The sequence below is a fragment of the Phoca vitulina genome, unplaced genomic scaffold (genome assembly GCF_004348235.1).
Source record: "Phoca vitulina isolate PV1807 unplaced genomic scaffold, GSC_HSeal_1.0 scaffold2, whole genome shotgun sequence".
Classification (NCBI taxonomy): domain Eukaryota; kingdom Metazoa; phylum Chordata; class Mammalia; order Carnivora; family Phocidae; genus Phoca; species Phoca vitulina.
This window is the reverse complement of record NW_022589705.1, coordinates 17952683-18241040: the sequence shown is the minus strand read 5'-3', so window position 1 is coordinate 18241040 and position 288358 is coordinate 17952683. Positions and strand designations below refer to the sequence as shown.

Below are 288358 nucleotides of genomic sequence, written 5' to 3'. Positions count from 1 at the left end.
AGCCTGGTTTTTCCGCCACTAGGTTCATTTAAAGATATAAATTATTTGCCTGTGCTAAACTCTCAGAAGATTAAATATACTTAAAGGTCTTATCCTAAAAATTGCGTTGGGTGAATTCAGAGGCCTAAAAAATGTTAGGTCGGTGCTAACTGGGATATATTAATTCAACTTTTTGCCTCTTTGTAATTTAATTTTTTTCCATTGTGTCTGTCCTAGGTGTAAATGCAGACAAGGTTGGAATTGAAGCTGCTGAAATGCTATTAGCAAATCTTAGACATGGTGGTGCTGTGGATGAGTATCTGCAAGACCAGGTAATGATACCTTTAGGATAAAAACCTTTGCACCTGTTAGATTTGAATATCTGGTAATTAGATTGAATATAAAATTCATTTTAAGTTAAGTAATCTCTATACCCCATGTGGGCCTTGAACTCACGACCCTGAGATCAAGAATTGTACACTTTTCCGACTGAGCCCGCTAGGTGCTCCAGAATGAATATAAATTTTAATCATTGACTTTCAGAGACTGATTGGCATGTCCTAGTTCAACCAGTTTTTAAATATTCTGGAATTATATACCTCAAATTTCAGTTTTCATCTTCACCTGGCTACAGCATTTGGCACAATTGATCACTCTTTCCTTCTTGAAATACTTTCCTCACTTGCTTTCTTTTTTTAATTTTTAAATTTTTTAGAGTTGGGGATGGGTGCAGAGGGAGAGGGAAAGAGAGACTCTTAAGCAGGCCCCATGGCCAGGACAGAGCCCCAGGACAGGGCCCCGCAGGTTGGATCTCACAACCCTGAGATCATGATCTGAACCGAAATCAGAAGTTACATGCTTAATCAACTGAGCCACCCAGGCGCCCCTCTCACTTGCTTTCTGAAACATTATCATCTTTCTTTTTCCCTGGCCATGTATTCTAGTCTCTTTGCTAGTTTGTTATTACTATTGTTTTCCTCTTCTCAACTTCTAAATTTTGGAGAATCCCTAGGCTCAGACTCCTGCGTCTTTTCTTTACCTATATTCACTCCCTCAGGTGTTTCAAAACCAGTGTCACAGCTTATGTACCACCTGTGTACGAACAACTCCCACCTTTATATCACTAGCTCAGGCCTTTCTCCTTAACTCCAAATTCATATCCCTTGTATCTGTCAGCATTTCCACTTGGATGTGTCCTAGACCTCTCAAACTTAACACATCTACTTACATGGAGAGATGCTGGTGAATATTTCCAAGGAAGATCTTTTTATGGCCCACTGTCTTGATAGATTTTCTTTTTTTTCTATCACACTTTTCTCTCCTTCATCTCAAACCAGCAATCTATATTTAGAAATATACTCTTCAGGATTTCTTAACCAGTTTCTTTCTTTCTTTCTTTCTTTCTTTCTTTTTTTTTAAGATTTTATTATTTTAAGTAACTCTACACCCAGCATGAGGCTTGAACTCACAACCCCAAATCAAGAGTTGAATGCTCCTCTGACTGGGCCGGCCAGGCGCCCCCCCCAACTAGTTTCTTAAGACAATTTCCCTTATTTCTAGTCTCTTCCTTCTTACCCTGGTGTACTCTATAATCCCAGTAATTCTGTATTAGTGTGTTTATTTACCTGTTAAAATGTTGTAATTTTAGAGAGTGGAAGAAGTTTGTCATATATTCAGCTTATAGAGACAGTTGGTCTGATTAAGTATATTAACTTTTAACTCTATATTTTTTCTTAAACAGTAATTTTAGAAAATCTATGTTGACAACTGCTGCTAAGCATTTCTGTACCATACCACAGACTGTGGGTGACACAGGTTTTCTATCATCATCTTAGGACTTTTGGAAACCTAAAGAAGTAGAAATTCTTTTAGCTGTTTTGATTTCTAATAGTATTTTCATGTGGTAAGCAGTAGAATTTTAACTCCAAATATTGGTAAATGTGTGAAATTTTTCTTCTTTGTTCTTTTTTTAATAGCTGATAATTTTTATGGCATTAGCCTGTGGAGTTTCCAGAATAAAAACAGGACCAGTTACACTCCATACACAAACGGCTATTCATTTTGCTGAACAGCTAGCAAAGGTGAGTATTCCATTAGAAAGAGTAACTGATTTTTACTGTAGCCAGTTTTGGGTCAGATTGTAATAAACAGAAAACTTAATGGTTGGGTGCCTAGGTGGCTCAGTTGGTTAAGCGACTGCCTTCGGCTCAGGTCATGATCCTGGAGTCCCAGGATCGAGTCCCGCATCGGGCTCCCTGCTCAGCAGGGAGTCTGCTTCTCCCTCTGACCCTCCCCCCTCTCATGTGCTTTCTCTCTCTCAAATAAATAAATAAAATCTTTAAAAAAAAAAAAAAAACTTAATGGTAATCATAATTGCTATCACTCAGCTAGTACTTCCTGTGTGGCAGACATTGAGCTAACTCAGCAATTTACCTGCATCATCTTACTCTGCATAACCATTTTATTATTTATTTATTTAAAGATTTTATTTATTTATTTGAGAGAGAGCATAGGCAAGGGGAGAGGCAGAGGGAGAGGAAGAAGCAGACTTCTGCTGAGCAGGGAGCCCGATGAAGAGTTTGATCCCAGTACCCCAAGATCATGACCTGAGCCAAAGGCAGATGCTTAACTGACTAAGCCACCCAGGCGCCCATATTTATTTATTTTCAAGGATTCATTTATTTATTAGAGCACAAGAGCTAGGGGGAGGGGCACAGGGAGAGGGAAAGAGAATCTCAAGCAGACTCCCCTCCAAGTGTGGAGCCCCACATGGGGCTCGATCCCACGAACCCAAGGTCACGACTTGAGCCGAAATCAAGAGTCCGACGCTCAACTGACTGAGCCACCCAGGTGTCCCTCTGCATAACCATTTTAGGTGGCTGTTTATTATTATTCTTCATTTTGCATGTGAGTGAAGTGAGGTAGAGGGATTCAGTTAATTGCTCAAGACCATATAGTTTCTTAGTGGCAGAACTGTACTTTGAGCAAACCCAGGAAAGCATGCATCAGAGCCCACAGTGGTACTGCCTTACAGAATAAAGATGTTTTGATGAGAACTATGAAATCAAATCATAAGGGATTTATAGTTGGCCATAAACTTAAATATTTATATAACATTTTAAATGTTTTGTTTTCTTATGATTCTGTGGTAGAATGGGATATTTGCTGAAATTTTAATACCAGCCCTCTTAACTTTTATCAGAATAGATTTACAGTTTTTAGTGAAATAGGATTTAGTATTGTATAAGCTCATATTTGTACCTTTTCTACAGCATTCTTAATTTAAAAGAGTGACTAACATGTATATTTCATCTGGAACTAATATAATTTCCTTATAGAAAATTTGGAAAAAAACCTGCCATAATTCCCTTTTGCCAGTAAAACCACTGTTGACATTTAGGTATTTTCCTCTTAAAAGGGTTTTCTTTTTGTATTTTTTTTTACACTTAATGCATACAGCTCCATTTCTTGCCTTTTTCAGTAATGTTGCATAGTTCCATTTTGCTGTAGTCTTTGTAATTTCATAAAGTGATATGAAATTTATAACTCAGAATTTTATGAAGGTGCTGACCTTACGTATTTTTAAAAATTATAAAAGTAACTCACACTATTTAAAAAAAATAACCACTGTAGAAGTGTACTAAGCACAAAGTCACTGTTGCCCTACTCCCAACAGTTTATTTGTCTGATTTTTATTAACATACATCTTTTTTCTTATAGAAAGCATAGATAAGGGGCACCTGGGTGGCGCAGTCAGTTAAATGTCCGACTCTTCATTTTGGCTCAGGTCATGATCTCATGGTTGTGAGACTGAGCCCCACATCAGGCTCTGCACTGAGCACAGAGTCTGCTTGAGATTCTCCTTCCCTCTCCCTCTGTCCCTCCTGCTTATGCTCTTTTTCTCTCTCTTTCTAAAATAAAGAAATAAGTCTTTAAAAAAAAAAAGGAAAAACAAGCATAGATAAATATTGGTTCAATTGTAGGAAAAGGCTAATAGGAATTAAAGGCAAATTATATTTGATGTAGAGAGATAGTTAACTGTATTTTTTATTTTTCCATTAATGCTGTATTTGTAATTGTTGTCTTTCTTTGTAGACTATGATCTCCTTGAGAGTTAAGGGCCAAGTTGTATTCATTTAGTCTTCCCTTTTATAGTACTTTGCATATGATAGACACTGACATGTTACTTGAAGTGAGTACACAGTGAAAAGTGCTGTGACTTGGCATTTATCGCTCTGGTTTCTTGTTCAGCTTTGTTGTATTTTAACTGAGGGACTTCGGGTGAGCTGCTTTATCTTGCTGTGCCTCAGTGCAGATAATTGATCTGTAAAATTAGACTGGTACATCGTCCCTTAAGGCTCCTTCCAGCTTTAAATTTTTGTAGTTTTCAATATGTTTATATATAGGTTAGAAATGATTTCCTTGATTGTTCCTATGTTTCTTGTTTATATAATGCTTACAATGTTAAAAATACATATACACATATATAATAACATAAATAATTTGGCTATATAGCTCAGAATTCAGTGTTTATTCATTCAACAATAATTTTCAGTACCTACTGTGTATCAGTACACTGCCACATAATACTGAAACTGGAATAATGTGTGAATATTACTATTTAACAGGACCCCAGAATGATGGTTTTCAAATTGTGTTTCATAGAATCCTAAGGTTTTAGGCACACCTGAAATCCCTTTGCTACAAATTCAATCCACTCTGTTTTGATTTTAATTGTTTTGTTAGAATGAACACAGTAGCTTTTTTTTTTTTTTAAAGATTTTATTTATTTGACAGAGAGAGAGACAGCGAGAGAGGGAACACAAGCAGGGGGAGTGGGAGAGGGAGAAGCAGGCTTCCCGCCGAGCAGGGAGCCCGACTTGGGGCTCGATCCCAGGACCCTGGGATCATGGCCCAAGCTGAAGCCAGACGCTTAACGACTGAGCCACCCAGGCACCCCAACACAGTAGCTTTAAAAAAAAAAATGTTTCTAGGGGTGCCTGGGTGGCTCAGTCGATTAAGCAGCTGCCTTTGGCTCAGGTCATGATCCCCGGGGTCATGGGATCGACCCCCACATCCGGCTCCCTGCTCAGTGGAGAGCCTACTTCTCCCTCTCTCTCTGCCTGCCGCTCTGCCTACCTGTGCTTTCTCTCTCTCTGTCAAATAAATAAATAAAATCTTAAAAAAAAAAAAAAAAAGTTTCCAGAATACAGTGATAGAGATATATTTCAAAGCCAAACTTGAATTAGTTAACAAGTGAAAAATACAATGTTAAGCCCAATAAAGATGAAGGGCCTCCCCCCACCTTCCTTCTCTGAACTAGATTTTTTTTGAATAGTGTATTTAGGGAATTAAATTGGCAAGAAAAATTTGAGGGAAATTAAAAACTTGATACTTGACAAAATAAGAAGTATAAACGCTTCAGTGCCGTGTTTTAGAAAAAATTTAGGAAGTAAGTAGTGAAGGTATGTTACAGCTAACAGTTGAGATTTTAAAAATGATAATTGCCTAGCCTACAAATATCCTGGGGATTTTGATTCAGTGGATATGGAGTGGGGCCCAGGCTATACATTCTGACAGAACTGCACAAGTATTGTTTCTGAACAAGAGTCATGGTTCTGGAGCAAAATATCTTATATCCAGGCTACTGAATTTCTCATGAGTCATTTGATCTTTGTGCCTCTAGCTGCTTCAGTAAAATGAGTTTGATATTAACTGCCTGCCTTTTTAAATTGGATTTATGGGCTCTCCCTCCATCCCTCCTCATATTACTTATATACTAAATACTTTTCTGGTTTCAGGCTAAATTCTCTGTGAAGAAATCAGAAGATGAAGATGCATCTAAAGACACTTATGTTATTGAGTGCCAAGGAATTGGAATGACAAATCCGTATCTATAGGGTATTTGCCTTTTAAATAATACCTCAGTGATGTATTGCACTAATTCATAAATCCTAGAAAACAATGAATGAGAAGTAACTTATTAAAGGACCTGACATAAAGATGGAATGAAGTACAGAGTGTCGTAGATTTGCTGAGATTTGCTGAGAATGCTTCATCAAATTAATCTCCCTTTATCTCCTGAGATAAGGACAATGAAATATGAGAGCTGATGGATATGTATGATAGCTGATTTCAATATTAAAGTATTGAAATAGAGTATTCTTTCCACCTGAAGTGTGTTTTTCTTTCTTATATAATAGAGGAAGTAGATTTGGTCTGTAATTTGGGTCTCGTGCTTATCACTTTACCAAAACCTCATGTAAAGTATGATGAGACAGCTTTTTGCACAAGTACTTGTTGTGTCAACAATAACATTTAATAAGCGTTTTCTTATTCGACTTATGTGTACCTTCTTTACAATAGGCACTTGGTAAATACTGGTTTGAATCCGTGGAATATTTTGAAAGCCAAACAATGAGGATTGCAAAATTTGAACCCTAGTAAATTTGTCCAAATTCAGCCTCGATATGTTTTTGTTTGGCTTTCAAAACATTCAACAGACTCAAAATCTAATTAAAAAATAATTGAGCACCTTTAGAACAGTGTGTGCTTTTCATCCCACTCTATTATCTTATACCTAGTCTGCTTCCACATTTAGATTACTTCCTGGTCCCTGCAGGCAGTTGAGGTTGTGACTCAGATGAAACTGGTTTGGTGTAGCAGCTAACTATGCTGTCCTGTAATACAGTGAGGAAGTCTTTTAAACTTGGTTCTGTTTTGGACTTTATCCAGGGATGATTAAAACATAGTCCAAGATATAGGGGCGCCTGGGTGGCTCAGTCGTTAAGCGTCTGCCTTCGGCTCAGGTCATGGTCCCAGGGTCCTGGGATTGAGCCCCACATTGGGCTCCCTGCTCGGCGGGAAGCCTGCTTCTCCCTCTCCCACTCCCCCTGCTTGTGTTCCCTCTCTCGCTGTCTCTCTCTCTGTCAAATAAATAAATAAAATCTTTAAAAAAAAAAAACAAAAAACATAGTCCAAGATATAGATCCAGGGGATGGTATTATAATACATTCAGAAAGTGTTGAATTAGTCTGTATAGAACAGTGTAATAAAAAAAAATTACTCCCATGTATATAATCATGATTATGATACCAGTGATTTTTGTGGCTTCGGACGGTTAGGTTGAATTTGCTCTAAAGATGTGATAATACTATTGCTTGCTATTTATGTTCAGATGAAGGAGATAAATTTTATAAGCTCATCTGTATAACAAAGTTTTTGGAGGGATTGTGATAAATTTGATGGATCTTTAGGGTAACATGATCCTTGCTGCTTCTGGCAGGGTGTGCGGCAGTGTTAAATAGGTAGGCTGGAACACAGAAATTGGGAATTTTGGAGGCGCCTGTTAAGGTTAAGCGACTGCCTTCGGCTCAGGTCATGATCCCGGGGTCCTGGGATCGAGCCCCATGTGGGGCTTCCTGCTCAGTGGGGAGTCTGCTTCTCCCTCTCCCTCTGCCCCATCGCTCTGCTCTTGCTTTCTCTTGTGCGTGCGCTCGCTCTCTGTCTCTCCAATAAATAAATAAAATCTTAAAAAAAAAAATGAAATTGGGAATTTTGTAATGAGAGCTTTAAGGTCAGATGTGTACATGATGACTTTATGATTAATCTTGGCTTCGGTGTGTCACTATTGTTGAGCCTCATCTCGGGTAAAATGAAGGTGCAACAACTGCAAAGGAATTTTTGTGAAGTCCTAGAAGTGATTTAAATTTCTATTTTTCCCAAATAAAATTGTATTTCTCTGTTTTTTCACCCTCTTATTGTTGGTTTTATTTTTTTTCTTTTATAATCTTAATAATGCTATGACTGTGCATTTTCTTTACTAAGTCTGTTAGAGTTTTGTTTTTGCCAATTACACTGCCTTTCTAATTTGATTTCTGTTGTCTTAATGCCTTTCTGCTTTATTTATTTATTTTTTTATTTAAACTTTATGTTTTTAGTTCTCTCTACACCCAACATGGGGCTCGAACTCACGACCCCAAGATCAAGAGTCAACATGCTCTTCCCAGTGAGCCAGCCAGGTGCCCCCTTCCTACTCTTTTTAGATTTACTTTGCTTATATGCTATCATTCACTATCCATTAAGCTCCTACAATGTGCTAGTCATTGTGCTAGGCAGGGCTGGCAATAATGTTGAGGAAGACAGACTGTTGTCCTTGAGTTGGAAGTTGTATTTCTGTTTCTACTTCTATGTCTAAAAGTCTCTTTCAGATATTTCTTTCTTCTGTTTTTTAAGACCTCTTCATACAAGTAATTCTGTTGATTTGATGCTATATGCACAATGGTCGTTAAGAATATTCTTTAAGCCAGTAGCCTTCAGATGGGTGTATTTATAACCACTTGAGTTTCACAGAGCCTTCCCATGAAATTCAAGTTTGCAGATTACAGTTTTTAGAGAATTGTTTCTAAATTTCTCTGCTAAAATATGTACTTCCTCCTAAAACTGAGTTGCCTGCTGTCAAGGTAGGACTTTGTAGGTTCTCCTTTTTAGCTTCTTTCTCACAACTGCCATTTTTCCTCTTTACAAAAGAAAAGTGTATTTTTTATCCATCCTATTTTTACAACAGTGCATTCCCCAGAGTATAAGAAAATCTCCAAGGCACCAAATAAAGGGACAATTTGAAATATTAGTCTCCAAAAACCCTACTCAAACTAAGATATAAACTTGCATCTTATAAAATATATTTGCATGATTTTAAGTAAGGAGGTGAAAGCATCAGTGTTTACTTTCTACACATCAACCTTACATCTTTATTTATTTATTTTTAAGATTTTATTTATTTGAGAGAGAGAGAATGAGAGAGAGAGAAATCCCATGGGGGGGGAGGGTCAGAGGGAGAAGCAGACTCCCCGCCAAGCAGGGAGCCCGATGCGGGACTCGATCCAGGGACTCCAGGATCATGACCTGAGCCGAAGGCAGTTGCCCAACCAACTGAGCCACCCAGGTGCCCCAACCTTACATCTTTAAATAAAACATTTTTCTGATTATTGGGAGAAATATTTTCATTAGCTTTGCCAAAGGCTACTAGAAAGTTTAAATCCGTTTTTTTTTTTTTTTTAAACTTTGGGAGTTTATTGCTTAGTAGGAGTTATCAATTACTTCTTTGCTTTCTATTCATTCCTACCAAATGGAGTATGTTTTAGCATCTATATATTTTTAACATTCTGTAAATATGCACATAATTATTAATATATATATTTTAAGCCCCACACTTGCTCAATAACCTGTTTTGCAATTGATTTCCAGTGAGCTCTGCCTCATCTCAGTACCATAGATACATGATCTCATTTTTTTAAAAAGAGCATCAGGGGCACCTGGGTGGCTCAGTCATTAGGCGTCTGCCTTCAGCTCAGGTCAGGTCCTGGGATCAAGCCCCACATCGGGCTCCCTGCTCCGCGGGAAGCCTGCTTCTCCCTCTCCCACTCCCCTGCTTGTGTTCCCTCTCTCGCTGTGTCTCCCTCTGTCAAATAAATAAGTAAAATCTTAAAATAAAATAAAATAGAAAGAGCATCAATCTGGGGTACCTGGCTGGCTCAGTCAGTACAGCATGTGACTCTTGATCTCGAGGTTGTGAGTTCAAGCCTCAAGTTGGACATAGAGCTTTCTTTAAAAAACAAAAAACAACAAAACCAGCATTGGGGAGCCTGAGTGGCTCAGTCAGTTGAGTATCCGACTCTTGATTTAGGCTCAGGTCATGATCTCAGGGTGGTGAGATTGAGCCCTGAGTCGGGGCTCTGTGCTGAGTGCCAAGCCTGCTTGGGATTCTCTCTCCCTCTCCCTCTGCCCCTCCCTCCTCTCTCTCTCTCTCTCTTTTTCTCTCAAATAAATCTTTATTTTTTATTTATTTGTTTTTACTTTATTGATATATTTGAGAGAGAGAGAGAGAGAGAAGCGCACAAGCGGGGGGAGGGGGAGAGGGAGAAGCAGGCTCTCCGCTGAGCAGGGAGCCTGACGTGGGACTCGATCTCAGGACCCCAGGATCATGACCTGAGCTGAAGGCAGATGCTTAACCGACTGAGCCACCCAGGAGGCCCTAAATAAATCTTAAAACAAAACAAAAAAAACCCAGCATCAATGTCATTAAGAGATCTATATCCATAAAATTTTACTTTTATATTTAATACTTGAAAACACATTTGTAATGCTCAACTCTGTAGTAATACTAATTGTAATTAATCAAGCCAGGAGAAATTTAAAACGCTTTTAAGAGTCTTGTGTTTACTGAATGTTTTAAAGCAATGCAAATTAATATGCATATTTTTATTGCAGAGAAATAGGACAAGGTGAACTTTTAAGCATTAAAATATGATAAAATTATGAGGGAATTGGAATGTATTTCTTTTAATGGAGATAGTGGATATCAAATAGCTATAGCATTTAGAGTCCGGCGGACAAATTTGAGAATGATGGAGTAGTTTTATTTGAAAATGGCCATATTTATAAAACAAAATGAGATTCTTTGCTGTAACTATTGAAACTTATGATGAAAAATTTTGATGCCCAGTAACTGGTAAAAGAGTATTTCTCTCTATATCTGTGAGGGTATTTCCAGAAGAGATTAGCCTCTGAATTAGTGAATGAGTAAGGCAGAGGGTCCTTCCCAATGTGGTGGGCCTTGTCTAACCCACTAAAGACCTGAATGGAACAACATGGCAAAGGAAGGTTGAATTCTCTCTCTACCTGTTGGACCCAGGACATCAATCTTCTCCTGCCCTTAGTGCTCTTAGTTCTTAGGTCTTCTCACCCAGACTGGAATGTACACCATTGGCTCTTTAGCTCTCAGGCCTTTGAACTACACCCTGGCTTTCCTGGGTCCCCAGCCTGCCGATGGCAGATTGTGGGACTTCTCAGCCTCTGTAGATCTCTCTCTCTCTCCCTCCCCCCACTTGTATGTGTGTGTATAAAGTATACCAGTTCTCTTTCTCTGGAGAACCCTGACTAATGCAGCTGGTGTCACCAGAGCCTATGAGTTTGAAGGAGGTGTTCTCTTGGGGCTGATGATCAGATCTCTTAAGAAGGGGTACATTTTAGCTGGTGATGAGACGGCAGGAGCATTGCAGCTGGTACTCAGACTCTCAAGGGAGAGGGATGCTCCCAGACAGGTGCCTGCAGCCTGGCCCCGCAGGTGAGGGAGCGCAGTGGGGCTAATATTCCTACTGCCAAGGAGGCACTGCAGAGTATGGGGCAGGGCCAGCTGAAAGAGGCTGGGGGCCATGGTTTGCTGCCGCTGTTGCTGGAGCGATCCTGATAGAAACTAGAAGGAAGAGTTTTTTTCTCTCGTTTGTCTTCCACGCTCCACCCAGGTTTCCCTTTTGCAGAACTTAATCAGAAGCCAGCGGGCATAGGAGTCTGGAAATTATAATTTACATGTGAAAACAGAGTTGGACAGAGTTTTTTTTTCTTTTTTTTTTTTTTTAAAGATTTTATTTATTTATTTGAGAGAGAGAGAATGAGAGAGAGTGAGTACATGAGAGGGGGGAGGGTCAGAGGGAGAAGCAGACTCCCTGCCGAGCAGGGAGCCCGATGCGGGACTCGATCCAGGGACTCTAGGATCATGACCTGAGCCGAAGGCAGTCACTTAACCAACTGAGCCACCCAGGCGCCCCTTGGACAGAGTTTTGAAAGGTGTACTAGGAGCTGAAACTGTAAATAGCAAGATCTATGGTGTTGGTCATTCATTATCCATTTACTTGTTTCTGTCTTACAACAACATTGACGTCTTTTTGCTTTTGCCTAGCAAGATACAACCCATCCCTTTTACAAAGTTTTTTCCATCTTCTTCCTCAAAAGAGAGGCCCGAAGTCCCAGCAGTCACCATAACCATCTCTGAGTGATGTTATTTTCTATTTTATTGAATCCCATCTGATTCTCGAACATATAAATTGTGAAGTTAATCACCAAGAAGAGTCCTTATTCAAACTAAAGTGGGATGATGAGGGGGAGGGGAAAAGTAAGTAAATGTATGTCAATATATACATGACAAATAAGGAAGAACATTTTCATAACTGCTACAGTCCTGTGTGCTCATCATGTCTGTTATACACTCTGTTCCCTTTACCCTCAACGGTCACTGCAGCCAGTCGGGGCTGTTTTCCTGGTGGAGGTCATCCAAACCCTCCTTCCCAAAGGGTCTAAACCTTTGTGGTCTGTCTCATGTATTGCTGTAGTTTTGCCTTAGCTTTTACTACTACTGGATTTGAGAATACTGAGTGCCTCAAAGAAGCTCTTGGGCTCCTGACATAGCCCTTGTCTGTGTCCAGGGTTAGAATGGCCACTCAGTTTACCCTTTGTAATTGGGATCAATTGTCCCAGCAAAAGCAATGATCCCTCCTTTGTTATTTCCGTGGCATGGAAGTCTCATCTTCCAATTCTTTGGCGCCATTGTCGTGACTTCTGGCGGAAGCATTTCTCCTTGGGGGGATTAAAACCTCTAACCCAGCAACAATCTGAGTTTCCGGGATGGGAAACAAAATTTAGGAGATTGTGGTGAACTGTAGTAGAGTGGAGGAGCCACTCACTGCTACCCTGTGGTCCACGTATCCTGGCTGTGGAAGGAAGAGTGCCCTGTATCAGGCTCTGGTCCCAAGAATAGCCCACATCCTATAGGATAGTGCTTGAACCTTTCAGAGTATTGTTTCCTAACTGGCACTGTAACTGGATCTTCAGCTCTACTGCTTCTGAGGGATGTCCTACCTGGCAAGACCAGCACACTCGATGGGAATGACCTTATCGGTATACTCTTTTTAGCTGAGAAGTGAGTTCCCTGATGAGAAGCAATATTGTGTAAAACATCCGTAAGTCCGCAGATAATCATTATATTTATCTGTTGCTGCATCACAGATTGTTTCAAAACTTAGCAGCTTAAAACAGTAAACATTATTTCATAATTTTTGTTTGTCAGGAATATAGGACCAGCTTAGCTGGGTGGTTCTGGCTCATGGTATCTCATGAGTTTGCAGTCAAGCCAAGCCACTGGGTGGAGCTACAAGTCATCTCAAGACTTGAATGGAGTTAAGTATCCACTTTCAACCTCACTCATGATTGTTGGCAGGCTTCAAACAGGGCTTCAGGTCCTTGCCATGCCACATGGGCCTTCCCACAGGACTTCTCACAACAAGGCAGCTTGTTTTCTCCGTGTGAGTGGAGAGAGAGGAAGCGAAGGAGAGAAAGCAGGGGAAAGCCCCCAAAATGGAAGCCAGTGTCTTTATAACCTAATCCTGGAAGTGCTATCCCATCCCATATTCTATTAATGAGAAGCAAGCCACTAGTCCAGCTGATACTGAAGGGGCCAGGATGACTCAAGGGCATGGAAAGCAGGAGGCGGGAATCACTGGAGGCCATTTTAGAGGCTGCCTACAAAAGTCATGCTAGCAGAAACACCGGCCGTTAGGGTTTTGGAATAGATAAATATTTTTTCAGAAACCGCTCTTGGTTTGCTACTGGACCCTAGTAGAGACAGAACTTCTGATCTGGGACATTTGGAAACCACGTAACCTAAGCTTCCCATGAAGAACTGGATGTTTTCTGACCCACCAAGATACAAAGTTGGTTGAAGGCATCAGCAATCCAACATCAAGTGGAGACGGCATAAGTGAGCTCAGATGCAGAGTGAGGTTAGCTCCTAAAGATAGAAGCTCGTTGCACGAGAGGTTCCGTGTCCCGCACACCCTACTCCTGCTACGTCACTGCCTCTTTACCAGCCTATGACCTTGCGGGGAGGGAGGCGGCAGTTCCCTGAGGAAGAAAAAGCTAAGGCCTCGTTTACAGATAGTTTGGCACAATGTGTCGGCATCACCTTGAAGCAGCATTTCAATCCCATTCTGGAATGGTCCAGCGAGACAGTATTGATGTGAGATCCTCCCAGGCACAGAACTTGGAGCAGTACATTTGGTTGTCCACTCTGACAGTGATTGGCAGTTTGGCTGAAATGTTGGGAACTCAGAAAACAAAGATTTGGCAGATGGTAACGAAGAAGATAGGGGAACTGAAGCATGTGGATGAGACTTTCAGAATGAGCATAAGGTGTGAAAAAAAATGGTGCCCATGTGAGTACGAGACAAGAGAGCATCCACAGAGAGAAGACTTTCAATAACCAGGCGGACAAAATGAACTGGTCTGTGTATGACAGTCAGCCTTTTTTGGCAGTTACCTTAGTGCTTGCTCAGCAGCCACAATGGTGGGGATGAGGTTATGCGTGGGCCCGACAACATGAACTTTCCTCGCCAAGACTGGGCTGGCTGTTCTCACTGCTGAGTCACTAACCTGCCGATAACAGAAACTGACACTGAGCCCTCTATACAGCACCTTTCCCCAAGAAAGACCAAAAAACCACCTCCTGGCAGGTTGATCGCAATGGAGGTAGCAGTTTGTCCTCACTGGAAAGAACTTATTCAGGGTGTGGATTTGCCTTCCCTGAGCACAATGCTTCTGCATATGTAACTATGCTTATACTAATGGAAGTTTGACACAATATTGCTTCTGACCAAGAAGCTCATTTCTAAGTCATCCTTACGTTAGGAAAAGGCAGGTTTCTTTAAAGAAGGAAAGAAAGGAAGAAAAGAAAGAGAAAAACTAGAAGGTAATATGTCAATGGGAAATACGGTAGTATGTATATATACTGCTCTTTCAGTCTTTTCCTATTTTCTACGTTATGTATCTGGAATCATACATTGAAATAAATTATAAAGGCCATTGAAGATAATTTTTAAACTGCATTCCTGAAAGATTGCAGTTTCCTGACTAAGAAAGGATTGGTTGGAGGCTGCTCTATTTTAATCCTGATTTCAGTTCTCCTATTTTCAAACCACCCAGGCCCAGACTGCTGCAGTCTCAGCCGATGATATTTCTCTATAATCTTAGTGATTCTCAAACTTCTGTGAACATAAGCATCTTCAGGGAGACATAAAATGCAAACTCCCAGTCCACCCCTCTGCCCTGGAGATTCTGACTGGGTAGTTCTGGGAGGGACCCAGGAAACTGTATATAGCTGACTCTTGAACAACTCAGGTTTGAACTGCACAGGTCCACTTATACTCAGATATTGTTCTTTTTTTTTTTGACAGACAGCGAGAGAGGGAACACAAACAGGGGGAGTGGGAGAGGGAGAAGCAGGCTTCCTGCGGAGCAGGGAGCCCGATGCGGGGCTCGATCATGACCTGAGCCGAAGGCAGATGCTTAACGACTGAGCCACCCAGGCACCCCAATACTCAGATATTTTTCAATAAATACAGGACTGTAAATGTATTTTGTTTTCCTTCTTTCCTTCTTTTTTTAAATTAACATATAATGTATTATTTGTTTCAGAGGTACAGGTCTGTGATTCACCAGTCTTACACAATTCACAGCGCTCACCATAGCACATACCCTCCCCAATGTCCATCACCCAACCACCCCATGCCTCCCACCCCCCACCACTCCAGCAACCCTCAGTTTGTTTCCTGAGATTAAGAGTCTCTTATGGTTTGTCTCCCTCTCCTTATTACTTTCTTAATACCATTTTTTTTTCTCTAGCTTACTTTATTAGTAAGAATATAGTATATCATACATATACAAAGTATTTGTTAATTGACTATTTCTGTTATCAGTAAGGCTTCTGGTCAACAGTAGGCTATTAGTAGTCAAGTTTTTGGGGGGTCAAAGTTATACATGGATCTGCAACTGCATAGGAGGAAGCCAGTGTCCCTAACCCCATCCCCACCCCTGTTGTTCAAAGGTTAACTGTATTTTTTTAAAGGTTTATTTGATTTTTTAAAATTTATGAGAGAGAGAGAGAACAAGCAGGGGGAGCGGCAAAGGGAGAGAGAGAAGCAGGCTCCTCGCCAAGCAGGGAGCCCAATGTGGGGGCTCGATCCCAGGACCCTGGGATGATGACCTGAGCCAAAGGCAGATGCTTAACTGATTGAGCCATCCAGGAGCCCCAAAATGTTTTTGTTTAGGATTTTATTTATTTATTTATTTGAGAGAGAGGGTGAGTGGGAGGGAGAGGGAGAGAGAATATGAAGCTGACTCCGCACAGAGCCAAACGCGGGGCCGATCCCACGATCGCAAGATCATGACCTGAGCCGAAACCAAGAATCGGATGCTCAACCAACTGAGCCATCCAGGCACCCTAAAAGTTAACTGTATTTTAAAAAGGGCCCCAAATGAGTGATCGTTGTTTAGGTGGTCCACATTAACATGGTTTAAAGAACACTGCTTTGGATTTACAGGAGGCTCCAAGGCTGAGGAAAAATCTAGGAAGAAGTCAAGTAAGACTGAGGGGAAATACAGGTGCAAGTTCTTATTCTGTTGTCAACAGGATCAGATTCCAGAAACACAACCCAAAACCCTTTTTGCCTTTGGTTAGCATTGATTCAAAATGTAGCATGTCATTGCACTCACGTTACCAATCTAGGTATACAGAACAGGTCTCTATCTGCATGAGAAAGGCTACACAACAAAATGGGTGCTGGTATCAGATTGCTCTTTCACGACCGTATCACAGCTCCCTCTAAAACCAGTGGAGACAAACAGATCTGAGTTTGAACACTAGCTTAATCCTTATTCATTGTTGGTTTTAGGTGAAATGACTAAGCCCTCAGAGCCTTGGCTTTTTCATGGGAAAAAATATCTTTGAGCTTTTACAGAAGTATGACTTAGGTTGAAATATGTAATCGTTCTAGACTTAAGTTCTTTTATAGAATAAAGAAGACTAGAATCTCTGATATTCTCTTCAGCTCTAAAATTCTTTGTATGTTTTATTAGGATCCTGTTTCTATTATAAACTAAGTGAAAACATTCAGATGATACTTGCAGAAAACCTAAAATCATGACGTTGAGATAAAAGTCATGAAAATAATTCTGTTTCTTTGGGCAGAAAAATTTAAAATAACCAGTATATTCCTCAATTGAATAATGACAGATAAGGCAATGATTACTTCAGGTGAAATGACACTTCATGGTGAAGATGTAAGGTTTCCCGAACTGAAGGCAATCTTTGGGGCCTGCCCCCCAAGGGCTGCTTATCAGATGAATCCTGTGAATGTCCTCAGTGGACTTCCTGTCAGGGAAAAAGAGTGTCCAGTGATGAGAAACTGGAGTTCTGTCTGAAGTTAGTGGCTCCAAAGTGGGGTATATGAAGAGTGGATGACACTAAATTCCTAAGGAGCCTTTGAGTTAAAATAGGGCATGGTGTCTCATCTCACTCCTGCTGTGTCTCCCTAGATTTCCCTTCATTGCTGTCACCACCAGAGAATACAAAGGGAAAAGGTTTTCCTATCGAAGACGATGAGCCTGGAATCCTGCCTTTTTCCACTTTCCCTTTTCTGGCACCCACCTTGTCCACTCCAACACACATTGTTTAGGTTTATGTAGACAACTGACGTATACTGCATAGTGGGGATTCTGAGGCACAAACACTCCATAGTTGAGATTTTTTCTCAAGTGCACTTCATATCATTCAGTTGGCTTTATATAGTTATTAAATCTCCCAGTTATGCATGCTCGCCATCAGACTTGCAGATTTAAAGTATTAAGCAGAGTCTTTTTGGCGTTGCACTTGGCTAAGGGACCCCACCCTTGGGAGTATAGTTATTCTGATGGCTCTTTTGCCCTTTCCATACCACGGGCCTTTCTGTTTTGTGGAGGACTTCTCGCTCTGAGAGGTAGCAGATAGATGGCATCATTGAGTTAAGGAGAAACTGAGAGTAAGTAAGTAAACCAGGTTCAAGAAAAGGCCAGGAATGAAGCGCAATAGAAAATGGCAGGATTCTCTCCAATCACATAGTGGGAAAAAGTTTGTGAGAGTCAGGGGTCATGGAGCAGTTACAGGTTAAGCCAGGAGAGCACTCAGGAAACCACACAGACAAGAAGACCTGGAAACAGAGCTGAAGTCTACTGCAGAAAGGGAGCACCATATAGTGTTTTCTTTTTGTTATCTCATGGAATTCTTATTTTTTTTTTTATTAAAGATTTTATTTATTTATTTGACAAAGAGAGAGAGTTAGTGAGAGCAGGAACACAAGCGGGGGAGTGGGAGAGGGAGAAGCAGGCTTCCCGCGGAGCAGGGAGCCCAATGCGGGGCTCCATCCCAGGACCCTGGGATCATGACCTGAGCCGAAGGCAGACGCTTAACAACTGAGCCACCCAGGCACCCCTCTCATGGAATTCTTATTGAATGAGGGATCCAGCTGACATACTTTCCCAGACAGGCTGATCCAATGCAAGGCTGAAAAACTTACCTTGCCTCCTCTGAAAGAATTGATTGCATCCTGTTTGTGATCTAGATCTGTACCATTATTAATTCTAATAATGTGTCTGTAGATTCTTTTGCATCTTCTATTTGGGCAGTCATATTGTCTGTGAGTAGTGGAAATGTCTTCTTCCTAATCCTTTTTACCATTATGTTTTAAGCGATTATCTGTTGAAAAGGAGGATTCGCATGAAGGAATCTGGCCATAATATGAATAATAAAGAATTCGAGACTTCTGTTATAAGGCTCCATCAATGTAGACAACTTTTTTTTAATTAACTTTTATTTTTTTTAAAGATTTTATTTATTTATTTGACAGAGAGAGAGAGCACACAGCAGGGGGAGCAGCGGGCAGAGGGAGAGGGAGAAGCAGGCTCCCCGCTGAGCAGGGAGCCCAATGTGGGGCCCCCTCCGACCTGAGCCAAAGGCAGATGCTTAACCAACTGAGCCACCCAGGCGTCCCAACAACTGTTTCCTTTGCTCACATCTACCAAGATGGAGATCCTGAATGGTCATGAACTTGTAGCCTAAAAGGTTCTTTAATAATTAAGATTCTCAAAGACTATAAGTTCTAATTCTGTGAAGTCTCTTTGATGTTATTAAGGCAAACTAACAGCAGGAATGACAAACAAATTTCCCATAAAAGAGAAGCAGAGCCAGTCTTTCTTTCTTTCTTTCTTTCTTTCTTTCTTTCTTTCTTTCTTTCTTTTATTTATTTTTAGAGAGAGAGAGTGCGTGCATGCAGGGGGTGGGGGCAGGGGCAGAAGGAGAGGGAGAGAGAGAATCTCAAGCAGACTCTGCACTGAGCTCAGAGTCCAACCTGGGTTCGATCTCATGACTCTGACAACATGACCTAAGCCGAAATCAAGAGTTGGACACTTAACTGACTGAATCACCCAGGTGCCCCAAAAGCCTTTATAAATAGGAACCAAAGTCTTAAAGATATGGTTTATTGATCTTTCCATTTTCTTTATCCCCAGGTGACTGCTGAAGCAGAGCATAAGCCTCTAGCCCTACCTAGACTAAGTGGATATTTTGACATATTAAATGTATCTTCTTGGGGCTCCTGGGTGGCTCAGTAGTTATCTGCCTTCGGCTCAGGTCATGATCCCAGGGTCCTGGGATCGAGCCCCGCATCGGGCTCCCTGCTCCACGGGAAGCCTGCTTCTCCCTCTCCCACTCCCTCTGCTTGTGTTCCCTCTCTTGCTCTCTCTCTCTTTCTGTCAAATAAATAAAATCTTTAAAAAAAAAAAATGTATCTTCTCCGCAGCAAGCAGGACTCCATTTCTGTGATTGTACCAAATAAGGGGCTGCCTGTGTTGGACAGGAAGAGGGAGGGGAAGAGAATTAGGGGAGCAAGCTGGGACAGGCAGGGGAAGCATAGCTGGAAACAACTTTGAGTTGTGGTAAGGATGGAGAGAAAGCAAACAGTGAGGATGCTGACTTTTCCATAGAACATTAAATTTGGGGAAAACAGCAAAGTATAAAAAAAATACAAAAATAAAGTCATCCATGGTTCAGCCACCACCGAGACTTAGATTTTTATAGGAGTATTAAAGTAGAGATGGATAAGTAAGCTTTTTTAAAATAAAATTAGAATCATAGTCCATATAGTTGTGTCTAACTCCCTAACTCCCCCCTGCCATTTGTAAACCTTGAACATTTCCTCAGGGAAGTATACATTCCTTAAAAATGTTGGATTTAAATCCAATAATCCAGAACAGAAACAGAGTTCACCAAGCCCAGACCAATGTGACATCTGGGCCACGGAAGAGTCTAATTCCCTCGGGGTAAGCAGGATTAGAAAAGATACCAGAGTAGCAGGGCTGAAGGCTGTCTTGTTCTTCAGTGGACGCGCAGTCTTCCCAGGCCCCACCCCAAGATGCTGTGAGAAACTGGAGCCACTCCTTGAAAGGAGACTCTGTGCCCTTGTCTGTCTGTGCTCTGGGTTTATTCTTCCCTGAATTAAAGTCCTAGACCTGAGACAAAGACACAGCTTTTCAGGTAAGGAAAGAGAAAACAAGGAATATGATAAAAGAGGAAAAGAATAAGGTGATATTGAAGGAAAAGAGAAGTAAGGAAAGAACCAACATAGAGGAGGTGGTGAAGCCTGCCCTATATACTTTTTGCTTCTTGTTTGCTGTAAGAGAAGCAGGTGTCAATGAGAAGAATCTTGATAGCCACTGGAAAACTGGGTGGTTTTGCTTGTTCTGACTTTGTTACAGAGTCTCCCCTAGAAACTTGAACAGCAAAAGTCATCTTTCCTGCATGTAAATGGGGGGTAGCCTAAGGTCATTGAGTGATAATGTCAGCTAATGATTCTCATGTCTCATGTCCAACTGTGCCATCTTTCTACCGGAACAACCCTATATTTTCAGTCATCAACTCAACATTTTCATTTTACTCTGTTGCTTCAAATGCAGTTTGAATAAAATCAAACTCATTGCCCTACCTCTGTCGTCCACTCAAGTTCATCTTCCCTTATTTTTACATTTAATAGTTTTTTTCACTTAAAAAGACATGTCTTACATATCTTTGTTGTGGCTAGATGCTATGTTAGGCTAAGGAGAAGCCTCTCTGGGCTCAGGGGATTTACAGCCAGTCGGTGGGGGGCATGGAGGGTGACTAGGGAGACACCTTACAAGTCAACCCACTGAAGTGTAATTATGCTGTGGGACCAGAAATTACCCTTAAATTCTGAATATAATCAACCATTTAACCCCTTCTTCTCCATCTCTCAGGCCATGCCCTAGTCTGAGCCCTAGACACTTTGGCCTGGATAACAACATGGCTTTTCTGATAGTGTCTCTGTCTCTGAGTTTTCTTCTCCTCAATCTAACCCAGCACCACTGCCAAACTAGTCTTGTACACAGCTTTCAACAACCTCAGTGACTGTGGAATCAAGTTTATACTTTTCCACCAGCTCTTGAAAGCCTTGTGACTTAGCTTCATCAAGGCCAGCCCAGGACTTTCTGTCTTGTCATTGTGATATCTTCTGTGCACTTAGAAAATGCTATTGAAGATTTGCCAAGAAGAATGACGATTGAGATGAAGCCATTGGATTTTGCAGCGAGGAAATTATTGGTAACTTCCCAAAGTAAAATATCTTTATAATGATTAGACCAAAAGCCATTAAACAGGTGTTTAAGAACAGTGAGGGATCAAGAAAGAGATGCACAGGTTGTAAACTGTGCTAAGAATTTTGGCTGTGAAATAAGAAGGAAACTGTTGTTCAGTGTTTTGGTCATTTCTAATGTAGACATTGATGCTTTGGGTAACCAGTGCCAGAAGTTGCATATTTTATTTGACTCATTGTACATGGTGATGAGTGTACTTTTGTAGGTAAAGAAAATCTACCCTAATCAATAATGAACACTGTATTCAATACAAAACTCAGAGGACTTTTTTTTTTAATTTTTTTTTTTAAGATTTTATTTATTTATCTGACAGAGAGACACAGCTAGAGAGGGAACACAAGAAGGAGGAGTGGGAGAGGGAGAAGCAGGCTTCCCGCCGAGCAGGGAGCCCGATGCGGGGCTCGATCCCAGGACCCTGGGATCATGACCTGAGCCGAAGGCAGACGCTTAACGACTGAGCCACCCCGGCGCCCCACTCAGAGGACTTTTTAATGAAAATGTTTCTCTTCTTCCTGTCACATATAATATATCCAATTTGGGGCCAAACTTCTTGTGATTAAAAATGGCTTTCAGAAAATGTAGTTATAAAATAAAGTTAATATTAACATAAGTAATAAAAATATAAAACACTTAGGAACGCCTGCCTGGCTCATCAGTAAAGCATGTGATTCTTGATCTCGGGGTTGTGAGTTCAAGTTCCACGTTGGGTGTAGAGATTATTTATAAACAAACAAATAAATAAGTAAAACAAAATTAAATAGTGCTTACTATATGCCAGGAAACTTTCTTAGTGTTTTACATATATTAACTTATGTAATTCTCACAGTAAGCTGTTTTAAGAAACGAAGAAATAGATTAACTTGCCCAAGGCCACACAACTAGTAAATAGCCATGATCCAAGCCTAGATGGTGTGGCTCTATAAGCCAGGCTCTTGACTACTTCACTGTACTGCTAAGATTCAGTTTACCTCCCTACATTTCTCTGATACTCTCAAGGCATGGCCTGTGCATTAATCATAGTGTTCTTGGTCGAGGAAGCCCTAGGATCTCAGGAGCCAGTTCAAGTTCCCTAAGCTCTTCATGCTTAGGTGTGTATATAGAGAGCTTTTTTTATTGTTTTGCATGGCTAACTGTTATTTTGGATGCAGTTGAAAGAAGTTGACCAAGAAGCCATGGAAAAACTGAACAGAAGTGACTCATGGGGGCTGACTTAGACAAAATTGTGAAAGGAGATTTTGCTTAGATGCTCCCCTCTTTCCCCCATGACCTTTGCTCCCAAACCAATGCCAAGCTATGGGGTACTAGTGTGAGACAGGGTTTTTGTTTTTGTTTTTTTTTAATGTAAGCTCTACTGGGCTCGAACTCATGACCCTGAGATCAAGAGTTGCATGCTCCACTGACTAAGCCTGCCAGGTGCCTCTGACAATTATTCTTGAGTGGTGTGAAGTCTTAGTAGAAGAGAATATCACCTATTATTCTGCCTTGACAAGAATATTTTGGAAAACAGCATTTTGTGGTAAGGATCGGCATACCTTTCCCCTTGGGTAGCAACACAAAGGAGTCAAGAAGTTTGCTAAATTCAATTCTAAAGAAAATAACAAGCAGCAGGTTATCTTACTGAATTCTGTCCTAGTTTCCTCCTAGCAGGAATCTAAAAGGACTATGGGTTTGAGAACTTTTTGGATTTTTTAATCTTTTTTAACACTCTTGTGTTTTTTGTTTGTTTGTTTGTTTTACTTTGGCATTTTCCTTTCAATTTCCCTACTGTTAACAATAAAATCCTTATAAATTGAGAGTTCTTGTGTTTTTCTTTGAAGGCAGCAAGATGGGGATAGGTGGAGAGACCACAGTCAACTCCAAATTTTGTGCCACGTGATAGGATCCCAAGAAATAGTGTAGAGAATGTCTGCAGACAGGGTCCAGTGCAGGGAATAAACATGACAAGCACTGAGAAATGCTCTGGATCCAAGAAAGAGCCAAGGTGGAGCAGTAGGAAGGTGGTCATGGGACTTCTCAGCGGTTGGTTACTTTCAAATATCAGAACCGATATTCTATTGAAAGTATTTCAGTAATTTTTGCCTTTACAACAGAGATGTCACCGACTATATTTCTAATATTCTAATATTCTATATTTCTAATATTCTAATATTCCAGAAATTCTAAATTCCTAATATCTATTTCTATTCCTCTTTGTTATTTCACAATTCCATGAAATACCAAAAAGCTGGTGAAGTCTTGTCAAGATGCTCTGTCAAAAGTTAAGTAGAAAATTAAAGTTAAGTAGAAAAGTTGAAGTAGAAAATTGCTAGAGAATTGCTAGAGAATTGCTAGAGAACTGAGAAGGAGTATATACCCCTTACCCCACCCCCACCACCAGAAGGTCATGGAATCACTGGGGAGTCCCCCTTAGATGGCTCCCATGGATTCGAATCATTAAGGGAAACCTCTCTTGGAATGTTGGATTCAGCGGATCAGGGTCTTACAATAGCAGAGGGAGAGAATGGAATGAAGGACTGTAGCCTTTGGAAAAAGAAGGAATATTTCTTTCTCTCAAATTTGTGGGAATAAATAAATGGTAGTTAGAGATACAGGGAAACATTGAGGTGACTGGATAAAAGTTAGCCACAAACAGGGGTGCTTGACTGGCTCAGTTTTAAGTGACCCACTCTTGATTTTAACTCAGGTCGTGTTCTCCAGATCATGAGGTCAGCCCCGCAATGCGTTCCACATTGGGCATGGAACCTGCTTAAGATTCTCTCTCTCTCTCTGCATACCGCCCTCCCCCCTCCCCATGCCCGTGCGTGCTTATGTGCTCATACTCTCAAAAAAAAGTTAGTCATGACATTTGGATTCTGGCATTGAATCTTCAGAAAGACTGTTAAAATGCAAATACCACTTTGGAAGGGAGTCATATTGGCCAATTAGCATAGATAATCACATCATTTTGGCACTGATCAATTTTCAGAATAATTAGCCACCACCTCAGAAAGCATAAGAAAACAGGAAGGCTGGAGGCTGTCCCTAGACAAAATTATGTGATAGAAGTTAATTTTCTTCGTCTTCTCACTTCCTCATTCAGCGCCCTTATTGTATGTTGAATTCTCCTTTTTTTTTCTTTAAAGATTTTATTTATTTATTTGACAGAGAGAGAGATAGAGAGCACAAGCAGGGGGAGTGGCAGGCAGATGGAGAGGGAGAAGCAGTCTCCCCACTGAGCAGGGAGCCCAATCGGGATCTGATCCCAGGACCCTGGGATCGTGACCTGAGCAAAAGACAGATGCTTAACCGACTGAGCCATCCAGGCATCCCTGTTGAATTCTCCTTAACCCTACTTTACTTTTTTCTTCCGAAGTCAATTTTGATGCTCTTCCCCAAATATTTTACTTTAGATGTCAACCAAAATGGTAAGTTTAGCTGCAACCCTCATCTTTGTGTTTCTGAGGTTCAAACTGCCTGATTGACTCTAGGAATGACCTAGATAATGGTGGAACTTGAGTTATGTTTATGCAACTGATTTCACCCCATTACTGGAGAATACACATTTTTTTTCAAGGAAACATGGGCATATATGAAAATTGACCGTGTACTTACTTGTCCATAGAACAAATTCCTAAAAGTTTGCAAAGAATGGGGGTGCCTGGGTGGCTCAGTCGTTAAGCGTCTGCCTTCAGCTCAGGTCACGATCCCAGGGTCCTGGGATCGAGTCCTGCATCGGGCTCCCTGCTCCTCGGGAAGCCTGCTTCTCCCTCTCCCACTCCCCCTGCTTGTGTTCCCTCTTTCGCTGTGTCTCTCTCTGTCAAATAAATAAAATCTTAAAAAAAAAAGTTTGCAGAGAATGAATACCAAATATAACACATTCATGGACATCAGTGCATTTAAGTTAGAAATCAATAACAAAGACACCTTAAAAATCATATACATTTGGAAATTAATCCATGGTTAAAGAGAAATCATAGTAATAATTAGAAAATACTGATAACTGAATATTAATAAGGATTGTATAAGTAAACACTTGGAGAGGCATCCAGAACACTAATTAAGAGACTAGGAACTGCTTGGTCACATTATCTTCATAGAAATGCAAATGGAAACAATGAGGTACCATAGCACACTCTTGAGAGGTTGGCAAAATTTTAAAATCTGAAGTGTTAGCAAGGATGTGGAACAAAAGGACCTCTCATGTGCTGCTGGTGGAAGTATAATTAGTTCACTGCTTTGGAACAGAGGCTGATATTACTCAATAAACTTGAAGATGGGTGATCCTACAACCCAGAATTTCTCTCGTAGATATATAACTGATGGACTCTTATATATGTGCACCAGACTGTATATACAAGAACGTTTATAGGAGGGGGCGCCTGGGTGGCTCAATCAGTTAAGTGACCGACTCTTAATCTCATTTGAGGTCTTGATCTCAGGGTCGTGAGTTCAAGCCCCCCATTGGGCTCCATGCTGGGCATGGAGCCTACTTAAAAAAATAGTGTGTTTATAGGAGTATTATTGAAAATAACTCAAAAAGGGGCACCTGGGTGGCTCAGTTGCTAAGCGTCTGCCTTCGGCTCAGGTCGTGATCCCAGGGTCCTTCGGGCTCCCTGCTCTGCGGGAAGCCTGTTTCTCCCTCTCCCACTCCCCCTGCTTGTGTTCCTGCTCTCACTATCTCTCTCTGTCAAATAAATAAATAAAATCTTTAAAAAAATAGTTCAAAAAGAGCAAACAAGTCAAATGCATATGGAGAATGCCTAAGGGAAGTGTGGTACAGCCCTACAGTGGAATATTACATAGCAGAACAAGGAATAACCAATGAATTACTACTACATGGACAAATATCAAAACTACTCTGAGCTGAGAAGGCAAGTCACAGAGACATACATCCAGTGTAATTCCCTTTATGAATGTTTCAAAAACATGCAAAGGGGCGCCTGGGTGGCTCAGTCGTTAAGCGTCTGCCTTCGGCTCAGGTCATGATCCTGGGGTCCTGGAATCGAGCCCCGCATCGGGTTCCCTGCTCAGCAGGAAGCCTGCTTCTCCTTCTCCCACTCCCCCTGCTTGTGTTCCCTCTCTCGCCATGTCTCTCTCTGTCAAATAAATAAATAAAATCTTAAAAAAAAAAAAAACATGCAGAACTATTATCTTACTGGGCTACAATAAATCCCAAGATAATGGGAGAACTCAATTTTTAGAAAAGTGACTACTCTGGGGTAGTGTGGGAAAGAACAAACAAAAAAGTACACAGAATGGGTTTCCAAAGTGCTGGTGATGTTCTATGACTTAAGCTGGGTGGTAGGCACGTGGAATGTTGCATTGTTATTCTAGAAAATATACATAGAAGTCGTTATGTATATGCCATTTTGTATGTACAGTATGTTTATATTATCCATATATGCAATGTATTTCATAATAGATTTCACAACCACAGAAAGGATTACTCTGGTAGCTATGTGGAAGAGAGTAATAGACTCAGAAACAAGTAACGCCGTTCATGCAGTAGCGACAAAATAAAAAAGGACAACAAAGGTCACATGCCTTTTGAAATAGAATTTAAGACTTTTGAATTAACTAGATGCTGAAGGTTGGAAGAAAAGAAAAATTTGATGATTATTCAATTTTTGAGCTTCTGAGACTGTACATTTTTACGAATTAACAGAAAATTTCTGAAAGGCTAGCTATGAACTAGCAACAATGTTACTTTCTTTTCTTTTTTATTTCTTTTAAGATTTTATTTTTTTATTTGACACACAGAGAGAGAGAGAGAGAGAGAGCAGGGGGAAGCCAGAGAAGCAGGCTTCCCATCAAGCAGGGAGCCCAATGCGGTGCTCGATCCCAGGATCCTGGGATCATGACCTGAGCCGAAGGCAGACGCTTAACTGACTGAACCACCCAGGCGTTCCCTCTTTTCTTTTTTAAAGATTTTTTTTTTTTTTAATTTGAGAGAGAGAGAGGGAGCACATGAGCAGGGGCGGGGGCGGGGTGCGCAGAGAGGGGCAGAGGGAGAGGGAGAAGCCAACTCCCCGCTGAACAGGGAACCCCAAGCGGCTTGATCCCAGGACCCTGAGATCATGAGCTGAGCCCAAGGCAGACACTTAACAGACTGAGCCACCCAGGGGCCCCAACAACAGTTACTTTTATTGGAGAAGTGAATGGTTCCAGGCGAGGAGGGAGGGAAATGTACTTCTTTTCACTGTCCCTAGAATTCTGAACCACATCCGTGTATTACTTGTTCTGTAGTAGAGTATGATGATGGAAATGACTTCACCTGTGTTCTGTGATCCGCTGCTGAATTAGGGTAAACAGTAAACCTTTTGTATTTACTCTAGGTCAGGGTGGGAGTGAGGGCTGACCACCCTCTGGTCAAGGGCTGAAATTTGCTGAGGTAAAACATGGGTGCTAGAGTTGCCCTTCAGGAGGCTTGTGGGTGGGGCAGTCATCGTGATTGACGTGTTTGGTATAGCACCACAAAGAAACTGTATAATAAAGCCGAGGCATTCCTTGTGGCTGCAACAGCACCATTAAAGATTATGAGTAGAGGTTGGTCCTTGACATTATCTTACCTGCCCTTTCTGTGTTTTTTCCTATCAGGATCCTTTCCTGTATATAATCCTACATACCTGTTAGCTGCTCATCAGTAAACTGCTGACTGATAAAGCCTTAAGGTATTAACCGTCCAAGGCATTAATGCTCCAAGGGTGGTCAAAAATCCTAAAAAACAACAACAAACCCCCCCCAAAAAAACAAAAAGCTCAAAACTAAAAAAAAAATCCAAATGTTATTGTGAGTTTTCTAATATTTATGTCTTTTCCATTGTACTATTTGACTAATTACTAAGGCTGATCCTGCCTCTCACTTTAGGATGTCATTTACGTAACATAAACATTTTGATCATTGTTTTAATTTTTATTCATACCTCACCTCATTTCACAAAATATTTGAGGTGCTTTATGATATGCCCATACCATAAAATGGTGAGTTTCAAATAAGAAATTACAAATCAGGCCCAGAGAAATAAAAACTAGAGGAGAAAGTCATGTCCAGGCGTAAAAGTAGAACATGAGTGAGCCACTAGAATTGAGTTTCAGGCTTGGTCTAGGATCCTTGGCAAAAGAAAAACGGGAGACATGATAGGTTATTAGTTATCTGCTCTCCCTTCCCCCATCATTCCTCCAAAGCCCACTATTTCCTTAAGGGAAGCATGTAGTTTTTCCTAACACATGACCTGAGAAGAAACTTCTCACATGGGGCTATAAGGTTTTATTATTACCTCTGAGTCTGCATAGCTCTGCATAATAAAGCGTGCAAAGATAAGAAGAAAATACATTCTAGCTGAATTAAAATTGTGCAAATGGTTAATTTGTGCGTTGGGCAATGCAGAAAACAGTAGGCGGAGCTGACCTGACTTGAGAGAGCTATGTATTTGCTTACCAATTTATATCTCAGTAGCAAATAACTAGGGATTTAAGAATCCTCATTTGTGTGCTTTGGAAATATCATGCAATCACCTGTTACAGTTGCATCATTTTGGGGGATTCATATGAAAATAGGTGAAGTGATGTTCACTTGAAATTTCTGTTTGCTGAACTTTGTGATTTATGTGTCGTTTTGTAACATATTTAAGTTGTGCTCTGCATGATTAAATGCCTTCATTTAATGGGCCACTGGGGAACTAATCCTAGTTTTCTTTTTTTTTATTATGTTATGTTAATCACCATACATTACATCATTAGTTTTTGATGTAGTGTTCCATGATTCATTGTTTGCATATAACACCCAGTGCTCCATGCAGAACGTGCCCTCCTCAATACCCATCACCAGGCTAACCCATCCTCCCACCCCCCTCCCCTCTAGAACCCTCAGTTTGTTTCTCAGAGTCCATCGTCTCTCATGGTTCGTCTCCCCCTCTGCTAATCCTAGTTTTCTAAGGAAAAGTTTCATTCAGTTTGTTTATCAATGATCAGGGTGAAGGCAGAGTATATTGATTGAAACGGTAATGGGCACAAAGCTGATTAATTCAAACAGTGGATGACATAAGCCAGGTCTCACTCCATCTTGGGCCCTTAGATGACCATATCACAAGTTACCTGAAACAAATTCAGATCCAGCCAAAGGCATTTCTGCCTGTCTGTGGAATTTTTCCACACCATTTCCTGCTCTGAGCTGCTCTTCCGTGTGGTGCTCTGTGGCTCCAGTCGTTCAGCCCCTCTCATCCCAGGGTTTTGCTGCAGGTCTTCTTGCTTACTGACCTATTTGGACCCACTTCTCCAGCTACGCCCTTGGCGCTGTTTCCTGCAGATGATCTGGTGTTCAGACTTTGGCTCTGTGCCCCGAAGCTCTGTGGAAATGTGCTCCTGCCTTCCCCCGCTCCTGTGAGCCTGGCCCAGCTTGGCCCAGCTTGGCGTGTTCCCTCATGGTCTGCGAGTGTGTGTGGGGTGTGATCAGTGTTTGTCTCCTTCGTGTGTTGACTGGAGTCAAAGAATGAGGAACCCTAAGTGCTACTCAGAGCTGCATCACAAAGTGAAAAAGCGCAAAAGTATCTTCATTCATTGACCATTCGTTCGTTCGTTCATTCATTGGCCATTGTGTGCTGGGCACTGAGAACACTGAGGTAAAAATGACAGACACTGTCTTACCTTCACAGCGTTGAATTCACGGCAAGGGAGGAAATAATGTTAAGGCAGCTTTTGGTGTGTGTGATTTATTTACTATTTAGTTACATGGTGGACACAGTTGGTTCAGTCGAGAGCGATTTGACAAGATGGTGTGTCCTTAACGGCAGCTAATGACTGATAGCACAGTGGTCCTCAGACTGGGGTGCTTTTGCCTCTGGCCCCCCACCCCCACCCCAGAGACATTTGGCAATGTGTGGAGACACTTCTGGATGTCATAACTAGGGTAGTGCTACATGGTGGTTAGAAGTCAGGAATGCTGCTAAACATCCTACAGTGCATATCGGGACAGTCACCCATGACAAAGAATTATCAAGTCCAAACTGTCAACAGTACTGAGACTGAGAATCCCTGGCTGGTGTATGTGTCAATCAGAATGTTTTCGAGGGAATAACTATTAGGAAGACTTCGTTTAGCCTGATATTTGTTATTACGAATGGCTGACATTTATTGAGCCCTTACTATATGCCGTCCACTTTAAGTGGGTTATCTCATTTAATCATCAAAAACTCTACAGGGTGGGTATTATTATTAGCTCTATTGTATGAATGGAGAAACAGGTTTAGTGGAGATAAGAACCTAAGAAACTTGCCAAAGATCTCGTTGCTAACAAGTGGCAGAGCAGGGAGTTGAACCCAAGAAGTCTGGTCTTCATTCTTCACTACCACAAACAGTTAGCATCTCTAACTTAGAGGCCAAGCCTCCTTTCAGCTGTTCCTTAGCTCATTAGAAATTGCGTTAGTAACAGACTGAGCTAGCTCAGCCCTCTGTCGTTTATAGGCTTCTCCTGGAAGCCAGAGGGGAAAGAGAGGTTGACACGACAGTGTATAATTCAACCAATTTGGAAAAGAGAATTTAACATAACCTTAAAACAGCAACATTTAGTTTATGATTAATGGTTCTCCCACATGGGGGTGCAGCTGGCACATTAATCTGACCCAATTAAAGAGAATCACCCAAGACTGTTAGTCATATCGAATTCAGCTATGATTGTGTCGACACAGAATAAACCACAGTACTATAAATAGCAGAATCGAGCTAACAGGCTCTGAGTCAGTCGGCTTTCATTATCTTACACTTCAGTTTTACTTTTCATTATTTTGCACTTCTGCTTTACCAAGAGCTTCCGGGCAGTTTCTGGTAAAGTTTTAGGATCAGATCACCCTTTTCTTTTTTTTTTTTTGTCAGTTGGTGTTTTCTGAAGGCAAAGCAGCAGTCATCCATACCTTTACTTGCATTACAGTGCCTGAAGACTCCTACACTGTAATTTGATCTAGTTCCTCGACCCTATAATCTAACTGATAGAACGTAATCAAACACTCTGTCTGCCCATGTGATAGGGCAGAATTCTTCTGTCTTCTCACCCGAGTACAACAGGCTTGTGCCGCCCAGAAGGATGAAAAGGTAGCTCAGAATATGTGGGGTCCTTATAGCCCAAGCGGATATCCTTATGAAGAAGAGGAAGTATGGGCCCCACAAATTGCAGGTCAGTGTGGAGGGGGTGTGGTTTTGGCCACAGTAGTTTCCTGAAATGACTTGCTCTGAGAAATATATATGTGGGTACCCATGGATCTGGCTGCTTCATTTTGAGGTCCTGGAAGTATGTATGCGTGGGTGTGGGCATCTTTAACATGTCCAAGGCATTTTTAGAAAGAGTCACTTCCCTGGAATTCGTCTCTGGTGGGTGGACCATGAAATCACCCTTGTACTCAGGGCCGGTAGTGGGTTAAATGTCAAGAATGTTGATTTTTTTGTTTGTTTGTTTTATTATCTCTGTAGTATGAACTGTTATGTAAGGGGAGGTTGGCAGGTGAAGAGTTTTTGTGGGGAAGTGCCTTTTTCCTTGTTTGTTATTAAGACTGGTGTATTGGGCGCCTGGGTGGCTCAGTTGGTTAAGCAACTGCCTTCGGCTCAGGTCATGATCCTGGAGTCCCAGGATCGAGTTCCGCATCGGGCTCCCTGCTCAGCAGGAAGTCGGCTTCTCCCTCTGGCCCTCCCTCCTCTCATTCTCTCTTTCTCAAATAAATAAATAAAGTCTTAAAAAAAAAAACAAAACAAAAAACCTCTGTGCTTACTACCAATGTACTTCCATAGCTAAAACAAAATTAAAAAAAAAAAAAAAGACTGGTGTATTACCTTTGTACCATATAATTCAATAGGTCTCATAGACACTATTGCATTAATCACCTTTGAATTCCTGGGTTATGGCTGCCTGGCTATTTTTGTTTGTTTCTTTTGTTTTGTCTATTCTTTTGTCCTTTACAAGTTATAGAGAGGTTAAATATGTTAAACTGAGCAATAACATAGTGCGGCTACCATTTATTTACCGCAGTGTGCCACTCAGTACCGATTTGTATTTGTATTTACCGCTCAGTACCGATCTGCCTTACATGTGCTTTCTCACTTCACCAGGTGAAGTTTTTTTTGTTCTTTTGTTTTTTAAAGATTTTATTTATTTATTTGACAGAGAGAGAGAGGGAGAGATAGCAAGAGCAGGAACACAAGCAGGGGGAGTGGGAGAGGGAGAAGCAGGCTTCCCGCCGAGCAGGGAGCCCAATGCGGGGCTCGATCCCAGGACCGTGGGATCATGACCTGAGCTGAAGGCAGACGCTTAACGACTGAGCCACCCAGGCGCCCCACGGACAGGTGAAGTTTTATTGATTCTTTTATTTATTTATTCTCCTTTTACAGAAAAGTGAAGTTCATGTGATTCACCCCTCTCCTGCAGTGGGCTCCCTCTTTAGGCTCGGGGTTTAGCTGGAGGACTGTGGAACATGGAGACAATGGAGTAAGAAGTGAAAGAATAGAGTTGCAGTAAAGGAGTGGAGCTTTCTTCCAGAAAACTGATTGGATATCAATTTGTTTCTAATTTTTCTCAGTCAGGTTCTGCTTCTGCATTTCACAACAATTCTAAAAGTGGCAAATTCCTCTAGGAAGACGGATGTCACTTTCCAGATAGATAATACAGTATTTGTGAATTTCACTTTTAAGGGCAGACACTTAAAACATCTTCTTAGTGTTACAGATCTCAGGCTTATTTCAGATAGAATTTCCTACCCTGTCCTTTTCCCATTAAGAGGCAAATAGAAACTTAATTAAGACTCTTAACTAAGAGGCTTTATTATGGGATGCCTGGAGGGCTCAGTCAGTTAAGCATCTGCCTTTGGTTCAGGTCATGATCCCAGGGTCCTGGGATCGAGCCCCTCATCCGGCTCCCTGCTCCTCGGGGAGCCTGCTTCTCTGTCTCCCTCTGCCTGCCGCTCCCCCTGCTTCTGCTCTCTCTCTCTCTTGTCAAATAAATAAATAAATAAAATCTTTTTAAAAAGGAGGCTTAATTACTGGTAGTGAAGTGGTCATTTGATCAGAGATATGTTGAGTTACATGTAATATGTTGAGATTCTTCTGACTACTGTTGACCCTAAAAGTAAAACAGCCAGGGGCGCCTGGCTGGCTCATTTGGTTGAGCGTCCAACTCTTGGTTTTGGTTCAGGTGGTGATCTTGCAGTCGCAGGATTGAGCCCCAAACCTGGCTCCACACTTGGGGCAGAGTCTGCTTCAGATTCTCTCTCCCTCTCCCTCGCCCTCTGTCCCTTCCCTTGCTCACGTGTACACCCTCTCTCTCTCTCTCTCTAAAATAAACAAAATCTTAAAAAAAAAAAGTAAAACAGCTGGTTATTTTAGCAGCAAAATGGGATTATTTGGGAATAACAGAGGAATTGCAGTTCAGGACCTGCATCCTGTGGCAAACCACTATGGAGATCAAAGGGATAGAGACTTTAATAGAGAAAATTTTGGTGAACATTGGAAGGTTGCTGCTTTGAATGACAGTCCACTGAAGGAAAGCAAGAGTTCAGGGTGGTGACAGTTTCTCATTAGCTGAGTTGTGTTTTTTTTCTCTTCTCTTCTCTTCTCTTTTCTCCCTTCCTATCCCCCCACCTGAAATGTAACCTCTTTAAAGGGATTTTTGTTTTGTTTTGTTTTGTCTGTTGTTCACTGTTCTACTTCCATCATCAAGAACAATGCCTGGTACAAGGAAGATGCTCAATATATATTTGTTCAATTAATGGATCAGTTAAAATGTGAATTTTCAGCCTCTGGAGATGCTTAGAATGCTCACCTTTTATCTTTTTCAACTTTTTCCTATTTTTAAGGCCGTGTGCCAAAGCATCACCTGGAATGCTTGCTTAAAAAATGCAGATTTCTAGTACTTATCCCCAGATATAATTATGCTAATAATCCCAGATCACATGTTTAAAAACTGTAAGGTCTGTGTCATTTCAGACTCTTACGTAGTTAGTTACAGACAATAAAACTCAAATGGACCCAAAAGAAGAATTTAGTGGCTCACAAAATAAAAAATATTATGTGTAGCTTCTTCCATCGTGGTTGATCTAGTGATGTCACCAAGTCCTGTTTCTATTCCTCTCTGCTCTGCCTTTCATGGCTGCCTTTATTCTTGAGTTCTGCTTGGTGGCAAAAAGGTGGCTACAGTTCCAGATGTTAACTTTTCTCCCCACATCATTCATCATTCAGCTTTTTTGGAAGCTGCTCTGACACAGAATTTGGGATTCACTCTTTCTCTTTGGCCCTGTTCTGCGAAAGGGAGGTATAAACAAGACAACCTCCAAAGGCCTAAGGAGCCTAAGAAGGAAGAAAGGGGCCCGACAAGTCTGGCTTGATAAATGGTTTATTAAGGGGACTTACGGACAGAAGCATGTCTTGGGTTATTGCAAGATGAGTAGATCTCCACCACCTTGCTCTGGAGACCAGCTTTTATACCCGAGAGCCTGGGTTTTATGAGCTAGGAGACCACTTGGAAGGAAATGTTTGAATCATAGTCCTATCTCCAGAGCAGATCAAGGATGTTATGCCTCAAGGGTATACTTAAGGGTGTGGTTAAACAAGAAGAAAGAATGTGGAGCGGTGCTTTGCTCAAGAAGGCTTCAGGTCACAGAATGATCAATGATCATCATGGCAGATTTGTCCAAAATGGTGTTGGATGGTTCACACAGGCCCAGACCACATTCCTTCTTCATTCCCAGCTTAGTCATTGTGACCATTATGGAGGATAGGATATGCTGAATGGCTGAATGGATAAGCCAGCCAGAACCCACGTCTAGAGCTGAGGGGGAAGGCTGAGATTAATGCTGCCACAACCACATATTTGGCAGTGGTTGAGAAGTAAATGTTTCAAAAGCAAATTAGGGTGCTGTTGGAGGAAGAAGGGAAAAGGAAGACAGTCAACATAAGACTAGCTTCATGAAGTCTTTCTCTTCAGATAATTGACCTTCTCTGTTCCCAGGACTGGTCCTGATAAAACACAATGGTGCGTGGGTTGGTTTCTAGTCTCTATTTGGCAATATTTCCTCCATTCCTCTCTGTATTTCTTTCTTTTTTTTTTAAGATTTTATTTATTTATTTGTCATAGAGAGAGTGAGAGAGGACAAGCAGGGGGAGGGGCAGAGGGAGAGGGAGAAGCAGGCTCCCCACTGAGCAGGGAGCCCAACATGGGGCTCGATCCCAGGACCCTGGGATGGTGACCTGAGCCGAAGGCAGACGCTTAACTGACTGAGCCACTCAGGCGCTCCCCTTTCTGTATTTCAAATATTCACCACTCTCCACAAAACCCCTACCTAGTCCCACTCCCCTCCTAGGTGATCCTAACTTCTAATTCATAAAGAAAATAGAGGTAAGGAGAGGCAAGTGTACCATTTCCACCCTTGCCTATCCAATTCATAAACTTAAATACATTTGCTCTCATTCATACCGCCTCCCCTATAATCTTAGAGTTGGGGTTGGCAACCTACAGTCTGGGGGCCTGCAATATGATTTGTAAATAAAATTGTATTGGAAGACAGCTATGCCCGTTTGTTTATGTATTGTCTATGGCTCCTTTTGCAATCCAAAGGGGAGATGAGTAGTTGCAACAGAGACGTTGTGACTTAAAAAGCCTAAAATATTTATTATCTGGCTTTTTAAAAAGTTTGCTGTTCCCTGTCTTAGAAGATGGGATGATCCTCACATGATCAAGCCTAACCTTTCTCATTCTTAATCCAGTCCTCTTCCATTTCTTCAGATTACTTAGGCTTTCCATCTGGCCTTGGCCTTTCCAACTCCACTGTCCTCTTTCCCTCTAATCCATCAGTGTGCTCAAAGATACCAGCCTTAAAACAATAAAACAAAACAAAACAAAACATTCCCTTTGTCCTTCAACACTCTCACGTGCTTGCTTTATCTCTCACCTTCCTTCTGACCCAAGCTTCTTAAAAGTGTTGCTTTCCTGATCTGTCTCATACTCCTCACCTTCTAGTCACTTCTCAAACCACTTAGTCTTACTTCTGTCCTCACCAGTTGTTGTTAGTTAATTAAACTAATCAGTCGATTTAATTAATTACACAGTTAGTGAATTAACTAAAATATTTGTTGGGGTACCACCATGTGCCAGGTTCTGTATTAGACTCTGGGACACAATGGTGAACCAAATTGGCAGAAGTTCTTGCCACGTGACATTTATAATCTAGAGGGGGAGGCAGACATGGAACAAAATAAGTAAAATATCCAGTACGTTAAAAAGTCGTAAGTGCTATGGAGACAAATCAGTAAGGGAAGGGAGACAGGGAATGCTGGTAGGGGATGAGAGGTTCAGATTTTAAAAGCGGTCATGAAAGGATTCTCTGAGAACATGACATTTGAGTAAAGACCAAAGGGAGATGAGAGAGAGTCCCTGGCAGAGGGAACAGGAAAGGCAAGAGCCCTGAAGTGGGAATATGTCTGGGATGTTCAAGAAACTGCAAGGACCAGTGTGGCCGGAGTGAATAGGAACAAGGGGCAAAATGATAGAAGGTGGAGTTGGAGGGGGTAATGAGAGGCTGTGTCCTGTCCCTTAGAGCCTTTTTCATGCCATTTTAAGGGTTTTGGCTTTTACTCTGAATGATTTGGGACAGTATTAGAGGGTTTTGAGCCAAGAAGTGGTAGGATCTGACTTAGCATTTTATTTTATTATTTTTATTTAGTTATTTATTTTTTGAGAGGGAGTGTGTGTAGGGGGGCAGGGGGTTGTGTGGGGGGACAGAAGGAGAGGGAGAGAGAGAATATTAAGCAGGTTCCACGCAGAGCATGGAGCCCCACGTGGGGCTTGATCTCAAGACCCTGAAGTGATGACCTGAGCTGAAGTCAAGAGTCGGATGTTTGACTGACTGAGCCACCCAGGCGCCCCTAACTTAGCAATTTGATCCTTTGGCTGCTCTGTTAAGACTAGGCCATAGTTGACAAGGGCAGAATGAGGGAAACCAGTTAGGAGATTGTTGCAGTTATTCCCAGATGATGGTGGTTTGCCTGTGGTTTGGTAGTGAAGAACTGTTCCAGTTCTGAGTATATTTTGAAGGTAGAGGTGCTGCAGGTTAGATGTGGTACATCATATAAAGAGGGGAGTCAAGGATAAATCCCAAGTTTTTGGCCTGAGCCACTGAAAAAGGTAGAATTGGCCGAGATGAGAAAGTTTGTATTTGGAGCAAGTTTTAGGGGAAAGATGAGGAGTTTGTTTGGCGGCACGTTGCTTGAGGTGCCTTTGAAGCATTCAAGTGAAAATGTCTAGTGTGCAGTTGGATATATAAGTTGGGGGATCAGTGGAGAGGTCAGCGTTAGAGATAAACATGTGGAGGTCAGCATACAGATCAGAGTTAAAGCCACACGACAAGATGAGATCATAGCAAGAGTGGCTAAGATAGAGAAGTGTATAGACTTGGGAGACTTCGGTTTTAAGAGGTTGAGAAAATGAGGAGGAACAGAGTCTAAAGAAGCAGTAGTCGATGAGACAGAAGGGACACCAGGAATATGGTGTCATGGAAACCAAGTGAGGAAAGTGATTCAAGGAGAAGGAAGCAAACAATGGGGTTCAATGTTGCTAATAGGTTAAGAAGTGACCATTGAATTTAGGATTATGTGGGTCATTGGTGATCTTGACAAGAGCAGTTTTAGTGAAATGGTGGGTACAGAAGCCTGACTGGAGTGTGCTCAAGACAGAATGAGAGGAGAATGGGAGACAGAGAAGACAGAAAAATTCTGAGGAGATTTGCCATGAAAGGCAGTAGTGAAATCACCTCTAATGGGCAAATCCAAAGACACATGTCACTTCTAATTTTGTTTATCTGTTATTGTTGACACTATGTGCTCACACCTCCCCTGGCTGTGAGAGAAGTAACCTCCCCAGGAGGATCCTGCAAACAATGGCTGGTAGGAGGTGGTAGATAAATATCAGAGTTCTTTTGCCCTTTGGGTGAATTAGGAGGCAGGTGGCTTTACACCATGACCCAGTGCACCCAGGGGAATCAGCTCTAGTTGCCTACAATGAATGGTAGCTGGGTCTGAAGACACACCCTCTACTGGTTGCCTTCCCTCCCTTGCCCCATTTCCCCACTCTTCAGTTGGCATCCTCTGCTCCTCCCAAATAGATGACTTGCACTTGAATCCTTTTTCAGAATCTGCTTCTTGGGGAACCTAAACTAAGACACTGCATAGTCAGACATAATCTAAAACTTAATAAAGTTTCAATGGACCCATGTTATGCAATAAATACTGACTTTCAGCTTATAGTTCACATATTTGCAGTTAAAAGCCCCTTTCTTTCTTTCTTTCTTTCTTTCTTTCAGAGAAAGAGACACAGCGAGAGAGGGAACACAGCAGGGGGTGTGGGAGAGGGAGAAGCAGGCTTCCCGCGGAACAGGGAGCCCGATGCGGGGCTCGATCCCAGGACCGTGGGATCATGACCTGAGCTGAAGGCAGACGCCTAATGACTGAGCCACCCAGGCGCCCCAAAGCCCCTTCTTAACAAATAGTTTTGGGCAATTATAAAATAGAAAGATTGAGAAAGCTTCCTTTCCCAAATAATCCCTAGGCCTTTCTTTTTCTACCTGTGAAAATAAATATATATTTTGTCTTCTTCCCATTTCTTTTTTTAAAAAATATTTTATTTATTTATTGAGAGAGAGAGAGGGAAAGCGTGCATGAGTGGGGGGAAGGACAGTGGGAGAGGGAGAGACAGAATCTCAAGCAGACTCCACGCTGAGCGCAGAGCCTGACGTGGGGCTCAATCTCACAACCCTGAGATCACGACCTGAGCCGAAATCAAGATCAAGAGTCGGTCTCTCTCTCTTTTTTTTTTTTTTAAAGATTTTATTTATTTATTTGACAGAGCCCGATGCAGGGCTTGATCCCAGGACCCTGGGATCATGACCTGAGCTGAAGGCGGACACTTAACGACTGAGCCATCCAGGCCATCCCAAGAGTCGGTCGCTTAACCGACTGAAGCACCAGGCGTCCCAGTCTTCTTCCCATTTCTGACACAGAGCTTCTAAGACTTTGGAATTTCCTGAAGGATAGGGGTGAGAGGAGCATCTTTGCTTATTCATAACAAGTCATACCTGAGTTTATGCTATGAGGTGGTTCCTGGTGGGCTCCTAGATCGCTTCAGGATGGGACTGATTACCAGAGGGACCGACCATGTGATTAGAGGGTTGGAACTTTCAGCCTCACCTCTAGACCTCAGGGGGAGGGGAGAGAGGCTGGAGATTGAGGTCAGTCACTAATGGCCAATGATTAAAGATGGGAATCCAAGCGCTTTTGAGTTGGTGAACACAGGGAGGTTCTGACAGGGTGACACGCCCAGAAAGGGCATGGAAGCTCTGAGCCCCTCCCCCATACTTGGCCTTATGCACCATTTGGCGGTTCCCGATTTGTATCCGTTATAATAAACTGGTAATAGGAAGTACAATGTTTTCCTGAGGCCTGTCAGCTTTTCTAGCAAATTATTGAACCTGAGGAGGGGGTTGTGGGGACCCCTGATTTATAGCCCGTTGGTCAGTGCAGGTGACAGTCTTGAACGAGTGCCTGGCATCTGAAGCAGAGCAGTCTCATGGAGCTGAGCCCTTCACCTGTGGGGTCAGTGCCAACTCCAGGTAGATAGTGGCGAATTGAAGCTGGTGTCTGCGGAGAATTGGACAATTGCTTGGTTTGGAAAGCACCCACATATTTGGTGTGAGAAGTGTTGTGGGTAGAAACAGGAGAGAACTACCAAAAACGAAATTCTTTTAAAAGGGTATGTTTCCTGCATTTTAAAGGCATTAGCACACTATGAGCATTGCCTGCTACGGGGACGAGAGCAAAGATCTGATTTCATGCCAGGGATATTCATTTTGTATCTGTGGTTTTTAATCATGTAAAATCTAGGAAATTATTAATTAGATAGTAATACTCAGTGCTCTTAAGAGATTTTCCTTTTGGAACACTTTAGGAGGTTATTCAACCTAGAATCTGAAGTAGATTATTTTACAGTCAAAGTGGTTAGGGACAATCAACATGCCATATAAGAAGTCAAGTAATCAAATCATTTATGTTAATTTATTATTTCTGAAATTTTTTAAAAAAAGCTTTTCAGAAATCAAATTCTTACAAATCCTGTTACTTTGTCAGTTAATTAAAATATTTTAATCAAGTGTAATTCTGGTATATTCTATATTTTACATTTGCTTAGGGTCTTTGTACTAAAAAAAACAGTATAGAAGAAATATACATTGTCTTATCCACATTTATCTGCAATATTTGCAAATTAAATTTCAGGAATCTCAGACAACTCTTCCCTTTATGCACCTAATTATGTTCTGTAAAAAATGGGCAAGTTCTACTTTGTCTTTTTAATAGTGAGAGCAAAAAAAGAAAGAAAGAATGGAAGATCCTATTAAGTGAACCTAAGTCTATATTCTTGCTATAATTCTGCTTCTTTGAGGATTAATGGAGTAAGCTCCAATCCGTTTACAATTAGTTTAAATACTTCACAGACTATTGCTGGCAATTTTAAAATCCCTACCTGACTAGGCTTTGCCTACTTAATATATTTCATTTTGGGACCCCATTACCCTCTGGATAAAGTCAAAATTTTTAACCTTTCATACCAAGATTCTTTTCCCTTTCCTCCCACTTCATTCTCTATGCTGGAGCCAAATGGAAGTTTGAACCCGCCTTTTCTCTATTGCATCCCAGCCTATGCACATACACTTCCCTCAGTCTGAGACTTTGTCTTTGTGTCTTTCTCCTTCCCACCTTCCTGCCACCTTGCTCCCTCTATAGGCTGGCTTCCACCGCCTGGCTAGCTCCTATTCAACCTTCAAGTTTAGGATTCTCTGGTGTTTTTGTTTGTTTGATGTATGTATGTATTTATTTATTTATCTATTTTTAAAGTAAGCTCTACTCCCAACGTGGGGCTTGAACTCATGACCTTGAGTTGAAGAGTTGCATGCTTGGGGTGCCTGGTGGCTCAGTTGTTGGGCATCCTACTCTTGGTTTCGGCTCAGGTCGTGATCTCATGGGTCGTGGGATCTAGCCCTGTGTTGGGCTCCACGCTCCACCGGAAGTCTGCTTGAAGATTCTCTCCCTCTGCCGCTCCCCCTGCTCGCCTGCTCTCTCTCAGGTAAATAAATAAATCTTAAAAAAAAAAAAAAAAAGAGTTGCGTGCTCCACCGACTGAGCCAGCCAGGCACCACAGATCTAGGATTCTTTAGGGAACTCTTCCCTTGCTTCTCAGCTTGGATCCTATTCAAAGTTTCTCTACTACATGTATCCTGCTTATGGAGCCTGCTTGCTTACCTACATCCCTCTCTAGAATGTTGCTTCCTTAAGAACAATAAGTTGGCCTTGTTCTTGATTTTAATCCTAGCACTTGGCACAATGCCAAGTACATAGTGCACAGTTAATATTTGCTAAATTAATGGATGCCTAAATATGAAAATGTATATGTGATGTTATGAGAAATAAAACATAGTTATGACGAGAAATATTTAATCTAAAATATCCTAATATATTTTAGGATAAGCAGAAATTATTTTTGTTTGTGTGCATGTCAGATTACTCATGTTATGATTATCCTACATTCATAAATCTGAATTGTACTTCGAGGATATACTCTGAAGAATGACATAGATCCTAATGTAGGAAGGCTTGGTCCATGGAAGATATAAAGTATGTTTTTCCCCCATGGGAATCAATACAAGTACAGGTGTTAACAGCAACAGCAAGAATAACCATCAGTTCTGTGCAATTATACAGTATTCTGTGATTGGAAAAATGGAAACCAAGGGCCTCTTGTTAGTTTATTGAAAAGATTATTTTCTCTTGGAGTTTCTGCACAGGAGTGAACACCAGAAACCTAGGGTTCCAAAGGGGCCTCAAGGGTCCCCATGGGAACTGCAGGGAACAACATTTGTGTCCCAGGCTTCTGGAACAGAATGATTAAAAGAATGTGAGCCAGAGCAGGGGAATTTAGGAATCCACTGAGGATGCCTGAATGGGGTCCTTGGCCCCCCTCACACTCTAGAGATAGTATCATGGCTATAAGCAGTCAGAAATGAAAAACAAAGTTAACTTGTACCTTGTGGGGATGTCCTCAGTTGATAAAAAGAACTTCTCCATGAGTGTCTATTTTGCTTATGTTATTGGCCAGAAGTAAATTAAGAATACCTAGATCCAAAGAAATATAATAGTTTGAGGCTTGTGAATATCTGATTTTGGAAATAATTTTGTATTTAATATAAGCTTTAACATTAATAACAAATATTTATACAATGGCATCACATCATGGCACTCTTATTTAATTCTACTATTATTCCTGTGAATTAGAAATTATTATAATCCCTATTTAATGCCAGAGGAAACAGTCTAAGATAATACACACAGCTGGTGATAGAGTGATGCCTGAAACCCGGCTTCTGAGGATAAATCCAGTAGTTTTTCCATGACTCCCGGCTGCAAAGGAACTGCTTTGCATAAAGAAGTGATTCAGGTAAGTTCATTCCCCAACATTTTAATTACTCATTTATCTATTCATGCTCCATGCATCTGTTTTGTGGCAGTTTTCTCATTTGTAAGATGGGAATAATAATAGTACCTACCTCATAGGCAACTGATGTGAGGGCTGAGGTATAAATTGCTGTGCACGGTTTTCAACAAAACTTAACTGTTAATTATTATTACTTTCCTGATAGAAACATGTACAGAGTATAGTAGGGACATGTATTAGATGGGCATGTGAGGGCACATTGGAAACTTGAGATCAAAACGTTATCACTAAAGTGATGGTGATGAGGGTGGTGGTAGTTGAGGCAGTGGTGATGGGCGTGAGGAGTGGCACACAGAATATTATTTTATATATTTTTGGAGAAAAAAATGTTCACTTCTTTATTTTCTCTTCATAAAAAGAGTAGAAATGACAAGTGTAGATAGATAAATTCTGTAAGGTTTTTTTTTTTAAGATTTTATTTATTTATTTGACACAGAGAGATATAGCGAGAGAGGGAACACAAGCAGGAGGAGTGAGAGAGGGAGAAGCAGGCTTCCTGCCGAGCAGGGAGCCTGATGCGAGGCTTGATCCAAGGATGCTGGGATCATGACCTGAGCTGAAGGCAGACGCTTAACGACTGAGCCACCCAGGCGCCCAATTCTGTAAGTTTTTTTAAAAAAAGATTTATTTATTTATGTGAGAGAGAGAGAGCATGGTGGGGGAAGGACAGAGGGAGAGGGAGAGAGAAACTTCAAGTAGACTCCACGCTGAGCGCAGAGCCCGACATGGGGCTTGATCTTATGACCCAGAGATCAGGATCCTGAGATCAGGACCTGAGCCAAAACCAAGAGTTGGATGCTTAATCAACTATGCCATCCAGGTGCCCCAAATTCTGTAAGTTTTAAAACTGTATTGAGTTGTTAGCCTATTTGAAAAAATTTAGCAAATTGGCCAATAAATTGAGCACTGTTAAGTATATTGACCTAGCCATGGAACTTTCTTTCATCTTCTAAAAAGATGTCATTCTTTACTGGCTGCATCAGTCAAGGATAAGATGATTATTGAATTGAGTTGTTATATTTAATGTTCACTAAATTTCTCAAACTATGTTCTATAGAATACTGGTTATACTATTAAGAAATAGTGGAAAAAATAATTCAGATTTTTATAGAAGCCATATCACAACAATAGCAATGGCAGATAATGCAATATCTCTTATTTTTCCATTCAGAGCTTAAATTATTTCAATATTTCCTTTAAAAATTTGAAGAAAAGATTAGGCATATACATTATTATTGCTTGACATTTTATCATCTCAAAAATTTAAGAACCCATGAGCTAAACAATGTAAGATGAGCTAAGTTAGGAGAAAATTGAGAAAAAATTATTGGTATTAGTGCAAATAATGAATACTGGTCTTGTTTCTACCACCAATCAGTTATGTGACTTCAGAAAATTAATTATCCACCACGGACCTCAGTTTCTTCTTCTGTTTTCTTTCCTCTATCTGCCGCATCATTTTTACAAGTGAAATATTTTGTAGTAGCCCTGCGTGCTTATCCATCATTCTCCACCCCCATCCCTAGGTGGGGCCTTTGCTACCTTAGGCTCTATGGAGCCTGTTTGAAAACTGGAACTAGCCGATCTCTCAGATCCTTCCAGATTCTTACCATCTTTGATTCTGGTTTGGAGTTCTTAAACAGGCATTGGTGATCAGTGTGATGCAGAATTTGTCTGGGTTAGGCCAAGATTTTAGCATCTGTGGGCAGCTGTTTCACGAGTCACATTATCTACATATTTTTGGTATTTTGATTGTTCTGTAATAACAGTTTGTAATAGTAATTATATATATAATATATTACATATAATATATATATAATTATATATAATATATTATATATAATTATATATATATTTAAAGCTGGAAGAATCATTGAGAAGCACTATTATATTATTATATTATTAAGTGTTATTATATATAATAATGTATAATAATATACAATATAAAATAATTATAACTAAATTTTGCTTTAAATTTAAATTATAACTAAAAATTGCTTTAAATTATTTTTGGTACCAGGCAAGGAACCAAAATATTTAAACAATTCAAATTACTTTGAATATCAAATTACTCAGAAGCACAGTTTTCCTTGTTTCACAGTTAAACTGAAAATTAATTTTTAGAAAGAATTCAAAGTATGGGGGCACCTGGGTGGCTCAGTCATTAAGCGTCTGCCTTCGGCTCAGGTCATGGTCCCAGGGTCCTGGGATCGAGCCCCACATCGGGCTCCCTGCTCCGCGGGAGGCCTGCTTCTCCCTCTCCCACTCCCCCTGCTTGTGTTCCCTCTCTCGCTCTATCTCTCTCTGTCAAATAATTAAATAAAATCTTTAAAAAAAAAAAAGAATTCAAAGTATGTATTCTATAGTTTTTTACTTGCTCATATAACATCATCATGACTGAAAAGAGCAACTAAAAGAGCATGTTCCCATAATATATCTTAATAAGAAATGATACTTTGAATAGAATATGTAAATATCACAGTTGTCAGGTCTTTGATTAGCCTAAGCAACTTTTTCCTTACCCTTCTCCAACAAGAGAGAATAGTTTCCTTCTTTTTGCAACTAAATGATCAAACTTGGTTCTTTTACGTTTTTCATCGCCTTCATTCTCATCTGAATCTTCTATCAGTGTTTTTTTCTGATCTCAGAACTAGTCACACTAGGTCATCACTGGCCTGCATTCAGTTCTGGGACACACTTATTAAGGGAGATAGACACATTGGAGAAGAAAGTGACTGGACTTGAAGCCATGTAATTTAAGAAAAGGTTGAAAGAAATGAGGATTTTAATCTGGGAAAAATTAAGAGGAAGAAGTGGTCCAGGGGAGCTGCCTTTGCATTTTTGAAGAGGTGTTATGTTCAAGAATGACTAAGGGTGTTCAGTACGGCCTCAAGGGACAGAATTAGAACCAGACATATTTTGGTGACAAATTTTGGAGCTGCCTCCTACAGTGAGTTTTCTAGCTCTGCAAGTACACACACATAGTCTGTAGACTGCCTCTCACTGTGTGAGAGACAGGATTCAAGTGATGTTCGCAGAGTTACTGTCGTTGAGACAATTTTATACTTAACTGTTAGATTTCTATGTATAATATTCCTTCCTTTTCTTCACTGAGTGACATCTTAGTTCTCTCAGTATTTTCTTTATGTGTGAAACACGTTTATTGTTGTTAAAAATTAAAGTCATTTCCTAACACTTTTATTAAGTTGGATGATTGGAAAGAAGTTTCTTCCATTATCTTCCTCCATAGACTGAAATCATGCCTTTATTATGAAACTGCAGCCAGTAGGAACACTGACCTCATGATAATTGAGGGAATAAAGCATTTTATGATCTCATTAGAACCTTGAGGTGGATGTGTGCTGTGCGTGCGCACTAGCTTGTTTACAATTTTCCTTGTAGAATATTCCATATCTTTTAGATTGTGCAGATTTTGGTTTAAAGAGATTTGATTATACTGATAATCACTTATTTTTCTTTCGTGCAACATTAAAAAATTACTTAGAGAGTCTTCAAGAATTTCATTATAATACCCATATTGTAAATATGCTAAGGAAAAAGAAACTTTTTCATTTTGAGTTCTTAATTTTAAAAACTTTTATTTGTTCAGGTCATAATTCACTCTTCATGACCAAAATTTCTAAGCCAGGGAATTATGTGAAAGAAATGTTTTTGTAAATTCATTTTAGAAAATAACAAGAGGGTGTTCAATTAAAGCTGCTTTCTCTGAAAATGCAGATTTAGAGTTCATTAGACTATTTACTTCTTGAGATTAAAAGTTTATATGTTGTATGAGAAGGTGGACTTCTTTTTTCCTGCAATTTTTCCAATACAGACTGAGATGAAAAGTTTTTAGGAAATTTGCAAGTGAATTTAGATTCTACAGGAATGTTAAATCAGCAAATTTGGAAACAGATTACCACCATGAATTCAGACTTCTAAACAAAGGGGTTAAGTTTGTTGAGACATTCATTCGCTTTCTTTTGCCATCTTTCACATACAAAAGCTGTTAGATATTTTCAATAAAATAATTTGATTTGGCCAACATGATTGTTGACACCAAGACTGGGGGAATATCAGGCAAAATTCAAGTAATTGTGTGAATGTGGACATCATATTTGAGAGATATTTTCCTCCTTTAGAACTCCATAGCCATGGCCAGTGGCCTGTAAGACATTGAATGCATCTCAACACAAAACACTCATTACAATTCATCTTTCAGGACTTTTATAGTTTTAAAAACTCTTGCTATTTCATGTGAAGATTAAACGGTGCTGTATGGGCATAGGGTATAGGAGGTGCTTCTCAGTGATTCTTCCAGCTTTAAATTTATATGGTCTAAAGAATTGGATGTTAGGTTTTTCTTTTTACTCTCTTACAAGGACATGATCGATTAGAATTGAGATGTTCTATTGTTTTTGAATATCTAAGAAATACATATTTTTTCTTCTTATGCGAGCAATTAAAAAAAAAATCAAACCACCCAGGTTTCCAAAAGCAGCTTATATTTATTTTCTGTTCCTGTTTCGCTTTTTGGACTAACGGGCTAAGACCGAGGAGTTGAGTTCTACACGCTGGCCTCACAGCGCTCCTTCGAAGTCGGCCGGGCCGCTCTTCACTTGTGCGCCCCCTTTCTCCCAAAGGCGGGCGCAAATCCCTTTCTGTTTCTGGAGAAACCGCTCAGAGCGCATGCTCTTCTGATGATGGAGCCATAGCGCCATTTTCATATCCAAGGGACTCTCCTGTAATTAGGCGCGTCCTCGGGCACCAAGTATCAAAGTTGTTCAATGTGAGGAGCTTCACAGAAACAAGGCAAGGGCTTTTTTGAGACGACCCACTCCCTGCAGCGCTTCAGCTAAGACTACGTAAAGAGATTCTTTTGTGTTAATTTCCCCCGTGTTCAAGTGGTCCTCTCCTGTGTCGCTGGCCTCGCTCCCTCACCCCCTCGCCCCCTCTCCTGGGCCAGAGCAATATAGAGGTTAGGCATTTGTGATGATTTTGCGCCCACAGTGGTGGCCCCACTGAGAGGACGTGGGGGACCGCATGGAAAGGTTTTCCCCCGTGAGAACAAAGCACAAGTTGTATCAAAGTCCAATATGTGTAGAGGAAACCGGTACATGTTCTTTTGAGCGAGGAGGTAGCGCTTTTTTAAATTTTATTTATTTTTTTTAATAAAGATTGAGATGCGTCAGTGGTGGGGGGATGCGGAGCGCTTGAAAGATCTGCTATAGGAGGCAGGGCGCGGAGATCTGAAGTCTTTTAAGTGTGTGTGTGTGTGTGTGTGTGTGTGTGTGTGCGCGCGCCCCCGTGCGCGCGCAAGAGTTTAAGAGAACGTGGGTGAGGGGGTGGAAGAGAGACAGAGAAGGAAAATCTAGAGGGGGAGAAGACTTAGTGGGCGCATCCTTGCTTATTAAGCCGCAATAGCCCCTTTCTCGACATCCACTCCCTACTCCACCGTTTCATTCATAAGTTTCTGGTCTGGAAGCCCCGCCCGTCTCCCCTGGGCCGAGGGCCCCGTTTCCTGTACAGCAATTGGTGGACGGCAACAAAGCCTTAGCAACTGGCTCCTAGAGACCCGCGGGGCGCCTGGTAACTGGGGCGCGGGGCCGGCACCGAGAAAGGAGCGGGGCTGTCCCTTTAAGGGATGGCCGCGGAGCCGTGAAAGTGGAGGGGGCTGAGGGAGGGCGGGGAGGAAGGTCTGAGGGCGGACCTAGGGGGGAGGAGGAGGAAGAGTTGCTGCTGAAAGGAGGTGGCGAAGGAGGAGCCGGAGCAGCTGCTGCCAGCCCGCGGGCACCGGAGTTCTGCCCGCTGCCGCACGAGTAGCCACGGGCGGGATCGGGTCCAGACGTCTCCTCCTCCATGATCACTTTGGGAGCGGGGGGAAGACTTTGCCCGGCCGTGAGAGCTGGTCTGCGTTTCCCTGGCGCGGCGGCGGCGGAGCAGCGGCAGCAGCCGGGTCCGAATCGGAGCGGCCACAGCCTGGGGCGTGTGCGCCCCGCGCGGAGCGGGCTTGGGTTCCCCACGGAATGTCCCCGGGGCGCCCCGCGCGCTGACCCCCCAGCCGCCTCCGCCTTCGGCGCCTGCTGCCTCTCTCGGGCGGGTTCGGTGTTCGGGACTGCAAGCTTCCCGGCTCCTGGGCGGTGGGGAAGCCCCCGGGGGCGGGTGACCTCAGCTGGCCACGACCCAGCCCTCCCCCGTGCGTATCTCGCTTAAGATGGCAGCGGAGTCAGGGGAACTAATCGGGGCTTGCGAGTTCATGAAAGGTGAGGAGCAGCCGCCCCGCATCCTCCAACCCTCCCTCGCCCCCAACTCTTCACTTCTAACCCCTACGTCCCAGCCGCTGCCTCCGGCTTCTCCAGGGGCCTCCGGTGTCCTGCAGCCGCTGCGCGCGCTCTCGTCCCCTCTCCGTACTATCCTCTCCCCGAGGACCCCCTGCTTCCGGCTTCTCTGTCTTTCTTGAGTCCCTGGTTCCCTCTGCAGCTCCCTCGGATGGCCTCCCCGCCCGGTAATGGGACAGCGCCGGGCTCGGTCCGGCTTCTGCACGCAGCAGCTGGTGGGGGTCCTGCTCCGGTTGATTTTTTCGGTCTCCTTTATCCCGCTCTTGCTCGCCTCGGTTTTCGGGACATCCCCCCAGGCACACCTCCCTGTCTCTTCCTCCCTTCCTCTTCTTGAAGTCTTCGGAGCTGCAGGCTCGCCTCTCTTCCCCTTCCGCAGCTGCTGAGGTCTGGAGATTTGTGAGCCAAACTTGCATCTCCAGTTCTACGGGTACCCCTAGCTTCTGTCTGCTCCCGCTGGCCTGAAGCAGGGAAGATTATGGGAACTCTGCTCCCCAGCTGAGTGTCTCAGTCGGGTCCCCTTCTCGCCTCTCTGTTGTGCTCTTGGATCTCTGGGTTTCTGGGAGAGATCAGGTTTCTGCAAGAATTCCACGTGTTAATGGGGTCTTTAAATAATGGGTAGCAGTTATTATTTTGATCTTTCGTGTATTATCACCACTCCCCACGTTCAGCTTTCCTCCTTCTCATATGTTTTCTCCCGTCTTTTAAACTTGTCTTTCAGATCGGTTATATTTTGCTACTTTAAGGAATAGACCAAAAAGCACAGTAAATACCCACTATTTCTCCATCGATGAGGAGCTGGTCTATGAAAAGTAAGTTTCTTTTTTTTTTTTTTCTCTTAACTTTTTTGCCTGTTGGCCTTTTTGGTGAAGGAACCCTATGCACCTTTTTGGCGTTTTTTTTCCCTCCCCGCCCCCCCCCCCCCCCCGTGGTGCAAGTTAACACCACCATTTTTTGAAGACTCAGATGCTTGGGGAGAGGTGCAGGCGAAGTTAACATAATGTGAACCTGTCGACAGCCCAGTCATTTTAGACCTTTGTCTCCGTGAGCTCTTCCTGCCACCACCACAAATTGCAACCGCAGATACCTAACACTCCCCAGAGTAGGACCAGGGAGACTCTGTCCTTGCTGGCGCTGTAATTGGCCTGTGAATCAGCCCCGGAGTATTTATGGAGCACCCACAGAGTACAGGGAAGTGTGTGCATTACAGGTGCTTCAGCTTTCCAGTTCACAAGGCTTCTGTTGTCTCGCAGGATGTTTCTGTTTCTGCAGCTCGTTTTTGGAAAGTGGGACATGTTTAGCTGAAGGTAGCTGTACCCAAGTCATATCTATGAGTAAGGTTTTACCTGTGTGAGAAATTATCGGATTATTTTCTTTGGGTGCCCCAAGCTTCTGAGTATTACTTTCTTTGTCTTTGAGGAAGTGGTATAGAAGTGCTGATTTACTTTCTTTGGTTACTTTGCTTCTGTGGGATTAGGATTTGAGAGTGTAAAATAAGAATAGGAAACTGTTATCTGTGAAAGGCAATTAATTTACAGGAAAAGGATATCTTAATACTTTAAGGGCAATAAAAATTTAATTAAAGGGAGATAAATCTCTACTCAATAAAAGCAACAGATAATAAGGAATAGGAAGGCTGAATTGACTTGATTATGTTCTCATTAAAAGAGCTGGTGTTGGGGCGCCTGGGTGGCTCAGTCGTTAAGCATCTGCCTTTGGCTCAGGTCATGATCCCAGGGTCTTGGGATCGAGCCCCGCATCGGGCTCCCTGCTCAGCGGGAAGCCTGCTTCTCCCTCTCCCACTACCCCTGCTTGTGTTCCTGCTCTCACTATCTCTCTCTCTGTCAAATAAATACATAAAATCTTAAAAAAAAATAAAAGTGCTGGTGTTTCAGAGTAGTCCAGTATATTTTAACTTAAACATTTAATTTGAATTTCTTGTTGTTTAACCAAACAGGCAATTGAATGAACATAGTTAAATGAACCATAGTGACTCTAGTAAGCTTCCTAGGACAAGTCCCCTTAAAAGGGATTTTGGTTAAAAAGGATTTTGGCCGATCTGCCTAAGGATGTGTGGGTACCACCAAGGCATTTGAAGAGTGAGAGCATTCTCAACTTTTAAGAGCGTCATCTTTCATTTGAGGGCAAACCGTCTTTAACTGTCACTTCATCATAGGGATTCTTGAGACTGATGTCTTCAGGATGTTGCTCTTAGTGGTACTGGAGGCAGGATGCTTCTTGAATGGCTGAAGTCAAAGTGGGAATGAAAGAGTCCTTTGCGGCTGCAATGAGGTCTAAATCCCTGGTGTCAGATTACAGCCCTGCCGCTAGACCCAGTGGAGGACTGCGCTGCCTGCTCCCTGACCCGGATACCTGGATGATGTCACTGCTAGCTGTGTTTAGTGACTGAGCACTCTATTGTTGGCAGTGTGCATTGTTGTGGCTTTCTTTTTGTGAGGTTAGGGTTCCGGGACCTCTTGTGCGTCTGAGGGTAGGGACTGTGGATGTGTCATTATGTTCCATTCTGCAGTGACTGACATGCCAGAGGCTGTTAATATATCACGGAACAAGCTTCCGTCATTGAGGTCTGAGTTGCTTCTTCAGAGATGGCTCAATGGTAGATCTAGCAGGAAATTACATTTAGCCACTCAACGCAGTTGCTCGATGGTTTTTTGATTGTAGCACTGATAGGTGAGGAACAGTTTTTGAGTATTTTAATGCTGCTATTTTAGGATAGGGCGACAAATCCCATTCCTCTTATATTTACTCTACTGTATTTCTGGTGTCTTGTAAAGAAAGACTCGCTGGAGAGACCATCCCATTTCTGTTGTGAGTTTTGACGTCGTCTGAAACTGTGAAGAGGACCCCAATCTGGGCAGAGCATACCCTTCTCTTGGTTTGGACTTGCCCAGCTACCGTGTCACAGCAATGGCTGTGCTTCTAATTAGCCATGATTCCATCTTTTTTGTAACCCCAACATATTACTCATGGCTAAATACTGGAGAGAATACGGTGACGATGAATGCACATATGACCTTTGAGGAGCCACAAGCCTGAAGGGAGAATAACAGCAGTGCAATGAGAGGTACAGAAAGAGAACTGTCTTCAGGTTAGCATAGCCCCTGTGCTAAGAGGAGTTCCTAGGCAGGTGGGAGCACATTTGGTTGAAGTGTTTAGAAAAGGGCTTCATGGAGTTACAATTGGTTTGAAGGATGGACAGAGTTTTATCAGGCAGAGATGTGAGAGGAGAGATCCCAGAAGCAAGAACACAAGGATGAGGAAGGAGGTTCTGGAGTGGGTTCAGGGACTAGTAAGTCCCCCAATTTGCCTGGTATGTATTCAGGTCCCAAGGGGATGTGCAATATGAAGTTGAAAGGTCAGTGGGGTGCGGACTGAATGCCAAGGTGGGGATCCACCTTTTCATCAGACGTCAATGGACTCCTGTGGGTTTTGGGGCAGTCCATGGTATGACTGGATCTGGGCTAATGGCAAATAATGGCAAACATTTATTGAGTGTTTAAATGCATGCTAGGTGCTGTTCTAGGTGCCCCACAACTATTAATCATGAATTCATTTTATTTTCACAACAATTCCACGAGGCTGGTACTATTATCATCCTTAGTGTACAGAGATGATGAGAGTTAGGGTACAGAGAGGTTAGGCAACTTGCTCAAGGTCCCAGAATGAAGATGTAGCAGAGCTGGAGTTTGAAACTGGGCCCTCTGGTTCTGGAGTATGTAGATCTCCTCTCAAAAAGTTAATACGATAGAATCATTTAAGATGGGTTAGGGTGGAAGTAGAAGCCCATTTAGAAAAATTCTGGAGCGCTCAAGGGGAAGATAAGTGCCTAGATTAGGATTGGTGGCAATGGTGGTGGACAGAAGAGATCTGAATCCATGTGACTGGCAGCAGATCAGGTGGGTGGGTTGGGGGCTGCTGAGGAAAAAGAGGAGGGAAAGAAGTCCTTAACACAGCCTGGGTTCCAGTGAGCCTGCTGGGGCCATTCGCTGAGCAAGAAGTAGGGTGGAGGAATTGGCATTAGTGGGGACATCAGGCATTCCATTTTGATCAGGTTGAATTTAAGGATTTTAAGGGACATCACATAGACTTGAAGTTCTTAAATTTGGGGAGTTTTCCCCGAAGGGTTGATAAAGCTGCGAGAATGATGTGATTTGGGGGAAGAAAGAGAAGATATCAAAGTGTGTATTTCACAGGCAGGGTTAGGAAGAGAGGAGCAAGGGAAGGAGGAGGAAATAAACAGAGAAGGAGGTGGACAAACGGCAGAGAGCGAGAAGAAAGGGAGGAAGGACAGAGGTCCGGGAATTCATCTTGTCAGCGCTACTTCTTTAGGAAGTGTAGGATGAGAGATTCTGCAAAGCCCCTGGAAACATGTATAGTAACCTGTGTTCTATCTGTGGAGGATGCCTTGTGGGGAGAAAAATGTTGACTGTCAAATCATACTGTACACCTCTCCAAGGAAAGGAGTGTGTTTACACACATTATCACATAGGTCTTGTACGGCCCTGTAACTGTGTACTACTCACTGAATGTATAAATGAAATGCTGCCTCTCTGGCTAAATTATCACCTTGGAAATGCAACTATTATTTTTGAATCAGGAAATAGACTCTTTAACTATTAGACTGTGGGTACTCTGGACGCAGCTGTGTTTTGCACAGATGTTGTTAGTTCTAAGCGGATGATAGCGCTCCATGACTGAAATGGCAACCTTCTGAGAAGCCGGTGGAGGAAATTTAACAAAGTGGCCCCATGAGGTGAGGCTATTTATTAGAAATGAAAGTCTGAATTTTCTGTTTGATTTTAAAACAGAATTTATCACATTAATATAAAGGCCTGAGGAGTTTTAGTAAAATAAAATGTGGTTGATAAGAAAGCCATACATTTATCCTCGGGTTATAATTTCACAGATCAGAATTAAAATCAGAGTATAGGCTAGCACACCCGTGGGACAGAAATAGCCCCATAAAAAGGGAGCCTTTCAAAGATTTATCTGTATTTGATTAAGCTACAAATAACATGCAACTCTCCAGAAAGGCTAATTCTTTGGTTTTGGAATTGGGCCCTGTAATCCAAATAGAGGCTTACTTTTTATAACTTGGCTCAAATATTTTTGGCTCAAAAGTTAGCAAGATGAAATATGTTAATTGTTATAACCTTTGTGTGCCCCTCCTGACTATGATGATGGGAATAGGGTTGGATGTTAATGCATGGAAAGCCAGTTTGCTGTGAGGGATAGTGTAGAGGGTCTTCATTTTCAGCCTTGTCCATTTTCATTTCTCCTCTCATTTTGTTTGCAAAGGAAAGGTATTGAGAATGCAGGAGAGAACTTTTCATGGACATACTCTGGGGACTGAATATTAAGCAGTTTCTGAAGTGACTCGAAGCATTTCACCAAATATTTTAGCATGGAAGAATGAGCAGCCTCTAGTGAGGACTAATTAGCTAAATTGAAGATTTAAATAATTTAAAATCTTCAATTTTCACTTAAACTTTATTAAAGCACCCTGATATTAATGCAACCAGAGATTCTTGAGTAAATAATGTATAGAAGACTGATTTCTTTTATAGTCTGCAGAGTAGGTGTGAGTCAGAATGTGGACCTAGGACATCCTTGAGAGAAATACAGAAAAATTTCCCTTGCCTGGAAATATTTGTGGGAATGGAGTGAGAAGGAGCCCTTTTTGTTTTCAATTTAATATGTGGCAGGGGTGCCTGGGTGGCACAGTCCTTTGGGTGCCCGACTCTTGGTGTCGGCTCAGGTTGTGATCTCAGGGTTGTAAAATCAAGCCCCTTGTTGGCTCTGTGCTCAGAGGGGAGACGGATGGAGTTTCTCTGTCTCCCTCTGCCTCTGCCCCTCCTGCTCGTGCTCTCTCTCTAAAACAAATAAATAAATCTTCTAAAATTTTTTAAATTTGTGGCTAGTAGGTTAATTTAGTGGCTAATGCCATTTATGGACATGCACACATAGACAAATATATGATCTTATAGCGTCTTAGGGCCATCATTTGGTACCCCAGTTTTCATCAATTACTATGATATTGACAGAAGAGGAGATATAGTTGAATTTGGAGACAAATTTCCCCATGGGAATAAAAATCAAATCATAACAATAGCTTACATTTATAGTCCCGTGCCAGGCAGTGTTCTGTGTGCTCTGTATGCATTCACTCAGTCTTCAGAAGAACCCTGGGAGTTAGGTGCCATTATTATCACCGCTTTACAGATGAGGAAGCTGAGGCTCAGAGGGCAAGCAGCACCAAAGGTCATTGAGCTAGTAGTTAAGTTGTTGAGTTGGGATTCAAGCCATGGGTAGTTGGCCTTGGAGTTCATACTCTTATGCTTCTAGCAAGTTCCCAGTTGTCTTGAGCTGGAGGCTCGTGGGAAGGGTGCAGAACAGCCCCACCCCTCCCTGGCATGCCTGGCCCTTCTAACTTGGGTGGTGATGGCTTTGGTAAGAAACGTGCTGCTGACAGTGTGGGCACCAACTTTATGTCCGGGCCATGTCTGGGAATGTGTGGTGGTAATGAAAATGATTTTTCCACTTTTGTGCGTGTAATTTTGCTTTTTTTTCCCTTTCAGTGGACTACCCCCCAAAAAAGAAAATAAATTGATATATATTAATATATCAATTGATTATATATTAATAGGATGGATGAAAACAAAAGAAGCCCAGCTTCTGAAAACTTCTTTTGCAGGCTGCCTGGTGAAATGTTCTTGCTTCTTAACTGGTATAACTTAAGATATAATAGTTTCTGTATAGAATTCTCCTAAAAACTCAGAAAACTTTTTAGCTTTAAAAGATGGTGTGTTCATACTTTCTTCTCCCTTTCGCCTTTCTTCCATCCTAACCTTGCAAAAATAACTCAGCATTGTTCAGGGCTACTTTTTTTCATCCTCTGTTTTGAACACATAAGTTTTAGGTGTGTATGTATGTGTATCTGTATATATAATTGACAGTACTACGTAGTATGTGTGATGAGGAAATGCACATTTCTGTGTATACACTGACCAGCCAATTCTAAATTCAGTGACATACTAGAGTCAAATTTTACTTTCTAGTTATTGATTTAATTAAATACTTGCTCTTTTGGGGTGCCTTGGTGGCACAGTCGGTTGGGCAGATGACTTGGTTTCAGCTCAGGTTGTGATCTCAGGGTTATAGGATCGAACCCTGAGTCAGGCTCCATGCTCAGTGTGGAGTCTGCTTGAGTTTCTCTCTCCCTCTGCCCCTCCCCACTGTGCTCTCTCTCTCTCTCAAATAAATAAATAAATCATTAAAAAAAAACACTTGCTGTTTTGACCTATTAGGCATTCATAGTGGGTAGTCTGTCTCTAATCTTCATAAGGACAATTATTATTCAGTTTTTTCAATTTCCTTAAGATGAGCCTGACAAATACATAAAATTTAACCAAGGTGCTAAGGACTCAGTTAAAACTAACAGCGCTGGTCTTAATCAGGCGGACTGACAAAGGATCCTAATGGGCTGTAGGAATGTCCAATGGAGAGCCGTCTGCCGTCCAAGTTCTTTCTATGCCAAGTCACCATGGGGTGGCTTCATTATTTTGTTTGAAGTAGATTCCTAAGACATCAGATGTTCTCATTTGTAAGTTCATAAACACATTCCAAAGCCCAAAGCAAATGACTTTTACTAACCCACAGCTTTAATACACCTTTGTGCTTAAAAAAAAAAAAAAGACCCTTGACACATTTTCATAGGAAGTGAAAAAAGCAACACTTAAAACTTAGAAGTGGTTGAAAATTGCTGGAGAAGGAACTACCATTTAGGTGGGCTAGATTTCTGGGCAGAGCTCTGTGCTAATGCTTTGGGGGTACACAAATACATAAACAAGGCAATGAATACAAATACAGTGAAGGGCAATATATGACAAAAGCTGCAAAGGTATGTGTTAGGAATCCAAGAAACACAGAGATTATTACTGCCCAGGGTGATAAAGACTTCATAGAATGGTTTGAGCTAGCTTTTGAAGGGCATGGAAGGGCAAAGAGTGTATTTCATCATCTCTGTGAGGACAAGTACTACTGTTTTTGCTTACCATGGTATCCCTACAACCCAGTGCGGTGCCTGACGCACAGCTGGTGCTCAAGAAATTTTAGCTGAATGAATGAATGAGTGAGCGAAGGAGGAAGGAAAGAAAGTGGAGATTCCAGTGTTTGGGGTTAGCAAGATTCTGTTAGGTGAGGCAAGATATTTGAATGCAGAGAGGTGCCAGGGGAGGCTGGACACGTAGTTGGGGACTGGATGGTGGAAAACCATTTGGACCTCACTTGTGCTGGTTTATCAACGGCAGAGAGACTGGTCAGAGCTCTCTGGTTTAGGCTGGGAGGTGGGGGTCTGTTTAGGCTTTGGCAGGATTGGATTAGGGTTGTAGTGGTGGGAACAGAAAGGCCAGACCCGGGGAAGAAGCTAAAAGGGGAAGAAGCTAGAAGGGATGGATTGACTGTATTTGGGATTGACCAGGTTGGGGAGGAGGGTGAGGAATTGAAAGTAAGTTCAAGGTTTCTGGCCTGGGTGACTGGGACAAAGGGACACCTTAAAGGAGGCAATGTATATAAATCAGAAGGAGGGTTTGCCATTTTATTGCTTGGTTTTATTTTGGGGATGGGGAAAGGACGTAAAAAGGGCGGTTTATAATGAAAGTAAAAGAGGAGTCTTTGTCTTTTATGATCTTTAAGGAAAAAAACAGACAATGCCTGCTCAGGATTTTTAGATATTTACTTGTTTAAACACTGAGAAGGTGGGTGGGACGCTGATCTTAAGTTCCTTTCTGACTCCCTAATTTGAACTGGGCTTTCTAAGCTTAAGTGTCAAATCATTGTTTCTTTTAAAATAACCTTTTTTTTTTTTTTAAAGATTTTATTTATTCGACAGAGAGAGACACAGCGAGAGCAGGAACACAGCAGGGGGAGTGGGAGAGGGAGACGCAGGCTTCCCACGGAGCAGGGAGCCCGATATGGGGCTCGATCCCAGGAGCCTGGGATCATGACCTGAGCTGAAGGCAGACGCTTAACAACTGAGCCACCCAGGTGCCCTAAAAAAATCTTTTTTTTTTAAATTTTTTTTTTTAAAGATTTTATTTACTTATTTGACAGAGTGAGAGATAGCGAGAGCAGGAACACAAGCAGGGGGAGTAGGAGAGGGAGAAGCAGGCTTCCCGCCGAGCAGGGAGCCCGATGTGGGACTCGATCCCAAGACCCTGGGATCACGACCTGAGCCGAAGGCAGACGCTTAACGACTGAGCCACCCAGGCGCCCTAAAAAAATCTTTTTTTGAGCTTTAGTTTCTCAATTTACCTAAAAAAACTTTGGGTTTGTTAATCATCTAAATACTTCCAGGACCACCAAAGAATCAGATGTTGAATGAGAACCATCAAAATATCATCTTATTTATTGAAAGTATGTACTATTTATTCCTGGTCCTCATAACTTGGAAACATCTGGTGAATGATCACAATTATTTGTAATTGACAGTGAATTCCTTTATAGTAAATAGTTTGTGTAAACTATAGTTTTTGAATAAAATGGTTTTTTTAAAAAGATTTTATGTATTTGAGAGAGAGAACGAGCAGTGGGGAGGGGCAGAGGAAGAGAGAGAGAGAAGCAGACTCCCTGCTGAGCAGGGAGCCCAATGACTCAGGGGCTAGATCCCAGGACCCTGAGATCATGACCTGAGCTGAAGGCAGAGGCTTAACCGACTGAGCCACCCAGGCACCCCTGAATAAAATGTTTGATGTATTAATTTATACATTTAATATTTTGGTCTTAAAGATGTTTACATCCTATTGATGAATTGAAGAATTTGCTAGTTTGGACTTGTTCTTTTGTTAAAAAATTTAATTTTCTTTTGGAGAACCAGCAAAGATGGTTTATTTCACATTTGTTCTCCTTGATGGATATAGTCTAGTAATAATGCATTTGTCTGGTTGTGTCTGGAAATGTGGCATTCCAGGGAGGCAGCTCTTACAAAGAGTTGGGAAATCACATCTTGAAATATGAAAGCAGTTTTATTATTTGTGGGACTTTTCTTTTTTTTTTTTAAAGATTTTTTATTTATTTATTTGACAGAGACACAGCGAGAGAGGGAACACAAGCAGGGGGAGTGGGAGAAGGAGAAGCAGGCTCCCCACTGAGCAGGGAGCCCAATGCGGGGCTCGATCCCAGGACCCTGGGACCATGACCTGAGCCGAAGGCAGACGCTCAACGACTGAGCCACCCAGGCACCCCTTGTGAGACTTTTCTAAGATGAATCTGCCTTTCTGCCTTCTTGAAGAGTTTACTGCTTATGATTTGCTTTTTTTTTTCTGTAATACTCAGACTCTATTATAAGTGCATTTTTTAATACAGTTTCCCTGTAATTCAAGGATGGTTTTAGCTGCTCCTAAGGAATGAAGGGCTCTCTGTTTATGTAGCAAATGGTGCCTGTTTGCTAAACATCTCGTTATCTTTTAGTGGTTTTAATTTATTCAGTGAGTTTTTATCGATGGCTAACTACTAGGAGTTGTGTACGTTTTAGGTGCTGCTTACTATTGGGTTAGCTTTTGACATTACTGTCAGTGGGGCAGCCCCTAATAGTGGCCTTGTCCCTACGGTCTGTCTGATAAGTCTAATAGACTATGGGCGTAGAAACCAGACATCATATTTTATTAGCCTTTGGTACAAAATAAGACTAAATAGACTCTGTGTGAGAGTGGGACTCTCTTATAAACACGGCTAAAGGGCATGGGTTTTGTGGCAGCCTTTAGAAGAAACAATATGACTTTGTTTTTTTGGCTTACTTAAAATTCTCATTTTTATTCCAGATTGAGATTTCTGAATTGAGGATCCTTGAACAACTGGTTTGTTTCTTTCTTTCTTTCTTTCTTTCTTTCTTTCTTTCTTTCTTTCTTTCTTTCTTTCTTTCTTTCTTTCTTCTTTCTTTCTCTCTCTCTCTCTCTTCCTTCCTTCCTTCCCTCCTTCCTTCCTTCCTTCCATCCTTTCTGAGGGAGAGAAGAGGGGGGAGGGGCAGAGGGAGAGAGAGAATCTAAAGCAGGCTCCACGCCCGGCGCAGAGCCCAATGTGGGGCTCAGTGTCACAACCCTGAGATCATGACCTGAGCTGAAATCAAGAGTCAGCCACTTAACCGACTGAGCCACCCAGGCGCCCCAAATAACTGGTTTCTTATTCTATACATTTCTCTTTCTTTTAAGAGAGTGTGTATTGGTATAGCATTTATATTAGTCCTGGTAGTCAATGAATGATTCTCTGCAGCTGAATTAATCTGAAACGTTAAAAAAATTTTTTTTTCTAAATGTGAGATAAAAGGTTTAAAAAGATCTCTTCTAGGAAGCTGTGAATGGTGGGCTTGTAAAATAGTGCCTTTCCTGTTCTGATAGACCCTCCCTAGGGTCCGACATTGCACTTTGTTCTGCAAGCCCCACAGCAGATTGGCTGCAACTCTAGAAAACCAGAAAGTAAAGGCTCAGGATGATTTTAATGCGGCAGAACTCTCAGAACTGAAGGGGCTGATAAGACAAAAGGAGTTGGGGTAATGTATAGTCAGGGTGAGTCTTTTTAGATTGGGGGTTACTTCTGGAGCGGGCTACCCTGAGAATAAGCTGGTAATAAAGATACAGGCTGAAGGGGGGATGGTGGGGCTGGGCTCTAGACCTTTCCCTGCATTTGAGAGGTGGGCCATCTTGCTATTCTCCTTCCCCTTTACTGCCTTTACATCTTAGGTCATTTTTGTCAATTTTGTCTAGTTAGTTTTATTATGTGCCTAAAGCTAATAAAATGTGACATCTGGTATCTCTCCCCACATTAATCTGGTGTATGGTTTAGAAAGATTAAATGGAAACAGGCAGTGTTTTTGCAGATGAACCAGCCACATCTCAGTCTTTCATTCCTTACTCAGTCGTCTCTGTGCCAGGCACTAGGGATATAACATAACACTGAGCACATGCGAACCCAGCCCTATGTTCATGGAGCTTCTATAGTCCAGTGGGCAGTAGGGAGGATATTAATCAAATATTCAGACATAGGATTATTTGTAAGTACTCTGAAGCAAAGATCTACTAGAAGCACATAACAATGGAGCCTGGCCTGTGGGGGTGGGATGGGAGTGTGGGGGTGTGTGTGAAATGGGGTGAGGGCCAAGGTGGGTGTGGGAGAGGGATCAGGGAAAGAGTCTCTGAGGAAGTGTGACTAGAGCTGACACCTAAAGGGTAGGTAGAAGTTAACTAGGCCTGGGAGGGTGATGTGCTAAAGGCCTGAGGTGGGGACTAAAAGGAACAGCTTGGCTGGAGCTTACTAGTATTAAAACCAGGGAAGTGAAGCCCCAGAGATAGAGAGGTAGGGACTGCACCAGCCTGGACCTCACAGTCAAGTATGAGGGTTTTGCTTTTAATTCCAAGAGTTTAGAGGGGTAATATGATCATTACTGGGTTTTAGAGTAATTATTTTCCTTTTCAAGGCCTTAGTTACTTTATGAAATGTGAGGAGGGTTAGTCTTTTAGGTACAGGGCATCAGTCATCATTCTGTTTTCTATCAAAGCCACGAGTGTACTGTCTGCATAGTCCTCTTGCCTTCAATACCTGCCATTGAATAAAGGGGTTAACTTACACTGCTTGAGACTGTTTCTGTGGGAGTGAATTTTAATTTTACCAGTGCATTCCTGAAGAAATCTCCTATTGTTTTCATTACTGTGAGTCTCAGAGGGGGTTTTCATTAATTGACTTGCTCCAAAGAGGGAAGTCACAGAATGACAGACTCTGATACTGGAAGCTTGCTTGACACCATCTAGTCTGTTGTTTGGCTTAAAGGCAAAGTGGCGACACTAACCCATTTTACAGCAGCAGCAGGGCCTTGCTACTTGCCGCAGGGTAAGAAGGTACTAAGCGGAGAAGGCTTCCTCATACTTCCGGTATTGTCTGCCTATACTATCCTAAAAACCGAGAATAATGTACCAAAGACCAGGAGTCAGAGTTGATATTGGGGTTCTCTCCTTCCTTTGTGATCTCAACAAATGTCAAACTTCATGCAGGCAAGTAAATGGTAATGAGATCAAGCTTCCTATGAAGACACTTTCTGGTCTGTGGGTTTGTTCCCCAGCTGTGCAGAAAGCATAGTGAATTTCGGGGGGAAAGCTGTAAGGTTCTTCCCCTTCTTGGAGGAGCTATTCTGAGGGAAATGCCTTTGTACCCAGACTCAACACATTGAGAGGGCAGAATGCATCCAATAGGGCTAGTAGCCCTTGGGAGACATGTGCACTGTTGAATGGGTTTGTCCAATATGTATAACTAGAGTCTTGGACTCTTCAGACTCTAGTATATATATATGTGTGTGTGTATATATATATATATATATATACATGTATACACACAGTACATATTATAATATACATATAATAGTCTATAATGTATATAATGGCTAGAAATGTGATATATGATATGATATAATATTTGGAAAGAACTTTAGAACCTTAATTCAGCAGCTTCCTCTGATGGACGAGGATGTGGAGTGCCAGGCACACGTCAGGGACACTGAGCGATCAAGTTGGGGCTAGAACCCCTTGTTTCCCAGTGGTCTTTGGTTTTCTGTCAGACTCTGTGTGACTTTTATGGAGTTGGGGAGCTTCTTCAATGCGCCATCTCTCTTCCCTGAAAGTCAATGTCAATGTGACTGTGGTTTGCTATGCCATAAGGGCTTGAGTATAAGCCTTGAACTGTAAGGGCTTCAGACTGTACTCTTAGATTAGTGTTGGCTAAGCAGTTGAAGCTTTTTTGAAATTTGATTATTATGAGTTTTAGCCATGTACAAGAACTTTATCATCTGACTGGAGGGGTGTGGATAATATTCCAGTGATAGGGAAATTATTAGGTGGTGTGTGGAGCCCACGGGGCTGCACTGATTAATTTCACTAAAATTGTATATATGTACACACATATATGTAATCTCACTGTGCTTCAGAGGGTACTGCTACTCAGTGTTTATCACACTGTGATAAGGTTTACTTGTCTTCTCATTAGGTGGTGAGCTCTTTTTGAGCACGGAATAGCAGTCTGTAGGCTTTCAGTAAATATTTGAGTGAGTGAGTGAATGAACAGACAAAAACTGTCAGCAGTTGTGGTAAAAAATTGAAGAGTTGGTATGCCTTACAATAATCTTATAGAATTTTTCCATCCTATCATAAAGCAGTTAAAATTTTTTTTTTGTAGGGGCGCCTGGGTGACTCAGTCAGTTGAGCATCCGACTCTTGGTTTCGGCTCAGGTCATGATCTCCGGGTCATGGAATTGAGCCCTGAGTCAGGCTCCCTGATCAGCATGGAGTCTACTCAAGATTCTTTCTCCCTCTCCTTCCTCTTTTGCCCCTCTCCCAAATAAATAAAATAAAAAAAATTTTTTTTTTTGTATTGTCAGCACTCTGATTAATATACCAACTTATAGTGCCTTACCCAGAGTAAGTGGTCATAAATTTTGTTGAATGAATGAGTACTGCTTGGAATATAGCTTATCTTTTTGCTGAGGGGTTGAAAATTTTTAGATGAAACTTCTGATATGCAGAATAAGGTACAAGAGTGCCTTTACACAATGAGTTCTCTGAGAATGGACCCACTTAAATTCGGGTTTGTTTGAAAAACCAAACACAAAATAATGATATGTCATGAACTTCATAAATCTTATAAGAAGACTTAGATACTTTGGGTATAGCAAAAAGGCTTCTAGGCCCAATTTATATTTTACTTCAAATCTGTAGGGCCAGCAGTGTGGGTATTAGGTGACCCTGTGGGTATTGGGTGACCCTGGTAAACGGTTGCTCTGATCCTTGGGCTCCCATTTCTTTGTCCTCCCCAGAAGGAGATGACTCTCTCTTCTCTCCTCTCCCCACTTGCAAGGCTCCCAATTCTTTTAACTTCCTTCCTTTCAAAACAGGAAAGAATTTGATTTTAGCTATTTATACTTACCAAATAGACAGATGAACTGACTTTTACTGAATAATTCATGAGTTTCGCTCTGGTTATTGACCCATAATTTGCCAACCTACAAGGGGAAATTTACAAATAGGTAAGAGAAGTTCATTTGTTCGTTCGTTCATTCATTCCTTCGGAGGGAAAGCTGAAGGTACTCTGAAATAATCAAATAATATATCCATGGTTTTCCCTGCCCAAATGAGACCAGATTATCCCTCCCTCCCCCACCCAAGAAAAAGTGGTGGCCATTGCTTGGTTGTGGCTCTGGAGGCCTCTTCCTGGGAATTGCCGGAATGGAGAAGACACTATTGTGTCGTTAACTTCAGACTTAGGAGCCCACTCAGCCCTCAGGTTTTTCTTTCTTATGTCTCTGCAGGACTCATCTCTGCCATTTCTCTTCCTCTTTCACTGTCCCCGGGTTGATGACTTCCATTTCTTCTACCCTGAGCCCAACTCCTTCATTCTCCTGCCTTGGTTGCAAGTTGCCCAAGTACATATTTTTTTTTTAAACATTTTTTTTTTTAAGATTTTATTTATTTATTTTACAGAGAGACACAGCAAGAGAGGGAACACAAGCAGGGGGAGCGGGAGAGGGAGAAGCAGGTTTCCCGCGTAGCAGGGAGCCCGATGTGGGGCTCGATCCCAGGACCCTGGGATCATGACCTGAGCCGAAGGCAGATGCTTAATGACTGAGCCACCCAGGCGCTCTGCCCAAGTACATATTTTATACTTTTTAGCACATTTGACTTACTTCAATTGATATCAATTGGTTTTTGTATTTTAATATTTCTCTCTAGTAATGGTCTGGCTTATTAAATGTGTTCCCATTTTCCCCCACCTCTGGTGAAGAGGATTCTTATAAAGAAGCATGTTGTTGCTAGGTATTTACCCCCAAAATAAAAAATACTAATTCATAGGGATACATGCACCCCGATGCTTATAGCAACATTATCTACTATAGTCAAGTTATGGGAACAGCCCAAGTGTCCATTGATGAATGGATAAAGAAGATGTGGTATATATATATACAGTGGAATATTACTCAGCTATAAAAAGGATGATATCTTGCCACTTGCAACGACATGGATGGAGCTAGAGAGTATAATGCTAACCAAATAAGTCATTCAGAGAAAGACAAATACCATATGATTTCACTCATATGTAGAATTTAAGAAACAAAACAAGTGAGCAAAGGGAAAAAAGAGAGAGAGAGGCAAACCAAGGAAATAGACTCTTACCTATAGAGAACACACTGATGGTTACCGGAGGGGAGGTGACGGGGGGATGGGTGAAATAGGTGATGGGGATTAAGGAGGGCACTTGTTGTGATGAGCAGCAGGTGTTGTATGGAAGTGTTAAATCACTATATTGTGCACCTCAAACTAATATTATACTGTATGTTGACTAACTGGAATTTAAATAAAAACCTAAAGAAAAAAAGGAAGCTTATTGTTGGAAGGTGTCTTCTTTACTCATGGCATTTTATTATATCAAAATTGGTGATAACCCAGAACAGTGTGAGCAGCTATGACCATATTTTGCCCCAATGATCTTGACATTTTCAGAATGTATTTAACCAGTTAGAAACAATATAAAAACATAAAACTATATTATTATAAATACATATATATTCTTAGAAATGCTAACATTGTGAGGAAAGAATATATGAAATGGCCTTAGGATAGAGTTTGTTGGGACGCCTGGGTGGCTCAGTCGGTTAAGCGTCTGCCTTCGGCTCAGGTCATGATCGCAGGGTCCTGGGATCGAGTCCCACATCAGGCTCCTTGCAGAGCCTGCTTCTCCCTCTGCCTGCCTCTGTCTCTCTCTCTCTGATAAATAAATAAAATCTTAAAAAAATATATTAAAAAAAAAAGAGTTTGTTGGCTTTATATTTGCCTGCAACATTTCTGATTTTTGAAGACCTGTTCTAAATTGCTCTTGGCTGTGCAAAGGTTTTGACTGCATTTCTTAGTATGACTTGAGGCTCATCCCTCCTTTTGTGAAATATGAAAGCTGGCCCATTGAGCTTTAAGATTTTGTAAGGTGGGAAACTGGGTTCAGATTGCTTTTCATCTCCCCTTAACCTGCTGCTCTGGCCAAGATGCAGGTATAGCTTCTTACAGCTGTCTGATTCTCTTACAGCAACTTGTTTCTTTGAGAGACAGTAGAAAAGAGTGGGGACAGGATCCTCTTCTATTTTTCTCCTCCCCTGCTCTAGGTCTCAAATTATCTTTTTGGAAATATGACCTCCTTGAACAAAAGGGGATAGGAATTCCCAGAGCCTAATTTCACTGTGGGGAACTATGTAGGCCTCTGAAGGGGAAGGACATCAATTTCTTCAAACACTTTATCCATACCTCACTCAGGTTACTTGGCAATTTCTCTAGTGTTTTATAGTTACTTTTGTCCTCATCTTTTCATCTTGAATGGTGTTTTCTATGAGTGCAGAACATTTCCCGCAATGATGGAAATGTTCTATATTTTCATTTTCCAAATCAGTAGCCATTAGCTACATGAAGCTTTTGAATGCTTGAAATGGGCTAATTAATATGATGGGAGTACTGAATTTTAATTTATTTAACTTTAATATTAGTTAATTAAAATTTTTTTATTTGACTATAGTTGACACAATGTTACATTAGTTTTAGGTGTACAACATAGTGATTCAACTTCTCTATACATTATGCTACAGTCACCACAAATTTGCTACTGTCTGTCACCATACAACACCTTTACAATACCATTCACCATACCACACCATACAATACCAATCCCTGACTAGATTCCCTGTATCTTATATCCCCATGACTTATTCATTCCATAACTGGAAGCCCGTATCTCCCACTCCTCTTTACCCATTTTGTCTGAACCTCACCCCTCTCCCCTCTGACAACCAGCAGTTTGCTCTCTGTATTTATAGGTCTGGTTCTACTTTTTGTTTATTTATTCATTTCTTGTTTTAGATTCCACATATGAGTAAAATCATATGGTATTTGTCTTTCTGTCTGACTTATTCCGCTTAGAATTATACCCTCTAGGTCCATCCATGTTGTCACAAATGGCATGATCTCATCCTTTCTTATGGCTGAGTAATATTCCACTGTGTGTGTGTGTGTGTGTGTGTGTGTGTGTGTGTGTGTACACATCTTTATTCATTCATCTATGTGTGTACACTAGGGTTGGTCCCATGTCTTAGCTATTGTAAATAATGCTGCGATAGAAATAGGGTGTATAGCTTTAAATAGCCACAGGTGTTGGAGAGTACAGATCAACTTAACAACATGGTCTGTATTTGATGTACTTTTCCTGTTTTATTGGAGTATACCAGTTTACTTATCCGATGTTTGGTGAAACAGGTGTGTTTGTTAACCATGTTGCTTCCAAAAGTACATGTGGCTAAGCTGGCTGTGCAGTTAGAAACGATACAGTTATGAGTTTGAAACTAAAGTGGTTTCTGATGGTTAGTATGAAACTGGAATTAGATGCTTCAAATTCTTTGTGCCTTCCTGAAATTTATTCAAAGTGAATCTAAAAAGCTGATAAAACCACCATAACTAAAAATTCTAGATTTACCTTAACATTCTACAAGTGTCAACATTCATGTTTGAGTAGGAAAAAACAGGGGTTATTAGCTAAGAGTATTACTTCCAGTAACTCAAGGACAAGGAAATCTCTTGTGATAGAAACAGGGCTGTCTTAATCATGCTGGTAGGTGCTTATTTTTATATATTTTTCATTTTGAATCTTTTGAGTGGATTCTTGTTTACCATCCAAGACTGGTCAGTAATTAGGTGTAATAAACATAGTTCATTTTGAATTCATGGGTATTTTGTTTATACTTACAACACAGCATCACACTGGGAACTTTAGAAATATATCAATAACTTTTTATTTCAAATCATTCCAAGTTTCCTTTTTTGGCAACTCTGTTTTTTCTCTCATGAAGCCTGTATATTAGGACAGCAAATTTTGGTGTTAACTAGAATATAAGTTCCAAAATATTACCAATCTGGTTCCTGGCAGATTTGATGTAGTTTAATGATGTATCTATGATACTGTAATTCAGGTAGCAGAAAAAAAGTAAATGACTCCCTCAAAATAAAGGTCTTTTGGGGATGGATTTTTGAAACTTACTGATAATTTAATAAATTTTTGAAACTTGTTGATATTTAGTAAATTTGTGGTCTAGGCTAAATTGAATCTGAGCACATTAGTGAGCAAAATATTCAAAATGAGGACTCGTTTGTTGAAGTTTTATATTATGAGCAGGATGTTCTTCTAAGCCTATACGGTATAAGATAGAGCCCCGGAGTGAGAGGCTTACCCTGTAGTTGGGCAGGTAGGAACTACACGTAAAAAAAAAAAAAAGATAATTCACCATATGTGATAGTGTCTCAGATGGTAAGTTTTGGGAACTTTGAGAGAAGGGTAGTGTTTCCTAAGGGTGACTGGAAAGGTAGGATTTGAACTGGATTTTGAGGAAGCTAGAGAGAAGCAGAAAGAGAAAAAGGAGGGCATTCCAGCCAAGGAGACCAGTGTGAGCTGAGGCTTGGATTAAGAATATGCATATGGAGTATTTGGGAATGAGGAATGGACATGTTTGTTGGAATACAGATTCCAAATGGGGCCCTTTAGGAGATAAGGCCATCCTGTAAGTGAGGGGCATGATGTGTAGGGCTTTGATTGCTGGGCCAAGGAATTATTTTGAAGGGAGTAAGGAGCCATTAAACATTTTTGACTGGTGGGAAGGTATGTGAGAAGTGAGATGTTATGAAGATTAATCTTTGGAGTGGCATACAGGATGATTGGGCAAGGGAGTGGGAGAATTTAAGCAGTAAGGATGTGAGATGAAGACTCTCTGCCCTTTCGTTGCTAACATTGGAATGGAAAAGCAAGGGATGACTTAAGAGTAGTAGCTTTTCTGGTGTACGAGAATTAAATTGATATTTATTTGTTGCCCTGTTGTGACTGAAAGGTTTCATGCCCGAATAACTGGGAGAAGCAAGTGTTTTGAGTCTGGTGGGCTGATTTGAAGGAAAGATGTGTTGAGTTTTAGATGTTCTGAGTTCCAGGTAATGGAAGGACCTGTAGATGTGAGGTTCACAGGTAGTTGAAGATGAAAAGGCTGATGCTGGGTCTCAAGTGTGGAAGCCATCTAATCTCTCTTCCATAGGGTTATCAGTGAAATTCATGATAGTGGGTGTGAGAGAGCTGCAGACTGCTGACTGTAGCCTGGAGACATCTGGGGTGGGGAGAGGGAGAAGGGCCAGTGTGTCACATGATGCAGAAAGTTCAAGGAGAAGAAAACTGAAAGAAGACCACTAGATTGAAGATCCTTGAGAACTGAGAGCGATGTTTGAGGGGAATAGTTAGAATTGGTAACTGAGTAGATGATAAATAAAAGGAGGAAGTGAACATGTTATGTTCTTGTTGCTTCTTTTGTTGCCTGCTTTTTAGTCCTTTTTCTGAATGTCCTGGCAGGGAGATAGAAGGAGGTAGAACTTGGAACTGTCCAAACAGTTCCCTGTTAAGAGACCAGAGACTGGTTATAGTAATTGGTGATCCTCAGGAGGGTAAAACCATTAGTTATTTGGATTCTATATATATTGACCCTTATTCTTGACAATAACTAAAATTTGTTTGCAATTTTAATGAAAATAAAAATGAGCGTTGATGTTACTGAAAATTATATTTCTACTAAATACTACTTTTTTTTTTTTAAACAATCTCAGTTTTTATGCAGATTTTGGACCTCTGAACTTGGCAATGGTGTACAGATACTGCTGTAAACTAAACAAGAAACTGAAAGTGAGTATTATGATGATGTTTATATTTTGGTATTAAAAACTGGAACTTTGAAATCTGACCACTGGGATTGCTGTGCACACACCATTTAGTTAGGTAATCTTGATCTTTGGATATTTATATGAGTGGTTCACCCAGAAGTTGAAACTGATCCACCTGAGTATTCCATAAAGGACATGTTAACCTCTCATTTTTCAGGATGAATTGAAATGTGAGCTGGAATGAAGTCATTGGAATAGTGATCTAAGAAAGAAAGCACAAATCCTTTCAGGTTGTTGTTTAATGAGTCTATCAAATTCCTTCCTAGGATGATTTTTCTGAAACCAGGTGATGAAGGGGCTCATCACTGCATGGCAGGAGCTCTGGAGCTTTTCCTGTCTGATCAAGATAGAAATTTTTACGTATTTCTTGAAGGTCATCTTTGTAGAGTTAACAGCCAAGTGAGATTGATGAACTAGTAGTGATACAAGAGGGACTTTACCTGTTATGACAGAATTTGGGTCATACATTCAGTATTCATCTATATTTTTGATTTTACATTTTTTTTTTCTCTTAAACTCTAAACATATATGAAGAAAAGCAATATGTATACTCCTGGTTTTGGTAAATTTATTTCACCACATAGAAAGAAATATTTCTCTTTTTCTTCCAATTTTCTAAATGAGGATCTTAAGTGTAATGTTTCAGTTTGGAAGGTCAAATACTACACAGCATGCTGTTAAAGATGACTGCTAAATTACAATGCTCAGGTTGTTTATTCTTTCTGCTGGTTAAAATGTTACTGGTGTGACATAGTACTATGCCTTGTACATATTAGCTGCTTGGTGATCATCTTTTGAATTGACTGGTTTTTATTGAACTTAGGTAGAAAAGACAGTGTATGGTGGAGAATTTCCTGTAAAATATGTTGTGAATTTTTGAATTCACAGATTTTTGCCACTGATCTGAAAATGCTAAATGATCATGAATGAATGCCAAAGAAATATTTTTTTTTAGTTAATCATTGTATAACATAAGATCTGTTGCAATCAACTGTTTAAAGACTTAATTTGTAAAGTATTAGCTGACTTGAAAATATGTATGTAAATGCCTTTAACTGAACTGATCTACATTTTGCAGAAAAGAAGCTACTGCCTGTAGTTTAGAAAATAAACTTGAAACTTTTGTAATCACCAAGGAAGCAAATAATATCCTTAAAAGGATTTAAATATAAAAATATAAAATGACTTTTTAGTGGGTGAATTAACAAGGAAAGGAGAGTTCATAAATAATTGAAGCTTATTTCTTCCTTTTGAGGACCTAGGAATTTTTTTTGCTTTCTTGATTAGTCCTGTTAGTATGTCGTTGGTATGAACTGGGTATTATAATTAACAATTTGCAAACTGACTATTATTTAGAAGATTGAAGAGAAGAGAATCATTATTTTGAAAATAAAATTTTTGGTCTGACTTAGTGTTCTTATAGCAGTCACGTAAGAGTAGATGGCTTGAGTAAGGCTATTTTTCTACCATGTTCGATACCAAACCCTATAAGTAAGTGTATACATGGACTTGTTTCGATTTGTTTTCATTTACAAAGCTTTCTTTCAACATTATATGAAAGTTTAATAGAGTTCAGCAATCCCTTGTTTCATTTCAGTGATCAGGTAATCTGATGGATTCCTAGAAGGACCTTTTTAGCTTTAATACGGCTAGTGGTACCCTGTTACTTGCTGAAGGAATGAATGTTAAAACCCAAATGTTAATAAGCCATGGATTATTTTGAAGCATCCAAGTACAATCTCTATGTTAGGAGAAAAAGACTGACTACCAATCCAAAGCTACAATTGCTTCAGCCATGTGGAATCTCAGTTTCTTTAGCTATAACATAGGGGTTACAGAGCTCCCACAGAGGGGTGGTTAGGATTATATTAGAAAATATATGTAAAAAGTCTTTGCAAATTTCAATGTCTTATGGCGAAGAAAGTTACTAATGGAACATTTATGACTTTGGGTAAGAAATAACAATAAGAGTTTTTCAACCCAGTTTATGAACGCCTTCTCAGCCCCCCTAGCTATTATTTCCATATTCAAAAGCTGTCCGATATAATTTTAGGAATGGAAATGACCATTTAGTCCAGCCAATTAATTTTATCGGTGCAAAAAGGGAGGCCCAGGAGAGTCAGGTGACTTGGCCAAGGCTGCAAGGGAAAGTGGGGGCTCGATTTCAAGGCTCTCGACTTATTCCTGCTCTTCTCCACCTTCGTTGCTAGCCGAGCCTCTGTGGTTTATAATCTTTCCAGGCGTGCTCACAACACTGCCCCAGCTGACTTCACCTTGTTGTCCCATAGTGGTCTCGAGACTCCTCCGCCTCGTTTGCTCCAGTGACTCCGGCTGCTTTTCTTCTAGGAAACCAGACTCCAGGCTTTTCTGCTTTGAATGGACCCTTCTCGTTCCGTACCTCCCATATTCTGTCTCCCTCACCTTCATGTAATCTCCAGGCCCTCAGGCTCCGTATTTTCTCAGGCTCCCTGTTGGTGTTTCTCGTCTGCAGCCCGTGTTCACTCATCCTGGTGAGACCTTTGGGCACCTTGCTTCCGTGCCTTTTGTCTTGCTTGCCTTGACAGCTGCCGCCCTTGGCGTCTTTCCCGGTGGATGATTTCATGCGCGAACTTACTGATTTACTGCATATCACAGTACCCCTTCGACTCCCAGCTGTGCACTTTACCCTGAGCCACACCAGTTGCTCCACACAATGGCTTGTGACGTCCAGTCTGACTTGAGTGCCCCTTTTCTCTGGTTTGATCACTCCTTTACGCCTTCAAGGAGGCATCTCCTCGCGCTACCGAGGAAGGTGGGAGGTGCCTCCCGTTTCCCCAGAATTCTCTGTGCAGATCTCTATTATTGAAGAATTATAATTACCTGTTAGGTTAGCATTGCTCTCTCTCACTAGACTAGATGCTCCTAGGAGATGGAGATGTGACATATAATTCTGTGTCCCCAGTGCCCAGCACAGGGTCACCAGACCCACAGAAACTTCTGTCGATCTTATCGTGATCCCCTTGACTTCATGATCTCCTTGACTTACAGGTCCCCTTTTAGCCTTTTGCCTCTGGAGATTTCAGAATACTCTGCCCTCACTGTTTACATCCTCACTACGCACTGATTTCTTAATCCTTTGCTGTCTCACTTTTGCCTTACTTACCCTGCTGAAACTGCTCTGGTGACATTTTTTAAAAAAAGATTTTATTTATTTGAGAGAGAGAGAGAGAGCACCAGCCGGGGGGAGGGGCAGAGGGAGAAGCAGACTCCCTGCTGAGCAGGGAGCCTGGTGTGGGGCTTAATCCCAGGACCCCAAGACCACGATCTGAGCAGATGCTTAACTGACTGAGCCACCCAGGTGCCCCGCTCTGGTGACATCTTAAACACCAGATCTGATGGTGTTTATTTGGTCATCAAACTCTACTTCTCTGAATAATTTGCCACTATTTTAACCGATTACAACTTCTTGGAATATTTCTCCTGTGTGGTTTCCTAGCTCTTTTAGGCATGTCTTATTTTCTACTTTGGCAATTTTTATTTCTTCCAATAAAGGTTTTATGTTTTTTTTCTTCTTTATTTGATACTTTATATAGATAGGTAATATTTTGCAGTGCATTCTACATTTTTTATTTTTATATTATCAGAAGGTATTTTTTTCAAGTTGATGATTTGAGGTGGTGATTTATTGCTATTTTTTGTGTGTCAATATACATTCTATTCCCAGTGACTTTCATTTTAATTATGTTGATTAGAATGGAAAATTATCCATCAAACATATACTTAGATTCAAAAACCAAAAGTAGGGGTGCCTGAATGGCCCAGTGGGCTAAGGGTTTGCCTTTGGCTCAGGTCATGTTGGGCTCCTTGCTCAGCGAGGAATCTGCTTCTCCCTCTTCCTCTGCCCCTTCCCCTCAGCTCATGCTCTGTCTCTCGCTCTCTCCCTTGAATAAATAAATAAAATCTTAAAAAAAATCCACAAAACAAAAACCAAAAGTGGAAATCACTACCATCAACAAAAAAACCTATATTTTAAAATTTAAACTATATTTTAAAAAGTGTAAGCACTAATTGTTGTGCAGTGATAGGTTGTAGTTTGCAGTTTCTGGTCAGTAGTTACTGTAATGAGCTAAGCAGTCCAAAGAAGGAAGATTTATTGAAGTAAGAACAATTGGTAAAACTCTGTATGTTGTTTAATGTAAAATGCCATCAGTGATTGATAGGCTAGACCAGAATTCAGTAATTTGGTATTTTAAGAGTTCCATAAACCCCTGAAATTATATATAAAATTTTATGTGTATTTACATTTTCCTGTGAGAAGATGCATAACTTTTAAAACAGTTCTTAAAGGGATTCTTGCCACAGACAATGGTAAAAACACTGGGTTAGAATATACAGTCTTCTAAAAGGGAAGACCGTTCTAACAACATAGTGATATTTTAAAAAACAATACCTTCTTCAAATTTAGTCATGTAAGAAAATCTTTCAATGACTGATACAATAATAGGAAAGTTTTATAAACATGATTGAACTAGTTTTTCCTAAAATGGTCAATACAGTTTTTTTTTTTTTTAAGATTTTATTTATTTGACAGAGAGACAGAGCGAGCGAGCACAAGAAGGGGGAGTGGGAGGGGGAGAAGCAGGCTCCCCGCTGAGCAGGGAGTCAGATATGGGGCTCGATCCCAGCACCCTGAGATCATGACCTGAGCCGAAGGCAGACGCTTAACCGACTGAGCCGCCCAAGTGCCCCAATGGTCAATACAGTTTTAACTGTTGATTTCACTTTTCCTCTGAGAAAATGAAAACCTCAGTCTGTGAAAGAAAAAATCTAAGAGCATCACTGAAAAAAGGGGACATTTTCTAGGGCAGTGATTTCTTTTTAATACTGCTTTTATGATTCAACAGGACAATTACAGTAATCTTGAGGACTGCTTTTAAAAGGTTTAAAAGAATATTGACAGAAGTGTAATTTTAAATGTACAAAACATCCCACATAGCCATTTCAGGGTAAAAGGAAAAGGGGGGTGTGGGCCTGGTGAAATGGACAATTGTATTAAAGCACTGAAAGTACCTGGCAGATGGTGGGGGCTCGGGGACTGTCCTTGTTGTTGAATGAATCAGTGCAGCAATCCTATCTGCTAACCAGGCACCTGCCATGGTATCAGGTGATTGTACACAAGAACTCTTTTGATATAATGATAGGGCCACCCTCTTTTTATAACTACAAAAATATGTTGAGATTTCTTCATGAGGTTACCTTCTGTTTCAGATTCATGGGCTTTGGGGGGAAGAAAAGCAAGTTACATTTTGGATACAGTTCATGTAGTTTAAAGAGGTATCAGGGGTTCTAAAGCAGTGTTAATTCACACGGGAGTGAGTGGACATAGAATTTGCAAGGCACGGAGTCCTTCCTGATGCCCATTTAGAAATCCTCAGGCAAGAAGAACCCCTTTAATGGAGAATCCCCAAATGCCATCAACCAAATTATCATCATGGTCAAATAATCTTTATGAGCAACTTTTCTCTGACATGTTGACTTCTGCTCTGATCAAATGTGCCATTTCATTAATGAAACATATTGGGTTTGAAATAAAACAGACCATACAGAGACACCTTTTTCTTTTTAAAGGAACTACTCAACCTATTTTGTTTTAGCTCAAAATAAAAACATAAACCATATTTTGTTTTGTACAGCCAAAGAAAATTTTCAAGAATATCCCTTTCCTGGGAAAGTTGGAGGTAAAACATGTAGAGGTCATGGCTGCTGACAGGAAGACCTGTTCATTTTCTCGCTTTTGCAATGAGATGACAACTGATTGCTTTGGAGACGCTGATTGCTGCGGCCATTACTGGGCTAGCCTAGTCACCTGTAAGAGAATGATGCCTTGATCACCACGGCCCCCGTGCCATAATCTACTTAATATGAGCACCATCACTGGCCAAGCTTGCTTGTTTAGGGAAGTGCATGGGCTCTCTCTCTCTCTCTTTTTTTTATTAAAGAACATATTGTCCAGCCTGCACTAATGTCTTCCTTAGCTCAATCAGGCTGATTCACACAGTTTAATTAAACATGGTGTTCCAACCAAATGACTTGAAGATTTTACTTTTAAGCATGGCAAACAACTTTACTAAAAGGCTGCTTAAAAATCTGTTTTTCTAAATTATGCATTAACTCTTTTGTGTGTGTGTGTGCGCTAGCGCGTTTTGGCTTTGAGCTTAATTACACCACCTGGCGCCACCTTTTGTTTTTGAATGGTTGAGTAGTTTGTGGTCTCCTGCCCTAAGCTGAGCAAGTGCATGATTTGTATATGTCACCACCATCCGAGGATAGCCTGGGCTATTTGTGATTCGTGTAGCATGTCGACATTTTCTCTCTCTGAGTTGCCGTGGCATGTTTTTCTCCAAGAGTGAGCCCTCCAGAATGCAACCTTTCACATAGTGTTCTTTTATGAGATAGAAAATGTCTGACTGGGGTCAATACCCTCATCTTAATTTGTATTGTTCTCTCATAGCCGCCGTCATACTTTGGTTTACAAGTACCATTAAACGTTTATATGCTAGATTGCACACTTGTCATGATTTACATAACAGTGGTAAAACTCTGACTCTCAGGTAAGCAATCCAGCTCTGGAAATTTCCATAGGTTTGATTATATTAATTGGTAGATATTCAGTACTATATTCTATCTTTTATCTATTATTTTTTACCTTGTTAAAGGAAATAATTACTATACCTGTAATTAAGATCATTCTGTTGGTCCTTGCTCTGCTATGAATGCATCCTTAGGTAGTTGTTCTCTTTTGTTTGTAATAAGCCTTGGTCAATATTTCCCCCTTGGTTAGCATCAAATATTCATTAGACTGTGAATGCTTATGAGGCTAGAGAATGAGGTTCTGCTCCCTTGTTACTGCATCGTTCAGCACTGTCTTTGACACATAGCAGCTGCTCAATTCATGCCGATAAAACCAATAGAACTTTCTTCAGCCACAGCATCCCGGCACACAGATTTGGCGAACTGGTTGCCTATGGGCTGCATTCAGTTCTGTAATGTTTCCTTGGGCATGAATGCTGTTTAAAAATTTTGAATTCATGGTTAACATCTATAATTTATGAAAATTTCCACTTAATTCTGGATTTTTGGCTTCTCTTAAATATTAAAGTATGCGATTATGGGCCCAGATTCCTACATGGGAGTAGGAGGTTGAAGCTAAGTCTTCTTGGGATAGGGCATGCTTTTCTAGTTTACCAACTTACCTACTTCAAATTCTTGGCCCCTGAGGGCATCTGAACTTTGAATCTCTGGAATAATGCCATTTAAGGCAGCTCAGTTACTGAATCATTAAAGGAACTTTTCCTAAGGTGTTATCATCTGGAATGCAAGAATTTACAAATTGTGATACAGTTTTCTGAGGAATCTGGGGAAATGTGTTTTTTTTTTTTTTTTTTTTTTTAAAGATTTTATTTATTTATTTGACAGAGAGAGAGACAGCGAGAGAGGGAACACAAGCAGGGGGAGTGGGAGAGGGAGAAGCAGGCTCCCCGCTGAGCAGGGAGCCCGATGTGGGGCTCGATCCCAGCACCCTGGGATCATGACCTGAGCCGAAGGCAGACGCTTAACGACTGAGCCACCCAGGTGCCCCGGAAATGTGTTTTTTATAACATGCTTTTAAAAGGCATATGGAGGGGCGCCTGGGTGGCTCAGTCGGTTAAGCGTCTGCCTTCGGCTCTGGTCATGATCCCTGGGATCGAGTGCTGCGGTGGCTCCCTGCTCAGCGGGGAGTCTGCTTCTCCCTCTGCCTCTACCCCTCCCCCCCCAGCTCATGTGTGTGCGTGCGCTCCCTCTCTCTGTCTCTCTGACAAATAAATAAATAAAATCTTTTAAAAGGCTTATGGAATGATTTGGAGTTCCTAAGATAATTTAAATATGTCTTTTGGGGCTACTTGACCAAATAGACAGTGTTTTAGGAGCCATGTAAAACATTTCCAGGGGATGACCAGTCACATTTTTATGTAGCATAGCGGATATCAGCGCGCTGTCCCTGGACCAGCAACATCAGAATTACTGAGGAACTCGTTAAAAATAAAATTCTTGGGCCCAGCAATCTGTTTTTTTTTTTTTTTTAATTTTATTATGTTGTGTTAGTCATCATACAGTACATCCTTAAAGCAATCTGTATTTTAATAAGCCCTCTAGGTTACCCTAAACCTGCCTGTTAACAGGATGAAATATAATAATAAAATATAATTTAGATTGATATTTGTTTTTATTTCTGAAAAGTTTTAGTAATATTGACTAATTCTTTTTTTTAAATGCATGTTTATTTCTTTTTTCTTAAGATTTCTGTTTTTGTATTTTTTTTTTAAGATTTTATTTATTTATTTGACAGAGAGAGACACAGCGAGAGAGGGAACACAAACACGGGGAGTGGAAGAGGGAGAAGCAGGCTTTCCTTAGAGCAGGGAGCCCGATGCGGGGCTTGATCCCAGGACCCTGGGATCATGACCTGAGCCGAAGGCAGATGCTTAACGACTGAGCCACCCAGGCACCCCAGTGCTCCTTAAGATTTCTATTTTTAAGTAATCTCTACATCCAGCATGGGGCTTGAACCCACAACCCCGATATCAAGAGTCGCATGCTCCACTGACTGAGCCAGCCAGGTGCCCCTGTTGGCCTGAGAATTATTTAAATTTTGAACCATGAAACTTGTGGCCTTATAATTGAGATTTACACGAACTATCAAACTCAGTGAGAGAGTTCTGGATTTCTTCCATCTACCATACTTGCTGAGAGAACTCAACTGTCTGGGATCTGACATAGGAGATACTGACCTAGTGTGATAAGCCAGGCCCTCTCTGGCTCCTAGCTTTTGTTCTCTTGGTAAAAGAGAGACATAGAATTCTCATTATTCTTAAGCCTTGCCCAGGACCTCTGGTTTGGGAGTCACACTGTGTCTGGTCAAATTGGGCCCCTTTGGTACTATTTCTATGCTTTCGGAAATGATGGAATGTAGCAATAAATGTTAGCTGTCATTATTATAGAGGGCTGGCTACATCCACTTAGGTTAAGAAGGTTCGGAAGGCTCTATACTGTAGTTTCTAGATAGAAATCTAAAATACATGTGAATAGGGGCTACAGGTTATCATTTGTAATTGGTCATGTGCAGGCTTGCTACAGAGCAGGCAAATAGTTCAGAGGTCTTAGTATTCCTTCTGTGACATCCTCCCCTTTATATTTAAGACTACATTCATTTGTTTTACCAGCTTCTAACTTTACTTTGTTATCATACAGTGTTTTTGTAATCTCTGAACTTCTCATGTAAAGCAAAAACCGTCTGTAATAGAGCAGGTAGCTCATTGAAGCCAGAGGTGATGGTCTAACTTTGCAAGTGCTCTCCTTTTTTTTTTTTTTTAAAGATTTTATTTATTTATTTGAGAGAGGAGAGAGAGAGAGAGAGAACAAGCAGGGAGAGTGGCAGAGGGAAAAGGGAAAAGCGGGCTCCCCACTGAGCAGGGAGCCAGACGTGGGGCTCGATCCCAGGACCCTGGGATAATGACCTGAGCCAAAGGCAGACGCTTAATGACTGAGCCACCCAGGCGCCCCTGCAAGTGCTCTCCTTGAAGGGCCTGGTCAGCATACCCAACCACAGAGGAATTGGGCCAAAGTAAGGAAGACACAGTTCAGTTTGGAGGCATGAAGTTTTCTTGGTATTAGGGCAGAATCTGAGAAAATATCTACTGGGCTCATTCATAAATTAGAGTCCTCTTGTCTACACACTGTGCCTTTCTCTTCCTCCATGGTAAGTTCCTCCAGGAAAGATCTTGAAGATCTTTCTTCAAGGATGTTTCTCTAAAGGGACTTGAGTCATTGGTGTCTCCAGTGGATTGTATTGTTTCTTCTGGAATGCTTTAATATGTAATAGGTCATTTTTTAAAACTTTTTTTTTTTTTAATTTTTAAGTAATCTCTACACCCAATGTGGAGTTTGAACTCATAACCCCTATTAAGAGTTGCATGCTCTACCGACTGAGCCAGCCAGGTGCCTCATCCTTGAAATTTTTCATTCCAGTACCAGAATATCTGCTATGTTACAATAGCATTACTGGTGTAAGCCTGGGGCAAGGTGACCTATGAGAGGAAGGCCTGGCTGTGACCAGGAAGGAAATTAGGGCAAGGCCAGTAAGATTTAAGAGTTTTCTCTGTTCTCATTTATTGTGAATTAGTTTTGATTCCTTGAGTGAGAACTCAAACTTTGTGATCTGACCTGGGAGACATTGGCCAAATTTCACTAGGCAGATGATTTCTTGACTGTAATGCTTTTGAGACTTAACTGAGAAAAACAATGGCATTCCGAAAACATTTATGTAAGGTAAATGCTAGGAGCTTAAAAAATTTTCCTAAAAATTAGAAAGCTGTAGTTAAAAAGTCAGTTATTGTAATGTACACCATGGTGACCATAGTTAATAATACTATATTATATATTTGAAAGTTGTCAAGAGAGTAAATTTTAAAGGTTCTTATCACAAGAAAAAAATTTTGTCATTATGTATGGTAATGGATGTTAAAAAAATTGTTTCCATCTATAGGCAGCTTCCAATAGATATTTTAAAATAGTTAAAATTTGTAGGTGTATTTTACGAGAATATTCTTTATCTGATGTAATTTCTGAAAGCTTGTAAAGTTTAAAAATTCTTCTAAAGTCCTCAATAGTTTAATTTGTATTATATTTACTTTAAGAAATTTATGGGTTTATAGTGAAAAGAAAGTTTCTACTAGAATTTCATCCTGTAGCTTCATGGTTTCTGTTGCAGGATGGTCTCTGCAACATATACTAAAGTATATCCCATATACTTTCAAAGAAGAGTGAAAAAACAAAAACCAAGGAAATGCAAAACGTTTGAAAACAACCAAAAAGACTATTGGTGATAAAAGCACAGCCTTATGAGTTTGTCCCTTTTGGTGAATGGATTTGTAAAATAAATTTAATTCCACATTATTAAATGATAGCAGTAGTTTGTTGTGAAATCTAAATTCTTAGTGGAAAAGGGCATTAAAACAGACAATCCAAACTCCAGATCAGTTGTGGATATTTTCTTCCCCACAGGTGTTTTAGGGAACTAGGAAATGTAATTAGTGAGAGGCCGGGAGCCGGAAGAGCTGAGTCCTTATGCTCAGCCTGACTCATGTTTGCAGGGGCCCGGCCTGTGGAAGACAGTCTTTAGGTTTGGGATCAGACACCTAAAAATCTGCTTAAGTTTTAAGGGCCTTGACTCTCCTTTCGGTAAATCAAAACTAACTTATTGATGGAGAACAATAAATGGCAAGAACAAGCCAAAAGACAAACCAACAAACAAATAATAAAAACAAAAGGAAATGTCCTGCAGACAATGGTTTCAAATTGAGGAAGCAGGGGCGCCTGGGTGGCTCAGTCGGTTAAACATCCGACCCTTTTTTTTTAAAAGATTTATTTATTTATTTGAGAGAGAGAGAGGGAGAAAGAGGGAATGAGCGGGGGAAGGGGCAGAGGGAGACAGAGGGAGAGATCTCAAGCAGACTCCCCAGTGAGCATGGAGCCCTTTGTGGGGCTCAGTCTCACAACCCTGAGATCATGACCGAAGCCAAAACCAAGAGTCAGATGCTCATCCAACTGAACCACCCAGGTGCCCCTAAATGTTGACTCTTGATTTCGGCTCAGTTCATGATCTCAGGGTCATGAAATTGAGCCCCACATGGGGCTCCATGCTCAGGGGTGGGTCTGCTTCTCTTCCTCTTTCTCCCTCTGCCCCCTCACCCCCCCCACCCCGCTTGTGTGCTGTCTTTCTCTCTCTCAAAAATAAATAAATAAATCTTAGAAAGAAAACAAACGACAATTTGAGGAAGCAAGGAGACAGGTGTCAGCATGATTGATAGTGACCTTGACATCTTTAGATAACTTCAGTGTGTTGACTGAACTGAATTTAATAAAATGTATTTTTAAAGCTTTATTTCATAGGGGTATTTTCATAAGTCTGTCTGGAAATGAGGACTTCAGTAATGAGACCCACTTTGAGGCAAACCGTTACTTTTTGAAGTTCAATTTAAAAGAGCAATACCATTTTCAGAATCCGTGATTCTTTTTTTTTTTAAGATTTTATTTATTTATTTGACAGAGAGAGACACAGAGAGAGAGGGAACACAAGTAGGGGGAGAGGGAGAGGGAGAAGCAGGCTTCCCGTGGAGCAGGGAGCCCAATGTGGGGCTCAATCCCAGGACCCCCAGACCATGACCCGAGCCGAAGGCAGACGCTTAACGACTGAGCCACCCAGATGCCCCTGTGATTCTTGATTAGGAAAGAAATGCCTAAAGGGATGGTGAAGGTTTGCAGGCTCATTGCTGGTATAAAATACAGCTATGTTTTCTGTGGTTACATCAAAACCAGAACACTGCAGTTTCCTGTAGAATAGACCTCAGAGTTGGAAGAGTTTCTTTTCCTTGTAGAAAATAGCCAGGTGAACAAAGAAGGGTAGGTAGTTGAGCTCTCTTACATTTTTAAAGGAGCTGTAAAAGCAGGTATTCTGTGGGTTGTGGTCAGTGTGTAAGGTATAAAAAGCTGCTTTTACAGTCAGCTTGAATTTATGGGCAAATATTAAGAGGTACCTATGTATCTGTATTTTGAAAACCATTTGTCAAAATGCTGTAACTGTTTTGGAATATGAGGAAATTGAGCAGATTTCATTTAGTTGCATCAGTGTTCTCATTGTTTTATGTTTATTTGAGTTTGATGAATACTTTGATTTCATTTTAACAGCTTTTTTTACTTTTCATGTTTAGCAGGTATACAGCATACCAAGTTGCTAATTTTTGGATTTAGTTGAATACTTGAGCACGCAACATTTGCATGGCATATAGCAGGTGCTTAATAACTGTTTGTTTGAGTCCATGTATTGTATTAAGATGTCTGCTGATCCCACCCTTTTGGTGGTTCATCTTTTCCCATTAACCATTTATCTTCAGATAACTGAAAGGGGATTTTTTTGTAGAACATTCTAGAAAGAAAATATGAGTATTGATGCTCTGTTAATATTAGTATTGGTGCTCTGAGTTAAATAGACTGACACATTTAAAAATAAACTGTAAAATATGAAAAGTACAGATAACTTTTTTGGGAGTATGGTATGTAGGGAAGGAAAAAGGATGAATAATTACTCAGCCTTAAAAAAGAACTTGCCATTTGTGTCAACATGGATGGACCTAGAGGGTATTATGCTAAGTAAAATAAGGCAGAGAAAAACAAATACCATATGATTTCACTTATATGTGGAATCTAAAAAACAAAACAAACGAACAAACAAATAACAACAACAACAACAACACAAACAGACTTATAAATACAGAGAATGAACTAGTGGTTGCCAGAGAGGAGGGGTGTGGGGGGGATGGATGAAACAGATGAAAGGGATAAAGAGGTACAAACTTCCAGTTATAAAATAAGTTGCGAAGATGAAAAGTACAGCATATTGATGTAATCAATAATGTTGTACTAATGTTGTATGGTGATACACGGTAACTACACTTATCATGGTAAACAATGTGTAATCTATAGTATTGTGGAATCACTATGTTGTACACCTGAAACTAATAAAACATTGTATGTCAACTGTACTTAAATAATAAAAATTCAAAAAAGAAAAAAGATGAATAGATTTTACATATAATATTTAGAGTAAATTTTCAAAAATGTTCCCACTAGTAAAGATGCCAATAATTTAATTCTTTCCCATTGCATGTCTCCCTGCTTGGAGAGAAATATGTGTTCTATTGTCAAATCGGCATCATGATTGGGCTGCAAAAAGTCAACGCCAGTAACCCTCCACCCCTCAAAAGCTCATGTACAAATGCCATAGAAATGAAAGTTGAAAGTTGGTAGATTTCACTGATTGTGACACATCTTGGAAGTTGAGATGATGTTTACCTTCTGTATATTTTAACATTGTCTCTATGGTTACACTCTTTTTATTCCCTCTTTTCAGTCATACAGTTTATCAAGAAAGAAAATAGTGCACTACACCTGTTTTGATCAACGGAAAAGAGCAAATGCGGCATTTTTGATAGGTGCTTATGCTGTAAGTACTTTTTCATGATTATTTTCTATAATCAGGCCAATGGAATGCTAACACTGTCACATAAAATCCAGGCCACTTTTTCAGTGGAATTGGGAGATGGTGAAAATTATTAACACCCTGGGAATGGATATGGAACGGAAAGTGTGGACTCCTATCCATTGGCTGTTTAACTCCCAGATTTTATTTCCTAGTAGCTAATGAGAGAATCTTAGAACCAAAATGGGTAGCTTGGATCCCGCAGTTGTATAGGTGTTTTTAAAAAAAGAATATCCAGAAAGAATATTTCTAGGGAAAAGAATATATAGTGGAAGATATTTATTTTTATTTATTTTATTTTATTTATTTTTTTAAGTAGGCTCCATGCCCAGCGTGGAGCTTGAACTTATAACCCTGAGATCAAGACCTGAGCTGAGATCAAGAGTTGGACATGTAATGGATTGAGCCACCCGGGCGCCCCTATAGTGGAAGATGTGTTTTTTGTTTTTGTTTTTGTTTTTGCAAGAGAGAGGGGTGCGAGGGGCAGTGGGACTGGGAGAGAGAGAATCAGCCTTCATGCTGGGCTCAATCTCACAACCCTGAGATCATGAAGAGTCGGATGCTTACCCTACTGAACCATCCAGGTGCCCCAGTATAGTGGAAGATTTTTAAAGACTGTTGAGGTGTTCCTCTTTTGCAAAAGAGGAAATCGTAGATTGCATGGGGGAGGGTTGTTATTATTATTATTTTTATCAATCCATTTATTAATCTATACATGTGTTTGTAGTAGGCAAACCAAACATAAAGCCTGCATATATTACAGCTTCCCTAAGAACTGGACAAGACTTTCCCAAAATAATTTTGATTGGAAATTTTATTCTCTGTAAGCACTAAAATGTAAATGTGAGTTCCACGTGAATGTGCTGCAGAGTTCTGGTGCGACTATTTCTAGAATTTTCTATATATACTGGGATTGGGCAAAAAGTTGGAAGGCAGAAGCCATCAGGGCCAAAACTCATCTGTAACCTGTACTAGCTTTTTAGGGACATGTGTGATATGCACTTAGGAATATGCTGGTCTAAAGGCAGGGGAGCGAGGCATCATTTCCCATCATCCTTGGGGAGGGTGTGCTTCTCTGAAGCCTGGAAGCACACTGCTGTGTGACCTTTCAACAGCCTCCTTCTGAAGATCTTGCCGGAAGGAGGCACCACCTACTATACCTCACATTCTGCCACATCAAACCAAAAGCTCTGGGGGAAAAAACCCAGAGGTGGCGTGGGAATGACTGTCAGATATTGTAGGGTGTAGGCTGAGAAGAGTGGCAGGCCGACAGCCTGACTGCAGCCCGGGGTCTTGTTTCCAGGGCTGAGATGTCCAGCTCTGCCCATCTTTTCTCCCCCTGATGTAGCTCCAATAAAGCCTGGGGCCATCCCTTGTGGTACTTTTCTTTCCCACTCTGTAGGCAGCATGGTATAATATCAAGAATCATGACTAAAAACATTTTTTCATCCTGAAGTGGCTCTGGGATGATGGGTAAACCACTTTATCTCTCTTCGCTTTATTTAGTTTCCTTATCTGTAAACTGATAGGGTTGGCTATAATGACCTCTAAGTTTCCTTCCAATTCTGAGGATACGAGGGTTATTTGTAGTGCCAGACAGACTACGGCTTTTATTTTAAAAGTGTGCACGAAAAGCTGGCTGTTGGCGTGAAGGTTCAGCGAAGTGCTGGTAAGCTGAATTAAGCAGGCATGCTTATTTTTCACTTTGCGTTGATAATTATTACTCATTTGAAACTGATCATTGCCACCATGTTTAGAATATGGAGAGCCTGTACTAACCTTTGGATTCAAGCCATCTGAGCAAGCGTGTCTTTCCTGAGGGGTTTTGTGATGCCGTGTGAGCATGTTCCCCGGGAGTCCATCATAAGGGATTGCCATCAGGAAGAGGTCATCCGCTGCTCTCTCTCTCCTTCCTCTCTTCCCTGCCCTCTCCTCTTCCCTTTCTTCTTTCCTTCTTAATGCCCGGCCTTCCCGTTTCTGGTGTCATCCTTAATTTCATCAATGGCACCTCTAGGGCTTTGAAAGGAAGCTCAGTCGCAATAGGTGCACTGAGCTTGGATCTGCTGAAGTTTCCACCACTTTAATGCAACCAAATGAAGGAAAAGCAGTCTCAGCAGGGTTGAAGAAGTGCTGAGGGCAGCATGAGCTTGCCTTACATGCTCGTTAACAGTCCAGAGAAGCCATGGAAAGTAATTATTCTTGTACCATTTATTTCCTAATTGATTTTCTTTTCCAATTTTGGGAGTGCATTTCCCAGAAAGCTTTTTGACACACTTAATAAAAATGAAAACCAAGAATTATATTCTTTCCTTAAAGAGAATTTGGTGCCTTACTTCGTGTTGTGTGTATGCATTTAATTGTTGGCACAAGTTTTGTAGGAAGAGAGTCAGTAATGTGCATTATGTATACATCTTCGTGAAGTTACACGTGTATTAAATGTTGCTATTTGGGAAGCCGGACTCTTCTGGGGGAATCTTCCTATTATTAAGGTCAAATATCCAACTGTGTGTTTGTATCTCCACATTATGTCTCTAAATGATATCTCACACTTATCGTGGCAAAACAGAACTTTATTCCTTTTCTCTACGAAACTATTTATTGCCATGGTCGTTGCCTGTTCAGTAAATGGACCACCATCAGTGACTTGCTGAAGCAAAGAATAGTAGTCATGTTCATTAACTCCTGTTTCCTCTTCCCATGTTATACTCATCAGTAAGTTTGGTCAGCTCTGCTTCTAAAACATATATTGAGTCAGAATACTTCTTTCCATTTCTGTTGTTGTCCCCTAGCTCCAGCCATTGTCGCTGTTCACCTGGATGATCACCAGAGCATCATACATTGTTTCCTTTTTACAGTCTTGCTTTTCTTTAATCACAGTTGCCACACAATTTTCAGAGTAATCTTGTAAGAATATAAATTCGATCATTCATGGCCCTGTTTCAAATCTGTCTAGTGCTTGCTCACTGTTCTTGGCGTTAAATTCAACCTCCTTACCAATGCCAGTAAGATCCTCCCTGATCTGGCCCTGTCTACCTCTGTGTTCTCCTTGCTCAGGATGCCCCCATCACACTGGCCTTCTAACCATGAAAATCTCAAGCTTATTCCCACCAGAAGGCCTTGATATTTCTGTTCTCTCTGCCTGGAGTGTTTTTACCTAAAACCTTTGCCTTCCTGATTCCTTGTAATGTCACTTCCTCAGAGACATCTTTTCAGGTTTTACTCTGCTCCCCCCATCCCCAGTCACTCTCTAGTCCCTTGTTGCTTTGTTTTCTTTACAGCACTCTACTCTTAGAAATTATCTGATTGATTTATGTGTTTATTGTTTATTATCTCTTTCCTAGACTAGAGGGTAGGAATCTTGTCTGTTCTGTTCATTGCTGTGTCTGGGAGGCGATAAAACATTTAACAAGGAGTTAGGCCCAGCCATTCACCAGTTGAATTGGAAGCTGGCCACCATGGAGCCTTCCTGTTACGCTGAGTCATGGGGAAGTCCAGGGTGGGGGATGTCCCAGGGAAGAGATGAGGTGGCCGGTGTGGAGGGGCATGGGATACTGCAGACCGCAGCTACTTACCAACTGGTTTGGAACTATTTCAGTATTTCAACGCTGAGCATCAGCTTAGAACCGTGCCCTGCACATAGTAGGTGCTCCGTAAATATCTACACAATGAATGAATAATGCGAAGACAAAATATGGAAAAAGGAAGGAAGGTAACTTCCTTTAGGTAACTTCAGAGGGAAACTGAAAACGATCATATTGGACATAAAGTGTTATCTTCCTCATTACCAGAACGTTGTGATCTTGACTGAGTCAACTATGGCCTTTACAGATGCAGAATCAAAGCAGAGATCACAGTCCAAGGGCAGTACCCACTATATAAAGTCCCATCACTACCTTGCCTTTTTTCTGGATGAAATTTTTTCCAATTTTTAAAATTGTAAAATACACACAATATAAAATTTATTGTCTTGCCATTTCTTTCTTTTTATTTCCTTATTTAATTTTTTAAATCTACTTTTTAAGGACTTTATTTATTTATTTGTCAGAGAGAGAGCACAAGAAGGCGGAGTGGCAGGCAGGGGGAGAAGCAGGGTCCCTGCTGAGCAGGGAGCCCGATGCGGGATTCGATCCCAGGACCCTGGGCTCATGACCTGAGCTGAAGGCAGATGCTTAACTGACTGAACCCAGGAGTCCCTTTAATTATTTTTTTAATTGAAATATAATTGACATAACATTATATTACTTTCAGATGTACAATTTAATGATTTAATATTTGTATATATTGAAAGATGATCACCATGATAAGTCCAGTTAACATTTGTCAGCATACGTAGTGACAAAAACATTTTTTTCCTTGTGATGAGTCTTAACCTCTTTCAGCATAACAGCTCAGTAGCATTAGGTACATTCGTATTGTTCTGCAGCTATCATATCTTGCTTGTGAGTGTGACGTCTTGTGCCAAACACGCACGTACAGAGTCACGGCTTTGCCTGTGTTTTCTCCGTTAGATCAGGACTTTAAGTATGTCACACAAGCTTTTGTGTTTCTATTTTCTTATCTCTAAGTGGGGGAGAGCCTTTTTATGTTTTATCTCATAGAACTGTCATGAGTATTAAGAAGGAGATAAAATATAGAACACCGTGTTCAGTAGGAAATCCACAAACCTGTCTCTGTGGGTGATTCTAAAGCCAGGGTTGCTAGAACAATGTGGCCACTGGAGATCACAGTGACCTGAACAGACAGATGATACGCACTGTTTCAGGGAAGTCTCTACTCAGGAAGTATCTCTTTATCCCTAAGCTGTGACATTATCCTTCTTGAGATGAAGGGCACAGGTTTTAAGTAGAGATCAACTTTGTCGGGAAGGTGTTTGCCTTCCAGGACAATACTCAGGGCAGTGCTGGAGTTGGGGGTCAGGATGCTTGGATCATAGTGGTAACCACAGTACTCTGACATGAGTTTGAAGAAGATGGCCTGAAGATATTGTAAGCATGAATTAATTAGGTTCTTGCTACATGCTTAAAGACCAAATCCTCACTAGTTACCATCTTGCTTTCAGTTCACAGAACTAGGTCAGGGAGAATTTGGATCAGGCCCATGTTACTGGAGGATTGGAAAAATAATATGTGTGAGAAGTTACAACAAATGTGATGGTTTAGCTTAGAAAATGAAGTTCAGAGTTAAAGTATTAAGATTCCTTTTTTTCTCCCAGATATGTGGAGGATGCTTAAACAGAGGCGGTAACCACAATGTATTTTCCTTAACCCCCTTGTTAAGTCCTCACATTGCTAAATAAGGGGTCTAATTATGGATTAACTGGACCTGGGCTGAGCAAGATGTCATGTCTGAATTAGAGATGACAAGGCTAAGGTTTGTAGACTTTGTAATCATGTCTGTGTCTGCTATTTATTCTGTAGACTACACTTAACGCCTTAGTAGGTATATTCTACTTCTAAGTCTACTACTAATTGCAAAGAAGCAATTCTCCATCTGGCTTAATGGTTGAGAGCAGCGACATGAGCAGGGAGCCACAGGTTTGGCCTTGAATCTGCTTGGTAGTTTTATGTCTTGAGCTAGTTATTTAACTCATCCAAATTCACCAGTTTTTTTCATCTTTAAAATAGAGATAATAATACCCCACCTAACATAGTTGTGGTGAGGACTGCAGGAGGTCATGTTCATGCAGGTGTCCTGGGACAGTGCCTGGCATTTTAAGCATTTAGGAATGGCTGGCAGCTCTAGGCAGAAAAGTTGTGTGGCCTTCCAGAAAGTTTTCTGAGCTATTGTCTCACCTCCCCTGAAGAGCTGAAGCCTGCTGCTCCTTTCCACCCCATTTTACACTTACACCCTTTCTTGGCTCAGTGACACTCAGATGGTTGTTAATCTGTTGATTGCTTAGGATAAATCACTGGAAGGTATGGTATGAGATTTTTTTTTTTGTAGGTTGTTATTTGCATTTTAAAGGAAGAAACTGTCCGAACCAAGCAGATTTCTCATTTTTGATTAGTGTATTCAGGCATTCTTTAGTTCAGTAAATATTTATTTAGCTCAGATGAGCTTGACCCAGTGACCCAGCGCTGTGGTGGGCTCTGGGGAATACAAAAAGATGAAAAAGAGGAAAAAGAATGAATGCCTGGCTTAAAATGGGGGACAGATAAGTAATAAAAAATTGAGAAAAATGTGCAGTAGGTGCCAAATTGGATAAATATAAATCGACAAGTGTTTTTCCAGCCCTTATTCATGAGGCCTTGTTCTGGGAGTTGAGGATGTAAGGTGAATAACTCTGTGCCTTCTGGGGAGGGTGTTTGGGGACCAGGGTCAAACCTGAGGGGAGGGAGGGATCAATGATGACCAACCCCCGTAGGCCAAGTTTGTGAAGGAATATTGAGGGGGGGTGGGGAGAACAGCATGGAGGGGAAGATGTTTCCTTGGGGGGGTGTTGGGAAATGATTAAATGTATTTTAAATATCTAGTTTGAAAGGGGATAATTCAGTGAATTTAATTAAAAAGTTTTTTTTAATTAAAAAAGTGGCATAACCACATTATAGAAGAAAAGTAGGAAAATTCTCCTGCAGTGACATCATTCTAAACCTGAATATTCACTGAAGTATAATTGCAACATAGTTTTGTCAGCCTTTTTTCACTTGGCCTCCATATGTTTTGCCTTTTTGCTACTTAGATGATGAAATAATATTCCATTTAGAGGGCATACCATTGTTTGTTTAACATTTTAGATGCCTTTGCAACATTTTCTTATAATGTGACAAATACCATTGGGCATTATAAATATTTCTTTTTGTGGATTTTTGTCTTTAGATCACCAGAAGTAGGATTAATAGATTTTAAAAATGTAAGCATTTAAAAAAATATTTATTTATTTATTTGAGAGAGAGAGAGAGAGTGCGTGTGCATGTGGAGGGGAAGAGCAGAAGGAGAGAGAGAATCTCAGGCAGACTCCCCGCTGAGTGTGGAGTCCAATGCTGGACTCCATCCCATGACCCTTAGATCATGACCTGAGCCAAAATCAAGTGTCAGATATTTAACCCATTGAGCCACCCAGGTGCCCCTAAGCATTTTTTAGGTTCTTGGAGCATTATTAACATGCTCAAGCCAGTTTGTACTAAATTTGGCATTAGGTGAACTAAATCTCCTGCATCATATACCTTTGCATATTGGGTATAGACATTAAAAATCTAGAAATCTAATTAGTGAAAATGATACCTCATTGTTTTACTAATCATTTTTTGATTATTAATGAGATTTATTATTCCTGTATTTATTTGTAGGTTTATTAACTTTTGACTAGTTGGTGTTTTGAAAATCTGTTTCCTGTATTTGGACCATTAAAAGTTGAAAAGTATCAGTTTCTTCTTTCCTTTAAGAAAAGAATTCGGGGCACCTGGGTGGCTCAGTCAGTTGGGCGTCTGCCTTCAGCTCGGGTCATGATCCCAGGGTCCTGGGATCGAGCCCCGCATTGGGCTCCCTGCTTGGCGGGAAGCCTGCTTCTCCCTCTCCCACTCCCCCTGCTTGTGTTCCCTCTCTCGCTGTCTCTCTCTCTGTTAAATAAATAAATAAAATCTTAAAAAGAAAAGAAAAGAAAAGAATTCATTTCGGGGCTCCTGGGTGGCTCAGTCAGTTAAGTGGCCGACTGTTGATTTTGGCTCAGGTCATGATCTAGGGGATCATGAGATCGAAGGAGCTCTGAGTTGGGCTCTGCACTCAGCAGGGAGTCTGCTTGAGATTCTCTCTCTCCCTCTCCCTCTGCGCCTCCCTGCCCCACACTTGCTCTCTCTCAAATAAATAAATAAATCTTAAAAAAAAAAAAAGGAAAGAAGTCATTTCCCTGAACCTAATTTGTATCAATAGATGTAGACCTCTAGAAATCACACCCATCAGTCCAAGCTTCTGTAAGAAATTAAGAAGTCCATAAACCTTAAATTCTGTTACTTTTCAAAAAGCTATGTTAATAAGTACTTACGTATATCTGAATACAAAGGAACTGCTGAAAATGGATCTATTGATTATTCAACACCTAGTGGTCTACTGAATATACAGAAAATTATATTCAGGATAGTATTATTTGAAAGTGGTTCATGTATATGTGCTTCAACCACTGAAAAGTGGTAATCTAGGCCAACTAACTCTGAATTTGTTTTTGTTTTTATCGTTTGGGACAAACATGTTAGTTTCCTTAATCTCTAATTCACAATTCATCTGTAAATTGCAATTTCAGAACTGCTTTAACTTGTCATCAAAAAGCTATAGGTTAAGCACATGTTATCTAAAAACATAGGTGAAATCATCAAGAAAAATGTTGGTTCAGAATAATAAAGACATTTACCTTAAATATTTATTGAAACAGTAATAAAGCAGATGTCAGCTCCTAGTGTTCTGTCAACCTCTGTGGCTTCTCAGTAAATCTAACAGCGTTTGCTTCTTCTGCTTATGGAAATTGTGGAGAGGAAGGGGGGTGTGGCACAAGGCTGGGGCAGGGCAGTTTCCTGTTTTGCAGTTCCTTCCTTTTACAGCTTGATAGGCAAGAATGCTTTTGTGGTATTGCCTTTAAATGGGCCAGACAGGCTTTTATCCCTGTAGGCTTGTATTTTTGGTGGTTTTAAAAACAGGTGAGGCTCCCTAAGGTCACACAGCATTTTCAATTTCAAACTCCTTGAATTTGGAAATTCCGTTAGTCTTCAGCATCTAGGAGGAGCAATATTATCTTTTATTCGAGCCCCCCCACCCCCCCTTTGCGTGTGACAATTAGCTGTGGGCTAGGAAAATCAGCTGTTTGCTTTTCTTTGGTGAAAGGTGTGTTTCTCAAGTTTAACTGAATAAATCTTTTCAGCATTTTTTTTTTCTATTCTCCTTTTGGCATCCTGATAATGACCTTCCTGTATGCTATAAATAGGCTCACAAATTTATATACACATACATATGTACACACACAACACACATACACACACATGCACACAGTGTATTTAGTACTATAAATTTAAGTGCTGATACATTATGCTTACAGCACAAATTTTTGAATCTTAGTAGCCTTGAAAAGACATACTTTCTCTGTGACAAAGCTTACGTCCATTTGTTGCACTTATATACTGAATTAAAGGGATGTACTTTTTCACTGCTTGGAATTGTGTATTTACTCGTTTATTGTCTTTCCCTTTAAGGGAAGGAACTGTGTTTTGTACCTCACAGTAGCTCCAGCATGTAGAACATTGTGGGACATATCCTAAGTGCTCAGTAAATATTTGTGGCACGAATGGCTGAATGTTTAATAAATAAATATTAATAACATTGATATAAACATTGATAAATAAAAGTTAATCTTCCACAATTCTTGAAAGTGTAATATGGAATAATTTAAAAGCTGTAGTACTTGAAAATAAATTTTGAAGTCAGGGCTAATTGTAAAAGTAATAGCAAGAGGGGCGCCTGGGTGGCTCAGTCGTTAAGCGTCTGCTTCGGCTCAGGTCATGATCCCAGGGTCCTGGGATCGAGCCCCGCGTCGGGCTCCCTGCTCCGTGGGAAGCCTGCTTCTCCCTCTCCCACGCCCCCTGCTTGTGTTCCCTCTCTCACTGTGTCTCTCTTTGTCAAATAAATAAATAAAATCTTTAAAAAAAAGATTTAAAAAAATAAGAGCAAGAATCATAGTGTCTTAAGGTATTAATTTCTACTTTTAAAGTTACTGAGTAAGACAAAATGTTTTATGTAACTGCAATTTTAGAATTGAAATGGGCTTTGTTAATATACAAGCATTTGAAGTCAGTATTATGGATGAGAGTCTTAATTTTGGCCTCAGAATTTTTTGTTTTTCTCAATAGGGGAAAAACCTTATTTATACATTATACATTTGTTGCTAACGAATGTCAGTAATTTTTTTTAACAGCTGTCCTTGCAATTTTATGATAATTTTCAGTAAGAAGTAACCCAAAAGCTTAAAGGAAGAATACTAGAAAACTTTTTAATCAGAGTTGGATCTTTAAAAATTTAAACTGCATGCATTTTTTTTATGGAAAAAAAATTAAAAAGAGGTACCCGAGGCCTTGAAGAGATTGCCTGTTATCAGAGTGTCACTTGAAATGTATTTGTAATGCCTGATGTGAGTGCAGGTGATCGGCCCATCTGGGTTAGTCTGCAATTAACATGTCGTATATATGTTTGCCTGGGCCTCACCTGGCAATTACATGTTTCGGAGCTGTCTCTGTTCAGTTTTATACGAATGTCTGGACAGAACAGACTCGCATTTAGATGTATCCCTAGTGAAGCACTGTAAGTTCCTACTCAATGAGATATGTATGAAAATATATACAGAATTATATATATATATATAGAATATATGCATATATAGAATAGAATATATGCAGAATATATACCTCTGGAGGTAATACATCCAAGTTTTATGCAAAATGAAGTTATTTGGCTGCTAAAGAACTGCCATGGTGATTTCCACCTTGGTAAAAATCGATATTGAATCCATTTGATTGTGTTTATTGATTATGTTTATTGTTTTTGCTATTGTTTATTGTTTATTGTGTCTATTGTCTAAAAATAAATGTATGTTAATTTAGAAAAGTAGACTCACTTTTGCAGAACCCTTAAGGTACCTCTACAAGAAATTCGCTAGGAAAAACTCTGCTGCAGTCCTGCTTTCTCATGTTTCAGTCGGAGAATCTGAGCCCAGAGAGACCACGTACCTTGCCCAAGGTCAAATTCAGTTAGTGAGAGACTAGAACCCAAACCCCCAAGTTCCTAGTTGGAGCTTCATCCATTCACAGCATATAACTGAGCAGTGCTAGTCTTAGAATAATGCTACATCTAAACCAGAATATTCTGCAGAAGATTCAAAATCGCATGCAGTGTGGAAGGGCAGAGTTTTCCAGTTACAAAGCAGTGTTTCACTCACTTATGCAGTTTATTTTCCAGGTAGCATCTGAGATTTAATTCTGGCTAACGGGGCTAACACCCCAAATACCTTTATGTACCAGCCAGATGCAGTGGCAATTCTGCTCACACTTGCTTTGGTGATGTCCATGGATTGCTTAGAGTAAGTCTGAGTGTCAGAAGTGATAGGAGAACAGGAGAACCAAGGAATGACATGAAGCAGTTTAGACCGGATCTCAGGACAGGGCTTTCCAAGCTTCTTTCACTATAAACCACAGTAAGAACCATATTTCACACTACCCCTTAGTACCCACACTCACACACACACACCATTCACATGTATAACTGAAACAAAATGTTTATGAAACAATTCTTCCTTTACAATAGGTGAGGTATACTGACATTTTATATTCTGCCCTATTTTATGAAAAAAAATCTTTACCCTATTAAACTGATTTTGCTACTCAATAATGGGTAGTTACCTGCAGTTTGCAAAACACAGCCATTGCAGAATCTGCTTACTATGCTTCAATCTGAAATGTATTTGCATATTTTTTAGGGTATCAGTTTTGGCACGGAATACACAGGGGATTGTTTGGCCCATCTGGGTTAGCCCACGATTAAACATGAACAACCTAAGGAAAATGGAAAGTGTTCTGAACTCTTCAAAAAGCTCCTCTGTCTAAATATCAAGATGTCTAGCTGGCTTCCACATGATATTGATTCAGTTGATACTTGATGGCTGGGAAAAGCTGAGTTTGTTTTAAGACCTCAAGTAATGCAATCTGTCTTTTCTTATCTCACTTTCATTTGAATCACTGTTTCCCTCAAGCTCCTATGCATCCCCTTCTTCCTGGCAGCCAAAATGTGCGTTTATTCACTTGTGATAACCTTGAATGAGAGAAGCCTGTGCTTGGGTCAGCACTGGGGGACCTGGGGAGCCAGCGCTGAGCCGGTTTCTGAGTCTGTTATGGGACTGCCTCGTCCAGTGTGGTTGCTATATTCATGCTGATGGTACGTGATGCCCTATGCACTTTGTGACATCTAATCTTAAACTGATAAGAACAGATACTATACTTGATCTTAGCCAAAAGGCCGAGAAGCTATGTGTGACATCTAATCTTAAACCTTAGGTTTATAAGAGTTTTTGAATGCATAATTTTAATCTATGTAAGTTTCATTTCACGAAATCTCTTCTGTTTGATATAGTGAGTAAAATAGTAGCCTTTTCCCCATTGTGGACAGTGAATTGAAATAAAAAGCCCTCTCCATATGTATTTTCTGAAATTTTAAATAAAGGAGGAGCTAACTGGAGCTCCTGGTGAGGTTGCTGTGTGTTGAGTTATTCCTAAGACCTTTAGTGCCCAAAACATGGTGACCGCGTGAGTAAACTTAGCCATGCCCATGTCAGCTACTAGGTTCCTCTGTTAGCGCCACTCTGCCCTGTGTGTCTTTCTTAGTTCTCTTCTTTATTGCTCCTCTGCCCCAGCCTTGCGTCCCCTGTGCCCACCCTCCTCACCGCCCCATGACAAATGCTTGTAGGGCCCCTGAGTTTTCATTATGGAAAACCAAGCTTTTATAATGAGGACTGAAAGCCAGGGATGTAGTTAGCAAATTCACAGTTAATCAAAGAGAATAGTGGGAGGACTGGGAAACTGTTACCTCAGTCTGAAAGAACTGTTGGGAGTTGGTGCAGCACCTCAGAGCATTACTGAATAGGGGAGTGACATTCGTGGTTCATAGTTTCAAATTAATGAGTAGACAGACAAGCCTTTCCATGTGAAGATACGTACCGTGGGATGAATCAGACATTACACTTGTGTTGAGAGGTGGTGTGTGAGTCATTTAGTGGGGCTTGCTTTGGGAAATTTCTAAGTAATAAGAGAAAACCACAATTCCCTTCTCAGAGAAACCCTTCCTGATGTTTTCTCCATAATTTGTTTGCCTACTCCTCCCCTATCCTCCCCACCCCCCGGTTGTTTATTTTGTCATTTCTTATTATTTGACCCAGACCGTGGCTTAATGCTAGCGTTTTTTTTTGTTTTTTGTTTTTTTTTACCTCGTCTTACAGTTGATTATGTGCAGTATCAACTGCTAGAATAAGCTCCTTGCAATCACTTGCTTCGCCACCTGTCTTCCACTAGAGTGAGCTCCTTGAGGGAAGGGATGACTCTCCCTCGTGTTTGTATCCTCAGTGCCTACATAGAGCCTAGCTCTTGTTTTAAGGAATAGAGGAATGAGTGAAGTATGAGACAGCCCTGGAGGGGATTCAGATTTCCAATAGTGACTGATCTCGTGTTAATAGCATGTTTGAAATGATGCAGATGGACTCCATACCTGGGGTCTACATCACACCACTCCTACCCCCAGCTCCTGGCCTTGACTTCTGTCACCGGGGTCTCGGCTGTCATGCTTTAATTTGAAATCAACTGCTTGTTAAAAGCTATGGGAATGGACCCATCCTGTACAAAGAATTGATGGATATGCTGTAACTCTTCTAATAGCGTCTTCTATTGTCTGCCTTGGAATTGGGGACACTTAAAATCCCACTAGTTGAATATGATAAAATATTTCTGTTCCCTTCAGAAATGTCTGAAATTCTGAGAAAATTCTCAATGTCTGCCAGTGAGTAGTAGTTTTGACAGCAAGCTACATCTTTTACCTGGAGCCACATTTTAAGTTTTATTCTTTTCCTGGAAACACATCTGTGAAATAATGGAAAGAGTGACAAAATGGGATTAAAACAGTTCCTAAAATCATTTTGTTTGCTTGTTTCCAAGTCAGATGTATGAATTAAAAACCAACCACATCCACTTTTAGGATATCCTGGCATTGGGCTATGCCATTATTAGCACAGAGTTAAAAAAAATATATTAGATACTACATTTTATACATGTGTACTCACTGAGGACAATATTTTCCTTCTGAATTCATGGAAGAGGAAGTCAGATTTAAGTTGTTGATTAAGATCCTTCTATTACAACAAGGACTTTTGGGATTGACCCAGAATGTGGGCCACTAGACTCTTTGTATAAACTCTATTTTACTTTTTTAAAGGAATATTGGTTGACCTAGATCTGAAGTTAAGTACAAAGACTGCAGGATGGGATTCTGGCTTTTACCGTATCTACCATAGCAATTCAGGGACTAATTTCTCCTCTGAAGAATTAATTGCTCCAGTGGAGCTGTGTACAGTACAGTGATCCTGCCCTAAGTTACAGAAGCAGACAGATCTGAGAGAGAGGTCCTCTCTTTGCCCTGCCTGCCCACCCCTACCCTTCGCCGCTCCTCCTCCTTACCACTCTAGGAAACCCAGAGAAATTAAGGAACTTGACCCAAGAGGAAGAACAGGGAAGACCCAGAACCCCTCTACTTTTAGCATTCCAGTCCTTCTTCCTCTGTTAGTTAGCAGTCCCCAGCTTATTGAGACGCCCAGAGTCTCAGTTAGCGCCACTGTGTGAAATAACAAGTTACCCGTTTTCTTACACTTTGCCCTTGGCTTCCTTTATGGCTGTTACTCATCTACCACTCCTAGTTATCTCTGCGTGGCTCTCCTTCATCTTTGTGTTTTCCCTGCTACTTCCACCTCTTTTTGCTCCCTCCGTTTCTGATCACTTCTCTCCTGTTGCTTTGTTTCCTTCCTTTCCCCGCTCCTTTCTTCATTGGCTCCTATGTAGAATAAAAGTATTGTCATACTTTGAGTTTTTTGGTTACATGTCACAGAATCTGGCTCTGACTTGCTCACGCTTAAAACTTGAATTTTTATGATTTTCCTGATAGCTTAGTCGAAAGAGGGAAGTAGAGGGCTCCTGTAGCCTTCATTGTTTAATAAGCACTCTCTGTTCATCTTTTTTTTCTAAAGATTTTATTATTTATTTGACAGAGCAGGAACACAAGCAGGGGGAGTGGGAGAGGGAGAAGCAGGCTTCCTGCCGAGCAGGGAGCCCGATGTGGGACTCGATCCCAGGATCCTGGGATCATGACCTGAGCTGAAGGCAGATGCTTAACGACTGAGCCACCCAGGCGCCTGCACTCTCTATTCATCTTAATGGGAAAGTCTTTCCCTCTCCCGTTCTGTCTGGCTCCTTTGTTCTTTCTGTTGTTGGAACAAATAATTATTGAGCAGCTGTGCCAGATGCTCTTCTAGGCTCTGAAGGATCTAGCAATGGACAGGAGAGATAAAATCCTTGTCCTCATGGAGCTTGTATTCTGCTGTGGGACAGTGACTCTGTGGTAATAGGATAGGGACTGGCTGGCTGCTTCAGATTGGGAGTTCAGAGAAACCCTCTCTGAGGTGATGACGGTTAAGCTGATAAAGAAGAAGAACATTTTAGGCAGAGGAAATAGCATGTAGAAAGCCTTTCAAGGTGGGAATGACCTTGGTATGACTGAGGATCCAAGAGAAAGCTGAGGTGGCTGGAACACAGAGGGCAGGGGCTGAGGTCTCCACCAGGGCTCTTGTATGAGAGGAAGAGTTGGATTTAAGTCTCCATGAGGGAAGTTGTTGGAGAGTTGAAATGATCTGTTTTGTACTGAAAAAGGCTTTTATTTTTTTTTTTAAGATTTTATTTATTTATTTGACAGAAAGAGAGAGAGAAAGAGAGCATAAGCAGGGGAGCGGCAGAGAGGGAGGGAGAAGCAGGCTCCCCACTGAGCAAGGAGCCCAATGCAGGGCTCGATCCCAGGACCCTGAGATCATGACCTGAGGAGAGGGCAGAGGCTTAACCAACTGAGCCACCCAGGTGCCCCTGAAAAAGACTCTTAAAACTCATCTTTTAGAACTCTGCTTAAAGCTCTCCATGGTACCGTTTAGCTCTGGGTTTCAGATTTCTCTTATGCTACCATGCCATAAGTCTGATTATTTACATGTCTGCCTTCCCTACTGTCTTCATTTTTGTGTCCCTAAAATATAACTCAGTCCCTACTAGAAGACATGAATGAAGAGGTAGATTTGTCACATGGGTTGTCAAGGACAGAAGCAAAGCCTTTTGTTGTGCCCTTGGAATTTCACAGAGAATGTTGGCTTCCTTATCAACTATCACTTAAAGCTAATGAAATAATATGTATATGTAGTTCTGTGATATAATTCAGCTATTTAAACTTCTCACTTCTGTAATGCTTATTATAACAGCGGTTCTAAACCATGATTTTGTTTCAGAAATACCCGCGGGCCAGACCTCTCATATCTGGTGAATCAGAATCTCAGGGGGGTGGAAATCCAATATCGATATCTTAAAACAGCTTTGAAGGTTTTTTTCTGAGGCATATTTGAAGTTGGGGATCCCCTGGCTTCTTTTTTTTTTTTTTTAAGATTTAATTTATTCATTTGATACAGAGAGAGAGAGCGAGAGCAGGAACACAAGCAGGGGGAGTGGGAGAGGGAGAAGCAGGCTTCCCTCTGAGCAGGGAGCCCGATGCGGGGCTTGATCCCAGGACCCTGGGATCATGACCTGAGCCGAAGGCAGACGCTTGACTGAGCCACCCAGGCGTCCCCCCTGGCTTCTCTTAGAAGATGTGAAGTAATGTAGAAGCGATACTCCTGAGGCTAGGAATATATTTGACTTGTTCTTGGTGTTATCTATGGTGCCTGGTACCAGTAATTCTTTACTGAATGAAGAAATGAATCACCTGTGTGTAAAACTGTGGCAAATTCTCTGCTCATCTCCTTCTTTTCCTTTCTTCTCCTTCCTTGTTTTTCTTACTACAAGTATATCTGTCCTTGAGTCTTGCTGCTGATCAAGACAGGGTGAGAAATCACTGACCAGGGTGAAGTGGGGGGATGACTTTCTGGAAGTAGTGAGGTTTAGCTACAGCAGTGAGCTGGAATGGGAGGGAAATTTCCAGTAACTGCAGGGTAGGTGGATAGACTTCCTATATGTTATATATATTGGCTATGCATGCAATAGATCTGTTGGTTGGATTTTTTTTTTAAAGATTTTATTTATTTATTTATCTGACAGAGAGACACACAGCGAGAGAGGGAACACAAGCAGGGGGAGTGGGAGAGGGAGAAGCAGGCTTCCCGCCGAGCAGGGAGCCCGATGCGGGGCTCGATCCCAGGACCCTGGGATCATGACCCGAGCAGAGGGTAGACGCTTAACGACTGAGCCACCCAGGTGCCCCTGTTGGTTGGATTTAAGTTACTTTTATTTAAGGTGGAATTGCCTTCACTTGTTTCAGTTGTACTGTTTGTGGAATTAATAAACTTTTAGGGAACATGGTTACTTCTTTAAAAAGTCTATACACATTTCAGAATGATTCATTCCATTATGTTCCTGAAGGACAGTTCTGTCATGTGGCATATTTTTGAACAGGTCGGGCTAATGCCCAGTAAAATGGCCCTGGAATGCTTTCTGCAAACACCTGACTGATGGGCAAAGCTCTTGTTTCTCCCGCTTTCTCTAAGCAACAAATCTTTGTAAATACTGGAAAAGAACAACCAGTTCCTTGTTTGTGTCCATTGTTGGTTTTCTATTCTTGAGTCAATTCAAAGAACAGTAGTTACAAGTTACTATGAGATTCTAGATCTGAGATTTAGTTCATGTGCTATGTGGATTCTGTCTTCAATTTGGAAAAGGATAAGATGACTATATTCGAAAAGGCTTCTTTTTTTGTTCCTCAGGTGCTTGTTCTAGTTGCTAAAATGAATACATTTAATTGTCTGGTCTACCTCCTTCCTCTGCCTAAGCTGCTGTAAGTTGCTTTCCCACCCTGGTTGGGTTCCATTCCTGGAGAGTTTGGCAGTCTGTGTTTGTCCAGAAAGTTTCTGACTTTTCTCATCCACATTTCTTCCCAATTATCTCCTTTTGTTTACAGCAAGAAAATCTTTCTCCTCTCGTTATTTGTCACGCCTCCTTTTGCCTCTGATTTGGACTCAGTCCTAATCATAATGCCAAATATTGGGGAAGGTTCTGCATTTTGAAGTGGAATTAGATATATTAAAGTACCAATCCAAACATTTGAAATAATTCACAGTTCACTTTAAAGTCATTCTGAACATGTGCATTGGTTTCCTCGTGTTTTTATTTTTCTAATCTAGGCTTTCCTCAAGTATTCTTAGCATTGAGGGAAGAGAATTTAAAAAGTAAACATGCCTCTTTAATTTAAGTATTTTGTTTTAGTTTTTAGTTTTTGAAATCGTGTTTTCCACCAAATTTTATTTTAGATGTATGATTTTAATGATAAAGTGGACTCTATAATCATTTTTGGACTAGCCTAAGAGACTGACAACCATAAGATTTTAACTTTGGGAAACTATTTCCAAAGATCTAAATATTAGCCTTTACAAATACACTTTTAGAATATAATTCATCTGCAAGTTAAAGACATTCTATAATTGGTTATAGGTGTTAAGAGAATTCAAACACTGATGCTTGGTCTGTTGTGGATCTGTCATCTGTATCTTCATCATAAATGAAGTTACGGTCTTTGCCTTCTAAGCTCGATCAAATTCAGTCCTTGGCTTAAAGAACACACCACTTTTTTTTTTGCTTTTCTTTCTTAATTTGAGAGGTTTTATGAAATAAAATTCATACTATATCCAGAAGTAATCAGTGAAACTCAGCATGAGGAATTTTTGACACGGAACCATTCCATTTGAGAGTATTATTCAAGTAATGTTCTGGAATGAGTCTGTTTTTGTGTTTCATGTAGGGACCGGCTTCTGACGATGAATGATGGGTGATATACAAGGTTATGTTTACCTGTGTGTCGAAATATAACAGCATTATACTCTTGTGTGAGACTAGGGACTCAGGTTTTCTTGGGACCAAATATTTTTTCCTTTTCCCCCTTAAAAGGGGCTCTTTAGACGTCTGCGTGCTGAGAACATTGGCTTAGTGTTTCCTTGGTTTGCTTTAATAAGGGGCTGTGCTAGTTCAGTGAGATACAAGCAGCTCGGCAGTGTCTGTGCTGGAACGTGAGCTCTCTCCAGGCAGGAAAAGCCTGAAGTGTTACTGAGACACAGCTAGCAAGAGATGTGTATTTGTCTGGGCTGTAGCTGTCAGTTCTGGAAGAATATCTTTGCAGGCCACTAAAATTCTGGTTCCCGTCAAAGTTGACGGGGAGACACATCGGGCTAATGTTGTGTACACTTTTCCTAAATTGCCCATCGAAGAGCTGCCACTGGTTTCACTCTCTTCACGCCCATGAGAGGCAGAGATAGTATTTCTATTCTAAATGAGTTCTCAAATAAAGAAAGTCCACTGTGTATCAAATCTCAAATCCAAATTAAAATGTAAAGAGATGTCACTTGAGAATATTTCAGAGCAAACATCAGCTCAGCCAAAGAGTACAGTCATTCCTAGACCTTGTTCTCATAAGGATGTCAGATGAGTGTTAAGTATTTTTAGGGCAGAAATAAGCGATGCGGATGGAGGTCTGGCATCAGATTCTGCCTGACTTCTAGACTTAGTGTGGCCTCCATATTTATTCAGCAAATGCATTGTCTTTGCAGGCCTCATACTCTGTGACTTATAATAGACTCAAAACTGGAAGAACAGGGAGAACAACTTACCTCCCTTTATAATGTGTTAAAGACAAGGTGCATTCATTCTTGTTTTAATTAGACTATTCAGTACAATAGATTTAAAATAGATAGAATAAAATACAGGCTGTTTTAAATATTCATTTGCATTTCTGGTTTGCAATCAGACTTAACTATCTAATTTGTAAGTGATCATTTAACACTGAATATTTTTATTTCCATAAACAATGAGGACAAAAGTAGAGTCAATGTGCATTTGAGGAATGTTTGGCTTTTTTCTTTTCTTTCTTTTTTTTTTAAGTTTTAAAGCTGAATGTAGGTATTGTTTTCTCAGTCATTGGTTATAATGAAAGGAAATGATTAAGAAGAGAAATGTTGCTAAAAAGAGTAAAATTAAACATTTTGTTTGTGCTTGCATACGACAGTTAAACTTAATGCTGTCTTCAGGAAAAAGCAGTTTATAAATTAGGTGCCCTGACACTTAAGAAGTCTGAGAACCAAAGTGTTGGGAGCCAAGGAAGAGACTTTAGAAGCTTTATGTTTCAACTCTTTGCCGAGTTTCTCACCTCTTAGTGTGTTTTTGTGGATGTTCATTCGATGGACTTTGGTGGCTCATTCTTTGCTGGTTACTGGTAATTGCTTTCCTCTCCTAAAAATAAACCTAGCCTAGTGTTCTTACTCTTTTGTTCATGAGAAGCTCACATAAGGAAAAAGGAGTACAGCATCAATTCTCTTCTGGTTACATGTACTTTGTTGGGGAAAGATGTGGACCACCTCAAGGATCTTCTGATATTTTGACAATGGATTTGATAAAACGGGGTCCACAGCATTTATCTTATGATTGTTGATTCTAAGGCACCAGGAGACTCAGGGGCCATTTGAAGAGGCAGAACTGAGAGTAGGATCAACATCTGTACTTTCAAATGAGAGGGTTGAATTAAATGATGGTCTGTATGTTACGGTTTTTGTATATAGCAGTCATGGGAGACGTTTATAACCTCATGTTTTGATGTTTACACACATAGACAGGCTTTAGGACTCAGGTGTCAGAAATAACAGTTGTGGATCCAGATTCACGTGGATACAGGTGGTCAAAAGGAGAAAAGAAATATTTTGGGACCAAAGTTTATCTCCTTTCTGTGGTCCCTTGCTATAGAAGAGCTGTGTGCTTGATACAAATCTGAGCATTTTACATATAATATTAATTCATTACATCTTCCCAACAGTCTTAGGAGGCAGTTACAGTTCTTATCCCTACTCCACAGGTAAGGAAATGGAGGCACATAGAGTTAATGTAATACGGGTCATACATGAAAGAGCCTGGATTTGAATCTAGGCAGCTTGGCCGCGGACTCAGGGTGCCTAACCACTGCACTCTGTCACCTGCACTCTAGATAGATGATCTGTGTCCTGTGACCACATCACACTTGTTCTCACATAGAATGCCCTCTTTCCCTCCACTCTTTGTTCATGCATCCATCAACCATTTTTTGAGTATGCTCCCCGTGCCAGGCAGTGTTGAGTCCTGCAGATAGGGAAGAGGCAAACATCCTGCTCGACTTATAGTCTAGCCAGGGAGACAGACTAAAATCACCCCAGAAGACAAACTTGGGTAAGAATTTGAAGGAGGAAGGCAGGGCACTTTGAGAACAGAGGGAGGGGCCTGATCTCATCAGGTTGCCAAAGAAGGCTGCCCCACCAGAGTGGCTTAGAGCTGTGGTCCCAAGGAAGGGAGGAGGTAGCCATCTAAATGCGATCATGTTGCAAGGAAGGCTTGAGTCGAGTCTGGTTCCTTCGCGGACTGTACCCCAGCCCTACTTACAGCCCTTGTCAGCAATTTTAAACTCCTTCACCAGGTTGCGGAATTTCCCCGTGTCTTGGTGTGTATGCAGGTTCCCCTGCAAAACTGTAAGCATTAAGTGCATACACATTGATTTTTGGTGACTTGTGTTCTGTTCTACCTCCTGCTTCCTGCCTTTCACCGGGTGTTGGGAGTGGCAGAGGGTAGATTCCGAACAGACACAGGGGAAGTGGGACAATGAATGTCTGGGTCAGGCAGTATGCCTTGACTCTTGAAATACTTAGTATGAGCTAAAGCAAGTCATCTGAAATAGAGCTCTTGTTTGTAGAATCAGTCTGTATCTTACCTTTTCTTTTAGCACATCACTGAAGAATCGACTACACCTAGTTTGATGCTCTCAAATAACTGGGCTCTGAAAGTTAATTTCACTAGCTCCCTTGGGCATTATCACTAAAATTGCAGTGACACATTTAGAAAGTCTCATTCACTTAATTATTATTTAAGCTAAATTAACTCTCTAGGGTGGATGCACTTGTAGTACCGTACATGTTTAAAGCAGTTATCCACCAAACATATATTTCCAGAATATCTATCTGATAGGAGGCATTGTAAGGCTTATAAAGGTATAAAAACAATAAAAACATGTTTACTGCACTTAAGGAGCTTTATACTTCAGTATAATGGAAAATAATTACGACAGAGCTGTCAGGAGCCCATCAGGAAGTGGTTAGGAGTGCTGTGGGGAGCCAGACTGCCTGACTCCACCACACCCTAGCTGTGTGACCTTGAGCAACTGATTCTCAGCATTTCATGTATAAATGGAAATGGGTTAATAATGGAACCGTCTTCAGGGTGATTGTGAGGATTATTAAGCCAAATTATGTCAAGTGCTTAGAATAGCACTTGGCACATAGTATGCACCCTATAACTTTTTTTTATTGTTATCATCATTATCATGGTTATTATTATTCTTATAGTTGAGTCTAAGGAAGAGGGGAGGGGTTTCTGAGCTCAAGAAAAAATACATGGCGGAGGTGGTATTCAAGTGAAGTCTAATGAAATAGGAAGAATTTTAATAACAGAGATGGTGTGGAGTATTCCAGAAGAAACCTCAGATGAAGGTGTCAGGTATGCTTAGGGAATGGTGAGGAGTCCAGACTAGCGGTTGGGGTTCATTTAAGCAGCAATGAGAAATTCACCTGGAGAGATCAGTTGGCACCTTGTCTTGGTGAAGGGTGGGCAGTCTGGCCGGGGTTTTTGAGCAGGACTGAGACTCTCAGAGTCCTGTTCCAGAATTGCTGGAGTAGGCAGAAGTGGAGGCAGAGAGAAACCGTGTTAGTGCGAGTGTGGTGATAAGGGTTTGAAATAAGGTGATGGTATAGTCATGAAAGAAAGGTCAAATGCAGATTCACCGGAAAACTAAATGCAGTTTAAGATTCAGGGCCTTTAACATGGTTGGGCCTCTCTCTCTCAAGGTCGTTGGAGGGACCCCAAGTAGTGGTTTTATAAAATTTGAGAAGATATTTGTGTACTTTTCTTTCTCTCCCCAAATGTTCTGTTTCAGCCCCTCAGGCTGTAGAGGATATAGAGAAAGAATCAGTCTGGGTATTGACTGGATGAGGATGGACACAATGAAAGAGAGAGGCCAGAGTCACAGGTGGCTTTGGAGATTGAGTTTGGCTGACTGGGAGCAACCCTGGATGACAGACACGGGGGGATGATGGGAGAAGCCAGTGAGGGTGCAGGGCTTTCAAACCAAGCAGGTACTCTACACTGGTCAGCTGCACCAGGGAAAGAAACATCGTCTTATTACCTCTGCCCATCCCCGTCCTCAATTGCTGTCTTGCAAGTGTGATAATTTTAAGTTATATGGGGCTTGGGAAAGGGGCCCATGCATGACTGTTAATTTAGCGGAATAGAATCCAAAGCACATATCACACAGAGGGACATCTTTGTAACGTCCCCATTTAGCACTCTGTATATGCTAGAACTACCTGTCTGAAATTTTTAAGGAAAATTTCTCTTTTGGTTTAAGTCTTCCATATTTGGTAAGTTTTAGGGCTTCTAGACTGTTTTTAAGTTATAACATCTGTTTTCTGGAAACTTCTATTTTGAAGAAATTTAATTGACTCAGCAACGGTCAGAATGCTAATGCACAGCTATCATGTCCGTGTTCTGGTGGTGGTACTTGACTGGGAAAGGCTGTTCTCAGCATCTGTTTTCTCTTTTATAAACAAGCAAAATAGTAAACAAATAACAGGAAATCAAATGCCACAATTAAAGAATACTCTCTCAGATGACCAAATCAAATTCTCAAGAGTATTTCCACTTTACAGATCACAGAAAATAAATATAATTAAAATAGGAGCACAGGTTTCATCTTTAGATATATATATGGGATGTGTGTATGTGTTGCATTTTATAATAAGTCTTTTTTGGAGAAATAATAGCCCCTAAAAACACAGCTAAACACATACTTAGAACTGAGGCAAATGTCCCCAGATAAAGACCATCAGCCAATTTGTGACTCAAAGTCTGGTGTAGCCCTTCTATATTAAGCCATTTGTTGTTTGAAGAATCACCTTTTATGTATCAGAGAGATTAAATGATCTGAGTAGAGAAATATCATTGTAAATTTCAAAATGCTTCTGAAATTTATGCATATTATTTCTCGACAGGCTTTAAAGATTTAATGACCGTAGGATTTAGTAAAAAGAAATGATTTAGAAGTATTTTTGGATTAATTTAAAGAGGATTTTATTTAACGTCCCAAGTTGGTCTGCTGTTCTTCTATAAAATTAGCCCAAACTTGATTTTCTTTTTTTTTTAAGATTTTATTTATTTATTTGACAGAGAGAGACACGGCGAGAGAGGGAACACAAGCAGGGGGAGTGGGAGAGGGAGAAGCAGGCTTCCTGCAGAGCAGGGAGCCCGATGCGGGGCTCGATCCCAGGACTCTGGGATCATGACCTGAGCCGAAGGCAGACGCTTAACGACTGAGCCACCCAGGCGCCCCCCAAACTTGATATTTTGAAGCGTTGTTTCTCAGTGTGTGGTGTGCACAAACCTTTGAATATTTTAAATTATGTATTTTAATATTCATTTATGTCTAGACTCTACATGGCAAATGATAGTGGTTTTCTGTTAATAGCAATGATATAAAACACTTTAGAATAAATTGATTTAAATGGGTGTGTCTGTTTAAAGAGAAATAGTAATACATGGTGCTACTTGTGGTGGCGGAAGTTGGGAAAGTTGATGCATGATTCATTAAAGTGTGGGAAACATTGGCTTATTGGTAAATCATATAAATTATGCTATCTTATAGTACTATAACTTCAGTGATGTTGTTAAACAAAAACCTCACAGCCATTGGTTATTTATTTATTTATTTATTTATTTTAGAATGCTGGCTCTTTAAGAATCTTTTAGTAAAGAAATTGAGAGAGTTATTTGGGTCCTTGGTACCTGGCATTAAAGTTAATTAAGCAAAAACACAATCATTTTAATTGGTTGGCTTCTAGTAAATTTAAAAAAATGCGGGACGCCTGGGTGGCTCACTCGTTAAGCGTCTGCCTTCAGCTCAGGTCATGATCCCAGGATCCTGGGATCGAGCCCCGCATTGGGCTCCCTGCTCAGCCGGAAGCCTGCTTCTCCCTCTCCCACTCCGCCTGCTTGTGTTCCCTCTCTCGCTGTCTCTCTCTGTCAAATAAATAAATAAAATCTAAAAAAAAAACAAACCCCGCATTATGTCCAGTGCTGTTCTATTGAGAAGTTTCGAGGACTTCCTGGCAAGAGTAGTGCACTCTGATAAAAGGTAATGCATGTCCTCACTCCTCCAGGGGTAACTTAGCATGATACATACACCAAGCACTACGCAGAAGGCTTTTGTTAAATTTTACCTATCAAAAGTTTGGGAAGATTCTTTCAGTTTGGGTTTATCTATGCTAATATCTAGTGAGGAAAGTAGACAGCATATTATTTCTTCCCCTGGGAAGCAGAAAAGGAAAATCAAAATATTTAGAAGATGCTTTGAGATTAATTTTATTCAGAAAATATTTTTAGAGATATTAGAATATCTGGCAACCAATTATTGATATTAAATTTGGTTTTAGTTTTATTAAAAAAATTTTTTTTATTTATTCATTTCAGAGAGAGAGCACATGCGCCTGTGAGCCAGAGAGCATGAGCAGGGGGAGGGGAGAAGGGAGAGAAGGAAGCAGGCTTCCCGCTGAGCTGGGAGCCCAACGTGGGGCGCGATCCCAGGACCCTGGGATCATGACCTGAGCCGAAGGCAGACGCTTAACGACTGAGCCACCCAGGCGCCCCTAAATTTGATATTCTAATGACCCTAGCATGTGTACATACAGTAATGCACTCATTTATTACATTTCACCTATCATCAGGTTGTAAAAGGGCATTGTATTTACCTGCCCCCGGACCCTTCCTGGAATTTATATGGCCTCTGCTGGGTTTCACTTTGCACTTATTAATAATTTAGCACTGGGATAAAAATAAAAACAGACTCTCATCTTACAGTGTGAGAACATGGGTCATGTGTGCTAAGTCATGCAGGTAAGATGAGTAGCTAAACCCTGTGGGGTATCCAGTCTAAAGAAGGATTTCATGTGGACTGTTGCCTCTCCTGCAGAATGGCTGCCTCGAAATTAAAGGGAATTAATGTAATTGCTCCTGAGGAGGGAAGTGTAGTTTTGCTTTTCAAAGGTCGTTGTCTGAGCTTTAATTACGCCATCCAAACACAGAAGTCTTTTATAGCAGCTTTCCCTTTTAGCAGAGGTAGTCAACTTTCCAGTAGTGCTGCATCTTTAGGCTTGAGAAATCACCGCATTATAACCGACTCTCTTTATAGGGTATAACCTACCCATTAAGGCCCAGCAAAATCCTGTTTTCATATTGGTTACTCAAAAGGGGCTTTAAAGCTAGGGTTGGTTTAAGTGGATTTTTCTAATTATTTGAGCTGCAACTAGAGCTGTGATTCTCCCTTTGTAGAATCAGTGACTCACGTCTAGATCATTCTTTTACGGTGGTTTTATTTTCTGGGCTGTTTTGGTTTCACGTTCGATTGGCTTTGGTTGGTGTGTGCCCTATCAGACCGTCAGACTTACTTGTCAAATGAATATAGAGCTTTTTTTTAAACGCTGGAAGTCTCTTTTATGTATTTATTTTAGTTTCCTTTCTTTAGAGAAGACAGAATTAAGGTGTTTTCTAGTTCTGAAAATGTTAATAATTAAAAATGCATGTAATATATTGCTAGTGGGATAGCTTAAAACTCAAAGGAAATTTGTAAGTAAAGAGGAAGGTCCTCCTTTTTAAGAACTGAGACCCTGCCACTCTTGCTGAAATGCACAGGGTTTTGAAATAATGCCATTAATTCTAGGTAGAGAGGATCTTTGGGAATAAAATTTGATTCAAACTGTAGAGGAAAATGACCAATGTCCTCAGCTCAAAGTTAAGATATTAAATTATACTTAGAATAAAATCGGAGTCTGCCTATGGTTTGTATTGCTCTGCACTATTTGGCCGCCACTTGGTTCTCCTTCCTGTGTTCTAGCCACACCGAGGATCTCTCTGTCCAATCACCAAGCTCTTTCCCTCAGCAAGGATGGTGCCCTCGTTATTCCTGCTGCCTGGCAAGCCCTTCCTCCTCTTCCTTGCTTTTCCATGGACTGTCCCCTGCAGATCTTACCCTACATGTCTACCAGGGAGCCCTCCCTGTGCCTTCCCTCAAGTAGCCCCTTTCTATTCTCTTTCCAGAACGCTGTTTATTTCCTTTTTAGCACCTATCTCAGACTGCATTTATTTTGTTAACTATTGTCTTTGCCCCATAATGTAAATTCTATTAAGAGAGGTACCCGTACCTGGCACATATTATATAGTCAGTACGCTGATTAAGTTGTTTACTGGTTTTAAGAGGTCCTTTTTGTTTCTTTAAGATTAGTTTATCATGCTGGGCCAGAGGGATTTATTTAAGTATCCTCGATATCAACAGTCAAGCCAGTGTGTTTTCTAGTGCTCTTTTTTAAAAAAATTATTTTTGAATATTTTTATTTATTTATTTGAGAGAGAGAGAGAGAAGAAACCCGGGAAGACTCTGCACTGAGCATGGAGCTCGATGTGGGGCTTGATCCCACAACCCTAGACCACGACCCCAGCCGAAACCAAGAGTCGGGCGCTTGACCGACTGAGCCACTCAGGTGCCCCTCTAGTGCTCTTACCTGCATTCATTTTCAGTTTTGTTGTGATTTATTTTACTGTACTTTATTTTATTGTACTGTGAATGCACAGTACAATAATGGAAGTAGAATTGTTCTGCTCCCAAAAGGGAAAACTCTGCCATTGTATCTGTTCAGTGTGCCTTGTAAACAGCCCTGGATGGCCTCTTTATGGATCTGCCCTCTGTCTCTAAGCTCTTACCCATTTCTAAGCCAAAGGCTGCAGCTTAGCTTCAAGCTGAAAAGGAAATTTTGGCAGCTTGGTTGCTGTCTTTTAAAGGTTAGCATTATCACCATGACTGACAGTTGTCAAAGTGGAAAAAGGGAAATGCAAATTTGGTGAGTAATTAAATTAGTTTTGTGTCATTCTTTGGTGGTGTTCTAAATGTTGCTATTTATCTGTCTTAGGTAATCTATTTAAAGAAGACACCAGAAGAAGCCTACAGAGCACTCCTATCTGGCTCAAACCCCCCCTATCTTCCGTTCAGGTATAACTCTTGTGAGATTGGGCTAATACCACTTGGCTAGACAGCTGCTGCCGTAGAGTTGGATTGCTGTGTTTTTAGTTGTCTTAACACTGTGACCATGATGTTATACAGAATTAAATGAGATGGTAGCTTTTATTATTTTATTTTTGCAGAGTTCTTTTCCCCCTATCTAGTAAGAATAAAATAGCTTTTTCCTTTTAGGAATTAATTTTTTCCTTGAATTCTTTCTGTATCTTGACCTTTCAGCACAAAGAGTGCCTGATTTATGAGCTAATAACCATGTCAAGATTTGATTTGTTAGATTTCAGTACTCTACATCATTGATTCATCCATTCAGTCTTTCATTTCATGAGCATGAGTGAGCTCTGACTGAATGTCAGGGCTGGGGATAGAGAATAAGACCCTCAAGGTACCTTCCCAGAGACACATGTTCCATGGGGACCCGAAATGACCTGTTTAGCACATGAATCTAGCTTATATCTTGAGGAAGGCTGTTTCTCATTACAGTGTTGGAAAATACTTTTTAAGTATCAGCTGAAGAAGGTTTTTTAAAAATTTCAGGTAAACTTGAGCTTGTTTAAAAAATGGAAGGGAACATATAGCCAAACTCCTATAATAGTCATTTCTGATAGAATTATGAATGATTCTAACAGTTTTATTTTTGCTTTTTGTTTATTTGTGTGTCCAAATCTATAAACATCTGTAATTCTTTTTTTTTTTTTTTTAAGATTTTGTTTATTTGAGAGAGTGAGCAAGAGAGCATAAGCAGGGGGGAGGGGCAGAGGGAGAGGGAGAAGGAAGCTTCCCGCGGAGCAGGGAGCCTGACATGGGGCTCGATCCCAGGACCCTGAGACCATGACCTGAGCCGAAGGCAGGTGCTTAATGGACTGAGCCACCCAGGCGCCCCAGCATATGTATTTCTTATTGCTGCTAATCTCATAATTACCGACAATAATGAAAGAAAGGAAGAGCAAAGATTGAGGAGGCCTCTTTGTCCGCCTTCCTTACTCTCCTGTAAACTCACAGAGGGCAGGTCTTGGTGCTTGACACTTAAAAGTGATTTTAGCAAATATTTGAATGAATAAATCAAGACTAAATCCCTTCAGGGGCACCTGGGTGGCTCAGTCAGTTAAGCGTCTGCCTCCGGCTCAGGTCATGATCCCGGGGTCCTGGGATCGAGCCCCGCATTGGGCTCCCTGCTCGGCGGGAAGCCTGCTTCTCGCTCTCCCGCTCCCCCTGCTTGTGTTCCCTCTCTTGCTGTCTCTCTCTCTGTCAAATAAATAAATAAAATCTTTAAAAAAAAAAAAAAAAAATTCTCTAAAAAAAAAAAAAAAAAAAGACTAAATCCCTTCAGATCCAAGGGGTTCCCATTTCTGTTTCTCAGGCCATAGGAGGGAGCGTTAATTAGGCACAGGGTGGGTGTCAAGGTCGGGAGGAGGAATGGGGGAGATACTGCCTAATGTGCTTGATCTGCTTGATCTGTTTGGTAGTCTCAGGAAGTCAGAGGAAAGTAGTGAGAGGAAAATATCCTCCAGTGATCTAGGGGATGAACTAATTAGCTACTGAAGGGCAGATAAAAAGTGACAGATTATGTATAGAAGCATTTGAACATGGAGACAAAGCTTGTTTTTTCCTTCCACTCCAAATGGCTTCTATAATTTGAAAGCCTTTGTAAAATACAATTCTAATTTTTAGAAAAGGGTAATTATTTTAGTCAGTGTGGGCTACTGTAACAAAGTAGCATAGACTATTATGGGTGGCTTATAAACAACAGAAATTTATTTCTCAGTTCTAGAGGCTGGATCAGGGTGGTCATGTTCTGGTGAGGGCCCTCTTCAGGAATACAGACTGCTAACTTGTATCCTCACATGGTAGAATGAAGGAGAGAAAGATCTCTGGGGTACCTTTTTTTTTTTAAGATTTTATTCATTTATTTGAGAGAGAGAGAAAAAGTGGGATGAGGGGCAGAGGGAAAGGGAGAGGGAGAAGCAGACTGCCCGCTGAGCAGGGAGCTTGACATGGGGCTCGATCCCAGGACCCCAGGATCATGACCTGAGCCGAAGGCAGACGCTTAACCCACTGAGCCACCCAGGCGCCTCATGGGGTGCCTTATAAGGGCACTAATCCCATCTTGAGGGCCTCACCCTCATGACCTAATCACCTCCCAAAGGTCCATCTCCTCTAATATCATCACCTTGGGGGTTAAGATTTCAACATGTGCATTTTGGGGGGATACCAACACTCAGTCCATTGCAGTAATAATGAAAATATTAATCACTCTACTAAGTTCTAAGCCTAGTGGTTAAGAATATATGCCTTGGAGGCAGAGACACTGGGTTTGAAGGCTCATTCTGCTTTTTACTACCTGTAGAAAGGATAAGCAACTTGAGCAAGTTACTTCTACTCTCTGAGCCTCTGTTTCCTTTTCTGTAAAATGGCTTCAGGCTGTCCTGGGAATTAAGTGAAGTAATGCATTTATCATTATGTCTGGCACAGTAGCTGGCTTTTGTTTTTTTCCATGTTGTTAGTACGATTACTATTATTAATAAGAACTAAGGATTTTCCACATGGATATAAATATGAATAGAAAGTATTTCTTCTAATGATCACACCTTCTAGTTGGGGCAAGCAGATCTCTAGGCACATTAATTAACTGTAAAATAGTTAGGTTGTATAAAAATAGAGGATAAGATTAATTCTTTTTTTATTAACATATAATGTATTATTTGTTTCAGGGGTACAGCTCTGTGATTCATCAGTCTTACACAATTCACAGTGCTCACCACAACACATGCCCTCCCCAGTGTCCCTTCCCCCAGCCACCCCATCCCTCCCACCCCCTCCACTCCAGCAACCCCAGTTTGTTTCCTGAGATTAGGAGTCTCTTAGGGTTTGTCTCCCTCTCTGGTTTTGTCTGTTTCATTTTTCCCTCCCTTCCCCTATGATCCTCTGTCTTGTTTCTCAAATGAGGATAAGATTAATTCTGACAGAGATTTGGGAAAGTATCAGACTCATTTAAGCTGAGCTTTTATTTATTTATTATTTTTTATTTTAAGGATTTTATTTATTTATTTGAGAGAGTGGGCGAGAGAGAGCACGAGTAGGGGCAGGGGGAGAGGGAGAAGCAGACACCTGGCTGAGCAGGGAGCCCGATGCGGGGCTCCATCCCAGGACCCTGAGATCATGACCCGAGCTGAAGGCAGACGCTTAACCTACTGAGCCACTCAGGTGCCCCTAAGCTGAGCTTTTAAAGCTAGATAAGAGTTTCGAGAATGGATGCACTATGCACTATGGTATGCACTATGGAAAACCCTGGAGGTGTGAGGTTTCTAAGTTGACCTCAGAAGTTCTCTGTGGGAGGAGTACAGTGTCCGTGGTAAGAGAGGGGTCATGTCTGCACAGGATTACTGAGGCACTTTACCCAGGGACAGTGAGGGCCCATTCAGTTTGTTTGCTAAATCGGAAATATGTTTGCAATTTTTTTGGTTGTTATTTTGAAAAATAACACACACAGCTGGAAATTATAATGCTGTAATATTTGTAAAATTGTAATGTCAGTCAGTAGGCCCGCTGGACAGTGTAGCTATTTAAAAATTTTAAGTGGAAAATATATATTAAATTTTATGCTGGTGATACTATCCATTCAGAAGTCAAGGAAGATGTATTTCTCTTTCACTAGCTAGATGACCCTTGCTATCCTTAATTGTCAATTTAGGTGAAGATATTGGAGGAGGAGGAAAGAATAAATTCTTTTAATCATAATTATATGTTTAGCTTATATGTGCTAGGTAATTAATTTGTTTCCTGAGAACTAGAATTTTTGACTAATTAAGATCAGAATGGAAGAAAAGATAGGAAGAAAATTATTATTACTTAACATAGAATTAAGCAATAATTATTACAATTGTAGCCTATTTTTCTAAATTGTTTTTATTTAAATATTTGAAAATATAAATATATTAACATGGTTCAGAAATTTTTTTTTTTAAAAGATTTTATTTATTTATTCATGAGAGACACAGAGAGAGAGAGAGAGAGAGAGAGAGAAGCAGGCTCCCGAGGATCAGGGAGCCCGATGCGGGGCTTGATCCCAGGACCCTGGGATCCTGACCTGAGCCGAAGGCAGACGTTTAACCATCTGAGCCACCCAGGCACCCCTAACATGGTTCAGAAATTTAAGAAGTATGTAAGGTTTACAGTGAAAACTCTCTCTCCCACCCTTGATCTTATCTCTTTAATTTTTTATGGATAACTTCTGGTATTTGTTTCTTCCATATCCTTCTAGAGTTTCTTTATGCACATATAAGCAAGTAAAGATATATGTACATTTAAAAAAATTCCAGTATAATTAGTGTTATATTAGTTTCAGGTATACAATATAGTGATTTAGGAGTTCTACACGTTACTCAGTGCTCATTACCATAAGTGCACTCTTAATTCTTTTCACCTCTTTCACCCATCCCTGCCTCTCCCCCCCCACCTCCCCTCTGGTAACCATGTTTGTTTTCTATAGTTAATTCTGCTTTTTTGTCTCTTTTTTTCTTTGTTTTGTTTCTTAAAATCCACATATGAGTTAAATCATGTGATATTTGTCTTTCTCTGACTGATTTATTTCACTTAGCCTTATACCCTCCATATCCATCCATGTAGTTGCAAATGGCAAGATTTCATTCTTTTTTAATGGCTAACATATGTCTTCTTATTTTTCATTTTTATCACAAAATGTAGCACACTGTATATACTATTCTATACCTTGATTTTTTTCACTTAACTCGCCTTGGATATCTTTTCATATCAGTACACAGAGAGCGTCCTTCCCCATTCTGTATTATTTCTGTGTAATGTACAAGAACACATGTAACCAGTCTGACATGTAGACATTTAGGTTGTTTGCTATCATTTCAGTTGTAACTTTTCAATTCATGTGGTCTGAAATGTATTTTAGAAGAAAGAAACTGAGACACTACTATGGAGAAAATTATAGTGTTGTGGTTAGATGTAAAGGGATTTTAGTAATCTGTTTGCATAAAGGTATTCATTATATGAAAAAAGAATGGTTAATGAAAAGATGAGGCATTTCTTCCTTGGTTTAGGCACCTGTTTCCTACTAAAAGGTTGAATGTAACTTGAATGTAACTCTAAGTTTTACCTTTCTGATAGCCCAAGACATCAAGAGTTGTGTTTACATTAAGCTATGTTTCTAAACCCAGACTCTTCATAAACCATACATTTGAAGCAGAAAATACCACAAAGTAGTGTAAAAAAATGTAGTTGAAGAAATAGTACAGGTTTTCTGGAATTTGACTAAAGAAACTTACTTTTTTCCTAATGCTAAGATAAGGTGGGAGTTGGTTTTAGTCTCTAGCCCAGACCAGCTAAGGCTAATGTAATATTAACAAGAATCATCTTACAGTTCTGGTCAGCCATCATTGCCTTGGCCTTCATTTGTAATCTGGATTCTGTCATCCACTAGGTTTTTTACATCATTTATTGTTATACTTTTATCTTCATTGTCTAGATTTCTTTTTAATATGCTATTGTAGTAACACTTTTTTTTTTTTAAGATTTTATTTATTTATTTGACAGAGAGACACAGCGAGAGAGGGAACACAAGCAGGGGGAGTGGGAGAGGGAGAAGCAGGCTTCCCGCTGAACAGGGAGCCCAATGTGGGGTTCGATCCCAGGACCCTGGGATCATGACCTGAGCCAAAGGCAGACGCTCAATGACTGAGCCACCCAGGCGCTCCTCAGTAACACTTTTATTTAAAAAACAAGAAGCCTTAAAGGGACGTCCATTTAAGTGTTATCGTTTATTGTTGAAAAGTTTTTAAAAATGAAGACCAGTTTGAAGGCTTCTTGAAGTGTGGTTGGTGTCTTTATGTGCCTTCTTCACTGAAATGCCTGTTTCTATTTATTCTCTAAATTCTTAGTGTGTTTCTAATAAAGGGGTTTTAAGGCTACTGTGAGTTTAAATAACATTGTTCTTCAAGATTTATTCCTTTAACAAAAATTTATCTAAACAGTCTCTTCTGTTAAAGCCTTTCCTCATTTTTCTAGAGGTCCTTCGCCTGTAATTCCCTATTATATTTTGTGTATTGCATTTTGTTCAGGCCCCTTTACATTTGCCACATACATGATTAAAACAAATGTCTTGGGGCACCTGGGTGGCTCAGTTGGTTAAGCATCTGCCTTCGGCTCAGGTCATGATCCCAGAGTCCCAGGATCGAGTCTCGCATCGGGCTCCCTGCTCAGCGGGGAGTCTGCTTCTCCCTCTGATCCTCCCCCTCTTGTCCTTTCTCTCTCTTACTCTCTCTCTCTCAAATAAATAAATAAAATCTTTACATTGAGATGTAATTGACATCAACACTTTCTAAGTTTAACATGTGCAGCATAATAACTTGACATACATATGTTGTGAAATGATTATCACGATAAATTTAGTTAACACTCATCACCTCATATAGTTACAAAAAATTTCTTTTTGCCCTTTTGATGAGAACTTTTAAGATCTATTCTCTTAGCAGCTTTCAAATCTACCATACAGCAATGTTGACTGTAGTCATCATGTTGTAGATGACATCTTCAGTATTTATTTTATAACTGAAAGTTTGTACCTTTTGACCACCTTCACCCAATTCCCCAATTTACTGCTTGTTCTTGATTACATTAATTATAGTAGACTTTAGAGATAGTTGAATTTCTGGCTTGGTGTGACACTCAAGGAGTGTTTGTTGTGATGTTATTGTTTGCAAGTCAGTCTTAGTTCCATTAAGTTAATGGAATTAAGTTCCATTTAATTGTAAAGCAGTTGTGTCCAAAAATATACCTTTGCTTATATTGAGGATAGCCAATATGTTTGTCAAGAGTGACTTTAGTTAGGGGCGCCTGGGTGGCTCAGTTGGTTAAGTGTCTGCCTTCGGCTCAGGTCATGATCCCAGGGTCCTGGGATCGAGTCCCTTGTCGAGTTCCCAGCTCAGTGGGGAGTCTGCTTCTCCCTTTCCATCTGCCTCTCCCCCTGCTCATGCTCTCTCTCTCTCTCTCTCAAATAAATAAATAAAATCTTAAAAAAAAAAAGAGTGACTTTAGCTGAAAACTAGAGGAAAAGGGTATTTTTCACCTAATTCAGTTCCTCGAGTCCATCCATCTTTCATGTTGGCTTGGCAATTGGCCTTCAAGGGAACAAGAGGCCGTTCAGTTCTGGGGTCAGAGTCAGCAGAGTTTGAACTGGCAAGCCTAGCATGAATCTTTTTGGGTACTTTTCCTTTCAGCGTTATTACCAAATTTATAGTCTATACTATTGACCAGTTGTTCCATGAACTCATATTAATTGTGCTTGTCTAAGGTCTCATGAGACTACCAACTCTTAGTGGAATTCTCAGATTGTCTTCTTGGCAGTCAGTGGCCATGGTTTTCAAATCCTCCTTCTCTGATGTTCATAAAACAGTGTTGGTGAAAACTCTCAGCCTCATAAAACATGGAGAATTGCACAACTCTTCTTTTTGATTTCTTTTGTGCTTTTAAATTCATTTTATAAAACTAACTTCTTTGTTTATGGGTCTATATGTGTTGACTTGGTAAGTTTTTTTGGTATTGATGATGGCCCATAAATCTATTGAAGTCAACTTTTCTATGACATATAATATAAAATGGAGAATAAAACTATACAGACAATAAATAACATCCAGGCTCCCAGTTTTGAAGACAAATACAGAAAGCATGATTTGAGAAATAATGACTAGGTGCAGAGGTGAGGTTGAGGTAGGGTGCTGTGCTGACACCCAGTGGAATCAAGCAGATTGGATGTTGAATGTTCTGTCTCCACCTGTTAGTTTAGTTTTTTCTTTTTTTTGGTGTTGGTTTTTTGCAGGTCTCTTCCTGGATAGGTCCAGGAATGCATTTTTGTGTGGCTATTTTATTTTAGGTTGGAGAAGAGTCTAGAACTTATAGGTAGTATTTCCCAAAGTTACGTTGGTTCTCATATTTGGTTTTTAAAAGTCTGAGAGGCTTTAAAAAATATTGGTGCCTGGGTTCTATTCCTGGAAATGTTGACATAATTGGTGTAGGGTATTGGGATTTTCAAAGACTTCCTACAAATTTACAGTATGCTGGCAAGGTTGAGAACTACTGCGGTATACGATCTACCGTGGCAAAATAAAAAGAAAAATAAACGAATAAAAAGATTCAAAGGACAATTAAATTTGGAACTCTCCATCTTGGAGATTTAAAAAACACATTCTCATTTGAAAGATTCTGAATGGTTCTGAGTAATAAAGAAACCTGTTTAACTTTGTTTAACTCAGACTTTTCCCAAGTACTTCATCCTGAATCCCTTTCTACTCCCCCCCAGTTCTGTTGCTATCTGGCAGTACCAGTGTTCTGAAACACTCTAGGACACATTTCCTGATCCACACCTGTGTGAAACAAAATAGATCTCTTGGGATTAGAATAATACGCTGCCATTTATGGAACTGTTTTTGTACTGTTTCCTGAGAGTCTTGGAAATAGATGGCTTATCAAATAATGGTATTTTATCTAATATGAACAGGAACATGAAACTTTTAGAGTAGGTGTGAGGCCAGAAAAACTTTCCTTATGGGAGGACCCACAAACCTCCCACTGGCAATCCTTGAAAGACATTTGACATTGAAATGAATCCATACTGTTTGTATTAAGGGAGAGGTTTGTTGTGTTTGGGGGATGACCCCTAGTGATATCCCTGTTGCTGAGCTATGTCTTAATGTGGGAAATCTCTGAAGCAATTACTCTAGATCATCTGGGCATGCCAGAACTTGTAGGTCTCTTAACAAAGGCTCAAAGGGGTCAGCCACTTAGAACTTGGCATTAGGCTGCCTTCTTTCTTCTAAAGCAAAGTAAACATGTGCTGGTAGATGTTAGATGTAATTATAAAATATATCTCTTCACAGAAAATGTTGAACCAGGTATTTGTTAGCTTAAATATGATATTGTGATTTTTGTCAAAGTTTATTTAGCAATTAACTTTGTATTTCAAAGGAAAAGTTTTCCTTACCATGTTTTTCTTTTGAGTATCAAAAATGTAGAAACAAAATTTATTTTATGCTTTTCAGTGTATCTTATGATGGCTACCCTTCTGCTTCACAGTGTTGATCTTTGGGGTTATTTCTGCCCCCATGGATCTTTAATAAACCTTTGCTTTTAATGCTTGGTGTGATGAGAAAGATCTGCATTAGTTTTGAATAGTGAGGATGTGCTAGTTTCCTGAGTGTTGAAAATAGATGGGAGTAGATAGCTTATCCATTCCAAACTATTCAATCCATTCTCAACAGCTGAGACGTGTTGAGTAACTTGGACCACCATCAAAAGCAGACTCTTTATCAGATTTTTCTTGTTAAAGTAGTAAATAAGTGCCATGAGAACAGGATCTGAGAACAGAAACAACTGTCAGGGTCTCTATGACTCACTAAATACATGTAAGGAAGTGAGTTACATCTATTCTTTTTTTTTGGAACATGGCGGTGCTTCAATGGTTTGAGTTGTGAAAGTGGTTCAGATGACTTTTTTTGTTATTCCTATTTTGATGGTCCCAGATCTGTGTTACCAAGTTTCTATAGAATAGTCAGTGCCAAACTTTTGTACTCTTTATAGTACATTTCTGATAGCCAGTCTTAGTTGATAAAGGTGGTTTAGAAAACTACTTTACATTAATTTAATGTATTTACATTAATTTACATCAATGAATTTACATTTACATTAATGAATATAGTTATTTTGTTGAATGTCTTGTTGAATGTCTTTTCAGTACCTAAACTAAAGGCAATTTGCTATTATTTATTATTTTTTAAGAGATTTATTTATTTATTTGAGAGAGAGAGAGAGAGAGAACATGAGCAGGGCAAGGGGCAGAGGGAGAGGAAGAGAGAGAGAATCCTCAAGCAGATTCCCCACTGAGCGCGGAGCCCGATGCAGGACTCTATCCCAGAACCCTGGAATCATGACCTGAGCCGAAATCAAGAGGCAGCCCCTTAACTGGCTGAGCCATCCAGGAGCCCCCAATTTACTACTATTTTTATCTGTAAAGCAAAATTAGTGTGGTTAAATGGGTGTCACTCACATCTTGATGAAAGGCGCAGAACACAGAGGTCTGTTTTTTTTTTTGGTGCCTATTATTGCTAGTTCTTGACAGATTCTATTCTGCTTAGTTTATGTGACCTTTTAAGCCATGATTTAGAGATGAATTTTTACGTATCTGTTTCTTTGGATGAACAGAGTGATTAGTGTGTAGCTTTATGTTCAATCTGAAAAGTGGGGTATTCTGTGTTCTGTTTTTTGTTAGGTGCTGGTCATGCCCAGCTTTTGGCCCTGCCCCGGGAAGCCATTTGATTTTGCTCTTTGAGTGGGAGATGGCTTTGTTCTTCCCACGAATTCTCAGCAAATTTCATCTTGTAGTCTTAGATGATATAAGCAATCAGCTTTTTCTTTTCCCTGGACCTGGTTCACATGTGTCATGGATTTGTTCAGAGATTGGAAGTCAAGTATAATTTGGGTAATGATGTGTAGTATTTTGGGGCATTATCTACTCACGAAATATCCATATAATATAGTCTAGAGCCAAACTACCTAGTACAGTAGCTACTAGCCGCTAGTTATACAGTGTGCTTTTGAGCACTTGAAATTTGTTTCGTCCAAACATTTTGAAGATTTAGTATAAAAAAAGTAAAATATCTTCTTTATAATTATGTTGATTACATGCTGAAATGATAATTTTTCAGATATATTGGAGTAAAAAAATATATTACTCATTAATTTCACTTGTTTCTTTTTACTTTTTTAAATATGGTTTTGAAAAAAATTAAAATTACGTATTGACTCTCTTGTGGATGGCATCATATTCCCATTGGACAGCAATGCTCTCGACTGTGTTTTTGTTCCTGTACATTAAAGATTGTTTTATATAATTTTTGCTTTGAGAAGTCAGTAGTTCCCAACCACTGGAGTTGTTCAGATATAAGTTGAATGATGTCTTGGTAATGATCATTTATTCATTCATTCAACATCTACAGCATATTAATGTGCCCAACACTGTGCTGGCCTCTGGGCATGCAGACATAAAGGACACATTCTCGGTCCTTAAGAAGCTCATGATCTTGTGGCAGTTGTGTAGATGGGATTCAGGTCAGTGCTTGGAAGGGTGTTTTCATGACCTTTGAGGTCCTTTCCAACCCATTGCTCTGCAGGTATTTGCATACCTCCTAACCACCTGTTATCCAGAGAACTTACTGAGAATCATGGAATCAAAACATATGTAGATCATAGCCATCCCCAATATTTCTTCATCCAATTACTGTCAGCTCTTTTATTCTTCAGTAGTCTCTATATTTTAAATCCTGTGCCTCTGTTCTTTATTCTTTCTTCATTTCAAACAACCTCATTACCAGAAATGCCTTCTCGTTGCTTTGTTTGATTATAGTCTTTCATTTCCGGTTTTGTCTCCTCATTGTTAACATTTACAAGGTTGCTTCTTTCTGAGTGATGGTCTAGATGCTTAGGTTACAAGCAGTGGTATGTTGGTAAACTGGCTCTGTAAGTAAAAAGTGCTTGTTGATTTCTATGGTGTAAATACACCCACCAATGCTGATTTGGTTCTCAAAATTCCTGAATATTCAATAATCACTTATTGGGAACCTATAGGAGACAGTTCTACGACACTAGTGGACTAAGCCATTTCTCTTTGTATCTAATTGTGCATGGTGGTTCTTGTTTTCTTAAATTTAATTTTTCTTCTATTGCTTCTCTGCAAAATAAATGCAAAAATGTAAAAATAAAACAAAAATCCCAACTGCTTCGTCTGTTCAGATATGCATTCATTTAGTTTTTCATTCAGCAAATACGTATTGACTGCCAACTGCTCCCAAGGTCATAGTTACTGGGTTTTTATAATGACTTCATAATAGCTTTATGGTTCAGTTGACTATTATGCTAGATGTCGCATTTAGAAAGAACTTTGGCGGGATAGGTGGAGCTTAGATGGTCAAGCATGAGGTTGGGTTAAATTTGTATCTGGGTGTGTCTAGACAGCTATTGGGGTATTAACTTATCTCTGAATGAAGAGCAGTCTTGTGTTTACTTGCTTGAGAGAGTTAATGCGACGCATGGCAAAACTATCATGACAGATAAAGGTAAGAGCTGTGGTTTTCCCAGGCAGCATGGCGGGTGCAGACTTTTTCCTGCAGTTGAAGTCTGTGGACTTCAGTGGTCCTTTATGGGGGAGGTAACAATACAACATGCCCTCTTATTTAACTCAGCAAATATTTGGCTCAGTAAGTATGAATGAGTGAATGAATGAATACATGGATAAATGAGTAAAAAAAGGCAAATCAGGAGTTAAGTAAACAGTTGGGAACTGTAATTGCAAATAAAAACTGTGGGACTTTAAAACTTTCTATCACATCAATATGGTGATTTAAGTTCTAAAAGCTCTGTATAGTCTCTCCAAAGTGTCTGGGTTAAAATAAAAGTGTGTTTAATACCACTTTACTTAATTTACATGTTTATTCAGTATCTCTTTTGTGCCAGGCAGTGTATCAGGTACTAGGGAGAGAAGGGTGAGTAAAAAATGTATAGATCCTGCCTTCTTTGAGACTATTATAGAGAGAGCGGCAGAGTCAAATAAGCATGCCACAATATAATTCAACTATAGTTAAGTCCAATAAAAAAAATTGGGGGACCTGCTCTAGCCAGGGTGGCATTGAGGTTTTTCCCCGGAGACTTTGATCTGTGAGCTGGGATCTGAAGGGTGACCCAGTCAAAAGTGAATGGGAGAACATGTGGCCAGCAGGAGCAAAGGCCCTGTGGTGAGAGCAGAAGGCCCTATCCGAGGGGCTTAGGCAAGGCCTTGTGATGGGCAGATTGTGGTGGAGCATGATATGAGGAGGCCTAGGCAGGCGGGTCAGATACCACCAGGCCTTGTATTCGTTGACGATTTGAACTTTCCCATGAAAGCAACAGAAGTTCGTGAAAAGTGACTGGATCAGATTTACCTTTAAAAAAATATCACTCTGGCTGTTGTGAGAAGACTGAGCAGGAAGGTGAGGCATGGGTGTGGGAAGGCTGTTGCAGGAGTCCGCCTGAGAGGTGGTGGGGAAATTGGGGGAGAAGTCAATGCAGGCAAGGGGCAGTTAAGAGGGAAAAGCAACGGAGCACGGTGGCGGACAGGATGAGGGGAATTGAGAGCTGGAGGGACATCTGGGCTCTAGCTTGAGTGATTGTGGAACCTGCGTCTTTTACGAGACAGGCAGTGCTGAGGACTGGGTTATTGTTGTTGTTTTGGGGTGGGGCAGCTGCAAGAGAGTCTTCCCACACAGTGAGATGCCTTAAGACACCTAAATGGGAAGGTCGTGTGTGTGGTTGGCTATACTGTTTTCCAGTTTTAAGGAGTTTGTGCTAGAGAGAGCAATTTGAGGATCATTTGCAGATTGATGGCAATTTATATGGATGAGATTGTGTCAGGCAGTTCTCCAAACGTGCTCCTTCCTACCAGCAGCATCGATATCTCCTGGAAACCTGTTAGAAATGCAGATTCTCAGGCCCTGCCCCAGACCTACTGGATCAGGACCTTGGGTGGGGCCCAGTATTCTGTGTTTAAGGAACCATCAGGTGCTGCTGATGCACTCCATTTAGTCCTGGGTTAGGGAGAGAGCACAAAGTGACAGGAATCTGAGTCTGGGATTGAATGTTAAGAAGCTCTAACTTTTAAGGATTGGGAGGCGAAGGATGGCTTTGCCAAGGAGATTGGGTAGGAGCTGTGTTTGGAGAAGTACAAGAAAAATCCAGGAAGCCAGTGAATAGAGTATTCAAAGGAACGAGATACTTGTTGCCGACAAGCTCAGTAAAATGATGCTTGGGAAATGTTCCCTGGGCTTAGAAGAAGCAGATCCAGAGAGACAGAAAGTAGATTATTGCTTGCCAGGGGTGGAGAGGGAGAGTGAGCAGTTACTGTAAATGGGCACAGAGTTTCTTTTTTGGGGAACACAACTGTTTTGGAATTAGTGGTGATATGAATTGTGAATATACCAAAAGCCACAGCATTGTGAATATACTAAAGGAAGTCACTGAATTGTACACTTTAAAAAGGCTAAATTGTGAATTTTATCTGAATTAAAAACAAAGCCCCCCCCCCCCCCCCCCCCCCCCCAGCCCCGGGCTTAGCAATATGGAGATAATGGTGACTTTAGTGTGAAATGTTCATGGCATGGATGAGGGTGGAAACAGAACAGAGGCTGTTAAGATATGAGAGTAGGGAAAATGGAGGCCGGGAGAGAAGTGATCCTTCAGAGAAGTCTCGTTTTATTTTATTTTATTTTTTTAAAAGATTTTATTTATTTATTTATTTGACAGAGAGAGACACAGTGAGAGAGGGAACACAAGCAGGGGGAGTGGGAGAGGGAGAAGCAGGCTTCCAGGCCGAGCAGGGAGCCCGATGGGGGGGCTCGATCCCAGGACCCTGGGATCATGACCTGAGCCGAAGGCAGACGCTTAACGACTGAGCCACCCAGGTGCTCCAGAAGTCTTGTTTTAAAGGGGAGGCCAAAGTGAGGGTGGTGGAGGGAAGATACCGAGTCAAGAAAGTTTGGGATGGTTTTTCTTTTGAAGATGGTAGAGACCTGAAAATGTTTAAATTCTGTTGGGAAGGACCCAGGGCAGAGATCTGGAGAAGAAAGTGATCGTCAGTTGTGTTGAATAACGATACAGTTTCAGAGTTGAAGGGACTTCTGTGGTTAATGGTGTTTTCCTAACCTGGAACTCCATTTCATACAACAAAGTAGGCGAAAAATAATCCTGAAGCAAAGTTCCAATTTAAACTTGAACATTGTGTGGGGCAGGAATCCTGCTGTCTTCCAGGGCCAACCATTCTATTTTCAGATGGTTTTGACTATACTGGGGGGTGGGGTTGAGGGAAATCAGCAGGGAAGAACTGATTGATCACAGGGGAGATAATGTTTCTTTTATAGAATAAAACCTCTCTGCTTCTTAAATGGACTTTAATCTTATTTCAGTAATTTTCTTCATTCTCACTCCCCGAAGGACCCAGTGTTGCCAATTCCCGAAACTTTGGGAAAGTTTCTAGTATTAGTTGGGTTGATTCTCTGACTTTTTTACTGGTACCTTAATATTCAGTTTTCTTGGTTTTGTAATTTATCACCACTCATCTCTCTGATTTCCAGCTTTTGGAATTTTATTGCTATTTTCTCCTCTCTTATTCTCCCTGAACTTGTTGGATTCTATTTTTAAAAAATCTTTCAAAATTCTCTTTTTAGTGTGGTTTTGGTAGACACATGTGTCCAATCTGCCACCTCTACCTTCTCTCTCTCTTCTTTTTAAAGATTTTATTTATTTATTTTATTTTATTTTATTTTTTTAAAAGATTTTATTTATTTGACAGAGAGAGACACAGCAAGAGAGGGAACACAGTCAGGGGGGAGTGGGAGAAGGAGAAGCAGGCTTCCCGCCGAGCAGGGAGCCCGATGTGGGGCTCGATCCCAGGACCCTGGGATCATAACCTGGGCCGAAGGCAGACGCCCAACGACTGAGCCACCCAGGTGCCCCATAAAGATTTTATTTATTTATTTGACAGAGAGAGAGGGAACACAAGCAGGGGGAGTGGCAGGCAGAGGGAGAAGCAGGCTCCCTGCTAAGCAGGGAACCCGATGTGGGACTTGATCTCAGGACCCTGGGATCATGACTTGAGCCGAAGGCAGATGCTTAACTGACTAAGCCACGCAGGCGCCCCTCTACCTTCTCTTGTTCTCTCTTTTTTTCTGCCAGAGAATATGTAACGTGTTTTTGTATCCCTTCACTTTTATGGTTACTCTCCTTTGACTAAGTAGGAGGCAGGTTGCAGTAATAAGCCATTTCTCTTGCTCGGTATGGGGGCAGGTTTTGGGAACCTATTGTCTTTGTGCAGCCGTCACGAGGATTAATCACCCTGAGTAATGGGTATAATCTCCTTTGGTGTGTCATCTCCTTTCCCCCATTCTGAGAATGTGACCTCATTTTATTGCATCCCTTATTATATTTCAAGCCGTAAACTTCTCCCTGACTTTCCAGCCTGCTGTGACTGCTTTGTGTCCTGATTCTGTCCCCTGGCAGGTTTACCTGGCCCTCCTCTCTCCAGCCTGTAGATTTGACCATCAGGTCACCAGAGCTCTTTTCAGGCCCCAGGAAAAACTGTGGCTGGGGTAGGACAGGAGATGTCATGATCGTCTCACCAAACTTTGCAGAGAGAAAGACCGGGTCTGGCTCTTTTCTGATGATTTATGCATGTGAATTTGTTTAGGTGACTCTAGGCGTGGGAAAATATACTTCAGAGAATAAGGAGTACCTCCAATTCTTACAGTTGTCTTACTCTTTTAAATAAAAAGAACTGTTTTTTTCCCCCCCTTTTCTTTACTAAAGCAGTCATTTTTAATCGAAGGCCTGTGGAGAAAGTACAGAGAGTTGCTGAATTTGGATGACAAGAAAAGAGTTTGGTTTCACTAATCTTATAACTGATAAGATTACATTCAATTATAAATGTTAGAAATAAACTATAGTATTATTAGCAATACAAATGACTGTCACAATCAAAATTACAGATATTTTTATATCCCATTATAGTTTTTGCATGCATCTTATATATTTCATGTATCTTATTATTTATGTTCATTCCTTCTTCAAATTATAGTCATTATTAGATCTACTAGATCTTGTTTATGTTAATAAAACAATAAATAATTAAATATTATGGTATTGTAAGTTTTTTATATTTTGATAATTTGACTGAATTAGCCTTCTATTATTCATTTATATTTTATTTTATGCATTTAAAAACACTATCTGAAAAAAGAGGTTCACAGGCTTCATCAGATTGCTAAGGGGTTCATGACACACAAAAGATTCTGAACCCTTGTCCCAAAGAGACAAGTGCCTATAAAGGAATATGTGATTATTTATATAAACTACTATTTTATCTTGGATCCCCAGCTACACCTTTCTCTGGTTTAGTCCATTAAAATTTGCTTTTTAACATATGGTTTACGTCTTTACAAGGTATTGGAAAAGGGTCTATTTTGGTTTTCAGTGACCCATGAGTTCAGAGGGCATTAAAAAAAGAAGTCTTGAAATCAAACTTACTTATCAAGAATAACCCTTCTTATTTACATAGGTTAACTTTGAAGTTTCAGGACTTAAGCATTTCTGTTAAGTCGCTTTTCTAACTTACTGTTTTTGTATGAGGTTGTCAGGATGCTGAAACCCAGTGATGTTGAAGCTCCATTTTAATTCACGGCTTAGCGGCCATAGGTTCAAGTTACCTTGGATGGTTGTGATATAAAACTCAGTTTTATGTTAATTATATGTTAAAGCCCTACAAGGTCATTTTCTCTCCAAGGAACATCATCATCTGGCACCTTCCCCACTGCCGCCCTTGGACCGCCTTTGTGTGGTGCATTTGACTTTGTCATTGGCAGGTGCCTTTGGGTTCCTTTGGGTCAGCAATGGGGGCTGGGCAGAGAGACAGAGCCTTGAGGTCAAGTTTCTTGCCTTGGACACCTTGGAACATTGCTAGTGTTAAAGCTCCAGTGCCAGTTCTTGCTTAACTGACCTGAACTTGATACTTCAGTTTTATGTTGCCTAAAGCAAGTCTGCTAAGTTGCTCTAAAAACTTGAATAAAGTATGAAGTACTCAAATTTCAGTGCAGTAGATTCCCATTCCTTTTGATACAACACTTCATGGTGCATTAGAAGCTCCCATTGATCCTGAGAGGAGACTGTTTGGAAGCGTGACTGAGTTTTCCATAGTTTTTTTTTTTTTGGGGGGGGGGTTGGTGGGAGCGGTGGCATTTAATCCATGAAAATAACAGCTACCTTCTGTTGACCTGCCTACATTGTCCTCCTTACATTTTTATGCTTGTATTTACCATATTCCTGATAGGTGGTTGTTCCTCTGTCAGAATACCTTTAGTGATTGTGAATCTTTTACTTAATGAAACAGTCCAGTTCACTGTTAATAATATAAAGAAGAGTCATAATATTTATTAGGTGCTTCCTATATGCTAGGCTCTTATATGAAGGACTTTACATTTATTAAATGCAATCTGACAATAATCCTAAGAATGGTAGATACCATCAGTAACATCGTTTCAGAGATGGGAAACCAAGCAGCAGAAGTAAAATAACTTGCTCAAGGCTCCAGCCAGTATGTGGCAGAGTTGGAATTTGAACAAAGGCAATCTGACTTCAGAGCTCAGGCTCTTAGATCTGCTTTTCTTCCTAATTCTGCCTATTGGATTAAAGCAATTTCAGAAATGCTTCATTTAAGCTGTAAGAGTAGTTAGCTAGTAGGATCTGATGTGTTACATTAATTTACCACGTTGACAGCTGTGAAGCCAAACAAGCAGTCTTCAGTTGACTTTGGTATTTTATTATTTGAATATTCTGAATGCGCATTTTTAGCATTTTTTTTTGTGTGTGTTTATAGGGATGCTTCCTTTGGAAATTGCACTTACAATCTCACCATCCTCGACTGTTTGCAGGGAATCAGAAAGGTAATAATAATTCTCCTTGCTATAGTTGGCGCAGAAGTTTCAAAATATGAAAAAGGAATAATGTCAATATCCTTGTTTGCTTTGGAGAGAAGAGAAGGCAGGCAGTTAGCAGAAGGCTTTCCACTTCTTGATGGAATGATTGATCTGTAAAATATAGCCTGTCGAGCAAATTGAGGGGTGCCCGGGGGTAACTCTCTAGCTCCTTATTGAAGTAGAAGGGGTTTCCCTTTCTCATTTAAATGATTCCTCTTCCTGGGCAGACGTATTGCTTCTATCTGCCTCTGTGCTTGTGACATTGCTTTGTCACCAGCTCAGCTTCCTTATCAAGCTCGAGCTTGGTGTGGGAGAGATAGGAAGCCACTCCGCACCTCTGTTCATGTGGAGGAGAACATTTCCATGTAGGTTTCCTACCTGGATATTATTACATGCCGGTAAAGAAGTAAGTGGGCCAGATACTATTATCTCATTGTTTTAGCTGAGGAAACAACCCCAGGGAGGTTAAGTCACTCTTAGGGCCACAGGGAGTTATTAGCAGGGCTCATTCTAACTCACATTTCCTTATCAATTTGGAGCTTTCTAATATCCTATCAGGGTGTCTTATAAATCAATGGTTTGTCAAAGTGTGGGGCTCGCTAGAGACGCAAATTCTCAGTCCTTCTCCGAGACTGACGGAACCATAAATTATGGGAGTGGGGCTGTGCAGTCTGTGTTTGAACAGCCCTTCTGGGTGATTTGATGCACTTTACAGTTTGGAGGCATAGTTATTTAAGTTATTCATATGTATAATGGAGAAGTGAATCTAAAATATTTTTGAGAACTTTTAGAACTTGTTCTAGAAGCATTGATTTACTGAAAAGTCATGCATGTTATACTGTGAAGTTCTTTTTTTTTTAATTTTTAAAAAGATTTTATTTATTTGAGAGAGAGAGAGAGCATGAGCAGGGGGAGGGTCAGAGGGAGAAGCAGACTCTCTGCTGAGTAGGGAGCCCCATGTGGGGCTCGATCCCAGGACCCTGGGATCATGACCTCAGCTTAACTGACTGAGTCACCCAGGCGCCCCTATACTGTGAAATTCTAATGAAGGTCCAAAGTACATCATTCCATCTTGAACATATAGCCATGATTTATCAGTCAGGAATGTACATATTGCATAGCCCATAGGCAAGTCCTTATGGATTATAGATACACTATGAGCATGATTCTTGTTCTAGTTTCTTTTGAACTCTGATGTAATATAAGACTGATTTTGAGTTGAGAAAATTGGTATGATAAGTATGCTAGTTTTATGTATGTTTGTTTTTGACTTTGATATTTCATTTAAAAATGAATTTAAACTCTGTAAAAGTTTAAAATAGTTTCAAATATTTTTCTTTCCACTTAAAGACTGTCAAAATACTCTAGCTCACCCCGCAAGTAATGTCACCAACCCAGACTTCTAGTATCACAAGTTAAGAACCCTTATGGAGAGATTATTCAATATATAAGCCACAATTACAGCATTTAAGAAGTATGCCCAAGGGGAAAAAACAAGTAATTTATTATTGTTATTGTTGTTGTTGTTACTGTTTTGCCTATTCTGCCATCTGGTACTGGCTATTTCTTTTATAAATGTATGAAGTTCAGGAAGAGTTCACACTGGAATATCCCCGCCTGTTATGGTAGCTTGGTAACTGGATATAGAAATTTATGACATCCTTCCTGTTAGAGAGGAAAGGTGTGACTTTGTTCATGGATAAGGTCTTCTGTAAATTTCTTGTTTCATCAAATGCTGGGGTTTATTTTACCCAAACGCAGATGAGATTTTAGAAGATCTGACAGATGTTCAACATGTCTTTAAGCAACTGAGACACATTACCTCACTCCACCTTAAATAAACCCCATATTCTGGGCAATTGCCATGGCAATGAGTACCAGACTCCTAAGAGTGTAGACAGAGTATGGCTGCATTTTTGCCTCTTTAGGAAGCATATCTTTCTGATTTTGTTGTATTGGCATCATCATAAGCGTAGTTTACATGGGTGTGAACTACACACAGAAACCTACATAAATACACACTTTAAATGAAGAGAAAGGAAGGAAGGTTGAAGGCCCGGGTATATTTTTCTCAGTTCTTTCACTGGAATGGTGCATATGGATCCACCTAAGTTGCTTTGTTTAAAGGTAAGATAATTTAAATAACTTGCTTTGCTTCTAATAGTAGGGGTTGACTAACCCAGTGTTGTCAGGATTTATCATTTATAAGAATCACCTAGAAGGCATGTTAACATGCTGATCTACCCCCAGAGAATCACATTTAATAGTTCTGGGATTTAGGGGTTTAGGACTGTATTTTAAATCTAAATTACTGCAAGTGCTTCTGTTGCAGGTGATCTGTGTTCTGCATTTTAGAAAACATTGGTCTCTAACTATTTTGAAGATAGATGTACTGGAGCTTGGCTTCATAGTTTCTTCTATTTTTAATGACTTGAATATGTAACTTTTAAAAGTAACAGTGGTTTTGTATTCTATTATAATCTCTACAGCTTCATGACTTACAAAATAAAAGACTGTCCTCTTCAAAATATTATATCTGAGCAAGCTGGATAGTTTTTAAAAGTTCTAAGTCATTAGTTATAAAAAGGAGTAATGAATGTTCTCTTTTTGTTGTTAAAAATATCAGCTCTTCCTCTAAATTGTAAGAGCAGTCAAGTACACTTTTGCTCTGTCAGTAACTATGACCATAAAACAAATGCTCTCAAAGAGTTTTAGGAACAAATAAGGGCCTATGAAGTAGAAATGCCCTTTTTGCTAAGTATCTCATTAATGATAAAAGGAAAACAAAACCTCCCAAGAATATTCTTCTCCTATCTGAAAAGTTAATCACTATTATAAATCCTATCATAGTTTGATATGAATTAATTGCATAGCTCCCAATAGGTTTTAATTCTACATTTGCTAGTATGTTCCATTATATATATATATATATAATTAATTTATTACATATAAAACTAATGTAAATTAGGACTCTAGATATATTTTGTGGAACATATTTTCATGCTTTTCTAAATGTTAAGTCCCACTTGTGAGAAAGTCTCAATGCAAAATTACCAATGTTAGAAGATGATATCTAGATATGCATTATGAATGAAAGGTTTCAAGCTTTTTCCTTCAGGTGAGTGAGAATCATTTGTGAGCAGGAATTCTAGGAATGGCTAGAGGACTTATCAATTTGGTGTGGAAAAACTAATTCAAATTCTGCTTCTAGGGATTACAACATGGATTTTTTGACTTTGAGACATTTGATGTGGATGAATATGAACATTATGAGGTTTGTACATTTTAATTTTTTACAAGATATAATTTCATGTTAATTAAAATCCCCTGCCCCCCATTCTCCCCTCTGCCCCCCAACACTCAGGTATAGCAAATTGAGTGGCTGCTAAAATAAAAACATTCTGGAGTTTTCTATAGTTGTCAGTTTTGTCCTTTCAGCTTTGGTTATTGCCTTTGAACCAGGAATCACCAAAATTTTAGTTTGGGAAAATGTCATATCTATAATGTTCTTTCACCAAACCTCTGTTAACAGTTACTTTGCACATTTAGTTTATAAGAAAAAATAATTTCGAAGTACAGTTTGATAGTGAAACTGAGTTTCTGTTATTTTAAAAATTCAGGTTCTGTTTAAAACAAAACTGGACTTGTGCCTTGTAATATTTTTGACTGCATAAATTTTATTTTGAAATATGGCTGAATTTACCTAGTTGTAAGGGTTGGCTGAATTCTTTCCCCATAGCATCATGAAGCTTTCGAATAATGTCTTGCCTGTTCAGAGTTGAGGCAAGGGCTGCCCCAGCTAGGTTGTGATATAAGAAGACACTGAAGAAGCAGTTAGCTTTTCTGGAAGGTGAGAAGCTTGTAGAAAGTGACTAGGCCCAACGTTCTATGAAAGTGAGCTCATCTGTTGGGGTTCTCCAGAGGACTTGTGAAATCTATCACCACCCTTAGTAAGAGAGGGCAGCCCTCCCCCTTTGGGCTCTGGTTCAGGATGTCTGTTTGGATATCCTGCTTACATGTTAAACTTAACATGTCTGAAAAGAAACTGACGATCTTTCACTCAAACATGGTCTTCTGCTTCATTCATCTGTATTAATGGCACCACTATCCTGCAGTTTACCCGGGCTCAAGAACAGAAATGCTTCTCTTTCCCTCCCTAATCTAACCAGTATTTGAATTCTTGGGCTGTGTTTCATCTTTCCTGTCCTTTCTGTTCTCACTTCCTTCCCTCTGGCTCAGGTGTCATGTCCCCTCTTGTGGACTATTAGAAGCACTCTCTAACGAGCACTGGCCCTTCTTCCCTGTTGGTCTGTCTTTCACCCATGTGACAGAGTGATCTTAGAACAGAACTCTCATCATTCTTGGCCCCAAACTGCATTGCCCTGCAGAAATGGGGATAAACTCCTCTGTCCTGGCATTCTTAGCGTGGATGGGCTCTAGCCCACCTTGCTAGCCTTGTCTTCTGTTTGCTTACCATGCACCCTCTGCATGCCAGCCCCATGCAGCTCTGTGTTCACTGCTTCCTGAGTGTCCCCATGTCCTGGCTGAGCTTCCTTTCTGCCAGATACCTGTCCCCTTTAACGTTTCCCCTCCTCCATTTCGTGTAGGTCACATCTACACAGATCATTACTCTCTTGAGTATTTTCTCCCTTCAATTTCATGTGTTACAATTTGTACTTTCCATGTTTCCTGTATCTTGGTTTTATTTTTCTTACCGGATTGAAAATTCCTTGTGGGTAGGACATGACTAAGTGAAAAAATTTATACTGAGTACTTGGATAGAAAGGTTTAACATCATAAAACTGCTATTTCTCCTCAAATTAATAAATTTAGTACAATTAAAAATCTTGAGTATTCCTTTTTTTTTTTTTTAAACCATAAAAACGTTGTTCAACGTGGCATTTTTAGTAGTGGCAAAAGAATCCACCCCCTCAAGCCCCGCGCCCACCCCAATTACAAACAGAGACTGTGCACTCGTAAGGGAAGGTTGAATAACCTATAGTACACACGTGCCATGGAATGTTATGTGCTCATGTGAAAAGGTGAATTTGAGCTATATCACTTGTCTTGGAATGATTTCCATAATATGTCGTTTAGAAGAAAAGATACAGACACGTGCTCATAATATAATCCTCTCCTTTAATTAACAATAATGAGATCCTATTTCACTCATATATGTATATCTGTATTATATGAGCAGAACTGATTTCCTGTGAAGCTAATAAAGCTTAAATTTTAGAGACCCCCTCCCACTTTCATGGGCACCTTTTTAAGGTCCTATATCTAATTTTGTCTTCATAATTTTGTATTCTTTTCTTAAAGTGGGCTTCCAAATTAGATAAGTTTCATGTTCCATGTATATGAACATGGAGAAAATCATATGGCAAAATGCTAACGCCATTTCCATTAAAGGAGATATTGGGGTGGGGACTCAAGAGGAGGAGGAAGGAACAAATACCATTAATAAAGAGAAAAGATTAGTTGACATTTTACTTATTCCTTCATCTTTTTTTTAACTTTATTTTATTTTAAAGATTTTATTTATTTATTTGACAGAGAGAGACCCAGCGAGAGAGGGAACACAAGCAGGGGGAGTGGGAGAGGGAGAAACAGGCTTCCCGCCGAGCAGGGAGCCCGATGCGGGGCTCGATCCCAGGACCCTGGGATCATGACCTGAGCCGAAGGCAGGTGCTTAACGACTGAGCCACGCAGGCACCCCCTTTATTTTAAAAAATTTAATGTTGATGTTGAGAGGTAGTTGGAAAAGCTGTTGAAAAACCTGAGACAGTACAGTCTCATTCTTGCAAACCAGCCAACCGGCCAACCAAAAAAATCTGTTAAGAATGTAGTCATATCCTCACCTGAATAAACAACAATAACAACAACAACCTGAGTAATAATGGGAGGCAGGAGGCAGTTGGCGAACATTTGAAAAGTTTTCTGTCATATTACTTCCTTTCTGAGATTGATATATCTATTCTATCATAAAGACCAAGAGAAGAAAATCACAAAGAGAACTATACTTTTTGGGGAGTGAGCATTTCATAAATGCCACTTAATGAATAAATAAAGGAACTCTCTTCCTGACAATCTGTCAGGAAGGCCTGATCCTTTCTTGTCATAATTCCTCTCACTGTTCTCTCGCGGGCTTTAGCGAGTTTGGACATTGGGTGTACTTGTGGGATAGCTAGATACACATATTTCGTGTGTTCCAACAAAGTCAGTATTCCAATGAACACATTGTGGTTTTCAAAGTAAGATTTTATCATTGGCAACGAATTAGGAGACTGTAAGTCTTGATTATGGGGGATGTTCAGGATGAAGCTTTTCAAAGGCACTTCTTGACTGAAATACATTTAATATATAATTTGGCTCAAGAAAAAGCCTAAAATTAATGAGACTGCATCTCTGTGTGAGACTGAAGGGCAGTTTTATGATAAGAATGCCAAATGTTAATGACAAGGTCAGCAGAACACGGGAAATACTCATTTTATAAAGTCTACAGGTAAACCTTTGCTCATTCTGCAAAGGGTTATATCCATTTTCCTCCTGTGATTCATGGGTCTAGAGCAGTGCTGTCCAATAGAAATATGAGAATTATAGATATTATAAACATTCCAGCAGCCACATTTAGAAAAAGTAAAAAGAAATGATGAAATTAATTATAATATATTTTATTTAATCCAATATACCTAAAATATCATTTCAACATATAATCAATATAAAAATTGTTAATGAGGTATTTTACATTTTTATTTTTGAACTAAGCCTTCAAATCTCAGCATGTCATTTGCTCTATGGCACATCTCAGTTTGGACTAGTCACATTTTTTTTTTAAAGTAGGCTCCACACCCAGCATGGAGCCCAATGTGGGGCTTGAACTCATGACCCTGAAATCAAGACATGAGCTGAGATCAATAGTTAAAAGCTTAACCAACTGAGCCACCAGGTGCCTGTGGACTAGGCACATTTCCAGCTCTCAGTAGCTGCATGTAGCTAGAGGCAGATTCTGTAGGGACAGGCTTGGCCATGATCTATTGGGGTCCCTCAGAATGACATGGGATTAGCAGAACAAGTTATGTGGCCTTGCTTCAGGTGATCTAATTATTCACATAAGAGTTAAAGCCATGTCATATTTAGAAGGCTTGGGGTAAGATATCTCAGGCTCTTGCTTTATTTTCATGGGACTTGCAAAATGGCCCATTAATTATTGATGAAGAAAAGTATCTTCCAAAATGTGGTCTCTCAGGTCCTTTACCAAGTTGTTGAACTGTGCATTTTTCACATTGGTGCTGATAAACAGATGTAATTCTGGCAGCTATGCCATGAAGGTCCCATAAAGTAACTGCAAGAAGGTGGTCCCAAAACTTCTCCTAAGAATCAGTGTCCAAACATTCATACTTTTCCAACAGGTTTCTTAAGGTACTTTCAAAGAACTGAGAGAGCGGCCACCCCTTTGAAATGTAGCCATTCATGGGTTCACTTGACAAGTGGAAATAGACCTTTTGCCCTCGGGAATAGCAGTGAAGATGAAAGAGCTTGAGTAATCAAATTATGTTCCTATGGGTATGTGAGGCTACGGCTCACATACGTACCCTCACAAACCTCTATATCGTTACTGCTCATGTATGATAATACTCTGCCTGTGAGACCCCGAAGTAGCACCCATACACAGAGTCTGCCTTCAGTCAGCCTTTTTTAAATTCTTTTTTGGGGAACCATCCTTACCAAATAAGGCCTTGCCGAAAATTAATGGTGCTGCTCTTAAGCATTATTTTAAGTCATTATTCCTCAAAGAGAACTTGAGGTTGTGTCTTACATTTGTTATTTGGATGTCTCTGAGGGGCTTTCTACTGTTTACCGGAAGGCGGCCGTTTCGATGATGTCTCTTTGTTGGCCACACACAGAGCAGCATCCTGTCCCCAGGAGAGGGAGGGGGAGAGAAGGGCAAGAAACAGGCTTCAGGGGCAGCACGTGGAGATGCCTCATGGCCGTGGCAGGCATTTATTATCCCATCCAGAATTCGGCCCATGCAATGGCTAGAAGTTGCCTTAAACACCTTTTTGGGGATTAGATGGAGCTTCAGGTTTATATAAAGCCTACTTCAAAAATGAAGAAATTACTTTGACTTCATTCTTGGAGTTATTTTTTATCTTCCACTATCTTTTTTTTCCCTCCATGAATCATTCCTTTTTTGAGAAAAAAAAAAAAGTGCTGTCAGTGAAGTAGCATTGTCAGTGTGAGGATAGTTCCCAGAATTATTGACTTGACACTTTGCTTTCACATGCTGCCAACCCAGGGCCACTTTACCAGTCGTTACTTGATGGGCGGTTAGAGTCGCCCCTGGCTACTGCAGGCCAGGTGACGGACTGACGGGTTATTGCCCAGTTGAGCATGGAGTCACAGCACGGGCCTTCTTTTGTTTCTCTCATCAAGGCACACGTGGAAAAGGATAATATTTGTTCAGCACCCTGTGATTATAGCTCACAGCTGTTGACAACTGGCCTGGGGCTTCGGGCTGCCCTGATCCCTACCCAGGCAACTGCATTCTGTTTCACTGGGTGGGAAGCTTTGTCCAACAGAAATAATGGTGTACAGATAAACTTTTGTTATGTGAGGGTCAAGAAGCTGCATTACACTCTTTATGGCCTCACGTTGATGACTTTTCAGTTCGTTTATTGAACAGATGTTTAAGTACCTCCTGTTTTCTCAGTGTATTTGCTAGGTGCAATACTTTTTCTTTCTTTCTTTTTTTTTTTTTCCTCAAGAGGCTCCCTGCAATTTCATCTCTTCATGTGTGGGGTTAGACCCTTTGTTCTTATCGTCTGTCATTAGAATCCATATATTCTTGCAGAAGTTATCACGCCTGACCTTTGTCACAAGCCCCCTCTTCGTGCTTATCAGATGAGTTGTCTACACAGAATTTCTCCTTCATCCATGGCAGGCTGAATGTGGAAAATTTTGCTCCTGAGATAGTCTAGCAATTTATAAGTCGTCATTATTGGCTATCTTCACCTACAGGGTGTTCTTTTGGGAAAAGAACATTGCTATTCTAGAAGGCGACTTCACATTATCTTAGCCACATTACAACGGAGCCCACGTGAGAACTGTTTACAAGAAAGTGTTGGTTGATTCTGGATGTCTGAGAGTGGGTCTTGACTCTTGGGCCTTTTCCATATTACTATTAGAGTATATGTTGTAGAAATTGAGTCTGATTATATCAGTCTCCTGCATTAAGTACTCCATGGGCCCCACACTGACCAAAAGTGAGAGGAAAAGCAAACTCCTTAATATGGCCCCAAAGGCCCTCTTAACATGGGTTAAGCATACTTCCCTTCCACTCTTACCCTTTTCTGTTCTCTTCTCAGACCCAAATCCACATAGCTTCCCAGATGGCAGTGCTTCTTCATGCTTTTGTGCCTTCCGACATGCTCTTGCTCCCCCTCCTGCCTGTGATCCCTTCTTTCCTGCCCACGATATTTATGTAGATGTGTCTATGTCATCCTCAGCTCCGTGGGAGCTCTTCTCACACGGTGTTCCTTGATGCTCTGTTTACACATCTGTGTCTTCCCTGCACTCTGGCTCCTTGAGCTCAGGAACCATGTCTTATTCATCTTAGTATGAGTAAGTACCCGGTAGTGTAGTACGCTCATAGTGGGCGCTCATTAAATGTTTGTAGAATGAAAGAATAAATGATTGAATGAATACTAAAAACAGAAGTGTAACACCTTCCAGGATATTTGATATAATCTGTTAAAGGTAACTACTTTTCAATGGAAAGTAACCAAGACTTATGAATGAAGAATGCATTCTGATTTTTTAGTAACACTCCTGGGGAAAAAGGTATGACTGTGGTAGACAACATCTTTAAATGATGTTTCTTTCTTTCATTACCAGCCAACCTATGCTTCAGGAGTGAGTTTTTTTTAAAGATTTTATTTATTTATTTGAGAGAGAGAGAGCACAAGCGGGGCAGAGGGGCAGTGGGAGAGAGAGAAGCAGACTCCCCGCTGAGCAGGGAACCCGATGTGGGGCTCGATCCCAGGACCCTGAGATCATGACCTGAGCTGAAGGCAGGTGCTTAACCGACTGAGCTACCCAGGTGCCCAAGAGTGAGGTTTTTTTTTTTTTTAAACCATTTATGTGCAATACAGATTGCTAGGTATTATAGTCTTCAACCAGGCTGTCCATGTAACATCAGTTTGGTTTAATATATGAGCAGAGACTGTCTCCAGGTTGATTATGTTATCCTTCATTGCAGTTAGTAAGTAAATTGTCAAACTGACTGGGTGGTATAGACTCCCGAGGATGGCCTTCTGTACGTACCTTGAGCACGAAGGTTAGGTCTCCCATTGCTCAATCTGCCATCTCAGGTCAACAGCAGGAGGTATGGCTGTTGAACACCCGAGGTGTGATGTTTCAAGGCTTTGCTTGGGATTAGAGATTGTCTACCAAACCAGAATGTAATCTGGGTGTTGCTTGCTTGGTCTGCCCTCTTGTTCATGGATTACAGAACTGGAAACCTGGGGATTTCCGCCCTTGTTATTGTAAATTCCTGCCATAGGACTGGAGTTAAGCAAGCTCCAGAAGGCAGGTAGGTGAGCACATCCTCACCACCTGGAGGAACTGTGGAGGTATGCCTCCCACAGGGATGTGACTACTCAAAGAACTGTTAGAAGCATTTCCCTGGAGCTATCCTGTAAGACTGATTATACCACTTCAAAGGCTACAAGTTCAAGGAAGCAGAACTCCTTCCTGGACACTGCAGCTGCTAATGCGGAGGGACCCAGTGTTGCCACATCTACTAATCCACTATACCCATTGCTGGTTCAAAGATCATGTCGGTTAACACTATAAAATGTTTTGAGGTCTACCTTGTCTAAGAATTTCCCATGGTTTTTTCTTCCTCTTTAATTGCTGTTTGGTTTCTGTCCCTTCTTTTACCTCCAAGCTTCTTAACAGAGCAGTCTTGACTCTGTTATTAGTCAGTCAGTCATTTGGTTATGGTTTGGCCTTTACCTTTGTGAGTCTCATGAAACTGTCCTTGCTCATTGAAGAGTCGGCAAACCAGATGGTTGTGTTGGTCTCCTTCCTACTTGATTTGTTCTGTGGCCACTCTCTAATTCTGGACACTCCCTTTCCTTCCCTAACTTCTAAGGTTCCATCTCTTGCTTTTCTCTTCCTTGCATCTCTGGCCATCTTTCTCAGTCTCCTTTGCAAGCACTTTCTCTTCCTTTGCCCACCTGAAATGCTGCCCTTCTCTAGGGCTCTGGGTTTGTGGCTGAACACACTCTCTGCGAGTGAGGGCACCTGCTTCCAAGTTTCAACAATCGTATATGTGCTTGGGACCTCAAATTGCCATGTCTTGAGCAGCGGCACCTGCATACGTGCCCTGGGTTCCTGCTGCCTGCGGCTGCATCTGCACAGGCGTCACTGGTCTGAGCGGCTGGAGCAGCCCCCTAAGGGTTTTCTACCAGCCGGGTCTCCCTACCCCAGCTGGAGTGAGCAGAGGTGGAACAGTCATCCACATGGGGCCCTCCTCTTTCCCTCCACCACACTGTCTCTCTCAGAAGCAAATCTAAATTAATAATCTAGAGTTTAATTATCTAAAGCCAGATGGCATGGCATTTTAATTTAAACCAAATAACTCAAATATTTACTTTGCTTTAAGAACATAAAGTGCCTATTACTGCAGCATATTTGCATTTATGTAATACAACTACACCATCAACACTATTTTATTGTTTTAGAAGTTAGGGAAATATAAGGAAGGTACTTTTTAATGAATAAAAAGAAACTTTGTAGTTCTGTCTTTTTGATTTTTCAAATAGTCTTGTGCCATCGTTAAACCTCTTAAATACTTCTATTATAGCTCTTTTCAAAGTGTAATGCAACTTTTTTTTTTTTTAATTGGTGTCTTAATCTGGGCTTCTGTAACAAAAATACCATGCCTTGGGTGGCTTAAACAACAAACCATTATTTCTCACAGTTCTGGAGGCTGGGAAATCCAAGGTCAAGGCGCCAGCAGATGTGGTGTCTGGTGGCCTTCTTCTGTGGCCATATTCTCCCTGTGTCTTCGCATGGTAGAAGGGCAAGGGCACTCTCTGGGCTCTCTTTTATAAGGACGCTTATCCCATTCATGAGGGCTCCAACCTTATGACTTAACTGCCTCCCAAAGTCCCTACCTCCAAATATCATCGTACTGGGGATTAGGTTTTGACATATGAATTTTGAGGGGACACAAACATTTGGTCTATAGCAATGGGTACAAGATGGCGCTAATAACACCTACCTCATAGGGCTGCTGTAAGCATGAAGTGAGTTGCATGTGACAGAGTAAGGGAATCAATCCTGTAATTGTTGACCTCAAGGCCTATCTTTCCTTTTTTACTGTCTGTTTATTACAATGGTAAAAGGCCAAACGATTTTCAGTATTGGGACTGAAAAATATATTTCTGACCATTACAACAGAGGCATGCCTTAGCGGCATAGAAGTATTTCTTAGAAGTTGTAAAAATTTATGTTTTCAAGTCAAATTATGTTTACTTTTTAATTTTTTTCAGGTTTAATACTGTTATTTACTTTGTAAGCAACCTTGATTTCTTTTTCCCCCCAAATTATATTTAAATGCATCAATAGAATTACCTATTTCAAAGAAATCTAGTTGTAGACTGAATCTTTTGTAGACTGAAGAATCCTATAGTAAAGTGAGTATTAACACTTAAGTATATCAGTTTCAGGAATTCAAATTTTTATTTTTATTTTATTTCCTTATAGTGAAGAACAGGTGCAGTTTTCCTACATAGTACTTGGTAGGCAGTAGGCTTTGGAATGTAAGAGGTAAAACCATCCTCTTGCCTCCTCCTTGCTGAGATGTTTGTTTGTAAAATATGGTAGGGTTGGAAAGTACCTTCAGTTCCTGTCTGATCTAGATTTCTTTGAAGTGTGTGTATTTAATTAGAAAACCAATTTGTGTCATCTTAAATATTTTATTATTGATAAATATTGATATTTGTATAATTCACTGAAAGAAGGCACAAATATTAATTTGGGAAGCTTACTGAAGTAAGCTTATGTTATATTAATCAGTTGAAAGCTGTAACTTTCTTATTAATTTTTTTTTCAGATTTGAATCTAAGACCCAAATCTCATTGTTTACTCCATCAACCTTATCCAAGCTACTGAATATAGTCCAATATTATCTAATGTTTATCTTTTTGGGTAGGCAGATTTGCAAACATATTCTTTTGGTTTTGTGAGTGAATGTATCTTAGTAAGTCCACTGTCTTTCTCCATATGATTGTTTATAAAAGGTTACTGTTTAACTAAATGTCTATAACCCAAATAAATAGACATAGCACAATATATTTATCTAGGCTTACTTAGTGGTCAAGGATACAGAAATAGTGAACATAGAAACCTATTTTCTTTTACTGTTCATAAAGCATTGCCTTTGGCCTTTTGATGATTAGAGCATGATGATTAGAGCATACCTTTATTTTTGAATTTCTAAGTAATGTTTTAAGCTTATTAATTACTTACGAGGGATATTGGACCGTTAGAAACTGCTTTATTTAAACAAGAAAAAGTTTAATTATCATAAAGAGTTATATATTAGATTCTTTATTCAAATTGTTATGAATAGATAGTTACGCCTGAGATACAATTTGGCATATGTAATCATAACGCTCAGTAGCTCTAAGATTTTATTTCTGGTATTATGGGGATATTATATTTATTATAGTTAGATTAATGCAATTCAGACATTTATAAGGTGTCACGTAAAGTTTCATTTATAACTTTTTATAACTGGAAGGAAACATCTCATTTTAAACTTAGAAATTGTACAGTTAAGTTTTGATTTTAATGAAAATTGGAAATGATAATAGTAGTATAACTAATTCAAGTAGAGGCTCCAATTTCCTTGATGGTGTTACTCCAATTAATCGAACAAATACCTAAAAGCTCTTACAGTAGAATGCAGACTGTATTTGATACATATTCCTACCTTTGAGGTATGTGCCATGTGGTGGTGGAGAAGAAAGCTTTTTTAATGGATATTCTTGGCCCAGTAAAGAGAACTGCTTTCCTTCCCAGCCTGTGGAGGTATCTGTGCAGTGCTAGAGAGTCCGGAGGGTGGAGATGGAGACTAGAAGCTGGCCTGGTGGTGGGGTGGGGGTGAGGGTTTTGGGTGGGCTAAAGAACGCTTATGTGAAGAAGTGATACATATATATTTTATGATGCATGCACAGATGTGTCCCAATTCCCTGCAAATCTTGGGGGTACCTTCAGCTCTACCCCAGTGTTCCAGGGGTTTAGAGGCACATCGGGAAGGGAAGGAAATGGAGGAGATAATGGAGCAGTGGGAGGATGCTGGGCCCCTTCCCTGGTCTTCAAGCCTTTTCTGAGGATCCTTTAGAGAGTGTAGACCAGAGGTTGACAACTGGTGATCAAAGTCGGCCCAAAGGTGTGTTCTATTTGGTTTCATTTTATTTAAAAACTTAAAATAGTCAACATCAAGTATAGAGAGATTCACATAAAAACCCATTCAGCAGGTCAGCCACATTCAGTTAGCCTTTCCTGCAGGGTGACCCTTTAGCCAGAGCTGAGGAGCCATCTGCCATTATTTATGTCTCTCACCTGGCCTTTGTAGCTGTTTAGGTTTGCAACCCCTGCCAGACACCTTGGCTGACTCGTTTGTGGTGTACCTCGGGAGTTTGATGATCCTCTGTTCTTCACTCCTGCCTCGTTCCATTTCCCAGTTGAAAAATCAGCATTGACAACAGTAGCAACCTATAAAAACAGAAAAAAAAAATGGAAGTGTGTTCATTATGACCCTGATATTTATAAATTTTTTTCATTCTTTAAAACATGTTTACCATGTTCATGGAAAGTGCTTATATTTCCTTTTATCTTCTCTCCCTTTATTTATTGCGGGGACAAGCAATGTTTGTTTTCGTTTCATTTCATTGCAAGGTAGCCAGGAGACAAAATTATTTTAAGCAAAGTACCTCCACTTTAAGTAAAGTTTTTTAAACTTTTCAAACAGTCTAGATAGTAAAGCTTTTTCTGAAGAGGATTGAAATACCATTTTGAGAATCAGATGCATGTTTTTATTTTAAGCTGTATTACTTTGTCTTCATGTACATCCAATAGTACTAACAGAGTGAAAAGCAGTTTTATTTGTAAGGGTTTCCTAAATTGTATAAGAATTATAAAATATTTTTCTTCTCTTTTCTCACAAAATTCTACCAGCGAGTTGAAAATGGTGACTTCAACTGGATTGTTCCAGGAAAATTTTTAGCATTTAGTGGACCACATCCAAAAAGCAAAATTGAAAATGGTAGGTTTTTCTTTACTTTACCATCCAAAAATTTATTTCAGTTCATCTTCTTTAATTTCCTAAGATAATCCTTTCTTTTGGTAATAGTCCCCAAAGAATATTTATTTATTAAAAAATTGAACAGTAGTAATTAGTGTGTTAAATATTATAGTTTAGTAGGTAGAACTTTAATCTTGTTTTAAAACTAGAAAATTTGGGGGGCACCTGGGTGGCTCAGTCAGTTAAGCATCTGCCTTAGGCTCAGGTCATGATCCCAGGGTCCTGGGATCGAGTCCTGTATTGGGCTCCCTGCTTCTTCCTCTGCCTCTGCCTCTCTCTCTGTCGCTCATGAATAAAATAAAAAAATAAAAATCTAAAAAAATAAATAAAACTAGAAAATTTTTAAATTGCCATAAATAGGCACTTTACCTGACCCAGTTATCAAAGAAGAATCTGAGAAGCAGGCTGGTCAAACTAGTAAGCAGACTATTGAATTCTATCAGTGGTTCTGAGATTTATTTGGTGGTAGAGTGCTACATCAAGATAATCTTTGGGGAACATCATGTGGAACAATAACAATGATGATGATGATGACAATAGGTGTCATTTATTGAGTACTTGCTATACACTAGTTACTATCTAAGCACCACATTATCTCATTTAATACTCACCTCTATGAGATATAGGTACATTTATCTCCATAAGCACCACGTTATCTCATTTAATACACACCTCTATGAGATATAGATACACTTATCTCCATTTTGCAGAGGGAGAAACTGAGACTTATGAGTAGGGAATTTGCCCAGAGTAATAGGGGGAACTGGTTCTCCATCCCAGAGCTGGGCTCCTAAACATTGCCACTGCACTGATCTATTTTTTTCTATTATGACAATGAGAACACCTTTCCAGCTGACAGTAAGTAAATTACTCATTTGCAGTGTATGTTTAGACAGGGGCACACATATTCAGGAAAACAAAAAAAAGCAAAACAAAGAATAAGTCTTTTGAATGAAACACAAATTAGCTATGTGAGTTTTCCCATTAATATTTATTATCTATTTATTTATTTTCATCTGCCAACATTCCTAGAAGACAAGTAATGATAGGCACCAAAGGTTTAAGAATAATTTATGGGAGGAGTACATAAAATTAAAAAATTTCACCTATGAACCTAATAGCTCCCTTTTTTTTTTTGCTCTTTATCTGTTCATAGATCTGGAACATCAGTCTTTTGAAGGAACATAATCTGAAACCCCTAGTTTAGATTTATTCTCCTTTTATCACCATTATCTTCCTAAGTATTAATTCTACAAGCTAGTTTCATTGTATATTGTGAATCATGCATTCAGATTTGCTGATTTGTTTGAGTTTCCACAGATGTGCTTCTCACTTCATGCCCACGACATCTCTTCCGGGGAACTCTGTTTGAATCATGGTTTCCCTGTGATGGGTAATGCAAGTCTAGAGAGTTAAGCTACCAAATAGGAGGCCTGTGTACTGAAGCCAGAATTACATCTTCTCATTCATGAATTTGCTAATGAATCTATTTTGTTCCAGACATTGATTAACCTCTGTCACGTTGGGTTGTCAGGAGGAACATGTTAAGTGCCTAAGGAAACTGCTTTCTGGCAGTTGGTCTTTCAAGACAGAATTGATTCAATTTACCTTTGGCCTTCTGTGCAAAGCGATCTGACTCAGACCCAGAAAATCTTAGTAGGTGTATGGTTTTAGTCATGGCTTTGTTGGTGGGTGTTCGTTTGATGAAGTTGAAAGAATTTTGCCATTTCGGATTCCTGTGTTTTATGACATTTTCTTCAAGAGAAGATGAGAGGTGTAATTTATAGAATCATTTAAGGTATTTTTAGAGAGTTAATACATGCTTATATTAAAAAACAAAATGCAGATGAATTAATAAAAAGCATGTAAAAATGACCTATAATTCTACCCAAGTTTTCTAGGGCTAGGAGTTGGTGGTGGGATTATGGGGGTTTTAATTTTCTTTTCATCTGCTTCTCTGTATTTCCGTGCACACATTTTTTTCCTCTTCCAGTGAACACGCGCACACACACACACACACACACACACTTACAAAAATAAACCTTTCTTTCTTATAAGTAGAACATCACAATTACTGTCTTTTAAAAAAGGAAAGATTTATTTATTTATTTATTTTAGAGCGTGAGAGAGTGTGAGTGAGGGGAGGGGCAGAGGGAGAGGGAGAGAGAATCTCAAGCAGGCTCCCCGCTGAGCGCACAGCCCCACACAGGGCTCGATCTCACAACCCTGAGATCGTGACCTGAGCCAAAATCAAGAGTTGGCCGTTTAACCGACTGAGTCACCCAGGTGCCCCATGATTACTGTCTTATATCAGCTTTTTTCACTTAACATATCACAGACTTCTTTCCATGGTAGTAAATGTTGCTTTTCATTATACTTTTCCATGACTGCATTGTATATTATTCAGTGCTGTGCCATAATGCTGTTACTTTTTGAATGAGATCTACATTGTTTACAGTTTTTCAATTTTCATGGGTGGCAAATGTTCCTACATTTCTTTGTAGTTCTCCTTTCCTCTCTAAATTCTTAAGTAGTAGAATCAGTGGATAAAAGGCTATGAATAGGGGCGCCTGGGTGGCTCAGTCGTTAAGTGTCTGCCTTCGGCTCAGGTCATGATCCCAGGGTCCTGGGATCGAGCCCCGCATCGGGCTCCCTGCTCCACGGGAAGCTTGCTTCTCCTTCTCCCACTCCCCCTGCTTGTGTTCCCTCCTTGCTATGTCTCTCTCTGTCAAATAAATAAAATCTTTAAAAAAATATTAAAAAAAAAGGCTATGAATATTTTGTGTGACAATTCTTTTTTTTTTTAATTGAAGAACAGTTGACCTACAATATTGTATTAGTTTTAGGTGTACAATATAGTGATTGGATATTTCTCTACATCAGGACCTGGTCCCCACATTCAGTCTAGTTACCATCTGTCATCATACACAGTCGTTACATTATTATTGACTACATTCCCTATGCTGTATATTACATCCCCATGTCTTGTTTATTTTCTAATGGGAAGATTGTACCTTCTTAATTGCCAAAATCTTTAAAAATTCCTTTTGGCCGCGTATTATAGTATTGGGAAATAATTATAGCTACATTTGCTTATATGCCAGGAATGGGGCTGATAAGCCTTTTGTACATGTATCATCTCTTCAAGGATCAGAACCACCCTCTCAGGGAGGTAGTAGTTATTTTATGGAAGAGAAGATAGAGGCTCAGAGGAGTTACCTCACTTTCCCAGATTTACACAGCCAGAAAGTGGCAGTGTGTGGATTCAAACACAGGTCTCTTTGATTCCAAATTCTGTGTTTTCATCTTATTACAGAGGAAGTACATGCTCACTACAGAAAATTTAAGCAATATAGAGAAAAAGTCACCTATAATTACATAATCTAGAAATAAACACTTAAGATACTGCTCTATATGCATCTTTTTTTCCCCCATGCATCTATTGTGCCCTCTTACATTGAGGGAAAAAAGGTCTGAAAGCGCTATTTACCTACTATTTGTTGTTTTTTATGATATCTAGGACAATTTCACTTAAGGCTGTCATTAGTAAATATTGACATTTGACTGGACTCCCCATTTTAAGATTGAATAGTCACTAGAAGCTTCATCATATTTTTTGTAAAAGAGTTTTTAACTTTGTAAATCTTTTTTGAGCTTAATAAAATAATTGTATGATGGAACTAATAAACTTGATCCAATTACGGTGAAATCTAGGTGCTTGCTTGCCTTTTTTTTTTAATTGAGAAACTGTGTTTCCTGAGGAGGCTGAAAATCATGTTAGGGGTTTGTTAATAGAAAAGGTAGATTTTTACAGAAATTAACACTCAAATAGCTGTTGCTAGGATGTAGGCAAAGAAGCCCTAAAATCCTGCGATCTGGGCAGAATGCATTGTAAGAGTCTTAAGTGTGTCTTGTGTCAACACAGAGCAAGTAGAGTTTGTTACACTCATCTTGGTTCACAGTGTTTTGATGGTGGGGAAGAGAAGAGCCCTACCTTTTTTTGGTTAAATAAATTTGAATTGATACATGAATAATAAAGCAGTAGAATGAAACATATTTTGGATTTCCAGTTTTCCCCCAAATCCCCCAAACTCTCAGGTGGCAATGTCCTTCTCCTCTCTCAAAAAAAAAAAAAAAAAAAAGAAAAGAAAAGAAAAGAAAAAAAGCACAGAGAAAGATAGCCTGAGGCAGGGAATGGCAACAATCCGAAGCCTGTTCAGCTTGGTCATATAATGAGAGAAGCAGGTGTGCAGGGCTTGGGCAGAGGAACCTGACTCTGCCCCTTACTGGCTGTGTGAATTTCCCAGAGCTTTGCAACTTTCTCTGAGCATCCGTTTCCTTGTAGGTCAAACAGGGGAAAAAGGATGCACAATGCACATCTAGTGATGATTAGAGATACTAGATGAAGTGTCTTGCACAGTGTCAGGCACAGAATAGGTGCTTATTAGATAGCAGATATTCTGATTACATTTTTCTCATTAATGAGCCTAAATAAACATTTTATTGCTTCCTACATTTACCTGCCCATTTTGAAGTTTTAACTTTTTTTAAAAAAGATTTTATTTATTTATTTGAGAGAGAGAGAGAAAGAGCGAGCTAGCACGAAAAGGGGAAGGGGGGTAGAAGCTGACTCCGCACTGAGCAGGGAGCCCAATGTGGGACCCTGGGATCCTGACCTGAGCTGAAGGCAGATACTTAACCAACGGAGCCACCGAGGCACCCCAAATTTATTAATAATGACTGGGTGGACTAGTCATTTGACTCTTCTTCAGGGCTCTAACTTTAAATGAGGGGCTGGGAAGAGAGGAATTTGGAATCTCTCCGCTCTGAAATTCTGTTTGGTCGGCTCTTGGGCTCTGCCTGTGCTTTACTGATGCCAGGGCGCCATCTAGTGGCCAAATGGAGGAAGGGGCTGCTGAATTCTCTGTCCTCTCTGCATGCTGCTAAAACCAGTCCGAAATGCAGTGATAACACCCACAAACAGTTATTCAGAGGTCATAGAATATTGTCACTGTCGTTGGTTATAACTCACTTGAAACAGTTTTGAGGATTTTAAAGAAACCTACTCACGAACTCTAGGAAGTGTAGCCCATAATGTTCGTATAACAGTCCTTTATTTGGGGACCTAACAGAGTCAAGTTGGATCTTACTTGAAATCAGCCCCAGCACAGGCCCTGGAATCTGACTGCCAGGGTTCAAATGCTGCCTCTGTCTCTTACTAGCTGTGTGTGCCTGGGCTAGTTTACTTTTCTAGGCAGCAATAACTGGGTAATTACAAGGTTTAATGAGATGATCCATATGAAGCACTTTGTTTAGTGCCTGGCACATAGTAAGTGCTTAGTAAATGTTAGTTATGATTATTATCATTATTATTATTATTTCAATGTCCTATTTCCATATTTGAATAACTGTCCAGTTTTTTAAAAACCCAGATATACACATAATTTCTCTTAATAGTTGGTTTAGGTATATTTACTCCTGAGAGAAATTAATATATAAGAAGAAACTTCTTCCTCCTCTTCTTTTTGGTGGAGGAGGGGAGGGGATAGACACCAAACCAACCATTAGCGCATCTGGTAACAGGTGCCATCACAGAGGTGCCAGGTATGCTAGGAACCCAGGGTCAGAGGTGCTCACCAGCCACACCAGGGGAAGACTTCCCATGTGTTTATGAGTACTCTCCTTCCCATTCTTACATGATAGAAAAGCTCGTTTCCTTATGCCATCTGATGTGGTTTGAAGTGGGGTCCATAAATCATCAGCCAAGGAAGAATTCTTGAGATGTTTTCAGTGCAAAGAAGTATTTTTATTATAGCATGGGGACAGGACCCATGGGCAGAAAGATCTGCCCCGGGATGGTGAGGAGCAATTGATTAGATACTTTGGAGTTGGGGGAGATAAAGACAAAGGAAGTTTCCAAGAGGATTTTCACATGCTAAAGACTTACAGGATACTGGAGGCCTAGCTGTTGTCAAACTCAGGTTGTTTTTCCCTCTAAGCAAAGTACTGAAACAGTTGGGAGTTCCTAGAGGACTGTCTCAAGTATTTGTCAGTGGGCTGCACGTTATAAGGAAACTTAATTTTATCTACATTTCCTTCTTGCCTTTGTTCCCCCACCAACCACAACTCTTTTCTCCTTTAGGTTGTAAATCTGTTGCTGGAAAATAATTTGAACTAAGTAGGAAAACAGATTTGTTTTTTCCAAGTAGAAAACTGCATCCATTTTCTCTAAATGTGTGTGTGTAAGTTACTGTTTCTACACAGAAGATTGAAAATAAGCTCTGTATTACCTGTTTGCCCGGAAGCAGCATGGCCTGTGAGAATCTTGTATCTGGGCCGCGGAGTAGTTTGATCTGCCTTCCAGTTCTGCCTCCATCCATTGTGTGACCTTGGCCAAGGATACCAGTTAGGGCTCTTGGTTGCAGGCAGCAGAACCACCTCTGGTAAATTAAACCAAAAAAGGCATTGATTGGAATGATGCTGGGGATCTCACAGCCTCCAAGGGAAGGCTGGAGAATGAGGCCTAGAAAATGAACAGGATCCAAGGGAGACGATGTCTCAGCAGGGTCCAGGCAGGGAAATGGAAACCACACCATTTCAAACAGAGGGAATTTAATACAAGGGATTTGTTACAGAGAAGGCTAAAAAGGAAAAGGGCAACACTGAAGAAACCAGAATATTATGGAGGAAAGAGCTCCTGCCTTTAGAAAGGTAGAAAGTGAGGTCACCAGAATCTGGGGGCTTGGAAGGGGAGCCAGGCTGGTATTGGGAGCTCTGAAGGGAATGCCACCAGCTGGTGTGTGCATTTGGGGGCTGAGGAGCAGAGACCAGGTGGCTGGGCTGCAGACTGGTACTGGGAGTACGATGCTGAGCTGGGAGCTCTGGTTGCTCCTATCTTCTTTGGCTGAAGCCTCCTGGCCCCTACCCAGAAGCCTCCAGTCACTCCAGTTGTGCTTCATGCCTCCCATGTTTTGAACTGACAGCGAGCCAGCTGCAAATGCCCTCTGCAGACCCTGGCCCCAGCATGGGAGGGTTGGCTTGCTGCTGAGAGAAAATAGGAAATGACCAGCATATGCAGAGTCTGAGGCAGCGCGAGATACGGCCAAGGACGCAGCGAAGAAATTGCTGGTTTACTTTGCGGGCTAATGCCGCCCATACGCTCTGGGCCCACCATCACGAAAGAGTTCTGAATGAGACTGTCTCACCCGGTATGCCCCGCGTCAGTGAGCCCTGCGTACGTTACAGGTGTGGTCATCAGGGTGCTGAGAAGTTAGTCCCGCGTGAATCCCTGGGGCTGCGGGCCAGGTCTGCAGTGGCCAAAGGCCCCCTGCCCCTGGTCACCTCGGTTGATTGGCCAAGTCTAGGTCGCATATCTGTAAGCCAGCTGACTCTGTAGCTCCCAGGAACACTCACACGATGCTGGATCCCCTGGAAATGGAAGGCGGTTTAGGGGCTGACCACCTGTACCGCTGGGCCTCCCTCAGTGAGAATGTCTACAGAAAAATCATTCAACTTTTTTAGTTTCTCCACCTGTTAAATGGGGTTTACTATTCTTACCTTAACAGGCTGTTTGGAGAATTAAAAGAAATGATATACAATGGTGACTTAGACGTGGTAGGTGCTTAATAATTATTCCTCTCTTTTGTGGGGGATTGCACTATAGAGTGAAACGAGTCACCCAGCACAAGGGCTTTAACTGTAGTTGAAAAGTATTTGTTGGGGCGCCTGGGTGGCTCAGTCGTTAGGCGGCTGCCTTCAGCTCAGGTCATGGTCCCAGGGTCCTGGGATCAAGCCCCACATCGGGCTCCCTGCTCCTCAGGAAGCCTGCTTCTCCCTCTCCCACTCCCCCTGCTTGTGTTCCCTCTCTTGCTGTCTCTCTCTGTCAAATAAATAAATAAAATCTTAAAAAAAAAGTATTTGTCAAGTGGAAGAAAAAGCACAAAGAATCATGCCGGCAGGCCTCCTGGGCACCTTTGACCTTTGAGTGGCCCCCGGATGCCTTTGTTTTGGCTTGGGAGGAGTGTATGCTCCCAGGATTTGAATCCTATGGATAGAGGTTTCGGATTTTCATGAGCGATTTCCAATATCCAGAGTAGGTTTTTCTTCCCCCTCCTGTGGTGTGTGTGTGTGTGTGTGTGTGTGTGTACGGCTCTTCAGGCTGCTGCTTTAGGAAAGTGCTTCCACCTCTTTCTTACTCTCTCAGGAAATGCCCTTTCCTCGTAAGCTCTGTGGAGATTCATAAACTTGACCGTGAAGGGTTCTGGCGCTCCTGGGTGTGTCAGGGGAAACGCGTGCCTTTTGCTCACAGCTCCGTTTTCCCTTCAGGCTATCCTCTTCACGCCCCTGAAGCCTACTTTCCTTATTTCAAAAAGCACAACGTGACGGCAGTCGTGAGGCTGAACAAAAAGATTTACGAGGCGAAGCGCTTCACAGACGCGGGCTTCGAGCACTACGACCTGTTCTTCATCGACGGCAGCACGCCCAGCGACAACATCGTGCGGAGGTTCCTGAACATCTGCGAGAACACGGACGGGGCGATCGCGGTTCACTGCAAAGGTGCGTGCGGCCTCGGCGGCCACTCTGGAAGGGCACGCGGCCGAAAGCTGCCAGTCATGCAGAGCCAAACCAGCTAGTGGCGGCCGAAAAGGACCACGAGTGTTTTTGTTTGTCTGAGAACACTGGAACACAAACCCATTTAAATAACCCCTTCCCGAGGCAAGGCTTGCTTGGATGCGGATAATCGGTGGAGGTCTGCCTTTCCCCGGCCTTACCTTACCCAGCTCCTGCTCGCGGACGCCGGGCACTCGCCACATGGCCCCGTCCGTGGGTCGGCAGGAATACCCTGACTAGGTACAGTTGTCAAGAGGCAGTTTTCCCCCCCTTTTTCTTCCAGAATTGCCAATCTCCTTTCTACCCTCCTCCACCCATGTGATATTTAATGCTCCCATTTAGGACCCAGCCGTCTGGGCCCCATTTTGCCCTCTACTCCCCGCTTCCCTTACTGGTCTTCTGCATAACGGACCAGAGTGTCTTCCCTGCCCATTGCTAGCGGATGGCAGCATGCTGGGGTCGCTGGCGAGCTTGCTTGCTGCACATGTGTTAACTGTTTCTTTGCGTGAACTTGGTTATGTAAAGACTTGGTTATATAAACGAATCTCTGCTCTCTAGGGGTGGGTACTTCCTCAGGCAGGGGTCTTTCAGACTACAGGGGCCCTAAGGTTGCCAGATTCAGTAAATAAAAATACAGGACGCCTCGTTAAATTTGAATTTTTGACAAACCAATGAATACTTTTTTAGTATGTTTCGAATATGTCCCGGAACATACATTCTGCATTTTAGCTGGCAACCTCGTGTCGGCTACTCAGAAAATGTGAAATAACATTTTCTCCAAGCCTAGTTGTTAGACTCTGAGGAGGATCAAATTCCGTTTTAGATTTTCCAGCCCTGGATGGAGGTCTTTTACTGGGGTCTTTGGAGTGACAGGAAATAATCTCTGGCCGCTCTGGGATGGATGGAGACTAGTTCCTCGCACGCAGCATCTCCTCCTGCCACTGGGTGGCGCTGCTCTCACGATTTTGAGTCTGATCACTAGTTTCTGTGGAGTTTATGCTAATTGCCTAGTAGGTGTTGGGGATTATACTGTTCTTTTCAAGTGCCTAGTGCTGCTGTAACTGACTTATTCAGACAAGCATGGCTTCGGTTCTGACAGAAATTAAAATACCATTTTGTAGGCCTTTGTTTCTATGTTTAAGATTTGAGTAGGTGGAGGTACTTGGCTGACATGTGAGCGGCAACGGGAAGCTGCGTTTTGCCAGAGACCCGGAGAGACGCACGTGGCCGCGATTCGGCTGAGGGCTCCTTGTGTCGGGCTCCATCCACTTCGGCCGAGCCGCCGCCACCCCTCCTCTTCCGCTTTCTTAGCCGGGTGGGGCCCTGGCGTGCAGGACGTCCTAGCTCTCCGAGGAGGGTGTGTGGGGGTGTGTGTGGGGGGGGTGTTGGGGGGGGATCGGGCTAGGAAGGTGTCTTGTTCTCTCATCCGGAGAGTGCTTTCAGCTCTCATCAGGTCACAGTGGAGTGGTGGGGAGCTGGCTTGCCCTGGATGGGGTCCATTTGCGCTCTGACTTTGCCTTTCCAGCTCATTTTGTTAAAGATTGCCCAGGCCCGAGAAAAAGCCAGCATTGCGCACATTTCAAATATCAGTGGACCTTGAGAGCTAATGGGACTAGAGCAGCTACCAACCTTTAGTGGGAGATGTTTGTGCGCTCTTTTTCAAAGTTTATTTTTGTGTCACAAAATTAGTATTTTTCCTCCCAGTAATTTGGCCTTATTTCCTAGTCGATTAATTTTATGGTTACCGAGTCATAGAGCTTATCTGCGTGTCATATGTTGGATTGACAAATTCATGGAAGAAGAAATGCAAAACTGTCATTAAAACTCAGTATCTTTCTCTTTTTAACAGAAGTATAGTTGATTCACAATGTTATATTAGTTTCAAGTGTACAACATAGTGATGGGACAAGTTTATACATTATGCTGTGCTCACCACAAGCGCAGCTCCCATCTGTCACCATACAACGCTATTATAATACCATTGACTATATTCCCTATGCTGTGCCTTTTATTCCTGTGATTTACTCATTCCATAACTAGAGGCCTGTACCTCCCACTCCCCTTCACCCATTTTGTCCCTCCCTTCATTCCCTTCCACTCTGGCAACCACCAGTTTGTTCTCTGTATTTATGGGTCTGTTTCTGCTTTTTCTTTCTTTCTTTCTTTTTTTTTGTTTTTTTAGATTCCACATATGAATGAAATTGTATGTTATTTGTCTTTCCATCTGACATATTGCACTTAGCATAATACCTTCTAGGTCCATCCATGTTGTTGCAAATGGCAAAATCTCATTCTTTTTTATGGCTGAGTAATATTACATTATATATACATATATACATATACATCTCTCTCTCTCTATATATATATATACTTCCTTATTCATTCATCTATCAATGGACACTTAGGTTAGCTATTGTAAATAATAAACAGGGGTGCATATATCTTTTTGAATTAGTGTTTTCATTTTCTTTTGGGTATCTGCATCTCTCTTGATAGCATTTCTCACCTAACTGAAATTATAAAAATGAAACTCTCTGATGTTCAACATTCTTATTACAGGTATTCTCTGTATTATATCCTAGGTTTGTGAATGTTAACATTTAAAAAAATACAGTATGGGTATATGAGTTGTGTGTGTATGTATTGTATACTGCAGAGGTTTATATATTGTTATTTAAAATCAGAACCATTAGCACTGAGGTGAGTTCTTGTATGGGAAGGTCACATTCACATGTGGTGACATCTTTTGGATAACGTTATTTCATTTGCTTCCACTTGTACACACATGTAGGACTCCTTTATAAAGATTACACCTTCCGTTTAATTACAGCTGTATTGCTTTTAATAGCATACTTATCTACTAGAGGCCTGTTAATTATTTTGACATCTGCCCTAATTAAGTCAGTTTAATTTTCTGGGAATTGAAGCATCACTGAGCATTTTAACTGAAGTACAAGGAGGAGGGAGAGAGAATCTTATCCTATGTCACATGAACTTCAGTAGCTGCTGGAAAGGGAATGAAGATGTCATGCCTCAACATAAAGTGCTAGATAGAGAGACAAACTAGAAATTGATTTGCTGGGAATGGGTGAAATCTGACCAATGATCCAGTGTCTATAGTTCACTTTCTGGTTGATAAAAGGGATGGCTATGATTTGTTTTTGAAAATTTCTAGCACAAATAATAATTTAAAAAAATGGGAACACAGTGATGTTCTGGTATGTGATTGTTGATATTCTGTAGGATATCAGAAAATGCCTGGAACTACAAGGGAATCAGCATTCAACTTGGTATAAATAGAGTACTTTTCAACGTCTTGTCTTGCTGTGTCAGGGAGCCCTTTAATTATGAACGCTTTAAGAAATTTGTTAAAGTTTTTATAGAAACTTAGTGAAATGTTCCTATTCTGTTGAATTGTGGTAAGAGCTCCTAACTATTGAGTGCTAAGTACGTTCTTTTTATAGATCTAAATTATAGACTCTTTTTAAAAGGGGGAAGCAACTTTAGTTTCAGAGAAATTTGAAAATTTTCTGCACCACCTTTTTTGGTGGTGTGTGTGACTAGGAGCCTAGCCGAGGGAATGGGACAGCCCCTTCTTTGCACAGGGAGGGGAGCAGTGAGAGGTAGGGCTGCCTCCAGAAAGACCATCTCCTCTCCAGACAGAGAGGAGACTCCAAGGAGGGACTCTAGAAAGTCCTTGCGCGCTGGCTGCTACGCAGGTTCCTACTGAGGTTCCTACAGCAGGATGTCTCCGCTGTGTTTTATGCACAGGATTACCTATAGTCTTGTCAGATGTCTGAGAGTTAACAACGCTGCAGAGGCAGAGAGCATCTGCTCTGGACAGAAACAGAAAGGCAAATTGCTCTTCACTCTAATGTTAAAGGAAGAGCCCCACTGAGACCACAATTAAATTTTACTCTTTTCTAAAGAATGTTGATGTTTGATCTGGGGCAAAATGTACTTCAGATGGAAACAGGCTACACGCACACACACACATACACACACACTCCTCATCTAATAAAACATTGTAAATATAATTTTTAAAAAGGAAGGCTTAATGGGAAGGGAATGTCAAGCATCTGTAAACATGAGCTTGGTTGTAATTTTATTTGCATTTTTTAATAAAGGTTTTATTTTTAAGTAATCTCTACACCAGTGTGGGGGATCGAACTCATAATCTTGACATCAAGAGTACATGTTCCTCCAACTGAGCCCGCCAGGTGCCCCTCATTTGCATTTTGATGTGTCTTTTCAACCTGCCTTTATTGCCTCCAAGGAGGGAGAATTGTTTTTTTTTTTTTTTTTTTTTTTTTTGCAGGGGTTGGGGTGGGGAGGAACCATTCTTTTTCTGTATAAAGTGTAGATTTACGTACCGTACATAGAGATATGCAGTATACTGTGCACTAACATTTCATGGGAGACGATCAGGAAAAATGTCTTAAAGAGGCTCTTAGAGGAGGCAATAAGGAAAAAAAGATTGAGAAACACTGATTTAGAGACTGCTTTTCATACTTTCACATTTATGGAACTAGGATGGATCTGAAAATGGGTAGCATGTCATAGTATAATTTTTTCTTACTTAGGTGGAATTTAAAAAATGGTGCATATCACACTGTTAGGCGACTTGATGGTAGCTTAGATTTGGGGAGACACTGTGTATTTCGAAGTACTGAAGAGATTAGAGAAGATACTCTTTATTATTTGACCAGCAAAGCTGACAAAAGGGCTCCTTTTTTTTTTTTTAAAGATCATTTATTTATTTGACAGAACTAGAGAGAGACAGTGAGAGAGGGAACACAAGCAGGGGGAGTGGGAGAGGGAGAAGCAGGCTTCCCGCAGAGCAGGGAGCCCCACGCAGGGCTTGATGCCAGGATCCTGGGATCATGACCTGAGCTGAAGGCAGACGCTTAACGACTGAGCCACCCAGGCGCCCCGGGGGGGAAAAGATTCTTAAACATATTAAAAACAAAGCTGTCAACTTTCCCGTTTCCTTTTCTAACTAAATGTTTTCACGGATGAAATTGACCTTGGACCAGTTTTCCAGGCCAGAAATACCAGTCATCTTTGACTTTCCCTGTGACTCAGTCCAAGTGTCTTTCTAATTCAGCTCCTCCTTTTTATCACCAAGGTCCATCCAGCCCCATCTGTGCCCCTCCCAGCCGCCTCGCCCTCCTGCCCACCTCTCTGCCCCAGCCTCCTAGCTGCTCCCTGGCTCCCCTCTCTGTACTTTCCAACATTGTCCGTGTGCTGCTTCCTGAGCATCTGCTTTTATCACGGTACTTTCTTGCCCCCAAATACATGGCAACTTTATTTTGCCCTTTACATTGGTTGAAGGAAAAAATACAGATTTTTTACATAATAGCAGTTGTATGTTTATTAGCTATTGATAATATCACGAATTCTTTAATACTTTTAAAATGAGTTGAATTTTGTTCATCAAAGCATCATTTACATATATTTGAGGAGTAATAATGCATACACCCAGGAGATGTGACTTAACTGGTACTCAGAGCACGGTGGACCTGGCTCTGGAGACTCCTAATTATAACTCAGTGGTCCTTTGTGTCTTTGGCCCACAACTTGGAATCTACTTCACCTCAGCTCGGGCCCTTCCACTTGACTCAGAGGTACTCTATTTTCTGGCCTTTTCCACCCATCCGACCTTATTCTGCACTCGACACACACTGACACATTCTTCAGCCAAGCTTTCATTCATCACACCCTTTGCTGAAAATATTCTGTGACCTTCCTATTCTTTAGAGTCTGCTAAAATCCGTGTCAGCAATGACACATTTTTTGAAGACACCAGAGGCTCACACAGCGTCCCCCACTTTCTCTGAGAGCCCAGTTTCTTTGTTGTTGTTATCTTTCCCATTTCTTTGTTATTGTTTCTGGCTTAATATTCTGCAACTGCTCTGATACTCATCATGGTCAAAAATTATATCCTATACTTGCTTATATCCTTGTCCTATGAGCAGAACCCTGTCCTGAGAATCTTGAATAAGCATTTGACTAGCTGAATTTAATGTTTAAAGACAGAGCTACTTTCTTTTTCTTTTCTTTTCTTTTTTTTTTTTTTTAAAGATTTTATTTATCCATTTGACGGAGAGAGAGAGGGAACACAAGCAGGGGGAGTGGGAGAGGGAGAAGCAGGCTTCCCGCCAAGCAGGGTGCCCAATGCGGGGCTCGATCCCAGGACCCTGGGATCATGACCTGAGCCGAAGGCAGACGCTTAACGACTGAGCCACCCAGGCGCCCCATCTTTTTCTTTTCTTTTTTAAAGATTTATTTATTTGAGAGAGAGAGAGTGTGTGAGTGCAAGTGGACAGAGGGGCAGAGGGAGAGACTCTTCAAGCAGACTCCGTGCTGAGCATGGAGCCCGACGTGGGGCTCAATCTCATGACCCATGAGATCGTGACCTGAGCCGGATGCTCAACTGACTGAGCCATCCAGGCACCCCAGAGCCACTTTATTCTTCTATAAGAAAAAGTGTAGGGACGTCTGGGTGGCTCAGCACGTTAGCGTCTGCCTTTGGCTCAGGTCATGATCCCAAGGTCCTGGGATCGAGTCCTGTATTGGGCTCCTTGCTGAGCAGGGAGCCTGCTTCTCCCTCTGCCTGTCGCTCCCCCTAGTTGTGCTCGCATGCTCCCCCTCTGACAAATAAATAAATAAAATCTTAAAAAAAAGTGTATATGATACAAACAGATTTTAAGTAGTGGAAAAATAACTCTGCATACTGCTTTGCTCATGGGTGATATGTAAATAAAAATTTACAGTACTGAGTCTAACACCAAGAAGCCAGATATGGAAAGATTTAGAAAATGCTTGTAAATGAGCATTATTGGTTCAGTCCTATATACTTCCTGAGGGCAGGCATCCTGCTTGTCTTCATATTTCTGTTTCTAGATCTTTCACGGTGGCTTGTACACAGTCAGTCTCAATCAGTACCTGTAAAATGAGTGACAGGATGCGAGCCAAGAGTGGAAAGAATTCTGGGATGAGAATCAGGACCATGGGGGAATTTTAGTCCTGAATTCCGTACTCTCTTGTTATATGAGTCAGTTGGTTGGTATCTTTGGGCCTCCGTTGTTCTGGTATGTGAACAAGCACCACTATCAAGAACCTGTGGCTTGATAAAGTTTTTGAATATTTTTGCAAAAGGAGGAAACCAGTGTGTATTTTTTTAAAAAGATTGGCTAAAATGCAAATCAAGTCCTATCACTATTATTTCTTTGGAGAGAGGGTAAAAAATACAGCAATTGGTAAAAACACTTTGAAGAAATCAGAGCTCACGATAATTACCAGTATTTCATTGAAAGTCATTTTTTTTGAAAGTCATTTCTAACTGTATTACTTAATCTTATGTAACAGAGAGTGCATTCAACATAAAGAACATAAGCTAACACCAAAGTTCTTAGAAAATGAAGGAGCCTGGGGAAATGAAATTTGAGCACTTCTGTTTGCTTTGTTCTTCCTCAGTGGACTGTGTACTCTCCCAAGGGCAGGGGCAATATCTCTTTTATTTGTCACTGTGCCCCCAGCTCCTAGCACAGTACCTGGCAGGTCGTAGGTACTCCATCCATACCTACTGACTGAGGAAATCATGAAATCCTGGGGTCTGATGGAGTGACAGGGAGGTCGGATGACCATCTGATAAAGGTAGTATTGAAACAGTTGTGGGCTAGGGAGTTGATGAGGCTTGGTGACATCTATGGTGTCTTCCAACTTTGATTCTATGATTCCTTATTCTAAGTTAAAAAAAAAAAACCACCCTAACCATTTAAACAAGCTATAAATGGGCCATGATAATATAATCAGTTACACGGCTGACTCAGAGGTCACACAGACAAACTATTAACTGTAGATTCATCTCAGCCTGGGCTGGGGTCCAGGGTGGGGAGGGTGAAGACACCCGACAGGTGATATTTTGCAAGTGCTTATCATGGAAGCCCCATTGCTTTAACAATATCCACAATGACGGGCATCCCCAAAGGCCCCTGGGGGTTGAGCTTGATCTTTTTTCAAGACCCTTGCTCTGATTTGTATATGTTCTTACATAGGCTTATTTTAATTCTGTGATCTGTTTTTAGAAGATTTCTTGAGTTAGAATTATCTTTTAACCCCACATCATGTAGAAAAGCATTATGTTATTGTCTGGGTTTACAACACTTGCATTTTACTTGAAACCATTGCAGTTTCTGGGCAGGGTTTGATTTTGGGATTTTTGTGGGTACCTTTGCTATATTTTGTCTTTCTTGGTCTGTTTCCTTTTCTTGCAGCTGGTCTTGGAAGAACAGGGACGTTGATAGCCTGTTATGTCATGAAACACTACAGGTTTACACACGCTGAAATAATTGCTTGGATCAGAATATGCCGGCCAGGCTCCATTATAGGACCCCAGCAGCACTTCCTGGAAGAGTAAGTATATGGCCTCCATTACCATATTATGTCCTTGGTTCTGATCATTTCTACGTTGTGTTCTCCTGGCTGTGGACCGTGTCAAGCCTGTGCTCATAAAATGGCTGCGCTGTGAGAGAAGTCTGTGCCTCTAACGGAATATTGTTGATTTGACAGCTAATGCATTCTAACTTTGTACCTTTTTTATCTCTCAGATCAGGTGAGAGAAGAAAATCACAGAGCCATCTCTGCCTACCTTTTTTCTGTCATTTTCTATGTGTGATCTGGCTACAGTGCAATTTTCTTATGTCATCCTACTTGACACTTTTCATTCTTTTCTTTTGTTTGCGTGTCTAAAAGCAGAATGAAAAAAACCACAACTAAGGTCCGTCAGTGATTTGGGTGACATTGCTGCTTTCCTGGCAACGAACTAAACTGCTAAAGTAGCTGCAACTTACGAGTTACCAAGGAAGAAAAAAGAGAACTGGGTTTTAGTCCTGGCCATGCCACTAAATGGCTTTATGACCATTATTTGGAAGAATACTTATAAATTCATTCATTCATTCATTCATTCGCATATGCATGAACTGTTTGTCAAACCCCAGCCCATAAGGTGGAGAGATTTAAATCCTAAAAGAACGATTCTTTCTGGTTGTCGCATAAAATTTTAGAAATTACCACTGATTTATCCATTAATAAAATGAGGAGATGAAATTAACACTAGCTGATTTGGGTCCAGCTCTAAAATATTATCAATTATATCTTATTAAGAAATTTTATTTTTTTCTTTTTATGCTGCAATAGCTGTATCTTGAATAGCATTCTTTTTTATATAATTAATTTCTTTTCCCGTTTAATCTCTTTCTGTTGGTGAGAAACAAATGATTGTGACTTTCACAGAAAAGATGCTCTAAGTAAGTCATAAGCATCTGAAATGGTTAAAAGGATTTGAAGAATCCTGCTGAGGAAACTACTTCGGTTGCCGGCCCCAGGGGTTGTGAGGGGGTGGGGGGAGGAGATAAGAACACAGTGCTGGAAATGTGAATTTATATCTTTGCTTCAAAGAATGAAATAGAAGTGTAACGAATACACAAGATAAAATACCAAGAACAGGATCATTAAGAAGACAGAGATTCCTAGGGTTGGCCTATGAGATACAAATAAAGTAATCCTATTATTACAGAGATTTATTCTTTATCAGATTCTCAGTGAGGGTTTCCTCTGCTTTATGTGTGCCTAGAGCATGGAGCTTGGTGCTGTATATCTTCCAGGGGCTTGTTGTACTAATTGCTCACTAAAGTTAAGTAAATTAGGATTAGGAAACAGAAACCAAGACACTACTAAGCCTGCTTCTTTAAGAAGTTCCATCAATCTCTTAATTAAAACTGTTGTTGGGAAAAAACAAAAACAAAACAAAAACTGTTGTTGGGAAGAATGTTCATTCATTAGGTACCTACTGAATACTCACCTTGCTCCCAGGAGTCTGCTAGGTGTGGCTCCCGGGGTGAGGAGATGTAGCTGAGAATTGCACCTCATTTTCCCGGGGTGTCAGATACCACAACCCTCCCGCCTCATGCCTGTTCATGCCCCCCGCCTCCCTCCCTACTATGCCTCTTCTCTCTGCCACATCTCAAAATAACAACAGAAGAAATTAGGTTATGAGGCAAGAAGGGCACTCTACACTGAAAAAAGGTCTTTTTTTTTTTTTTTTTTTTCATTTCATTTCAGCTAGAAAACTCAGGATATTTCCTTTGGTGTGAGTCCATATTATAGTTTTCTAAGTATTTTTCTATAAGAACTGAGGTGCAGGAATTACTTCCTTGCATAACTGAAGCATTAAAATCAGTCATTAATTAAAGTTATTAAATTAAGATCAGGCCTAGAATAAGTCATTAATGCTTAGGTCAGAACCTTCCTGAAGGCAGATTCTTTGAGGCACTAGACCTTCCATGTTTTGCAGTATTTCTCATGGAGCTAGCGTGGGGAAAATGCCTGCATCATTTCCTAGACTTTATTAGATCACCTCCATCAAGGTAGGGGTCTAATCTGCTTTATGCTTTGAATGGCGCCAGAGGTACTATTGTGCTTTACTCGACTGTGCATGCTTCTTCTCTTCTCCTCTTCTTTTTTTTCCTTTCCAAGCCTGTATCTTGATGTACCCCATAGCAGAAGACATTGCTTAGTGCATTCGTGATGTTCATTCATCTGACAGAGATTTATTAGACATGCACTCTCTGTCAGGCCGTGCTCTTGGGCCTGGGGTGACAGCAGGGAACATGCCAGACAAGGGGATTTACTCCCAGGTGTAATATCTCTAGTGGAAGGAGCAGACAATGAACAAGCGTGTAAGTTTATAGACAGATAATTTCTGACAGCGATACGAACAATGGAGACTAGCGGTAGGGGAGGGGGCTGATTACAGGGGATGGGAGAGCCCTTTGGCCAAGGAGTGCTTCTTGAAAGAGAGCCAGAACCTCGAGGGTGAAAGGAACCAGTGCTGGTGGTCTGAATTGTGTCCTGGGTAGCAGGCACGCGGAGGTCCTGAGATGGGAACGTGCACCATTTCTGAAGCCCAGAAAGAAGGCTAGTGTGGGTAGAATACCATGAGCTGGAGTGGGTGGTTTGAGAGGTCGGCTCAGTCAATTTTCACAAAGTGAACATACCCCTGTAACCACACTGCAGATCAGGAAATAGAACGATTAGCAGCATCCAGAAGCCTCCTTTGTACTCCTTCCATTCACTACCCAGCTCTTCTGCCTGTGTGACCATTACGCTTCTAACATCATAGATGAGTTTTGCCTGATTGTAACCTTACACAAATGGAATCAGTATGTATATCTGGCTTCTTTCAGTCAGCATTATTTTATTGTTATGTGTAAAAGTAGCGTGTTCATTTTCATTGCTGGATAAAATTCCATTGTTTGAATACATAATATTTTAGCTCTTCTGTTGATGGATATTTAAGTTGTGTCCAGTTTGGGGCTATTTCCTATCTTTGGTATATCTAATCTGTTGGATGAATGCCTGTGAGTGGAACATTCAGTTATAGCAGGTATCACTAAAGACTTTTCCAAAGTAGGTTTGCCACCTTAGATTCCTATCAACAGCGGGTGGGAGTTCTACTTTCTTCACATACTTACTAATACTTGATATTGTCAGTTTTTTAAAGTTAAGTCATTATACTCTGCTCGTAGTGGTATTTCACTTTGCAGTTTTAATTTGCTGTTCGCTGATAGCTAATGTGGTTGAACTTTTCGTGTATTTGTTGGCCATTTGTGTATTCTCTCTTTTTTTAAAAAAGATTTTATTTATTCATTTGAGAGAGAGAGAGAGAGAGCACAAATCAGGAGGAGGGTTAGGGGGAGAGAGAGGAGCAGGCTCCCCGCTGAGTAGGGAGCCCAATGTGGGGCTCGATCCCAGGATCCTGGGATCACGACCTGAGCTGAACGCAGACGCTTAAGCAACTGGGCCACCCAGGCGCCACTGTATATTCTCTTTTATGAAATATATTTTCAAATCTCTTACCCATCTTTCTATCAGACTTTTTTCTTGTCGATGTGTAGGAGTCTCAATATTCTGGCTACATGCACACTGTCCATTCTATGTAATGCAGATATATTCTGCTTGTCTTGGGGTTTGCTTTTTCACTCCGTAGTGTGTTTTGAATAGAATTTCTTGTGGTGAGAATTTTTAAGATCTGCTCTCTTAGAACTTTAAAATATGCAAATACAGTAGTATTAACTGTAGTCATCATGCTGCATATACCATCAGGACTTATTTATCTTATAACTGGAAGTTTGTACGTTTTGACCCCCGTCACCCATTTCTCTCACCCCCCACCTCTGGCAATCACCAATCTGTTATCTGTATCTATGAGCTTGTTTTTTTTTTTTTTAGATTCCACATATAAATAAGATCATATAGTATTTGTTTTCTCTGTATGACTTATTTCACTTAGCATAATGCCCTCAAAGTCCATCCATGTTGTCACAAGATTTCCTTTGTTTTTATGGCTGAATAATATTTAATTTTATATATATATATATATATATATATATAAAAAATACATTTTCTCTATTCATTCATCCATCAGTGGATGAATCTTCAATTTTTTCTATGTTTAGCTATTATAAATAATGCTATAACGAACATGGGGGTACAGATACCTTTTTGAGTTAGTGTTTTCATTTTCTTCGGATGAATGCACAGAAGTGCAAACGCTGGATCATGTGGTAGTTCTATTTTAAATTTTTTGAGGAACCTCCACACTGTTTTCCATAGTAGCTGCACCAATTTACATTCCCCCCCCACAGCACACTGAGGTTCCCTTTTAGTCATTTTCTGATTTCTAATGCCATAGATTTGTTTTACTTGTTCTTGGGCTTTGTTTTCTTCTCAGAATATTGTTTTTGAGATAGATTCATGTTAAGTATGTCAGTAGTATGTTTCTTTTTATTACTTAGTATTCCACTGTATGAAAATATCATGATATATTGACCCATACAACCGTTGATGGGTATTTGGGTGATGTGTAGTTTTTGGTTTTTATGAATGAAACTGCTGTGAATATTCTTCTACAAGTCTTTTTGTGGACATATGTCTTCATTTCCTTTATTTAAATACCTGGGAATGAAGGTCACTGGATCATAGGTTTAGATATAGTTTAACTTTATGAGGAATGATTTTCCAAGGTGGTTAAATCATTTTATATGCTACTTGTAGGAATATGAGTTCTGATTGTTCCACATCTTTGCCAACATTTTGTTTTTAAACTTGTTTTTTGGGCAGGGGTGGAGTCATTCTGGTTGGTGTGAAATAGTGTCTCAATTTGTATTTTCCTGATGACTAATGATGTTGAACATTTTTCATATACATATGTATCTTTGGTGAGATGTTTGGCCAAGTCTTTGCCTATTTAAAAATTTTTTTTCTTTCTGTTAATTGTGGTGGTTCTTTATATATTTTATGTTATTATTTTATTTTATTTTCAAAATATATTTTGTTTCTTTCCCAAATGTTTTTTGCAGAATTTCCAAGGTATTATTTTATTTTAAAAATATTTGTTGAGGTTAGTATAAAACCATTATTTTTCACAGTACTATATACAGAGTTGATTGAAAATATATTGTTTTTCTACAGATTATTTAATATTAGGAAGAGCATTTTTAAAGTTGTGTGTTGCAGCTTTACAACAGGCATTTCTGCTTTTCATTGAGATTTGTTTTTTTAAAGATTTTATTTATTTATTTGAGAGAGAGAGAGAGCATGAGCAGGGGGTAAGGGGTAGGGGCAGAGGGAGAAGCAGATTCCCAGCAGAGCAGGGAACCAGACACAGGGCTCAATCCCAGGACCCTGAGATCATGACCTGAGCTGAAGGCAGACGCTTAACTGACTGAGCCACCCAGGCGTCCCAGTGAGATTTTTTTTTAATTGAGGTGTAACTGAATGTAACATTATATTAATTTCAGGCGTACAACATAATGATATGATATTTGTATATATATATTTTAGATACAAGTCTTTTGTCAGATACATTGTGCTGTATGTCTTTTAATGAACAGAATTTAAAATTTTGCTGAAATTGATTTTTGAAAATTAACCATGTATCTTGCAACCTTACTAATTTCACTTATTAGTTCTGGTAGTTTTCCTTTTTTTCCTTATTGCTGAGATTTCCAGTACAATGTCAATGTTAGTTGGTGAAAATGGACATCCTGGTCTTGCTCTTGATATTAGAGAGACAGCATTCATTCTTTCACCACTCAGTGTGATGTGGGTCTTTCACAGATGACTTTTATCTGAATGAGGAAATTTCCTCCCATTTCTAGTTTATTGAGAGTTTCTATTAATAATGGGTATTGATTTTGTCAGTTTTTTCTACATCTACCAAGATAATCATATAATTTTTTCTCCTTTGTTCTGCTAAATGTGAATTACATTGCTTTTCACCATAATGGTCATGATGTGCTTTTATGTTTTCATATGGATGGATTTGATATGCTGATGTTTTCTTAGGGATTTTGTGTTCATGTTCATGAAAGGTAATGATGTGTGATTTTCTTTTCTTGTAATACTTTTAAGTTTCAGTATCAGGGTTATGCGGACTTCATAAGATGAATTGTGAAGCATTTTCATCTTTATTTTCTGAAAAGAATATTATAAGATGGTATTACTGGATTTGAGGGGTGGGATGGGAAATTAGGAGATGTAAGTGTCCTTTGGAGATAAGGGTCTAGTTGATGTTGGAGGACCTGGAAGGGTTGGTGTCGGGATATGACAGGGGTAAACCAAGGTGTGTGCCATGATGGGTTTGGTTCTGAAAGTCTTTTAGAGCCAGGTGGGTCATCAGTAGAGGCCATGGGGTATGGGCCATCAGATGACTTTCTATTAAGCAATTCCTGGGGATATGGTGGCCAAGGGGATGAGTGAAGATCCCCACTGGGACCACTTGCTTAGGTGTCTAGAAGGGAAGTGTGGGGTACCTACGTAATCTCTGCTGCACTGCAGTGTGGTGCTGTGGCCCACTGGGGGCAGGTACCGGGTCACAGGGAGCCTAAGGTGCCGTGGTCACTACACACTTCTGTTCACTTCCTTCCCTGACTATTTTTTTTTAAAAGATTTTATTTATTTATTTTTTAGAGAGAGAGAGGGAGTGCAAACAAGTAGGGGGAGGGGGACTGGAGAGGGAAGAGAGCGAATATCAAGCAGACTCTGTGCTGAGTACGGGCCCCGTCGCGGGGCTTGATCCCATGAGCCTGAGATCATGACCTGAGCCAAAACCAAGAGTTGGAGACTTAACCAACTGAGCCACCCAGGCGCCGCCTGACTACTTTTAACCATCCTGTCTGGAAAGTTTATTTCACATTTTACATACCTTTCTCTAAACATTCTAAACATAACCTCAACCCTTCTCCTAAACTATATTATATATATATATATATATAAATATATTTATATAAATTATATATATTTACATATATATATTATATATATTTACATATATAAATTTATTTATATAAATTTATATACACACACACATACACACACAAACACATATACTATTAATTAAAATTTTTATTTTGAGGTAATTATAGATTAACATACATTTGTAAGAAATAATAGAGAGGGCTCCTATATATTTACCCACTTTCCCCGAATGCTAACATCTTGCAAAATTATAGAATAATATCATAATCAAGATATTGACATTGATAGAGTTAAGACATAGAGACCTGTCACCACAGAGTTCCTCACATTGCCTTTGTATAGCCACACTCATGTTTTTTCTGCCCTTATCCCCTCGTTACCTTTTGACAACTGCTGATCTGTTCTCCATTTACATATTTTGTCATTTTGAGAATGTTACATATATGGAATCACAGAGTATGCAACCTTTTAGGCTTGGCATTTTTCATTCAGTGTAATTCTCTGGAGGTTCATCCAGGCTGTTGCACATATCGGTAACTTGTTCCTTTTTTTTTTTTTAACTATTTATTTATTTGAGAGAGAGAGTGCATCTATGAGTAGGAGGGGCAGAGGGAGAGGGAGAGAGAGAATCCCAAGCAGACTCCCCACTGAGTGCAGAGTCCAGCGCAGGGCTCAATCCCACGACCCTGAGATCATGACCTGAGCTGAAATCAAGAATTAGGTGCTCAAGTGACTGAGCCACCCAGGCGCCCCTCACTTGTTCCTTTTTATGGCTGAGTAGTATTCCAGGGTATGAATGGACTACTGTTTGTTAACCATGAAGGATAGCTGGGCTGTTTACAGTTTTTGGTTATTATGAATAAAGATGCTATAAATGTTTGTATATAGGTTTTTGTGTGAACATAAGTTTTCATTTCTCTGGGATAAGTGCCCAAGACTGCAGTTGGTAAGTTGTATGGTACATGTTTAGTTTTATAAGAAACTGTCAAACTGTTTATTCTAGAGTGGCTGTTTCATTTTACATTCTCACTAGCAATGCATGAATGATTTTTTCTTTATATTTGCCAGCATTGCTGTTTTGTTTTAGCCATTCTGATAGGTATGTAATGATATATCATTACGGTTTTAAATTGCATTCCCCTAGTAAGTAATTGTAAACAACTTCTCATGTACTTATTTGCCATCCATGTATCTTTTTGGTGAAGTGTCTGTTCAAATCCTTTGTCCATTCTTATTGAGTTGTTTGTTTTCTTATTATTGCGTTTTGAGAGTTCTTTTTAAAAAATATTTTATTTATTTATTTGAGAGACAGAGAGCAGAGCGCGAGAGAGAGCACGAGTGGCGGGGAGGAGCAGAGGGAGAGGGAGAAGCAGACTCCCCACTGATTAGGGAGCTCAGCCTAGGACCCTGAGGTCATGACCTGAGCCAAAGGCAGATGCTTAACTGACTGAGGCACCCAGGTGCCCCTTGAGAAGTTCCTTATACATTCTAGGTACCAGTTTTTTGTCTGATAAATATTTTGAAAATATTTTCTCTCAGTCTATAACTTATCTTTCATTCTCTTAATAGGCTCTTTCACAGAGGAAAAATTTTAAATTTTGATGAAGTCCCATTTATCATTTTTTCCCTTTTTTAGATCATGCTTTTAGTATCAAATCTAAGATCTCTCTGCTTAGCTCTTAGATCCCCAGAATTTCTCATGTTTTTTCTAAAAGGTTTGTAGTTAGGTGTTTTCATTTAAGTCGGTGGTTCATTTTGAGTTAATTTTTGTATGAGGTGTGAGACGTAGGTTAAGGTTCATTTCTTTTTGCCTATGGATGTCCAGTTGCTCTGGCACTCTTTGTTGGAAAGGTTGTATTTTCTCCATTGAATTGCTTTGACAGCTTTGTTAAAAATTAGATGGGCATAGGTATGGATCTATTTCTTTGTTCTTTATTCTGTTTGTTCCATTGGTCCTTCTTCTAATACCACACTCTCTGGATACTGTACCTATATAGTGAGTGAGCCTTCATGTTGGAAGAGTGGTTTCTCCTACTTTCTCCTTCTTTAACAAAATTGTCTTAGCAATGCCAGACCTTTTCTTTTCTATGTAAATTTTAGAATAATCTTGTCCATATCTACAAAAAAATCATGCTGCGATTTTGATAGGAATGTGTTAAACCTCTATCTATATTGTTTTGGGGAGAATTGACATCTTTAGTACTGTTGAGTCTTCCAGTCCATAAACACAATATGTGTCTTCATTTATTTAGATCTCTTTTGATTTCTTTCATCAGTAATGTGTAGCTTTCAGCTTACAAGTCCTGTTTTGTTGGATTTACATTTAAGTATTTTGGTTTTTTTGCATGATTATAAATAGTATTTTATTTTAAATTTCAGAGTTCATGTGTTCATCACTAGTATGTATAAATACAATTGATTTTCTGTCTATGTTTATTTTATATCCTGAAACTTAGGGGTGTGTGTGTGTGTGTGTGTGTGTGCATGCATGTGCACACATGAATTCCTGGGGATTTCTGCAAAGACAATCATGTTATCTACAAATAGGGACAGTTTTATTTCCTTTCCAATCTGCATGTCTTTTCTTTTCTTTTCTTTTCTTCCCTTGGTGCATAGTCTGAACTTTTAGCACTATGATGAATAAGAGTGGTGAGAGCAGACATTCTTCATTTGTTCCTATCTTTGGGTTGGGGGGAAGCATTCACCATTAAATATAATGTTAATTAGAGGCTTGCTATAGATGTACTTTATCAAGTGGAGGAAGTTCCCCTCTCTTTTCCAGAGAGTTTTATCATGAATGAGTATGGAATTTTGTCATGCTTTTCCTGCATTGATTGATAATGTCATTTTCTTCGTTAGCCTGTTAATTTGGTGGATTGCATTGATCTAAAAAAAACCATGTTAAATAAGCCTTGCATCCCAGGAATAAACCCCACTCAATATATTATAAATGGGGATCCTGCAAATGTGATCAAGTTAAGGATCTTGAAGTGGAATGATTGTCCTGGATCAGTCTGGTAGGTTCAATCTAATCACAGGGATGCAGGAGGAGTCAATTAAAAGAAATGTGATGATGGAAAGAGAGATTGAATTGATGTACTTTGCAGCTGGAGGAAGGGGCCATAAACCAAGAAATACAGGCAGCTGCTGGTAGCTGAAAAAAGCAAGGAACCAGATTCTCCCGTGGAGCCTCCAGAAAGAAGCAACCCTGCCAATACCTTGACTTTAGCTCAGTGAAACTGATGTTGGCCTTCTGACTTCCAGAACTGCGTGGAAGTAAATATGTGTTCTTCTGAGCCACGAGGTGTGTGGTAATTTGTTACAGCAGCTTTGTGTAGATAGGAAACTCATATATCTGTGTAGACAGTGTACACGGGTGTGGATAGTCAGGAAATAGGTACAGTAAGATACACAGATCCTCTGTGAGCATGGGCATTCTGAACTTCTCTTATTCATATTTCTACTTTAGGCTATTTAAAGTAGGAGAGTCCTGAGATACACACGTTATTTAAAGAATACTGGGCTGCAGCAATGCGTAAAATGAACCAGGTGGAGGGAGACTGAAAAGAGACTATTGTCATCTAAAGGGGACGGCTCTTGTTGAAGGGGCCAGAAGTTAGACTGGGGAGTTAGAGACAGGTGGGTACCAGAAAGTCAGTCTCAGGCTTTGAAGCCTGACTAATGGTAGGAGAGGTGTAGGGCTTTGAAGCCTGACTAATGGTAGGAGAGATGAAGAGAGTGACACCATCGATGACGCAAAAGCATGAATAAGTAACACTTTCATTAGGAGAGAAGTAAGAGGATTAAAAAGTTTTCTGACAGGTTTTCATCTGTCAAAAATGACTGTGTAAGTTAGAGGGATTGTATTCTTTCAGAGGTGAAAAATCCAATCATTGCCTTTTAGGTAATGTTAATTCTAAATCTATGACTTTAGGGAAGCACATCCTGCGAGTCCTTGAAGACTAAAATATGGCCAGGTGTTGGATTTCTGCATCTTGAAGAAAGCTTCCTCTTATTTCACCAGCAGTAAGAAGGATGTTTATTAACATCCTTGTGAGTTGATGAATTTATGTATTGGCAGATCAAGACCTCTTCTTTGTTATATCTGAAATCTCATATTTAAATTTTTTTCTAGGATATAAATAAAGTTGTTTACAAAACAACCATCAAGTTGTTTTTCTTCTATATAAAACTGTTGTTCTTAAGCTAAAAAGTCCATTCTGAACCCAAAATATGTGTTCTACCAGACATCCTCAAAGTTTTTAAAATGAGGCACAAACACATCTCTTTTATTATTGAGCCAAGTTTAAACTCATCCTTCTCGGGGACAGACTGTGGAAGTACAGAGGTGGGATCAGGCTGCTTTTATGACTTGTTTGATTCTGTTTATTGAATGTTCAGTTTGTGGCACTATGCAGACCTCTGGATCATGATCCATTAAAGCTTTCATTCATTCATTCATTAGAAAGGACTTCAGCCCACGGAGATTCTTTACAATGGGGCATGATATAATGTTGTTTTATTTTTATTTATGTATTTATTTTTAATTTAAAAATTAAAAAATTTTTATTAACATGTAATTGACATGTAACATTATATTAGTTTCAGGTGTACAATATAATATTTGATAATTGTATATATTGTGAAATAATCACCATCGTAAGTCTAGTTAACATCCGTCACCACAACATAGTTATGAATTTTTTTTCTTGTGATGAGAACTTTCAAGATTTATTCTCTTAACAGCTTTCAGTTATACAGTATGGTGTTATTAACTATAGTCAGTCTCCATGCTGTACATTACATCTCCAGGACTTATTTTATAATTGGATGTTTTTACCTTTTGACCCCCTTCACCCATTTTGCCCATGTCCCATCCCACATATCTGGCAACCACCAATCTGTTCTCTCTCTTTTTTTTTTATTTAAAAATTTTTAATAGATATTTTTATTAACATAATGTATTATTTGTTTTAGGGGTACAGGTCTGTGATTCATCAGTCCTACACAATTCACAGCGCTCACCATTGCACTTACCCACCCCCCCACCCCCCTCCACTCCAGCAAACCTCAGCTTGTTTCCTGAGATTAAGAGTCTCTTATGGTTTGTCTCCCTCTCTGGTTTCATCTTGTTTCATTTTTCCCTCCCTTTCCCTATGATCCTCTGTCTTGTTTCTCAAATTCCTCATATCAGTGAGATCATATGATACTTGTCTTTCTCTGATTGACTTATTTTGCTTAGCATAATACCGTGAGCCTCCATTTTTTATTGCCCCTCATTAATAGCCTTTTTGATTTCGACTTGGTTAGATTTTAGTTCTTTTATTTCTCCAGAAAGGGATTCTCTAGTATCCTCTATGCTTTTTTGAAGCCCAGCTAGTATCTTTATAATCGTCATTCTGAACTCTAGTTCCAACATCTTGCTAATGTCTGTATTGATTAGGTCCCTGGCAGTAAGTACTGCCTCTTGATCTTTTTTTTGAGGTGAGTTTTTCTGTCTTGTCATTTTATCCAGAGGAGAATTGATGAATGAGAGAATAAAATGCTGAAAGGGTAACAACAACTCCAGAAAAATATGCAATAAACAAATCAGAGAGATCTTCCAGAAAGTGGTCACTTTTCTGTTCATAGAACTGCTGCTGTTCTTTTCTTCGATTACCTTTTGAGTTTATAGGTGTTCAGAATGGTTTGATAACTATCAAGCTGAATTCCTGGGACCAGATGAAATTTAGATCTCCTACTCCTCCGCCATCTTGCTCTTAATCTGTTCTCTTTATCTGTGAATTATCTTTCTTTAGAATTCATATATAAGTGAGATCACATGGTGTTTGTCTTTCTCTTTCTGGCTTATTTCACTTAGCACAATGCCCACAAGTTCCATCCATGTTGTTGCTAATGGTAAGATTTCCTTCTTTTTTATGGCTGAATAATATTCTTTATGTATTTATGTTATATTTTTTATGTATTTATGTGATTTATGTATCAGATTATGTGTGTGTGTATTCACACTTTATTTGTTCATCTATTAATGGACACTTAGGTTGCTAACATGTCTTTGCTGTTGTAAATAATGTTGCAATGAACATAGCAGTGTATATATTTTTTCAAATTAGTGTTTTCATTTCATGCAGAAGTGGAATTGCTGGATCATATGGTAACCCTATTTAAAATTCTTTGATGAAATTCCATACTGTTTCCCATAATGGCTGCACCAATTTACATGCCAAACAACAGTGCACAAAGGTTTCCTTTTTCCACAATCTCTCCAACACTTGCTATTTCTTGTTTGTTTGTTTGTTTGTTTTGATAATAGCTATTCTGGCAGGTGTAAAATGATATCTCATTGTCATTTTGATTTATATTTCCCTGATAATTAGTGATGGTGAGCACCTTTTCATGTACTTGTTGCCATCTGTATGTCTTTAGGAAAATGTCTATTCAGATCCTCTGCCCATTTTTTAATCTGATTGTTTTTTTGCTATTGAGTTGTGTGAGTTCTTTATATATTATGAGTATTAATCCCTTTCAGCCATATGATTTGTAAATCTTTTCTCCCATTTGGTAAGCTGCCTTTTCATTTTGTTGAAGGTTTACTTTGCTGCGCAGAAGCTTTTTAGTTTGATATAGTCCCACTTGTTTATTTTTGTTTTTGTTGCCTTTGCTTTTGATGTCAGAACCAAAAACTCACTGCCACAGCTGATATCAAGGAGCTTATTGCCTATGTTTCCTTCTGAGGGTTTTATGGTTGTAGGTCTGATGTTCAGTTCTTTAATTCATTTTGAGTTGACTTTTGTGTATGGTGTAAGATAGTGGTCCAGTTTCATTCTTTTGTATATGGCTGCCCAGTGTTCCCAAAACCATTTATTGAAGAGACTGTCCTTTCCCCATTGTGTATTCTTGGCTCCTTTGTTATAAATTATCTTATATGTGTGGGTTTATTTCTGGGCTCTCTATTTTGTTTCACTGATCTATGTCTGCTTTTATGACCTTACCATACTGTTTTGATCATTTTAGCTTTGTAATATAGTTTGAAATCAGGAAGTGTGATGCCTCCAGATTTGTTCTTTTTCAGGATTGTTTTGGCTATTTGGGATCTTTTGCGGGTTCCATACAAATTTTAGGATTGTTTGTTTTATTTCTGTGAAAGATGTCATTGGAATCTTGATAGGGATTGCACTGAGTGTGTAGATTGCTTTGGGTGGTATCAGCATTTCAGTATTAATTCTTCCAACCCATGAGCATGGAAGTTCTTTTTACTTTTTAGTTTCCTCTTGACACAGAACTCACATAAAGCCTAAATCTGGACCCTGTCTTTGTAAAGTAGAGCTTCCATTTTGAATAAAGTCATCTTTAAGGGAGCAACAATTTTGTGGTTGGATTCTTTTTTTATTCCTAAGTTCCTAAATCAAAAATTCCCCCTTTCTGCTTTATTATCATAGATATTTTCATCAATTTCCAGTCAGTTGGATATTTGTCAACATCTAATTTAGTTGTAAGCCTTCAGTTATCTGTAGTACTTCTTAAATACTAAAGTGTGTAAGAATCACTTGGGGATCTTATTAAATGCAGTTTCTGGTTCACTAGGTCTAGGATGGGACTTGAGATTCTGCATTTCTAATAAGCTTCCAGGTGATATGATGCTGCTGGTCCCCCAACCACATTGTATAACAAGGGTCCATGGGTCATTCTTACCCTGTAAATATCACTTATGCTACATTCAATTTGGTACTTTCAGCATTTGGTAAGTTTCACAATTGGAATGAGCAACATCAGAAATTAGTAGTTAAACCATTGCTTTTTATTTTAGGAAATTACCAAAAATAAGATGAGGAAAACCTGTTCAGGAATATGGAAGAATTCTTGAAAATGTGTAACAATAATGGCTTGAGTTTTTTTTTTTAAGATTTTATTTATTTATTTGACAGAGAGAGAGATAGCAAGAGCAGGAACACAAGGAGGGGGAGTGGGAGAGGGAGAAGCAAGCTTCCTGCCGAGCAGGGAGCCCAATGTGGGGCTTGATCCCAGGACCCCGGGATCATGACCTGAGCCAAAGGCAGTTGCCTAATGACTGAGCCACCCAGGCACCCCGATGGCTTGAGTTTTTAATTATAATTGATTCCTACTGTTTATTTTTTGTATTTTTTTTTTTTTTAGATACATGTAGTAGTTCAAGGAATATGTATTAGGATTTTTTATAATCTATTTTAAAGATTTAAGAATTTATCTTTCTTAAAATACAGAAATTAAAACCTGAACTATTATAAACCAGAATTTAAAATAACCATAGACAATATCGTGGTTTACTTATAAGAATAACAAGCGCATTGCATAGGTTCGAGCTTGCACTATTTGACAGTCACATTTTTTGCAGTAACACTCATTTATAAACCTCTGAATTGCTCTTCAGTATTTACTGTTCCATCATTTTATTCATTTATTGACTGTCAGTTGTATCGAATCTATTGGCTAAGCAAAAATGAAATCCTAATGTGGGTTCCAATATTAAGGATATGGTATATATAAGAATTGTGGGCAATGGTGACATCAGAAATTTGCCCTGAAATACTCATGACAGTACTAAAGATAGGAGATTGAACGGTTTTTGTTTCATTTCTAGTGTGAAAAGGATTAGAGGTGGAAAAAGAATGTCTTGTAAGCAATAATGCATCAGGTTTAGTTGTAAAGTTTATATTTTGGCATGATACCACCGAGTCACCTTCTGACTGTTTAGGTCTATACCCTAGAACTAGCTTTGAGAATTCTCTAACTCATTTTTTCTCTTCCAGCTACATTTTCTTGTGTGTTTCAGAATGAAGAACCTTCCCTTCTACCCTCAAGTTCTCTGTCTAAACATCTTCCTAGTAAATCTTCCATTTGTACCAAAGTATGAGTAGAACTCCTTGAATACCTGTCTCCTTTCCACCTCCTAAACCTTGGGTACTGCTTTCTGGTCTATCTTCCTTTGATATCAAGTTAGATCATTTTATTAGTCCCGTTCTTTCGACTGGGAACTATCTCTGTTTCCATAATAGCATGGGGCAGTAGGGTAGGAGGCATGCAAGGCAGGCTGGTGCCCCAGTCACAGCTAAAGTAGGCCTACCTCGAGCTAGAACATGGGCTGGGTTTCTATATAGAATCACCAAATGGTGGCTTTGGATGGACACTGAGGTCAGCGTACTGGACAAATAAGCGTCCAGGATGGAAGAAGTGATGAAGATGAAGACAGAGAGTTAAGGTGGTGGGGAGATAGGCTTAGTTTGGACTCAAGGATGTGAGGAAGAAGAGGTCAGCTACAAACAGAAGAAACTGCACGTGACTATCATTGTGTTCTGAATTCAAAACCAGAAACACCTGGAACAATGCAACTGAGTGGGGGGAGGGGCACAGAGAGAGGGAGAGAGACTCTCAAGCTGATTCCCTCCCCTCCCCCGAGCTGAGCGAGGAGCCTGTCATGGGGCTCCGTCTCATGACCCTTGCCAAGATCATGACCTGATCCGAAATCAAGAATAAGATGCTTAACCGCCTGAGCCTGGCCTGAGCCACCCAGGCGCCCCTCAAAGCAGATTTTTAAAAAGACTTGTGAAGGCTGTGGCTTGGCTTATAATGAAGCCAAGTTAATTATTTTCTTATGTCTCAGGCCTGATTAACCCAGGGCCAGGACTCGGCCAGAAACACTTGACCCCCAACACTGGCTACCTCTCTCAAAAGGCTCTGTTTAAATCAAGACGGATCTCTTTCTGTTATTTCAAAGCACATGTTCTTTTGGCAGAGGGTTAGTAATCTCATGCTGTCTTAGAAAATCCACAACGTTACTGGAGGATTTACTCTGAGCTAGTGTGTGAGCTTCATAGGATTTGATTTTTAAATGTTAAATACTTAAAAATACACGTTTTACTTCTTCTGTCTGAGATGAGGCTTTTAAGGAGTAATAGACCCCACAATAAAAGCCAATGAGGTTCCTGTTGTCAATAAAAAAGGGATTTGCGTGAAGTGCTGCTTTTTCTTAAGAAGCACTTTCGTAGAGCATCACTTAGCAACACACAAATCAGCTTTGACACCTTATTCATCTTTAATATTCAGGTTCAAATCAAGTCTTTCCAGTGATGGGACAGATGGAGTCTTTGAAACCAAGCAAGCGAAAGGTGTCACTTTGTAATTTCCATCTTTAGGTTGGCAGCCCTATCAGAGTTTTCATTTTATAACATTTTGGAATGGGAATTTTTTTTTCAATTCTCAGATCTAAATTCCTTAGCATGTCGTGTAGGGTCCATCATGGGCTGGTTGCTGCTTCTGTCATAACCTCTGCTGCAGCCAAATCAAACAGCCCAGTTTCCCAAACGTGCTGGGTTCTTTGATAGCACTATTCCTTCAAGCCCATGTTGTTTCTTTGCTTTGGGAAAACTCTTTGCTGGCTAAGTTCTGCTAATCTTTCTAGATAATTTTGAATTCTCAGGGACCTTGTCTCTGATTCTTTCAGGTCGAGTTAAGGGCAGATCTAGGTCATAGGGCCATTGGATTTTAGTTGTTCGTTTTTCTTATATGTAACTGGGAACTTTTGAGGGACAGGAATTCTGTCTTTTATCTGTATATCCCTATCCTTTCTGTTTGTTTCATTTATCTGAATTTCTTACTATCTGTGGCAGAGGTGAGTCTTCTCTCCCTGTGAAATAGTAGTTCTTTATTACTGATTTTTTGACCAGAAGCTCAAGGTAGTCATTTATGAATTTAACAGTTATCTTTTGAATTGTTCATACTGTGTCAAGGACTATGCTGTTTGTTTATTACTATTTTGGAAGGATATAAGAGTCAACCGTCAGAGAAAGAGTTATACTGGGTGTAGCATTAAGTGGAAAAAATCTGGAGGAATAAAAAATTAAAGCAAGGATTTCTGAAAATGCAAGGTAGCAGGGAGGCTATACCATGGTTTTATGAAGGTTTTCACAAAGGAAGCAAAATTTAAGAGTTTCTTTATGAACACATTTTTTGGTTGGTATAGAAAAATTGAAAGTGACTCAGTGAATAGGGTAACTCCATTGATTTATATATCTTAAGCTCAGAAAATATTCCTCAGTGGTTTGCTTCCAAAAAGTACCTTCTGCCATAATAGAAGGCAGATACTGCCACACTCCCTAGTGAAGTGTGTGTAGATTTCTGGAGTCTTTATTCATATCTTTAAAATTTCACTGGTTTTTGTTTTAAAATTTAATCCGTTTAACATGCTGGAAATTTCTTAAAATAATTTAAATGAATTCCAATTTTAGAACAATGCTTGAAGTATTAAGTCAGTCTTATATGTGGACAACATATTTTATATCTAGAGCCTCTATACTATATGTCTTGAAATAGGATCTAAAGGTATTCCTTTTTCCTTTTGTTTTATTTGGAAAATACTGAAAAGTGAGCAAAAATTAAAAGAAAAAAACACCTCTTATTTGAAAGTGGAGTAGGATATTATATTTAAAAAAAAAGAAAGCCTCCCAACCATCTAGTCCCATCCCAAACTGTTAATCTTTGGGCACTTAGTAAATTGACTTCTTTCTAAAGGTATTTATAAATACTGTTGTTAAAACAATGCAGTGATACGCTGTCTGCTATCTTTTATGAAAGCAACTTTAAAGGTTCCTTTCCATACTAAAGCTAGCTTTGTTCTGCTTTGATCTGTCTATCTATCTATCTATCATCTATCACTTTTTTTTTTTAACAAAAGCACATGAGGCACATTGTTTTAAAAAAGTCAAACAGCTAGACATGTAATAGAAAGTGAAAGTTTCCTTTTGTTGTTGGGAGTAACTGGTCAATATGTTGCTGTATGTTCTAGACGCCTGAGTGGCTCAGTTGGTTAAGCGACTGCCTTCGGCTCAGGTCATGATCCTGGAGTCCCCGGATCGAGTCCCGCATCGGGCTCCCTGCTCAGCGGGGAGTCTGCTTCTCCCTCTGACCCTCCCCCCCTCTCATGCTCTCTCGCTCTCATTCTCTCTCTCAAATAAATAAAATCTTCGAAAAAAATAAAATAAAATAGGTCCTGCTTAATGGGATCATTAAAAAAAAAAATTACAACTTCTTTTTATACAAAAAATGGGATCGTACTTTCCACTCTGTCACTTATATTTTTCATTCACGAACGCTTTATTTCATAGCTGCTCTTCTTTATTACTACATGGAGGTCCATCCCAAGCTTTTTACTGGCTGTATAATATTTCACAGAATGGATCTACTGTTAATAAGCTGGTTGTCCATTAGGTATCTCCAGTAGTTTTTTTATTACAAATAACGCTGAAATAAGCATTTTTGTATCTTGTATACAGGTATGTATCTATAGGGTGATACCCAGGTAGATACACTTGGTTGGAGGCATTGCACATGTAAAATTTCGCTGTATAATTTAAAAGTTAATCTTTTCTTCAAGACTTTCAACAGTATTTAATCATAAACAAAAGTTCTGATTTGAGAGTAAACTCTTTTAAAAAGGAAAGGTGGATTCCTTTCTTGAGGGTCTAATGAGACAGTACAGTTCAGGGAGGATTTTTTGTCATTGTTTTTCTCCTCCTGTTTTAGCCTGAATTTTATTTGGAATCTTTGAGAGAAAATACCCCTTGGTCTTTCTATTGCCTCAGAAAATAAATCTGTGTTCTTATTGGTAGCACCTCCTTGATAATGCTGTTATTTCCCTGGATGTTGATATTCCTTATGATGAGCCACAATTTTAGCTTAATTCTATTCTGTCCAGTATGACATAGAATAGAATGAAAACTATCTGATGGGTAATTTATCTTAAAAGAAATGCAGGAAGGTGACTCTAACAATAAAAATTTTAAACCCAGACTGTCATTTTGTTTACGTATCTTAAGTTCTTTTCCTGTAACCTTGAAAACAGTTAAAATTGTGCCTTATTGAATAAAAGAAAACTTATAGATGAAGCACATTTTCTGGTTCTTAAAGGATAATCTAATTGAGGCTCTATATACCTTGCTTTTAGGTGGTAAGAGTAGGTTTCTAAAGTTTTGTGTTTTTTCATGCTGCCACACACAATTATGGATTTAGTAGTCTTTTAGGTACTCTCTCTGTTTGATTCAAGTTTCTTCACCTACTTCTTTGAGTCCAGTTCACTCCAGCTGTTTTTATAGACATATCAAATTGCTATTTGAGAAATACCTTACAGATTTCCAATTCATATGTAAAAGACAAATGGGCTCACGGTGTTTTTTGTTGCTGTTGTTGTAAGCATCTAAGAGCCTCAATAGGCAACTCGTGTATAGTTATATAAACATATATTGGAAGAGAGGTATTTGTGTTTCACATAGAACTTTAATATAATTTATCTAATTTAATTCATATAACTTAAACTTTAAGAAAATGACTTTTAAAAACAATTCTCAGATTTCATAGTCTTTCTGACTTGTAAAGGTTTATCTGCTAATCTCTTTATCTATAAGATATTATATTTCCGAGGAGATGATAGTAATTTATTTTACAGATTATTTTGTTTTCTCTCCTTTTTACAGAAAACAGGCATCGTTATGGGTCCAAGGAGACATTTTCCGATCCAAGCTGAAAAATAGACCATCCAGTGAAGGAAGTATTAATAAAATTCTTTCTAGCTTGGATGATATGTCTATTGGTGGAAACTTATCTAAAATACAAAACGTGGAAAGATTTGGAGAGGTGAGTTTTCCTCAGGAAGATTTTCATGTCTCCTTAGGACTAATGTTCTGCATTTCTTTGTTTCCCAGCTGAACATTTATAACACAGCAATATCTCTTTTCTGAGATGCTGAGAGTACCAATATTTTTAGGTGTAGAATCATCCACCTGTAAAACAAGAATCCATAGCAAAGAAAGCAATTATCCTTAAAAAAAAAAAAAAAGCTGTAATTTAAGGAGCACAATTATAAAGGAGACCACTCTGGTTTGGAGACTATGTACAAAAAGGAAATAGAAGAGCAAATTTTCTATTTGAAGATGAAAGTGGATAAAAAGAAGAAAGAATTAATGTGACAATTGAAGAAACAGTACATGCCACAAGTGGTTTTTTGAAAGTCTCAAATTCATATTGATTTCTAAAGTCCAGAGTTGAAAACATAATTAGGGGCAACTTTTTTTTTTTTTAAATTGAGGCTCTAAACAAACCACTTTAAACAGCTGACATCTATGGTCTCATTTAGTCTTTACAACTAGCTGGTGATAGGTAATATCAGCAATATCACCCAAGCAATATGATCTCTACTTTATAGTAAGGAAATTGAATGTCAGGGAAGTTCTAACCTTGGTGATTCCAATCCACATCCATCTGATTCTGAATCTGTGTTTTTTCTGTTATACCCTGCTAACCTAAAAATGGAAGTGACTTACAACAGGTAGGATCATGGGCATTTTTGGAACTGGAAGCAAGCTTGAAATCATTTGTTCTCCTTCCCTCTCGTGCGGATCAGAAGCCGGGGGCCCCACTGAATCCCATGACTTGCTAAAGGTCATGGCGTTGTTTAGTAGTGGGACTACCTTGAGACTGGGAGTCTCCCTCCTGGTTTAGCTCTTTCTACCACAGTATGCCTGAGGTGAAACTAAGCACTTGGTTTGTAGTTATATTTTTATATCCCTGAAGGAGCAAAAGGAGCTGTTAAAAATATTTAAGCAATGGGGAGGCTGGGTGGCTCAGTCAGTTAAGCGTCCAACTCTTGGTTTCAGCTCAGGTCATGATCTAGGGGTCGTGGGATGGAGCCCCATGTCAGGCTCCCTGCTCAGTGGGGAGTCTGCTTGAGATTCTCTTCCTCTCCCTTTGCCTCTCCCCCAACTCAAATAAATAAATAAATCTTAAAAAAATATTTAGGCAGCGAGAGTGGATTTGCATTCTATTAGGCGGTGACCCGTTGGACCTGGACAAGGGTCTTGAGCAAAATACTGTGGTTCACGTTTGACCCTCAGGGAACCCAAAATGGAACAAGTGGCATGCCAAACAGGTTTCTTTCACCAAGAAAGATAACCAGAGTGCTTGGCAATAGGGAGAGTGGGCTTTCTTCAAGGACACAGGATGAAGACTGCCATAAGAACCAGTTTTTCAACCCTGTGGTCTCTACTCCAGCACAGCCTCTGAAGAAGTGGCTAAGTTTACTTGTGTGAATCATCTGTCCCGACAAAATGTAAATCTTAGCCAAGGTCATGTTGATGTTCAGAGCCTTTGTTGACTTTTTCTTGTCTCTGTGTTGTAGTCTGGCCTATTCAAAGCAAACAAAAGGATCTGAACTGACATTTTAATGTGATAATATAGCTAAGCAAGAGTACTTTTCTTGCTCTGGTCAGCATTTCCTTCTCACATTTTGTTCAAGTAAACAGTGCTTTGAATTATGACCTCTGAAAAGATAGACATACAATTTATCCATCTCTCTGGAAAACATATTTATCTTATAGAAATATAATGTTTTCTATATCATAATCCATATTAAACGAGCATCTGGTAGTTAGAACATTCTGTTCTCATACTTTTTTAGATCTCAATTTGTTGAACTTAAGACTAATTAACATTTATTTATCACTGAAGAATGAAATATGAAATTTAAAATAAGTCAGTTTTAAATACAAGCATGTATTCAGATATTGGGCTATTTCTCTTCCTCTTTCTTATTCCCTGCACCGCCAAATTAATTACTTTAGCTCTAGCCATTCAGAAGTGGTATGATTTTTGAAATTAGAGCACAGAAATGCAAGAATTCAGAAATAACACAGAACGATGGTGTGGTTAAGACTTCAGACGGTGACATATATATAGGTTTTGGACTACTTTATAGTTAGGTGATGCGTTGCGTAAATAACACTTTTAGTCCCTTTTCTTGCTATGTTTATCTGGTGCTGGCTCCAGAACGTTACATGAATATGGGGAATTAGTTTACTCAAAAGTGAAGGTAATAGAGGTAGTGATATCTTTGTCGTTCTTGTGAATTCTAAGTGGGAAAATAAGTTGAGAATGCTGCAAGGATTTTAATATGTTTCAAGTTCCATACCAATGTTCAGGATAGAAGCCCATGGAAGTTCTGGGTTTATTAGTTTGTACATAAAGAAAGTGCAAAAAGGCGCTATTCTTCTAGAGGTTGCTTCTTTTTTTTTTTTTCTTTTTAGAAGTAATGTCAGATTGAAAATGAGATACTAAATTATTTTTCTGATTTCTAGGCCTACAGGGGTTTTCCTGGGGTTGGTTATTCGGAAGCTCTGTAATTACTTGATTGGGAAGGTTTGAATATATAGTTTTTCAGTGCCCAGGAGGTGAGTGAATAGGCAAAAAGGATTAACCAGAAGGATTCAGGCCACATTAATGGACTAGGCTGCAGCTGTAATGAATTCTCTTTGCCTACTTAGAGTCATGAAAAATCTTTTATAAATAGAGGCTTTATCTTGACTGAAGCTGGTCTTCAGTGCTAGGCTAGGCACTATGAAATATACCCGGCCCATCCTGTGGGTCTAGGTTAGGCTTGCTGCTTTGTGCTCCTGCCTTGCACTGTATTTTTCCTCCATGGTCCTTAACACCTCCTTCCCTGCCCTGCAATACACGCTGTGAAGATCGAGGCTTCTATCTGCCCTCGTCGTGAGCCTATTCCTAGCCCACAGGGCCTTCGTAAATGTTGCTTGAAAGAATGGAGAAGGCTTACGAAGGAGCCTGGAGCTTGAAAGAATGGAGAAGGCTTTTAATAGAAAAACAAACAAGAAAACAGACATGAAATTGGTAATAATCCAAGCTATCCAAGGGTAGTCTGTGCTCAAATACAAAATAGTACCAGCAATAAGTGCTCACTCAGACATGCCAGGGCCTAAGGGTCCGTCATGCATTGGGGTTATAAAAAATGGCTTTAAGAAGATGGAATTTAAAATTAACACTTTATTTAAGGGGCCGATACTTAAGGAGTTAAGTGAGGAGCTTAGAATGTAACAACAACCTAAATAGCATCTACTAGGTGCTAGGCACTGTTCTAGGTGCTTTACAAGGATTAACTTTTTTTTTTTTTTAAAAATTTTTTTTTTTTTTTTGAGTATGAAAAAACAGGAGGGGGGGGGGGGGGGGGGAGCAGCAGAGGGAGATGAAGAAGCAGACTCCCCGATGAGCAGGGAGCCCGATGCGGGGCTCGATCCCAAGACCCCGAGATCATGACCTGAGCTGAAGGCAGATGCTTAACCGACTGAGCCACCCAGGTGCCCCTACATGGATTAACTCTTAGTTCTTATAACAGCTGTATGAAATAGGCACTGTTACTAGGCCCTTTTTAACAGATGGCATAACCGAGATAGAGAAAGTTAAACTGCCCCAGATCACAAAGTATGCAGTGGCGCTGGCAGTTAGACGCAGGCGCTCTGGCTTCGGAGGCTCCTCTCAGCCACCCACTGTGAGGCCTCGCTCCATACCCTGTTGCCTCTCCATGAGGTCCTAAGTGTGGCTTTAGTATATTATATCAGTGGGTTTGAACATAACCTTAGCCAGCCTGTCCCAATAAATTTCTCCTGGAACTGTGATTGTTGTTAACTTTTCCTTCTCCAGGGTGATAATCCAATATTAGCACACTTATCGATCAGATGCTCTTGACTTAGAGATATTAATTAGGTACAGGTGCTGCTCCTATTCAGCCAAGTTCACATAAATTGACAGGTAAATAAGAATTTAGCGTTTTAGGGGCGCCTGGGTGGCTCAGATGGTTAAGCGTCTGCCTTCAGCTCAGGTCATGATCCCAGGATCCTGGGATCGAGCCCCACATCGGGCTCCTGGCTCAGTGGGGAGCCTGCTTCTCCCTCTCCCTCTGCCTCTCTCCCTGCTCATGCTCTCTCTCTCTCTGTATCTCTGTGTCTCAAATGAATAAATAAAATCTTTAAAAAAAAAGTATTTAGTGTTTTGATTAATTAATTAATTTTTAAAGATTTTATTTTTAAGCAATCTCTACACCCAACATGGGGTTCAAACCCATAACCCAGAGATCAAGAGTCACATGCTCCACCGACTGAGCCAGCCAGGTGCCCCAAGAATGTACTGTTTTAATTACATCATGGAGATACTGTGATTTATAAAATCCTTTGCTCTTTTACATCAAATGCCCAAGTACAGGGTGCATCTTAGAAAAAAATCCATGAAGTAAGAAATTAACTCTCTAAGACCCTACTTTCAAGCACTATTCTTTCTACTCTTGGGACCACTATGGCATTCCAGTTCCAATCTGAATGCCACTGGGATCCGGGAGAGGCTCTAGGACAGGAGAGTGACAATACAACACAGAGCCAGGGTTTGGGGAGACTGCTCTGGCTGTGAGGGAAAGGGGTGCTGGGGTCTGTGTTCGGCCAGGGGTGGGAGGCCAGGAAGTTGGTGATGGGGGAGTGGTCCCAGGTGATAAAGGTCTCAACCGGTGGCAGTGAGGAAGGAGAGAAGACGGACTCGGGGACCCAGATAAATCCAAACTTTTTATGATCAGAAGCAACTTGTTATGAAGATGACATCTTTGCCTTTCCCCAGCTTTTATACCTCACAGTTTCAGCATCTGAGAGCTGAAAGAATTTTGGAGATGACCCAGCCACCTTTCCTAGCCAAATCACTTAAACCTGCTAAAAATCCATTATCATCTTTCTCTTCCAATCCTTTCACTTCTATTTTTACTCATTTCTATTTCAAACTCTCTTTTTATGTCATTTTTCTATTATAACTCTTCCATCTTTTTTCCCTACTATGCTATATTTTATCTAATAGATTTTTTTTCTTAATGGCACACACCGCAGCCTCCCCAGTAGCTCACTCTGTCACCATTTGATTAATGCGTTGGTCAGTAATTACTCTATCCAACTGAAACCTATGAGTGCCTTTTATTTTCATTTTCATCTTGTCTATATTTAGAGAACAACCAATGGCATAAAATAAATCTTTCTATTTTGCAACTATTATTTGTTCTTTAGCTAGACCATCATCTGTAAATAAGTACATCTTTTGAAATGGTCCTTCTTCATGTATTTTAGTTTGCTCTCATTTTCCTGCCTTTATGTAGGGCAGGCTGGGTTTAATAAATATATTTATTAATATATATTTAAATAAATATATATATTTATAGATATATATTTTTTCTTTAGAAAAGACATGGCTTCCTTCTCCAGAGGTTGAGAGCCAAGACTTAATAAATAATGTTTTCTTTTTCTTTGAGAGCTAGGGTATTTAAGTAAATTCCTTAAGAGAAAGAGCTTAAATAGAAAATATATTGAATCTGGCTAGTTAGGTGCATGGCTCTCTGTTGCAGTGTTTTTGTTGTTTTCTACATTTGAAATGCATTACATTTAAAAGATTTCACCTTTAAGATACATAATAAAGTGGGAGAGAAAATACTTGTGACATAACTATATGTAAAATATTAGCAATTTTTTTTGTTTAATTGTGTATCTTGTTAAATTAGTATTTTTTTTTCAAGTAATATGTGACCACACTTTTAGAAATGTCAGAAAGTACTGAATTCTAATAAAAAATATCAGTCCCCTATCCCACCTTTCTGTACTCCAAGACCAACTCCCAAGCGGGGGAACCCCTAAGCAAATTATATCAGCATTTTCACTACCATTATTTCTACACATCAATGTCTTGCTTATAATGCTATTTAAAACAGTTTATTGATTTTGGACATTTTTTGATTGCCTTCTGGTTGTGGTAGACAGGATTTTAGCTCTCCCCCCTCCCCCCCCCCGCCCAGGTGTTACTCCTACTCCCCCGTGCTTCCCCATATGGCTACATCATAATTTTTTGTTAAACCCAAAAATATGTACATTATTACTATGTAAGGACTGTTCACTCTTGAGCATGGTAGTCTACTCTGTTTTTTTTATTGAAGTACAGTTGACACAATGTTATATGAGTTCAGGTGTGAGTTAATTGCCTTTTTATTTGCATAGTTTTCTGTGTACTTGGGAAAACATAAGGCTACTCTCTCCTCCCCGCAATTATGCCAAGCAATTTAAAATTTATTCAAAATCTTAACACAGCAAAAAATTTTACCAAGTTCATTCTTTTCCCAAAGAGTCTTCTCCTCTCCACCCTGGACTGGTTGTTCTTTAGCCTTACTGTATAGTTCTGACCCAAGGCCTTCTTTTCACCCTCTTCAGTTGGAGTCCTAATTTTCCTGGATTTCCTCTTGTCTTCTTAACTTTTCCCTGATGTACATCCTGTAATAGTTTTCTCAGAGAGATTGTGTGAGAGGTGAATTTTTTTATCTTTGTTTTACCTTTACGTTTGACTGTTGGGTTGAATTTTGGAATTCCAGGTTGAGGCTCACTTTTCCTTAGAATTTTGAAGGTGTTTCAGAGCTGGGAACACAAAGATCCTCCTGGTTGGAAGGACAAACAAGCTTTCCTGGCTTTCCCACAAAGGTGCCCATTAGACAATGAACCTGACCAATAAGGGTGAGGATCCTGTCAGGTCCTTCAAGAAGCCAGTCCCATATTCTAGAGACTCCGGCTGTGTGCTGGTCCTTCCATCAGGTACAAGTAACTGGTATCAGGTACAAGTAACTGGTAACAACACCCATGTTGATTGCTGGGTGAAGCTAAGCCCACCTCCTCAGGTGTACCGTCCTGCTAGCAAGCCTAACCTTCAGGCCTGCCTTATTTCTATTCCTGCAGGCTTCCTTGGGTGATAATGGATTCATTCCCACTGGGGTTGCATGGGCAGAGATGAATGATATAACCAATTCCTGGAGACTTTATAGATGGGCAACTTATGACTTTAAGAGAATCCTCTGACTTTAAGGTTCCATGAACCTGTGACTGTTGAACTGGTGTTCTTTGCCAGGATGACCCTTCCTGTGATCTTGGCCTGCTTCTCTCCACACTCCTTCTTTAAGACTCAGTTAAGGGATTTCCTCCTCTAGGAAGCTTTCATCTTCATTTCTTCTTCTTTCCTACCAGCTGTGTGCTTTGTGTGTCTATTTTTCTTTTTTAAACTCAGAGTTATAGTAGTAAGGTGTGGTCTTTTTACCCAGGACATGTCTACTGACCCCAGATGTATCCTTGCAACCCAACCTAGGTGGCAGGGAGTAAAGAAGTGTTTTGAGCCAGGAATGGCTATCAGAAATGACTAGAATGTGACTGAGGGAAGTATGTTTTTGTATATCCTTCATCAAATAAGAGTTCTAGATTTAAAGAGTGGAGGGGACTTTTATGGCTGCAAGGAATCTTAGCAAATTCAAGGTGTATGAATTATTAAGGGGAGGGAAATGGGCAAAATAAAATCTTTACTGGTGCAGTGTTAGTGTACCATTGTATCTGGGGTCAAGAAATCTGATTTTAAAATCATTGCTGTCATGAAGAGCTTCGGGGAGCTTGGGTAATATTCCTAACTTCTGTGAGCACCTCCTTTTTTTTCATCTTTATGGGTAACAGTGTCTTCCCCGCCCTGAATTGTAAGAATTAAATGTGAACTAGCATGTGAAAAGACCTTGTGTGGTACTTCTGTTTTTTAGTCTATAAGACTTATGTCAGCAGGAAACACTTTCCCAATCTAGTAAACTTTAACTCCTTCTGGAAAGGTCTTGAGTGCTTTTACTAGTGTTAGTTGATCCTAGTAAGTTATCGTCTAGATGTCCTAAATTGTTTTGTCTTTCATTTCTGTAAACAAGTTATAAAATTTACAGTGATTGATCCTAGTAGTTTCTGGAAACATATTTGTAATGTATCTATTGAGCCAGCCTGTATCTGAGCTATATTCCAAAGCATGATTTTGTCTGCGTGAGAGTCTCTTTGGTTGTGGTCCCTTGTAATAAAGAGCTCTTTTTAAATTCTACCACATCCATACCCATGCTTTGATTTAGAGTTGATTTGACCAGTATATTTAATTGATGAATAGTTGAACAATCTCTAGTATATATATAGACAATGCTGAATTCATAGAGCATTAAAGCTATTTAAGATAATCTATGTTAAGACAATCTATATTAATAGTTTATGGTCTATTAAGAAAGCTATATAAAGCAAAATTATTCATAATAACCTTTCTATGGAACATGCATTTTTTTTCCAGAATAATTTAGAAGAGGATGAAAATGTGGAAATGAAAAATGGTATAACCCAGGGAGACAAACTACGTGCCTTAAAAAGTCAGAGACAGCCACGCTCCTCACCATCCTGTGCTTTTAGGTAGATCCATTTTAAACTTCTGAATTTATATTTTGCCTCCATTTGTGGATAGAGTATTTAATCTTCTCTTTTGAATATCGTTCTACAAGTGCCATGTTTACCTCTTGTTTTTTGGTTTATTACTATTTTGTGTTGTTTATTATTTTGTCACTATAGAGAGCAGCTAAGTTTTAGAAGCTTACAGAAAGCAGCTCCTGCAATCTCAGTCTCTGGAAATCCCACCTTAAACTGCTGTGCCATTGGGTGTCTCTGGGACTGTGTTCAAAATTCCTTTTGGAATTCTACTCTTCCCCCATGAGTGGATGTCCTGTCTTGTGGCAAATCCTCACAGGTGTACTGAGGCTTTTGTTTTGAATCTAGAGTGTGTAGAAAAGTATTGAATGCCAAGCTTTGGTATATCCTAACTCCTTAGTTTTATGTTCTATATTTGAGAATTGAATAAACAATTCTTAACCTGTGTCTGTAAAGTTTGAAGTCTAAAATTACTAATCAGAATCAATTGATGGAACCTGACTTGTGATCATAACATTTAAAACCTGCTAATGGTTCAGATTAGTTAAAAGAGAAAGTCTTTAGGATCAATGTAGGTACAAAAATCTGTGAATATCTTCCAGATTCTTTACTGTAATATATGGGATGGTGACAAGTTCCCAAATGATTATAATAGGAAATGGCTGCTTTTCTTTGCCTTTTAAGTGAGAGACATGCACAGCACGAGGGGTGTTTTGCCAGCATGACACGTCAAACAGCCTCACAGAGAGTTTGATTTTCATGTGTTATCTGGGAGGATTATAACACAAGTCAGATTAAGTCTGAACACATCATTACCTATGCTTTGAGTACTGGTTCCTTGACCTGGGGAATGAAGGTTTATGTGGCTCACATTCAAGCTGATCGTTTTCCATAGTAATGTGAGAAGATGGGACAGCAAGCCTCATGCTTAGTAGTAACCGCCAACTACCACTAGAAAATTGAAGGGACGCATCATTCACTGAGCAGCATGTTAGGTGTTTAGTTTGGTTATGAAGATTAACTGAATTAACACAAAAGGTATGCATCATTACCCACATTTGGGTTGGTTGCTTGAGGTTAGGGAGGTTAAATCCCTCCCCAGTGGGATGGAGTTGGCATAGAGCTGATATTCACACCCAGTACTGTTCAATCTGTGCTCTGCCCGCTATGGATATCATCTAAGTCAGTGGAAGGTTCTTCAAGATTACTAATCTCTTTATTTGCCATTTTTCCCCTTGAAACTCTTAAGAAAGGCTTTATATTGCTTAAAATTAATTTCCAACAGATTTAGATTTGATTTTGAAGAAATCATAAGGGGGAGGGAGGGATAAATTGGCATATAGCTTGGCACGTAAGTAGGCAAAAGAAGTGAGAGAACCTCCACGACACAAATTTTAGAAGGCTATTCCAATATGATTTTTCTATGTTTTTTTTTAATTCTTAGAAATTTTCTCATTTTTTAGAATTCAATTTTCCTCGGAAATTTTCTCATTTTTTAGAATTCAATTTTCCTAACGGCATCATGGTATCATCATTGAACGTTTTTTTTTACCCTGAGTGGCTGCAACGCCACCTTCTGATTTAAAGAAATTTGCTGTAAATTAAATTTAAGATGAAACAAAATGACTAAAATGGGTTTCCTGCTGGTTCTAGGATTTATTTTAGAAACCGGATGAGTACTAATATCCATTTGGGAGGTTTCTCCCTTTTGCCAATTTAATATTGTTACTGGTCTGACTCCATATGCTCTGGCTTTTGGTTTTTGCTTAAATGTATGAACCCGGTGATGCGTGAGCTTTTGTCTTTGATTTCCACAGGTTGGATGATATGAAAGGGCACCCAAGAGCAGTATCCCAGCCTTTCAGGTACTGTTACTGAGGTGAATTTCTAGTAGCTTGTAAATAAATGCTCCCCTTTAGATACATTTCCCAACCCTGAAACTGGTGAAAACAAATTGCACACAGCTTTTCACTTTTTAAGCCCCTTCCTTTCTGTTCCAGATTGTTACACTACACCTTATTTTTAATGCTCACCATGAAGGGGATTTTGGTTTTCCTGAGGTGCCCGCAGGTGTGGCTGTGGTAGGGACATCAGCGTAGTCTGTGCTTCCAGCACGTTCTGGGGTCTCTAAGAAACTACGCTTGCTCAGCAATGTGCCTTTCAATCCAGTGACCGATTTTGCCTCGAGGTTTTAACATTTCTGTTTGTCCTTTTCGCCCCTAGTTTTACATATGTTCTTTATTTTCTAGTTTTATTTCCTTCCCCGTCCTCCATCTGAAGAGGAAACATTAGTGTTTCTCTCTGGAAAAATGTCCCCCAAACAGTCCCGGGGTGGTTTCAAGATACTAGTGGTACCAGAGTGTAGTGTAGGGCTTGGTGAGGGCCGTGGACATGTTTGCCAAGACTGTTGATGAGATAGGGGTAGAAAGCTGATTCACCCCTCACCTCTGGTTCTTATTCAGCCCGAGGTTTTAGGGTTGTTTCATGCGGGCAGTTCGAAGAGGGCTCAGACTTCTCCAGAAACTTGAGCTGCTTTCTTGTACCACTTTTCCCATTCGTGTTTTAGAGGCAAACCATGTACTTGAAATGTTATTTGTGGGGAGGATGATGAAGGAGAGAGTCTACAAGTAAGTAAGCTTTCTAGAGCAGATAGGAAAACAAGGTCCAGGTGCATTAAATGGTTTGTTCGGGTTAAAATAGGTTTGGTATTAAAACCATGATTCTGCCCTGGCTGTTCAGGTTTGAGTCTGTTTTCCCTCAAACATTAATGAACATCCTCTCTGAGTCTGGCACTGGACTAGCCACTGGGAATAGAAATGAGAGACAGTCCTTTGCCCTCAGTGGAGCTTATATCAAGGGAAATAGACAAATACCAGACAATGAAGTATGGCGTAAGGGCTATGATTTACTATGAGAATATATGACGAAACAGGATGCTTACCCTGCCTGGGAATTCAGTGAAGCCTTGCTGTATAGGGTACTAGCTGATTGGACCAGCAAAGGATAAGCAATGGGAATGAGGCAGATGGAGGTGGAGGGGAGGTAAGGAGAGGAGAAGATGCTCTGGCAGGAAAAGCAGCATATGCAAGCTGGACACAGGTGTGAATGCAGTCCATTCAGGGAACTGAGAACAGTTCGTGTCGCTGGAGTAGAGGTGCCTAATGGGAAAGTGTGGGTAGAAAGGACCTGCTCACAAAGGCTAGTGCCAGAGTTTGGAGGGTTTCATAAGTACAGCCAAGGAGCTCAGGCTTCCTGGACACTGAGGAAAGATTAAATGGTTTAAACAGTGGGGTGACATAATTAAATATTTTAGATTCCACCGGAGACTATTCAGAATTTGAATTTTAAGGAATAAGATTAAAAGAGGTTGCTAGTAGTCAAGAGGAAGGAGTAGTGATGGCCTCAGCTAGGGCAGTTGCAGAGTGGAAGGAAGAGGACAGGTTTAAAATATAAAGAAGTAGAATTAAGGACATGTGAAGAAAGAACGCTGCCATCAAAGAAGGGAAGTGACCAAGCATGGCAAGATCATGGTTAAGGACAGGACTGTGGAGCCTGGATTTGAATCCCAGCTCTGTCCCTTGCTCACTGAGTGACTTTGGATGAGGAGCTTTTCCTTTGTGGCTCCGTTTCCTCACTTGCAAAGTGGGGATTGCAATCTTAGCTGCCTCATAGGGCTGTTGTGAGGATGAGCTGACTTACCATCTATAAGGCTCTCAGAAGAGAGTCTGGCACAGAGCAAGTGCTCTGTTGGCTTTGACTGCTGCTACTGTCACTGTTGTCGTGACCTGCTGTGATCTCTTTAATGTTATTAGTTTACCGTGTCTTAGTTGATTGCTGCATGTTAGGATGACACAGCTCTTGTGTGACATTTTGCCCCTTTGTTTCCACAAAGATTGACTTCGTCCGCACAAGGATCTGCAACTACTTTGAAGACCTCGAAAGTGGCTTTGTCCCCTTCAGTGACGGCCAAGAGGATAAACAGAGGTTCTTTGTCCTCAGGTGCCAGTGTACGAAGGTGATTTTTCTCTACTTCTCAGATATCGGTGGGAGGTAAAGGGAGTCCGTAGCAGACAATGAGTTTGGCTGAAGTTTGTCAGAGGAGGGAACCGGGGAGAAGGGGAGAAATAGCAGAAGGCTCTGTGACCCTCCGGGGCTTCTGTTCCTGTCTCACGTGGTGGGGGATAAGGCCGTGGAGGGAGTGCCGGATGGCATCCCTTTCTACAGTGAAGCTCCAGCTTGCCTAACGTGATCAGGAAATCGGAGTTCCGTGGCACATACTAATGCTATGTGGTATGGTCATTTCTCCTGCGATGGGTAGGGACGTTAGAATGAGTACGTGTAAGCTAAATCTTACACTTAAGTCTACTTTTTACTCTCCCATCATATAGCCCTTTTCCTGTACTCTCCACCTCAGGACACATAGAGCCCCCAGATGTTCTGTCTCAACATCTCCTGTCAGCATGGTTGAGCCAGCTTCTTGGGTCTGAATTAACTGCTCAGACAGGAAGTTAATGTGTATAACTCAAGGCCCCATATGATACTATCACCAAGAGCGATAAAGAAGCCATTCTGTCGCCATTTGCATTGATCAGAACTGTCTGCATCCCATTCCCCTCATGTCCTAATTATGTGTTTTAGAAACATGAACTCTGCGTGAGTATACATCGTTGTCTATGTCCCCCCCCGCCCACAACCTGTGTTTTCCATTCAGCTTTTCCATAAACTCCCGGCTAGCCAGTTCTCTAGGCAACTTGAACACTGCGACACAGGAGCCAGAGAACAAAAAGGCCTCCTCGTCCTCTAAGGCGGGTTTCATAGCCGGCCCGCTCACCAACCTCTTGAACGGCAGCTCCCAGCCGCCTGCCAGAAATTACCCTGAGCTCAACAACAACCAGTACAGCCGAAGCAACAGCAGTGGTGGGAGCACCCTGCGCAGCCAGCCGAGCCCCCACAGCGTCAAGACCGAGGAGCACCCCACCCTCCTCCGGCCCTCCTACACCGGCCTCTCTTCTTCCTCAGCGAGATTCCTGAGCCGTTCAATCCCTGTAAGTTCGCAGACACCACCTCTTGGTCCTCAGAACCCTGAACGCAACTTTTGTGCCTTGCCTTCCCAGCCAAGGCTGCCACCCAAGAAATTTAATAGCGCCAAGGAAGCCTTCTGAGCGATGCCTTCCCTCTGTGCTGTGGAACTGTCCATGCACGTGCATTCTGCTGGCTCCTCTTCAAGTAAATGCCAAGTTTCAACTGGGGTTTCTTCCTTCCTTCTTTTTGTCCTCCTCCTCCCACTCCTTTTCAGGTGATTTCGAAGGGAAACAGCTTTCATTCCCTTCATCATGAACACTGTTGACTCAAGTTACTTTTCAGTTAAGTTTGCAAATCACTCTGAATATCTGGTGCCAAGCCAGGAGCTGATTCATACAGTAGACGGTATTGGCTTTGGTTGTGGTGGTTTTAGGAATCGTCGCTTTTCCACATCACATGCTAATGAATGAATTCCAGAGTATTTATTTTTAAGATTTTTATTTATTTATTTGACAGAGAGAGACACAGCGAGAGAGGGAACACAAGCAGGGGGAGTGGGAGAGGGAGAAGCAGGCTTCCCGCTGGGCAGGGAGCCCGATGCGGGCTCGATCCCAGGACCCTGAGATCATGACCTGAGCCGAAGGCAGACACTTAACCGACTGAGCCACCCAGGCGCCCCCTCAGAGTATTTAAATGTGGAAGGTGCTGAATGAACAGGATCTTCTCATAACTAACCATTAGGCCCCTGAATAAGTCACCTCCTGCAGGGCACTGACCCTACAGAATTAACAACATGGCAAACGGGAGGTGTTGATAAGGAAGGCTTATAGGTCGGTATCTGGGATGTCGGGGAGGGGAAGACAGAGTATCAGGAAGATGTTTAGAATTAGCCATCACTCTTCCGGAGACAGGACGAAAGTTTGCCAAACACATTCTCCCTGTGAACTCAGTATTTAGGTTGCCAAGCTCCCCCCAACCCCAGCTTTTAATCAGAAATCCCTGTTAGGTCAAATCTGTTGGTTCACCCCCTGCTATGAATCACTTTAATCACATATTTTGATTGCCTAGAAGGGAATCGAGATCTATGGGAATGTGAGTTTTGATTTGAGAGAACAAGAACAAAATGGGAAGGAGAAATCGATCTCACAGATCAAAGAAATGTGAATCGGAGTGATTCCAGTCAGGGCACAAGCCAGCTCCAGTGTCCTGGGAGGGCTGGGACCTGGGACTCCTTCATGCCTGATATTCTTCAAACATATCCTCAGCCATTGTCCAGGGAGAGGCTGATTTCTGCAGGGGAGCGGGGGGAGGGCAATGTGCCTTTTTTGGGGAACGATAGCCCCATGGGAATAGTTAACAAGACCCACTTTCCTTAGATGATAGTTTAGGGACCATCTTTCCTAACACGAGGATGCAGTGCACGTGTGTGCATGCACATGTGTGTTGGTTGGACTTATTACCACTCTCATCCCTACCTCAGCCTCTTTTCAGAGGTTTTTTTTTTTTTCTCTCTTCTATGCACACACAATCCTTCCTGGCACATACAGTTGACCCTTGAGCAACACAGGCTTGAACTGCAAGGGTCCACTTATACATGGATTTCTTTCAATAAATACGGTACAGTAAATGTGTTTTCTCTTTCTTATGATTTTCCAAATAACATTTCCTTTTCTCTAGTTTACTTTATTGTAAGAATTCAGTATATAATACATAGAACATACTAATTGACTGTTGATGTTCTTGCTAAGGCTTCTGGTCAACAGTAGGCTATTAGTAGTTAAGTTTTGGGGGAGTCAAAAGTTTTGGGGGAGCAGATTTTTGACTACGTGGGAGCCGGCACCCCTAACCCATGCATTGTTCACATTGTTCAAGGGTCAACTGTATAATTTTCCCAGTAAGATTTTATTCCCCGTGATGTTTTTCAACATTATTTTAGATTCCTGTATAGATCAGGGCCCCAAGCAACTGCCAGCCCACTCCACCCCTTAATTTGCCTCTGATCCCACTATATTATGCGTATAGGTGTATCAGTAAAACTTAGATCTTAGTAATTAGGGGGTTAGATGGAAAATGATAGGTATTTACCTTTTCACAACAAGGTTTACAAGTCGTGTGCTTCCCAGCAGGAGTTGAGTTATCAGTATTTTCATTTACCAATTGTGGATCAGCCTCGTTTTTAGACCAGAGCACAGACCTGTTCATTTTTGGAAAAAGTGTTACACATACAGATATATAGATAATTATATAAATATCTCGCTGGTTTCATGGCGAAAGAGTTAGTGAAACCTACATTTGCAGCTGAATACCAGAAGCATCAGGAGCCTGACAAAGAATAGCATTCTACTTTTTCTGGATCTCAGTTTTCCTCTTGGCTAGTTGAAGTATGGGGGTGTTCTTTAGGTGATTGTTGATCTCCCCCCCCATATTTATATAATTTAGTTTTTGGTGTCATTCCATGTTTTGTTCTTTGTCTTCACCTCTCCTCCTTCTCCTCATCCCTCTCCTGGCCTGAATAGAGTGATTTTCCAATAATTAAAGTAATAGTCTGTGTGGGCAGCTGCTGCTGTTCGCCTCTTCTGCCTCTTAAATCTGTCATCTTATTGTAAAGAGAAGCATTTAGAAATAGAATCGCCAGCATGACAACATTTTCCTCCTTCTCACCCTCCTGGGAAGTAAGAAGTAGCAGGTCTCTTAGGGCTGACTTTCACTTCTTTATCTTTGCCTAGAAAACCTCTGTGGGAGGGAAGGCTCCCAAAAAAGTCTAAATTCAGATGGAAATTCCCATGTTAATGTGGAATAAAGCAGGAGGTGGTGAGTTGTTCTCCTTTATCGGTCCGCTACACTTGCTTTTCTAATTGTGGGTTTCTTGTCTAAAGGAGGTGGTCCTTCCCTGCAGGGCTTCCTAAGCTCTGAGGCATATGGCCCCTGAAGAACAAGGAATAAATCACTCAACAGAAATGTTTTCAGATCCTTGGGTAGGAAATGAAGTCTGTACGGCAATATCCTCCCAGCACCTTTAAGAAAGACCCAGAAACTCCTAGGGGATGAGGGTGACGTGTGTTTAGAGGGAGTCTAATATTTTAGAAGCTGCAATTAGCATCTCTTTTGAAAGCTGCAATTGCTCTCTCACTTTATGCAGCAGTTCAGCCCCCAGAAAAATGTAAAAATGATTTCCTTGTTCTGTCATTAAACGCTTTAACACAGAAAACAAGAGCAAATGTTAAGGAATTCTTCTGGTGGTGACAGAAAGCCGAGAAACCATCCGATTTTACTTTTATTTATTTGGCCTCTTCTGTGAGCCTCAAGGTTTCTACTGCCCAGGACAATGCACAAGGTTTCATTTTTATTAACCCACTTATTGTTAAAAAAAAAAAAAATCAGTTTTCCTTCCCTGACATTCAGAGGAGTTTTCAAATGCTTAAGAAATGAGGGACATGTGATTATGGTGTAGGTGGGGTGGAAGTATTTTATTAAATTGAAATTACTTGAGGTATCTGTCTTGAATATTTGCTCTGTTTTATTTTTAAAATGAGACTTGCCACTGAATTGCTATTCATCTCCGCTGTCCTTACCTGACCCCTGAAGTCTGGGTTAGGTCGTGATGCCTTCCCCATAAGCTCTTCTATACCCTGCCTTGGTCTTAATCAATACTCCTCTCGCTCTGCATTTTACCCATCTGTTCACTTATCTGTATCCCCCACTAGACTGTAAGCTCTGTGAGGTCCGGGACCGTGCCTCTGTTTTCTATGCCACAGTATGCCACAGTTGTATGCTCTGAGCATACAGTAGGCACTCGTTAAGTATTTCTTGAATGGATATATGAATGCTTGGGTGTTTAAATGAGTCATGTGTTAAGAGTTATTGCCTCCATTTTAAGGATGAAGAACTGGAGGGTTTGAGAGGTTAAATATTTTGGCCTAGGCCTAGATTGTACCACAAATATGTAGCAGAGGCATAATTTGCACCTAGGTCAGTTTGACTCCAAAAAGCATATTCTTTTGATTACATTATGTCACACATATACTGTGGTAGGTGTTTAAAAGACAGGGATAGCTAAAGGATAGCTCATTTTTTTCAGGAGAGGTCAAGGAAAGATGCGAAGAAGGGATACCACTTTAGTCGGGCTTTGGAGGATGAATAGGAGCCTGCTGGGAATCTAGCCGTGAAAACAGGAAGAGGAGAAATGGTCATTGCAGGCAATGGGAACCATACGACCAGAAGTGCAGCCTTGTGCTTAGACTCTTAGGTTCTGAAGACACGTAGACCTAGGTTCAAATTTTCTCTCTGCCATTTCCTTATGGTGAGTACTTTGGCAAGTTATTTAACCTTGCTGAGCCTCAGTAAAATGGGAATAATGGAAATGATAATAATCAAGGGCAGATCTAGGTTTTGTGCACCCTGAAGCTTATACAATTTGGTGGGACCTATGTAAGATAAAGAAGGCAAAATATGAATTTTTGTGAATTTTATACAACATAGGGCTGTGTACTTTGAAAGGAGTTTGTGTGACTATGGGGCCTTGAGGCTTATGGGGTAGTGATCATAGTGTCTTTGTAATAGGGTGGTTGTGATGATTAACTGAGGAGATAAATCATGTGAAGTAGTTTACCCTGTTGGCTTACAGATGGTGCTCAATAATTGCTAGCTATTATTGTTTTAAGAGCGGTGAGTATTCCAGTGTAGCTAAAGCCAGGGGAGGTCACCTGTAGTTGAGGCTGGAAAGTTAAGCTGAAGCCAGCGTCAGCTATCTGAATCTTGTCAGCAGACTGGCTTGATCAGATCTGATCCGATGAAGATAATTCTGGCAGTCGTGTGCAGGACAGCTCTCGGTGGAAACCCTGAAGGCAGGGAGACTGGTTTGAGTCCTATCTGCTGTCCTCTGTCCCTGCCTTAGCAGGTGTCCTTGGGTAAACGCTATGCTTGTTCAACGATTATTGCGTGTTTTACTATGCACAGTAGTATTGATGCTGTTAAATAACCATACATGACCAACAGATCCACCATATATTTATTATTAACTTTTAAATGATGTATTTATTTTTGTAAATGGAAACTTAACTACCCAAAGGAGAATTATGGTCCTTAGTAAACATCTTTTTTATAACAGTGAGCTTTTGGAGGAGTTGTCAAATAATGTGCTTTCTATAAAATATATGTATATGTATGTATATATAGAGTCAGCTTGGTTACAAAGAATTTTTTGTCACTTCAGTGTCACGGGATCACATTAATCTTTGCTGTATGGAGTAGCCTTTTAGAATAAGCTTTTGTTGTACTGATCTGTAGGGTATATAAATATTAATAAGATAAGCTGCTCTATAATGAGGTTCTTCTGAAAACTGCTTTGGGCATCACCTATTAAAATCTTTTTTTGTGATCTTATTTTATTACTATTCCTAAGCAGTAGCTTAGGAATGTCTTTGGACATTTCCAGAGATATTCTCACGGTGCTGTTGCAGGTTATATTGATGAGGCCATTCATTGTCTCTTGGAATTTCCCCATTTTCCTCTATTCTGCTGTTCTCTCATCTTTGTTGTTGTTGTGTTAGCCTCATTGATGATCTTCCTAACTCAGTCTCTTAATTCATTCATACTGTAAGTAGGGGCCCAAACTCTTTCTGTAAAGGGCCTGATAGTCAATGTTTTGGCTGTGTGTCCCAACTCTTCAACTCGATACATAAACAAATGGTATGGTTGTGTCTCGGTGAAACTTTATTTACAAAAACAGGTGGTGGGCTGGATTTGGCCCCTGGGCTATAGTTTGCCAAGCCCACTTTAAAGCAGTGCCAGGTAAGAGAGAACTGATCTCATCATTTGACTCACCTGTTCAAAAGTGACCAGGATCCCCTAGTGCTAGAACATTAATCCTGAATTCCTTTGCTGAGCTTTCAGGCCCTCTGTCCTCAGGTCCCCTTATCGTATCTTTGTACCTCGTTTACCCTGCTTGTCCCTGAATGTGGGTTCCCTGGCCCTCCTTCCCCACTACATTCTCGTTATTGCCTACCTCTTGGCCTTTGGAAAGCCCTTTCTTGAAAGCCCCCTGCCCTCTTCACCAATTTCTCATTTTTAAAGAGATATACTACCTTCCATCTACTCTCTGAAGCTTTCCTCCGGAAACTGAACCGACCCTTTTTAACCTCTTGTTCCTGCCCACGATGCATATTTAGTACCTTATCAGTATGTGCGGTTGCTATGACATACCTGAGCATCTGTGTTTGTTTACCTGTTGTCCATGTATATGAGACTTGTCTCCAACTTTTAAACTTTCTTTGTGTGTCAATACACAAAGTTCCATAAAGTTCTTTTATATCTTATGGTTTCTAACATAGTACTAGACACAGAAAGGAATTAAAAAAATATTCCTTTGGTTTACAGTTGAAAGGAAAATTGAAATGAACTGTTGTGTGTGTGCTTACTGTTTTACCCTCGCGTTCTCCTTATGCCACAGTTGAAATTGTCGGGCACGCAGTTCCCTGTGTGAGGGGCGCAACCGTGTTTATACTCAGCGGGTTAGTCTGCTCTTTGGTTCTGAAGACTCTGTGGATGGGTTCTCCATCGCAAATTTATTTATCTTTTTGGTAATCATGAGGCAACTTTATTTTTGTCTCCAATATTATTGTTATCCCTTTACATTTGTTTTTTGGCTATAGTTCTTCTTTTTTACTGACGTGTAGTAGTTGACACACACTGTTACATTAGTTTCCCAGGTGTACCTCACAGCAATTCAACCTTTCTATACCTTATGCTGTGCTCACCACAAGTGTAGCTCCCATCTGTCACCAGACAACCATCGACTATATTCCTATGCTGTACTTTTCATCGCTGTGACTTACTCATTCTATAACTGGAAGCCTGTATCTCCCACTCCCCTTCACCCATTTTGCCCATCCCTCACCTCCGTCTACTCTGGCGACCACCAATTTGTTCTCTGTGTTCTCTATCTCAGATTTCAGAACAACCTTGGTAGCCTGTGAATAGGTTAAGTTCTTCTGTGTTCTGGCATTAGTCAGAAAATATGTATATATATACTTATAGAATTATATATATAAGGAATTACTGATTTTTAAAGTAGGACTTGGAATAAGATCAAAATATTAGATCCAGCTTGGTAAAATACTCAGTTTGGTGAAAATCTGAGTGATTGGCATGTGCATGAAAGCTTGCTTCATTTTTACTTTGGAGTAATGTTTGTGTGACGGTGATGAGCTACTTATTGTTTGAACATTCATTCCCAATAAAATGCTTCCACTTTCCAGTGGGATGTTAATGGCTTTTCTTGATTTAAACTTGATGTCTTTCCCCTCTGCCCGTTCCCCATTCTAAGAACTGTCATCCTGTCCTGATTTTAAATATAATCTTGGATCACAAAGCTTAAAGATTAAATATTATATTTAATACTAAGGATTAGTACCAGCTTTCTAACCTTGTATGTTTAAGTTGCTATGGTTTTCCCCTCTCCTCTCTGTGTTGTGGCATTACCTTAAATTTGATGGAATTTTCAGCTAAGGGATGTTAATCATTATCAAGAACATGAGCTCCGTCTTTGAACCGCATCTTTGGCCTTTATTCAGTGTTGGTATTCTTTTGTTTCCGTTCCAAGGGGACTTGAGAATGTTACTTGACAAAGCATCAGATTGTTTTGAGGTCAGCATGGTTCAGATGGTGCCTTTAAATTTGCATATAAGCTATTAGGTACACACAGTGTTTGCAGATAGAGCTAAGGATAATTTCAGTTTCCAGGGTTAAATAGGGGTTTACATTAATTTGCTGTACAAAGCCTGTCAGCTGTGTTTGACTCTCCATTTGAAAGGACTCTTTCAAATACAGAACTTGCTTTAATCTCAAGTACATCGGAGTTATTAATTGCCTTCGTTGTTCAACTTAATTTGACACCTTCTTTTTTACGTGATACCAATAACACTGCTAAGTCAATAGAAAAGAGTCTTATTCTAATCTTGCTTTATTTATTTATTTGGCCAGGAGCAAAAGAGAGAGCTTTTTATATATGTATAAACACTTGTCCAATTAAAAAATTATCTAATATGTATATGAGTGTATACCATGAGCGCAGTATTGTTTTGGTAGAGGAAGGTAAGACAAAGACGTATAAGCCATTGCCTCCCACTAGATGGAAAGCTCCACGAGGGCATCTTCTGGCTTAATTGATCGTCTGCCCTCGTTTTTCTGGTCCCTTCTATCTGGCTTTGTAGTGCTGCCAGAATCTGCTTAAAATACTAGTTACCTAATGTCATCCTTTGCTTAAAAAGCTTCTGTGGTTGAAGAACAAAACCAATTATTATAAGATTTGTTTCTTTTTCCCTGAGGTTCTACAGTTTCACCATAATATACCTAGATATGGACTCTGTATAGTTTATCCTTTTGGGCCTCAGTGTGTGCTTTCAGTCTTAGGGCTGATGGCTTGTTCAATGATGGAAAGTTCTTAGGCATTATCTTTTTGGATATTACCTGCCTTTCCCCTACTTCTCCTTTTGTAACATCCCCTAGACTTATGTTCAATCTGCCCTCAGTATTTTTTTCTTTTTTTTAAAAAAAATTTTATTCATTTATTTGACAGAGAGATAGAGAGCACAAGCAGGGGGAGTGGCAGGTAGAGGGAGAGGGAGAAGCTGGCTCACCGCTGAGCAGGGAGCCCGATGTGGGGATTGATCCTGGGATCATGACCCAAGCCGAAGGCAGCCGCCCAACCGACCGAGCTACCCAGGCGCCCATGTCCTCAGTCTTACCTTCTGTTTTACATTTTTTAAAATTCCTGTTGCTGAATTCCTCCTGCTATTTTCCAATCCACTAATTCTCTTTTAACTGTGTCCATTCTGGAATGTATCCCCAACCATTTTGGTTTCAATGGCTATGTCTTTTATTTCCAGCATTTATAATTCATTCTTTATGACAGCCATCTGTTTTTATTTGGACCTGCCTATTTTTGTTTCATAGTTTCTTGTCCTTTTTATGGGTATTCTTCATGTTTTCACCTTGAAGATCTCAGATGACAGGTCATTGTGAGATTGCTTTGTTATTTGCATTTCAGCCTGTGAGCATCCATCTCCTGGTTGGAGGCTTTGTTAGTTCTCTTGGTGTTCATGTTCCTTGTGTGTTTTAGAATTTTCATTTGTAGGTTCACACTAGATGGGAGTTTCTGTTTCTCTCCCCTCTCTCTGTGATTTCCCTTCCTCACCCACTGGCTTTCTTCTTGGTTCCACTTGAACCGCTCCCCCGCCCCTAAGCCCAGGTCCTCCAGTCTAGAAACAGACCTTCATGACCCAGGCTCTGTCCCTTGGTGAGCTCGGCAGGCTGGCTTCTCAGGCAAGGATGCAGCTCTGCCTAAACCCTGGCCCAAGGGCCCCCTTCACAGGTGGGAGAGCCTGATCCCAGCCCCAGTTTCAGGCCTGGGGCCTTTGGCCTGTAGACCCTCAGGAATGGAACACATGGCCGCCTCTGCTGGTTTCCAGCTCTGTAGCCAGCGACCTACCACCGTGACTTGATTTGTTTGTGGGCCATAAAGAAGTTGATCATATTTTTGCATCCTGCTGTGCCTTTTCTTTTTTTTTTTTAAGATTTTATTTATTTATTTGACACAGAGAGACACAGTGAGAGAGGGAACACAAACGGGGGAGTGGGAGAGGGAGAAGCAGGCCTCCCGCGGAACAGGGAGCCCGATGCGGGGCTCCATCCCAGGACTCTGGGATCACGACCTGAGCCGAAGGCAGACGCTTAACGACTGAGCCACCCAGGTGCCCCTGCTGTGCCTTTTCTCCCATGCATTTTTTTAAAAAAAGATTTTATTTATTTATTTATGAGAGAGAGAGAGAGAGAGCAAGCTGGAGGGAGAGGGAGAGAGAATTGAAGAACTGAGTGCAGAGCCTGACACGGGGCTTGATCTCATGACCTGAGCTGAAACCAAGGGTCAGCTGCTTAACCGAATGCACCACCCAGGTGCCCCTCTCCCACACATTCTATCCTCACATGGTTGTGTGAAGGTGAGAGAGAGCTCTGGGCCCCAGTTATAGGAAAACTGATCCCATTCATGGAGTCCCCATTCTTATGACCTAATTGTCTCCCAAAGGCTCCCTCCTAATACCATCATATTGCAGGTTAGGGTTTCAACACATAAATTTGGAGGTAGTGGGGAACACAAACGTTAAGACCATCGCAAGCAGTAAACTAAAAGAGAAAATTAAAACGTGTCTATTTGAAAGTGAACAAAATAAGGCTGACCTATTCCAGCCTAATTCCCCTTATTCACCCCTTAAATGCAAATTGCTTTCTCTCTGGTAACTTCCAAATCTTTACAGGTAAGAGGTAAACACTGTGTTCTGACGTTTTAAACACTGCTTTTGGACTCTCCTCTCCTTTGGAAACTCCACCCAGTGATCTGCTGCTCCTTTTGTCCCCATCACTGCCATTTACTTACCTTCATTCCTTGACTTTTGCTTTACTTTGTAGCTACCAGGCTACTGCCAACATTCTCTGTAACATTTTCCTAATCGTGGTGCTCATCATCATCAGTGACTTAGTGACTACCTCCAGTGTGCCAGACATCGGACTAGGTGCTTCATATATACATTATCTTATGGATTTAGTCCACAATTTCCAGATGAGGATATCAAGATTCAGAGAGGCAGTGAGTTGGCCAAAGTCTCACAGCTACTCTATTTTAAACTTTCTTAACTTGGGTGATCTTTATTTTTATTCACTTGGAAATCCATTTCATTGACCTTTTTGTCACTCAGTGCATTGTTTCTGATATCTTGAATCCTGTGAGGCTCCTTTCATACAGTTAGTCCACCTACTAACCCTTCCCCATGGCCTCTCTATGATCCCTACCTGCCTCCCCAGCCCTCTCCATTCTCTGCCTTCTCTGATCCACAGAGTCCTTTCTGCTTTCTCTTTCCTACATTCTCTGTTACACTTGGGTCTTCTTTCTGTAGCCACTGGATTGCTAGCCTCCAAAATAAGATCAATTCGACCATTTCTTGTCTGTTCTGAGTCTCTCTCTCTCTAAGCACTATTGGTGAAAATGTCATCACCTGGCTGTCAGTTGACTCCATTTCAAATGAAGTTCTAATACCTGGCCCTTCAGTGCTCATAAATACTTTAGTTATCCCATTTTGGCTCCCATGCTCTTCCTCAGACCGGCTATTCCAAAACTTCCTAACATTCATTGTCAACACAGCCTCTCCAGCCTCCAGGGCTGGTTGACTTTGCCTTGAGTCCCACCGAAAACCTAGAATTTATCAGGAGTGATTTCCCTTAACTGTCCTCTTCTCTACCTCAAAGTGTACCTACATCTGACTTGTCCTTTTTTTTTTTCTTCCCTTTTAGATTACAAGAATCATTACTATTTTCCCATGGTAACTCCACTCACCTGTACTGTTCTTCCTGAACAGTTCTAGGGAGTTTCCCCATCCAGCTCCTTCCTCCTTTATGTCTTCAGTCTCTTACCCTCCATTTGCCTGTCTCCTCACCTGCAAACAGGTACATCCGAATTGGTCAGAGTGGTCTTGCCAATCACTTCCCTCAGTCCTGTCACTTCTCACAATGTCTCCTTTTTTTTTAAAATAAGATTTTATTTATTTATTTGACAGAGAGCTAGAGAGCACAAGCAGGGGGAGGGGCAGAGGGAGAGGGAGAAGCAGGCTCCCCACTGAGCAGGGAGCGCCACATGGGACTCCATCCCAGCACCCTGGGATCAAGCCCTGAGCCAAAGACAGATGCTTAACTGACTGAGCCACCCAGATGCCCACAATGTCTCCTTTATGGCCAAACTTGGGGCAAGAGAGGTGACCCCCCCATTCTGGTGAGAGTCTCCCACAGGCTGCCCTTGACTTCTTTAAGGCCAGATCAGACGATCTCCTCCTTCTTAGTCTTTCTGCAGCATTTGACAATGTTAGCCACCATTTTGTCTATTATTTTTTGTCTCCTTTGTGTTTTAGAATGCTCTTTTCCCATTTATTTTCCTCCCTCCCCTTTAAACTGTTACCTGTGTGTCTTCCTCTGCCCGCCCCTTCATGATTTGTCCCAAGGCTCTGACCTTGGCCTACTTCGGTGTCTGGGTAAGCATCTCGTGGGCATTGGATCTACATGTCTAACTTTTTATGGGCATTACCTGGGACAGAATACACGCTCCTTCAGTCGCCTGCTCCTCCTTTCATCTCCTGCCTTAGTAACTGTCATCCAAGCTAGAAATCTGGAATCCTCTTTGACACTACTCCTGCCTTTCCACCTGCACATCCAGCCACTCGGTCCTATCAGCCATTCCTCTGAGATGTCTGGTTTTTGTTCTTCCATTCTCATCACTGTTGCCCTAATTGAGGTCTTCATGGACTATGGGAATAGCCCTTTAAATTTTCTTCCTGCCTTAAGTGTCTCTCGACTTTAATCTTTTGTCTATACTGCTGCCAGTGTTAGATTTGTAAGACACAGCAGATTAAACCGTTCCTATGTTCCGAATTATTCATTGTCTCTGCTGCGCCTGTGGGGTCCCGTCTGGATCCCGTGGCTTGCCACTCGGGGCCCTTCCCCGACAGACCGTGTGCCTCCCACCACCCCCCACCCCCATGTCTCTCCAGCATCTCCGCCCGGCATGCTGACGGGCACTCTGCAGGAGTGCCTGCCTCGTGCCTGAACCTAGCACATGCTCTGCTTTTCCTCGTCTCTGCGTGGTTTTATCATTCTTGGCCTGGCTCCACAATTATCTTTTTGATGCAGCATTTGTGACCCATCCTTCTCGACTCTCGTGGCACTTTGTTCACATGCCCCCTGCCACCTTCTCATTGCTCTCATATTCTACTTAAGCTGTATGTGATTCTCTCTTCCCTCTGCTGGCTTGTAAGCTTCTTGGAGGCATCTTTGTTGTCTCAGGCTCCAAAGTATAGTGAGTGCCTAATAAATATTTATTGAACTAAAAATTGAATAATATATCTAGGACCATGAATGCGAAGCGAAGAGCTACAGTGCTTAGGAGCCCATTATCACAGGAAGCACTTACAAAACAGAAAACAGATTTTCAGCTTTAGCTTTAATATACAGTCATCTGAGATGTGTTTTTTTTTCTCTTCTAGAAATGTGGCTTTACTAAAATAAGAGACAATACATGTTAACCGAGCTTGCATCGATACAATTTTGGCGTTCAAATGAACTGGAAACACAAATGGTTGGCTGAGTCAAGTAGAGTGTCAACAACAATCTGTCATCTAACAATTGAGCTTTTTGTGATTGTTGAAAAGCACAGATTAAGTTCACTCAGAAAGAAAGAATCTATTAAAAGTTAGGTAGGAAGGTGGAAGAATATTTTATATAGCATTTTAATTAACTGAAATTGGCTTGTTAAATCTTGGGGTCCCTGTAATGCTTTGAGAACACTATAGAAAAATGTTTACACCTCCTTCAAAGCTGATTTTATCAAAAAACCTTAGCCTTTTTGTGTTAATATGATGCCAATAAAACCTTCTCCAGCTATGTTTCTCTACTAGTGTTACTGGAGAAGTATAACTATGTTAGCAAAGGCAAAAACTTTCAGTATTCTGAAACCACATTTGTGGAAATGGGAATCAATGCACACATTTTGTGTGCTTGTAACTTACAAGCAATACAAAAACTGGAAACTCTTTATCGCAAAGTCCTAAAAGACCCCAGAGTATAGAGCCAATTATAGATAAACTTATTATTCCTCAGTGTTTATTTTTTCCCCGTTTGTTCATTAAAATTCAATACTGGAGTTATATATAAAATAGGATACCATATTACCAAACGTATTTTTTTCTTTTAATTATCTATGCCATGAAAACAAACCACTTTTTAAGGTGCTTTTTGCCTCTGTAGTTAGAACTCACACCAAGGGTAGCTAAGTAGACTGCTTTTTCTTCCTTAAGGGACTTGGCTAGATGGGGAAATGCAGGAGACAAAAAGTCAGTGTGGCAAAAGCACATGGTGATTGTGAGTCAGGATTTTGACTGAGTAGGAAACTTAACATTCCAGGTCATAAGGCCTTTGGTCTAAGTTATTTGAACATTAAGACGTCATTTCATTCATTTGCTGGCAAAGACCTAAATTTTTCTTTATTCTTTACAGCTTGCTGTTTTTGATAGTCAATGTATAATTGTATTTATTAACCATCTTAACAGTATTTATATCTATAATTATTAGACATTTTTCTACCATGATTAGGTAACTGGGCTGTTTAAAAAAGAAACACCTCCAGAATAGCTAAATTTTTAAAGTCACTACCTACATCTGCCAAAACAGATTAGTAGCAAATTTCCAGAACAGAACAAATTGTCTTGATCTCCTTACCTAACACTTTGTTTTATGTCAAATCTAACTGCTTTCAGGGAACAAGACTTCTTGATGGAAGCTTATATTTTGACATAAAAATTTTGGGGGCTGCAAGTGTAAAGTAATTTTATCCTTATTTTGCAGGCTGAATATTGCTGTATTATTAGTTTTATGGTATTCACACTATAAAAACACCATATATTCATGAGAAACTTGGTCTGGTCTTAGCTCACTATAACCCTGTTGAACTTACTGGCTCAGGAACTTGAATATTCTGTTTGAGAAATTATATATATATAAATAAGCACTACCTTGTAAAATAATATTTACACCTCAGGTGCCACTTCCTTTGTAACCATATCCATTGTAATTCTTGAATTTTTGTAAAAATTTCAGGTGCATTAGGTATTAATTCTTATGGTAGTGATAAACATTGGCCAAGCAGAATTAAAACTTTAATCAGAGTACTTAAGCGTGGGTATTCTTATAAGGAAAAATTTTTTTTAGCATATTCCTGAAAATTACTTTGATTCAGTCCTAAAAGGATTTTTCATTTTAAAATGTCTGTGTCTCCTTTATAGTATAATAAATATTGCTTTCTCTTTTTGTAATTTAATATTTCTTTTCTCACTCAGGATCATACCCTGCTTCCAGTTATTATTTGTCTGTGTTAGGGTGATAGACAATGTCTAGTTGACTATGCAGTGATCACAGGACAAAAGCTAGAAGCGTCTTGCGGCCTTATACGATGGTGGCTAAGGGTTTGGGCTTTAAGCCAGACTGCTGAGCTCCATGACCTTCTCGTTGTGTGACCTTGGGCAAAGTACTTCACCGCTCCGTGCCTCAATCTCCTCATCTGTAAAATGAGTTGCCTGGAGCATTTAATGAGTTAATACATATAAAATGTTTAGAACTGTGCCTGGTATATAGAAGTGCTCAATAAGTATCTATCACAGAATAATTGACCTCTCCAGTCATATATCTAATTTATTAAGAATTCCGGATCGTGGTACTTCAATCTGTTTTCTGAATAACAAAATCAATAGCAAGAATGATATTGTTTATGGAGTACAAATACATTTGCATCTTTGCTATTAAAATTTGGCAATGCTAATAACGGTTATTATGTTTTCTGGGATATTTATTAGTAACTTTAGGATACAGGTACCAGAGGCCCTTGGTACAGCCCCATCATGGAAGCATATGGAATCTAAATGTCACTTTCATCCCACATGATTGCTTCCCCAGTGAAAAGGCCTTGAAATATTAGTTATGTTTTTTTCTACTAAATATGTCTCCTAGTCTTTAACAATTCTCTTTCTTCCCGAAGTCCACTTCCATTAAGATTTTTGTTTTAGATTGAAAATGAAAGGGAGTTAATTTGTTACCAAACGCTGATGTCAGAATAATTTGTTAAGCCCTTTTTACTGATCTATTATTTCCTTTATGTTCTTTATACCACATAAAGAAATCATGGACGAACTTTGGTATCTTATTTTATCCCCCAGTGCCAATGTATACTACTGCTGTTTAATAATTATTTGTTGAATTAATTAACCAGTATGACAGAAGGTCCATTCTTCAGCCAAATCATCTCTTTATTTGTTTACGGAGGACCCAGAGCCAGCTAGGCAACATTAAGCGAGCACACTGGGTGGATGGCAAAGGAAGGCAGTAGGGATTGTGCTAAACTCTATCTGTAGGTTGGATTAAACAGCAGCTAGAGTTTACGACCTCTGCTGTGTGTAAGGAAAGTCTTCTGCCAGAAGGCAAATACGAATATATACTTCATATGAATGATAGACATCCCTAAAATTATTCTAGACTAATGTTTTCCATTAGTTTTCCAGGAGCATCGTGATTCCATAAAATAAATAAAGATAAGTACCTACACATATTTACCCCCTATATATTGATGCATATTAAAAATACTTTACCTGGAAGAAAGTTTAGCAAAGGCCACTTGCCTGGTGTCTGTTCATTTGCTCTATCTCCGTCTATTGAGAATTATTGGAACTTTAGGAGTGCTTGCAAAAACAACTCTGTTCTGAATTAACAGCAATCTGAGGAGCTACATAATTTCTGTTAGTGGAAACACGAATAACTTTTCTAATTGGAACAAAAGCAATATTTAACTATTCCTATGAAAGCATCCTATGATGGCATGCATGCTTCGCAGTCTTGCCGCTGGGGAGATCTTATGGCCCTGCCCTCCCTGCCTACTTGCTAGACTTCAGAAGAAACTGGGAAAAAGCAGCTAGAAGAGTCATAGTCCACTGTGAAGCTCTAATTGTTAGGATGGCAACTGATGGGCCTACACGTTAAATGTACGTGGACTTCAAGGCATTAGACCAGTTTCACTGGACTTTCTCAGTCTTACCTCTTAGGCTCTCCGTGAGTTCAGGTACACTTATATGATAGTGCCCTACTTCTTGATCGTCTCCCCTGTTCTGAAGGCTTAGCATAAACCACATTCTGTGGTGAGAAAGTCAACTGGACAACCTTTTTCATTCTTCCTAACATTTCCATTCTCCCTCTTCACATTTCACCTCTTCTTGGAAACTTGCAGGCTCAGGAACCACTCTTCTCCCTGAGCCTTCCCTTCCCACTCTTTGCCTCATGCTTTGCTTGTATACAGTGTTACTCTCACCCTACGCACATTATTGAACGTGGACACCTTTGCCTTTTCACTTTATGTTTGTGTGACAGTGTGGGCTTTTGCCGTTTGAGGGCAGGCTGGTAACTTTTTGACTCACAGCGTTGATAGATACTTAGTAAATGGCTGTCCATAGGGTATAAAATTCACAGGGATTGTGAAGCAATGAGAATGAACAAAGAGAGTTTGAATCCTTTTGTAGATGATTTGCCCAACAGACAGATTCTTTTTACTGATATGCCTACCATCAACAAAATGGACTCGTCTCAGAATTAAGAAGACCTATGAATACCATGCTGCAGATCAGTTTGAAAAAGAATTATTGAGGGAGGAGAAAAGGACATTTGGTAGCAAATCAAGTAAACTCTGTTGTTTAAGGTGTTAGATTAGAAGAATTGTACAAAAGAATTTGTTAATGTTCAGACTGATTTGTGTTCCTTCTTTTTAGTTGTTTTTTGCTTCTCAAAAATAAGTATCTGGCAAATTTTTTCAACCTATCTTTATCTTTTCCTGGTTAATATCTATTATCAGTGCATTCTTTTTTTTTTTTTAAGATTTTATTTATTTATTTGACAGAGAGAGACACAGTGAGAGAGGGAACACAAGCAGGGGGAGCGGGAGAGGGAGAAGCAGGCTTCCCACTGAGCAGGGATCCCGATGTGGGGCTCGATCCCAGGACCCTGGGATCATGACCTGAGCCGAAGGCAGATGCTTAACAACTGAGCCACCCAGGCACCCCGATTATCAGTGCATTCTTGATTACATATCCCCATCATGTTCCTTTTATATGTGATTATCTAATATGATGTGGGAGGGATTTGCATTGTTTACTTTTCTCAAAAGCTGCCCACTATTTATTATGTTATGACTGCAAGATTCTTCTGCACAAGTACTTTTGGGTCTTAAGCTTACATTTCAAAGCTGGTAGTGCTCTGTGTCCCCCTAAATGGAAAGGATTTGTAAGCTATTTATTAAATTCAAGCATTCTTAAGGAATTTATTTAAATGACGGCTAATTCTACTGCTTTAGAAGCACTGTTTGTTATGCATTAGATTCAATAAAGTATGTATAATCTTAAAGTATATTCTAATAAATTTCAATTTAGTTACAAATGTCGTTTAATATTTTTGAGTCAAACTCAGTATTATTGCACAAAAGCTTAGAAGTGAGTTTGGTGCCACCTGCCAATTTGCAAATAGCACTTACTTTTTAACTGCTACGAATAAATCGTAAGCCTTTTAAAATACGGTTTTCTTGCAATCACGTCACATTATCGAGTATCTTATTCTTAGCAAATGCTTTGTTTTTTTTCATCCTTTTCTATTTTCTTCTTAGTTTATTTCATTGATCTTTTATATTATAGACGCAAACTGCCTTGTGTTGAAGGAGGAAGCTGCAGGATGTACTACCAGTTTTGTATGTGATGGACTTTAACCTGGGTTTCTGTCTCTCCCCCACACAGTCCCTTCAGTCTGAATATGTTCATTACTAAGGCCCCGCCACTCCAGTGAAAGCACTCCACTCTTAGACACAAGGTCTTCGTCTGCCTGAGCAATGTAGAGAGAGAGCAGCTGATTGCCGGAGGAGTCTTTCTGCCTTCTTACCTTAAATTAAGGAAAGCACTAACATAAGACCTTCAAGAGACTTGAAACCAGAAAACTCTGGCTAATGACTACTCTAAATGCACTGAAACTGGGTTTATGGAGCTGTTAACACTTTTTAAGACAGTTTTAATGTTGAATTTGGTATCTCGAAAGGTTATTTTTAATGTATTTTGGTAATACATTTGTTATTACATTTACATGTACAGTGTTACATTATGTATGTATTGTGAACTTTAAGAGACTATTTTGATAAATTTATAAATATATAAAATTATGTAAAAACTAGACTATATTTTGACTTAGATTTTTCTCGCTGTTTGCTACCAAAAATTTGTATTTTGAATTTGTTTAGTATGGTTTTGTCTACAATGAATACATAATTCCTCTTTAGGAAGAAAAAATAAGGGAGAGAGTTTTTAGAAAGTGATTTTTATGTTCCCACTGTGAACGTGGCACATCAGTTCATTCTTTTGGGAAGTCAGTCGAATATGATGAGTTTATCCAAGCTGATCTCTGGTGAGAGGAGGATGATCGGTTGATATGGCTTCTTTAGACCATTTCCTTTCCCTTTGTTTTTGTTGCCAGCCATTTCATTTTGCATCCTTGTGGGGCTTTAACACAATTTAACATCCAGTTGGAGATCAGAATTCACTGAATGTTTCTCCTGAAAACACAGCTTTTCTCTAAGTGAAATGATTCAACATTCCAAATGCCTTTATTTCTTTCCTCCTCTCACAAGAGCCCTGACCCCAGTTAGGACATTCTGCGTTTGGTACGAGGTCGTCGGCTGTAACCACACATGGTCCGGCACCCGTTTTAAATCAATGAAGAGAGAAAACTGAAAAAAAAAAAAAAAAAAAAAAAAGATGCTGCTAAGTAGTTCTCTGTATCAAAGGAGATATGTTTGAAACAGATGACAAACACCTAACACACAAGCTAGGGTATCAGAAGCCCGACATGAGAACCAAGGGACTCCTTACAGGTACTCACAGCCCATTTACTAAGTGTAATCTTGTGTTTCGGCCTCAGAAGCCCGGAGGCTTCATTTCTCTGGGCAGTTGGGGAGCCTTTGATGCTGATTGTTTTCCATGCTGCCTTAGAACGGACTCCTCACACAGTTAAATGGATCCGTGTGAAGTGCTCTGCTCGCCACCACTGAGTTCTTTATAATCTATTTATTAGGAGGGGGTACCTTGAGGCTGTTACACATGCTTCAGCAAAACAGCGCGTTGGTGTTTTCCATTTTAAAAAGGCATTTGAATTACTGGCTCAGGTTCATGACTTAAACTTCAGTAACTGCAGTACCAAATAACTGCACTAAAGCTGATGGGAAAAAATGAATTGTTATGTTTTAGGAGTCAAAAATTAAAATAAGTGGAATTAAATTGTATGCCTTTTCTAAAGCCAAAAGAATAAAATATTTTATTATGAGTTGTGAAAAAAAAAAAAAAGATTGGTTAGTTGTATAGGAAGATGATAGTATTTTTAAAATTTATCAGTGAAAAGTAATTCAGACGATGTTCGAGAAGTGGGGAAAAGGGAACCATGTTGACAGTTTTAGTTCTGTGAACACTAATTTGTGTGCAGCTATTAAAATGATTGTAAAATTGACTACTATAAATTTTCCATAATTATGTGTGTATATTAGTCATGTGTATCTACATGTGTATGTCTTAAAATTATTTGTACACATGTAGATACTTAGACAAACCAAGAAGTGTATGTATATAATATAGAAAGTATATAGCAAAGTAATTCTACTCCAAAAATAAAAATTGTTGACATGTATTTTGTTATGAATAGTTTACCTTCCAAAAGATATTTTGTTCTATTTTAAAGTGTAGAAGAATGCACTGCTAATTAATAATAAAAGTTTTATGCAATTTATGTTTTCCCTGACTTTTATAATTTGGATTTTGAGTTATCAATGTACTGAAGTCTCTTTGTAATTTTCTATTTGATCCGATCTGGTTGGTGCCTTTCAAGTGTCTCAAGCTCTCCATTCTGGATTTTTAGTTTATCTTTTTTTTTTTTTTTTTTTTAAAGATTTTTTATTTATTTGACAGAGAGAGACATAGAGAGAGAGGGAACACAAGCAGGGGGAGCGGGAGAGGGAGAAGCAGGCTTCCCGCCAAGCAGGGAGCCCGATGCGGGGCTCGATCCCAGGACCCTGGGATCATGACCTGAGCCGAAGGCAGACGCTTAACAACTGAGCCACCCAGGCGCCCCGATTTTTAGTTTATCTTTTATTGACTTTCCAGGTTGTGGCCATTTTTTGAAGTATATGACAATGAGCACAAAGAAATCTTATCCTTTGCCTTTCACAAAAGTCAGATAATGTCAGGCTCTTGCTGTCTTTCTAATTTTCCTTTCTGTTAATAAAACACTGATTATGATCAGAGTTTTGGGTCCTGCTTAGTCATTTATGACTACTGGATGATATACTGGTCATCAGTGCCTTTTGAGAAAAATGGCCATTTTTCTTAAGGAGAAATTATAGAAATAAATCAGATGGAACAAACCTCACCACTTGGATCTATGCCCTGAAGAGCCAGCTTGAGAAGAAGAAGCTGCACTATTTATTGAAGATATTTTATGCATTAAACTGGATCTCTCTGGGTTATGATGTTTCTGAGGTTTTGCCCTTCTCTTTTGTCTTTCATTTTTTTTTTTTTTTTTCAGAACACATAGGAAAGGATGTGAGTGGGAAGGTAGTTTCACTTCTTGAGTTGAAAATCTGCCAATTAGCAGTTCTCACAACACTGCATGAGACAGTTGGGGTACGGAGGTTGTCATGGGACCACATCTCAGGGAAGAAGAGTTCTTATGAATTCATGAACCTGGGTAGAAGGGCTGAGAATCCTCTTCTTCAGATTTAGTTCTTATGCAAAAAAAAAATAGTAAAACGAATCAGTTAATTAGTTCCAACAAATTTCTCACCTAGCCGTCATGGAGTTCACATGATTTTGTTGTCGATGTCAATTGATTTATAAACCTCCAGACACACCCGGAGCGGCTACCCAATACCTATATTCAACTGCAGTGCAGCCAACAGCAGGAACACGAGTTTACCAAAGATAAGCCACAGAAATGTATTTTCAAAATTGTTCGCACTCGTATGCTTTCCTTTGTGATATTTGTTAAGCCATCAATATATTAAAAAGTTTCTGCTTAAACCAGTTGTTGGCCTGTCAGCTGAAGGGTACTCTGTGGTGGTTCATGTTCTAGACGAAGTCTGTGCTCTTTCCCAAAGTGCCCCTTGAAGGCAGAGTTAACGGTGCCTGCAGAAGCCTTGCAGTCCTCTCCGCAACACACAGCAAAGCAAAAACTCGGTCACTGCCTGTCTCGTCTGAAGATTAATTAGGAAAATTTCCAATTATGGCAAGATCGAATTTACAGCTAAGATAAAAACTCCCTTATTTACCCATAGGTCACACAGTAGGGGCACCCGTGGCACAGAAAGTAGAAAATAATTGTATTAAGTTATTTTGAGCTGGATTGAAATGTTAATATATTCCCACCCATTCCTTCTCTATGGATTGAATTATGATAATCATATCGAGAAAGAGAAAAACAGCTTTTCTAGGGAATTTTAAACTTTTTCGGTGAGGACAAGTAGAAACTTCTATCGAAAGACTACTTTTAAGGCAGCATACAATTATTTGGAACTGGTTTTAAACGGACAAACAGGGCACCTGGGTGGCTCAGTTGGTTAAGCGACTGCCTTCGGCTCAGGTCATGATCCTGGAGTCCCGGGATCGAGTCCCGCATCGGGCTCCCTGCTCGGCAGGGGGTCTGCTTCTCCCTCTGCCCCTCCCCCCTCTCATGTGCTCTCTCTCTCTCATTCTCTCTGTCTCAAATAAATAAATAAAATCTTTAAAAAAAAAAAAAAAAACGGACAAACATAAGTTAACTGACCTTTTCACTCACCAGACCTTGCTTTAGCCAGCAGGCCACCAAAATAGGGATGATTCGCGTCACCACTCGCTATTTCTCCTTTGGTTCAAATCAAGTGGACCGAAGCTGTTTTGAAAGGTGGTCTGCTAGTGAAAAATGAGTTCAGGGTAGTAACTGTAGAAATGACTCCAGCTGCAAATTTTACATTGACATTAAACTTCAGATTCAGGGGTAATGGTCTATCAAATGTATTTTGTTTATTTATATTATAGCTCCCTTCCAAAAGGATTTAAGCTGGTCTCAAAGAATGGACCAGGTGTACCATAGAGGAGCAAGAAGGGCTTTGGACACCAAATTTTGAGCAACCGATGCTGGGACTTAAAGCTGAGACGAATAGCGTGCTCAGATGTCACAGGATATTGGTCCTCTCCTTCTACGTTGGGCAAAGTTACACTAAATGCTCACCTTCAGTCAGCTCCAGGACTCCTTATTGGGATTTATTTTCCTCAAAATGTTAAGAATAGTACAATATGTGATTATTAACTATAAGCTCTATGCTGTACAGTAGATCTCTAGGATGTACTCATATAACTGAAACTTTGTACTCTTTGGCTAATTTGCTAAGAGGGTAGATCTTAGCTTAAGTGCTTTTGCCACAAAATAATATTGATGACAATTATTATAAGAGGATGGGAGGAAATTTTTGGAGGTGATGGATAAGTTTATGGCCTAGATCGTGGTAGTGGTTTCATGGAGGTGTACTTACTTCCAAACCCATCAAGTTGTATACATTAAATCTGCACAGCTTTTCGGATGTCAGTCATGCCCCAATAAAGTGGTTTAAAAATGTTTTCAAAGAAGAGATTATCTCCAAGTGAGATTGTCAATTTTGACACCCAGATCTCCACAAATGATTGTCAGGTACATAGAATAGAAAGTTGAAAAGATAAATTGAAATCAGAGATCAGAATAGTATAATGATAGTCTATATAAGTATCTATCTATCTATCAGTTACCTAGTGTACATCTGGCCTTTACTGAGAGCTAATGGAGATGAAGCTGAGAAGTATAACACATGTTTTTTTGTACTGAAGTAAAACCTGGAAGATATGGGGGTCCTAGAGATTTGAGATTAAAGGAGCCAATCTGTTCTTGTCTTAAAAAAATAGAGTAAGACTCTGGAGGAAATGACACCATTTTTAAAAATCTAGGTTTCTTGCCGGCAGAGTGACTTTTCCCACCACACTGCACATTCTGAGACAGATACCATGCCCCAAGAGGCAAGTTCCAGGCAGTTTTTTTCAATTCTAGAAAGATGTAATCAATTAGCTTCTCCTATAGCTTGGGTTGTAAATAACATGGCACATGCTGACTGTGACCAGGGGGTTTTTAGATAGGCCTAGTTTTTCCTGATCTGAGAAAATATAAAATATTCACTTCTTCTCTCCCTTGGCCATTCTTTACACCTATTTCCTTCACAAGTACAACAGCCAGCCCGAGATTTATTTTCCTGCTGCTTGAGGCTGAGTTAGTACCTTACTTTATCACTTAGATCACATGCCTTCAATGACCATGGAGTCATGGCCAGTGGACCACGTCAATGACCCCCTGCGCTCAGAGCATCTCAGGTCCCATCAGCACGGAGCACCAGCCTCAGACTTCTCCTTCTCAGACACTGTGCCAGAGCCTGAGTGAGGGGCCCTGGCCCCGAGATTCCTATTGAAGTGACAGGTGGTTGGGGCTGTTAATTTCTAGAGTAATCCAAAAGAGGAAAAGTTCACCCATCTGGTCTAGAAGAGAGCTAAACGTCAATGACTAAGTCAGGAACTAATTATCAACCATTCTGCAGCTAGGAGAAGCCCTGTTTGTCCGAGTCCCCAAGGTCACCCCCCCCCGCCCCGTTCTATGATTTGTTAGGACTCACATGACTCAGCATATGGCTGCACTCACAGCTAAAATTTATTACAGTGAAAGGAAACAGCAAAATTAGCAGAAGGGAAGAGGTGTGTGGAGTAAGGTCTGGAGGACGCCAGGTGCAAGCTTCCAAGGGTCCTCTCCCAGTGGAGTCACACAGGATGGTGCTTAACTCTCCCCCAGCCAGTGGTGACAACACAAGTGAAGTGTTGTCTGCCCGGGAAGCTCATTAGAGACTAGGCACCAGGGTTCTTACCGGGGGCTGGTCACGTGAGCACCCTCTGATCAGCATGAACCAAAACTCCAGACCTCCCGAAGGAAAGCCGGCGTTCTGCAAAAACCTTAGCGTTTGCACGGTCTGGGCACAGCGAACCGCCATTATCATTAGGGGAAGTCTGACGTCAGAGCAGGAAGCTGTTTCCAGGTGGAAGCCAAGGCCAACCTTGAAAGCGGGCCTTTCTACGGACACCGGTCTCATGCCCGCTATGTAAACATTTTTTTAAAAAAGATTTTATTTGTCAGAAAGAGAGAGAGCGAGCATGAGCAGGGGGAGGAGGGGCAGAGGCAGAGGGAGAAGCAGGCTCCCCACTGAGCAGGGAGCTTGATGCGGGACTGGATCCCTGGACCGTGGGATCATGACCTGAGTCGAGGCAAGGCAGACGCTTAACTGAGCCATCCAGGCGTCCCAAATATTTTAGCTGACTAATTTTGTAGTAACCAAAGCCCATTTGAATGAATGTGCAGTTCTACTTTATGAAGTTGACCCACGGTCCTGTTTCTGAAGACTTCTTTGTGGAGGGGAGGAGTTGTGATCTAGTAGAAAGGAATGCTATCCTTTTGGGTCTCCAGGGCTCCAGATGGGCCAGAGTTCTCTTTTCTGGTTTTTGTTTTTTGTTTTTTTACTCCACGCTGAGCGTGGAGCCGGGCACTGCGGGGCTGGACCTTACAACCCTGAGATCATGACCTGAGCAGAAATCAAGAATCAAACGCTTAATCAACTGAACCACCCAGGTGCTCCTATGTTTTGTTTTTAAATGGATAAAATCAAAAGTGGTTTCCTTTCAGGGCAAACTAGAGTAGGAAAAAACACCCTGAATCATCTTTGCTTTAAGAAAGAAGTTTCAAAATTTTGCTCCTAATATTTACCTGTTATTTAATAAGTGAAAGAAATAAAAAAAGATTAATATAGCTTTAACAATATCTCGATTTCAAAAATACTGAAGTAAAAAAGTAATTGAAAAAATTAAAGCTAAAAAATAATGACCCCAATGAAAATAAAGACAACAGTGAGGCTTTTAAAAAGGTACACTTAAAACCATAAAAAATAGAAATTCAAATGATAAAATATTGATATAAATTGCTAAACTGCTTAAAATGAGGTAAACAGAAATCTAAAAGTGAGACAGTGAAAAAATAAAGCATTTAGGAGCTGAAAATTTAAAAGGATGAGCTAGAATAATCTAAAATAAATGAAGAGTAAATCAAAAAAGGCCTGGATTTTCAAAAAAAAAAAAAAAAAAACCAAAAACACAAAATAAAGAAGTTTAAAACACTTTCAACGAAGCAACAGGGCTGCTTGTGCAGAGAAAGTTACAGATGCCAACAGGCTTCCCATTTTGCCTGATCTCCAGGTTGAGCTACCCTGGACAGGCGTTGTACCAGTCAAAATTCCCAAGAATATTCTAGAGAAAAGACCTATGAGCCAGACACTTTGTCAGCTCAAATGATCCCAGTTACATTTCCAGCCTGGCATCTGTGGACCTTTTTTAAGGTTTTATTTATTTATTTGAGAGAGAGAGAGAGCACGAGAGGGGGGAGGGTTAGAGGGAGAGGGAGAAGCAGGCTCCCCGCTGAGCAGGGAGCCCGATGCGGGGCTCGATCCCAGGACCCTGGGATCATGACTTGAGCCGAAGGCAGACGCTTAACCGACTGAGCCACCCAGGCGCCCCTGCCTTGAGGGAATGTTAACAATACATTTTCTGAGTGATTATTGTAATCCAGACAATGCACTAGGTAAATCTATAAGTAAATCCATAAGTTATCTTGCTAGACAGCACTGAGAGGTTTTAGGTGGAGGGAGCGGACATGGAGAAGTGAATGACTTGCCCAAGGTCATACAGCCAGCAAGTGGTCCAGCCCAGATTTAAACATTGCCTTAATGGCAAAGCCAAGCTCCTGACATGTAGCCAGTCTGACGGGTGTGAAAGGACATATCAAAATAAAATAAACAGAAACATCTCAAGCAAGACAGCTGTCAGCATGTTAAAGCTTCAGGCTGGTGTACACATTGTTAGGTCCAGAAAAAGTTTGGTTAAAACATGCTATTGCTTTGAAAAGAGATCACGTTTTGGGGCAAGGAGACTTCGAGTCATATATAAAGTACTAATCCCTTGCTAATTCTCAGCTAGCACGAAGAATCTAGAAAGTCCAAGAATTCATACCCTTGGAACTGATGTAAGAAAATGAGATTCTTAAAATCGTAAAAAAAAATTGTTTTAATGTAGCGTTGAAAGGATTAGTTGGCCAAAAGGCAGAAAGTTCAGATTTGAGGTTTCCACAACAACCTGCCCCGGCACCTTTGTAGCCTGCTCCAGAAAAACTGCTCTTCCTGTGCTCACACAACAATGAGCAATATCCAGTAAACAGCCTGTGGTTGTTCAGGGATTCTTTAGATGAATTTTAACCTTGTCCCAATAATAAACCCTGGGCAATTCTTTTCAAAGTTGTATTGTTCTTTGGGTTTCAATGGGCTTAAACACTATGCATTAATGTACCTGACTATATTATAATTGGAATTCTACTTCATAGCATATTTTATGGAAAGCACGTATTGTGGTTTTTACTCAACATATTACTTTTATTTTAAGACGTAATATGATTCTTGTAAAAAAATCAGAGATTAGTAAGAGTAAAAGATTTAAATCCCTCAAATCGGCTAACCTGAATTGTGTTGACGGATCATATGTCCAGATTTTTTTTTTCTGAAAGCTTGTTCTGTGCTTAAATAATGACGCTGTCTGAATGTTATGTGTTTTCTTGTTCCTACACAAACATGCCCAGTGTTCCAAATGACAGGCTGGGTAAAAACAGACCCTCTTGTGAATTACATTTTAAGGCTTCTGCTTCCTTATTTTACTTGCCACATACTGTCAGTTGTTTAAGTGGTCAGCTTGTGATATGTTGTGTTTGGTAAAGTGTGATTTCTCCCCCCCCACTAAGCTGTGGCATCCTTAATTAATGTCTGCTTTTTGTCACTCTATCCCAGGTACCTGACTCATAATAGGTACAGATGGGACCCTTTTATTTCACTTGACTTCTACCTTTTTCATATTTTCTCTGAGGGCTTCAGAAATACATGTGATAGAGATTTCATTTTCTTGGGTAGATTCTTAGCCATTAGTTGTAGAAACCTGAGTGAAGCCTGGTTTGACACAGCTTCCTGCTAGGAGCAGACCTTTGAAGAGGCTTTATCACAAAGGATTTGGGAAGGTTTAATGGGCTGCTGCCTCTGGTGTTCTTGATGGTCTAGAAAAGAAGTGAGACAGCAAGAAAGGAATCAAAGAAAGTGATTCACACTGACCCCCAGAGATTGGAAAGTTGACTGTGGATTGCTATTTTATTCATTCATTCATCCGAACAAATTTAGTGAGTGACTACTGAGGAGCTACGGATATAAAGTTAAAACCCCTGTGCTCAAGCTCCTAGTCTTTCGAGGAACACAGACACCTAAACAATGGCCAGCCATTTGGATGACGCCCTTTTCCTGGGAAGGGCTGATGTTCTTGAGGGAGGAGCGTGAGTGTGGTTAAAACGAGAAGAGAAGGTGCGGTCTGAGGAGCCTTTACAGAGGAGGAGCATGTGTTGAGATGGTTTTGAAGGCAGCAGGAGGTGTAGGAGTAAATATTGGTATCTTTTGTTTCTAATTAAAAACCCGAATGTGTTCATCTGGCAAAGAATGAGAAGAAACAGACCAGTGGAGCCATCTGGTATCGCGGCTCCCACCAACTCTCCACCCCAGCAGGCTCTGTACTTTCTAAACTTCAAGGTGATACCAAGAGGAGAAGAGACCGTTGGTAGGACAAAATGAGCTACCTGCTGAGCCCTTACTACTTTTCCACAAACGGACAACATTGACTAAGAGATGAACAACTTTTCAACTTCATTGGAATATAACTTTCCAGACTGTCCATTTCCCCGACTGGCTGTGTTTAAAGGATGTATGTAAATTTAACATTAAAACAAGTGTAAAGTGCATTTCATATGGAACAATGATTCTTAATTCTGACTGCTTTAGAACACATGGGGAGTGTTTTAAAAAATAGTGGCACCAAGGCCCTACCCCAGACTGGCTGAACCAGAAAGTGGAGCATTAAGCCTGAAATTGTTTTTTTAAGCTCTTCCTTCCCTGCCTCCCTCCCTCCCATCCTTCTTTCCTTTTAAAAAACTTGTCCAGTAATCCCTGGTACACACCAGGGTTAAGAAATTGGGAGAAGAAAGCCAAGCTTTCCAATCATTTACCATTGTCTTTTTTAAAATAAGATTTTAAGGGCACGTGGGTGGCTCAGTTGTGAAGTGGCTGACTCTCGATGTTGGCTTATGTCATGGTCTCAGTGTTGTGAGATCCAGAGAGCCCCACATTGGGTTCCATGCTCAGCATGGAGCCTGCTTAAGATCCTTTCTCTAGGGGCGCCTGGGTGGTTCAGCGTCTGCCTTCGGCTCAGGTCATGATCCCAGGGTCCTGGGATCGAGCCCCACATTGGGCTCTCTGCCCAGCTGGAAGTCTGCTTCTCCTCCCCATCCTCAACTCCTGCTCTCTCTCTCACAAATAAATAAATAAAAATCTTTTAAAAAGATTCTCTTTCCCCCTCTCCCTCTGCCCTTCCCCTGCTCTCATTCTTTCTCTAAATAAAATAAATAAATAAATAAATAAATAAATAAATAAATAAATAAGATTTTAATTCTTCAGGGTGGCTCTCAAAATTGACATTTAGGTTGAGATATAATAGACTAAATAGTACCCTCTTATCTGTCAGTTAACATATATCTTGCTCAAGGGATTGTGCTAGGAGCTATGGGGAGGGGGGAATAAAAAGAAGTGGGACAATGACAAGAAGGCATCTTTTCCATGCCTTCGTCATGTCTGCAAGGAGTTCACAATCCAGTTGAGGAAATTATGTGATCATGGGTTGGTTGGTCTTTTTTGATTGTGAGAGATACCCAACTTTAGCTTAGGACACAAGGGGCTTATAGAACCCAAGGACTAGGAAGTGGCTGGACTTCAGGTATAGTTGGAGCCAGGAGCTTGAAACCAGCAGGAATCCCTTCTCTCGTTCTCTGCATGGCAGATAGCATGGCTACTGACAGCTGTAGACCTACAAACCATATCTAGCAGTTTGAGGGAATTGGGCTCACAGAAGAACAGGACACCTCTCTTTGAAATCAGGTAAAGGATAGTAGTACGTGTCCTAATCCCCCCAGAAAGTATGAATAAGGGGTTTGCTCGGCAGTTTACAAAACAAATGTGCACTACACTTGTATAACAAGACAAAGATATTAGAGGATAGCACCGGAGAACCATGTGGTCCAGCAATAATGACCAACAGATGGTAGAGACTATTGCTGTACCCCACTCGAAGAAATCTGGACCTTTGGAGCTGCCTCTCTGCGGACCGGATCCGTGCGCACATTTAGTTTTCCCCACCAGATGTGGGGGTTGGGGGGCTGGTTAGGAAGATATGAGGCAGTGCTCATAGGGTGCTTAGCACACAGAATGCCTCCGCCTACCCCACGCCCCAACAAAAGGCAAGCATGGAGAGTTTGGGTTTTGTCTATGGTGTTGGAAGGACATCTAAGTGGATATGTGGATATGCAGTGCCAAAATGTAGTGATGTCCTTAACTCTTAAATTCCATGATGAGAGGCTTCAAACACATATTTGGCAGCTATTTTCACAGGGGCTGCAGAGGCTGTGTCCAGCCAGCATCCAGGGAAGTTTCTCGTGGATTATGGAAGAAAGAAATATGCTGCGAAAAGGCTGCTGGACATTGACAGTGCCAATTTGCTTCCCAAGCAGGCTCCTTATTTGTGAGCTGAGGAAAATAGAATATATTACTTTTTCTAACCACCAGTGGTTGTCTCGATGAGGTAGAAACAGGACAGGCGCTCCTGGTTGTCTTATTTGTTTCCCGATCAATCTAATTTAGACTTCAAAATTACATGAACAGTTTCTCAGATTTTTCTTAACTTGTTTCATTTGTTATCTTGTCGATCCTGCTCAACTCCAATTAAGGATGATAATGATTGTGGCCAAATATGGGAGAGTGTATGATCTTTTCCCCCATCAGTGATAGGAGAGAAAACACACTCACACACACACACACACACACACACAGCGCTCTTTTAAAGTAATTTGATCCACTTCAGTTACCTAAAATAATTCCTAAATGCTTGAAAACATGAAACTGGATGGTCTCCATCCAGTCCCTATCTCTACCAGACAGAAATATTTTTTAAGCACATTAAAAAAAATAAACTATATTAAACCCTTACTGGAAAAAAAGCCACTTCTGGACAGAGACCAAGCCAAAGCAATTTTAGTTTAAATTGGTTTTCCTGGAAAAGCTGAAAATGTAGTTCAGAAAAGAAATGCTTTGGCAAATTTACAAATCAACACTCAAAAACTAACATGATCAGTCTCCATATATCCTCTGCTTTGGTGATTCTCAAATACTAGTGTAGAAGAGAATTTCCTGGGGAGCTTGTTAGAATCAGATTCCTGGGCCCGGAGAGTAGCTCTGATCCAGACCCAGGTGATTTTGGTATAGGAGATTTGAAGATCACCATTCAACTAACTCTGAAAAGACAAATTTAAGGCTTTATAATTTGATAGGGCTAGAAGGAGGAGTTGTGTTTGTGTTTATTATGTTATCTTGTTGTGTGTTTATAAACTGCTTTAATCTCATAGCCCACTTCAGTGGACACCTGTACCAGTCTCACGGGACAGCCTGGTTTGAGACATAGAAAAGGCTGCTGGACATTGATGGTGCCAATTTGCTTCCCGAGCAGACTCCTTATTTCTGAGCTGAGGAAAATAGAATAGATTACTTTTTCTGTGTGATTTGGGGTAAGTCATTTACTGTTTTTAGGTTGGGTTTTCTGTAAAGGGAGGAGATTGAATGACATCAGTGACTCTTAACCCTTTGAGGTTACAGACTCCTTTGAGATGCTGAAATAATTATTTAATCTTCTCCAGGAAAATGCACAAATATGCACATACATGTTTGCACGCAAATTTGGGGAGGATCACAGTTTTCTTAAAATGCTTAGAGGGACTTCCTGTGGCAGTGACTCAGAGCTGGAGAATTGGTTTATCTAAATCTAGGTTTTGTAAGGCACCCCACACTCCCTCCAGATTTGTTCTTTGGGAGGGTGCATCCCTTTATGCCCTCCACTCCCCATCCCCTGTGGGGAAGCACCATTGTCCTTAATGTGTGCGGCACACTTACACACGGTCCACTTTGGTGAAGCTGTTTGCATAAATTTAATCATTAAAAGCCCCCCGCCCCCCGCCCCTTACAGGTAGGTGACGTTATTTGCATTTTACAAATGAGAAAACTGAGATCCGCAAAAAGTGAAATAACTTGCCAGCAACTACAAACAGGCTCTGGCTTTTGCCCCGAGCTCTTAACCTCTCTGGCAGGGTTTCTCAGTCTGGGCATTGCTGACACTTTGAGCTGGATAATTCTTTGTTAGGGGATTCTGTCCTGTGTATTGTGAAATGTTTAGTAGCATCCCTAGTCTCTAGCTATTAGATGGAGCGACACCCACTGCCCCCACGTGTGACAACCAAAAGTGCTTCCAGACATTTCCAGTTGGCCCCCAGCTGAGAACCATACTCTGTGGTACTTCCCTGATAGGGAGCGCTACCACTGGAGTGAACCGCTGTTGCTGAGGCGAGGTGAGATGCTCTCTCAAGTCCGACAGGGCAGAAGAAAAGTTGGGAACCATCATTACAAGGCCTCAGGTATCCCAGGTAAAGAGCTTCAGGAAGGAACAAACGACAGGTCATTTCTAGCACCATGATTTTCTAAATGCGTAATTTCTACAAACTCTACCATTGAGCTTTCTCCTAATGGTAAATGCTCTCATGCAGTTGAATCACTCCTAAATCGGGTCGTAAAGCAACCTAAAGCTATTGTTCCTTTGCAAAACCTCTTTTACAGTCCAAAGAAGCTTATACCAACAGGATTCTCAGTTGTGTTCCTACTGAGAGACCAAGATTGGAGGAAACACAGCTGGGGTTTGAAACGGGATTTTCGACCGTCTCAGCGTCGTGCTTAGTGAGGCTGCTCTGTGGCTTGGCTAACAGCAGACGGGGAAGGCACAGGAAGTGAGCGATTTTTCACTGCTGCCACTCACCCTTTGGTTTTCCAAAGTATGTGAGACAGTAGTGAGAGCACGCGTTTTGGTGGATTTTGAAATCGAGTACTAGGAAAAGTACACATTGGATCCTGTCGGGGTGGGTGTGGGGTTGTATGAGCGGGGGTTGTTATCAACAAAAGCTCTATTTAAAAATAATTTGGTGGCATAAAGCATGAGGATGCGGTTACATGAAGCTTTTAAAGTATTTTAGAAAGATCAGTAATAACAATGCTTTGCTGCGTGACTCTGACTGCTGGTTGTATCTCCTGAGAAAGCAATCAAGACTGAAATCTTGAGCCCACATATCAAAGGTTCCCAAGGGACCTATTCAGTCAACAAATGTTTAAGTATTTACAATGTGTCAGGGCACTCTGACCAAAAAGAGAGCCTTGCCCTGACTAATTTACCATTTGGAGAGGGCGTAACCAATCCCTGGGGAGCCTGGCTGTGGCAGCGATACACGCCTGGGCTTTGGGGCACACAGGCTGTCATGGGGGGCAAGAAAGACTCCTTGCAGGAGGTGAAGTCTGAGCTCAGACCTGGAAGGTCAGTAGGACTTAGCTAGGCAAAGGTGGGGGCAGATTGCAAAGAGGCAGCCAGGGGAATGGCCGGCCCTGAACAAACAGACATGGCTAGCTGGGAGCAAGAGGAGAAACTGAGGCACGCTCAAGGAAGGCAGGTCCGCAGTCTGGTTGGAGCAGGGCTGGGGGAGGGAGAGATGGGGTGGAGAGGTGAGAATGGAAGAGGTTACAGGGGGGACTTATGCAGGGCTATTTTAAGACCTGTGCAGACCTCAGCACTTACGGAGGTCCTATCACGCATCATAGCAAACATATCAAAATGTAGCCAGATCCCAACTTAAAGTAGTTTATAAATAATGAGTTGATTTGCAGTTGACTATTTTTTAATTTTTTATTTAAATTTTAGTTAGTTAATATATAGTGCAATATTGGTTTCAGGAGTAGAATTCAGTGATTCATCACTTACATACATCATCCAGTGCTCATCATAACAAGTGCCCTTCTTCATCCCCAACCCCCATATAGCCCATCCCCCACCCACCTCCCTCCATCGAACTTCAGTTTGTTTTCTATCTTTCAGAGTCTTTTTTCGGGGGCGCCTGGATGGCTCAGTTGGTTAAGGTTAAGGGTCCGGCGCTTGATTTTGGCTCAGGTCATGATCTCAGGGTTGTGAGATCGGGCCCACGTCGGGCTCCTTGCAGGGTCTGCTTGTCTCCCCTCACTCTCTCTCTCTCTCATAAATAAATAAAAAATCTTAAAAAAAAAAGTCTCTTATGGTTTGTTTCCCTCTTCCCTTCCCCCTTCCCATATGTTCATCTGTTTTGTTTCTTAAATTCCACATATGAGTGAAATCCAATGGTATTTGTCTTTCTCTGACTGACTTCTTTCGCTTAGCACAATGCACTCTAGCTCCATCCACATTGCAAATGGCTGAGTAATATTCCATTATATATCTATATATCCATATCTATATACCACATCTTCTTTATCCATTCATCTGTTGATAGACATTTGGGCTCTCGCCGTGGTTTGGCTGTTGTCGATAATGTGCAGTTGACTCTTTAATAGCATATTAATTTCTATTTCAAACTTTTCTTTTTTATATATCAGAGCCAGGAATTCTTTTTTTCAGCTATGAAACATTTTCAAAGGATCTCGAAAAGCTGGTATGCTCAAGGCACGATGCTTAAAGGGCCCAAATGGTAACAGCCTTATTTTATTTAAGTTGCAGGTTTAAACTGGGGTGACCCTGGTAACTGGCTTCCCTCTACTGCCCACTGTCTGCTCTCTCCTTTCTCCTGCCCTTCCGGAGTTCGGGCAGGACATGTGATCACTCAGCTAGCGTGGCCCCAGCTTCTCCGAATGCCTCAAGCAGCAACCATGTGACTAAGGTTGTCACTGTTTGGGGTATATGCCGAAGTGTTCTGTGAACTTTTCTGTTCAGGAAGCTGGCTGCCCCTCTTTCTTCTTTCCTCATCTCTGCCAGCTGGCATGCGGATGTGGCAGTGGTGAAAGGATGTCATCCACGCAGACAAGGATAGCATCCTAAGGCAGTGGTTCTCGAACTTTAGCAAGCATCAGAGTCCCTTGGAGGGCTCGTTAAAACAGATCCCTGGTCCCCATCACCAGAAATTCTGATTCAGTGGGTCTGAATCATTTCTAACACGTTTCCAAGAGATGTTGATGCCACTGGTCAGGGACCACACTTTGAATGCCCCGGTCCTAAGGGGTGGGGGAGCACTGAGGAGATCCCTGGGTTTCTGGATTACCTGGTGTAGTAGATCTGCCTTCCACCTGGACTGTTCATTCACCTTTGTGAGAGATAAATGAGTTATTCATTTTTTGAACCTCCATAGTTTTGGGTCTCCTTGTTATATCAGCTTTATATACAGCAGCTAATCCCTGTTAAGGAAATTCAACTTAACCAAGGGAGGTAGTATAGTGTGGTGGTTGAGACTGGAGCAATGGGTTTGGATCCCAGTTATGCTGCTTCCTAGCTGTGTGATCTTGGGCAAGTTATTTAACTTACCCAGTTAAAAAAATCACTGCCCAAATTATTTTTGTGACTCAGTTTTCTCGTCTACTAAATGGATCCAAGGGGACAAGTTCACCTAGAACTCACATGCCCTTTCTAGACCATGTTCATCGGCAAGGACCCCCAGAATTCCCTGCCCAGTGGCCATGAACACACTTTCATGATCTGTGTGGACCTCTGCTCCGGCTTTGTCCTTCTGATGGCTGCCTCTGCCTTCCAGGTACCATCATAGGTCTGAGATGGCGCCAAGGGAAAGCTGTGTGACAGGGGTGTGGCTGGAGCTTGGATGGGCAGGCTGGACTGTCCTATATCGCAGGTCCCTCTGGCATGTGTTGACAGAGCCGAGGGTAGGGAGAGAAGTGGATGGACTGCAGGATGGAGGCAAGTTCACCAAGTGGTCACATTCCAGGAGCATGGAACAATCTATGAATCTGAGAATTCTAAATTTGAGCCCAGCTTTCCAGGGGTCATGAAAGTATGTTTGTCAAGTTAGGAGAACAGCATATTATTTAACAGTTTGATGGCTTGATTTATGATTTAAAAATATTTAGACATATAGCCTGGGGACATATCTGGACTCCTGCCCCAGGCTGTAAGTTCAGAGGTAAGCCTAGTTACCTTGTAGGCCTGACATGAGGGCGAAATGAAACAATAGATGAAAAATCCTCAAAACAATGTCGGGTACAAGAGGTGTGTGCTCGGTAACGTTAGCAATGATGATGCTTACGGTTCTCCTGAGCACAATAGGGTCTTAGTGAGAGAACTGAAGCACAATAGTGACATTTGCTCACTATTTCCTTCAATATTGATTAAGGGTATACTGTCTATCTGGCACTGTTCTGGGAGCTTCCAGTAATACTAGTAATCAACGCAAAGCTCCTATTTTCAAGGAATTTACATTAGAGCGGAGGGTGGGGAAACATAAAAAAATGTAACACCTATGAAGTGATGTCTTTCAGTCTTAGAAAGTTGGAAGGAGGTAAGATGGTAAGTGGACCTCAGTTAGGAGCTTGTTGGGAAAATTTAGAGAAGAGATGCTTGTTGTCTGATACCAGGTAATGGCGGAGTGAATGGAGATCAGTGAACAGATTTAAAAAAAAATTACTGTGGTAGAATGAGGACGCTTGGTGATTGATGGATATAGGGAGGAAGAGAGAAAAGAAGGAATCAAACAAGACAGCTAGGATTCTGACTTAGGCATCAGGATAACGGTGATGCTGGTCACTGGGACTGGAATATAGGAAAAGGAAGGATTGGTTTGGAAAGCAGAGGAGGAGATCCATTTTGGACATTTGGGGTTTTGAGATGTCCACAGAACACCCAAGTAGCAATGTCTGGTAGGCAACTTTGTATATGGGTAGAATTTAAGCCAGGTGGCAACCATCTCAGGGGTGAGAGCAAACGCAGTGTGGGGTGGGCACTGGGTGGGAGAAACCGAGCCCCTCTGCCAGGAGCCCGAGAGAGCTTGTGTAGGCAGCTTGAGAAGAAGATGAAGCGCAGGGGAAGCTTTTATTCAGTTGTGGTGAAACTGGCATTTCTGGAAATGCTTTCTTGGAAAGCAACCAGTTGGGGGTAAAGAGACTGGACATACCTCAGAAGGGTGGTTGAGGGGGCAAGTTCCTGTGGGGGGTAGGAGGAACGAGATGGTTATGTAAATCACTTACCAAATGTTTCACCATGGAAAAAAACCTGAAATCATTTATATAGCCATCCATTCACTGATTCAGTAATTATTTATCGAGTACCTTCTACATGCCACGCATTGTCCTGGTGCTGGGAATGAGAGAGAAAACCCCCCTACCCTATTTTATGTAAGTTCAATAGCTTAAAACAAAACCCACACCAAATACAAACAAAAACTTGCCCCTGCCTGGCCAGGGCTGCAAAAGGCATGGTCTTGACAGAAATGTGAGTGACTTCAAGAGCCTCTCAGCAGGGGATTTTGCTCATTCCCACAGGCAAACGGTAAGGCAGCTAGGATTCTGGAATTCAAATATGCCTTGGTGTGAGAGGAAATTTTTATTTATTTATTTATTTTTTATTTATTTTAATTTTTTTAAAAAAATATTTTATTTGTTTATTTGACAGAGAGAGAGCACAAGCAGGGGGAGTGGGAGAGGGAGAAGCAGGATCCCCGCTGAGCAGGGAGCCTGATGTGGGGCTCCATCCCAGGACTCTGGGATCATGACCTGAGCTGAAGGCAGGGGCTTAACCGACTGAACCACCCAGGCGCCCTGAGAGGAAATTTTTATCTCAACAAATTTTAACTCTAAATAATTAGAGGAATCCCTTGCAGGCGTGCTGTGCTTGATGTACTCAGAGACTCAGTAAAGACAAATGACCACTGGGAAAGGACAATGGCAAATTCTCTTCATCAATGAACTTGATATCTGAACCTTTCGGTCCTCTGAAAAGCACATCTCTGGTTCTTCTCTTTAATCCTTCAACTCAACTCATTCCACTTAATTACTGCCTAAAAGGACTAAACCCATCAAGTCAGGCTTAGCTCGAACCCCATTAGAGTTGTTAGCAGTCATTAATTAATACCGTTCTTTGAAAGGGAGAGAGGAAAGCCGAGGGAGCACGCCTTGCACTCCATTCTGAAATGTTACCCTATGGACAGCCGGGAAAGGACTCAGGCTGTAGGATCTAGGACTACAGCACGCATTAGGCAGAGGAGGTACGTTTCTATTGTCAGAACTAGGGAGGAGAAATGTTAAATTTATGCGTGGGGATTCACAGAAAGTTTGAAAAGAAAGGCCTTGGAAGTCACTGAGTGAAAACTTCTTCTTTGACCCATCACAAGACCGGTTGGTGGATGCTCAGCTTAGAACTCAGGTGTCCTGAAACCCCACCGAGCATTTTTTCCATTATGCCATGTTACCATATTCCATACTGAGTTCAGTTTTCAAATAAATGATTTTTGCAGTGAAAATCGATTTATGGGGCGGCGGGGGGGGAAGAATGGCTTTTATGGAGAATTTCCCATGCAGAATAATTAAATAAGAGCTTGCGTCAAAGAAGTTTCCGACATCTGACTGCAAATCTCCATCTAAGACCACAAAATAAAAAGTTCTCAAGGAAAGAGCCATCTTTGTCATGGACACTGTGGATTATTCAGGTTTCTTTCTTTCTCCCCGACACCTACTTTTAACTTGACCATTTCATTTTTACCCTCTAATCATTTCATTCCTGAACACAAGCCAAACTCCAGAAAGGAGTTTGGTGATGAGAATAAAATCAAAATGATGATTTAAATGGAGACCTGGGGATTTTCTGTGGATAATTACCCATGTCCCACTTTACCAAAGAAAAAATGAATTTCATTTAGTTTATAAAGTAATTCTCTCTGGAAGTGTGGGATGGAAGAGATCAGTCCTGGGTACTGGGAGTATATTCATCCCTCGGAAAAATCTTGCCACAGAATGCACAGGGCTAGGATGAAATATATTAGGAGCATATTAAATTTTATTCAAACACGGATGAGAGGAATAAAAAACGAAGGGAAGAAAAATGAAGCAGGGTGAAAAATAAGGTGATTGAGAGAAAGAGAGAAAAGACAAGACAGAGAAACTTGTTAATTACAGGACTTTCTGAACAAGATATTTTTTTCCTTCCACAAGATAGAAGCTATTGAATAATTCATGCCAAGCGTGGAAAGGCTGCCTTTTCCCTGGGTGATGTATAAGTGAGCACGAGAGAGCTTCGTGTGGGTTCACCGCATCAGCCACCACTCTTGCTTCTGAGCACAGGGTGCTCTCCTCTTGAGCTCAGCTTCTGCTTTTGCAGCCAAGCATCCCTGCTTCTGCTCCCTGCCTGCCCATCCTTCTGGGCTTGCAGCCTGCCACTTGACTTTCCCCAGCCCTGCTGCCAGCTGAGAAATCTCCCTGCAGCTGCCGATTTCTGCCTAGGACCATGTGTGTGGATGCTGCTTGGGAGAAGCGAGCACTTGCTCCTGGCACTGATCCCAGCTGAGTTTCTCCTGTTGATTTTGGGACCACAGATGCTGCTGTGAGGAGGTATTTCCTGGCATCCCTGCCTCCGCGACTGCCAGCCAACGACCAGCCCAAAAGTAAGGTACCCCCGAACTCCTCTCCCCTGGCATTTTCCCCAGCTGGGATATCTCTGCTTTCTCCTGGAAACTAGGGGCTCTGTCTGGCAATATTCCCAACTGTGTGTGTGTGTGTGTGCGTGCACGTGTGTGTTTGGGGGGAGAAGAGGAGACTCTTGGTATTGCTCTGTCCCAGGGCTTGGGCTTCCCTGGTGCCTACTGAATGCAAAGAGGCCTTTCCCCTGGCACTGGAGACATTTCCGAGGCAGGTACCTGTCATCTGCCACCCCCGTCCTCCTCGAGCTCCCTCTCTCCCCCTCCCCCAGCCCATTATTCGGCTTCAGCCTTTCGTGTCGGTGGCAGAGGGCTGAAGGGATGTCTCTGCCCTCCCTGCAGGCGGCCCTCAGGATGGGCCACGCTGTGAGAAGCTGATGCTAGCAAGCGAGGTGTGAAGAGTTGGCCAGAATGACCAACTCCTCCTCCACGTCCACGTCCTCCACCACCGGGGGATCGCTGCTTCTGTTCTGCGAGGAAGAGGAGTCGTGGGCGGGCCGGCGCATCCCCGTGTCCCTTCTGTACTCGGGCCTGGCCATCGGGGGCACGCTGGCCAACGGCATGGTCATCTATCTCGTGTCGTCCTTCCGAAAGCTGCAGACCACCAGCAACGCCTTCATCGTGAACGGCTGCGCCGCCGACCTCAGCGTCTGCGCCCTCTGGATGCCGCAGGAGGCGGTGCTCGGGCTCCTGCCCACCGGCTCGGCGGAGCCCCCCGCGGACTGGGACGGCGCCGGCGGCAGCTACCGCCTGCTGCGGGGCGGGCTGCTAGGCCTCGGGCTCACCGTGTCCCTCTTGTCCCACTGCCTGGTGGCCCTGAACCGCTACCTGCTCATCACCCGGGCGCCTGCCACCTACCAGGCGCTGTACCAGCGGCGCCACACGGCGGGCATGCTGGCGCTCTCCTGGGCGCTCGCGCTGGGCCTCGTGCTGCTGCTGCCGCCCTGGGCACCGCGGCCCGGCGCCGCGCCCCCGCGCGTCCACTACCCGGCGCTGCTGGCCGCCGCGGCGCTGCTGGCGCAGACGGCGCTGCTGCTGCACTGCTACCTGGGCATCGTGCGCCGCGTGCGCGTCAGCGTCAAGCGGGTCAGCGTCCTCAACTTCCACCTGCTGCACCAGCTGCCCGGCTGCGCCGCCGCCGCCGCCGCCTTCCCGGGCGCCCAGCACGCGCCGGGCCCGGGTGGTGCGGCGCACCCGGCGCAGGCCCAGCCCCTGCCGCCCGCGCTGCAGCCGCGGCGGGCGCAGCGGCGTCTCAGCGGCCTGTCGGTGCTGCTGCTCTGCTGCGTCTTCCTGCTGGCCACGCAGCCGCTCGCGTGGGTGAGCCTGGCCAGCGGCTTCTCGCTGCCCGTGCCCTGGGGCGTGCAGGCGGCCAGCTGGCTCCTGTGCTGCGCCCTGTCCGCGCTCAACCCGCTGCTCTACACGTGGAGGAACGAGGAGTTCCGGCGCTCCGTGCGCTCCGTCCTGCCCGGCGTCGGCGACGCGGCGGCCGCCGCCGCTGCCGCCACGGCCGTGCCCGCGGTGTCCCAGGCGCAGCTGGGCACCCGCGCCGCCGGCCAGCACTGGTGACCCGGCCCCGGCCCGAGGGAAGCGGGGATGCCGGCCTCCAACGTCCTTGGCCGGCATCGCCTCCTGCCCTTGTAAAGTACCCGCTGTCGGAACGAAGACTCCTGCAGGCGGGGCCGATAAATCGGTGCGAAGATTTCGCCTTCGACCCCAGTGGGACACCTGGGAACCGAGGTCTCTCCCTAAATGGGGTCCCCGAAGTCATTTTGAACAGCCACCTGGTTTTTAGCCTTTGTTTCTGTGTTTTAGAGCAATCCTAAAGTCAAGACGCCGGAAACTTCAAGAACTTGCTACCCTGACCTTTTAAAAGAACAGGTTAATTTATCTCAGCACTGTTTTTGAAAAGAGCTTTGATAACGTATTACTGTATTACCGTTCCCACCTTCATCGTCTTATAATAGAGATGAAGCGCCTCGAGTGCACATAAGCCAAAGGAAATAATATTGATGAAGGAAATAAGATTTAAGAAGTGTTTTAGAAAGTAACTTATCTTTGATGATGCTTCTCTTATGCTTTAGCCTTTGTATGAACCTGAAGAATGAAGCCACAGATGTGCACACCAGTATGAGTGGCCATTAAGACCTCAAGCCCTTTATTCTTAAAAGGGTTTTTATAAAGTCAAATCATTGCCGAATGAGAGAATCTTAGCCAGTGAGAAAAGAGAAAACAGATTTATTACTTTACACCTGTTTTTGCACTCCTAAGACCGAACATTGGCATTAGATGTTAAAGCGAAAATTTCCCCTCGTGCTGATTGATGGTCTGAGCCAGCGATGGAATTTTTGAAAACAAATAAGGGGGTTATCCATTTTAGGTACCAGTTTCATGTTTTCTATAGCATGCACACTTGTTGCTACCTTTGTTTTGTAATCAGTTTACTTGCCTTATGAGTGTGACTGCAGCTTTGAACATTCTGTACTATAATGGTTGCTAAGGAGAATAAGTCCTTCTGTTTTCTCTTTAACATTTAAAATATCTCAATGCACATGATATAATTAAACACTAGTAATACCATGACTGCATAGCTAATCTTAGCTGCTGTTGCATGCTCCTAGATGCTAGAACTTACTGGGCATGTGGTATATACTAAAGCAATACCTATTAGACAAGGACATTTTACTTCTTCCAGACACCCGAAGAAGTGGCCTTCAATTATTTGAAAAAGAAACACGGAGATACCCTGGCTACCTACGGTTCTTGTCTTGACCCAATTTATGAGAAACTCCCAGTTGGGACTTTATCTTGCAAATGGAACCACAGTCAAGATGGATCAATAATAATGGTTTTGGCTCTGCAAAGCAGTCTGTGCTCTTTTAGGGTTTAGATAAGCCACACATTAGAAAGGAACACCGGTTTTTTATGTAGCTCGCCTATATATTACCATGACACTCAACGTTAATATTGTGTCTGTTGAAGGAGGTGTAATAACTCAGTTATAAATAGCAAACAGTTCAAATGGGAATCTATTTTAAAATGTATGATTTGAGGCTTGTCTTTGGTTTACTAAATTTATTTAGAAATAGCTGAGATGCAAAATCATGTGAAATCACTTTATGAAATTAAAATGGGAAAAAAGTAATTGAAGATAACCATCTATTAGCATTATGACTGCTAACTACATCAAATCTGGGGCCGAACAACCTCAATTAACTGTGTAGTTCGGAATAGAAACAGCTTGCTTTATTGCACTCTTGAACATCATAAGTTAGGGTAGTGGGAACCTGCGTGCGTTTGAATAATTATGGGAGTTGCAGGAAACTTAGACATGTTTGTAGTAAAACAAAACAAATATGTTCATTACCAATAATAGGTCAGCAGTCATTGTATTAATCTCTCCCCTTTGTGCATGTACCATTTCTCTCTCACTAAGGTTTCATCTATTCCCATTTTCCTTGATTCAAATATTTAATTATGATTCAAATGTTTAATTAAAGTTCAGACAACTATTTCTCTGAGTTTTTTCCTTCTGTCTCTGGTCTTCTGGCATATCTCCTTGAGAACACTGTAACAGAGGACACTGTATTCCAAAGCACTAGTGATGAGAATCACTTCTTTGTTCTGGCTCTATTTAATTTTATTTTTCATTTCTCAAATTATTTCTACCTTACATAATTAAATAGGGTTGTATGCCAGCATTAAAAAGAAATAGGTGTGATTTCCTTTCTGTAAACATAATTGAGTTGGGGGATAGGTTGCAACAACAACAGAGAGCTGAAGATTTTCCTTTGAGGGGGCGGGGCTGAGGGGACAATTTTCTAAATCTCTATCAAAGAGGTCTTCTTTTAATCGGGCTTTTATTTTTGTTTCTCACTGTGGATGCTGCAAATGATGTCTCCTGCTGATCCCCAAAGCATTTGCCACACATAGAAACTTAGCTTTTCAAGTACCTGGTATCTTCCAATGTTTCTGGTTAACACCGAGAACCGCTTATGCTGGCTCAGTGCCATTTGAGAGACCTACTTTAGGTTATATTTACTGGTAATTAACTCCACAGGACTGATTCACTTTTAATTTCGAAGTAGCAATGATGTGTCTAAAAATGCCTTACTAGGGCAATAGCTGGAGTGTTGGAGTTATTGCTTTTACAAATTAAGTTAATGGAGATTGTGTTCTTACTTAAATGAAACCACATATTATCCACTCAGGAATAAAATATCCTAATTGCTGTTGTGGGCTGCCCTACTTTGCTTTTTCTACTTTTTTTTTCTTTAGATGTCTGCCTGTTAAGACACATAGCACCTGCAGTCCACCCCACCCCACCACCCCCCACTTACACTTGAATGACTGAATTCTAGGATGTAATGGGGATTACTCCTAGCACTTCTCTCCTTCCAGAATGAAGTATTTTTTTCATAAACAATAATTCTGTCATACAAAGGCATCCACAGGTGGTTTTTGTTTTAAACACCACAGGACTTTAACTCTCTGGTAGAGAAAGCCCTTGAAAAGATCTGCTCACCAAGAGAATGTTGGTCTGCTTTGTGGCCTCGTGGTTCAATGCATTCCCGTTCTTCTGATGACAACCATCTCGGTCAACTTCATTGCCTCATGTGTAAACTTTATTCCACTCCCCCAGGCACTCAGACAATGCCCAGCTGGCTCTCTGGCGGTCCTAGGAGCTGAACTGACCAAAGACATCAGTGCATACATTTAAATTCAAGAACATTGAGAAAAATTGTAGGTGGCACTTCCTTTCAGAGGCCTGCCCTTAACGTTTGTGGGTTGTGGGGCAAGAATGGAGCTCCAGATGGGAGTTCTTCGTCTGTAGGACCAAGGCAGGGGCAGGGGAACCCTTTCTTTCTCCCTCTACTCTCTTCTTTAGTATTTTTAGGGGCCTCACACATATGTGAGCAGCCTCAGCCCACAGGTCTAAGCTCTGCCTGCATCTACCTCTCAACCAACCAGCTGCCCACCTCTAGGATTTCATGGTGCACATAGCTGGGGAGAGCATGTCCTAGAGGTGGCTTCAAGACATTTAAGCAGGAAATTCCTGGGTTCCAGGTACCATACCAGGGCTTGTGAGGAGGCGCAGGCTCCAGGTGGGGGACCTTTCCTTGGGACTCCTTCCCCTGTGGAAAGGAGAGTGGCCAGAGGAGGGTGGGAGCAGGCCCTTTAAAGCATGAAACTCGGGTTGGGACCCATGTATCTCAAGTCTAAGGTGGATACTGCTTTCACATAGGTCCTCCTCAGGTAGCCTTTCCTAGCTCCTCCCACCTGCGGGAGTTCCTTAACCAGGTGCTCCCAGGTACCGAATCCTATCAGGCCTAATGCAATAGGTAAGGGGGATGTTGAGGAGGGAGTGGGAAGGGTGGATGCGTACGTGGGGCGGATTACACGATTGCCTTGACTTGTGTGCATCTTTGCCAATTTTCACAATGAAAGTTGAAAAAGGTAAAGCCAAACTCAGAAAAAAAGAAAGATGAAAAGAAGGAAGGAAGTAAAAAAATAAAGAAAAGTAATGAATGTGCCTAACGTCATGTAGCAATTAAATAGAAAAACTGGGGTTTAAGCCTTTTGTCTGACTCCAGAGCGTGGGAAGTCACCATTGTGCTATAGGATAAAATCAGAAGTTTTTAGTCAGGTGTGGAATTCCCTCCATGGTGTGACTATTCCCTAATTTCCCCAATCTCTTTCTCTTCTACTTGCAACCTTTGCTATAGCCTAGTTGGTCCATACATTGACTTCTAAACGTGCCCCATGTTCTATGTCTGAGATTTGTTCATTCAAAAACCTTCCTGGAGTGTCCTTGAGTCTCATCATTTACCCAATCCCCATCCTTCCTTCCAAGAAGGTTCACTGAGTTTCTAGCTCCTCATTAAAGCCCTGCCCATTGCCCCCACCACTGCCCCCACCCTCCCCCAGCCGTAAGCTCTGCCTCCACAGAATTCCTGCATTGCTTTGTTCTCACCCTGTATTCTCTTGTATCATCTCCGACGTAATGTATGTCATCTTCAAAACTAGGAAAGTTTTTTGGTTTATTTTTCATTCCCTTGATTTTTTTTAGAGCAAATACTGCCTTTTGTCTTTTACTAACCAGTTACCTGAAATATACTAGATAATTAATATATGTTTATAGTTAAAGACAATAATTTTGAAAGAAAAAAAGATCTGATTCTTTCCCTTGCATGTCTTTTTTCCTCTTAATGATATAGACCCAAGAATAAATCACATTTCTCAACTCCTGTCTTGCCAAAGGATATCCCAGAGTAGTAATGTATGGGATTATGAGCCATGTGTATAAATCACCAGCTGTCAGTGCTATCATTCGGGGGAGATTTATACTCCTGGTATGCAAGTTCTGTTCATATTCTGAACAAATATCAGTAATTATACATACAGTTATTTTGCAGGGCCTTGCATAGAAAAGCTGTGTATTTTTCAGTTCTAAAATCCTTAGACATTGCTAATCAATGGCCATGCTATTTTGCTAGGATCCCTGGAGAAATAACCGTGGAATGTCTTTCCTTTTCTTTGTCAGTTCACTGAATGGTAGACCCAGAGATGGTCCAGTCCAGCTCCTTGCTATTTTTATTAGACAGAAAGTGCTTTAATTTTTTATTTTTTCTTGGCTAAATTAGGCCCATTTCCCATTTTTCTCTTCTCAGGTAGTAGTAAACTATGTAGCATCATTTCTATGGTAATGTTGTAACAGATACAGTTCTTTCAGCCAAATGAAAGTTCTATGAAACGGTCAACATGGTTGAATTAAAAAATTTGCCCTTATGAAAGTTTCACTTCTTGAAAATAAGTTTTTTTTCTATATTTTACAAATTTCCTAAAATTTGTAAGATACGAAACATAGAAGAAGTTACATTATCCATAGCTCCACTTCCCAAAGATTGCCACTCTTTTAAAAAAAATTTTTTTTAATATTTTATTTATTTATTTGAAAGAGAGAGAACATGAGCAGGGAGGGAGGGGCAGAGGGAGAGGGAGAAGCAGGCTCCCCACTGAGCAGGGAGCCCTATGCGGGGCTCCCTCCCAAGATCCTGCAATCATGACCTGAGGCGAAAGCAGATGCTTAACCAACTGAGCCACCCAAGTGCCCCAAGATTACCACTCTTAACATTTTACTGTACTTATCTATTCTTTTTAAAATTTATTTTCCTATGTACACTTAATTGTACATAATTACAGCCAGAAAGTATATGCTGACATATATTTACGTGTGTGTGATACATACATGTGATATATCTATATATCACACACACCCAGCTATATTTAAAAAGTGTAAGGAAAAGAAAGATGTTATAAAGAGGGATGCCTGGGTGGCTCAGTCGGTTAAGCGGCTGCCTTCGGCCCGGGTCATGATCCCAGGGTCCTGGGATCGAGTCCCACATTGGGCTCCTTGCTCAGCGGGGAGCCTGCTTCTCTCTCTCTCTCCCTCTGCTTGTGCTCGCTCTGTCAAATAAATAAAATCTTTAAAAAAAAAAAAAAAGATGTTATAAAGAGGGGCCTACTGACAGATTCTATTTGCCACTCATGCCTGTAACAATTAGAATATCTTCACTACGAGGTGCCTGGATTGCTCAGTTGGTTAAGCGTCTGACTCTTGATTTCAGCTCAGGTCATGATCTCAGGGTCGTAAGATCGAGCCCCTCATTGGGCTCTGCGCTGGGCATGGAACCTGCTTGGGATTCTCTCTCTCCCTCTCCCTCTGCACCCCCCCCCCCCGCTTGCAAGCTCTCTCTCTCTAAAGAGAGAGAATATTTTCACTACAAGTAACAGACTTCTTAGCTAAAAATGGCTTATACAGTGATGACATTTCATCAACATAAATGAGAAGTCCACAGGTAGGTAATTCCATAATTTGTTCAGTATCATCCTGATGTCTTCAAGGGCCCAGGTTCTTTGCATCCTACTCCGTCAATCTCAGTGTTGTCGCTTTATGGTTCCAAGATATCTGCTGTAATCACAGGATAGCACAGAAGAGAGGGAAATAGGCTCTCCTTGCTTGTCTCTATTTTTCCTAAGAGAGGAAACTCCAAGAAGGTCCTGAAAAGGACTTTTCTCTCAAAAGGCTAGAAGTAGGTCACATGGCCACCCCTAAAGGCAGCTGAGCGCTGAATATCTGGCATGAAAAAAATTATCATGAGAAGTCTATCCAGTGCTTGTCGATGTACATGATGGATGGTTTGCCATTTGTGCTGCTCTCTACCTACTTGGTGGATCTTACCACTTTTTCAGAACTTAACAGCTGACTTGCAGGTTAAAATCAGTAACAATTTCTAGTGTCTAGAAGTCATTTATTTAAGTCTGTTGCGCTGAAATAGGATCTGCTGTGACCCTTATTACTTAGCTTGTTGACAGTGAACAGATGGAGCATGTGAAAAGCTACAACCTACCAGGCCTCTTGCTGTCTCTATCCCTCTCGTAGTGGTTTTCTGACTGATGGTATAAAGTGAACTCCTGCTGGGGGTGGAGCAGGGCAGAAGGCCAGAGCAGCCCCCTGGGGCTTCCTCAGACAGCAACACTCATGCAGTGAGATTTTTTCCAGATTATGGTCAGAAAATACTGGGGTCTGGACGTGGCCAGTAAATAGCACCCCTCTTCACTCACTGATCATGTGATAAAGAACATGAAGTGTACAAAGGCTGAACCACAACATCATCTCTATAATGAAAAAGCCTAGGTGGGAGGATGCAAATTAATATGAGGGCCAACACGAGCTTACCACTTCCCTCCTTACCGATCTAGTCCTTCAAATAAGCAGGTCAACTAACTCTCACTGGTCCGGGTGGAGAGGGGAGGCCAACCAGATCACATTTCTTGGGCTCATGACGTTGTTAAATTAGCTCCTCTCTATTGAGAAACTGGGCTAGTGGCTATTGCCTATTCACCAGGTAATTCACTACACCTCCAAGAGCTAGACTAGGAGATGCAGCAAGACCAGCAAAAATGTTCTCTCTTGGAGACCAGATGAGTGACAAGAAGGCATTCTCCTCCAAAAGTAAAGACCTTATATTGAAACAGGGTGCCATCAGGAGGGGCAAGCAGACTGATGGTGGAGTCGTCCAGATGAGCCATGGACCTGCTTTCTGTCCAGTTTTATCAACTAGAGGAAATCCACCCTCATTTCTGGCAATTGGTAAACTGCCAACTGTATCGGGGAGTGTTAGCCAGATATCATTTAAATTAGACACTAAATGCAAACTCAAGCTGTAAGCAAGTGCAGGATCTAGATCTGGGAAAGAATAATTTTTGCCATAATTATGATTGGAGAAGGAGATGCTCAGCCTGGGAAAGACCTTATGGAAAAACGAGGTTCTTCTTAAATATCTGAAAGGTTGTTAAGCAGAGTAATAATGCCAGCTTCCGTTTGCTGATAACATACTGATAACTGTACTATGTCCTTTAGAACGTGTTACCGGATCTGATATTCACACTAGCCCTACAAAGCAGGCGCTGTGACTCCAGTTTTAGAGTCGAAAACGCTGCTTCTTTGAGAGGTAGACTTGCTCCAGGTTGCCCCACTGGCAAAGGAAGGAGCTGACAATTGACCTTGAGTCTGGCCGACTCCAAAGCCTGGGCTTGGAAACACAGCACCCAGTTGCAGGGAAGGGAGAAAACATGTATGGTGTGCAGTTCTAGAGGTAAGATTTGGCTTGGCGAGTGGGAGATAGATTTCCATTTAATAGGAGGAAAAAACTTTGTCCCAATTATAGGTGCTTGAAATAGTATGGGCTGTCTCAGGAAATTGCGGTTTTCCTAACACTTGAGGAATTCAAGTAGGGTGTGGAGGACTAACTCTGGAAAGGATGTCTGTATTATGTGGGAAGTTTTATCAGATCAACTCTGAGATGCCTTTCAAATAGACTTTCTAGGATCATACAATATTTCTTCTGCGTGGAGGTAACAGGACCCTTGTTGCCCTGGGCTTTATCACTTTTCTAATGATTAGTCAGAAGGAATGTGGTGGGCAACAACTTTACCCACAACAGCCGATAGAATAGCAAGGTTAGGTGACCAGGGATGTCCCTCCTTGGGCACTGGAATGTGAATATGCCACATTTTTGGTGACTTTACCCTGTATCTGCTGTTCTTTATTGGTCTGCTCTTTGTTCCCACTTCGTGCTCAAACATTTTTATGGAATCTAGGCTGAAACAAATACATCGTACTTAAAATTACTCAGGCTAAATAGCAGGGCTCTATGGGCTACTTACTTCACTTAAGAACTTTCATAAGCATGACACCTGAAGACTTTTTTTTGTGAGTTGAGCAGATAGAGATTGTTTGGATGAGAGATGAGCTACCGTTGGCTCCCCACGTTAAAGCTACCTCTGATGAAAATTCCTGGTTGAGCTTCTCATGTGATAAAGTCCCAAGCAGATTTTAACTGAAGTCTACTTGTATGTTTAGAACTGGCACAGCAGACTGACAATCTGGCTGCTTTCAATGTTTTGACACAATGAGAGAGAAAGACTGAAATACTAAAAGTTGCCAATACAAAAGCTTAGTACTGAGCTATTTTGGATTTGTTGGAGACTAATAATAGACTGTAGTGTATATAAGCTAAAATCTTAGACATGGTGCTTTCCAGTTTACTTGAACAAAAATTTTGAAACTCCTCAATTTATAAGCCCTAGAACTTCCTGTTATGAGAATATGGAAATGATGCCACTTACCTTCTTGTTTTACTAGGAGCAAATACGGCTTTCTTTATTATCTTCGTCATTGTTATTGTCATTGTTGTCATGGCCAGCATTATCCTCATCATCATGAGCACCAGCCAAAATTATTTACCAACAGCCTAAGGCAGAGCATTGAGTTACATATAAATTAGCTTTTTCTGTTTAACAAACTACCCCACAAACAATGACTTAAAACAACAATCACTGATTGGCTCAGGATTCTGTGGGTTAGAAAACTGGATGGGGTCATTTGAGTTCTTCTTCTGGTCCGCTTAGCCAACTCTTGAGTCTGCCGGCAGCTGGTAGTCCGAGGTCCGCACACCTGTCTGACATTTGACCAGCTAACCGTTGGCTGGGCTAGCGGTTGGATGACTGGAACAGCCCAGGCTCGTTCACCTGATGGTGTTCTCAGCGTCAAGTGTCTGCTTCTACATTTGCTAATGTACACTGACAAAAGCAAGTTATAGGACCAACCCAGATTCAAGGGGTAGAGGAATAGAATCCATCTTTTGGTGGGACTATCTTCAAAGTCACATTGCAGAAGTGTAGATACTAGCACGGAAAGGATGTGTGGCCTTTTTTTGCAAGGGACCACAGTTACTAATACATCACCCTTGTTCTTAAGGGTCTCAAAATCTCACTATGGAGCTAGAACATAGGTATGAACAAATAACTAACTCCCTTAAGTATATGTGCCAATCAAGTAGAACAGAGCAGGGAGTGATCCATGAGGTCAGGATCGCTTCACTGACAATGTGGGATTTAGAACAATGTAGGAAAGGAATTGCAAACACCGAGAAAGGTAGCAAAAGACATTGTATTAGTTTTCTATTGTCGCCTTAAAGTTACCAGGAGCTTTGTGGCGTACATTAACTCAAGTTTATTATTTTAAAGTTCTGCAGTTCAGAAGTTCACTACGGTCTCGCCAGGTTACAATCAAAGGGTTGGCAGGCTGTGTTCCTTTTTGGAGACTGTAAGGGAGAATCCATTTCCTGCTCATTTGTGTTGTTGGCAGACTACAGCTCCTTGCAGTTGTAGGACTGAGGTCTGTGTTTTGTTGCTGGCTATAAACTGAGGACCATTCTCAGCTTCCAGACACTGCCACTCTCCCTGGCTCCCGGTCTCCTTCCTCGATCTTCAGAGCCATCAGTGGTGAGTTTAATCCTTATGTCTATCTCTGACCTATCTTTCTGCCTTCCTGGCACTTTTTAAGGACTCGTGAGATTAGATCGGGCCCACCCAGATAATCCAGGATAATCTCATCTCAAATTCTTTAACTTTAATCTTAACACAAAGTCCCTTTTGTCTTATAAAGTAACACATTCACATGTTCCAGGAATTAAGATGTGGCATCTTTGGGGGAGTCATTATTCTGCCCATGGAAACAGGACTGTACATGGTGTGTTTGCGAAGAGTAAAGTTAAAATAGGGAGAAAGAGGTGAAAGGTAAAATTAAACTGATTTAATCACATTCCTTCTACTTATCCTATTTTGGGGACAATATTATGACTGGCCTTTTTAGGCCTATGCCTTCCTTGACTAAACATAAATATTTTAGGCCTCCTTAGTGATTCTGAAACTTTTTCTTCATATCCTTGTTAACCAAAAAATGTATACTAAGTTTCAATTTTTTGGTGTTTGTATTATGAAACGATATTTTTTTAAATATAAATTTATATTTCAACTATTTCAATATGCTTAAAAAGCTATACATTCCCTCCCTGCATCAGTCTACCGGATCTGCAGGCCCTCTGTTGTCTTCCGACTCCTCAACAGCAGGAAGTAGGATTCTCTCTGTCGGACACCCCATCTGTGCTGATGCCACATTTCAGGTGACAGCTTTGACCTTGTCCATATCACTTGTTCAAGCAGGAAGTGACCTGGCTGACATGAAGCACACCCTCATCTTCAGGACCTTATATAAACTGCATTTTTTTGGTGGGATCCTTCAGCTCATTTTTATAGGACACAAGCATATTTACAAATATGGTTTAAAAAATCTCTATTTATATGATGTCAGCTTCTTATTAACCAATTGTATCATTGTGGAACATCATGTCTCAGACCAGACCCGCAGCCACATTTTTGTTTTGTTCTCTTTGGGCTGAGTTTCCCCTGCTAGTTTGAGTTTGCAGTGTCTTTACAAAAAGTCTGAGGGACCATTCTCAGGAATAGCAACAAGCAGCCCAGTAAAGGCTCTTTGAACCGCTGAGCTGGGGTGGAGATTAAAGGAGAAATGCTCTTTGCCTTAAAGACTGTTTTCTTTCTTCATAAAAGCAATCAGCCTTACTTTACTCTGAAAAATGTTAAGAACAAGAGAACTCATTTGCAAAGATGAAAACCTGAAAACATAAAGGAATGGTAATTTGCTGTAGCTAAAAATAGACCCCACCTTGATGCATTCTATCACGTGGGTTGTTAGCAGCGTTGTCCAGGCTTCATCTACAAAGAGATGATGTCAGAGCCGGCAGTCAGGAATCAGAGCCAGTTGGTTTTAATACGCTTTGCTCCAAAGTGGAACACATTTTAGTGATTTCTTCTGTACTGTCCGCACAGACATAAGGGGAGGCATGATTATTCTATTTCTGGTTCCAGTCATTTATCGTGAGACTACACATACCTATGCAAACTGTACAGTCACAGTCCCTGCCTCCAGGGGACTTAGGTCCCGGAGGGCAGAGAAACATAAGACAAATAATTACACATTCTTTAGTTACAGTTGGGATAAGTGACAAGAAACCGAAGGGGAAGTGCCACGAACATTTATAAAAGGAAGAACTAAATTAGTTTGGGTGTCAATAAAAGCCTAAGAAAGTGACATTTGAAAGACCTGACCAATGAGCAGAAGTTAATCGAGTGATGCTGAGTAGGGAGCTGGAGGAGAGGGAAGTGAGCTCCAGGTGCCATTCAGGCAGCAATTTGCAAAGTGAGCTGACGGCCATATTTCCACTTTTCACTTGACTTCCATCCTTAATGTGGAAACCAGAGACCCAGAAGATTCCGAAGAGTCTCTCTAGGTGAAGACAGACTTTCCACCACGAAAAGCTTCCTGGGAGAAGCAGCAAGGACCCCTTGTGGCATCCTGTTAAATTGCTTACATCATCACTATTTTTTCAAAGAATAGTTTTCACTTTAAAGAGATGAGAAGTACCGAGCTAATGTTTCAGATTAAGTGTTCAATTTCAATAGACATTTCACATTTAAAATATTTTTTTGTTTTAATTTTCAAGCCAGTCTTTGGTGTGATTGCTCACCTAGCCTATACTACACTTCAACTCAATGGCCATGTCCTGAAACTTGTTACCACCTGCAAAAAAATCTTAACATTCCAAGAAGCTCCTCTTTGACCACAATCTTATCCAGATCTCTCCTTGGATACTGTGTCTATACAAGTTCTTTGATTTTATTAAAACTTCCCTCCATTCCTGGAACTCTCCATATTTTCCCAATAGCCCTCTTTTCTACCTTCAATTTCTTTCTTTTTTTTTTTTTTTTTTTAAGATTTTATTTATTTGCGAGAGAGAGAATGAGAGACAGAGAGCATGAGAGGGAGGAGGGTCAGAGGGAGAAGCAGACTCCCTGCTGAGCAGGGAGCCCGATGTGGGACTCGATCCCGGGACTCCAGGATCATGAGCTGAGCCGAAGGCAGTCGCTTAACCAACTGAGCCACCCAGGCGCCCCCTTCAATTTCTTTCTGATCCAGCTTAGATAACATGGACTATCACTTCAAACCCCCTTGACAACACCCTCATCTCAACTTGACTTATTGTACTCCTTTGTGCTCAAACGGCATGAACCCAATCATGCCATCCAAATGTTGGCTTTCTATAGTCCTGTACGTAGGCTGACAAATGTTCATGGAAGGAGTCACACAATCACAGGATGAATGCCACAGTGCTTTCCCTAGCCTTCTGAACTTCACAAATTAGATCATTCGTTTAGAAATCAGGCAACTGCTCCCTCCTTCTCTACATTTTCTGACTTTCTGACCTCCTAAAACTGAGTTAGGTACTCTCCCTACATTTTCTCATAGCTCCCTGGGATTAAGCTATAACTCCTATCTTGCTAGTTAGCAATATTTTTTGTTGTGTACTTTTCTGTATGCTTCTGTAGGCCATAAATTCCTTGAAGGCAAGGGTCATCTAGATAAATGCTAGAAGCATGAAAGAGAGTCTGTTAACACTGGGACATTAATCTCTTCACTGAAGCCATCATCTCATCAGTTAAGTTCCTCCCACCCACATCCTGTGTCTTCAACCTGGATTCTTCACACCAGCACTTCAATATGTTCAAGCTGATGCCACAGCAAAGAAATTTTTTCTTGATAAGATATCTCCATTTAGCTCTTGCTTTATTTCTCTTCTTACCTTTGTTTCCATCTCTCTAGTGAAATTACCCATATTATCTTGCATGTTGTCCACCTTTTCTAGTAGAGACTTTAACATCTTAAAAACTAAGCTTTCCGTTTCAGCATTGCTCTGTCTCTTGGCAGTGTGTGGTTTTCCTATGCTTCATAATATTTTGTTGACAGCTCTAAGACAGGAGATTCTGAGGCAGATTGTTTTATACCTGGAAAGGGGCATATCTTTCCTTCTGCTAGGCCTTTGGCATGGGGATTTGAATTAATTTAGTTAGGAATTAAGCTAGGTTTGAAGCTTGCTGTTCCTAGAGTTAGCTTCTGCACCACGGGCTTCAGATACCTCTGGTATACCTTGTGTTCCTGGTGGGGCTGCTTTGTCAGTGAGTTTTCACAGTGTTGGCCCCCGCCCTTCCCCTCCCCCTCCCCGCTACTGCCGCTTTAGGTCTTCTCTTTGCATTGCACTCACAAAGGGCCTGTCTCCATCCTCTTGCAACTCTCCCAATGGTATTCGACAGTTCTTTGTTCCTCAATGTTTGCCAACCTTGAGTGGGAGGTGAGGGGAGTTTTCCATTCTGCTGATTAAGCTTTGGTTGTCAGCAGGTACTCTGTCCCTGGGTCTTGGGGATGTCACCTTTCCAGTGCTCCTACCCCTTTCCCAGTTGTAATGCTAGCTCCATCAGATGTTCTTTCCCTCTGCCCTGGAGTAGAGAGTTTTTCGTATAAGCTTCCCCAGCTGCAATGGGTTTTCACCAGAACCCCAAAGGCAACAGTCCGTCCCATCACCTTGGACACCAGGAACTGTCAGCTCTTTTTCTCTTACTCCTTTACCTTTGATTCTTGTTCTTCGCTGGCTTCTGTTCCATGGAATTTTAACATGCTCAAATCTTTGTCCTGACAGCCAAAATTATTAACTGAGTAGTCTCTACTCCCTGACTCTTCTTTCTCAGCCCTCCTCCACTCCCAAAACTTTCCCATCTGGTTTCCACTATTCCTGTGACATTCCTCTTGTCAAAGTTTCCAATGGCCTCCTTGACACGTAATCAGATTGACTCTTGACTGTCTTTATCTTGATTGGTCCATGGTCAGTGTTTGGCACTGTGGACTACAATCCTCAGAGACCATGCTAGACCTTCTGCACCTTTCCCAGAATATCTCTGCAAAATAATGACTGAGAAGTAGGAAAACAAGTGCCAAAAGAATAACCAAGCTGGTGGCACTTCAGCAAGCAAACATTACAGTCAATTATTTATAGTGCAGCATAAATTGTTCTTAAAAATTAAAGATGCAGGGTGCCTGGGTGGCTCAGTCGTTAAGCGTCTGCCTTCGGCTCAGGTCATGATCCCAGGGTCCTGGGATCGAGTCCCACATCGGGCTCCCTGCTCGGCAGGAAGCCTGCTTCTCCCTCTCCCACTCCCCCTGCTTGTGTTCCTGCTCTCGCTATGTCTCTCTCTGTCAAATAAATAAATAAAATCTTAAAAAAAAAAAAAAAAAAAAATTAAAGATGCAGATGATTGGAGGCATCTGGCTATAATAAGCAAGTTCTACACAGTGGAGTCCAAACAAGAGGGCTTTCTTTATTTATAGTTACTCTCATTTATTTATCATTTGTGTCTATTATTGAATTTGAAATTCTGATTTAGTGTGCTTTATTTGGAGTTTGAATTAATGTGGAGTTAAAGTCTTAAATGCTTTCCAACCCTGAGACAGTGGGTTAAATTTCAAACATAATCTTTTTGTCTACAAATTCTTCTGAAGCTTTATGACTCTCGTACATTTGTTTGGGTGTTAATTGCTAGGGGTTCTTTCTGAACACTGGTGACCAGAAAATAATATTTCATTGAGCAAAGCTGCCATTATTTATTCCTTTTGACACAAATTAACACAAACTGTCTCAGCACATAAAGATAATGTTTCTGACAATGAAGATAATTAACAGAATGGTTTTCATATTGCATGCAAATTAAAATGTAATCTGAGAAAGCCATTATTCTTTCTTCTGTGAGTTGATACCTAAAAAAAAAAAAAAAAAGACAGGTGGACAGTGGTTAAAAGCACTGACTTTTGAGTCTAATAGTCACTGGCTTCACCACTTATTAGCTGGGCGACCTTGGGCAAGTTATTCAACATGTCTGAGCTTCATTGTCTAATGTGTAAAAACAGTAATTCATAGGATTTTTGTAGTGTCTGAATAATAATTTTGCCCAGGGCCTGACATATAATAAGCACTAAATAAATGGTAGCTATAACTAGTAACAATCTCATTAGACATTTACTATACGAAAATGAAATGGCATGCATGTTCAAGGAGAATTCAACAATGCATTCCAGCTTCAGGCTTGACAATTCCTTTCACTTTCAGGTTAGTCAGATTTAGCCATAGAATTGTCTGAAAGAATTAGAAGTAGTACTTCCATTTGTTCACAGTGAATTTGAGGGGAAAGCACAGAGGTTTCCTGCACACCCCTTACTTGACAGATGCATAGCCTCCCCTATCAGAGTAGTACATTTATTACAATAGATGAACCTACATTGACACATCATAATCATCCATGGTCTCTAGTTTATATTATGGTTCACTCTGCTGTTGAGTATCCTATGGATTTGGACAAATATATAATGACATGTATATATTACTATAGTATTATACAGAGTATTTTCATTGCCCTAAAAACCTTCTGTGCTCCTCCTATTCATCCTTCTAATCATCTCCAAATCCCTGGCAACCACCGATTTTGTTATTTTCTTCATAGTTTTGCCCTTTCCAGAACGTCATATGGTTGGAATCATACAATATGTAGTCTTTTCAGATTGGCTCTGTCACTTAGCATTTAAGATTCCTCCATGTCTTCTTGTAGTTCACTTCTTTTTAGTGCTGAATAATATTCCATTGTTTGTATGTACTATGGTTTATCCACTCACCACTGAAGGACATCTTAGTTGCTTCCAAGTTTTGGCAATTATGAGTAAAGCTGCTTATAAACATCTGTGTGCAGGTTTTTGTGGACATGTTTTCATCTTCTTAGGTTGAATACAAGAAGTGTAAGTCTGACCACAGTGAGGGCTTACATAGGATCCAAACCAGCCGTACAACAGTGGGAAGAAAGCAATTATTACCTTTATCCTATTCCAGCCAGTGTGGCGACCTGAGCACAATTCATTTTAAAGATTAAGAAATCAAAGCTTGGGGCGCCTGGGTGGCCCAGTCAGTTAAGTGTCTGCCTTCGGCTCAGGTCATGATCCCAGGTCCTGGGACTGAGGCCCGCATGGGGCGCCTTGCTCAGAGGGGAGTCTGCTTCTCCTTCTTCCTCTGCCACTCCCCCTGCTTGTGCTCTCTTGCTCTCTCTCTGTCAAATAAAAAATTAAAATCTTAAAAAAAAAAAGAAATCAGAGCTCTGTGAAGTTGTCAGGAAGCCAGTAAGTTCAAATTCATGTTCGCTGACTCCAAACTCAGTGCTCTAAACCTTCAGTAAAATGACAAGGAAAGATTTGTCAAGTTTCTTTCACTTCTGGCTTCATTTTGTGATATAACATTTCAGTCCATTTGCACAGACAATCTTCTCACTAAAACAACTAAAAGCTTCATGGCAGTTTTGATAAGCCTAAGCTGGGAAATAAAAATAATTCTGAGATTTGAACTCTGGATGAACTTCACATATTTTTAGCAAGCTTTTGTGGGTATTTAGCAGAGCCTGTTACTGTTTTTGATTAAGACTGGAATTTCAATTGCATTTTGGATTGTAAAAATACATTTTCATGATTTCCTCCTTCTCCCACCCATCCTCCCCTCATTGCTGCCCATCCTCTGCATGATAATTCTTTCAAGGTAGATGCTATGGGTTATTTGACCCGAGTCCATACCTATTGGCGGCTGTGCCATAGGCAGCTAGGGCAGCAATGTGCCAGCTGGTTCGCCAGCCCTCTGAGATCTTCCCCACACAGATTAGTTTCAGATGTAGCACTGTAAAGGCAGGCTCTGGTTGGAGGAGAGTTGTAAATAAAAACGACAGCCTGTAATTTCCTCCTGTCTTTTGTTTTGAAATTTGCAAGTAGATTATTTGAGATGGTAGTAGGACTTTCTAGATCCATCCCCTTGAGAAAGAAACACAATTTACGGCCCTTTGCCTGATTTCAAGAGTAGCTCTACTCTCCTTAACAATTATATGTATTTTTTCAACTGTGTTATTTATCATAAGTCCTGTCTTGCATATCGCCTTAAGAAGTAAAGTAACTTCATTAATATTTACACTTAAGGAAAAGAAAGTTTGTGCATTTTACTGGTGTATAAAAATAGGCATTAACTTACAGTGTTGAAGGATGCAGAAAGTTAGTTGGATTCTCTGTGTAGAGAGTCTCCATAGTGAAGTTTATAAACTGGCTACACACACATACACACACACACACACACACCCAGCCACAGAGGTAGTCCTAGGTTAAAGCAAATTAAGCAATTGCCTATACCACATCTTGCTAGATTTTAAGAACACTCACTTCCTCTACTATGAAAATATTGACTTTGATTGTTGCCTGTGGATATGTAACATTTTATTCATATGAATATAATTTAGGTAAATTTTATTATATAAGTGAAAGTGCTTTTTTCAATTGTTTTTAAAGCAGAGACATTGTGCTGTGGGGTTTTCATCTGCAGAATCAATGGAAGTGAATATTATCAGATATCCATTTAGAATAAATAAATGAGCAATTATTTATCTTGATAGAATACAAAATGTTTCTTATAGACCTGGACTTCTCTTGCAAATGTGCCTCCCCAGCCACTATTTAGACCAAGTAGATCCCACAGGAATATGAGCATTTCAATTTGTCATTTCCCTGATGCATTACTCACCCCAGAGATTCTGGTTTACCACAATTGCTGGAACTCAGTAATTAAAGTAGCTTTATGAACACATTAAATTAAAAGAAACACATTAAATCAAATAATACTGAATTAAGTCAAATTGTTCACAGTTAGTAATTAATAAACAACAATAAGGATATGGCCATTAACGATGTTCAGAAGGAAGTGAACATGACATGAACATGATATGCAATAAGACAAGAAAAGGAAATAAAATATATACAGATTGGGAAAGAAAAAACTGTATTTGCAGATGATGTGATTTTTTTTTTGCAATTCAACATTTTAATAAAATCAGAATATGTACAGCACATGCAATGTTGGCATCTAAGTTCATACAAAAAGCAATTACTGCAGCGACAGTAACTTGAGTTTCAATCTTTACATTCAGCAAGCTTAAATCCATTCTTACATGATTTTTGAAATCTTTTTTTTTTTTAAAGAATTTATTTATTTGACAGAGAGAGACAGCGAGAGAGGGAACACAAGCAGGGGGAGTGGGAGAGGGAGAAGCAGGCTTCCCTCCAAGCAGGGAGCCCGATGCGCGGCTCGATCCCAGGACCCTGGGATCATGACCTGAGCCGAAGGCAGATGCTCAATGACTGAGCCACCCAGGCAGCCCGATTTTTGAAATCTTATTTACTGTAGCTCCTCTCACCTCATGGTCTTAATTGGCAATGTGGCTACCACCTGTGCCTGGGAAGCTCCTCTTGCTGCCACCCGTGGCCACTGTAATCATCCAGCTCTCCCTAGTGATGACATTTCTCTCAGCAAGTCTGGAGAGAATCCTTCCCCCACAGGTATCACGCTGCTTTGGGCTCCTTAAAGCTACTGGGCGCCTGTCTTTTTTTTTTTTTTTTTAAACCCTAGACAAGCTTCCCCCGGACAGGGTCAGAGTGTCAAGGTGACTCTAGCCAATGTTCTTCCTAAGAGCCCCTGTCTCTTCTGAATATCAATGATACCCCGGGAAGCTCTTGGTATCTCATCCTCAAAAGGTTGAGTTTGTGTCTCCAACCCAACTCTCTTTCAAGTCTGTTCCACAGTTTTAATTCCTGGACCTAATCATCAGTCAAAAATATCAATCATCATTTACAAAGAGAAAAAAAAAGTATTTAAAAATGGGTCCTCTTTGCTGTTTCTTGCAAGAAGCCCTAATATTTCCTAGTGACCCTGATCGCTCCTATGGGGACAAGTTGATTTGTCTCTTCCTTGGACCCTCTCATCTCACATGAAATGAGAGATACCACACTTATCCCATTAGCCTTTTATTCTTTTATAAAAACAGGTCTTTTCTAACATTATAAAGGGATATTTTGAGTCAGTTCCCAGAAATTGCCTTTGGCCATTGAACTTAATGATTCTGGACGCCCCTGAGTCTCTTTTAATACCTTGTTATGGATTTATTATTTGTTAATTAACTTGCACTCTTTCTGAACCTAATTAGTGGCTTCCATTGTGCAATTTCATTTTTTTTAAAGATTTTATTTATTTATTTGACAGAGAGAGACACAGCGAGAGAAGGAACACAAGCAGGGGGAGTGGGAGAGGGAGAAGCAGGCTTCCCGCGGAGCAGGGAGCCTGATGCAGGGCTCGATCCCAGGACCCTGGGATCATGACCCGAGCTGAAGACAGACGCTTAACAACTGAGCCACCAGGTGCCCCCCATTATACAATTTTAAAACTCATCTCAACAATGCAGATGAAAGTGTGGTGGCCTGCGCTGGTCTTAGGCTTGGTTTACCTCCCCGAGTACACCCAACTAGGATCATCTTTTCACTTTAGACATTCTCGTGGGAGACTTTGTAATCTCTAAAACCTACCTGTTGATCCAGGGGTTAAATTTAGAGGTGATCTGTAGAAATATGGTCCATCGCTTTAAAAACTTAATTGATGTTTTATGCAGATTTCCCTGGTCTGGGAAATGACAGCGTGTGAAAGCCCTGAGTCAAGCTCCGTGCTGGGTGTGTAGTCTGTTTAATGTTCTCTCGCTCTGCCCTTCCTCAACACCCCACCCCCCCACTCCCGTGCTCGCGTGCTCAAGCTCTCTCTCTCTCACTCTCACTAAAAAGAAAAAAAAAAGATGGTGTTGAATAAATTCACCAAAAAGGGAAAGGAAAGGAGAGGAGGAGAGAGAGGTCTGGTGGTCCCCAGAAGACAGGCCAAGATTGCAGGGATATGAAGAGCTGGGGGACCAGGCCACAAGTCCAGCTCATAGGAGAGGATGGAAGAGAATGGAAGGTAAATGCTCTAAAACCTGGGTGGTTCCGCCATCAACCACAGGGCTTGTGTAAGGCTTCTACACAGCATGACTTTGTAACCCGAGAGAACCTCCGTTCCTAGGTTTGTGGATTTTAGGTTCGTCTTTCACGATGATCTCAGACACTCACTCCCTGATATTTTACTCCTCTCACCTCACCCCTGCATCCTCACTTCCATCCCTCCCTGGCTACCACTGCTGCTTCATGTCACATTGAACCCATGTTTGCCTCTGTCTAGCAGGAGGGGCAAGATGCTAAAGACAAATGGGGGGCCCCACTAAGTTTTCTCTCTAAGTGAATCAGAGATTTGAAATGCAGAAACACTGGGAGGAAATCCTGTGTTGAAGAAAGACAGTAGGAGGACAGCTGTGTTTCCGTCGTTCTCTGGACCCACTCCTCTGAGATGGGGGAGGTGATCCTGAGCCCCATGTTTGTTTGGATGGTGAAGCTCCAGGGACTTCTGTTGAACAGAGTGTTCCCAATTCCAGGGCAAGACTGCTGAGACTGCAAAGCTCAGCCTTTAAAATAACATCTCTCTGGACAAGGATCTCTGGGGCCGGGCGCAGGGCCTTGCATATTGGAATGAGACAAAAGGTAACCATGGGATTTTGAACTTAGCAAATGGGGGAAGGCTTGTGGGTGCCAGGGAGTTGCTTTTTTAGTTTTAACAATTTTTTTTAGGGGAAAAATGGACAGTTTTTATAAGTTGACCAAGTTGTTGGCAGATTCTCAGCTATTATTGTCACTGTGAATAGTACCTGGAGAAATAGAGCTGATCAAAGCTACTGATTGCCGGGGGCTTTGGACCCAACCTTGTATCTCTTTCTCAGTCACTTTTAACTTTGCAAAGTGATGCTTCATTTAGGGTAATTAGAATGTTATTATGATCTGAGAAACTCTGGGCAATTATTTAGATTTCTGAGTTGGTTTCCTTTCTGTAAATTGGGTCTAAAAAAGGTTGGTGTGAGAAATAAATAAGATCTGAAAATAAAAACCCTAACACATAACCCTAGTGCCTCTGCTCTTTTCTTTACCCTGCTCTGTTTTAAGGTATTAGGGACAAATGATAATTTCAGACAAATTTTCATCGGTGGACATGGTAGAGACAGTAGAGTGTACTCTTTCTTGCAGGTGACAGAAGAACAAGGAGAAGGTTGTGGACAGGATAAATTAGTCTCACTTCTGGTCAGGGAATCTTGTCAAGGTACTGTTTCCATGAGGCAGATCCATCCACAAGCTGGATGTTTGGACAATCTAGAAACAACGTAGGGCTTTAATAGGAAATGCCACTAGTTAATTAAAAACAAAAAAATAAAAATAAAAATGACAGCACTTCTGCTTGGCATAGTCACCTGAGAGCCAAATCAAAATCTGGCTCTGCTATTGACTTTCTGGGGCCCCATGGCCCCAGAAACCACTTTTGTTCTCACAGGCCTCGACCACCATTTCTTCGCAATCCTTTAGGCTCCAAACGAAAGTAGTTTTTGTTGTTTGTTTTTGTTTTTTTTTTTTTTTTAAGGAATCTCATTGACTTTTCTCCTCTTTATTGTTCCTATTTAGACTCCAGGAACAGAGAGTCTCCCTGGACAGTTTGGAGCTGCTGCAGGAATGCTAACCTTCTCTGAAGGGGGTTGTTGCACAGAGGGGAAATGCTTGCTTTTCAAAAATACCTCCTTTCAGAGGCCATCAGCTGCCTCGTTTTTGCTCAGTCAGGGAAATTTCATCCTCAGTCAGGGTTTGAGAATAGTTGGCTGTGATTACCTAAAAGACTCCACAAGGACAAATGTCCAGAACATAGTCACCCCCATGACAGGGGCCAAGGTTTCTTTGTTTTTACCCCTTGTAGCTTTTCCTGCATTCTTATTCTATCTGTCTCAATCTCATGCCCTGTTCTGGGTCTGGAAGGAATCACAGCCATTGGGAGTATGCCTGGAATAATCTATCAAGAATCAATATATGGTGTGCCTTCTTCTTTCATTCATTAATTTGTTAGTTCGTTCATTCATTCATTCATCTGAGTAGAATTTTATATTGTTAAGAAACATCTATTACATAACATCATTGTTTTTCTAACCACAAGTCACAGAGAGGATGCTGACTTCCTTTGTTTTGTTCCTCTAAAGACATGTGGAAGCAGGGTTTTTAAAAAAAGTAAGTACTTTGATGAATGGTATTTTTACTCTCCCCCTTAACCCCCCCACCATAAGGTTTTTGGGACCCATTTAACTGGAAACATTCAGTTTTCCAGCTTTGTTCTCCCCTCAGGGTCTGTGAAAGATCAAAGAATTAAGAGGGCATAAAGTGGACAATGACAAGTTTAAGCTCAAGTGTACAGCTAGAATCCAAGTCCATCCAGCACCCAACTAAGAAAGGAACCTTCTTTTTTTTTTTTTTTTTTTAAAGATTTTATTTATTTATTTGACGGAGACAGACACAGTGAGAGCAGGAACACAAGCAGGGGGAGTGGGAGAGGGAGAAGCAGGCTTCCCGCTGAGCAGGGAGCCCGATGTGGGACTCGATCCCAAGACCCTGGGATCACGACCTGAGCCGAAGGCAGACGCTTAACGACTGAGCCACCCAGGCGCCCCAAGAAAGGAACCTTCTTTGTGGCAAATGCACACTCCTGAACATTGTGGGTTGGTCTAGTTTGGGTGTGCATTGGTCTGAAGATGCAAGGCACCTGGTGTGTCTTTCTCATTCTCCACATCTCCATTATTCAAATAGTAGCATCATGTGGTGTTTATATGTTAAGAGATTTTTCCTTAATTATATCCCTAATACATCCTCAGGGAAGGTGTTATAAAGACTGTAAAGAGAGTACACCAAGAACTTCATTATCTATGGTGTATCATATATAAAGAGAGCATTTGCTTATACCCTGAAAGGATGTCAGGGAGATTTTATATTCACTTCTCAAATCAAATGTCAGCCAGAATACCATTTTGAAATAGAAGTGACTCAGTGCCGTGAGCAGGCCCCAGGCATAAGTGTGAAGTAGCTAAGTTGCTCTTTGATGTCTTCCATCATTTCTGCTTTACTCTCTCCCCCACTTTAACAGTACCCTTTCTTCCCACACTACCCTGTACTCATCTCTCTCTCTCTTCTTTTATGTCAAATCTCCAGTATCCAGAAATGACCCCAAACCTACTCCTTCTAGAGGGTAGAAATGACTCAATTTGATTTTTCACTCATGAGACTTCGAATGTAATAAAAAGAAAAAAATAAAAAAGGAATGAAGACTTAAATGCAGATTTTCATCCATCTGGGAATTGGGTGGGAGGGTCTTCAAGGGATGAGAGCTTCCTCGAGTCCCTGGAATCAGGTGGCGTAGGTGAGCTGACTCACTCCTGTTGTTTGATTTCTCAGCAGCATCTGACACACTGACAACTCCCCTTTCTATAAAACCCTCTTCCACCTTGGATTTTCTGTTATCATACTTTATGTCTCCCCCAATTCACCATCCAAAGCATCTCAGATTCCTTTGATGGATCCATCTCCATCAACCTGTCAGAGATCAGTCTCAGACCTTCTTCTTTCTTTCTTATAATGTCCCTCCAGGTTGCCTTGTCCATTCTCATGGCTTTTGTGCAGATGACCTGTAAATGTTTATGTTCAGTCCCCTGAGTTCTAGACTCATTCAAATGTCTACTGGACATGTCCAACTTAAGACAGCTAAATCAAAACCCTTGCCTTTTCTCTCTAACACTTGTTTTGCTTCTCTACCAGTCTTTCTTATCTCAATAAATGGCACCACCAAATGCCTGGTTTATTGCTTACACCTGAGATCTTAGAGTCATCTGTGATCCCTCTCCTTTTCTCTTCTCCTCTAGCCACTGCATCATCAAATCCTGTCAATTCTACTACCTGAATGTATCTGAAATCCTTTGTCATATCTTGTCTCTTCTTTCGTCCCTTTTCCCACCCCACCAAATTCTTACTCAACTTAAAAGCAAAAGTGCGGTGGTTAAGAGTACATACTCTGGGGCACCTGGATGGCTCAGTTGGTTAAGAGTCTTGGGATCCCTGCTCAGTGGGGAGTCTGCTTCTCTCTCTCCCTTTGCCCCTCCCCCTGGCTTGTGTTCTCTCCCTCCCTCTCAAATAAATATTTTTTTTTAAAAAAGAGTGCATACTCTGCAGTGATAGGACCTGGGTTCGAATCCTGACTCTGCCACTTACTCACGATGTGAATTTAGGCAATTTATTTCAGTTTTCTATGTTGTAGTTGTTTCAGTTATAAATTGTAATAGCACCTATCTTACAGAGTTATGATAATTAAATGAGGTTTTTTTTTTCCTCTTGAAGTGAGTAGTTACTCCATGCTTGAAACCCTTCAGTGGTTTCCTATATACTTGATGTAAAATCCAAGCTCCAAACCAAGGCCTCTATGTCCCGGGTGACCTGGCCCAGTCTTCCACTCTGATGTCATCTCAGCTCACTCTTTCCTTCCCTCACTGTGATCCAGACGCACAGGTCTTCTCTCAGTTTCTCAGGCATGCCGAGCTCCTTGTTGCCTCAAGAAACTCTCATTTGCTGTTCCCTCCACCTAGAAGCTCTTCCAATGCTTGACTCCTTTGTTTGTTTCAGACTCAGCATAAATGACACTCTTTTTAGCAACCTCTTCAGGCTACCCTATTTAAAGTAGGTCCCCTTTTTATTCTCTGCCACAGGTACCTTATTTGCTTCCTTTGTATCACTTATCACAATATTTAGTAATTTATTTGTCATTGTTTCCTGGTAGGAATTCCTACCAAAATGTAAGCCCTACCAAAATGTAAGGTCCTGTGAAGGCAGGACCATGACTGCTGTGTTCATTGTTGGATCAATAGTGCCCACCTAACATAATTCCTGGCATACAATAAGTTCTCACTATTTACTGAATAAATGGAATGAACAACTGTTAAGCCAACCTTGACTTTCAGTAGAACTCAAGCCAGAATCCGAGTTCTGCAGGATAGATCAGATAGTCTGCCAACCGGTGCTGGCCACCTGACCTGCTTTGTTGTTCGATGAGACAAGCAATACAGTGGGGCATTGTTAGCTGGGGAAGGAGAAAGTGTCCTGGACACAGAACCAGAAGCCTTGGGCTCAGTCCAGGATCTGATACCAGCCAGCTCTGCAACCTTGAACAGGCTCTGAGCATCTCAGAAACCCACTTTCCTATTTGAGGATGAGAGTAATTAGAATAAGCAACCCTTTATTTTCCTCCAAGCACAAGCATTCTGTTTCGGTTGCCACATTTTCTGTGCAAAGGAGATAAAATCAGTATACCATTTCATTTTTTGTGGAAGAGATAAATCACATGCTGAGTTTTAGGGGAGAGAATTCTTAAAGGATGCTTGCACAGATTCTCATTGGGGGTATTTTAAATAGGTGGGAATTCATCCATTCAACAATTATTTATTGACTACTGCATGCTCCCTGGAGTCATGCTCACTGTACCTTGTCTGAAAGCAAAACTTTTTTTCCTGCCCTTTTCTTTGTTTCTATAGAGTACATGTGCGTGCACACACGTGCGCACACACACACGTATACACACTCATGTACAATTACATCTTTAACCCTAAGCTTTTTACCCTTTTCTTCTTGTTCAGCAAAATCTTTTCTGAGTTATACAGCCAGTTACTGGCAGTGGGACTTTATGACAAGGCCTCCAGTTCAATGTTACTTGTAATACATCCCAGGATGCTCTTTTTGATTCATTCCCTAGACTAGACCTTAGAGATCATCAGTTTTAAACCTTTCTAAAGACTTTAATTTCTTCTCCTCTTTACTGAATGCCAAGTTTTTCCAGTGAGAACTTCAAGAGAGCCCAAGTCAGTTCTGGATAAGTTCAGTGGTTAAACATTGGTCGTCAGATATCTGAATAGTTGATGCCCTTTATCTCTACCTCATCCTGCCTTCTTGCAAGATTTGGGTTGGTATGAAAACAACTGGCTCTAACTACCTGAGTAGTCTGAAAGCTATTTCCATAATGATATTTTGTCTTTTCCTCTTCTCTTTTCTTCTTCTATTGGTTATGCTATCACACGGTTCTGAATAAGTTTCCATTTCTTATGTTAAAATGATTTCTTGTGAGAGACTGAAAGTTTTAAACAGAATGGATGATATATTTTGAGGAGCTCCAAAATAAATATTGGGGCTAGAGAGACAATTAGAGCAGTGCCCCAGGTATCGTCAAAAGGAGTCCCTGTACCAAAAAGGGGAGCTCTTCATGCGCCATAAAGAAGCTAGCCAGGCCACATGTTCTTGCACACTCCTCACGTCTAGGATTCTATTAATTATTATCCTTATGCATTGCCAAGGGATTCACTTGGGTTGAGGAAACACTGGTCACCAATAACTGACTGGTCCAGATACTCATTTTAGCTATGGGCAGCCAAGAATCAAAACCACTGGAGGAGAAACCAACAGCATGAAAGAGAGGCTCCAAAATGGAAACAAAAATGGAGAATCTAAATCCTGAGGAAATCAAATTAGTATAGGAAATAGGAATTTAATAAAATTCAATCTATGTGTCTCCAGAAAGATTTGAGATGATTTTAAACTCATAAAATCAGAATAGTTGCAAAGGAAGCCATTAGAGAACACTAAAGAGCTTTAGGAAATTTAAAACTTGATTTCCAAAGCATTCCATGCCCCTCAGTAAAATGGTTGAATGGAACAGCTGACAACTGAATTAGCAATGGAGAATAGCTCTACCCAACAGAAAGATCATGCAAAGGGTGCCTGGCTGGCTCAGGCATAATTACAGAATACTGTAAGAAAACTTTTATTTTCATTCTAATTGTTTGAATACTGGGGGTGTATTTTTTACTTATAGCACATCTCAATCCAGACCAGCCACATCTCAAGTGCTCGGTAGCCACTTGTGACTAGTGGTTACAATATTGGACAATAATAGATCTAGGAGGCTGAATTGAAAGCATTATCCCAGAACACAGTAAAAGAAGTATGAGAGAAAAATTAAGCTACAAAAGGGATACGAATATTCTCTCAGGAATGAAGAAGAGTGAATTAGAGGTGGTGGTAAAAGTTCAGGTGAGACAAGATGAGGATTTAGCAGTGAGACAATAGAAATGGAGGTTGTTGGGAAGATACAGGAGCCCTTTGGGATAGAAACATGGGATTTGCTGGCAGATTCGATATGGAAGATCAGGAAGAGGAAGACTGAGGCATAGTTCTTAGTTTTCAGCTTGAGCAATTTGATGACCAAAGGGATCTTGTTTTGAGGGGATACAACACAGAACATAACCCAAAATTTGAACCAGAAATACAGTCCGATCAATATTCTGCTAAGCCAATCTTTCCAGCACCACATGGTAAAGCCTTTGCTGGACATAAGCAACCTTTCTTTTTACCTTCATCTATTGCAGTCTGAAAAATAATTTGTATATTTGTAAATTAAATTAAACTAGCAAAGAAAAAGAAAAGAATCTTGTGTCACTGTGAATACAGTTGTTCAAATAAGTCTGTAAAGGGCATAAAAGTGAAGCATGAGAAACAACAGTGACTGATAACGGGGAGAGTTCAAACATGATTCCCATTAGTCTGTATTTCAAGGACTGAGAAATTTCCATCTTCTACTTTCCTCCCTAGCACTTTTCTGGAGATAAGTGCTTTCTGTATCTTTTTTTTTTTTTTCATTCATCTTTTAAAATTTCAGCATAGTTGACACCTGATGTTACATTAGTTCCAGTTGTACAACATAGTGATTCAACATCTCCATATGTTATGCTGTGTTCACTGCAAGTGTAGCTCCCATTTCTCCCCATACAACACTATTATAATACCATTGACTATATTCTCTATGCTATGCCTTTTATTTCCATGACTTATTCATTCCATAACTGGATTTTTGCTTCAGTTCTTCACATTGTGCCTGCTTGTCAGAAACTAGTTACAGTTAAAAGAAGCCAATTCCTTGAAGTTCATTAGTAGGACAAATTTACCATTGTTTTTTAAAAATACAAAGTATTAGTGAATTTGGTTTGATTACCTGAATATTCTTTATAATTAAAATATATAGAGATTGAAATCAACACATGCATAAAGTTATATGGTTTACAACATGCTTTTCATATATAATCTCATCCAATCTTCATAATTGTCCTACAAAGTAGGTGTTATTATCAATTACTTTAATAGGTGAAGAAGCATATTTTGAAAGATGTGCTAATACGAGATAATGTATATAAAGTACCTAACAGAATGACTGGCACATAATACATGCTGAATGCTATCTAATAATACTAATAGTAATAATAACACTAATAGTAATAATAATATTAATAATAATAATGATATCAACTTGCTCAATGTCACATAAGTGGTGGTGCTGAGATTTGAACTCAGGAATCCCTGATAATTTTGTGAGCAAATTAACTTGTCAAAATGAGTCTGTCTTTATTCATTTTTTATTATACAAGTAATGTACTTACACAGAGATTTTGATAGAGCAAAATAAGTCACTCACCCATAATTCTACCATTTCAATATAATAGGTATTATCACACAAAATGATTTTAGATTTGTAAAGGTTGCTTTAAAAAGTATTGCTGGTGCTTTAATTTGCCCTTTTTAGAACCTTTCTACTGAGTAGGAAAGAAAATACACTGTGTCTTTTCCCACTTCTTCCAAAAACTTAAAAATATCTAGATTATAGATCTAATCATTCTAAATAAGAGTTATTTTGGACATTAACCCTTTATCAGATATATGGTTTGTAAATATTTTTTCCCATTCCGTAAGTTGCCTTTTCACTTTGTGGATTGTTTTCTTTGCTGTGCAGAAGCTTTTAAGTTTGATGTAGTCCCACTTATTTATTTTTCTTTTTGTTGCCTGAGCTTTTAGTATCAAGTCCAAAAAATCATTGCCAAGATCAATATCAAGGAGCTATTCCCCTGTGTTTTCTTCTAGGAGTTTTACGGTTTCAAGCCTTATGTTTAAATCTTTTAAATTTTAAGTTGATTTTTGGTATATGGTGTAAGATAAAGGTACAGTTGCATTCTTTTGCATGTGGATATCCAACCTCCCAATACAGTTTGTAGAAAAGACTATCCTTTCCCCATTGTGTATGGTTGGTTCCCTTGTCATGGATTGGTTGACTGTATATGTGTGGGTTTATTTCTGGGGTCTATTCTGTTTCATTGATCTATGAGTCTGTTTTTTTTTAAAAGATTATTTATTTATTTATCTGGCAGAAAGAGAGCAAGCACAAGCAGGGGGAATGGCAGGCAGAGGGAGAGGGAGAAACAGGCTCCCCGAGGAACAGGAAGCCCAATGCGGGGCTTGATCCCAGGACCTTGGGATCATAACCTGAGCCAAAGGCAGATGCTTAACTGACTGAGCCACCCAGGTGCCCCTCTATGAGTCTATTTTTATGCCAAAATCACATTGTTTTGATTACTATAGCTTTATAATATAGTTTGAAATTAAGAAGTATGATGCCTTCTTCTTTCTAAAGATTGCTTTGGCTATTTGAGGTATTTTGTGATTTCATGCAAATTTTAGTATTTTTGTCCTGTTTTTGTGAAAAATGCTATGCCAATGTTTTGATGGGGATCACATTAAATCTGTAGATAGATCAGTTCGGTAGTATAGACATTTTAACAAAATTAATTCTTCCAATCCACCAGTTTGGGATGTCATTCTATTTCTTTGTGTCTTCTTCAATTTCTTTCATTCATATCTTTTTTTAAAGATTCATTCACTTATTTGAGAGAGAGAGAGAGAGTGCATGGGGAGAGTGCGAGGGAGAGGGAGAGAAGCAGACTCCCCACTGAGTGCAGAGCGTGACATGGGGCTCCATCCCATGATGGTGAGATCATGACCTGAGCTGAAATCAAGAGTTGGATGCTTAACCAGCTGTCCCTCATTCATTTCTTATAATTTTTAGTGTACATATCTTTCTCAATAACCCAATCCAAACAACTTCATTAAAAGATGGGCAAAGAGGGGCGCCTGGGTGGCTCAGTTGTTAAGCGTCTGCCTTCGGCTCAGGTCATGATCCCAGGGTCCTGGTATTGAGCCCCACATTGGGCTCCCTGCTCGACGGGAAGCCTTCTTCTCCCTCTCCCACTCCCCCTGCTTGTGTTCCCTCTCTCGTTGTGTCTCTCTCTGTCAAATAAATAAATAAAATCTTTAAAAACAAAAGATGGGCAAAGAATATAAAAAGAGATTTTTCCATAGATTTTCCCAATGCATATATGAAAAGATGCTCAAAATCACTAATCATCAGAGAAATGGAAATCAGGACCACAATGAGATATCACCTCACACCTGTTAAGATGACTTTTATCAAAAGGACAAGAGATAGCCAGTGTGGGTGAGGGGGTGGAAAAAAAGGAATCCTTCTACACTGTTGGTGGGAATGTAAATTGGTAGAGCCATTATGGAAAACAATATGGAGATTCTTAAAAAAATTAAAAGTGGAACTACTATGCAATCAAGCAATCCCGCTACTGTGTATATATACAAAGAAATTGAAACCAGGGTCTCAAAGAGATATCTGCACTCCCATGTTCATTTCACTATGATTCACAATAGCCAAGATATGGAAACAACCTACAAAGTAAGTGTCTGTTCATGAATGAATAAGAAAATGTAGTGTATGTATACACGATGGAATATTATTCAACCATAAAAAAGAAGGAAATCCTGTCATTTGTGACAACATGGATGAACCTCAAAGACATTATGTTAAGTGGAATAAGTCAGGCAGAGAAAGAAAAATATTGTATGATCTCACTTATCTGTGGAATGTAAAAAAGTCAAATTCATGGAACTAGAGAGTAGTTACCAGGGGCTGGAGGATGGGGAAACTGGTAGACATTGGTCAAAGGGTACAAACTTTCACCCAAAAACACAAATAATCCAGTTAAGGAACAGGGAGAAGACATGAACAGACATTTTTCCAAAAAAGACATACAGATGGCTTCAGTTAGCCATGAAAAGATGCTCAACATCCCTCATCATCAGGGAAATACAAATCAAAACTTCAATGAGATACTGCCTCATACCTGTCAGAGTGGCTAAAATTAACAACACAGGAAACAACAGATGGTGAGGATGTGGAGAAAGGGGAACCCTCTTACACTGCTGGTGGGAATGCAAACTTGGGCAGCCACTCTGGAAAACAGTATGGAGGTTCCTCAAAAAGTTAAAAATAGAACTACTTTATGACTCAGCAATTGCACTACTAGGTATTTACCCAAAAGGATACAAAAATAATGATTTGAAAGGGCACATGCACCCCAAGGTTTATAGCAGCATTATCAACAATAGCCAAATTATGGAAAGAGCTGGAATGTTCATCAACTGATGAATGGATAAAGAAGATGTGGTGTATATATGCAATGGGATATTACTTGGCCATCAAAAGGAATGAAATCTTGCCATTTGCAATGAAGTGGATGGAGCTAGAGTGTATTATGCTAAATGAAATAAGTCAGTCAGAGAAAGAGAAATACTGTATGATTTCACTCATATGTGGAATTTAAGAAACAAAACAGATGAACACAGGGGAAGAGGGGGTTAAAAGAGAAAAAACTGAGGGTTGCTGTAGGGGAAGTGGGCAGGGGGATGGGCTAAATGGGTGATGAGGATTAAGGAGGGCACTTGTGATGAGTACTGGATGTTACATGTAAGTGATGAATCACTAAATTCTACTCCTGAAACTAATGTTACACTATATGTTACCTAACTAGAATTTAAATAAAAACTTAAAACATTTTAAAGAATAAAATAAAATTACCCTAAATATGTAAAAAAAAAAAAAAAAAAAGGTACAAACTTCCAATTATAAGAGGAATAAATTCTGAGGGTCTAAAGTACAGCATGGTGACTATAGTTAAAAATACTGTAATGTGGGCTTTTGTGTGTTACCCAGGGAAGGATCCATACAGCATTGTTTTGCGTTCCCATCATAACTTAAAGGGCAATTTTCACAATGTCCAGAGCCCTTGATGTCCTGCAAACGAAGGAGGAGGATGTCCTCAAATTCCCTGCAGCAGGAACTCACTTAGGGGGCACCAACCTTGACTTCCAAATGGAACAGTACATCTACAAAAGGGAAAGTGATGGTATCTACATCATAAATCTGAAGAGAACCTGGGAGAAGCTCCTGCTGGCAGCTCATGCCATGGTTGCCGCTAAAAACCTGGCTGATGTCGGTATCATCATCCAGGAATACTGGCCAGGAGCTGTGCTGAAGTTTGCTGCTGCTACCGGAGCCACTCCTGTTGCTGGCCACTTCACTCCTGGAACCTTCACTACCCAGATCCAGGCAGCCTTCCGGGAGCCGAGACTGCTGGTGGTTACTGAGCCCAGGGCTGACCACTAGCCTCTTACAGAGGCGTCTTATGTTAACCTGCCTATCATCGCTCTGGGTAACACAGACTCTCCTCTGCACTATGTGGACATTGCCATCCCTTGCAACAACAAGGGAGCTCACTCAGTGGGCCTGGGAAGTTCCGTGCATGGGTGGCACCATTTCCCGTGAGCACCCACGGGAGATCATGCCTGATCTCCACTTCTACAGAGATCCTGAAGAGATTGAAAAGGAAGGGCAGGTCGCTGCTGAGAACTCTGTGACCGAGGAGGACTTTCAGGGTGAAAGGACTGTTCCAGTTCCTGAGTTCACTGCTATTCAACCTGAAGTCACAGACTGGTCTGACGGCGTGCAGGTGCCCTCTGTGCCTATTCAGCAGTTCCCCACTGAGGACTGGAGCATCCGGCCGGGGCCACGGAAGACTGGTCTGCAGCTCCCACTGCTCAGGCCACGGAATGGGTGGGAACAACCATGAGCGGTCTTCCTCTTCCACAAAGGCAAACAAAATGGAAAGAAGGTTGATGGAAAATAAACAGTTCTTTTTTAAAAAAAAAAAATACTGTAATGTGGGCCTCAGTCGGTTAAGCATAGAACTCTTGGTTGCCCTGCAGGTCATGATCTCAGGATCGTGAGATCGAGCCCCCCATGGTCACTGCGCTGGGTGTGGAGCCTGCTTGGGATTCTCTCTCTCTCTCTCCCCCTGTCTCTCTCTGCCCCTCCTCATACTGTCTCTCTAAAAATAAATAAATAAATAAATAAATAAATAAATAATAAAATATATATAAAATATATTGTAATGTGTACTTGAAATTTGCTAAGAGAGTAGATCTAAAGTGTTTTCACCGTATCAAAATAAATAAATGAAAATGGTAGCTATGTGAGGTGATGAATGTGTTAATTAACTTTATTCTAGTAATCATTTCACAATGAATACACATTACAGAGTACACTTACATATATATTTTTTGTCAATTATGCCTCAGTAAAGCTGTAAAAAAATTTAAAAATAAAAAGATGACAAAAAAGAAAGAATTGTTATGAATGGAAAGGTTTGTCATTATAAGGAGAAAAGTGTAAACATGTTGTTAGTTGTGGTTATGGAAACACTGAAAGCTTAATTTAATTGAAGTGCGATATTAATTTATCTGGTGGAGATAAATACAGTGTTATGATGAACAATCTATCTTTTCTATTTGTTTTTTGATTAGAACTATATTGTCACAGTGGGTGTTGGGGGGAGATGTTTATCAATTTTCCCCCCTCATATACATACTGTTAACGTAAGTGAGAGTTTACTCATACCTACCCATAACTCTACTCCTTGCTTTCCTCCCCCAAATAATCCTTAGCATTGACTGAAAAATAACTTTAGCCATTTAGACTTACCTTTAGCTTTAAATGATAGGCATTAAAAATCTAATTAGAGATTTAATTAAAATGTGACTTTACGAACCTCTATGAGATAGATTTCTAAACTTCAGGAATAATATTAGAGTCTTTAGTTCATCAAAGACAGTAAGTATGCTCATGAGACTTTCCAGAAGAAAAAATAATTTAACAAGCACTGTATAACTACTATCTTAGTTCGACTTCTATCCCTCAACATTTCTTGTTATCCTTCTTCAATAGCTTCCTAATTATCTTATCTCCATTCCCTCTATTCAAAGTCGTCTTCCATACAGATCATTCCATTGGAGGGATCTTTTTTTTTAATTAAAGATTTTTATTTATTTATTTGAGAGAGAGAGAATGAGAGAGAGAGAGCATGAGAGGGGGGAGGGTCAGAGGGAGAAGCAGTCTCCCCGCTGAGCAGGGAGCCCGATGTAGAACTCGATCCTGGGACTCCAGGATCATGACCTGAGCCGAAGGCAGACACTTAACCGACTGAGCCACCCAGGTGCCCCCATCGGAGGGATCTTTTAAGAACACACATTTGATCATACTATTCTCCAACCTGTGCCTTTAATATCCTTCAAAAGCTCCCTGTTACCCTCAGAATAAGTCTGAACCCTTTGTCATGGCATACAGGGTCCTTCATGGTCTAGAGTCTGCCTATTACCCCAACCTTATGCCTTTTTGTTTTACAGTGTACATTGACAATGGATTCAGCCACATCAGCAGCCTGAAGTTCCTAAAATATGCTATTATTTTTTTTATATTTCTTTGCCTTTGCATCTGCTGTTCCCTTCTCCTGAAACACTTTTCCAGGGTAAGTTTCTCATCCTTTGAAAAACAGCTTGTACATTGCCTGCTGGTTACCTCTCATGACAGACCCTACTATGCTGTGGGTTCACCACACCCTACTTCCTTTTCCCTCTGGAATCAGTTAAAATGCTTTCCCAGGATCTATCAAAGTTCTGATTGTGAACTTGTGTTCTGATGAAACCTGACCCCTAAAATCTCCTGGATAATACTATTGTCTCCCTAGTTTCCGATCTTCTGACAGATGCAAAGGATTCAGTGGAGGACTCCAAGGTCCTAGGGGATAGTGGAGCCACTAGTTGGGCCATCCAACTAGGAACACCTGTGAGGACTACAGCCTGAGTAAAGAATAAACCTTTATTGTGTGAGGTCCCTGAAGCTTGGGGGTTGTTTGTTATTGTCATTATCCCACAGCAAATAATACACCTCCTTTCATGTCCCCTTTCCTCTGAAGACCGTATCATTTGGACAAAGTTAAGTGTGAATAAAGCACCCCTCTTCAGACCCAAGCTAGGATTGGTTTATTGATCTAAATAAGAAAGAGAAAATTTCTTCCATCATAAAGTTCACATTCAAGTTGGGAAGACAGATAATAAATATTTAACAAAAATTTGAAGTGTACTTTCGGGTCATGATAGTGCTGTGAAGCAAGGTGAATTTGGGGGAGGGAATGGAGAATGAAGGGAGAGAGGTCCATTTTATAATGTAATCAAGGAAGGCCTTTTTGAGGATGTTACACTGAGCTGGATGGAGTGGGGGATAGGCCACATGAAGATGAGGATACTAGAAAGGGGAATGGGAAGTTGAGGACCTGATGTGGGAAGAGGTGTGGCTGTTGCAGCAGGGGTTGCAACAACATGAGGAAGAGCAAGGAGGCCAGTATGGCGGGAGTGGAGTGAATGAGTGGGAGAGAGGCAAGAGGGAGTTCAAGGAGGTGGGGAGGAGCCTCTGGTCAAGGAGATCCTTGAAGGGCCATGGAAATAAGGAGTCTCTGGGGAATTGTGAGCAGTTGAGAGACATTTTGAAATGATTACTCTGGATAATGTGTTGAGAACAGTGTGTATCTTGGGTGTGGGCAGACCTCCACCTGGCTCCAGAGCCTGGGCCCCAGTGTAGTCTTTACCTCCAGTCCCTCCTGAGCAATGAGAGCCAAGGGTGGGTATGTCAGCAGCATGTGTGGGATGCTTCAGTGCTTCCCTCGTCTCCTGGTCTCACTTCGGATGCCATCTCATTTCCCTAATTTTTTGCCATTTCATCCAATTATTTGTAAATTAAAAAAAAATATTTTATTACGCATTTTTCAATATTATGTGGAAGGAAGATCTCAGTGTCTGGTCAATCAAACAGCCAGAACCCAGATTACATCTATTTTTCAGTGAAATTAGAAGCAAAGCCTTCAGTTGGGAATGAGAATAAGAGTGTGGATTGGGGGGGAAGGAGACTGCTTATTTTAGAGAGTGGAGAGTAAATTCACTAGGGAAATGTAGGGTTTTCGTTTTGTTTGTTTTTGTTTTTTTAAGTAGGGTCAGAAGAGATTAAGCAAGGATCAGTCATTGTGTGGAGGATTATGGCAAGGGAAGGATTGAAAGATACAGTCCTTCCGCAAAAAATGTAGACTAGTTGGAGAAACACTATGTAACATTAAATAATTCAAAAGCTATGTCTCATTCTTTCAACCATTTATTTACTCAACAACAATTTACTGATGATTAAAGTGGAAGGCTAAAACAGCCCCTGCTTAGAGTCTAATAGGATGAGAAAAAAAATGAGTTCTCTAGTAGAGGTATACACACGAAGGAGGCAGCGTATGGGTTTGTCGGAGGGAGTGTGTGGTCAAGTAGAGCTGCTGACAGTGGAGCTGAGCCTTGAAGGACGAGTAGGAGACCCCAGGTTGAGGACTGGAATGGGCAAGTAGGCGCACGCAGAGTAACGAAAGACACAATGAAGAACTGAGAACACAATGTAACCCAGAGATGAGACCATTGTTGGAGTTTGGTATGGTCAGGGAAAGGCTGCAATGGGAAGTGAGACTTGAATTTGGAAGGATCTGAGAGGGGGATTAAAGGGAGAGGAGTTCTTGGTTGGGAAGAGCATTTGTGGCAGAGGTGGGAATATTGAAGGCGTGTTTGGAGGTGGTCAGGAGAAATGCACGGTGTGCGGAGCCCCCACCAGAGGCACTGTGTGTGTGTTCCAGATCACATTCTCCTCCTGCAGGGGCACAGGTGACGAGGTGGGGAAAGCCTGGCTGGGGTAGTGGGCTCAGATTCAGAGGATCTCCAGACTCCACCTCTGGTGTTCAATTGTCTTTGCATGAATATGAAAGGAGGCATTTTTCTCTTTGTCTGTTTCTGACTCATCAAGCTGTAGCCCATTGTTGAACCCAGTCTAATTTCTTCAGGCATTTGAGAACATCTAGTGATGGACGAATATCCCTGAGGAGGGAAGCTAGATGGCACCACATTACTGCCCAGCCACTGATCTTTCAGAGCCTAGGGCACCCTTAGTTTTAAGTACGTTTTGATGAATGCAAAACTATTTAGTGGAGCTTTGAGATAGATGGCCTGGAAGCCTTCTAGAGAAACAAAATTTGTTTTTTTGTGAATTTTTATGTAATGAATCACTGTTATTTGGCTCAGAATTAGCTAGCCGATGCTGTTGTGTGGGACATAATTCTAGTTGTAGATGGAGCTCACACTGTATTTTGCTATTTGAGCAATTCTCTATTATATTCTGTAAGTATGGCACGGAAGTGATCAAAGATAGATCACTATCTCCTTCTAGGCTTTAAAAGAAAAAGAAAGATGTCTTTTTTCCCCTTATTAGAATTCAAAAGATGCAGATGAGAAATAAAGCTGCCTTCTTTTGCCCTTCGTGGCAGAATTAGGATTCCTCACACAGGGCTAATGACAGCTAAATGAGTGTTTGCCTGCATGACCTGCTGCTGTTTTGATTTCCTCAAAGTCTTCCTTTCTGGGGAAAGTAGCACTGAGAGCTAGATGAATTTAATAACCCTTTCTACATGATGTAGCCAGTCAGCAGGCTTCAAAAAATAAGGTGCTTGCCTTTGCGGCAGAGGGAAGCCGGAAGGGTGTCGAGACATCCTCCACTGATAGAACACATTGGTCTAAGACATAAACATGCTGTGCAAGAAGTATGGGGGAGAACATAAATCAAGTTTATCCAACAGGGAACTTCTTCTGCAAGGCTTTGTAGTTTACATGAAAACTTTGGACCCCGCCCCCCATTTTTCTCTTGACTCCCACTTTTTATTGTATGAAATTATGTCCGTAGCCTACGTTAGTAAGACTGAACAAAACATTTAATCACCCTCCTACCTAATGCATCAATTTCAGAGTTACCTCTGGCAGGAAATCAGGGGGCTTCATGGGCCGTTGGCCATAGATGAGTTGGTTTGGGGTCAACAGGAGCCAGCTGAGGTGAGGTAGGAACTCCCCAAGACCACACATCATCGAAAGGCTGGGGATTCTACTAACTGTCAGCTAATATTTGAAGTGTAGCAGAAAGTGGAGGAGCTCGGGAGGTCAGAGAGCATCCAAGCTCACAGGGCAGGGTAGGTTTGTAATAGATAGAGCCCAGAATCCGATGGTCGTCCTGGATTGAAGTAGAAACCTGACAGGACAAGAGAGGAGAGTCTGCGAGGGGTACAAACTCTGAAAGGTACAGGATTGACTGGTGAAAACCGTGTTCTGTTTTCCATTCCTTCCTGGTTACATGCTGATGTATTTTTTACACAGCTGAAATTAAACCCCTGTTTAATGAACCTAAACTCTCTTCTTAAAGGAGGTGAAAAAGTGATTGTAATCAGCATCTTTTTTGACTTGCCCTGAATCGTAGTTTTACAACCCTCATGAATAACTGCATAGGTTATATTTCCAACATTGTATGAAAACACATGCATTTGGGCCCTGGTACTATGAGTAGCTGGAACTGTCCCGTTCCAAAATACTGATAAAAGTTGGCCATTCAGAACTCAGTAGGATGTCAGAACACATTACAAAATTACAGTTAGTGAAAATATCCTGTGAGATCATCAGGTCTCTAAGAACCCGATTGTGATGAACTGGAAAGTCAGAATAAAAGACATACCATTTTTCTTACTGTATGTCTGTGTGCATATTCTGATTACCTGGTTAAAATCGATCAGTTGTGGTTTTGAAAAGTCCTGAATATTTCTTCACAGAATACATAAACCAATTTGATTTTTTTAAAAATGAACAAAACCCAAATGCAGCTCTTTTTAAAAAGACTTGTTTCCTTGTTTACTAAAACTTTCATTGTTAAAATATTTTTCTTCCCCTCAGTTACTCTCTCTATTGAATCCCATTGAGGGAGCAGATTTCTTTACTTCACAGAATCGTGAAAGTCACAGAGATCTGAACCAGCCTGTAAACCCTTGGCTTTACCACAGCCCCAAATCATCATAATTCATAATCGTGGTTGCAAACAGTTACAGAGCATTTACTATGTGCTACGGTCTGTATTAATTGTCATCATAATCCTGTTAAGTAAGTTATCAATTCATTAAAAATTCAAAGCAGTTTTCTGATATCACGTAAGGATTGCTGGAATCTTCTGAATGTTGTGAAGTTATTCTTAATCTAAAGTATTCCTTTCAGTTCTGCTTTGAAGATAATGTTCCAGGATCTCTGTTTCTCCCTAGTGTTCCAATTTCCCAAAGCAGAAAGCTGATTGGAGATTTGAGAAGAGCATCTTCTTTCTTGATTTCTAGGTCAGACATATTAATATGGCAAGGCTGGGATTTATTGCTTTTCTCAGCAGCTTTACTGAAAAGCACACTACATTCTATTGGCTGGGAAAGGATGCTTGTTCTGTTCTTCTAAAAAATGCATAATTGTGCATTTCATTAAAGCCAAAGTTAAAGAATTCTCTCTTTTTCAGCAGGCCAAAGGTAGGCAACAGTCTGGGGATAATTTTCTGTTATCCCAAGTGTCCTGTTGGCAGCTTAGATTATGACTGTGAATTGTCCCCCTGATAAATTCCTGGGGTCAAAGGGTGTGTTTCATGTCCACCAGACCCCTCATGTTCTCCAGAAAGAGGAGGAATACCAACACCTCAGTTATTAGGGCTCTAACAGTTTCCTCATTCAGCATGACCTTGGTTTCCCATTTTGATAACCCAGTACAGTATGTTCCCTTTCAATTTGGCAGAAGCAGGACATGGTTGGTGTCAGTCAGCTTTGTTAGATGCTTGCAACCTTTGCAGGCTTGTTTTGGTATTTATTTCCTACATGAAGATCATGGGTTTGAGACCAGCTGAAAATGTTCAGCCTCTGCGAGATGTCCCAGGGTACGCTCTGTCTGGTGTCTTGAGACGGTCTGGAAGGCCAAGGTCCACATGCCAGCTTCACTGATCACTAGCCTTGAGACCATGTGCCAGTCACTCAATCTCTTGGGGCCTCAGTTTCCTCAACTGAAATCAGGAAGATTCGATACAATATCAAAATAATGTTAATATTAATAATAATAGCTGACATTTATTGAGTGTTTTTCCAAGAGCCTTAGATGGCTTTTCTCATATTATCCTCACAAAAACACTAGGAGGCAAGAGCTAGTATTACCCCATTTCACAGAGGAGTTGACTGAGCCTGGGAGGGACTGGGTCATCCACTTGTTTAACACAGCCAGTGAGTGGTAGAGACAGTATTTAAGGCCAAATAGAGTCTATTTATTCTCAAAGTGTGATCTGTAGACCAGCAGCATCAACAATATCTGGGAACTTGTGAAAAATGCAAATTCTTGGGCATACTCTAGATTGACTGAATCCAAATCTTTGGATGGGAGGCCCCAGAATCTGTGTTTTAACAATCTCTTCAGGGTGATCCTGGTGTGCATTAAAAGTTTAAGCACTATTCTAGGAGCTGTGTTTTCAATCCCTATATTATGATTTTCTGCATTCTGTGAATTTTTCAGAGTGTCTGGAACATTGCTCAGTTGACTCTGGTTGGTTATGTGGCTGTCTCCTTCCTCCCCCACTGTTCTGTGTTTGCCCTTCCCTCCCGTAGCTGGGCGCCTTACCCAGAGAAGGGCCTGTGCCTAGAGAAGAAGCAGTCAAGGGCATATGAAGAGTATATTCCTCTGTTGTGGCTGCCAGTACCCTTCTCATGGTTCATGCCCTATCCAAGGCAATACACATTAGTTTTGCTGCCAGAAACCTTCCTATTTTACAATTCAAAAAAGTGCACAAACTATTGGAAATTCATTTGAATATGAGAACTTGGTCCTGTTTAATGCATAAGCTTCCCCTCATTCCTACCAAAGGGACTCTGATAGACTTTATCAGTTCCAGGAGATTTTGAGGCTTTTAGGTATGCGAATTAACCAGAGAAACTGCATACTTCTCTTCCTTGTGGAAAAAAGTCAAGTTATGTTTATGACCACCAATGATAACAGATGCTGTAAATACAAAAATTTGATGTATAGTCAGATTGTTTATAAACCCTTAAGAGGCTTTAAAAATTCTTGCAGGAAAAAAACCAAATGGAATTTTAATTTTTTTCTATGTAGCCTCCAATTGATCCAAGTCACCATCAGATACCATACTGTTAATACATTTTTTTCTTAAGAAGTCCGAATTCCTTCTACTTAGTTGCAAATAACGAAGGGTATGAAAGTAAGTTAAGAGACATATGACTGAGAAAAAGAAAAAATTCTGGCAGGAAAGAGAAAAATTATGTTTATGTCTATCTTTATTTTTAAGTTATTTTAAGTTTCTAAAAAGTACTATTAGAAAAATTCTGAAAGTATAGTAAAGTACAAGAGAAAAATAAAGATCACTCATATTCTCACAATTCATTTTAGTGCATTTTAGACTTTTTTTTTTGCATATGTAGACATTCATACTATAGATCTGTATTTTACCAAAAATTAGATCTTACTTTGTATACTGTTTGGTAGATGCGGTGGATCTCACTTCATGGCAACATACAGAGATGTGTATAGTTCTCCAGCTGGGAACAGTCACTCACGTAATTCTGATGTCGTTGGCTTCCATGTTGTGTCTACTGAGACATACCCAGTGTCACCTGTTCGGAATACAGGGAGATAATTGGGTGGACATGATATGCCTCCTATAGTTGGTCACTTCAAAACCAAATAAGAGACTCTTAATCTCAGGAAACAAACTGAGGGTTGCTGGAGTGGTGGGGGGGTGGGAGGGTGGGGGTGGCTGGGTGATGGACATTGGGGAGGGTATGCGTTGTGGTGAGCGCTGTGAATTGTTAAGACTGATGAATCACAGACCTGTACCCCGGAAATAAATAATACATTATATGTTAATTAAAAAAAACAATAAAATGACTAATGTGAAGCTCCTGAATCACTCATTCTAGTGCCCATGGCTTGCTTGCTTGCTTATGAATTTCAATAATTATTTTACATTTACTAAATACTGTGCAGTTTTGCTTTAGAAAGTTCAACTTTAAGACACATTTCTGTGATTAATAGCTCCTTTCCCTTATCAATGCAGATATTCCAAAATGAAGTCTGATTTCATTTCTTTTGTTCTTTTTTTTTTTCCCCTCAGGGAAATTGTGCCCCAGGGAAAGCACTTTTAGGGGGATTCCAGGGATCAAATTCAGGCCATTTGAATCATGTCTTAACTGTTTACTTATTGGGAATACTTAGGGATAACAACTTTACCGTAAATCTTTAAGTGTCTAGATTTAGGTCTTATCCACACATAAATTGGCTTGGGGGAAAAAGGTCATTGGAATTCCGTGAGGTGGGTAGTGATGAGCTAGTTGCCATCTGGGTGCACTTGGTTGCCTTTTTTCAAGCTGACTCTTAGGGAAAGCTGAACAAGATGTTTCTTTGGTGGTGGGTTTTTCTGTCTTTTAGACAGAAAGGTTTTACAAGCACAATCTGTTTGTGCCAAGAGATGTTTACTCTAAAGACTTGCCAATTCAAAAAACAGGATAATCTGTCTGAATCTGATAATAGGCAGTGGCAGATTCTTTCTTCTGGGAAAGTATATTAAATGAAGAACATAGAGCGTTGGAACTCACGCAGGAGAGTCGCCTCTTTCTGCTTCACATCGTGGCACTCAAGTAATAACACGTATTGGTGTGGGACATGGGAGAGCATCAGAACAGATTCTTGACAGTCACTGAATTGTCCTCAGATGGTCAGAATGCATTTGTGCCACTTTAAGAATAAATGATTTTTTTTCTTAACAGGTCAGAATTCTTCTACAACATCTTCCTAGGCAGATATATATAAAACAATAGTTGTCTAGTGTATTAATAATTTTCACTCTCTGCTAATCTGAATCATTAACATTTCAAGTCTTTTGTTTCTCCTCTTTCTAGAGAATAGATGGCATTCTCTATTATTCGTAAAGTTTAAATAAAGGCTATAAATTATATATTTAAAATGTAACAAGTAATTCCAGTTCAGAGGATAGGCCTTGAAAGGAAATGAGAAAAACTGAACCATATATCTACGTTTTACCCTAATTCTGTGACTACCCAAAGTCAAAACAATTCACTGAGAATAAGCCACACTGGTTATTAGAAACTTGTGGGTAAAAATAGACATTCAAGAGAACAAAATGGCTTTAGAAATCTAATCTGATAATTTATGTAGATGCTCCCTCCTCAAGAAAGTGGAGCATAACTTCCCAGCCCTTAAGTATGAGCTGCATATAGTGACTTCCTTCCGAAGAATACAGTATGGAAAAGGGAATGGGGAGTAACTTTACAGAAGAGACACCTGGAAAACTCCACCCCAGCCAGGTGATCAAGGTTGACATTAATAGCGGTAAGACATGTTGATAGCATTTATCCTTGATATCATGTGACGAGAATGGCACTTTGTGGTCTTCTTCCCCAAAACCTATAACCCCAGTGTAATCAGGAAAAAAACCACCGGGCAAATTCTAGTAGATGGGCATCCTACAAAATATCTGACCAGTAGTCCTCCAAAGAGTCAGGGCCATCAAAAAACAAGGGAAGTTTATGAAACCGCCATAATCAAGAGAAGCCTCAGGACACATCAAAATTAAATGTAATGTGATATCCTGGGTAGGATCCTGCAAAAGAAAAATCAAATAAGAACTAAGGAAATAAAGTATGAGCTTTGGTTCAGACACTGAATAAAGTATGGGCTTCGGTTAATAATAAGGTATCACTATTGATTGATTAGTTATGACGAGTGCACCAGGGCCAGCATGAGATGTTAATAATAAGAAAAACTGGGTGTGTGATCTATGGGAACTCTCTGTACCCTCTTTGCAGCTTTTCCGTAAATGTGAAACTATTCTAAAATTAAAAATTCGTAAGAAAAATATAATTTGACAGAGGCACCTGGGTGGCTCAGTTGATTGAGCATCCGACTCTTGGTTTTGGCTCCGGTCATGATCTCAGGGTCGTGGGATCAAACCCCCGGTTGGGCTCCATGCTCAGTGTGGCGTCTGCTTGAGATTCTCTCCCTCTCCCTCCCCCGTGTGTGTGTGTGTGTGTGTGTGTGTGTGTGTGTGTGTGTGTGTGTCTCAAATAAATAAATAAAATCTTTTAAAAATACATAATATGACAAAAATATTTGTTTTTAAAGATATATGCAATGTGGAAAACCCATGCCAATACTGAAAAGGGGAAAAAAGGTGAGCCCTGGGAGCAGGTATGGAATGGGCAGTGGCCCCAAGTGAGAAGGCATGTAGTGAATTTGACACTGGGCATGGCTGGAGCACAGAGCATGAAAAGCAGGGAGTAGTGAGAGATGATTCTGGACAAGTCAGTTTGGGGCTAATCATAGAGGGTCTTATTTCCACACTAAGAAGTCTATCCTTTCTGCTGGCAATGAGAAGCCATCGGAGGCTTTTAAGAACGGAAGTGGCATGATCTGGGGTTGTTACAGAGAGCTGACTCATGCCAAATAAGGAGAATGAATTAGCACGGGATGGTTAGAGGCAGAAAGCTCTCCCGCCCTGCTCAAGTCAACTGAGGAAGGCATAAGACTAAATGAAGGCAATGACACGGATGTGCGGAGAAAAGGCTGGGGAAAAAAAGTTAATCCTTCTCTGTCTACATGTTATTTCCTCATTCAGTAGGCCAACCTACAAATCTTGGGGTCTCTGTATGCAGCCCAAATGGCAGTGCACTGCCTGGGAGGCTGATACACTGACCCCACAATCTGCGAATGGCGCCCCCTAGAGCAGAGCCATGGCATGCCTCTAGGCTGCACCCTCTGGCAGGCACAGAGCTAGATGCTGAGTGGACAGTCTTGAACAGAACAGCGGTAGCCCTGTCTACGCGGAGCTCTCCCTCCAGCCAGAGGCACACCAAGACGGGTGGCTACCCTGGCCAAGGGAATAATTTGGCATCCCTTCAACTAAGAGGGAGGGATCGGAGTGCTTCTTAGCGGGAGTGCTCTCTGCCTCTTCTCTCTGGTCCAGAGCAATTTCGCTGCCCTCAAATCTGTAAGTCTCATCCAGCAAAGCAAAAGCCCTGGAGCTAATTCCTTCCAGCTCCTTAGAATGCAGTTTAACTTGTTCCTTTGATATTTTTCCTTCTCGCTGGGAGGCATTTAGTGCTTCTTTCGTTCATATTTAGTGCTCTAAAAGTGATGAGGTCAATACACACTGCTTCCTTCTTATGACGTCCCGGCCAGGTTTTAGCAGTACGTGGTTTTGGCTCCCCTGTTAGATTGATGTTTGGGACAGTTGGCTGGCTGGGTTGCCTCTTAATCCAGCCCTAGTCTAATGTGGAAGATAGATAGTAAATAAACCTCATAAATATTTCATTGGAATTAACTTGACTTTGTGACTTAAGTAATAGAATTACCCCAGCACTCCCAGGCAAATCTTTTTACCATTATTCTCCAGCCCATTCCTGAAGCCTCTACTAAACAGCTTAGGCCCCCATGGGACACCTTAGAGATGGTCTGAATGAGGCCAGTGGTGCAGAGTAGCTCACCAGTGATCACCATTCTCCAGATCAAGCAGAGATGCTTTCTTGGTGCCCAGCGGAGCAGCGTGGAGTGAAAGCCTTATGGAAATTTTGATTTATACCAGCTGTAGATTTTGTTGAGAAATGAACTCCTTTCTCCAAATGATCAGCTTTTTAAAATATAAATGCATATAAATTGCAGCAAGAGGGGCAAGAAGCAAGGTGGGAGCTTGGTTTTAGTGCTGTGTGAAGTCCCATACGCTGGATGTGTGGGCTCCAGAGTGGAAAGAATAGACTGGGGGCAAGTGAACGTTAGCCTTTCATTCTTTTTGGAATGGGCCGATTGGCAATCAGCAGCTTGGTAGGTGAAGTTTGACTTCAGAGCCTACCTACTTATTCCTGAATAGTTTCCTGGTCTTTCTATGGCCTTTTATAGCTAGCTGCTCTTTCTCCTTTTCCGCACCATCTCCAGTAGCTAAATCTAATCGGGATGGATTCATCTTCACTGGGAGATGGGAAGGTTTATGCCCTGGAAAAACCCTACAGGCGTGAGGGGGGAGTTGAGAGGATCTGAGGGCCCATGTAGGAGGCCTTGCTGGGGAAGCCTTCAGATTCATACAGAAAAGGAGCTGATCATTCAGCTCTTCCCTCAGAGGCAGAACAGAAAGCTGGGAGCTTCATGGCTGCTGAGGAGTCAGGGGAATCAGCCCACCCTGCTAAGCCTCTGGCCTCCTGAGGGCATGCTCATCAGTGATGCTGAGGATACATCCAGCAGTTAGGAGATTTCTCTCTGTTGGCTGTCTGACTTCATTTTGAACCCCAGTTCTCTCACTTACGAGTGGAGCAGGTTACTTAAACTCCTAGAGTATAAGCTGCCTCATCTGTAAAATGAAGGAACAATAGATACCACCTCGGAGGACCTTTGCTACGAAGGGTGAGTGAAATGACACTGAGCGTGGTGTCCAGCACATTGTCGAGCACCCAAGGCAGCTGGTAGCTGTTCTTTCAAAAAGAGAAACCCCATCAAAATTGTGCGTGCTACTATTTACCATTCAGTTGGAACAAATACCGGGCCTGTTTCCACTGAGAAGAGAGTAGGGATGCATAGATGGGGGAGGAAACAGGAGGGTGTCAGCAAGCTCGACAGGATCGTGTCAGGCAGCCGGGGACACCGATGCAGCTCAGGCAATTGCAGAGATGCCCTGAGTGACACTTCTCCTCCTCCCGAAAGGCTGAATGCAGAAATAATGACATGGATGACAGGTTTTCATTGCCCCCCCAATTTTCCTGCCTACATGGTTATTCTAGGGGCGCTATCTGTGTGCCGTATCTAATGAAGAATATAAAATTCTAACAAAGATGTCTAAAATGTGTTACATTTTTGCATCCAAGGATACTGCACTGCAAGTCCATCCAGGGACTCTGACCTATCAGATAAATAGAAACAAAATCATACCATATATTAAGATTTTAAGAAGCTGCATTCTGGGGCCAAGAATTTGAGCTCTCGCTATATTTAGACAAATTCAAATTGGGAAAAAAACCCCAAGTGACTGTAGTAGTTATTAAACATTAGGATGAGTTATTTAATGGAGAATAAATTATCATTTCTCTGAGTTGATTTGGAAGTGACGTTGCCCGAAGGATGGATGAGATAACAGGACAGCCTGAGCTCACTCAGCCCTATGTTATTCGGTGCAGGGGCTTGTGCAAATGCTTTCTATTAGCCATTTCACATAGCATCTCAGATTTAATCATATATTTTTATTTTTCAAGATTTTATTTATTTATTTGACACAGAGAGAGAGACAGAGAGAGAGGGAACACATGCAGGGGGAGTGGGAGAGGGAGAAGCAGGCTTCCTGCCTAGCAGGGAGCCCGATGCGGGGCTCGATCCCAGGACCCCGGGACCATGACCTGAGCCGAAGGCAGACGCTTAACGACTGAGCCACCCAGGCGCCCCCTAATCATATATTTTTAATCTTATCTCCTTTCTCAGGCAGAATATACCAGTATACTATATTCAGTGTTAATAGATCTACCTCTAGTCACACCTCCTATAATTACAAAAATAATTAGCGGTAATACTAAGCATTTATTATGTTTACTATGTATCAGGCCTGGTGCTAAGCCATTAAGATGCTTTGCATCATCTGAGTTCTACGTTTTGTATTTAACTTACTCCTTGACCATGCCAGGTGGGTATCCCATGGGCATTTCAAACATAACAGGACCAAACAAGACTTGGGATTCGCTCCCGTGACTCGTATATTTTCCATCTTAGTAAGTACGACTGGCCACACAGTTGTAGAAATACATAGCAGTCATCTTTGATTTTGTCATTTCACTCATATTCTGTATCCAGTGTCTCAGAGTCCTGCTGTTTCCATCTCTCACGTAAATGTAGAATCTGCCCATTTCTCTCCAAGCCTACTCTCACCATCATCCTAGAACAAGCTCCTGCCATTCTTCACTTCAGTCACTGTAACCCCCTCCTCCCACCTTCCACAGTTCCCTAAATCCGTTAAACACAGAGATCGGAGTGACCCCCCCGCAATGTTTTACTATGCAAATTTTGAACTATGCAGCAAAGCTGAAGTAATTTTGTAGTGAATATTCATACCTATTACCTAGTTTCTGCCATTAACATTTTCCTTATATGTATTAGTTTGCTAAGGCTGCCATAACAAAATACCACAAACCGGATAGCTCAAGCAACAAAAATTTATTTTCTCACAATTTGGGAGGCTAGAAGTCCAAAATCAAGGTATCAGCAGGTTTGGTTTCTTCTGAGGCTCATGTCCTTGGCTTGCAAACGGCCATTTTCTCCGTGTGTCCTCACATGGTTGTCCCTCGGTCTGTGTTATCTGAATCCTCATCTCTTCTTCCTGTGAGGAGACCACTCACTGGATTAGGACCCACCCAGATGACCTCATATTACCTTAATTACCTCTGAAACCTCCTATCACCAAATAGTGTTCCATTCCCAGGAATGGGGGTTAGGACTTCCACATGTGAATTTTGAGATGACACAATTCAGCCCAAAACGCATATACTTGCTTTACTATATTTCTGGCCATCAATCTCTCCCCCCGTTCATCACAAATCCACCTTAAATTGGGTGTATTTCAAAGAAATTGCAGATATTAGTACCCTTCCCTGTAAAAAGCCTTCAGCATACATATAATTCATGAGAGTTCAATAATTGTGTGGGGTTTTTTGGTTTGTTTTAATATGAAATTTAACTCCTAAATTTACATTTGCTGAATTTGGGCAACTGTTGAACCCTAACTCTTATCAAGTACAGGACATTAACTATGCCTTCAGGAAGTTCCCTAAAAACCCTTCCCAGGCAAGCCCTGCTCCCACTCCTACCCCAGAAGAAACCACCGTTCGAAGTTTTTTCCATTATAGGTGGCCTTTGCCTGTTAGAGAGTCATAGGAATGGACTCACGTAGCATGTTGTTGCCTATATCAGTAATTCACTTACTTTTATTGCTGAGTAATAGTCTACTTATGAATATATTGCAGTGTGTTTATAATTTTTTAATTGATGGATATGTGAACTTTTTCTAGGTTTTGGCTACTACAAATAAAATGGCTATGAATATTCTTGCATGAGTCTTTTTGTGAACACATGTTTTCATTTGTTTTGGGTGAATACCTAGGAGTAGAATTGCTGGGTAGGTGTATGTTTATTTTTAAAAACAGAGTGATTTATTGATTTATTTGAGAGAGAGAGAGAGCGTGCACACACACAAGCAGGGGGAGAGGGAGAGGGAGAAGCAGACTCCTCTGTGGGGCAGGGAGCCTGACACGGGACTCAATTCCTGGGATCATGACGTGAGCTGAAGGCAGACACTTAACCGACTGAGCCACCCAGGCGCCCCCATGAGTGATCTTTTTAAAACGTGTCAAATAATGTAATTCATCTGTTTACAACTTTCTAATGACTTCCCTTTGGACTTAGAATAAAACCCATGTCCCTCCCTCCCCCCACCCCCCGCACCAAGTATAACGCCCAGAAAGATCAGACTCCTGTCTCCTCCCCTAGTCTCATGCTACTCCACGGACCACATCGCCCCCTGCCTCTCCTGCGTCTCCTGCCAGCCCGTCCCACTCCAGTCTTTTTCTTGCACAAGCCAAGTGTGTTCCAAACTC

At 40.8% G+C, this 288358-nt stretch overlaps 3 protein-coding genes, 1 long non-coding RNA gene and 2 pseudogenes across 6 annotated transcripts in view; 4 read left to right on the top strand and 2 right to left on the bottom strand.

Annotated features, from left to right (window-relative positions):
• RTCA (RNA 3'-terminal phosphate cyclase) overlaps window positions 1–6152 on the top strand; it is a 23683-nt gene extending 17531 nt beyond the window's left edge. For 2 of the 3 annotated variants that reach the window (XM_032422687.1, XM_032422695.1), the window contains 3 exons: window positions 217–311; window positions 1956–2060; window positions 5781–5879. In XM_032422687.1, coding sequence (XP_032278578.1) covers window positions 217–311; window positions 1956–2060; window positions 5781–5879 — 299 coding nt within the window. Of the gene's footprint in view, window positions 1–216; window positions 312–1955; window positions 2061–5780 lie in introns of all 3 variants that reach the window. The other variant, XM_032422679.1, reaches the window with a different exon arrangement.
• A 42483-nt stretch (window positions 6153–48635) lies between these two features.
• On the top strand, window positions 48636–197352 carry CDC14A (cell division cycle 14A). The gene is made up of 15 exons (XM_032422664.1): window positions 48636–49151; window positions 49945–50035; window positions 69941–70016; window positions 84039–84131; window positions 111982–112061; window positions 130555–130621; window positions 133866–133928; window positions 145910–145997; window positions 154362–154592; window positions 162926–163064; window positions 183473–183632; window positions 191979–192094; window positions 193924–193971; window positions 195999–196121; window positions 196818–197352. The coding sequence occupies exons 1-15, from the start codon at window positions 49103–49105 to the stop codon at window positions 197266–197268; spliced, it is 1875 nt and encodes a 624-aa protein (XP_032278555.1). The 5' UTR covers window positions 48636–49102; the 3' UTR covers window positions 197269–197352.
• Window positions 96064–96161, bottom strand: LOC116627197 (annotated as a pseudogene).
• Window positions 197353–235927: 38575 nt separating the features above from the next.
• Window positions 235928–240081, top strand: GPR88 (G protein-coupled receptor 88). Its single transcript, XM_032422649.1, has 2 exons — window positions 235928–236539; window positions 236915–240081. The coding sequence occupies exon 2, from the start codon at window positions 236984–236986 to the stop codon at window positions 238136–238138; it is 1155 nt and encodes a 384-aa protein (XP_032278540.1). The 5' UTR covers window positions 235928–236539; window positions 236915–236983; the 3' UTR covers window positions 238139–240081.
• A 30609-nt stretch (window positions 240082–270690) lies between these two features.
• Window positions 270691–273197, top strand: LOC116641752 (annotated as a pseudogene).
• A 13753-nt stretch (window positions 273198–286950) lies between these two features.
• The window catches only part of LOC116639610, a 5745-nt gene continuing 4337 nt past the window's right edge, over window positions 286951–288358 (bottom strand). Inside the window, exon 4 of the long non-coding RNA XR_004300875.1 lies at window positions 286951–287085. This is a non-coding gene — a long non-coding RNA (uncharacterized LOC116639610). The remainder of the gene's footprint in view (window positions 287086–288358) is intronic.

Bases quoted from the DNA above. Each gene is read 5' to 3' on its own strand.
- CDC14A (XM_032422664.1), top strand. From the start codon at position 49,103: ATGGCAGCGGAGTCAGGGGAACTAATCGGGGCTTGCGAGTTCATGAAA. The intron at 112,062-130,554 runs GTATAACTCTTG...GTGTGTTTATAG, and splicing joins CCCCCCTATCTTCCGTTCAG to GGATGCTTCCTTTGGAAATT. The intron at 133,929-145,909 runs GTTTGTACATTT...AAATTCTACCAG, and splicing joins ATGAATATGAACATTATGAG to CGAGTTGAAAATGGTGACTT.
- GPR88 (XM_032422649.1), top strand. From the start codon at position 236,984: ATGACCAACTCCTCCTCCACGTCCACGTCCTCCACCACCGGGGGATCG.